This window comes from Plecotus auritus (genome assembly GCF_963455305.1).
Source record: "Plecotus auritus genome assembly, chromosome: 12".
In the NCBI taxonomy this organism is placed as follows: Eukaryota; Metazoa; Chordata; class Mammalia; order Chiroptera; family Vespertilionidae; genus Plecotus; species Plecotus auritus.
In genome coordinates, this window is record NC_137778.1 from 26,964,918 (window position 1) to 27,253,275 (window position 288,358).

The 288,358-nt window shown below is 40.5% G+C and overlaps 5 protein-coding genes and 1 pseudogene across 21 annotated transcripts; all 6 read right to left on the minus strand.

Moving 5' to 3' along the window:
* Positions 1-204: 204 nt before the first annotated feature.
* Positions 205-82,050, minus strand: PRRC2C (proline rich coiled-coil 2C). Of its 12 annotated transcripts, XM_080647462.1 has the most exons (36): positions 81,830-82,032; positions 60,811-60,976; positions 59,595-59,772; positions 58,178-58,287; positions 56,810-56,935; positions 54,716-54,939; positions 53,539-53,621; positions 52,820-52,953; positions 52,651-52,738; positions 50,776-50,920; positions 47,622-47,672; positions 44,395-45,001; positions 42,937-43,106; positions 42,264-42,513; positions 41,076-41,286; positions 35,875-38,121; positions 33,686-33,894; positions 32,130-32,284; positions 26,266-27,049; positions 25,811-25,896; positions 24,577-24,762; positions 24,189-24,440; positions 22,982-23,074; positions 20,077-20,178; positions 16,405-16,606; positions 13,944-14,147; positions 12,514-12,626; positions 12,031-12,167; positions 7,779-8,010; positions 7,428-7,550; positions 6,075-6,293; positions 5,673-5,776; positions 5,165-5,291; positions 4,063-4,299; positions 2,533-2,585; positions 205-2,092 (listed from the first exon to the last, which is right to left on the minus strand). In XM_080647462.1, exons 2-36 carry the CDS (start codon positions 60,920-60,922, stop codon positions 2,020-2,022), a joined length of 8,427 nt encoding a protein of 2,808 aa, XP_080503588.1. In that variant the 5' UTR covers positions 60,923-60,976; positions 81,830-82,032; the 3' UTR covers positions 205-2,019. The 12 variants fall into 12 exon arrangements, with proteins under 12 accessions (XP_080503588.1, XP_080503593.1, XP_080503592.1 ...); XM_080647467.1 differs by lacking the exon at positions 2,533-2,585 and having other exon boundaries at positions 58,193-58,287; positions 59,595-59,766; positions 81,830-82,046; XM_080647466.1 differs by lacking the exon at positions 2,533-2,585 and having other exon boundaries at positions 7,443-7,550; positions 59,595-59,766; positions 81,830-82,045.
* A 29,272-nt stretch (positions 82,051-111,322) lies between these two features.
* On the minus strand, positions 111,323-130,285 carry LOC308237859 (flavin-containing monooxygenase 1). The gene is made up of 8 exons (XM_080649112.1): positions 130,139-130,285; positions 127,873-128,061; positions 126,515-126,677; positions 124,375-124,517; positions 120,816-121,015; positions 114,265-114,620; positions 113,447-113,519; positions 111,323-111,691 (listed from the first exon to the last, which is right to left on the minus strand). Exons 1-8 carry the CDS (start codon positions 130,268-130,270, stop codon positions 111,355-111,357), a joined length of 1,593 nt encoding a protein of 530 aa, XP_080505238.1. The 5' UTR covers positions 130,271-130,285; the 3' UTR covers positions 111,323-111,354.
* Positions 130,286-132,561: 2,276 nt separating this feature from the next.
* Positions 132,562-153,233, minus strand: LOC308237860 (dimethylaniline monooxygenase [N-oxide-forming] 2). Of its 5 annotated transcripts, XM_080649115.1 has the most exons (10): positions 152,975-153,233; positions 152,480-152,617; positions 146,337-146,525; positions 143,365-143,527; positions 142,704-142,846; positions 140,328-140,527; positions 138,783-139,138; positions 138,246-138,318; positions 136,987-137,060; positions 132,562-134,532 (listed from the first exon to the last, which is right to left on the minus strand). In XM_080649115.1, the coding sequence occupies exons 2-10, from the start codon at positions 152,609-152,611 to the stop codon at positions 134,390-134,392; spliced, it is 1,473 nt and encodes a 490-aa protein (XP_080505241.1). In that variant the 5' UTR covers positions 152,612-152,617; positions 152,975-153,233; the 3' UTR covers positions 132,562-134,389. The 5 variants fall into 5 exon arrangements, with proteins under 5 accessions (XP_080505241.1, XP_080505240.1, XP_080505239.1 ...); XM_080649114.1 differs by lacking the exon at positions 132,562-134,532 and having other exon boundaries at positions 136,229-137,060; positions 152,480-152,643; positions 152,975-153,038; XM_080649113.1 differs by lacking the exon at positions 132,562-134,532 and having other exon boundaries at positions 136,243-137,060.
* Positions 153,234-157,364: 4,131 nt separating this feature from the next.
* Positions 157,365-178,102, minus strand: LOC308237266 (putative dimethylaniline monooxygenase [N-oxide-forming] 6; the record flags this gene model as incomplete). Its single annotated transcript, XM_080647814.1, is given in 7 exon segments — positions 157,365-158,073; positions 162,875-162,947; positions 164,847-165,024; positions 165,028-165,202; positions 167,720-167,886; positions 169,100-169,288; positions 177,971-178,102. Coding segments are annotated over 7 exon segments (1,257 nt in total). The 3' UTR covers positions 157,365-157,730.
* Positions 178,103-195,755: 17,653 nt separating this feature from the next.
* On the minus strand, positions 195,756-239,072 carry MROH9 (maestro heat like repeat family member 9; the record flags this gene model as incomplete). The annotated part of the gene is made up of 20 exons (XM_080647815.1): positions 195,756-195,991; positions 197,896-197,958; positions 202,233-202,335; positions 202,932-203,045; positions 203,129-203,281; positions 211,372-211,548; positions 213,637-213,774; positions 216,264-216,384; positions 217,892-218,029; positions 219,009-219,151; positions 220,241-220,406; positions 221,274-221,428; positions 222,203-222,352; positions 223,185-223,309; positions 226,521-226,656; positions 231,070-231,174; positions 233,582-233,668; positions 234,476-234,611; positions 238,524-238,603; positions 239,049-239,072. 20 exons carry the CDS (start codon positions 239,070-239,072, stop codon positions 195,756-195,758), a joined length of 2,550 nt encoding a protein of 849 aa, XP_080503941.1.
* LOC308237750 (OTU domain-containing protein 3-like) lies at positions 207,998-209,382 on the minus strand (annotated as a pseudogene). The gene is made up of 2 exons: positions 208,498-209,382; positions 207,998-208,268 (listed from the first exon to the last, which is right to left on the minus strand). The product of its transcript is annotated as an OTU domain-containing protein 3-like (transcript).
* Positions 239,073-288,358: the final 49,286 nt, after the last annotated feature.

Genomic DNA, 288,358 nt, shown 5'->3' on the forward strand with positions numbered 1-288,358 from the left:
ATGCTTCTGGGTATGGGATTTTAGGCAACAAGTAATTGACAAACCAAATTCCTTGTGTAGGTGATAACGACTGGGACTGTGTGAGCACAGATGTTTCTCCAAGTCAGAAACCAGTCTCTGCATAATGTTGTTCACTGTGCACGACAGACCTTGCTTCAGATTTCAGGAATGGATTAGAAGCTCCAAGACTCATTATTTAGAGAATACTTTATTAGTTTCTGTAATCAAACCCATGTAGATTAAGACCTTACATATTTAATACAGTGCGTTTACCCCTGTACAAATGGAAAAAATTATGTTGAACGTTTCTAGACCAATATGGCTGTTAATTTCTGTACAATGCCAACCCAACACAGTACAACTGGGATAGTTTTTCCAAAGTTGACAGCACAGCTAAAGTTTCCAAAAATTCAAATTATATATATATGTATATATATATATATATTTATTTATATAAAAAGACCAATAGCAGTATGTTATGCATCAATAGCAGCAACAGCCTTTCCAGGTTCTGCAGTCATCTGAACAAAATTATAGACATCCAGCACACTCCAATTAAAAAAAAAAAAAAAAAAAGTAAAAAACAAATCTCCAGAAAACAGCAAAGTTCTGTTACTGTTGTGGTACCTGGCACCATTTTTTTTTTTAAGCTTCCCCATCATCATCTGGAAAGAAAACACTCTAGAATAACGTCATTAAAAACAGCTCTGATAAAGCACAGTCACTACTACGTATCATAAAGCAGGTACAAGGTACTTTACATTCACAGAGGTATGATACAGTACTGCCCTACGTCTATAATACTAGAGATACAATTAAAAAGGCATTGTTTTGAGACTTGATTCTGTTTTCCCAGCAGAGGCCCCAAGGGTGGGACGACGGCTCTGGGAAGAAACGCACCTTCTCAGACAGGCTTTCCTCTCATTAGTGGCACAGTTCTAGGTACTGACTGCTCTTCATGAATATCACCTAAAAACCGTTTCAGAAAGACCAAAACGAACAAACAAAAACAATAACCCCCCCACACACCTCATTGGATTCATATAAAGATGACCAAGTGGAGGCAGGCAGACTCGCCCCAACCAGTATTCACCAAACCCGCCGTGTGAGTGATCAGCGCTCCACAGAAGTGACACGTCACAGCCTGGGCCACAACCAAAGCACAGCGTCATTTCAAAAAGCAGCAGTAGCCGGGCACTGCCCACCCGGGCACGTTCAGGGTGCTGACACCGCTATGTCACCACCATCGCTTGCTCATCCAGGAAGAAGGGATATCAGTTACTCTACTTTGTGTTCAACTCAATTATGTGTTATAAAAGCAGCAGGTTGCCCGGGGCAGACGCAGGCTCCTCTGGGCAGCCCCAGTTCTTGTCAGCTGCTCACCACCGCACCCACCAACGCCACCACCACATCCACAGGCCGGAAGGGAGAGTCACTGCTGTGTTACCAGCTGGGACCATGTGCTGTTAGGGCTGGGCTACTCCTCTGCCGTGTTACTTTCTTGATTTCTGGTGTCTCATTCTAACCATAAGGACTGAGTTCTAAATGGTACACACTCCAAGAACGTGTGCACGTGTTTGTATGTAAATCCAGACTGAGATGCATGGCCATCAACCGGGGGTGTGTTGTGTAGTGGGTGTGGGTTGGCAAAGCCTCGTTGTACTGGTGCAGCCTGTGTCAGTGTGAATGGCTCCTATGTCCCCCGTGCACCTCTGAGCTTGGGACAGGATAGTGTCACGGACCATTTTATCCCTTTGGCTGCTGGCATGAGCTGTCTGCATCCTTCCTTCTTTCCCTCTCCCCTCCCCAGGCCCCTGCAATAAACCACAGCCTTTTAAGATTTTGTTTCTTCAGTTTTGATGGCCTGAGGTTTGATGGGTCCAGTCCGAACAGGTTTGGTGGCCATGGTGGGTGCAGGAGGAGGCTTTTCTTCTACTTTTTCCTGACAGACACCAGGAGCGTCAGTCAGTGCTTCAGGAGGTTTGCTTGAGTCGCCGTCCACCTTCGGGGCCTTGCCACCTATCTGTTTGCTCTGTTGTTGTTCAGAGAAGAAGCGTTGCGTGGACTGAAGAACCTCTGCTCTCTGCTTTGCCTTAAAGAATGAGAAACAACAACTAAAGAGGCTGCAGCATCACCAAAGCCTGTCAATCACTCTCAGTTTGAATTCTTTCACCAATCACCAATAGCTTTCCCATGCTGGTTTGGCCCAAACCAAAAGTACCTCATTGATTTTTCAGCTTTTAATGGATAGATTTCTTCCTATCTCTGAAAACATTCAGTGATTTTTCCTTTAATATTTGAAAAAACAGGACCACCTCCCACCACCTTTTCAAATTTTGCCCTCTTATAAAGCAACAAAATAGGAATTGCTGTTACTTTGTATTTTTTCTGGGACAAACCTTACTGATACCATATGTTATCTAGGGAGCCTGCTTGTGAACTTAAAAACACAGACGTTACACTTAAAACTTCTAGTTATCAGTATGTGGTCTACAATAAAATGAAAAGGAAGCACTTATATTGTGGCATTACCAACACCTAGGACCAAATGTCTTGTGGCTGAGTCCTCTTCCCACAGCTCTCTTCTGCAGGGGAAGAGCATCAGAAATTAGTAACTACGACTTCACTGCATCACTAAGTTCTGATAGCTCCTACCACACTCTGAGCTGGTAAAATAATTGCCTCATTTTAATGACTACATGCCCCAAGTTTATACTTACGTAGGCCTATAAATTATACCACTGTAACATAGGTTTCTACACCTCTTGCATATAAAAAACCCTACATGTTCTGTACTATTCAAAAATCTGAAACAATTTTCAAGAAATCTGTGCCCTCCTCCACCCCATTATTAAGCTCCAATGCCATTCCCAATATGGGAATTTATGAGAAATCAACTGCCGAGGAGCCAGGAGCAACACTGGTAACCAAGGCCAAACAGTGCCCAGAGATTTCTGCACAGGCTAGTATCTGTCACGGTTATGAACAGCGGGAAACTCCAGGCACACAGCCTTAGTAAAGTAGGGGATGTTAACCAGAGTTTCACTGCAGGGTAGTCTTTAAATGTGCTTACTCAGGATCAGAAACAAGGGATATCAAACCGGAAAGAAACTCCAGCCAGTCAACCAAATTCTCTACTGGATTATCACAAACATGTTTCTAATCCAGAGTAAAGCCAACCACGGCCATTTCCCTGTTCGGAAGCAGTAAGCTTTTCTTTGTTCTAGTCTGACCACATACAGATCGGTGACAAAATAGGCAAAATTATGAAGACCTCTAAAGTGAAGTCTAAGTAAACACAGACATAAACGACTCAGCTGGCTGTACAGGCAGACAGGTAAGGTTTATGCTACAAAACCGTCCCCACACAGACTCCTGAAGGCACTCCTGCATCAGCACACCTCACGGTCACCAGTGCCTTGTATTGCGAAGGATCCCAAAGTGCTTTTGTGAGTTCTTCATCTACAACTACACAGCTGCACACACTGCTGTGGAATAAGCCCCCTCAGGTGGCAGGCAAAAAGGAGTATGAAAACAGTTTGAGAAGAAAATTGGACTTGGATGACTCAGGGAAGAAAAATCAAGCCAGGCATCATGTCTTACCCATTCCAGAGTTTTCTCTGAAGCATGATTTATATCTTAACTTCGGGAAGGGGGTGTAGGGGGGAAGAGGATAGGGGAGGAAAACAAAGAAAAATAAATGAAAGAAAATGGGGAAGCCTATAATAGTCCATATTACCTTTTTTACTCTTCCAAAAAATGTAGCAGCTAAACTTAGATCTCCCTCAAATACTTATTTTATAAGCAATTCATTTGGCCACAGAGCTTAAAATATTAACTTGTTTGTTGACAATAGTTGCAAAAGAAAAAACAGGTGGGGGAATAGGGAGAAAAAAAAAAAGTAATAATAATAATAATAAAAAAGGAACAAATAAAAGCAATTAGCTTGGTGAAGTCTGCTGAGACAATGAATGCCTGGATATGCAGTTATGGGTCCAGAGCATCGTAAGACATGGTTCAGAGACAGACGGGTGCTCTGGCGGCTGCCAACACTGTACTAACCTTCATGTCTTGTTCAGCCTTCAGCGCAGCCTGGGCCTGATTGCCTCTGACTCCAGACAGTGATCCACAAGGACCCCTGGCTACATGTGGCAAACGAGCATGGCTCATGAGGCCTGTGGTCAGCGGAGGAGGCATCTGACTGGCCAGTGCCATTGGCGGCCTCTGAACGGGCGCTGGGAAGGTGTTAGTATGTGGGGCTCTTACCAATGGAGGGACCAGGTTAGGCTGAGAGAGAATCTGAGTGAAAAAAACAAAACATACAACATTAAACTGTTAAAAAATTTTATTCTGCCAACCAGACCAGGTTGGCTTATCCCAGAGTCAATGTGCACCAATTCCGCCATGAAAGGAAGTGTACGGATCTGTGTGCGCTAGCACCGGGACAAGAACCGCAGGCCATGCTGGGAGAGTCTACGGGAAGACAGTGCAGCATGCCAGTGCCCAGCTACAGGTTCTGAACGGGGGGCAGGGATGCCTTTTTAAAAAGATATAATTGCAGAAAAGGCATATACCTACTCCAAACATAATCTAAATCTAAATAAAAAATAATGCTATTTGGCAAATATTTCAGGTGCCAATTCTAGCTTGTGAGTGTTCTTATCAACTTTAGTTAGTCCTTCCATCTGATCAGCAAAGGGAAGAGAAACCAACATTTTTATATATAGATTAGAATTATCTTTTGGAAAATTTACCTCACCTACAGTTATCTTAAAAAAACAAATGAACAACAACAACAAAACAAACCCCCAAAACAAACCAAAAACCCTAGGAAACTTTAAGCACTGGGACCCTTCTCTGAAAAGTCAACTTCTTCAAAAAGATAAAAGGAACAGGACTGAAATAAAAGGATCAGAGCTGTGTGGGGAACCTTTCGACTATTTCTATTGTCTGCTTTAGAACTCTATAGCTACCTGTGTCTAGCTAAAAATCCTAGAGTCTACACTTGAATGTTATAGATTTACTGTTTTAATAAAAAACTGCTTATTAAAAACTGTGCTTCTGAACTGGTTATAATAGGGCAAGACTATAAAATCAGAGAATTCGCCAGGTTAGCAAGCATTTGCAAGTAAATCATACTCATTTCTCACTTGTATCTGCCCACCTGGGGTGCAAACTGTGTAGGAAAAGGCTGTGTCATTCTCACAGTGGCAGGGGCTGACGGGAACTGCTTCTGATAGACAATGCTGCTCATTTTGCTGGACTGGCTGTTCGGACTTGTGGAAGTGGCCCTTGGAAAGAAGTCGTCACTGGTCAGTATGGCAGTGCTGGGTCAATGATGCTATTCGATTTGTAGACAGTGCGCTTGGCAGACTCATCAGACTTGGTAGTTGATGAGAATTACCAAGGTTGAGTTACCAAACATCACAGCAGTGGAAAGACATTGGAGGAGCAGAGGTGAGAAAGGATACTGGCTATATTTGCCCTGAATTAAAAAGTTCTTCAAATACAGTATAACAAATATATTCTTAATAATTCAATTGCTTAATATTTCACATAAAACTATCAGAATGTCTGTGCTTACCACAGGACTGGCGACACTGCATGCATCTAACAAACAAAAGTTAATCAGTTATTGGGAATTCTATAGCAAATGCAAATGCCCACTTTACCGGAAGGGACTAGAGGTGGGTGTGGTGCTTCTTCCGCTGATTGGAGGTGTGCCTGGTTTTATATCAATGCCGCTTCCAAAGGCTTTTAGTTCCATTTCAGACATCTGAGAAAGAGCATAAAATAAACTTAACATTTTTGCAATCCCATAAGCTAACCTGCTGTGCTTAGTATTCTATATGTGAAGACTTAATCTAGCAAAGGGCAAAGAACCTCAGTACCAAAATCCAATAGTTTTCAAGTACCATGGAATTAACAAGGCCAAATGTGTGGCTGAAAAGTCTGAGAGGCAGTATAAATCAAATTCTCCCACAAAATTTGTGAATTCTTCGTTATGAGGTAAAACACAGAGGGGGCCCAACACTTCAGATTCTCAAAGAAACTGTCCATTTCTCTTCACTTACTTTCCCCGTGGTTGGGATCATGCTGTGCTGTGTTCCAGCAGGGATTAACCCCCTGAAAGGCTGGCTGACTTGCGCAGGGCGACTCAGGCTCTGTGCCTGTGCTTGGGGGGCGGTGTGCTGTAATGGAGGCTGAAGAGTCTGAGGCAGAGCAATTAAAGGCTGCCCCGTGGATCCAAAGTTAGGCAAGGAAAGCTGGGATGCTGGTAAAGGTACTGTAACCTAGGGCATAAGCAAACAGAAACTGTAGCAATTTGCTTATACAGAGCCCGTTGTACCTATATCCTATAACTTTAACACAACTCTTCAAATTCTTTTGAGTAAGATTTTAAACAAAAAACATCAATATATTAAGTACATTTCACAATCAAATCTTTTGCTTAGTAACTATCTCCATTCTTTTTTTTAAAGATGCAACAGTATGCCCTGGCCGGGTGGCTCAGGTGGTTGGAGCATCATCCCATACACTAAAAAGTTGTGGGATTTGGAACATGCCAGATCGGGGCATATACGAGATCTGCCTTCCTCTCTCTAAAAAAATCAATAAACACATCGTTGGTGAGAATTAAAAAAAAAAAAGAAAAAAAAAGTGTAACAGTATAACAAATTAGCACTGAAGAAACTATTTAACTGAAATAACTATCTTTTAATTAATCTACAGTATATGTCAAACAAACACAAAATATAATAAAATCAAGGAGATACAATGTAAGAAAGTAGTTACAAATTCCCAAATAGCAATTTATTTTGAATGTCAATACGTAATATATAGATATGAGTTATCACCCTAAAATAGCCACCAAAAATAGTTATGAGAAGAAGACTAAGGCTTGCTTCTCTCACCCACCCCTCCACCAACTTTTAAAGAGTAAGCTGATAAATGATATTGCTAGCAGAGTTTTAAAAATTTATACTTTTCACTGAAAATTATTACAAGCATACATGAAAGGCATATGTTTGTCATGTACCTTCTGCTGCACTAGCCTGGGTGTTACAGTGACCGCTGTGATGGTCTTTAGTCTTCCTTCATCTCTAGCACGAAGTAAAGCACCTATCACTCACTCACACATAACTGCACAGCCCTACCCACAGCCTTCAAATGTTTACATTCATGAAATCCTTTGTTAAAATAAACAATTACATGAAAACCCATTTAAAAAAAAAAAAAAAAGGATAAAAAGTGGGGGTGGAAAGACTGGTATTGTGGGACCAACCAGTGGACCCCATGGAATTCCTAGGACACCACAGAGAAAAGTCTGAAAACTATCACACATCTACCTATCTTGGTTCTGTTTAAATTCTCAAACAACAGAAACAACAACAACAATAATGATAAAGAAAATTGAGGAAATTTACCATGCCATAGTTTACCTGCTGGAGAGTACTCGGTGACTGGGCAGTGTTATAAAAATTTGTCTGACCAGGCTGTTGTACTTGTCCAGAATAAAGGTTTGAAGCCTGGGTAAGATTTGCTCTAGCCTAGAAAAAATTTAATAAGAAAACAATAAGGTTTTTAAAATTTCCGATTCAGATACCAAGGTTACGGCTTCAAAGAAATCTCGAAGAATTTCAGTGTTAGATCACAAGGAAGACCTTAGTTTTCCATTGTCTTTTAACATTTTTTTTCTTTAAAAACTGTCCTTAAATCACCTGCTGCATAAGACTGCAATGACAGATGGTGCATGCTCCTGTTCCTGTTGTAATTACCTGGAGAAGGTGTGTATCGATCAGCTGGGAGCCTCCCAGTCCTGATGCCTGACCCAGCTGATGTTCATACAGTATAGGAATAGGCTGAGTACTGGAAGTTTGTTGAAAGGCAAGACTCGACTGTGCCTTAGCAAGTTCCTGGTGCTGGACAGCTGGGAAATTGTGGATGGCAGTACCAGAAAGGACCACAGATGGCTGGGACAGGCTACTCTGCATAAAGGCCGGCTGAGATCTACATTAGTATTGAAGAGAAAAGGATGTGTTAAAAGTTAATTCTACCTGGAATCTGGCAACCTTAAGACTCAGTAGCCTAAATTCCAAGTACTCTACTTAGTGTAAGAAAAGAGGCAGTGACCAAAGACCTTGTCTAAGGTACCTGTTTCAAGCCTTAGAGCCCACTATATAAAAATTCTGGAAAAAAGCTTCTTCTTCCCAGAAACCGGCAAGTTTTCCTCTTGGACAACGAAAATGATTCTCTTTTCATGTGTTTATTAGCAAGCTCAGAACCAAACCTACCTTCTTCTCTTTGGTACCGACATTCCATTTAATTTACAGCACCAATAGCTCTGACTTGTATCATCAGTATTTTATTATTTCCCTCCTATATTTCTTATAAGAGGCCTCATGACCTCTATGGAATGGAGCAGAGTACTAGTCCACATTAGGATTATTCAGCAAGTGTTTTCTTTTTTAAAATTGAGGTATAATGGACATATATACCTATATAAAGGTAATAATTTGGTATTTGCACATATTGCAAAATGATCAACATAGTCTAGTCAACACTGGTCACCATACAGTTAGAAAATTTTTTGATTAGGACTTTTAAGATTTACTCTTTACCAACTTTAAAATATGCAACACCAATATTATGATCAAAGGGTGCAAACTTCCAGTTATAAGTAAGTCACTAGGCTGAAATGTACTCCACAAAACTATCTGAAAATTAAAAACAAAATACAACCCCCCCCCCCAACAATGTTGAAATCTGACTTGGGGTGGTGAACACACAATATAGTGTACAGATGATGTGTTGTGGAAGTGTGCGCCTGACACCTGCATAATTTTGTTAACCAGTATCACCCCAATAAATACAATAAAAATAAAAAATAAAATATAATGCTGAAATCTAACTTAAGACCTCTGGGATAGAGGCCTCCAATCTATACTTTACAAAGGCTAAGATAAAGAACAAATAACTAAAATTAAAGTAGTGGATTAAAGATATCAATTATTACATAGCTATCTATATAAAAGCCTAAGCGATTGTTACAAACAGATGACCAGCTGGTAGCTATGACGCACACAGACCACCAGGGGGCAGACGCTCAATGCAGGAGCTGGCCCCTGGTAGTTAGTGCGCTCCCACAGCTAACCTCCCGCAGTCCCTTCCCCAAGCCAGCCAGCCCCGCCCCAATCGGGACTGGGTGAGACGGCCCTGATTGGCCCCAATAGCCGGCCAGGCTGAGGGATTCCAACCGTGCACGAATTTGTGCACTGGGCCTCTAGTATCTACACCAATAAAAGAGTAAGATGCAAGTTGACTGTACCTTCGCGATGCTCACCAGCCAATCAGGAGTATGCAAATTAACCCAACAAAGATGGTGGGTTAATTTGCATACACAGGCGCTGAGCGGCTGGGGGCGAGGCAGGACGCTTGCAATGTCGCCATGGCGACGACGCAGGCGTTCCGCACCACCCCAGCTGCTCCAGGCCTCTGGGCAGCGTGGGAAGGCTGAAAGTCAGCTCCGGGCCAGAGCGAAGGCGGTGCCGGCAGCCAGGGGAAGGAAGGCCCATTCTTGCACGAATCTTCATGCATTGGGCCTCTAGTTATAATATAATTTTGCTCTGTTAAACTGACACTTAGCAGGGACAAAAGCTATCAAGGAGGAGTGCTAGTCTAGAGTCCTAAGTAATCTTTTTTTTTTTTTTTTTAAATATATTTTATTGATATTTTTTACAGAGAGGAAGGGAGAGGGATAGAGAGCTAGAAACATCGATGAGAGAGAAACATCGATCAGCTGCCTCCTGCACACCTCCCACTGGGGATGTGCCCGCAACCAAGGTACATGCCCTTGACCGGAATTGAACCCGGGACCCTTCAGTCCGCAGGCCGACGCTCTATCCACTGAGCCAAACCGGTTTTGGCCCTAAGTAATCTTAAAGTCTACGGTACTGGCAGATTGAATCACTTCAGGGATTCCCTATGAATAAATACAAGCTGATTAGGTTGAGAGTGAGGAGTAGCAGAATGATGTGTTAGAGATACAAACTGCTTTCGAAGCCTAAACCTGTGTCTTCCAACACAGTAGCCATATACAGCTTACCCTATATTCCCAATAAACAGTCTAGTCTTCCAAGGCATTTGTCACAATGGGAAGTACAGATACAGAATGCCAGTGCACTGCTACTCCATCTCCCAGGCTATGGAAGACATTGTTAAGCAATCACTGAACTCTCTTGTCAGAGCTGAAAAGTAGCTGCAACTTTGTAACAATGTTTCAAGCAGTCAATAACAATTAAAAGGAGATTGGTTTGTGAGATTATTTGCTAGTTCTGAATTAGAAATTAAAAATTTTTAATCACAGATTCCAAGATAACCCCAAATTTAATAGTACAAAAGAGATGGCCTGTAACTGCTACTTGGGGTAAATAGTTTACTTCTAATGGGAGTGAATTTCTTGGAATAACCAAACTAAATGATAGAGTAAATACCAGAAAACAAAACATCCTATATAATTAACTATACAGACATACTAAATTCTACCAAACAATCTTTAATCAAAAAATAAAAGTGAGCACAGCCAGTGTAGCTCAATGGTTGAGTATCAACCTAGGAACCAGACGGTCATGGTTTGATTCCCGGTTAGCACATGTGCCTGGGTTGAGGGCTCGATCCCTAGTAGGGAGGTGTGCAGAAGGCAATCAATGGATAATTCTCATTATGGATGTTTCTAGCTCCCTCTCCCTCTCCCTTCCTCTCTGAAATCAATAAAAACCTATTTAAATAAATAAATAAATAAATAAATGGGAGAGCCACATTTTTAAAGTTTATTAATAATTATGCTCTGCTAAGAAAGTTTAATTAGCTGAAACTAGCTTCTTTAGGAATATAATTTATGTAATCTAAAAGAAATAAGCTATTGCCGAAACTGGTTTGGCTCAGTGGTAGAGCGTCAGCCTGTGGACTGAAAGGTCCCAGGTTCGATTCCGGTCAAGGGCATGTACCTTGGTTGCGGGCATGTCCCCAGTGGGGGGTGTGCAGGAGGCAGCTGATCGATGTTTCTCTCTCATAGATGTTTCTAGCTCTCTATCCCTCTCCCTTTCTCTCTGTAAAAAATCAATAAAATATATTTAAAAAAAAAAATAAGCTATTACCAATTGATGCCAAGTCTAATCTATATATAGAGTATAAAAATTCTATCTGAACCACATCAAAACCCAATATATTTCTAAAAGCTAATGCTTAACTTTGCAACCATTCTAAGCTGCCCTAAAGAAATAGTTTATTTTTCTTTTTGCGGGTTTAGAACCATCAAATGAATATCGACCACAGCCATGCCATGATGATGACAGAGCTATGCCATGGGTTTTGCTCATGCCCCCACCCTTCTACTCTCTTTAAGTTGGAGATGAGACCACTTGGGGTTGAATCCAGGCTCTCACTGATTTGTAATGCAACCTTAGGTTAAAACCAACCAACCAACCAACCAACCAACCAACCAACCAACCAACCCCTTTAAGTCCCAACTCGGCATGTCAAAAGGGGATGACAATCCACCTTTTATGGTTTTGTGAGGACTAAATTTTCTAAGTTACTGCATGTAAAGGGCTGAATAGTGATCATATATATATCACCACTACTTCTCTTCCTTGTCCGACCCTCTATTCACCTTTTATCACACTCCGCCCTGGCCTCAGCCCTTACACAGCAGACTTGGGTTTCCAATTGTTAGCAGCAAGTCGCAATTAAAACTTTAGATTCCCTAGCAACTATTTTCTATGATTTCTAATTGTCATGAGACTGTTGTTACCCCCTTCTTCAAGAAATTTTGAGGCTTGACTTTGTTCGGTAAAGTCTGGCTAAAATGACCACAGGCTGAGTTTCATAATCAACATGATTAATAATTTCATGTAGTTTATAAGAGGGTCATCCTAGCTCATAAAGGGAAGGAAGAAGCGTAGGAATATGGCAAGAAAGCTCAGCAATTACAATGTTTCCAACCCACAAATGTATTTTAAAGCATTTTACCTATACGGTTGAAGGGAAGAACTGAATAATTCCTGGGCCTGGGAAACAGCGGGTCCAGCACCCAAACTCAACTGGGCTTGGTGCTGCCCCTGCAGTGGTGCGTAAATAGGAATCGGGATCTGCTGAACCGAAGTGGGCTGCCATGCAAGGAGAAAACGGTATGTGAGCACCATGTATACAACTCACGACACGTGGGAAAATAAACTTAACTATGAAGAATAAATTATTAATATCACATACCAGTTTTCTTTAAAACCAAATGTAAACATTTTCCTTCCAATCCATTACTTGATTCTACATTGTTAACCATCAACAAAGGGAAAGTTTTAACATTTTGCTTATACATTCTAGGTAATCATGGTTTGTCCCATATTGTTAAAAGGATTATAACTTCAAAGAGTCTATTATTTGTAGCTCAAGATAACTACTACAACATAAACAAATAAATAAACAAACAACTGCACGATGGGATGTGATGTTTACCTGAGAAAGACCTGGTTGGAAGCCTTGCTGCTGAGCCAATGACGGTGGAGCCAATCGTGCATGCTGGGTATTGAATAAATGACTGGTGTCCATATAGAAAGCTGGGATTTGAGCTATAGACCATTAGGAAAAAAACAACCAGTCTTAAGTATCTAAATTTCAGAATTTAGACAGGTATATGCAAATTAAAACAAGGAAACTCTAGTACTTGTGAAGGCGTAGAAAAATATAACACTCTTATTATACTGCCAATGGGGTATAAAATAGAAAAATTTTATATATTCTACTAAAACTGAAAATGAACCCACCTGTTTAACAGCAAGTCCACTCCAATTTTAAATCTACCAAGTAGAATTTAGCAAAATATTTAAAAGAACTGACATTTAATAACTGCAAGAATTTGGCACAGATTTTTAAAAAATATTTAAATTTATTTTTAGAGAAAGAGGAAGGGAGAGAGGGAGGGAGAGAACAAGAGAGAGGGAGGGACGGAGGGAGAGAGAGAAACACTGATTGTGAGAGTCACACTGGCCAGGGCTGGTATAGATTTTTAACAGATTTCTTTTCTATGTATTATACACACTATTTTGTTATTTGCCATTTTTATGTTTTGAAAGACTTCCATATTGTTTTTAATTTGCCATCATTATAAACAATACTGTAATGAATGAACACCCTCATACACATATCTCTGATTAATAAATTTATGTATATCTTATACAGATGAGTTGATTAACTATAAAACTGTTACTATAGTATGTACACATAAAATATTCTGAGATAACTTTCTGAAAGAATTATGCCAATTTATATATTCTCACCAGCAAGATATTTTAAGAGCCCAATATAATACCCATGATCCTTATAGATACTGGGTATTAAAGATGCTGGTTATCAATCTTTCTATTATTCCCATATGGAAAGGTAAGAAATAGCCTATTTATTTTGAATTTAAATCATTAGTGAGTTTGAATATTATCCAGATGTTTATTTACTATTTAATTCAGATTAACACTGTGATATTTAGTAATACAAGTTACCCCACTCCCAATATACAATTTCTTCTTTGCTATTCTTAGGTTTATTCTTCCCCATGAACTTTATTTATCAATCTGTAGGTTTATTCTTCCCCATGAACTTTATCAATCTGTGAAGTTTCAGATAACAAACTTTTATAATATGACTGGAATAATATAAAATGCATATTATTTTCCAAATTATTGGAAACGAACTTGTCTAATATATGTGTAAGAAATAAATGCCAAGAGTCCTAGAATGCTTATCAAGGAGAGAGAGCAGTCAATTCTATCTGGAAATAAATTTGCAAAGCAGATAAAAGATATTTAAACTTGAAGGGTAACTAAAAAGAGAAAAAGCATTCAAAAGTCTTCATTTTCTCAATTCCTTATATTCAAGTCTAAAAGCCTTACCTGCTGCAGACTGAGACACATAGACCTGTGGACTCTGTTGCTGCTGGGCAATGAGGGAAGGCATACAGCTTAACTGTGAAAAATGACTTGCGGAAGGCAGGCTGCTTGTCTGTAATTGTTGGGGCTTTACTTTACAAATATTAGGAGGGTCTGATGTGGTTGTAGATTTTGTACTCAGAGACGAGGTAGTGTATGTACCAGCTCCTATATTTGGGAGAGAGATAAAATAAGGGAACAATGTAGTATATTTTAAAGTGCTGCTGTTGTTCATAGTAAAGTAACTCAAGCACCAACCATAACTAGAAAACTAATGTTTATGCCATGTACTTAGATACTGTATGTACTCTGGACCAAAAGGGGATATGAGATATATCACTACCATAATTATCTATCTATAGCTCGCCCTCTCTTTCCAGCACCGACCCCCTACATACCTTAAAAAAACACACAATATTATTTAATATGTGGCATTATACAACTTGAAAGGTCAACTATTTCTGTTGATCAATGAGCTCTAATGATTGCAATACTAAAGCAAATGGCAACACTGGTATTTGACTAAAGAGAGATATAATCATTTTAAGATGTTTAATGATGTTCTATATAAGAGAGGATCAGATCAAACTACCTTAGCTGTTCAACTTGAGTCTCTATCAGTAATATGACAAGATGGCCCTCATGAAAAAATTTATCTCAGTTGAGGGACTATGGAGAAACTATAGACCTGGAAAAAAGGAAGTAGCTGGGTTCCAAAGAAGTAGGAAGCTTTGCAGTCCCTTTTTTCCTAATCTCCCTACAGACTCTTCTCCACTAGACTGGGGCCCAAGCAAGAGCCAGTAAGCAGAATAAAGATGCCTTGCATATGGGTGGTGAGAAATGTTTGCACAGAGGAAGAGATATAGTTGGAACATTCCCTTTGATTTGAATCTTTGATTTGTCTTAATAAAGAACAATACATACTTCTGATTCTAGATCAGGAGTGGGGAACCCAAGGGCCATACAAAATTATCAACTTAAAAATTAGCCTGGCCGAAACCGGTTTGGCTCAGTGGATAGAGCGTCGGCCTGCGGACTGAAGGGTCCCGGGTTCAATTCCGGTCAAGGGCATGTACCTTGGTTGCGGGCACATCCCCAGTGGGAGATGTGCAGGAGGCAGCTGATCGATGTTTCTCTCTCTCATCGATGTTTCTAGCTCTCTATCCCTCTCCCTTCCTCTCTGTAAAATATCAATAAAATAAATTAAAAAAAAAATTAGCCTGCTATATTTGATCAAACATTTAACTCACCCTAATGCCTTGGCAGGGCCAGACCTTATATGGCCTGTGGGCTGGATATCTCCCCCGCTCTGTAAACTGTAGTATAACCCAAAGATCAGTTGTTTTTAGTACTTAAAACTAGCAAAGAATGCCAGAATATTGAAAAGCAGTACTACCATCAGTAAATAAGAATCAAAGAAGGTAAATTCTTTGCCGGATATATTTTATAACTATTGGAAAGGAGTTTCTCACTGCTTTGGAAATATGAGAATATCAGGAAGCTTGAAATCAAATTTGTTTTCAGTAAAAGAAACAGCCTCGCCAAAACCGGTTTGGCTCAGTGGATAGAGCGTCAGCCTGCGGACTGAAAGGTCCCAGGTTCGATTCCGATCAGGGGCACGTAACTTGGTTGCGGGCACATCCCCAGTAGGAGGTGTGCAGGAGGCAGCTGATCGATGTTTCTCTCTCATCGATGTTTCTAACTCTCTATCCCTCTTCCTTCCTCTCTGTAAAAAATCAATAAAATATATTAAAAAAAAAAAAAAAAAAAAAGAAACAGCCTCTGTGACTCTGAGAACTGTAAAGCCCCAAATGACAGTACTGCACACCAGTGAAAAACTGAAGGAAGAAAATCACTTTCTAATTGGGATGCTGCTGGACTCTCCTTAAAAACAAAACAAAACCCAAAATATAGTGGATATCATCTACTCAAAACACAGACTGGAAATTCTCTACCCCTAACCCTTCACCAGAAAATGTCAGCCCAACAGATTTAGACCAATAGTTCCTTCAAATTAGAGAGACAGCAAAAAATTTAAAAACTGTATGATTCTATGTTATTTCTGAGTTGGTTCAATTAGCTGTATGTGAGTTCAAAAATAAGTCAAAAGGTAAATTTTGTAGAAAAACTTAAACACAATACAAATTTTTTCACCAATTACTTATTAATATGTCTTTTATAAATAACTAGAGGCCCGATGCACGAAATTTGTTCAAGAGTAGTCCTTCCTTCCCCCAGCTGCCCTCTGGCACCCGGGACCCGGGCTTCCCTTAAAGCCCAAACTTCGTCTGGAAAGACGCCCAGTCTAATTTGCATATTATGCTTTTACTATTATAGATACTTTTTGGGGATAGTTAACAGAAAGTGATCCTAAGAAATTTGAACTAATTGAAGATACTGAAAGGAAAAGTATAAAGACTTCTACCTGACAGTGACGTTGTGGGGGTGACCGAGGCAACAGGGATCTGAGGCATGGACGCACTGGAGAAGGAGTTGTAATTTGCACTGCTCGGGCCACTGGCACTACTGCTGACACCACTTGCAATTGGAGGGGCTGTGGAAGTTACTGGAGATCCCTTTTCACGCACATTTGGAGAATTCTCCCAAGCCTTCCTTGCAGACTCCATCTGCAATGAAATGGGGGAAAAATCACTATGCTAACATAGAATATACATATATACATAAATATACTCACGTGTGTACATATAAAAATTCCAAATATCTTTCAGAAACACCAAAGTAAAAGATGGGTCTTCAAGGTAATTTTTAAATTTCTGACACCTAATTTATTTTTTCAGGTTGGCCACTCCACTGGGAGATGTTACTATTTTTTTAAAATTATATTTTTATTGATTTCAGAGAGGAATGGAGAGGGGGGAGATAGGAAGATCAATGATGAGATAGAATCATTGATTGGCTGCCCCCTGCACGTCTCCTACTGGGGATCGAGTCCACAACCTGGGCAGGTGTCCTTGACTGGAATCGAACCCAGGGCCCTTCTGTCTGCAGGCCGACACTCTAACCACTGAGCCAAACCGGCTAGGGCAACCCTAGTTTTCAAACCTTTCATTTTCCCCTTTATCTTTGCTCTTTTACTTAAATTGGGAGGCAGTGGGCTTTAATGATGTCTCCACAGAGAGCTGTTGACGGCTCTGGCAATCACACCAGTGAAATATAAAGTCACAGCTCCTGTATCATCTAGATCCAAGTACCTACCCTGACCAGCAACTAAGGAAATGGAAATACCAGGCCCCTCCAGGAGTGCTTTAAGGCTCTGACTCTAGTAGGAAAGGCACTAAAGCACCCCGCCCCCCATCAATACCCATTCCCTATACTCTGTTTTTAAGCCAACAGTTCTCAAATGGCAGACGACAGACACCTTTTGTTTGGCTGTTTTATGCTCACAGTGTTTGAAAAGCTAATGTAAGTAGACAGGTTTTAGGCTTGAGTGCAGCAGAGATATTTGTTTCACATCAAAGCCTCCTTGGGCATTTCAGGTACTGACTGCTGCCATTTGGCTTTGGGGCTATTGATTTTAGCAGTAATCTCCTAGTTTCTTAAAAGGAAGAAACAGGTCTTATTTCAATTTATATTCCATCTCTCTAGAGTACTGCTGATCAACAGACATATAAATGCAAGCCACATATATAATTTAAAGTTTAGCAGTTGTATTTTAAAAAATAAAGAGGTAATTCTAATTTTGATAACATTTACTTGATACAACATAAAAACCTATAATTACCATAAAAGTTGAGAAGTTTTAATGTTTTAAAAAATATTAACATGTCAGACCCAGTGTCTATTTTATTTTATACTGAAGCACACACTGGACCTGAACTTGGATTAGACACATCCAGTGCCCAGTGATTTTTTTTTTTTAATATATTTTATTGATATTTTACAGAGAGGAAGGGAGAGGGATAGAGAGCTAGAAACATCGATGAAAGAGAGACATCGATCAGCTGCCTCCTGCACACCTCCTACTGGGGATGTGCCCGCAACTAAGGTACATGCCCTTGACCGGAATCGAACCCGGGACCCTTCAGTCTGCAGGCTGACGCTCTATCCACTGAGCCAAACCGGTTTTGGCAAGTGCCCAGTGATTTTAACCGCAGGGGCTGATGGCCCCGGAACTGGAGAGCACAGATGCAGATTCTCACTATCCTAAAGCTATTTGAACAGGAAGGAAACACATAGGTTTTGACATTTCTAGTTTTAGTAGTCGAGATACTGGGTGGGCCAAAGGAAAACCCAACATAACATATAAAATTCAGTTGCAATGATTCACATGAGAGTTTTTTTGGTGTTTTTTTTTACAAGATTTTTATAGTATTGCTAAGAAGTTTGTAGTCCTTCAAATACCAACTTTTAAAACTTTAACCTTATTTTAATTGTGAGAATTTGAGAAGAATTACATACCTCCCTGCTTTTCTGTTAAAAACACACACTATATGTAATTTAACCTTTTCTTAATGACTAATGCCATCTCCATAAATTAGAAATATAAGATAATTCAATTTGCTCGAGTCTTCTCACTGTCACCTTGATGGTTTCATATGTGTTTTATTTTAAAACAAGAGTTGTTTTTTTGTGTGTTTTCTTTTATGGGGGAGGGCGGGTTTAAAAAAAACTTATTAAGTTAAACATAATGCAATTTGCAATCTGAGATTTTTATGGTTTAGAGCTTTTTTTTATACATGGCAATGTCTTTTATACCAATTTTGTTGTGGTGAAACACATAAATCATGTCTAATCAAACTTGCATAAGATAAAGGTCACATACATTTGGCTTTATTTCATTTCTTTTAAAAAAAAAATAGAGAGGAAGGGAGAGGGAGAGATAGAAACATCAATAATGAAAATCATTGATTGGCTGCCCCCCTCCCGCCCCCGTCCCACATACCCACTACTGGGGATCAAGCCTGCAACCTGGGCATATACCCTGACCAGGAATCAAACCATGACCTCCTGGTTCATGGGTCAACACTCAACCACTGAGCCACACCAGCCAGGCTATTTCATTTCTTTAGCAGCAAGAAAATTCAGATTCCAATTTTGGAAATTCAAGGAAATTTACTTTTCCTCTCGATAAATATACTGTAAATAATACCCACATAACAGAATTTTTCTATACCTTATATGTTACCCAGAAGGATATCAGAAGTATAAAGAGTAAATTTTAAGTTAATGAAATTTAATTTAAAATAATTAAAATTATATTATTTCTTCTTGGAGTGTTAAAAACACTGAGTGAAAGGCAATGTTGAAGGGTTTTTCTGAAGAATTAACAACTGGCCTAAAGAATAATTAATGATATTATATTTATTTATGTGGAAGACTACTTCCTTGAATAATATAAATACATAAGACGAAACAGACTGAGACAGTCATTCAAGTGGAATAGGAATTGGCAGTCAATAGTAAGAACTGGATTAAGATGAACAGCACAAATTTTATAGTCTCAGCCGACACTCATTAAGCCTCTTACAAAGAAGTTGGGGGGCAAAGGGTCAAGTGGCCAGGAGGCTGGGGACTCAAAAAGAAAGAGTCTAAAAGTGAACATGGTCCACATTGTGAAACCCTTTCGTTTCCCACTCCTGACGACCATCAGAAAGATTCAAACAACTCAAATAAAACAAAGCATTAATATCATAGCTCAAAATTATAGAGACTAAAAAACAAACAAAAGAAGCCTAAACTTCTTGACATCAAAAAGCACGTGTTGTCCAAAATCTTTTGCCCTCTTATTCATAAATTATCTGACAATCAATTCTAAATCACTTGCACAATTACCACTTCATAAAATGTTCTAACTGCTACAATGCTTTCATTCAATTCACATGAGACTTACTTTCCTGTAATTTAAGTCCAAATTCACAAGCATGATAGGCCTTACTTTAGAGAGGATAGCAAGTCGCTGCTAAGGGTATTAGAAGCTAATAAAAGTTTAACATGTAATTTGACATCACATCATTTCCTTGGCTTAGCATTGTTGCTTACCACACAAAACCAGTAAAAAACCCAAGAGAATAGTATTAGCATATGTCCCCCTTGCATGCAACAATCATGGACCTTTAGAGATGGATATGGTACATACCTTGAAGGTGAGGCTGAAAGTAGTGGGAGGAACTGAAGTTAGGCTGGAGCTCTGTTGTATAGTCTCCCTCTTAGGGAGGGGAAGGGTGTTGGGCAGGGGCACCTGAAAAGGCAGGCAACACATATCACAATCTAACTAACTGGGTCTGCTACCAAAGCCCCACTAAGATAATGCTATCATACTCTAAGGGTGTTCTATTTTTCATCAGAGCTAACACGAATATTCGATTACTTAGACTGTGTTTATAGTAATTGATAATTTTGGACATCTTAGATAAGACTCCTGAAGAGAAGTATTTTCTGCCTTTTTATGCATGAATTGAAAGAGCCAGTCTCAAATATAAGGCAAACCCTTGATGGCAGTGCTTCCCCTATTTTAATGTGGATACACATCATCTGAGGATGTTGTTAAAATGCAGCTTCTGATTCAGCTGGTCTGGAGCAAGCCCTGAAATTTTGCATTTCAAACAAGTTCTCAGGTGATGCTACAGCTGCTGGTCCCTGGACCATACACCATGCAGCAAAGCTTTAAGGTAATACAATTTCCCCCATTTATGGGATCTACAGGTTCTATCAGAAGTATTCAACATGATAAATATAATACATTTAAGAAAGAAATTTCTTTCCTAAAATAGTCAACTTTCTGACAACAACAAATTCAAGAACAAAAGTAATACTGGAAGGAAAATACGGAATATTGCTTCCCCCATTATATTAAATAAATTGCTTTGTTATATAGTAAAGAGTAATGACACGATTATGGCAAATATTGTTAAATGCCTGAAGATATTAGAAACTCACTACCCTATCTTTTTTTCCCCTCTAAGTCCCTGGGTCTTGAGATTTTCTTATGATGTACTATTTATTGCATGATTGATTTTGACAGCTCACTCAGTTGTTCAGGTACAATGACTGAGATGCTAGGGGTGCCAGATAATCACTTTGTGACACGATGGAGATTCTGATACCACAGACTAGTTACTGGAGATTAGCTGTGCTATAATAAATAAATAATCAAAACTACCACCAGCATTTATATCTTCAAGACATTCAAAACAACTGTATTATTAGGTAACACTAACCAATAAATATAAACTAAGATCCTAAAAAAGTATATTAAGCTTCAATAAGAGAAGTAAGCCTCTTTTAAGTATAATTCTTAAAAAGACAGAAATCCTACCATAAAATAGAACTCCCAAACAGACTAATAAAGGAAACAAAAACATTTCAAAAGGAACTAAAACTCTGGACATTGTTTTTAACACTATATTAACTAAATTCAAAATCACCACCATACTTGGCACAAATAAGCAATGCTGTGGAATCATTCCAAACTGGTGACCACTTACGATGCTCCCTGACCCAACCTGATCTTCCTGTTTCCAAACGTACTCTGCATAAATTGCTAAAAATCAAATGCAGATTATTCACTGATACACAAGAGCGGGTCTCTTCCCCTCAGTTGTTTCTGTGCACAACTCACCATGTTCATATCCTAGCAAACCACATGGAAACCATTAAAATGCTCATATGAATATTTTCAGTGATTTTTAGAGGGTCTGCCAGAAAAGCATTATATACTTTCTTGAAAAAGTAACATCTAAGAAATATTCTGTTTTTTAAACTGAGAAGAACCACAATTAAAGTACAATTAACTTTACTGATATGTTACTGATTCATTATTTGATAATCTACATAGAGAGTAATTTGCCAGGAAGTCTTTTTCCCTTCCCAAGTTTTCCATTACTTCCTATAGGAAGTTAAATACATTTCAACCTTTCTCCAAAAGGTCAGAGGAAAGGTTTGGCATATGAAATGAAGTTTTGTAAGATCTAAATTTGGACAAATTTCATTAATCAGCTCCTAAAGTGCGTTCTTATCACAAAGAGAAAACATGTGACTCACTCAACTACATAGTAAGAGCCCTTCAATTGGACCACAAAGTTGGATTAAATGGTCCCTAAAGCATGTCACATCTCTAACTCTAACTTGATGCTAGGGGGAATAACAGAAAGCATAAGAAAAACTTTGTACCAAAACATAATCAAGGTTTTTATTCTCAAAATAATAGAGTTAAAGCCCTGTGTGAGCGACCTTTAAATATACCTATAAAGGGCATTTTTTGAAAAGAATATGCCTTTGCTTATTATACGGGATGACATTTAGAGTAGCTGACCAAACTTCCACCATCTGTGCCCTCCAAAACAAGGACCTCACATGTAACTCCTAAAATGCTCTCTACCACAGCAGGTCACCTAACTTTGTTGGGCTTGCTGTTCAATTTTTTAGGCAGTGAACTAGTCAAAATGATGGACTGTGATGACTTTTAACACAACCTTGAATTAAAACATGGTTGCTCTGAGAAACCAGAGCCAAATTTACATGACTCGTTATCACCTTTTAATGAAGCATTTAGGAGTTGTTGAAGTACTTACATACACATTATAGCCCAGTCTTCACAACAGGAATGTTGCTATTAAGGCCTAGTATAATTTTTTTTCAAATTCAAAAAGAAAATACCTGAATCTCTGGTAACGTTGTGTTTTAATTGAGTGAGCTTTCACGGATCATAAAAAGGTTTAAGAACAAAATTACCAACAAAAATAAAACACCGAAGAATGAGATAGCTAAGAACCAAACTTCTTATCAAAACCAGGGTAACTGGATTAGTCCTGATGACACTAAGCCTAAGGAGCAAAGGCCTGGATCTTAAATAGAAAGGGGACAACTTTTAGGAGGAAATACAAAAACTCCGCTTTGATTATTTTTGCTAATTACATTACAGTGCTCCTATATACAAATTTGCTATTAACTCTTTCCCTGAGAAAAGTTAAATATTGGCCATATAGTACATATAATTGCCAGGTTTCTAGCCAAACTTGCCACACCTCAGGTTGATTACTTACATTATTAACCAAAGTATCCTCCATCTTTGCATTATTAGTAGCCACAGTGTTAGGCAGAGAAGAAGAAGGTGTAGTGTAGTCTGTTACAGACTCCTGTGGAGCAGTAATAGAGAAAAATAGATTTTAAACTGAATTAATGAGTCACTTTCTAATTACAGCCTTAACAGTTGTAAAGTTGTTTTGGAAGACAGCAGGAGGAGAGCAAACCTTAAGACTCAATTCTCCGAAATCTTAACTTAAAAACCAACAGTGGGATAAAACAAACACAGAACCACTGCTGAAATGATAACATTTCCAATACTGTTTGAATCCTGTGCATTTTAAAAAATGCACTGCATTGTACTAGGAGGTTGTCATCAGTACTAAAGATTTCATTTCTGTGGATTCCTAAAAGAACTCTTTTTGTGGTTCTCACAATCTATAGATTACTTGCAACTTCTGACTTATATTCTCTTCAAAATAAAACAAAGTAAATAAATGAATGTCAAGATCTTAGCTGTCACAATTCACTACATTTTAGGATAAACTCTTGCTTATAATCATGAAACTCTTCCTTAAATGTGGTAGAACTAAATCACATGAGCTTTTAACAGAAAAATATTCAAATTAATATGAAAGATTCCATCTCTTTTTCTTCTCGATAAATATACATCCTGGAATGGCAGACATAAATTTGCTATTCTCACAAGTGTTAGCTCCTTTAAGTTTGCATCTTTCACTCAATGTGGTCCCTAAGCACAAGTCAACTACTACTTCTGGGGCTCAACCAATAAAATAGTGATTGTTCCAAACCTGGAAAAAAACTGGCTATACTGGAGTTACTTAACTTTGCCTTATTTTCTGGTTTCAAAATCTCATGAGTAGGCAAAATAAAGCTCCACTGTAACTCTACTAACAAAAGTAATGGAGAGCAACTTTTTCAAAGTATACAAACCCAAATAAAAATCATCTTAATCTCGTGTAGACATTTTTCACTTTAAACAACTGAATGGTACAGAATTAAGAGTGAATTTCCACAAAAAGGAAATAATTTACTGCGAGGAATTTCTTTAGATCACATATGCACACCATGAAATAAAATCTCTAGAAATAGTAACCCATATAGTCTATAGCACTGTATGTTTCAAGGAAAAAAAAAAAAGTGTAAGGTTGTTGTTTTAGACACGATTTGCATCAGCGGAACTGGGGATCTCTGCATGCTGCCCACCTTCACATTAGTGGCATATTCCGTGGATGCCACGGAGATCATCGTTCCTATTTCAGTAGACATCTCTGAAGCGGCTTTGGTGTCCTTTGCTGTCCCAGGGTCTACACTTCTGACTGCAGCAGGGCTCGGTTTCTCCTGTCCTTCTGGCTCCACTTGCTGGGCATCTTTTACTTTTCTATTTTTTAATGACCGTTCCTTTCCAATAGGACCAGGTTTATGTTCTTTGTTTTCTACTGGACTCAAATCTGGAAGCTAAAGTCAATGTTTATAAACAAAAAAGGATCATGATCAAAGGTATTCATTGAATACAAAACTTAAAACTGTTATTTGCTCTCATAAATGTTAGTGGCTTTTATACAATTACACCTGGATTATGAATTGTGTTTACCTTCTGGGCTTTGATGGGGCCTGCCCGTGGCTGCTTCTGCCGTTGCTCTTTAGGTTCAGGAATTTTGTCAGTTTTTTCCGAAAGCACAGGAACAATTTCATTTTCGTTCCCATTTGAAGCTGGAGCACCAAACTGAATTGTGTCAATTCCAATTTCAACTCCACTTTCTTGACCATTCTTTGTCCCCTAGTAATAGAATATTTAAAAACTTGCTATCAAACAGAGTTCAGATTTGAATACATGATTTATATAGCCCCACACATTTTAAATATAATAGAAGGAAGTTTGAAGTAACCTACATATTAACTGCCACTGATTGTTTTAAGAAAACCTTGCCTTAAACACAATGATTTGCATGTATTAGAAAACAACTAATAAAATGAAAACTAGGACAAGACTTAAGTATTTTGTTTTTAATTTATTTCAGAGAGGAAGGGAGAGGTTGAGAGAGAGAGAGAAACATAAATAATGGAAGAATCATTTATTGGCTGCCTCCTGCATGCTCCCTACTGGGGATTGAGCCCACAACCTGGGCATGAGCTCTTGACTGAAATCGAATCCAGGACCTTTTGGTCCCCAGGCCGACGTTCTAGCCACCGAACCAAACCAGCTAGGGCAAGACTTAAGTTTTTAAAGTCCTGATTTTTATGTGTTATGAGTATAATCATAGGTCATCACAGCCTCAAGTTCTTTCATCACTTAAAACATATGTAAAAGCAACAAACACAGAAAGACACTACCAGCAAGAAATAAACAGACGAATGAATTGGGGAAAGAATAGCAATACCAGTGTTGCCTACTTCTAAGTGTGCTGTGAAAATAAAATAATATACTCATTTTTGTTGCACTTTCTGTGTGCTAGGCACTGATGCAGAGACATGACAATCTAACTCACAGACCTTGCATTGTAATGGATAGAGAAAATAGACAACTGAAAAGTCAGATAAGCGATACACAAAAATTAAAATATGGTTAAGCCATTTTAGATTGGTAGATGGAGAAAGACCTCAGGAGGTCAAACTGAAAGTGTTTCTGGCAAAGCAAACACCTAGTAGCAGGTCAAGAATAAAAAAGGCTAGGACAGTTGGAACACAGCAAGTTAACAGTGATAGAAGATGAACAAGCAGAAAGCTCGACGACACAGAATTCTGATGCATGCTGAAATTTGAGAAACTGTTTTAAGGAAACTCTGCCCCAGTAACCCCACCAAGACCATTAGCAAGTCTATTCCTACCTCTGATGAAGTAGCTGATCCAAACGATGTTAAAGGCTTATTCCAGGCACTGACAGAAGGTGGCTGTGGTGGACTAATGGGCCCTACTGAAGAGAAGAAGCCAAAGGAAATGTGAACACCAAAATTAAGAGGCTAATAATCCAATCTTTATAACCTTTGCTTTAATAGTAACTAGACAATAAAACATTACTTTTCACACCACAGAGATTCTTGCATACCAAAATAAATATAAGTCCCCAAACATTGTGTATTGCTATTATCAACATATAAAATATGGCTATTAAAAGTATAACACCCTTGACTTACAACCAAAGGTTTTAAGGAAGTTAAGAAAAGATTACTGTAACTGCTTCCTACTAAAGAAAAGGCTAAAAAAACCACACATACTGAATATATAAGCAAAACTAAAAACAAACCCCAATATTCCCAAGCCATCATTTCTGTTGCACACTTACATTTTTTAGAGATGTCATTTAGCACAGTTGGTGGGGCCACCTTGTTATCCCACAATTCAGTTGTAAGAGTGCCATGTGACTGTGAGGTCTGGATGGATTTTCCTGTGGCTACATAATCTGTGCCATTAGGTGTTTGAGCTGAAGGTAGTCTAATTGAAGGTGGTGGCTGTTTTGAAGACTGTGTTGTAGTCTGCAGGGGACTCTGGACTGGTTTGTGAGTCTGTCCCTGAGTTTGGGCTGGGGCAGGGGGGCCTGGGATTGTGACTGTGACAAGGGCTGGAGTTGGGAGTGAGACTGGGGCCGAACTGGCTGGGGCAGTTGGCGCTGAACTGGCTGGTACTGTTGGGGCCGAGCTGGCTGGAGGTGTTGCTGAAGTTGGTGGTAGGGCTGAAGCAAGAATGGGAATTGAGGCTGAGGCAAGAATGGGGACAGTGGCTGGGTTTGAAGCTGAGGCAAGGATTGGGGTTGGAGCTGGAACTGAAGAAGAGGTTGGAGCTGAGGTGGAGGCTGGAGTAGGAGCTGAGGTTGGAGTTGGGAGTGGAGTGGCAGTTGAAGTTAGGACTGGAGCTGCGGATACAGCTGTGGCTGAGGGTGAGACTAAAACTGGAGCTGAGGGTGAGGTCGAGGCCGGAACTGGACCTGAAGCCAAGGTTGAAGTTGGACCTGGGGCTGGAGCTGGAGACTGGGCTTGCTGTGTCCCTGTAGCTTGTTTTTTGGCAAATCTTGGAGGAAGCTTAGAAGTCTGACTTCTTCCTTTCTCACTGGCATTCTTTTTGTTCCAGACCTTAAAAAATTGGTAAAAATAATTTTTGTCAATAACACAGTTAAAAGTAACAGTTCATAAATATGATTTCTAACAAAGCTACCTACTGCTAATTTAGCTCCTTTAACTATTCAAAATAGATAGTTTTGTACAGAGCAAAAAATGTCAAAGCTGCTCATGAGATTTTAAATTATGAGAAACCAGGATGTGATTGGGGATAAAAGACAAATATGTATTATACATTCTTGTTGTGTTTTTTTTTTGCATTTTCATATTTTTATTTTTTTAAATCTTTATTGTTCAGATTATTACAGTTGTTCCTCTTTTTTCCCCCATAGCTCCCCTCTACCCGGTTCCCACTCCACCCCACTGTCCGTGTCCATAGGTACTGCATACCATAGGTACATGCATATAAGACCTTTGTCCAATCTCTTCCTGCACCCCCCACACCCCTTCCCCCAGAGAATTGTCAGTCCGCTCCATTTCCATGCCCCTGATTCTATTAGATTCTATTACATTCACCAGTTTATTCTGGTCATCAGATTTTTTATTCACTTGATTTTTAGATTCACTTGTTGACAGATATGTATTTGTTGTTCATAATTTTTATCTTCACCTTTTTCTTCTTCTTCCTCTTCTTAAAGAATACCCTTCAGCATTTCATGTAATCCTCGTTTGGTGGTGATGAACTCCTTTAGCTTTTTCTTGTCTGTGAAGCTCTTTATCTGACCTTCAGTTCTAAATGGTAACTTTGCTGGGTAGAGTAATCTTGGTTGTAGGTTCTTGCTATTCATCACTTTGAATATTTCTTGCCACTCCCTTCTGGCCTGCATAGTTTCTGTTGAGAAATCAGCTGACAGTGGTATGGGTACTCCCTTGTAGGTAACTGCTTTTCTCTTGCTGCTTTTAAGATTCTGTCTTTTGCCCTTGGCATTTTAATTATGATGTGTCTCGGTATGATCCTCTTTGGATTCATCTTGTTTGGGGTTCTCTGTGCATCCTGGACTTGTAAGTCTATTTCTTTCACCAGGTAGGGGAAGTTTTCCGTCATTATTTCTTCAAATAGGTTTTCAATATCTTGCTCTCTCTCTTCTTTTGGCACCCCCATAATTGGGATGTTGGTACACTTGAAGTTGTCCCAGAAACTCCTTAACACAATCTTCATATTTTTGGAATTTTTTTTTTTTTTTGCTCTTCCGGTTGGGTATTTTTTGCTTCCCCGTATTTCAAATCTTTGACTTGATTCTTGGGATCCTCTACTGTTGAATCTCTGTATATTATTCTTTATTTCAGTCAGTATATGCTTAATTTCTGACTGGTCCTTTTCCTTTTTTTGGCATTCTCGCTAAGATTCTTGAAGGTCTCACTAAGTTCCTCGGAGGTTTCTAGATGATTCTTGAGTAACCTTATAACTGTGATTTTGAATTCTATATCAAGAAGTTGGCTTTCTTCCATTTGTGACATATTTGTCTCCCGCATTTTGGCTGTCTCCCTGTGTTTGTTTCTGTGTATTGGGTAGCTGCTATGTATCCTTGAGTTGGTAGAGTGGCCTTCTGTAGTAGGTGTTCTATAGGGACCAATGGCTCAGCCTCCCCAGTCACCTGAGCTGACCACTCTAGGTGAACCCCTTTGTGGGCTGTGTGCACAGTCTTGGTGTAGTTAAGCCTTGATTGCTGTTGGTATCACTGGGGGGAATTGACCTCCAGGTCAACTGGCTGTGGGACCAGCTGTGTCTACAATGGAAGAGCTGCTGTGCAGGAGACACCCTTATGGGGCAGGACTTGCTTCAGTGGGGCTTTGGTGCTCACTGAGTATGCCCTTTGATTGTATCACTTATGGATGTGAAGAGTTGTAACCTGGTATGGTCTCACACTGACCACTGGGTACACTGGCTCTTAGATCTCCAAGGAGGTGCCAAGTCAGCCACTGTTTGGGGTCACCCAGGAGGAGCTACCAGAGAGATCTGCAGATTTCTCCTCTTTGTATTGGGGTTGGAAGTGCCCAGATGAGGCCCAGCTGTGAAGCAAGGCAGGCTGCTGCTGGTGCAGGCCTTGGACCTTCTTTTAATAGCTTTGGGGCTCCTTGACCCAGTTGCAGCTCATTTGACAGGTTTTAGACTGAGAAAGGGCAGGCCATTCATCATATGCAAAAGTCGCCGCACACATTTTAGGTGGGGTGGGGTCTCAGGGAATCTCTAGGGCGAAGCAAACAACAATGGCTGCCAGTCAGCCCTGCACAGGGGAAGTCCCAGCACAGGAACAATGATGGTTGTGAGCATCTCCATCTGGAAGAAAGCACCCCCGCATTCCTGCCCCGATGCCAGACAGTCCAGTTTCTTCCCGTATGTGTCTGGGTCCCCCAGAGTCTCGCCTGGCACTGGAGCTCAGAGCAAGTGGGAGCTTGTATCTCCCACCCAATTAAAAAAGCGGCACACTTGGGTGCCAGCCCGTTCCGTACCTCCTACCAGCCTCAATGTGCTTTTTTCTTTACCTCTCTAGTTATAGTACTTCTACTCAGCCAGCTTTCCCGCGGTTCTGGATGATAGTTATTCTGTATTTTAGTTGTAATTTTGATGTGGTTGTGGGAGGCAGCAAGTTGTTTACCTATACCTCCATCTTGGTTCTCCCTATACATTCTTTAAAAAAAATTCCTCCCCTAAGGACATATGTCCATTGATTTTTATATTTTAAAAAATACGTTTTTACTGATTTCAGAGAGGAAGGGAAATAGAAATATCAATGAGGAGAGAGAATCATTTATCAGTTGCCTCCTGTACACCTCCTACTGAGATTGAGCCTGGAACCCAGGCATGTGCCCTTGACTGGAATCAAACTTGGGACCCTTCAATCTGAAAGCCAATGTTCTATCCACTGAGCCAAACCAGCTAGGGTTTCCACTGATTTTTAGAGAGAGTAGAAGGGAGGAATAGAGGGAGGGAGGAAGGGAGGGAGAGAGAAACTTCGATTGGTTGCCTCCTACATGCGCTGGACCAGGCCAGGGATCCAACCTGTAGCCCAGGTATATACCCTTAACTGGAATGGAATCTGAGACCATCTGGTCCACACTGGGCCTACACTCTAACGACCAAGCCACACTGGCCAGGGTGTATTATACATTCTTTTATTTTAAATATATTTTGATTTTTACAGAGAGAAAGAGAGAGGGATAGAGAGTTAGGAATAGTGATGAGAGAGAAACATCGGTCAGCTGCCTTCTGCTCACCTCCTATTGGGGATTGAGCCCGCAACCAGGTATATGCCCTTGACCGAAACTGAACCTGAAACACTCCTTCAGTCCACGGGCCGATGCTCTATTCCAGCGGTTGGCAAAATGCAGCTTGTGAGCCACATGCGGCTCGTGAGCCGCCGTTTGCTGCTCTGTTGACTAATGAGTTTGCCGACCACTGACCTAGATTCTCAATTCCAATAATTACAGGCTGTTGTTGTTCCTTGTGATTAAGCCCCTATCCCAGTGGTCGGCAAAATCATTAGTCAACAGAGCGGCAAACCTCAGCTCGCGAGCCACAGTTTGCCGACCACTGCTCTATCCACTGAGCCAACCTGGTTAGGGCTATTATACTAGTACACTAGAGGCCTGGTGCACGGGGTGTGTGTCCCTTAGCCCAGCCTGCACTGTCTCCAATCTGTGATCCCTCTCACAATCCACGACTGCTGGCTCCCAACCATTCGCCTGCCTGCCTGCCTGCCTGATTGCCCCTAACTGCTTCTCTCTGCCAGTCTGATCACCCCCTAACCACTCCCTGCCAGCCTGATCGACACCTAACTGCTCCCCTGCCGGCCCAATTGCCCCTAACTGCCCTCCCCTGCAGGCCTTTTCCCTCCCAACTGCCCTTCTCCGTAGGCCTGGTTCCCCCCAACTGTCCTCCCCTGCTGGCCTGGTCGACCCAACTGCCCTCCCCTGCAGGCCTGGTCCCCCCCAACTGCCCTCCCCTGCCGGCCCGGTCACCCCTAACTGCCCTCCCTTGCAGGCTTGGTCCCTCCCAACTGCCCTCCCCTGCAGGCCTGGTCCCCCCACAACTGCCCTCCCCTGCCGGCCCGGTCACCCCTAACTGCCCTCCCTTGCAGGCTTGGTCCCTCCCAACTGCCCTCCCCTGCAGGCCCGGTCACCCCTAACTGCCCTCCCTTGCAGGCTTGGTCCCTCCCAACTGCCCTCCCCTGCTGGCTATATTGTGTCCACATGGGGGCAACCATCTTTGACCACATGGGGGTGGCCAGCTTGTGTGTTGGAGTGATGGCCAATTTGCATATTACCCTTTTATTAGATAGGATTCTTAATACACAGGGTGACAATCTCTTTTCTACAATTCTGAAATTTAAAAAATTAAGCTAGTCTGCAATAAATTCACCTGGTAGAAAAGCTGATCTGACAAAAAGCTACTTATTGACCTAATCCGTGTTTGCCATAGAAGCATTCATTTTGGAGTGTTGTTGGGGCACTATGCTACACAGAATATATGCACTACTATTTCCACCTTCCCAAAGATAATAATTAACAAATGACTTCTGAAATTATCTAGTTCTAAAGGTTATGTCCAATTGATCTCAGTATTACTATCCACATAGAATTTTTATAGTGTCTCTTGTTTTTAAGCTCTCTCATCTGTTAGAGGTCTTTATCACTACAATTCATGTGTTCAACTTATTTTTATGTGTCAGCATTTAGCAAAAGGGATGTTTGGGTTGATTTAAATAGAATAACTTATTCATTCTGTGTTTAAGTAAGTGAACTAATTTAGACTACAATTCAAACTTTATAAGTCAAATACCTGCAACTTTAGATCATCACAGTTGCATTTGCTAGGTTTCCAAGATAATTTAATGTTAACGCTGACAAACAAGTACCTGTCACTGTTATGTAACTAAAGAAAAGAAGGTCTACACTAAGCTGAACACTGATTATATTCTATTTACAATTTATCTCAATACTGGTTAAAACAGTTTAAAGTTGTGAAAATCCAGTCATTCTCAACCTTGAAAAATAAATCCAGCCTTGACTCTCCAGGTAGACAGAAACCTTGATTATCTGCTAACATGTTTTGAGCAACAACCTAAATAATTAGCAAAAAGCTGAAACACTGAACCTGTATGATCTGTTCTTCCTTCTTCCGGCGTTCCTCATCCTGTAAACGTTTTTGTTGTTTTTTGGATACCACTTCAGTAAAACCATCATCATTCAAATTTGACTGTGGGTCTTCAACTACCGTTACTTCTGGATGGTCATCAATTATAACAACACCTGTGGGTATGGAAGATATTTTAAAATATTTTTTCCCCAATAGAAAAGATACATAGAAATGTTGAGTCCAGTAGTGATTAAAAAAGAAAGACAAGGCAAAGATCTAGTTCTTCCTGTAATTCACAGTGTAATCCATTTCCCATACCATACGATGTCCATTCATTATTAAGATTTGAAAAGATTTCATAAACAAGGTTAAAAATAAAAGTCCTGCTCAGACAGTGTGGCTTAGTAATTGAGCATGACCTCTATGAACCAGGACATCAGAGTTGGCTCCCCGGTCAGTACACAAGCCCAAGTTGTGGGCCTGAACCCCAGTAGGGGCCATGCGAGAATCAGCCCATCAATGATTCTGTCTCATCATTGATGTTTCTATCTCTCTCCCCTTCTCCCTTGCCCTCTGGAGGAAAAAAAAGTCCTAAAATTATCTGCTTTGAATGATATAGTTTTTTAAGCAATACAGTAGTAATGTGTTTTTTAAACATAAAAATTACCCTATCATCCAGTCAAATCACTTTAACCTCTCTCTACCTCTCCCAGCCTGAGATCTGTATTATGCTGTAAAGATCTATATAGCACTTTACCTCACTTGCATCTCGCCTTTCTTAAGAGGTGGGTATTGCTGTTTCTCTTTTTCTAAAGATACAGTAAGCTGTGAGATGCCCATTTGCTAGGTAAAGTTGTGACTAGCCAACATTATGACTCTTAATGACTCTATTTTACGTAGACCATTGTCCACAATGTGTACTCGTTAAAAACAAGTGGCATGGATGTGCACATGTCATAACCCATCACATGAATGACTCCATTCATTGTCCTACTAACAATTATTCTGGCTATCTTGTTAAAATTATCATATATCTCAAATGAGTTAAGAAGTCTAGATTCATTAAGCAATATTAAAAAATTTAAAATAGATCAGGTCTTAACCTAGTAAACCTCTCCATTTTATTCATTTTTCCAGTCTAAGTCTCATCTGAATGAATGACAAATAGCTCATTTTCACCTAAGTGTCTAATTCCTTAACTTCCTCATCAAACATGTTCTTATTGCTTGTCACCCTTTGCATCTGATATCCTATCACTCCACAGCTTTCTGAAAGTATCCATAGCAACACAGCCTCCCATCCTATCATTTATTGTCCAGTTACCATAGCATAGATACATATTTCATCAAGATCACAACTCAATGAGGTTTAGCATTTCTTTCATTTAAGACAGCATATGTATACAGTTGTTATTTCAAGTTAAATCAGTTAGTGCTTCATATTCAGCTTCTATCATTTAGGTCAACTCTTTCCTTCTTTGATATCTTTTTTATGTATAGCATCCAACTCAATACAGCAAAAAGACAGACAGATAGATAAATAAATAAAATAAGTAAACAGAACCTAAGACATACTTGCATAATTGTTGAGATCAAACTGTGACAGTGCATCTACTTTCTCTTTGGGTTTCTTAGGGCCCGGTTTTGGGTCTTCTCTTTTTTTCCCTGCAGAATCTTTGGAGTTCTTTTGTCCTGTTCCATTAGGTGTTCCTTCCTGGTGGTGTGCAGAGCTGCCATTGACAGGATCAACACCAGTTGTGCCTGCAGACTGGTCATCAAATGGCCTACAAAATAATAATTAGAGATATTACCACCTCCACTCGGGTGGGGGTAGGGAATCCTTCACTGGCAATTTGTAAAATTTAGTCTAAGAAGAAATAACAGTGGGATAGAAGACCTTAGCTCAAAACCAACAAGACTTAGTGGTTTTAGTTGAGAAGAACTTCACTAAAACTGAGCTTCCCAGTAAAGGAGATGGACTACTAGTGTAGTTCTTCCCAGCAATTAAATTAGAGAATCCTGAAGGTTCTTATGTATCTATTTGTCTATCATGTTATAAATAAATGAGCTAAGCAACATTTTATGGCAGAAAATCTGTAACCCAAGCTAGTACAAAGTATTCACTACTAGATCTTTTATTTTTTTATATATGTTCTTATTGATTTCAGAGAGGAGGGAGAGATAGAAACGATGAGAGAGAATCATTGATCAGCTGCCTCCTGCACGCCCCCTACTGGGGATCGAGCCCACAACCCAGCATGTGCCCTTGACTGAAATTGAACCCGGGACCCTTCAGTCTGCAGGTTGATGCTCTAACTACTGAGCAACCAGCCAGGGCACTACTAGATCTTTCCACAAGAGGGCAGCCTATGAAAATTTAGAAAAGCTTTCTATGTTTATACCATGTTTTTTTAAAAGTTTTATCAGATTTATACATTAATGTAAACATGTAAAAAACACTTGTATATGGAAACAGTTCACTTCATAAAACAAATGTATCTCTAAAGTTTTTGTTTCCTAACAGATAAATTTTATTCTTGGCTTCATTTTATAAATATGTTATGAAAACAGACTAGGGAAGATGGGCTTAAAATTTCATTTTCATCATAGCATATAGTATCACTTAATATAAAAGCTTACCAAGTGCCTGACACAAGCAGGACCTCCAATATCTGAAAAAATAAGCACTTGTCTTTTAAACGGGACTCTTACAATATTCATTTTAACTACAAGGTGCAACTGCTGTTTCTGCAGGTTCAGCATTGTTAGCATTTACCTGGCACTAAAGTCTTGCTAAGTAGTTGAAATCTACATTTCTTAAAAACCCACAAGATTGTCTTAAGTATTACTCAAACTTCTAATACTTCAGGTATAGTCAGTAAACTACATTGTTATGGTAACTATATGTTATCCTTTTCTTTTGGACCTTACAAAAGGATGTTCAAATTCTTGTTAAGCAGATTCTTAAGACAGACAACTAGTCGCATTATCTCCCTGAAACATTTTCTAAATTATTAGAAAGCAAAAATGTTCATTGATGGATGAAATGCTAAGTATATGCAACTAGCCAGGCCTAGATTTAAAACTAGATTTAATTTTTTTTCTATTACTAAAGAAATCAATAACTAACCAACATTTTAATATTTAAAAGAATAGATTAAGTTTAGTACAGTTTAGAAACATTCTTTTTAAAAAATCCAATAACCTGGTATTTATGTTAGTGGTGGCCTTGGTGGTTGGGCAGGACTTTGCTTTCTGGGTTTCTCTCTAGCTAGATCATTTATTGTAGGCTTGCAGCTAGAGGGGAAATATACTTTATCCTTAAGCTCAACATTCACTATCTATAAACCAGTACAGAGTGACAGAGTTTATAATTATAACATATTAATTTAAGTCCAGAGGTCACCTGTGAGCACTAACTACAGTGAATGAGAAATAAAGAAAAAGGTGGGCTACTCATCATCAGTACAAGGACTTACTAAATGGAGGACATTGTACAGATGCAGCCCCAGGTGCACAGATTTTCCCAAAGCTACAAATTCCTAGAAGGCCCCTACTGGACACCAGGCAGGCAGAGACTCCTGAGCGACATTAACCTCTCTCCTTCAAGCACACATTACACTTGGAGAACAGAAAAGGTAATGTGGGGAGAACAATGTGTGGTCCTCTACCTAGACTGGCTCCTTTGCACAGTTCAACCAAGAAGTCTACCTTGAGTATCTTTAAAAGTGCAAAAGCAATTATATGTGAAACAAAGGACTCACCCTCGCTTCCCACTTTTGGATGGTGGGCCACTTCTCCTTTCATTCCTAGGACCTGAGAAATTCCTCCCGGATTTGGGTGGACCTCCGTTGCCACGCCGATTCTGGCGGTCCACACCAGGTCTTTGACTAGAAAAACTTCTCTTTGCTATTTCTCTTTTTGGGGCTGAAACATTCTCTCCAGCCTTCACAATAGCATGTGCATTCAAATCAGCATTTTTTTTTTCATCCCTCTCCCGCCTCTCATTGAAATCACTGCTTTCTGAAGCTGTTTCCCATTCTTCATTTGCTTGATCTGAAGAGTTCTGGTTAGACAAATCTGGAGTCTTATTCCCAGAAACATCCCCAGCAGTACTAACTGGTTCTTGAACCACGTTACTCACTGTGCCATTTGTGGGCACTGCCACCTCATTGGTTTTTGAGACCGCCTCCCTCTCTCTGAGCCGTCTAAATCGAGGCGGCTTATCTTGCCTGGGTGGTCGGGTAGGACGCTGCCTTCGAGGCCTCTCTCTAGTTGGGTCAAATTTTCGCTCAAATTTTGGAGGTCGCTTATCAGCTGGTATAGGAATAAACTGCTCATGTCTTCTTGGTGGCTCTCCATCATCTGGTTTAGGAGCTTCTGCCTGCCTTGGGTTCCACTGATTTTCCCGATAGGCAGGTCTTCGTAAGGTGGAAGGGCGCGAAGGACGTCCTCCAGGGTCCCTCCCACCACGTCTGAATGTGCCCCCTCTGCCTCGCCTGGTGGGCTCTCCTTTAGGCAGGAAACCTGGTTTAGATTTATCTTCATCCCTTATGTACGGTTTGTCTAGAGGTCTATTATCTACTCGGACATGATTTTCAGGCTTGAAAGAAGATTGAGGCTTTATAGGTTTTTTGTTTTCAGACCGCTCATCTCTTTTGGGAAGTTTTCCTTTGCTTGAACTATCCTTGTCACTTGCACTTTCATGAATTTCACTGTCTGTGTCAGTCTCAGAACCTCGCTGTCGTCTTCTTTTGGGAACAACTTCAAAATCGGAGCTCTCACTACGAGTTTCACTTTCCTCTCGCTGTCTGAGAGGTCCTGAGGGCACATGCTCTGTCCGAGGCTTAGTGTCCCTGTACTGAGGATACTCTCGAGTGTGCCCTCTGCCACCACGGCCCCGCCCTCCGTAAGATCCTCTATAACTTCGGCCTCTGGAGTAATATTCTCCTCGGCCTCGACCTCTGTATCCTTGATCTGGAAACCAATCTCTATCTCTTGCTTCTTTCCAATAGGTCCTAGGAGGTTGAGTTGATTCTTTTTTAACTACTGGCCTTAAATCTGATCGAGGCCTCTCTGTAACAAGGTCTTTGCTGACGACTTTCTCAGGCTGTTTTTCTTCTTTGACTGTTGGTGCTGTTACAGTCTGATTTACAGTTTTAGTTGCAGGCTCTACCTCAGCACTACTTACAGGTTCCAAAGGCTTCTCAGTGTCTGGAGGTGGCTTTTGCACCAAAGTTGGAGTTTCTGTTGAAGGAAATTTCTCTGGTTCTGGTTGAGGTGGTGGTGGAACGGCCTGTGGCTGAATAGGTGCTGAAGGTAGTGGGGGTGGAGGAAGAGGATCTTTCTTTTCCGTTTTTTCCGGTTTTACAACTTTCTCAGTGACCTTTTCTCCTTTTTCTCCTTCTTTCTCCTTCCTCTGCTCTCGTTCCTCTTTCATATCTCTAAGAATAGGTTTTTTAATGGGACCTGACCTTCTCACAGGCCTGTCATTACCTTCTTCTCTCCTGCTGGAGCTTGGCCTTGGGCCCCAACGAGTTTCTGATTTAGATTTATACAGTTTTTCTGGTTTTGGTCCTTCAGAAGATCGTAGAAAGCCATCCTTTTTTGGTTTTTCCTCTGACCGTTCCACTGGTTCTTTTGAATCAATGCCCCTGCTGGTTCCTTTAGGAATGCTTGCACATGTCTCGTTTCTTTGCTCCTCTGATTTTTGAGTATGGTTAGATCCATGGGAAACACTTCTTTTCCGGGCAGGCTGATTTTCCCCCAATGAAATCCGCTCTTCTTGAGGAGTGGATATAGTCTTTTGATCAGGTACATCAAAGCAAGCAGACTGACTGACTGTGTCAGAGTGGGGAGGTCTAACGTCTTCCACAGACCTGCTTAAAACCTTCTGTACTTCGGCCTCACCTGATTCTCTAACAAAGTCTGCCTTTGGATGGGCCTCTAACTGATTATGTTCTACAGGATAAGCAGTGGTGATCGGTTCCTGATCCAGCGCGGCTTCAGACCTAGCATAAAGAGAATTAAAAAGTATAACCATCAAGACAAAATCTTTCACACATAAGTGCATAGCAAAATAAACCCTCTAATTTTAAAGCAAACAATGGATCCTAATTATAAACACCATCTCATGTTTCTATAAAGTTTAGTGCAATGTTATTTAAAATAGCCAAGAGGAGAAACGCCTTAAATGTCCCTGATGGATGAATGAGTTAAGAAAATACAGTATCTGCCAAAAACCGACTGAAAGGTCCCGGGTTCGATTCCGGTCAAGGGCATGTAACTTGGTTGCGGGCACATCCCCAGTAGGAGGTGTGCAAGAGGCAGCTGATCGATGTTTCTCTCTCATCGATGTTTCTGACTATCTATCCCTCTTCCTTCCTCTCTGTAAAAAATCAATAAAATATATTAAAAAAAAATACAGTATCCTATCTAATAAAAAAGTCATATGCAAATTGACCGTACCTCCAATACACCAACAAGCCATGCCCACCAGCCAATCAGGAGTGAATATGCAAATAAACCCAACCAAGATGGCTGCAGCCAGAGAGAGCAGGAGGGAGGCTTGGGTTTCCTCGGCAATGGAGGCCAAGCTTTCTGCCTGCCCTGGCCAGCCCAAGCCTCCATTCCAGGCTACAAAGTTTCAATTATAGAAGATAAATAAATCCCAACAGAAATGGCTGCAGCCACAGCGCGAGCAGAAGGCTTGGCTCCGCTCCAGGCTACAAAGTTTCAATTGTAGAAAATAAATCCCAGATACCAGGGCCTCCGCTTGGGTCACCGGGAGGCGTGGCCAGCCTGCAAACCACCACAGGCCCCTCGCCCAGGCCACCCCACGCCCCAAGGGAACCCACACCCCAAGGGAACCCACACCCTGATTTGGGACACCCTTCACGGCAAACCAGCTGGCCCCCACCCATGCACCAGGCCTCTATCCTATCTAATAAAAGAGTAATGTGCAGATTGACCATCACTCCAACACACAAGATGGCTGCCCCCATGTGGACACAAGATGGCCACCACAAGATGGTCAGCAGGGGAGGGCAGTTGGGAGGGACCAGGCCTGCAAGGGAGGGCAGTTAGGGGCAATCAAGCCTGCAGGGGAGGGCAGTTAGGGGTGACCAGGCCGGCAGAGGAGGGAAGTTGGGGGTGACTGGGCCTGCAGGGAAGGGCAGTTGGGGGGGGACCCAGGCCTGCAGGGGAGAGCAGTTGGGGAGGACCAGGCCTGCAGGGGAGGGCAGTTAGGGGCAAACAGGCTGGCAGGGGAGCAGTTAGGCATCAATCAGGCTGGCAGGGGAGTGGTTAGGGGTGTGATCAGGCTGGCAGGCAGAAGTGGTTAGAGGCAATCAGGAAGGCAGGCAGGTGATCAGTTGGGAGCCAGCAGTCCTGGATTGTGAGAGAGATGTCCGAATGCCCGTTTAGGCCCGATCCCCTTGGGATCGGGCCTAAACGGGCATTCGGACATCCCTCGAGGGGTCCCAGGTTGGAGAGGGTGCAGGCTGGGCTGAGGGACACCCCCCCCCCCCCATGCACAAATTTCGTGCACTGGGCTTCTAGTCCTATATAATAAAAGGGTAGTTGCAAATTGACCCTAATGGCAGAATGACCGGTTGCTATGATGCGCACTGACTATCAGGGGCTGCCCCCTGGTGGTCAATGTGCTCCCACAGGTGGAGCTTCGCTCAGCGGCTACAAGCGCAGAGGCAGTGGTGAGAGCCTCTCCCGCCTCCTTGGCAGCACTAAGGATGTCTGACTGGTGGCGTAGGCTCGCTTCTTGCGGGAGCACGCTTAAGCCGCCAGTTGGACATCCCAAGGGCTCCTGGGCTGCCAGAGGGATGTGTGACTGCCATCATAGGCCCGATCCCCTGGGTAATGGGCCTAAGCCGGCAGGTGGACATCCATGAGTTGTCCCGGACTGCAAGAGAGCACAGGCCAGGCTGAGGGACCCCCCCCCCCACCCCGAGTGCATGAATTTTTGTGCACTGGGCCTCTAGTATATACATAATAGAATGTTATTTAGCCATTAAAAAAACAACATGAAACAAGAAAATCCTGTTATAAGCTACCACATGGATGAGGACATTGTGTTAAGTGAAAGAGTTAGTCACGTAAGGACAAATACGTAATGATCCCACTTATATGAAGTATATAATGTAATCAAACTCATTGAAGCAGAAAGCAGAATGGTAACTGCCAGGTACTGAAAGGGACAAGGAATGAAGAGTTGCTAATAAACTGGTTAGTAGGACAAGATGAGTTAAGTTCTTGAGTTCTGCTCTGCTGTACATCACTGTACAATGTTGTACTGTATACCTAAAATTTTGTTAACAGATTATGTGTTTTCCCCACAATTAAAAACATTAAAGTTCATTCCTTTAGACTGTGCTGATATGACTTTTTAAACCATTAAGACTGATAATTTCCACCTATAATCCAATACTACCTTCAGTAGGTCTATCTTTTCCAAAGAAATAGAATTATAAAAATTATAATATATAAAGGGCAGAAATTCTAACTATATGGGTATACGTTTATATAGATCACCAATTGTCTGCTACTTCAAAGTTTCTTTGAATTAGATTGTGTCTTATGTTGATCTTAGAAAACATTTATAAGATATTGATGATTAAATGTCTGCCATTTCTCATTAGTGGAAGAATTACATCAATACTTTACAAGACTATATGTCAAGGACCTTATCAATGGTAGAAACATACCAATTTTAACATGTACTGAATTTCAGCATTTAATTCAGTGTACAGAACTAATTTACAAAGAACCCTAATCAATACAGAAATGCCAGAAAATAAAAGAAAATATGCCCAAATCAAATGACACACACATAATGGGAGGCTATCAGGTTTGTGGCTCAGTCCTGAATCAGAATGACCTTCAGGGATGCTAAACAGTATTCGTTTCACTTCAATAGTCTATTTGGTTTATGAAGAGTTTTCATAATTACCTTACACCTTCAGGTTCTTCTGCTGTCTTGGGAGCAGTGGCCTGCTGAGGCTCCGTATGAGGATAGGGCTCTGACCCCCACATCATACGAGGCTCAGAGAGGGAAACTGCATGATCTCTTGCAGATCGAGTTATATGCTCAAATGACTCCGAACTGTTGGCTGAGCCTTCCATCTGGTCTCTTCTCATCAAAGGCTTAGGAGGAATCATTCCTGCACAAAAGGTCAGAAAAAGATGGTGATTGGGGTGGGGAGGGAGAGAAATGAAATAAACAAAAGCATTAAGAGACACAGAATCTAAGTTATTAATTGCTATTTGGTATTCTTGACATACTCAAGTTAAACAAATACTTTTCGCCATAAAATTAATGAACTCAACAAATGATTACTGGCAATTATGTTTTTCCTTAAGTGAGGTTTTTATAGCTGCTATTAAATAAACAAATTTAAGAACTGAGGAAACAAAGCAAGCAAAACCACAATAGCAGCCTATTTTACCTTACAGGAAAGAAAATATAATCAGATAACAAGCATTGTAACTCTATGCATGTTAAAACATAAGGGGAATCACACCAATAGTGAAAACTTCAGACAAAATATTTCCTATAGAAAACTATTAATCTAGTAATCTTAGGTGATCAGTATGTTCTAAATTATGCCTTTTAAATTTTAAAATTTCAATATCACAACAGGATTTCTTGATCATGTTTTTATCACTTATAAATTTTCCTCAATAGTTTGATAATGGGCTGTCTGGATTTATTTCAATAGATTCCATCAAAGACTGCTAATTCTTTTGTTTTTAGCTAAACTACACAGAAACAAATGTTAGGCTTATAAATGTTGGAAAAAACTAAGATGGAATATATAATATATGGGAAAATTCAAAGCTACAACAAAAGAATGAAACAATGTAGCAAATAGATATTGTTAATGAAACTAATTTTCCAGCTTAAAAACTTTAAATAACATTTACAAAACAGAAAATAGCTATAGTAATTTTGGTCTTACTAGTGCCTGGCATTTAACTACTCTGTGCTAAAAGCAAATTATCTAATTTTATGATTAAAAATTTAGCAGTCCTTTAAAGTTCTTAAAGGAATTAAGACTAAAAATGGAAGGAAAAAATGAAAAACTTTGAACCTGCATAACTACAAGAGAGCCATGCAACAATGGGGATTTGAACTCACCAGGATGAATGGGAGGAATATCCATAGCAGGTCTACCTGACATCATTCGAGGATCCATGTATGACTGCATCATGAGCCACCTTGGATCAAAGCCCATGGAAGCCAAGTGCTGAGGGTGGGGTTGCATGGGCTGGTACAGAGGTCGGTGTGGTGGAGGAGGGACAGCAGCCCCAGATGGCTGTGAAGGGACTGCCTGGGGAAGGACACCTTGTTGCTGCTGCTGCTGCCACTGCTGCTGTTTCATCTGTTCCTGAAATAGCAGAGTCCCACAGCTTGAGATTCTAGTTCCATATGAAACATTAATATGACCAATCAAATCAGAAATAACAGGACATTTGGAATAATTCTAGAAAAAGAATTAAAAGACATTTAACAACAAAAGATGGCAAACAAAAGAACAAGTTATAGAATCGTGACTTAAGCAACTAATCACTCATTAATTATACCGCAGAAACCATTCCCTAGGAAGGTAGTGTCTATAAAGGAGGCAGAGGAAAAAGGAATGACAGAAATCCAAGGTAAAACCCCTATTAACAAACTATTCTTAAAATGGGAAAGAATTTTAGGAAAACAACTGTGCTTTATGTATCGTAGGTTTTATGTCAAATTATTTCTCAGGCTATTGAACAATAAACTTTTTCAATTGTACATGATAAAATGTTTTTATTGTTACCTGCTGCCGCTGGAATCGTGGTGGTAAAGACTTCTGAAACTGTTTAAAATAACCAGATAAAACAGCAGGCCGGGGTTGAGACCCTGATTCTGGTTCTGTTTCATGCGCCACTTGTGTGGTCTCTTTTTCACTGCGATTGCTGTCTTGTCTAGTGAAAACCGGGTCATCCTCTGCCCAAAGGAAAGATAAAAGATGTTGATAATTTTTCTATAAGACTTACCACATACATGTTTGTGCTAAAGTGAAATTATTAGATATATTTAAAAAGGTAAGGAAGACAAAATCATCCCCAATACTCCAAAACACTGTTTTGCATTCTAATATTGATAGCCATCAATGAGGTAACATTAGATTAATAAAACCTTCGATTTCCTCAAAGTTGGATTCTTATTAATACTGAGATCACAGGTCCAAATGCTTCACTATACAAAAATCTGTATGATTTTCTGTGATAGTAAAACTTTTCAAATACCTCCTATCTTCCATGGTTTAATAAATATTAATGTTACTATCAATATTTACTTATAGTTCCCAAGAACTTATGTGAAAACACAAACAGCCTATAAAATACTTAAAATAAAACATAGTGGATTTTTAATCAAGGGACTATTATTTATAAAGAAAAAGAATGAATTTAAGTCTGATGACAACATAGTGATCACTGGCTATCTTAAAACATATAAATCATTATTCTATGTAAAGGGTGTCAAGTATGATTACACAAAAGGAGAACCATACAATACCAAAAAGAAAAATTTTCATCCCAAAGAAAACCACATATTTGTTCTAGAAAACAAATATGAGTATAAACTCAAAAGAAATAAAAAGCAGGGTCTCAAAGAGATTTCTGTACATTCACAGCAGCATTATTCAAAATAGGTACATAAAATGGAAACAATCCAAGTGCTCACCAGCAGATGAGTATGTAAGAAAAATGTGGAATATACATACAATGGATTACTAAGGCTTAAAAAAAGGGAAATTCTTGTAATATGCTACAATATGGATTAAGCTTTAAGTTGGTATGCCAAGTGAAATAAGCCAGTCACAAAGGCTGTGGAGAGAGGGATATAGGGAGCTATTGTTTACTGGGTACAGAGTTTCGGTTTTGCAAGATGAAGAGTTCGGGAGACGGATGGTGATGATGGTTGCACAGCATTATGAATGTAATACCACTAAACTGTGCACCTAAAAATGGTTAAGATGCTAACTTTTATGTCGCATGTATTTAACCACAAGAAAAAAATTAGGGAATATATTAAAGTATCCAATAAAAGTTAATTTCTCTCTCCCCCGAAAAACCCCCAAACACCACAAACTTTGTTTTTTAAATTACACATGAAATTATATTTGATTTCTAAATTCAGATTACACACATTAAAATATACAGATATCAGCACTTTGAGTAACATGAAACATTTTGTAAAGCGTATGTAAGAACAAATAAGGCTATTATACCTTTATTACAGTTCTCACTTTCTGGTTTTTCTACCATAGTTTCTAAAGCAGGTTCTTTGTGTTCGATTTTTTCCTCCACTTTCTCCCTTTCTTTCTTCTCCAACTCCCATTCCTTTTCCTGCTCTTTCGGCTTCTGCAGTTCTAGTTCTCTTTCCTTTTCCTGCTGCCGTTCTAGTTCTTTCTCTTTTTCTTGCTTTTTTTCCTTCTCCATTTCTCTTTGTTTTTCCTGCTCTCTCTCCAGTTCTCTCTGCTTCTCCTGTTGCCTTTCCCTTTCCCTCTCCCGTTCTTGTTCTTTTTCAAGTTCTTTCTCCCGCTCCCGTTCTTTTTCTCGCTCCCTTTCTCTAATTTCCTCTGGAGATGGCTGCTTGTCCACGATGCCCAGCTTCTCATTTAATCGTTTCAGTTTCTCGGCACAAGCTGCCTTCCTCTGTTCTTCCATCCTCCGCTCTTCCTCTTCACGCCGTTTACGAGCGCGTTCCACCGCTGCTGAGAGTTCTGACTGCTGCCTTCTTCTTTGCTTCCATATTTCATCTTCATCCGGTACTTGCTGCTTGGGGGGGAAAGGGCCTGGTCTTCCAGGTATTGCCTGTCGGTCCGGAGGAGGATGCTGAAACATTCAGAGAAATTATCCGATGAGATGAAACAAATCTATTTCTGACCAACGGGGGATATAAACAGGCATGGAGAGGAAAGAAAAAACTCGACAAAATGTCAGAAATTTTCCCGATACACAGACAACGTTAAAATGCAAACAAGTAACAACATGGTGAAAGCATTAAATCTAGATTAATTCTCCAAACTAACAGCAGAATAATTAATTCAACCATCTAATATTTACTGAGCACGTGCCTATGTATTGTCTGGACATGAGGCTCACTCAGTATTTGTTAAATGAAGCTGTCACAACATGACTTTCAGAATCTAAATTTAGAGACAAAGGAAATTTAGCATGTGTGTTTAACAGCAACTGCCGAAGATGGAAGCATAAAGAGGGAGAAAAAGTCCAGAAAATGCATGATGGCACGATGTGAGCCCTGAGAAGACGGCAGTGCTATAAGGAAGGGCGGACAGCCGAAGACGCTAAGTGGGAAAGAGCACTGCCACTCCACAGAAGGAGTCCCTAGAAATTGGCCCCAGAAGGAGTGGGAAGAGTGCCCGCTCCAAAATGAGAAATCCAGAAAGGCCCATGTAGAGTCCAAAATGGACCAAAGAAGGATTACCTGGAGACTGAGTTTTAATGACTTAATTTTCAGTTAATGTGTTCTAAAACAAGTACTATAAGGTCTAAAATCACTGCCAGTGACTATGTAGACTAGCAAAATAAAAAGGGTTGAAACATTAAGGAATTTAAAAAAACCTTTGTTTTAAAAATACTGATTTTAATAAGCTATGAGGGTGAAGAAACCTAAAAAGGCATATAACTACTCAGAATCCTAAAAAATAATGGTCTGGTGAAAACACTGGGCTGAATATGAAAAAACAAAACAAAACTCCAGGAAGACAAGACTAAATTACTAACAGTGCTGTCTTAGGCAAACCACTTACATTCCCTGGTGCTGTTTACTTTATCTTAGCTCAAAGACAAGCTGCATAAACAAAGCAATTATATAAAAGTACCTAATGTACACAATAAAATCAGAACAAGCAATTTTTTTTTAAAAAGCAACTTCACTGAAGTATAATTTACATAAAATGTGATGCACACACCTGAATACTACTGCCCGATTAAGAAATGGAGCCTTCTCACCACTCCTCTGCCCACACCCTGCCCCCAGCCAGTCTCTGATCCACGCTGGCAAGAAAGGGTAGTTTTGCCTTTCCTAGGATTCCAAGTCATATTCTCGTTTGTGCCTGGCTTCTTATGCTCAGGGTAACAGGCTGAGATCACTGTGTGCATCAAGTTTGCTCCATTCCACTGCTGGGTAGGGTAGTACTCCTTCTCAGGCACACGGTTTTATCCGTGCATGGACTTGTGGATTACTTCTAGTTTTTAAACTATGAATAAAACAGCTATCAGCATTTATGCCTATGTCTTTGTGTAAATGTATGTTTTCATTTCTCTGGGATAAACATCTAGGGATGGAATTGCTGAGTCATATGGTAAGTATATGTTTCACTTCAGAGAAACTGCCCAAAATCACTTATCATCCAAAGTGATTATAAGGTTTCACAGCCCCACCAGTAATGTATGAGGGCGCCAGCTGCTCTAATCCTCACCAACATTTGGTGTCATCAGCCTTCTTAATTTGGGATGTGTTGTGGTTTTAATTTGCATTTCCCCGGTGACTAAAGATACCGAGCATCTTTTTATGTGCTTGTTGGCCACCTGTATACCTTATTTTGTGAAGTGAATGTTCAAATCATTTTCTTGGGTCTTATTGAGTTATAATATACTTTTTAAGTGTTGATAATATTACCAGATGTCTAAAAGGGAATGAGAACACAGCCCTGAGCCCTCCAACACTCAAAGTCCAGTACAGGAGGCCCAGAAGGAATACAAATTGAAGAATGTAAAGAAAATAATATAATGCCTCAAAAACAAGTAAAAAAAAAAAAAAAAAAAGAGTTTTAAGAAGGACGGAGAGATCAACTATGTAAACTGCTGCTGAAATTAAGTAAAAATAAACTGAATTTGGCAAGATGGAAGTCATTATTGACCTTGATAATAATAGTTTCAAAGCTATAGTGGGAGATGTTAATGAGAAAGTGAAGACAAGTATAAATAGCTCACTGAAATGATTTTGCCATGAAGGAGAGCAGAGAAATAGAGTCGAAACTCAAGGGGGATTAAGGGTGGGTGGGAGTTAAAGTAGGCCTGGTTTAAAAGATGTTTTGAGAGATAATATTACTGGCAAGTTATAGAAGATGGGATCGAGAGAACAAGGAAAAGAGGTAAGGGGTAACAGGAAGGCAGTCAGAACAGGAAGGGCACTAAAATGGGAAAAGTGGGTGCTTCTTGTTTTCCTAGCGAAATGAGGAGTTTGCTCATCAGCTGAGAACCAAGAGGGAAGGGATGAAGAGGTAGACATGTAGGAGCTACAAGGTAAAGAAAGTTGGTAAAAGTTATAAATAAAACACATACGCAGAATCTTTCCTGAAAACAAAGTCAAATACATATAGACCAGTGGTCGGCAAACTCATTAGTCAACAGAGCGGCAAACCAGGGCTCGTGAGCTGTTTGCCAACCACTGATATAGACCATAAGCCAGCATGTAGTTAAAATTTACCTGCTGTGCAAGCAACTTTGGGGGTGGTGGCAGGTGAGATGGTCCACGTTCCTATGGATTGTTACAAAATAATTAGAGAAAGATATCTACTGGAAATATTTCTGACTGTATATATATATTTTTTTTCAGTGAGACCACAAGATTGCAAAAAGCAAACCATCATTATCCTTTCCTCGTTTTCAATAAAACTGCAAGGTAACTTTATGTTCTATAGAATTACTCTGTGATTTCAATAAGGTTAGAATCTCAAAAGAACTTGGCAAAAAAGTAGAATTTTAGTCTATTAAGTCTGGAATTCTAGCCCAGGTAATTTGGCTGCTTAGAAATATGCCTCTAATTTAAAATTTTTATTTATGTAAGACCAATACTTTTTCTGGATTTTCTCTCAAACAGCAAACTAAAACTGAGATTTACCTAAAGAAAAAAAAAAACACCACCACACATCTAAAACATGTTGGAACCAGATACAATATATGGATATATTCACTTGCTAATATATACATCATTGTCACAAACACAGAAAAAATTTAGGTATCAAAAAATGGTCTATAAAATATTTCTCGGGAGCAAAATATCAGACATATGTCGTAGCAATATCTTTACTGATACAGCTCCTATGGGACTACATCAAAATAAAAAGCTTCTGCACAGCAAAAGAAACCATCAACAAAAAAACAAGAAAGCCCACTGCATGGGAGAACATTATTTGCCAATGCTATTTCAGATAAAGGTTTAATCTCCACAATTTACAGAGAACTCATACAACTTAACAAAAGGAAGATAAACAATCCAATCAAAAAATGGGCAAAGGACTTAAATAGATACTTTCTGAAAGAGGACATACAGAAGGTCGAGAGAAATGAAAATATGCTCGAAGTCACTAATCATCCGAGAGATGCAAATCAAAACAACAATGAGGTACCATCTCACACCTGTCAGAATGGCTATCATCAACAAATCAATAAACAGTAAGACTGGTGAGGATGTGGCGATAAAGGAATCCTCTTAAACTGCTTGTGGGAATGTAGACTGGTGCAGCCACTGTGGAAGGCAGTATGGAGTTTCCTCAAAAATGGAACTCCCATTTGATCCAGTAATCCCACTTCTAGGACTATATCCCAAGAAACCAGAAACACCAATCAGAAAGGATATATGCACCCCTATGTTCATAGCAGCACAATTTACAATAGCTAAGATTTGGAAACAGCCTAAGTGCCGATCAGCAGATGAGTGGATTAAAAAACTATGGTACATCTACACAATGGAATACTATGCTGCTATAAAAAAGAAGGAACTTTTACCATTTGCAACAGCATGGATGGAACTGAAAAGCATTATGCTAAGCGAAATAAGTCAGTCAGAGAAAGATAAATATCACATGATCTCACTCATATGTGGGATATAATGATTAACATAAGCTAATGAACAAAAATAGATCCAGAGACAAGGGGCAGGGGAGGGAGAGGGGTTTAGAGATCAACCAAAGGACTTGTATGCATGCCTATTAGCATAACCAATGGACATGGACACTGGGACTTGCCCAGGGGGTGGGAGTGGACGGGGGGGGGGGGGAGGGGGAGAAAGGGTGTATGTCAATGGGGGTGGGGGGGGGGAGGAGACATATATAATACTTTAAACAACAAAAAAATATCCTATATAATAAAACCCTAATATGCTAAGTGTCCAGTCATCCACCCAAACAAGCAAAGCGTAATATGCTAATGATATGCTAAGGCAGCTCAACCGCTCGCTATGATGTGCACTGACTATCTGGGGGCAGACAGTCAACTGGTTGCTATGATGTGCAGTAACCACCAGGGAGCAGATGTTCCAACCAGTAGGTTAGCTTGCTGCTGGGGTTCGGCCAATCAGGACTGAGTGAGACAGGCCAGACACACCCTGGAGCCCTCCGGCAGTCCCTCCCCAGCTAGTCCACCTCCTGCATCCCTCCCTGGCCCCAACTGTGCACTGGTGGGGTCCCTCGGCCTGGTCTGTGCCCTCTCGCAATCTGGGGCCCCTCAGGGGGATGTTGGAGAGCCGGTTTTGGCTCAATCCTGCAGGCCACTGGTACACGAATTTGTGCACCGGACCCCTAGTGTGTGTTTGTGTTTGTGTGTGTGTGTGTGTGTGTGTGTGTATTTATTTCTCTCTTCTTTCACAAAGGAATTATCATTTCCCATTATGCCAGTAGGTTAAAAGTAACACAAAAGATGGATTTTAGGACACAGAATACTTGAAAAATTCCTTTTCAGAGTTTCCAAATTTATTCTCCAATGACTAACCAGTGCTTTAAGAACAAAATTTAAACCTCCTTTTATAGCATACAAAACTAACGACTGGTTCTTACATAGCTCTTAACTCTTGCTCTCACTGGTAGGAAATGCTCTCTTTCCTGTGTTTACTGGCTAATTCTTGCTTCAAGTGCCAAGTCTTTTGTAAAGGCTTTTCCACAGTATTCTCTAAGAATTCCCTATGTGCAGTCTCTCTTGCAGCAGTTTATCACAGTGTGCTGTAACTGAAGTTTGTTGACTTTCTTTTGCTTTCATAGAGACTGCTAGCTACCCACTTTTATGCCTGGAAGGGACGGGTTCCTCCATCTGTTTGCATGACTTCAACTAATATATAGAGTTAAGTGGACTCTCTGGAAGGTAGCTCTTTTTTATTCCCAGTTCTCAATGAAGCTCTTCCTACTTTGAAGTAGGATCAAGTGTATCTGTTACCCACATACTTACATCCCTTCTTTAATAATGTTCTTCAAAATAGCTGAGTTAATAGATGTTTCTAGTCCCTGTGTGTGACCTCCCTACTCAGGGTACAATTTCACAGATGACTACTGACTAGGATGTATAAAGTATTCAGTGAACCATAAAGCCCTTCAGCAATGGTAGTCTGGCAAAACAATTTATTCCTCTACTTCGATATGACAGAATTGTTGTACAAAAAAAAAAAAGGGTAAAAGTTTAGTTTCTACATAATAATTTGTTACTGTATTAACTGTTCCTGTTATATGCAATAAAATTATGATTTAGATCTAGAGCTATTCAAGAAAAAAATGTATAGTTTCCGTTTCCCAAGTCTTTGTCCAACTCTGATTAATAAGGTTAATTCATCCATAGTATCTGCAGTGACAAAGATCTCCTTGAGCCCAACAAACCTGATTAAACGGCGGTCCTTTCCCATAAGGACCTTTTGCTACTGATGGCTGGGTAGGTAGCTGAGATGATGATTTAGTGTTGCACACCTCATCTGCTTCTTTTCGAGTCTCAGTGTTTTCAGAGGCTTTGGAGCCTTGATCCTCACTGAAGAATAAAAAAACCAAGTGAAATAAAAAAGTGAGGTGGACAGATTTCACCGTAAGTAAATGCATTTTCTTTTCATAAAAAGGGTATTTCCAGATGGTTTCAAGGAAAAAAAATCTATCAAGGATTGAAAGAGATGGTTTTGTGATGCAGTGGTCCTAATTTGTTTATTCAACATATAAACAAATTGGCACCACTATATATACATATACTGTAGTGGGGACTGGGCTTGGCCAGGCTATCACCACAAGATATAAAGTACAGTGTTGTCAAAAAACAGATGTTTACAGCACTAGCTAGTTTGGCTTAGTGAATAGATTGTTGGCCTGCAGACCAAAGGGTCCTGGGTTCGATTCCAGTCAAGGGCACAGAACTTGATTGCAGGCTCCTCCCTGGCCTGGGCCCGAACCTTAGTCAGGGCTCGTGCAGGAGGCAACCAATCTATGTGTTTTTCTCACATCTATGCTTCTCTCTCTTTCCCTCTCTAAAAATCAATGGAAAAATATCCTTGGGTGAGGATTAAAAATACACACACACACACACACACCCAACCAACCAACCAACCAACCAACCTGGCAAAGGAAGAGAATCCCGTCATTTTCCATCACCCTCACCCAAAGTCCCAACTAAATGCAACTTAGTAATATTACAGATACTTAATAACTGTACTCTAATTTATTTTGACTTAATGATAAAGATAAATCAAATTACAGTATTAAAGAACAAATCACAGCATCTCACAATTGATCACGGAATAGCAGTGAAAAACTACACCAATGTATGCATGTAAGCACGCTCCTGTGTATTTTAAAAGCCTAATTGCTATGCCACATAACCCACATATTCCTGATGCTGAGGCTCCTATATTCCATAAGAAAGAAAAAAATAAAGCTCCCATTTTATAAGATGCTGCTTGTTAAGCTTAAAAAATCAAATACTTGATGTAGCTTGTCTTGATGTAGTAACCCAAGTAATTTTTCTCCAATTTTGTAAATACAGATCAGGTCAAGCAAGTAATAAGTTTTAAATGGTCCTTAATGTTGTCTCTCAAAATATCTCCAATTAGTCCTGGCTGAATCGCTCAGTTGGTCGGAATGTCGTCCTGTACAACAAAAGGTTGTGGGTTCCATCCCCAGTTGGAGTGTGTACAAGAGGCAAGCGATTGATGTTTCTCCCTCCTTCTCAAAACAATACACATATGCTCGGGTGAGGATTAAAAAAAAAGATCTCCAATTAGATGGCAGTTATCTAAACATCTTTGTTAAAATATGCACTTTCTTTAGAAACATAAAACTTTAATATATTGATTAGCTGTACTTTTTAAATTGGCTCATTAATCACACCCCCACTCAATAAAAGTCATTGGAATGGAATACAGAAATTCTAGAAAGAACAAATGCCTGCCCTAACTGGTCTGACTCAGTGGATAGAGCGTCGGCCTGCGGACTAAAGGGTCCCAGGTTCGATTACGGTCAAGGGCATGTACCTTGGTTGCGGGCACATCCCCAGTAGGGGGTGTACAGGAGGCAGCTGATCGATGTTTCTCTCTCATCGATGTTTCTAACTCTATCCCCCTCTCCCTTCCTCTCTGTAAAAAATCAATAAAATATATTAAAAAAAAAAAAAAAAAAAAGAACCAATGCCTATTAATAATGAAGCCTCTCAAATTTAAGGCTTATCATGCCAATAAACTCATACTATTCATTGTAAAAGATATCACAACAACTTACCTGTTGTTTTCTTTAGGACTATTACTTCCTTGCTCATCATCATCACTGAAATTCAGCTGTTCTGTATAATCTACTTCCATCTGGGCACCTATTTAAAATAAGGAAAACTCAGAAGGACTTCTTACAAGGATTAGAAATTTTTAAACACTTAACTAATTTTGCCCCTTACCTGCCCAACCTTCATCTGCTTCAGCATCTAAATTATCAAATTTATCAAGTTCCTTCAGTTCTGATGCACTAAGGATGGAGGGGCGTTCAGGCTCAGAGGCCCATGAAGGAGGTGGGCCTCTTCCTCGAAGGCCTCTAATGAATGAGCGGTTATAAGGAGAAAAGAACACAACGTTTTAATAATTCTAAATTAAAAAACTGGAATTTAGTTCATTTCAATTCAACAATGTTTTATATACGATATACAAAATATAATGCATGTGTATGAAGAAATTATAATATTAACATAAATTTAGGATAATACATAATTTTTATGCAAGTGTTTAAGAGCAGACAAGGTTTTTTAATTGTCAAAGGTTTAAAATAAAACATATATATGTTAAAGGATAATATGGCTAATACTAATCTCAAAATACAGAACTTTAACAAAAACCATCATTCAGGAGGATGCTGAGCATTAAGCAAAAAGAGAATGGGGAGTCCTTAACATTATAGAAGAAGGGATAATAAACAAGTGTCATTGATTTTTAGGGCCATAATTGTCAGTTTTCAGAATTTTATGTAAGATAATTTTGTTGTATAAAAGCTAGCCAAGTATAGCAATTGTACTTTGAGAACAGAAAAATGAATCAATCATCACAATCCACTCAACCACCAGAAAATCTTAATGAACATATATATGTATGTATCTTGTGGACTTTAATCGTTTAGTAGTCTTACTTGTTTGTTTCAGATAAAGAAGGTGGAAACCTCATGGGGCCATGAAGAGGAGGATATGCCATCCTCGGATACTGCTGAAACATCTGAATGTGGAAAACAAACATTGGTAAATGCCATTTATAAGATTACTGCCATCAAGTGTTTACAAATAATAATATAACCAGCACACATCATAGGAAGAACTTGTTATCCCATTAACAAAATTACATAAAAGTGATTGTGAACTGACATGAAAAACTAAAAAAGATATGCATGCACCCCAGAAACCAGCAAAGCCTTAACCAAATTCAAGTACTAGAAAGGAAATGTGAGACTTGATCCTAATGCAGGGGTAGATTAACTGAAGGCAGATTTGCTGATAAAGAGAAACTAAGTTCAGGTAAAAATAAGGGAGAGTTTATACCCTAAGGGAGGTGGGCAGGTAGTGCCTTGGAGATTTCCTATGGGTGGATTCTGAGTCAAGTTACTATGCAGACAGTAATTATAACCTGCGACATCTGGGATTTGCTTTAATTTCCAAGATGGTAGGAAACAGGAGACAAGAGAGACCACAAATTCACCGTTAAGTATGGATGGTAGATATGGGAAGAGAGAGGTTCACTGTACTATTATTTATATTTTTATATATGTGTAAAATATTCCATAATGAAAAGCTAAAAAAGATATACCAATAAAGACTTTAGAACTAAAGCAGTATTTATTTACCTTTTTTGTGCCATACACGACTCCTTTGGCAGTATGATAAATTCTATAGACTTTATAAATAAAAATGTCTTAAAATGCACAATCTATAGATGTGAAGTACGACAATTATATTAAAATTCTGTCACCACAATTTAAAAAATGTCACATAGTAGTGTATGTGCTTCTTATTAGGTCATTAAATAACAAGTGGGTCTCTCCATGGGTCTAATAAATATTACAAAGTAATGTTGAGTATAAACAACATTTTGAAATACCTAAAACAATGTAATGTGATAGGAAAATATCAATGACCCCTATTAATAATAAAATCACAGGTACTGTGATTTGTTTCCTATATTCATTATCAAAGAAAATGCTAATTTTTATTAGTTGTTAATGAAAATAAAAACCTACTTTTCCCCATTCCAAGTCTCTTTTTGGAACCCTGATCAAAAATCTCTTTTTTAAGCACTTGCTCTTTAGCAATACTCACGTAAGGAGGCATCATAGCTCGGTACTGGGAAGCCAGGGCAGGCTGCTGTCCATTCAGTTTAGCCTGTGGAGGACCACAAGCTATCCTCTTTTCTACCACTTTGAGGATGTCATTTTGCTCTGATGACCCAGCTGTGCTTTCGTCCTGGCCAGGAAGCTTTTCATCTTGGTCAGATGTTGAGGGTGAGCCAGCAGACTTACCACCGTCTCTCCAACAAGCAACATCTGGTACAGAGGGAGATAAGAAAAGAATAAGAAAAAAATCTGAAAATGTAACATAGTGAAAATCTAATCTAGGCCCTACTAATACTTTAGGTAGTCAAGAGCAGTGGCAGAGAAGATGTACCTCAGAAGGTGTCACCAAAACAAAATATGTGGTAGGGGAAGAAAACAGTAGTTCTGTATTAAGCTTTACCAATATTTGATAGGGAGTTTAAAATCACAGTTATGCCTGAAGTTCCTTAGGGTAGGGGAATAAGAGTTCTACAACCCAGAAGGTTTGTCAATAATGCTCATTCATGTTTTCAATCTACTATTGCTAGTTATATGTGACCAAGTGAGCAGAGTTAGTGACTATATTATCTGGTTCAACTACACTTAACCAAGTAAGACTGGTAAGTGGTTTTACAAGGAATCCTTGTTTGGTAGGTAGCCTCAAAGGGTCTTTTATCACCTGGTATTCACACCCTGTCTACCACCCACTCACAGTGTACCAGGACTGATTTGTGTAACCTGCAGAATAGAACAGCAGTTAACATGAGTGAGCTTGGAAATGCAGCCCTAGTCAAGTCAATGTCAGATGACAGCTTTACGTCAACTGTGAGGGGAGTTCCTGAGCCAGAACCACCAGCTAAGCTGCTTCCACATTCCATGACTCTCAGGTAATGTGTGAAACCATGAGTCCATTCAGTTTCTTGTTTAAAGTTGTCAAATTTATTTTGCAGCAACAGATTAAGTGATGAAAATCAAAGGAAAATAGCAGAACTGACACTCTATTCATAATACTATAAATTCCTGAACATCACAGCAATAAAAAAAAAAATGCCCTGACTGAGTGGCTCAGTTAGAATGTCATCCCACATACCAAAGGGTCATGGACTCAATTCCCAGTCAGGGCACATGCCTACATCGCGGGTTTGCTCCCCACTTGGGACGAGTATAGGAGGCAACCCATCTGTGTTTCTCTTCCCCTCCCTTCCTCTTTCTTAAAAAACATATCCTCAGGTGAGGATTAAATATATAAATAAGATGATTTACCCAGACCTGACAAGAAATGAGCCCCAAAATACGAAATGTATCAGGGTATCAGAAATATGAATTTGGCCCTGACCGGTTTGGCTCAGTGGATAGAGCGTCGGCCTGTGGACTGAAGGGTCCCAGGTTCGATTCCGGTCAAGGGCATGTACCTTGGTTGCGGGCACATCCCCAGTAGGGAGTGTGCAGGAGGCAGCTGATCGATGTTTCTAACTCTCTGTCCCTCTCCCTTCCTCTCTGTAAAAAATCAATAAAATATATTAAAAAAAAAAAACAAAAGAAATATGAATTTGTAACCATTACTGTAAAGAGGAACTTCCCCAGGAATATAGGTCCTTTGAGATATTTGGTAATGACAATATGAAACTAATACAAATAATAAGCCTTAAAGAAATCTCAAAGATTTTATATTTCTATTTCAAATTTTTGCTTTGTAATATACATAATGCAAGTATCTCTCACTATCCAAACGTATTTGGTTCCTGGGTTTGAGTTCAGAAAGCAAGGGATCCCTAAACATTAATGGAGTAGCAAAAAATAATTTATAAATATATAAGTATATGCATATTGGAGGTTTGCCCAAAATATTTTACTATTGTAAAAACAACTAAATATTAATGTGAAATAAGTCACCTAGGCATCTTGTTAAGATGTATACTTCCAACAAGTTCTCAAGTTGGACTGATACTGTTAATGTAGAAACCATATTTGATTGGCGAACTATTAATTACTGTCTGCTTTTTAAAAGTAGGCAAGTCATACATACAACATTAGCAGGCAGGAAGTTACGCCACAAATGTAATCTCATTCTATGTTTTTATTAAACAGAAAGTACTCTTACTTGGTGGGCGTAAACTGGGTCCAGGGCCATAGTTGTCATCATTTGCTTCTTTTTCTTTTTTTTCCTGATCCCCAGCTGCCTGCAAGCTGGGAAATTCTTGCTGAAAATGACTATTCACCTGGATTCCTATAGATTTTTTTTTTTAAAAACAAAACAAAACATTGAATGTAACTTTCATACCAAAGAATATTCAAAACCCTCCCAGGATAGAGCTGCCTTTTTCTGGTAAATTATTCCTTATTTCAATGATGATTCGTATCCACAAAACTTTTTAATTATTTAGATTTAGAATCCCTTGGAAAGTTAATGAACAGCCATGAGGAGATAAAAATCTAAGGAACATCCCAGACACTGTCACAGAGGACTCATTAAGATGAAGCAAGTGAAGAGTTTCAATTTTGTTTCTCTCTCCTTTATTTCAGTAGAAGTAAGTTCCTTAACACTCCAAGAATCAGTTTAAATTATATCACTGAAAAAGATTTTTTTCTATTTTCTGGTTAATCCTTCCCCGAGCATATTTTTCCCATTGATTTTAGAGAGAGTAAAAGGGACGGGGAGAGACAAAGAAAAACATCCACGTGAGAGAGACACATTGATTGTGTCTTGACCAGTGCTGGGGATTGAGCCTGCAACCGAGGTATATACATGCCCTTGACCAGAATCAAACCTGCGACCCTTTAGTCCGTGGGCCGACGTTCTATCCATTGAACCAAACCGGCTAGGGCTGAAATAGATTTTAATGAATACTGCATTTAATTGCCTACTTTCATTTAATTTACTTTATACTTGTATAAATTAAGAGAGCTGATTTTATTAGCTTCAGGGCTTAGATTAATTTTTCCATACAATATTTTATAGACATTTCCTGTTTTTAAGTGGAAAAATTTTGGCTGGTGTGTCCACAATTCCCTGTGGGGAGGGAAGTATTCCAACTATTATGCTTTAGGGCTACTCTCTACTTCTACTCTACCATGGAAATCATGAGCATTATGTTTGAAACAGAGAGGTTAGGGTACAGAGATGAAGATGAATATGGTTTCTAGCAATCTACACAATGCCCACGTACTTGTCTCAAACAGTTGAAAGTACAAGGTTTATCTGGTCATGTAGGATAAAGATAAAATAATATGGGACAGAGCATATCCTAAAGACTCCTTAAATCTTACTCATTATCATTAGGGCATACATAGCTCTTGACCTAGAAACTTAATTAGCTCAAGAGATTTTTAAAAGACAACTAATAGGGCCTGAATATATCCTTTGACAATGTTCTCCACCCTGCCAGCACCCTAATCCACCCTGTATCTCCTGCATGGCTGTTCAGTAACTATCAAGCCTGACCAGGTGCCCCAGCTAATGTCCACTTACCATCTCCTTGCCCACCTTGCTTGTTACTGGCCCATGATTTTGGAGCAGGTGCTACTTCTGGGGGAGCTGCAACCCCAGGTTTTGGCTGTGCTGGTGGAACTTCTGGTGTTCTTAAAAAAAATATGAATCCATTATTTCAGATATTTTATGTTTAAATAAAATAAACTGAATGTTGTATTTAAGGTGAATTTCTGTACAAATATTCTGGCTACGTATTTACTCACAGATGCAGCCTCCACAAAAGCTTTCCCTCTGCAACATCCCTTTAAATGAAGTATAGCTGTTTTTGTCCCCTTTCATTTCTACCTTTGGATAAATACCCCAAGGAGAAGACAGCTCTGCTTACTTTCATTTTGTAAAAAAGAAACACTCATTATTGAACATAGCTACCAAAAACCTATTTTGAAGAAGTGAACATTTATAATTAGAATTAACAGTGTACACATACATACAGTCGGAGTGATGGAATTAGCCAGGGGATAAGGCTAATAAGGCAAGCTCTCCATCTGGCAGTAAATAGGTTCACCACTGTACTTATATCTGTATTCAAAGGTAACAGCAATCTGCCTAATGCACCCCTAGTAAAAGGTGTCTTAAAAAGGGTCTACAGTTTTATTCAATCCTTATAATGAGTTAATGCTTAAAAATGGGAAAGGTGGTTAAGAGACTTAAGAAATACAATATATTTCTGGTATACTCGGACCTCTGACTTAGTACTGTAAAATAATTCTATAACAACTAAGAAGCAGAGGACAGTCCATCTTTGACAAGTAGTCAAATCTACTCTACAGAGCTCCCCAAAGAAGAGCACAGAAATCTGGTAATACATATAGGCAAAAAGCATCAAGTAACCAGATACTTGACTTATTTTTTTAAATTACTGCTACTTAACCTGATCATTCAATAAATTAAGAGCCCCACATAATCTTTGACATAATGTTAAATATTTGTTGAATGAATGATGATTAACAGGGACATTAACTCTATTCCAGCTTTCTTGCTAATTCTTTATTCAGTGAAATAATATCACTTGAGCACCTACAATGTGCATCAGGCATAGTTTCAGGGAACTAGGCAGACAGAAATTCTTTGTGCCATGGAATTATTCAATATAATCCCCTTCTAATCATACTAGAAAGAGAAAGCCTGATTTGGTAGGAGTGGGATAGGAAAGAACCTGACAGAGGGTTACAAGAAAAGTTATTAGCAACTATCACTGTTCTGTCTTGACACAAGGAATTATTGCCACTAAACTCACTCACAGGGAAAATGAATCAAAAGTTTGATTCGATGGACTTTAAAGGGCATGAGATAAGTAATACAACCAGCACAACACCTAGCTCATAGAAGGAACTCAAACGTAAGTTCCCTACCAAGAAAGGGGGCTGGTTTCACTCTTTACTAGATGTTGACTTACTTTTCTTCTTCATGCTGCTCTTGTTTTGATGCCCATCCCGTGCCATCTTTAGGTACAATGTTCACATTAGGATCATTGCCTTTGTTTTCTGCTTTGAGACTTGGGAGGTTAGCGGGTGGAGGCATGCGCCGTGAAATACCAACTTTTCCAAGACTCTGTAATCCATGTCGAGCTGCAACTAAAGATCAATAACATCAACTTTCTTAGAACATCTATTTTATTACCCACTTTACTCTTAAAATAATATAGAAATAGGAATTAATTAAATCTGGAACCATTATTTCCTAATATTTTAAGGTAAGAATCTTTAAACTAAGCCACACACTTGCAACAAAATCCAATGGAGAGATTATATTTAAAATAAGCTATCAATGCCGAAACCGGTTTGGCTCAGTGGGTAGAGCGTCGGCCTGCGGACTGAAAGGTCCCGGGTTCGATTCCGGTCAAGGGCATGTACCTTGGTTGCGGCACATCCTCAGTGGGAGGTGTGCAGGAGGCAGCTGATCGATGTTTCTCTCTCATCGATGTTTCTAGCTCTCTATCCCTCTCCCTTCCTCTCTGTGAAATATCAATAAAATATATTTAAAAAATAAATAAATAAATAAAAATAAGCTATCAAGCCACTGACCAGATGCTGTAAAAATTCTAATAAATCCTATACACAATGAAAAGGTGAACACTGACAATGCCAGTTTTGTAATTTTTTAGAGAATCTATTTCAAACTCAAAAACTTAGTACGTTAAAGAATATGCTGATTTTATGTGCATAATGAACACTGCTAATGTAACATATGTGGTCCAACTTTCACTTTTCACTGTAAACACTGGGTTTAAGGTATCAAAAAACAAAACCAAGACACCACAGGACCCTCTCTAGTTCATGATATGAAGTGGAAATAAATCCCACTAACATGTATCTCTATGCCTACCAATCTCCTTGCACCAGTTTCCCCTTTGGACCACACAACTCCACTTTTCTGCTACTAACAAACAAGAAAAAAATAAATAAACATGTTTATATATTTTAATTATAAAGCTATATATAACTCATATCCCCTGAAAAGTGTTGTGTACATAAAAAGCTCACTGTAAATAGGCTGTGTGAACATAGGTTTGTCCCACTTCCTAGCAGCAAAAGCTCCAGTGCACCACTTACTGGTATAGTAACAAAAGCATAAAAGCCATAAAAATATAAATACCACTTAATTTTACTCACCTGTGGTTTTCTGAGTTTCTAATGATTTACCCTTGTAAGTATTAAATAAACTGAGTGTCGCATACTTTTTCCCATCCTTTGCTTTTGTACTCTGGCCTGACTTCTCCGACATTTCGGTGGAAACTCATCGAGTCCAAAACCTCCTGCCACACCCCTTAAAACCAGTCTTAAGAGATGCACATAAAAAAAAAAAGAAGAAAAAAGAAAAATTTTGTAATTTATTAGCTTACTAAAAACTCCTAAAATTCAAATGTTCACAGAAATTCTGAAAAAACAAAAACACAGAGAAATGAAATCAATCTTCAATTAACTCACATCAATAAGAATTCACAAATTAGCTCTAATACTATTTCCCTTCAGTTTAAGAAATGTGCTGGGGGCAAACCTACAAAGCCCATCTGTATCTATACCCATCTTTCCCAAGGGCTTCCCTTCCTCCACCTATGGTTACAGAGGTTCTCAGCATCACCTAGAACCTGTTAGAAATGCAAATTCTCAGGCCCATCCCAGACCTACTGAATCCAACACTGAGGATGGGCCCAGTACTCTGCATTTTACTTAGCAAGTCCTCCAGATAATTCAGTGACATACAAAAGTTTAGGGCTTCCTGACTTATTATAAGCAGATATATTCTAAACAGTGGTTCTTAATTCTCCTGCACACTAAAATCAACCAGGGAATTTCAAATACACAAGAATCTGGGGTGCTGGCGGGGGGGGGGGGGCCTGCACATCAATCCTTATTTTGAAAGCTCCTCTAGTGATTCTAATAGGAGAACAGTCTTCACACTCACTGCCACAAAGTATGTGTGCAGCTTTCCTCCCATTCCACCTGAGGCCAGACCTTCAACTTTACCTTCAACACAGGCATCTATTTTATATTAAGGATTTCAGAAACAAGGTGACCAAATATTCTACACAGCACTATGGAATATGGTAGTTAAAAAATTAAAATGACAGTCAACAGACAACCTATTTCAACATTTGACAAAATGTGAAAGCTATATTATATAGAACTCAACAAACTGAAGAAAACAAAACAAAACAAAACAAAACAAAAATCTATGCTATGAACAGACAATTCACTAGAGAAATACCAATAAGCAAATGTATCAAAATGTTCGATTTTGGCCCTAACTGGTTTGGCTCAGTGGATGGAGCATCGGCCTCCGGACTGAAGGGTCCCAGGTTCGATTCCGGTCAAGGGCATGTACCTTGGTTGCGGGCACATCCCCAGTAGAGGGTGTGCAGGAGACAGCTGATCGATGTTACTCTCTCATCGATGTTTCTAACTCTCTATCCCTCTCCCTTCCTTTCTGTAAAAAATCAATAAAATATATTTTTTAAAAAAATGTTCAATTTTGTAAGTAAACAAAAATTAAAATAACAAGGTAGGGGGTTCAGCTTGTCCTTGGCTTATACAAGGAAAACAACATGACATTATACAACTGAACCACAGGGTGACGGAATATCTAATTCAATTCTAGCCATTAAAAAACATTAGGGCTTAGAAAGAATCATAAAATGAACCTTAATTTATCTATTTAATATGAAAACCAAACCAAAAAGTATAAGAAGTTTCCAAATACAGCCCTGACCGATGTGACTCAGTGGTTTAGAGTGTCAGGTCTTGGGTTCAATTCCCGGTCACGGGCCCGTGTGGGAGGCAACCAATTGATGTGTGTCTCTCTCATATCAATGCCACTCCCTTCCACTGCCTAAAAAAAAATTTTTTAAATCAATAGGGGAAAAAATTGCCAAATACAAAAAACAAACAAGCAATTGACTCCAAAAGCAACAATAAGATTTATAATAAGTCAAAGTAAAAGTGGCTGCAAATATATTATCCTATCTAATAAAGAGGGAATATGCTAATTAACCATCACTCCATCACAAAGATGGCTACACCCACAGCTGAGGCCAAGTTCCCATAAGGAGCCTTAACCAGCAATCAGCAGGGACCTGAGGCTATGCTCTCCCCTACCCGGCAGGGCTTGACAGGGGACCTCAAGTTGCACTTCCCGTCCTGGTTCTGGGCTAGGGGACGTCAGACTGCACCCCCCGCCCGGCAGGCCTTGACAGGGGACCCCAGGCCGCGCCTCCCGCCTTGACACCAGGCTGGGGGACCTCAGGCCGCAACCCCCACCCAGTGGGGCTTGATGGGGACTTCAGGCCGCGCCCCCTGCCCCGGCACCAGGCCAGAGGACCTGAGGCCATGCCCTCTGCCCGGCGGGGCTTGATGGGGGACCTCAAGGTGTGCTTCCTGTCCTGGTGCTGGGCTGGGGGACCTCAGGCTGCTCCCCCTGCCCCAGAGCCAGCCTGGGGGACCTCAGGCCACACTCCCTACCAGGTGGGGCTTGACAGGGGACTTCAGGCCATGTCCCCCACCCCAGAACTGGGCCAGGGGACCTGAGGCTGCACCCTCCTGCCTGGCGAGGCTTGACAGGGGACCTCAGGCCATGCTCCCCACCCAGCAGGGCTTGACAGGGGACCTCAAGGTGCACCCCCAGTGCTGGGTCAGGGGAACTCGGGCCGCGCCCACCGCCCAGCGGGGCTTGACAGGGGACCTGAGGCTTCACCCTCCTGCCGGTGGGGCTTGACAGGGGACCTGAGGCTGTGCCCCCCACCTGGCGGGGCTTGACGGGGGACCTCAGGCCATGCCCCCCACCTGGAAGGGCTTGACAGGGGACCTCAAGGCACGCCTCCCGCCCCAGTTTGGGCTGGGGGACCTCAGGCTACGCCCCCTGCCCGTCGGGGCTTAACAAGGGTGGGAATGGCCGGGTCTGGATCTAGCCCAATGGGGGGAGGGGGGTGTGGGCCTCCGGGTCTGGATCTCACGCGATTTTGAGGCGAATGTGGGTGGGCGGGGACTTGACTATGGGTCCCGTGGTGTGCCCCAGACTCTGACAGGAGGAAGGTTTTCATATACATTTTACTAATTTTCTTTCATCTCTGACACTTCTATTATAGAGAATGGGCAAATAGCAATATTAAATTATTTCCTCTAATAAATCCCCTTTTAATGTGCACGAATTTCGTGCACCGGGCCACTAGTTAAATTAATATTTGAGTAGTTCTTTTTAAGGTTCGAAATTCTATAAAAAGTTTCTCCTCCCACTATTAAACTACTGTCTGTAACGTGCCCTTCAGTGTTTTCATATGCTTATGAGTTTTTATGTTTAAAAGTACTTACTATAACAGAAAAAGTAAACCACATAATAATCGAGAGAGAGATAGAGACACATCGATGTGTGAGAGAGATACCCATTGCTATAAAAGAATATGTATTTCTGAAGGCTAAAAATTTATAGCCATAAATTATAATACTGAATAAACCAGAATGTCCAATTCCACTATAATGGTTTGCCCATTAAATGTGGGCACTTTTAGTTTAAAGCCAAAGTTTAATTTAGCCTACTACCTTTTTTGGTGTTTTGCTTCTGAAAGGCTTGAGAGACACTCCAAAACTCTCAATTAGGTTGAAACTTCATCAACATATACTTGAGAGAAAAATCAGTGACTAGTTTGAAAAGTTAATATTACTTTTAGGAATGTAAAACTACATTAAATAAAATAATGTATATATATTTTAAAAAGATTCCTTTTAGGACAAAGTGTCAAAATAATCTAACCAATCCAGAATAAGCACCGTCAAGAATTAGCTTCACTTTGTATAATTTATTTAAAAATACTTTTTAAAATGTAAGTCCTGTTGGGATGACTAAAATGAATTGAAAAATCATGGATCCAGAGCAAGGAAGGACAGTGATAACTTACAGATGGAAAACAAATAAAAGTGAGCCCTAGGGTTTCCTGAACTTATTGCCTGGAGACTTCCCAGGTCATGGCACTAAGAAGGAGTTCAAGGCCGGTAGATTCCCTAGGTTGAAAAACATGAGTCTGATATTGCAGGGTGACCAAAGTAGCTAGGATATAATATTGGAGAGAAGAGAGCTATCCAGATAGAAAAATGTTACAGATCTGAAGAGGACTCCCTCGTGTATTCAGCAGAATACTAATGTGCACGTGTGTGAGGAAACGACCCTAAGCTAGGAAAGAACCACCTGTAATAATTAGAAAGGAATAGTATCTGTTGCTCACAAAGGGCTGAGAATAGTTACTATTCTCACCAGCTAGACATTTTTTAAAACCTCATAATTCACTGGGCATTGGGCAGAGTATTCAGAAATGCCTTATCTCAGTGGTGGTAAAAAAGTATCCCTAAAGTAAATGCTGCTCTGATCTTGCCTAACAAATCTTAAAGCAACACTCAAAATGATCTAAGTGTTTCCAGGAAACTGAGTCCCAAACAAATTTAAAGAATCTCTATATATAAAAGCCTAAGTGACCGTATGACTGGTCGCTATGATGCACACTGACCATCAGGGGACAGAAGCTCAATGCAGGAGAGCCGCTCAGCTGACCACTGGGCGCCAGACTCATGGCTGGTGAATGCAGCTCTGTGGTGGCACAAGCCTCTCCCACCACAGATGCAGCAGGGCTGGGATGAATGGGAGCTGCGTGGCGCCCTCCCCAGCCACCTGCCGCTTCGAGGGGTCCCGGATTGCAAGAGGGTGCAGGCCAGGCTGAGGAACCCCACACCAGTGCATGAATCCATGCACCGGGCCTCTAGTAGTTATGTAAAATGAAAGTATCCAGCACCCAAGAAGTAATATCCACACTATAGCATCCAATTAAAAATTATTATTCAGCCTGGCCAGTGTGGCTCAGCAGTTGAATGTTGAACCAGGAACCAAGAGGCCATTGGTTAGATTCCTGGCCAGGGCACATGCTCGGGGTTTCAGGCTTCATCCCCGTTGGGGGGCATGCAAGAGACAGCTGATGCATGATGTTTCTATCTCCCTTCCTCTGTCTCAAGAAATTAATAAAAATATATTTAAAAAATTATTATGCAGGCAAAGAAGCAAGAAAATATGAACCAATTAAAGAGAACAATCAACTGAAACCAACCCAATTGACCCAGATGTTAGAATTACTGTACAAGAATATGAAATGCTACTTTATTAAAACTGCATTCTATACAGTCAACAAGTAGCAATAAACAATAAGAACTAGAAACTAAAGTACAACTTAACAATAGCAATTAAAAATATGAAATACTTAGTGATATAGCTGCTGACAAAAATGTCCAAGATTTGTATACTGAAAACTGTAAAATGTTAAAAACCTAGATAAATGGAGATATGCTGTGTTCATGGTGTTAAAGGACCCAAAATTTAAGATGCCAATTCTTGCCAAATTGATCTGTAGATTCCAAGCAATCCCTAGCAAAATCTCAGAAAAAAAATTGAGGGTAGAGGGTTGAATTTATCAACCTGATTCCAAAATCCATAAGGAAATGGACAGGATCTAGAATAACCAAAAAACATTTTGTAAAGAAGAAAAATGGTGATGGCCAATGTTACCTAATTTCAAGACATGTAAAACACAATGAAGATGTGATATTGGTGTAAAAATAGAAAAGCGAATGGAACAGAAGAGTCTATGTGACCTGATGGAGGTGTCACCTAAGGTTACAGCAGTATGCCATCAAACCAACACATTTTATAATTCAAATTTACACATGCTAATTCTATATAAATTTTTTAAAAAAGAACTATAGACAATATATAAAACCTAAAACTACAAAACTTCCAAGCCTGGGTTAGATAAAGACTTCTTAGTACACCCAAAAAGTAATCCATAAAAGATGAAATTTATAAGTTGGATTTTTTGCTTTTTGAAAGATGATTCAACACTGCATCAGAGATCTACAAATGACAAGCAAACACATGAACAGATGTTCAGCATTTCAGCATTAGTATTTGGGAAATGCAAATTTAAATCACAATGAGATATTTCCATACATCTATTCTATTGACTAAAATTACACACAGTTATACCAAGTATTGATAAGGATGTACAAGAAGTGGAACTCTCACAGCCTGCTCATGGAAATGTAAAATGTTGCAACCACTTGATAAAACAGTTTGGCAATTTCTTTCTTAGAAAGGAAAAAATCCACCAATCGCCCCCCACCCCCCACTTATTTATACAAGAAAAATAAAAACATATGTCCATATGAAGACTTCTACTCTGGTTTTATCTGTAATAGACAAAAAACGGAAAACTGTCCACCAACAGGTGTCTGGATAACCAAATTATAGTATATTCATAAAAGCCTCTTACTCTCCCATTCTGTCCTGTTTGGTTGTATTCACAGTATTTTTTGCCACCTAAAATGATCTTCTTTAGCTAGTATTTAAATCACCAGATTCCACAGTAAGGCCTAGGAGAGCATATTTTGGCTCTTGTATCTACAGTCGGTAAAATACTAGAAAGAGCAGGTGCTCAATGTTTTAAAGTATGAATCAATTAATGAGCGACGTTATAAATTTTTATCATATACCACATATTATATAGTTAATATCCTTGTATGTGTATTTTACACACTCATGTGTCTATTTCTTTAGATAGATTAAGACTTTAAGTTATACTGCTGGATTCGAAACCATTCTTAACTTCCAGGCCATACAAAGAGGCCACAGCCCAGATTTTAGTTGCCAAGCCCTGTCTTTAGTTCACTATAAATGCAATGAGAATTATCTATTATAATGACACTAGAATTTCCCTGTGAAACTGCCTGAGCCAGACACTTTTGGGGGTGTCCAGCTTTTGAGTAACTTGTTTTTTTGTTTTGAGCCAAATTTGGTAATTCCTAGAAAACCCTTACTTCTCAAGCCTTCTCTTCATGTGTGTTATACTATTTTTCTCATTCTTAGTTTTAACTTAAAGTTAGAGTGATTCAGCTAACATATTTTATCCACAAGAGCTAGCTCTTAGATTTATCAATTTTTATTTTTGTTTTAATTTGATTTTTCTTTCCTGCTTTTTGGGGTAACTTTTTAAACATTTTTTGGTCTGGTAATGAAAGTTCTTAAGAGCATTCCTTTTTAACAATAAGAGGTATTTTTCTGTGTTAGTTTTACAATTTTGATTTTGAGGTCCTCCTTCTTCCAAGATAGGCTTGTTTTTAATTTCCAATTCATTCACTTCTTTTTTTATATATATATATTTTATTGATTTTTTACAGAGAGGAAGGGAGAGGGAGAGAGAGTTAGAAGCATCGATGAGAGAGAAACATCGATCAGCTGCTTCCTGCACACCTCCTACTGGGGATGTGCCTGCAACCAAGGTACATGCCCTTGACCGGAATCGAACCCGGGACCCTTGAGTCCGCAGGCCGACGCTCAATCCACTGAGCCAAACCGGTTAGGGCATCATTCACTTCTATATTCTAGTTTTGTCTACTGGTTAACTTTGTAGCCACAAGAATCTTAAAGTGTTTTCCTATCAACAACAGTATTTGTTGATTCCTTGCTTATTCTGACATTTTCTGCTTCAATATTAGCTCTATAATTACACTGTTTTTCATTATTCCTATCAGGGCTGCTGATTTCTGCGTCCAATCTTACCAGCCTTCACACCCGCCCCCCCCCCTCCCCGTATAAGGAAGAAAATCATTGCCATCTGTCACCATACTCAATATGCTACTTTACTTCTGACACTGCTGGTCACCATGGGTGGGGCGTGGGGGTGAGAGTTCCCCCACACCCAGCAATTCTTAAGATTCTCCAGCCAACCAGCTGGGTGTCCTACAACTGAACTCAATTCTGACACTATCTACCTGGAGATAGCATAAAATCTCACAGGTCTCAGACCCTCAAGAGTATCTCCACCACTACCACTACTTCAGATGCCATTTGAAAAGTCCAGGTTGTAACCTGGGCTTTTGACTGGCTGGCTATAAACCAAAGATTCGATTAATTTAGTAGAGCACTTCACAGAACTCAGGGAAACAATTTACTTATACTAGATTACCAGTTTATGACAAAAATATTTAAAGATACAGCCAGATGAAGAGGCATACAAGGGGAGGCCCAGAGGGTCCTGAGCACAGGAGTTTGTGGTGCACCACCTCTCGGAAGCTCCCCCAACCAATGCAGTTCAGGGATTTTTTTTATGGCATGAATGATTAAGTCACTGGCTACAGGTAATAAATTTGACCTCCAGTTCTTCTCCCCTCCTAGGAGAGGAGGTTGGGGCCTCTCTGAGGGAAAGGCTTCTAATATGGATCTCATGGGGAAGAAGCCAGCTTCAAGGCTGAGGAAAAAGCAATACAAAGGCCCTGATATGCTAATCATGTTCAAAACATAAAAGCTAGTAAAAAAGGGAGAATTGAAATACAAAAAGAAGATTGAATAAGGTGGCCTATTAGGATTTTCTATTTCACCTCTGAAGCAAAGGGAAGCCATTAGATGCTGAGCAGAAGTATGTCTGTTATTGAATGTAAAGACCTCACAGACTGCAACAGCCGAGGCACCAGATGTGGCTGTGGCTGAAAAATGGAGACTAGATACAAGATTGTCACGAGTCTTCCTCATAGCTTCAAAGTTGCTTGCAAGTATGGTAATGCCTCTTCATTTTGAGCACTGGCCAAGAGAACCTAACCCACATCTACATCACTGTTTCCAGGGGATTACAAATCTCTCTAGTGTGCTCCTGTCCTAGGATACTGAAACCCTATTGAAAACAATGCCCTCTTAAAGCCTGCTGGAGCAATCAGTATATTCTCTGAAACACAATTCAGCAAAGCAATCCTTTACAGATTACACAGAAACAACGAAGTACCTCCCTACTGCTGTAGGGACAATATTCATTCAACAACATTTATAAAACAAATTGTGTTGCAAACTAATAAACTGTCAATTATTGTTTTCAATAAATAAGTAAACAAAAATATGGAAATGAAAAAAAGCAACTGGGTAAATAGGTTGGGAAAGGTCCAGAAGACCTCCCTGGAAAAGTGACGTGAGCTACGATGATCAATCAATGGTTCTCAACCCAGGCTGCACAGTTATTCAGGAAAACTTACAAGACACTATTGCCCAGGCCTCATGCCAGAACAATTAAATTAGAATTTCTGGGTTGGGGCTGGCAACAGCCACAGTTGAGAACCACTGAAAAAAACAAACCAATTTTGATCAGAAGAAGGAGGTTCCATTGTAAAGGTCATGCCTGCCAGTGAGAGGTTGAGGGGAAGTCAGAGAGGGGAAGCTGGAGGAGGCAGAAGTCAGATTTCGCAGAGGCTTGTAGTATTGCCTGAGTTTATTCTAATGCCATGAAGAGCTACTAGAGGGAAAACTAATAAAAAAATCTCAATTGCTGAATAAATGCTTGGCTGCATTCAGCAGACTCACACTTAAGAAAATGGTACAATTAGTAATTCAAAAACCCTTGAAACAGTAAACTCAATAGGAACATTTCTTTTCTACTAGCTTCTGATTTCAAAACAGGGATTAGCAAAATTATGAGACCAATATCCTCTACTTTACCACTTTTAACTTTGGAAGTTTTTTTTTGTTTGTACAGTGTTAAGAATATTTTTAATGTTACTATCCTGCTTGCTATGTATCTAAAAATCAAAATCATTAAAGGTCAGTTCTGAAAAACCAAAGCCTTTAGAATAACACACCTCTCATTCTTTGTTTAAGGGAAGAGAAAGTAATCTTATTTCTAAATTCAAGGTTCTATGACTCTAACTGATCAATTCTGGTAAAAAAAATAACATTTTTCATTGAAGTTAGATGTACCAAAACATGTGCATCTGCATTTTCCAGATTTTGAACAATTAATTACTTTGCAAACAGATATTCTGGGACAAAAAATGTTAAGATGAAAATGAGACAGGCTAGTAAGCCAGGACAGCAGAATAGGGAAAATTGGAGACAGACTGTTAAAAGCCAAGCAGTTTATAGCCATCTAGCAAATCCTATCTTTTGTAACAAAGGATACTTAAAAGAGTAAATGGTTTACACCAAGTATGTCAAACTCAAAGGCTGAACTGGGCCAAATAAACAAAGTTTAAGTTTATGTGGGCCGTAAAAAAACAAAAGCTTCAATTTTCATAGAAACATAGGTTTATTTTGATAAGAGACATGCTGAATACAAAGGGCTGAACTAAATGAGTAATAGTTAACATAAAATAATAGAACATTTTAATAAAAACTAATATTTTTTCTTGAACATTAAGTTACCAGACACTGAGTAACTGTACAAATTAACAAGCGTAACTCAAATAATCCTATTTTTCTTGTTCTCTGAAAGTGAAATATTTCTTGTTGCACTCACCAAACAAGTCAGCACAAGATTAATGATGTGGCAATCAGCTGCTAAAATATTCGCTGCTAGTATTAGTGGAGAGAAATGGTGCGTCTGCATGTAAGGCACATAAGGGAAATGAATACAACATGATTACAGTAATCAGTCATTAGTGAACATTGTAGTTCATTATTAATAACTAGAAGCCCGGTGCACGAAATGCGTGCATTGGGCGGGGGGTGTCCCCCTCAGCCTGGCCTGCGCCCTCTCGCAATCCGGGAGCCCTGGGGGCATGTCCGACTCGGACATCCTTAGCATTGTCACGGAGGGGAAGAGGCTCCTACCACTGCCACTGTGCTCACCAGCTGTGAGCCTGGCTTCTGGCTGAGTGGCACTCCCCCTGTGGGAACACCCTGACCACCAGGGGGCAGCTCCTGCATTGAGTGTCTGCCCCCTGGTGGTCAGTGTGCATCATAGTGACCGGTCATTCCACCATTTGGTTATTTGCATATTAGCCTTTTATTATATAGGATTATGTATAACAGGATATTGTAAAATTTAATTTACAAAATTTTTATTAAAACGTTTCTTACATACTGTTATATTGGCTGGGCCGCAAAAATATTCATTGTGGGCCGCAAGTTTGACAAAAGGGTGTAAAATTATTCAATGCTGAAAACATTTAAGTGATATTTAAAATCTAGTATGTGTGTGGTGAAGGCCTGGGGGGTGGGGTATGGTGGAGGGGGGTCAATGGGGAAAGAGGGGGACATCTGTAACACTTTCAACAATAAAGATCAATTTTTTCAAAATCTGTATATGTGGACGAAATGGGGCCACATGCTAACCAGACTAGCTCAGAGAAGGCCCGCATGGCGGCTTTGCAAACCCAGAGACCTAAAGTAACCACAAAGGGTGGTCTGAAATTAAAGCTTTAACTAAAAACTGTTTATGATGGATAATTATGCCCTGGGCCAGTATCGTCCCTGACAAAGATCAATCTTTACCTTAACTGAGGCTATTGTCTTTTTGCATCCATGATAACATATCTTTGAAATGTCAAAGTAATTTTCCTTTCTGGACCCCTCAAAGCACAGGCCACAAATCCCCTCATTGTCATTGAGTTAATTGTTGACTGTTAACTATCCTATACCCAACTATGTAAAAGAAGTATGTGTCTATCATTTTATCCAATCCCAGAGGCTTCCCCCACCCCTTCCCAATCTATCATCAATGGATTTCATGTAACCCACAAATGTCTCCTCTTTTGATTGTAACGTATAAAAAAAGGTGTAAAGCCATCAACTTCCCAAAGCGTTATCTCAATCTCTTTAGATTTTGGTTCCTGGCAACTGTCCACAATTTGGTTCAAATAAACTCACAAAAATTTTTCACAGGTTTGAATTTTTTTTTTTTATATTGACATATTTTACAAAAAAGCTCACAGATTGCCAATTTTGCCAAATTCAATTAAATGAGAATTACATTTCTGGCCACGATGGACTTCTAAATATCCACCCAGGCTGTGTTTATATCCTTTTTCCTTATTCTTTGGCTGAGAGTTTAGGTCCTCTGGAAAATACAGTGCAAATACAGTACAATGTCCCACTGATTTAAAAATTTAACATTAAAAAGCGCAACTCATTTCCAGGTGAAAATACTGTACACACTCCACAAATGTCTTCTTGAACAAGTAAAGGAAGCATGTCTACTAAGTAATAATAGTTATCATGTACAAATATAAAAAGTAAATAGCTTCTTTGTAAATCATTTTCTTTGGTTTCTGGGATTCTGCAGCTTGCGATCTCCTTTTTTTTCTACCCCTCTATACAAATGCTGCTGCCACCACTCTCTCTCTCTGTGCTTTCACCTTTGGCCATCTCATCTACTATTCATTCTTCAGTAAGGATAATTCCCAAAACTTTCTTTCAAGCTACAATTTTAAGACATACATTTTTAATTGTCTATAGAATAAAACATCTTGACTTAAAGTTTTTGAGAGAACTACACACTCAAAATGTTGAATTCCCATTCACTCAAACAAACATTACCCAGTGCCTACTATATTATACTAGAGGCCCAGTGCATGAAATTCATGCACGGGGGGGGGGGGGGTGTCCCTCAGCCCAGCCTGCACCCTCTCCAATCTGGGACCCCTCAAGGGATGTCCAACTGCCCATTTAGGCTCAATCCCAGTGGGACATCCCTCTCACAATCCAGGATTGCTGGCTTCCAACCGTTCGCCTGCCTGCCTGCCAGGTGACCACTAACTGCCCTCCCCTGCCGGCCTGGTCACCCCTAACTGCTCTCCTCTGCTAGCCTGGTCACCCCTAACTGCCCTCCCCTGCAGGCCTGGTCACCCCCCAACTGCCCTCCCCTGCAGGCCTGGTCACCCCCCAACTGCCCTCCCCTGCAGGCCTGGTTCCCCCCCAACTGCCTAGCCCTGAAGGCCTGGTCCCCTCTCAACTGTCCTCCCCTGCAGGCCTGGTCACCCCTAACTGCCCTCCCTTGCCAGCCTGGTTGCCACTAACTGCCCTCCCCTGCAGGCCTGGTCGCCCCTAACTGCCCTCCCCTGCTGGCCTGGTTGCCCCCAACTGCCCTCCCCTATTGGCCTGGTCACCCCCAACTGCCCTCCCCTGCAGGCCTGGTCCCCCCCAACTGTCCTCCCCTGCCGGCCATCTTGTGTCCACATGGGGGCGGCCATCTTGTGTGTTGGAGTAATGGTCAATTTGCATATTACTCTTTTATTAGATAAGACTAGTAGCCCTGCGCACGAATCTGTGCACCAGTAGCTCACCAGTAGCTGGTTGCCGCCCTCCAGTAGCTCTCAGCTCGCTGCCCCACCCTCCTGCTGAGGTAAGGACCATTTGCATATTACATCTTTATTATATAGGATTATCTTAGCAGACACTAATAGAAACAAATGAAAGAGGCATGCTGTCCTCATCAACAGAGTGGAGGTAACAGTTTGGTAATATGAGAAGGCTGAAAAAGGTTTGCAAAGAACTGGGCGGAAATCCCACTAGGACAGTGGTTGGCAAACTGCGGCTCGCGAGCCACATGCAGCTCTTTGGCCCCTTGAGTGTGGCTCTTCCACAAAATACTACGTGCGGGGGCGCACATACAGTGCGATTGAAACTTCGTGGCCCATGCACAGAAGTTGGTTTTCGGCTCTCAAAAGAAATTTCAATCGTTGTACTGTTGATATTTGGCTCTGTTGACTAATGAGTTTGCCGACCACTGCACTAGGAAAACCAGGTATTGAACAAGCAGTACTGAAATCCCAGCAGAAGCTGGAGGGCAGAGTATTTAGTATTCTGCAGTCTGTGTGGTTGGAGAACTTCTTGATGTCCGGCGGGGGAGTGGTGGGAAGCACACAGCAGCTGGACTGAATAAGGAGAGCTGTACCAGACAGGTGTGAAGAAAAGCAAGGGAGATGAGGATACTGCCAGGAGATTGGTCAGAGGAACATTCCCGGGAGGTCTAAGCCAGAGTGTGAAGAGAAAAGTTGGAAGAGAATAAAGAGGAGAGCAGAAAGGACTGGCAATTTCAAAAAGGATGAATAAAAGTTCTAACAGGAGTAATTACTGGATGTTTATTGAGTCAAGCTTCTATGGATTGCTTTATTCACTTCTTATGTGTAATAGGAGAAAATGGACTATGTGAGAAAAGTGGAGGCATGGGAACTTGGATTTGAATTTAAGGTTCCAGGTGATGACAGGGCTTACACATACTATATGTGACTAAGTACACATGCATATGGCATATGTACATGTACACAGAGAATATGGTAAACTACCAACAATCAGGGAATAGGGATGAAGGAACATGGGAATTCTTTACACAAGTTTTACAATTTTTCTATAAGATTAAAATTATTCAAAAAGAAAAAGTTTCTTTTTAAAAAAGTTTATCTGCTCTCCCAAACATGTTACTTTTCCCAACTTCACAGAGCCATTTTCCCTGACCTTGACTGGAATTGAACACAGGACCCTTCGATTGGCAGGCCAACGCTCTACTCACTGAGCTAAACCAGCTAGGGCTCTCCCACTTGATTTTAAACACATTCATTAATCAAAGTACTAGTCTTTATACACTCCTTAAATAAATCCAACACAAATGAGAATTATAGAATATTTGAGCTTGAACATTGTTTTATACTTAAAAGTAATGTGGCCAGTGTAGCTAATATATTGGACCCCATCCTTTTCAAAGTGTTTTGTCAAAAACTTGCATGAAGACTTGTCAAGCAGACATCACATGACATATACATCTGAAAGAGTAACATGCATTCAATAACTAAGATTTAGAAAGGTCTTGGAATGCTAGGGAGAAGTAAATTGGACAGAATCATTATACAGCCTTAAATTAAATTTCTTAAGTACAGAATACAAACCCAGTCTGCTAATATGACACAGGAGAACCAATGACAAAATTGTGACAGCAGTGCTTTATAAAATTTGCTACTTGAGTAGAAAGCTAATACACTGATCTGGAATGGTCCAAGTTCCATAAATTTTTGTGGGAGGTTTTCACACTGGATACAAAGGAAAACTTCTTAACTGTTCAATTAATCCATAGGTGTGAACAAGTTATCTAAAAATCATAACATTCTCTAGTTTCACAATTTGACAAATAACCCAAAGAGCTGAGAAATGAAATGATTTGTAATTTTGCTGAGGCACAAAATTTGCATCCAATGCCAAGAGGAATCTGAAAGAAGGGTATAAATTTCTAGGACATAAACACTTTCCTCCCTATCTCTCTTGCTATACCCCCCTCCCCAAGGGTTTGTTTTATTTTTTAGAGATATATGACTGATAACTGTTACTTTAAAACACACAACACACTATTAGTTAAAACACTAATAAGAAAACCAAATCCCTCAAAGGGAAGGGGGTAGAAGGGTGGGTGGGTAGGAAGTGATCAACCAAAGAACTTGTATGCATATGTACATGCATAACCCATGGACACAGACAACAGGGTGGTGAAGGTCTGGGGGGGGGGGGTGGTGGTGGGTTAGAAGAGGTCAATGGGTGAAAAAAGGGGACATATGTAATACTTTCAACAATAAATATTAAAAAAACAAACAAAAAACAAGCCAAATCCTAGTGCAGATGATGGAAGTAAAGAGAAAGTGAGGAGGTTTGAGTGCTATTATAACGTTCAAATATCTGGAAATTTGGAAGCTCTTAAGTAAGATATGAATGTTAAGGGTTGACTATAGTAACCTCCTGGTCACCAGATGCATTCAAGCAAAGTTAAGATAAGCCTCTGTCAGAAATATATATATAAAAAGCCAGTGCCCGTGATGACCAAACGACCGGTCACAATGAGGTGCATTGAACACCTCTCCGTCCCTCCCCTGCGGCCCACAGGCTCCTATCACAGCAAGGCAGGCAGGTGGGTGGGGCTGCGAGCATGGCGGGCAGGTAGGTGGGACTACAAGCAGCGGCAGGCTACCGCATGCGATTTCACACACTGGGCCTCTAGTCCTATATAATAATCCTATATAATAAAAGGGCAATAGGCAAATCGACCGAATGGCAGAATGACTGGTAGCTATGACACACACTGACCACCAGGGGGCAGATGCTCAATGCAGGAGCTGCCCCTGGTGGTCAGAGCACAGCAGTGGTGGCTGTCAGTCAGACATCCCCTGAGAGCTCCCCGACTGCGAAAGGGCGGACGCTGGGCTGAGGGACACACCCCCCCCCTCCAGTGCATGAATGTTGTGCACTGGGCCTCTAGTTTTCAAGATAATTCTTGCTTTGGGTAAGAGGTTGAAATGGTTAACTTCTAAGGTCACTTCCATTTCTAACTGTTATAATCAATCACTTAGTAATTCTGAAGTTAGTGACATCACATATTTTTAAGATCACATTTTCCCAGCTGGTGTGGTTCAGTTGGTTGAGCATAATCCCTCATTCCTAAAGGTTGTTGAGTTCAATTCCCAGTCAGGGCACATGCCCAGGTTGCAGGCTCTCGATCCCCAGTGGGGGTCATGCAGGAGGCAGCTGATCAATGATTCTCTCTTTCCCTTCCTCTCTAAAATTCAAAAGCTATACGGAAACACATTTAATCTATGCAAAAATGCTCTGATAGGGGAAACAGGTATTATCCTTACTTCACAGATGAATATATTTAACACCCCAGGAAGCCAAGTCACTTGCCCCCAAAGTTAACAGCTGACTAAACTTAGGTTTTTCAACTCCTAATCTAGAGCTCATTTTGAGTATTCAATACACCTAAAAACCAAAGGTCTCACTACTTAGCCCTCCTTGCTTAACCTTTCATCCTCATTTGACCTAAATTCTTTTAGGGTCACCAAGGATTTCTAAGCCAAATCCAAAGGCCATTTCTCATACGTTATTCTGAACTCTGCTACATTTGGCTAATAATCCCATTTTTTCAGATTATTCTCATCCATCCTTATTTCTCCACTGACTTCCTTCTTATTCTCCTCTTCTTGCCATAAATTGTTTCAAGCATACTGTTACATTTGTCTAAATCAAACCACTCCACTTTGCAGCCCATCATGGAAATGTTTGCCCCAGTTATGCAGTTAAGGCTCTAATTTATATCTGTATTCCCGTAATGCTGCCATTTCCTGTTTGATGAATCTATTTCTTTCTAGGCTTAATCACTTCTGGCCTTCATCAATTCCAACAGTTGCTTGAGCCTATCCAGCCAGCACTCACTTCTCAGCAGTTACATCGTCCCAAAGGGTGGAATACAAGACTACTGATGGTATATTATAACGATTTTAAGTGGTCTACAGAGGAATATTCAAAGTTATGTTTATTTTAAAACATGTTGGGGGACAAACTGTAAAACCAAATAATCATGTAAATTTGTCTTTTAATTAAAAAACAATTAATTGAATTAAAGAAAGATATTAACAGACATATGGTTTGAAGATAAAGCATAAATTGTGAATGACTTGGTTGAGAAATACTCGCCACTGGGAAATCCATGTAGCATAGAAATTAAGCACTTGGACTCTGGATCAATGATTTGAATACCACTTACTAGCTAAGTAATTTTGAACAAATTATTTAAATCTCTTTAAATCCCACATATATAGTGGGAATAAAATAATCCACCTCCTAGGCTTACTATATGGATTGAAAGAGATAATGTACAAAATGTTGTTAGCTCAGTGCATGGCATGGTAAGTGCTCAACAAATATTAATATTTACAATTATTCTTGATCTCTTCTGGCCATCATGCCTTCACTTGTAATCAACTGGGCACTCAATGTATACTATAGGCAATTTTCCACATATGGATTTTCTGCCCCAAATTTCCCTTACCTATTTGTATAACCCTTATTTTTATCTTCTGGTATGAATAATAATATAATAAAATATCACACAATACCTTTTATTATTCATAACCCTTAAGACTGAATAACTTGGCAGTGGGACCCAAAAGCTATTTTCCTCTGATTCACTGGGCCTTATAAAATTAAAAGAATCTCTGATGCAAAAATAAAAAGAAATCTCACGATGCACAGTACATAACATATTTGAAAGCTCTGCTACTATTCTCATGGGTACATAAAGGGGGAAAAATGACAGGGTATTCTTTTGCTCCACTAAAACATTCATCCACTGAACCTCAGTTGTGGGTCTATTGTTCTGTTTCCTAATCTCATTCATCCAATGACTTATAATAAACTCTAGGTATATGCCAACCACTATACAATGTGATGGGGACACAGAAACAGTGTAGAAATGGAAAACAGATCAGTACTGGAATACAAACAAGTAAACAGAAAATTACCCGATACAATGCTATATAAATAATACCCATTAGTGTTTTCAATACTTAGCTATGCTCCATAAATGCTGATTAGACTCCATCCTTCTTTAATGCAGAGCACCAGCAGCACCATAGAGGTGAGTGTATATTACACTACATTGACAGTAATTGTTCTGTTATTTTGTGTTTAGACTCTAGGTATCTGCTAACCATATCAAAGTTTCTGTCTCCCAACTAGACAAGTGTTGAAACTCAGTAACAGCCCTGGTTTAATCTGATTTGTGAGCAAGTATGTGCACACACAAGCCTGAAACCATGACTAGCATTTTGTCAAAATAACTACTAGAAATACAACTACTAAAAGATCAGTATATATTTAGCCTTTCTGGAGGTTGGTAAAAAAACACACAATAGAAAATTTACTGAAGTTAACCTCTCTAGAGAATACTTTTACCCACAAAGATGTCCTGGCTGATGCATCAATTGCAATACTGAGAAATTTAAAATGTGAAGACTTCTAAGCAACAGTTAACAGACTGAGATAAGCTTTCTTTGTGTTACCCTATTTATAAGGTGACAAGTCTCGATTTACTGAAAGTGTATTAGGTATAACTCAAGTCAGACGATTTTTAAATCTTGTACACTGGAAGAGTAGGGTTCTGTACCAATTTGTGTAACAAATATCAATGATCAGTTCTTACACAAATATGGTATAAATATTTGTACAAGTTACCCAACTAACTTATAAATTGAAGTAGTGTTTGGGGGTGGGAGGAAACCACTCAGAGGGAAAGAGGGACATAACAGTATAATCTTCAAAGACATTTTACCAGTAAGAAAGGTGAGATGGAGTAGAGTTAGGCAGAGACAGAGGCAGGAATAAGCCAGGACTTCTGTATTTCAGCTATGGGTAATATACTGATTCCAGGGTTACCGAATATACAGCATGAAGAAGAAATCTTTAAGAAACAAAATCCAGTATGGAAGTGTGAAGAAACAGCCTTAAGAAAGAAAAAGAGGACATGAAATCTATTTCTTCAACTTTCCAAAGAATATTTACTCCATTCTGAGAAAATGTAGATTACTTACTGCTTGGAAGAGAGTATTTTCTATCAATATTCTGCCACTCACCCTCCACTACTTTTGACCTTTTACTGGGTACTGAGCACAGTCATAAACCCTCTACATACATTATCTTTTGTAATCCTACAGCAAGCCCTCCAGGGAGGTACTGTTATTACCATCACCATTTCCATTTTAAAGATGAAGAAATATTTTATCAGTAAGAGTCCAGAAACCTAAAAATTGTATCTGCCATACTGTAGTTAGTTTTACTGGACTGTCCTTGAAATAAAAAAAGGTACAAAAATTAGCTTGCACCCCATCCCTAAAGTAGCTATAATCCATTTTTTACACTTATACTTAAGTCAAACAGAAGAAACTAGATTAATAATGCTGTATTAATTTTCACAGTTCATAAAACTATAAGGCAGGGAGGCAGTTTGATGGTTTAGGATCCCCTTGGGTTCAGACAGTCTGGATCTGAATCTATACAGACAGTATCACCAATAACTGCTGTATGACCTTGGTCAAACTGCTTTCATCTCTTAGATTTCATTTTCTCACCTGTAAAATGGGGATGATGACAACAGCACCGCCCTGAAAGGCTTGCTGTAAGATTTAAAAAGGTAACGTGTATAAAGATAAAGGGCTGATTACTGTGCTCAGTACACAAAAAGGTCAACTAACGGTGGAAGGCAGAGCAGCCACATATATAAGCTCATCAGACCAAAACAGACAAAATAAAAAGCCTGTGTTCTGAAAATCCTCTTATAGAAAAGGAGAGGCTTACTATTTGACGATATGCTTAAAATAAAACTCAAATTAACCTATGCCTAATTGTTTTTAGTGGATCAATGCATTGGAGTTGGGTCAGAAAAGATGCTGCAGTGCATCTGAGACACACACCTAAAAATGGCTCCAGTCGGAGCAGCATCTTAATTACCAATAGAGAAGGTTAAATCTACTTTTAACCAATGCCGGAGGTAGGCTTGGTGGGCGCTTACGTATCACACTATCCTTTCTATCTGCAGGAAAATAAGCTATCGAGCACTTAATCAAGGATCCTGATGCTTCTAGTGCATTCCAAACGAAATCTTACAGCAGGGCAGCCTCGGTACAATTTCAAGTACCCTAGTGGGTAAGAATCTGAGCCTTCGCTCATAGATCAGCCAATGCGGAAATCCGGGTAGCTCCAGAAGCCAGCACACAAGCAGGTAGGGTATCTCCAAAAAAATATCTCAAATCAAGTCAAAACAAATACACATCCCTTTACAGGAATTTGACGCATTCCTCTCACGCAGAGAATTTATCAGTGATCCTATTGGCTCTCCTGCCCCTTTCTTCAAGTCCCATAATGGGGGCCTTGATCCTAACACCGATAACTCTGATGGTATCTCCAAGTGGGGAGCTGCAGAGTGGAACTGGCCACGCAGGTCAGCGGATGGAGGCCTAGGCTGCGAAAGCCTACGCGAACCTTCCGCTGGAGTTGGGGCAGCGCGTCCCTAGCGAAAGGAGGGTTGGTCCCGATTCCCCAGCGCGCCTCTCCCCGACTCAGGGCTGTAACTCGGTCTCCCGCACCCCGCTTCTTGCAATTCCACCCGCACTGCACACGCACCAGAGACGGTCAGGAAAGGCCCTGGAGGAGCCTGGAGCTGTTTGGGGGGACGCACGCCTTACGCAGGCGAGATCGCGACCCTCGCCCATCCAGCAGGATGGAAACCCCCTTCGCCTCCCGGCCGCGCGCGCCGTTCCCCCGCCGGGCCGAACTGGGGCGGGTGGGAGAGGCCGACGGATCCGGAATTCCCGCTGCAGACCACATGGGGCGGGTCTGACTCCGTTTTCTCACTCCCGATCAGGAGGCCGCGACTTCGCGAGGCACGGAGAGGGTGGTCGCCGCAGAGAAGGGAGGGAATGCCCGGAACCCAGGCCCTCTCCACGCGACTCCCCAGTGTCGGGGCGCTCCCACGCCCGCCCGCCCCGATGGGGCCCGCGTTGATCACGGCTCTTCCGCCCGCGCTGCTTTCCTTACCGGCCAGGGTGTCGAGCCGAGTGTGTGTGTGCACTTCGAGGGTCCCCGCGAGCTCTGATCCAAGCAGGTGGCTGAAGGACCACCCGACTGGCAGAGCCGCAGCTGCGGATGGACAAACCGCCAAAGCACTTTCGCTGCCGCCCGAGAGGGAGAGAGCGAGCGAGAAAAAGAAGCAAGATGGCGGCTAGCCAGCCCCTACGTATGACGTCATGCCGCGGCGTACGTAAGGCAATCTCCGCAGGACCGCCCTCGGCGCACAGACGGCCGGACCACGTGAAGCCTCCGTGGCGGCGCAACCCCGGCGGAAGGCGACGTCGCCACCTGCTGGACGGAGGGACTTTTAAGTAGACCATGGATATGCCTCACGGAAGAGAGCGCTCTTGTAGGTGGTGGTGATGTTTGTGAAATCCTTCACAACAGTTTGGCAGTATGTATCAAAATTAAACTAGGAGTCATCTTTAATCTTGATACTTGACAATATCTTGATATTTTTTCAGAAAGGTACATATTCAGTGTTCTTAATACCAAAACCTGCCCTTGATAAAGACATAGATAAATGCATTGTAAAACGTCCATATTATGTAATATTTTTGAAACCATTAAATTCAGAATAATATTTAATGACCAGAAAAGTGCTCCTTATGCCATAATGTGCCTGAGCACTATAGAGCGAGTGGCGATGGAGAGAAGTAGACAGGTTTGGTATATATTTTGGAGCTAGGATACACTTTCTTGTATGAGCTGATCGCTTCTAAATGGGTGGTGGGGAGTGTGAATTGAAGAGTCAATGACAAACGTGTAGATTAATGGCTAGAACAGCTGGGTGGATGACATTGATAGAGACTATGGAGATGGGAGAGGAAAGGAAAACAATTTGGTTGGTAGAGCAATAAAAATTAAATATTAAAAAAAGGAAGAATTAAAATTTGGACATGTTAAATCTGAGATGTTCATGCAATGTCCAACTGTAGGTTCAGTATGTCCGTAACATGCATGTCTAGAGCTCAGGGGAGTTGGTATTGGAGACAGAGATTTCGGCTCTATAGACATGTGTTTAAAAATGGTGGGAAATGATAAATTCTCAGAGACAGAGTGGGGAAAAAAGAAAAAAGGGCCAGACCTAAAGAACAACAACATTGAGAGGTTAGGTGCAGGTAGAGCGCTTAGCAACAAACATGAAGGAGAAACCAGAGAACTGGAAACCCCAAAGAGGATGATGTCACAAAAGCCAGTAGAGGAGAGTTTTACAAGGTGTGAGCAATCAACTATGCTCAATGCTGCTGAGAGGTCAATCCTGCGAAGAAGGAGCCACAAGTGCCCATTGTGTTTGGCAATGTGGAGGTCGGTCACTGGTATCTTTGGCAAGAAACTTTGGTGGATCCGTGAGGTCAGAAAGCCATATGATAGTGAGCAAAATAGATGTTGAGAAACGGAAGACTGGATAAACAAGTCTTTCCAGATTGGAAGTTGTTCTAGAGAAACAAAGTAGTGCCTGGAGGGAAGGTGGACTAAAGAGGGACATTCTAAAGTATTAGAGAGAGTAGATCATGTTTATATGATGATGAGAATAATCCCAAAGAAGGAGGTGGGCAGCAATAACGTAGCAGAGAGATGGTACCTAAAGGAGGCAAGTCCATGGGAAGGTGGGAGGGTGAAAACAGAGCTGATCCAGGATGCACCTTTGAAGGAGAAAGAGGTACAACTCTAGGGACGTTTGATGATATTTGACGGTGGGGACACTGACGGCTTCTCTTTTCTCAGGGAGGTAGGGGACAAGGTATTCTGCTGGGAGGGCTGAGTGTGTGTGAGGAGGAGAGGCTCCAAAAGTTACCTCAGTGAGTGAAAAAGCAAACCTAGTGTGAGGAGCCCTGTAGGACTGGCACGCTCTGCAGAGAGCACTTTGGAAGCCTGTGATTATGGATGTAAACTATGCGGTTCATTTTACTTATATGATTTCTCCAGCAGTGGTCAGCTCTTTGATACAGCTATAGAGAAGACAGATAGTAAGATTCCTCCGTGCCGGGTTTTTCCAGGCAAGTTTAATGTGAAGAGGTGAGGGCATCTGTAAGTGAGAGACAATAATTATAATATTGTGTTTAAACATATGGTATATGTGTAGAAAACGGTAACCGTGTCTATTTTATGTATTATCTATGGTATATATTTTTTCTACTACCATTTATACCCCCTATACCCTCTTCCACCTTCTCTGCCCCCACCTAGGAATCACCACACTGTTGTCCATGTTCTATGGTATATTTTAAATCCGAAGACGTCCTGCCACTTCTTTTGGCCGGAACTGTCTTCCCCATCGATACGGTTGTAGAATTGTCACTGTAGCGATGTTAGAATAAATAAAATAATAAACAGAGGTAAATCACAGGCACTCCTCCCGCCACCCCCATATCAGTGGTCTTTTGAAATAGAAAAGCGTGGCTGCTTTAGGGTCATTGGCAGGGGGAATGCCTACTGACTGTCGCCAAGAGCACAGGGAAGCGTTACTTTGGTCAATTTTCCACAGCCCTCCAGGATCCAGTCTAGGTTGTCTTAGTCTCAGAAATATCTTCCTTTAGCATGCCGAGCAGCTCCAGCATTCAGATGAGCTTACATTAATCAAGGTCATGAAACAATACATGTTAATACAACCAGAATATTCATTGATTAATTTCCAAGAGCTATCATTTATATACCTGAATATTGAAGACTGAAAAGTCAGTGCATTTTCTATATAAACTTCCAGGAAACCAAAGGCATTAATCAGAAGCTTACTTGATGAGCACAGATTTGGAAGGAGTGGAGATATGTGGTATAGCTTGTTCCTGATTCATCTGTCTCTATGACAGGATGACTTTGTCCCAAAGATAGAAATACTCAACATTCCACATTGATCTCCGATACAATAGGGACATCGTGCTGTGCTGTTGACTCAGGCTCCCTCTCTCCTTGATAGCACTGGTCCATGGTGCCCCTGTGTGCTCCTTTCTCTGTTTCCATGGCTACCCAAACCTCTTACTAATATTCTTTCAATAAAAAATCAACTTACAGTCAAGCCAGGCCAGTTTGTGTGTGAAAGATGACTTGGCTTGCTTGTGCTCTTATCCATTGCCTGTGATCTTAAAGTTCAGCTCTCAGAGAGCAGTCTTATTTCCCTTATTTCCAATATCTTCAGGAAAATCTATAGGTATTGGTACAAATTCCAAAGCCAAATAATATTCTTCTTTTAAAATTTACTTTGTTTTGGCTTATTCACTCCTCTCCTAATACTCCTTCAGTGTGAATAAATTTGTCATAACAAAATATTTTCATGACATATTGAATGAAAACTTGTCATTTAATTCCCAGTTCTGCTTTTTAAACAATAATTTTAGGGTAACATTATCAAATTGCTAATTGAGGATATAAAATCAGGCAAACTAGTTTCTTACTGAAAACAAGTGGATTCTCCAAATAGCATGACCTATCTCCTTTGTCATTGCCCAGCCTTATTAAGCTAATGGTTTTATTGAATTTCTACCCTTCTCATTGGGATTGGCTCTATAAACCTGTAGGCACTGAAGATTTATGGGATATAGGTTTCCCCAGTAGCCGAAATTAGAGTGTTTCTGTGAAACTTTTCATAAGCCAAAATGGTGTAAAGCAAGAAAGCAATTACCATTCATTTACATGGAAAAATCTTTTGGAGTGTTCCCCAAAAACATCCTGCTAAATCAAATGTGCTTAATTATGTCCAGTTTTACATTAAGCTAACACCCTTACCAGCTCTCTTGCACTTTTCTGATACCTTAGGTCTCATCTTCCTAACGGATGTACAGAGTCACCGGAGATAAAGCACACATGCTCACAGACTCGGTCAGAGCCCTGGCGGCTTTGGACTGAGTAGCTGAGTGTGGTTCCTGAGAAGGAGCTCGGCAGGGCCCCTCTCACTGTTCAGGTGTGCACTGCTTCTATAAGCCTCCCTGTCAAACATTTGGCAGAACACTATTTTCACTTTGCCCTTTTACATAAAAGTGAAAATCCTCTTCAGATTTCTCTGGGTCAGCAAAAAGAGATACTAATGGAGGTCTTTCATGAAAGCAAAGTGGTGTAATGTGAATTTTCAAAAAGCAGGGGAGACCTGTATTAGGTGAAAAATAAAAGAATCAATGAAGGCATCATGCGTTATTACTTGCAATGTTTCTTAAAGGTTTAGGTGCATGTGACAATTTTGGTTTCTTTTCACCAGTGGTCCAGCAAATCATACTTAATAAAATTGAAACATTATAAGCCTGATGTAATGAATACTGTAATACCCAAATACTGTATGAAAATGTAATCTTATTTATGAATGTCAACAGATATTATAACTTTGCTAATAAAGATAAGAAAATTATTGCCAGTGCTTTGAAAAATTATCTTGGCCAACTTTAGAAGGTTATATAGTAAATAAATTATATATTATATGTGTTATATATAAAATATTATATTATCGGTGTAAAGTAGGATAACTTTCTGTAATTTATCACTCCATTATCAATTAGCTCAATAAACCCTTTTTTATAATGAAATAAAAGGTACATTTGGGGCAAAATGTTATTTTTCACAAGTCATATGTTAATGCGACCCCAAATTTCCCCAGAATTTTCTTAGCTGTGAGGAGAAATCAAGTTCTTGGAACAATGGCTCCAAGTCAAGAGGGTGTAAGAAGGGAGGGGTAAAGAGAGGAGATGGATAAAACAGACTTGCAGACTCACAGCTCTGCCTGAGGCTGGAAGTTCACATGAGACAGGAAGTGAGTAATGAAAAAGGTCAAGAGACCAAAGGGTAAGGGAGTGGGTCTAGGGAATGCAGAGCAGAAAAGGTGATGAAGGAAATTAGCCAGGTGGTAACTGAAGATACAAAATAGGTGATTTCTTAACTTTTCAGGTCAGAAAATAGATATTGCTAAGAGATATAAATCCTGCCCAATAATTATCTCTAAAATTGTTACTTTGGCTGCTGTCTGTAGCATTAAAGTTTAAGACACTTTATTTTTTTTGCTGCACAATCAACTGTATATGCATGTATAAATGAAACCACCCAGTTTCAAATGTTTTATTACTCCATAGTAATTAAGAGAAGTAAGGCTGATAGTACATTTTTTTTTTATGGCAGTGGGACAGGGTATTTTGAATAACTCCAATGGAAAAGAGAATGTCATATATTACAGAGAATCAGTAGTCCATGCCTGGTTCAGATTTTGTTTCTTTAGAGTCTCCATTCTTATTTCTGCTGGGGTTAATTAAAAGTCACTTCAGAAATATTTCTTTGAGTCTCAGTGATATAATTACTTCAAATGGGAATTAGTAGTATAATACTCTACGGATGGGACCATTGGTAACTTCGTAGGGCATAGTCTTGATTGGAAGAAGAGAGAAGAGAAATAGTGACTGAAAAAGAATTGAGGAAAGCTTCTCAAAGTACTTAACAGCCTGGGTAAACTGCAGTGAAATGAAACTCTCATTTCAATATCCAGTATTACCTATAGGAAACTTGTAATTGCAAAGTCTTAATCATTATCCTATCTAATAAAGAGGGAATATGCTAATTGACCATCACTCCATCACAAAGATGGCTGCACCCACAGATGAGGCCAAGTTCCCATAAGGAGCCTTAATGAGCAATCAGCAGGGACCTGAGGCTATGCCCTCCCCGCCCCTGTGGGGCTTGACAGGGGACCTTAAGCCATGTCTCCCACCTGGCAGGGCTTGACAGAGGACCTCAGGCTGCACCCCCCATCTGGCGGGGCTGGATGGGGGAACCTCAAGGTGTACTTCCCGTCCTGGTGCTGGGCTAGGGGACCTCAGGCTGCTCCTCCCACCAGGTGGGGCTTGACAGGGGACTTCAGGCTGCACCCCCCACCCCGGCACCAGGCTGGGGGACCTTCAGGCCACACCCCCCACCCCGGCACCAGGCCGGGGGACCTTCAGGCCGCACCCCCCCGCCCCAGCACCAGGCCAGGGGACCTGAGGCTGCACCCCCCTGCCTGGCTGGGCTTGACAGGGGACCTCAGGCCGTGCCCCCCACCCAGCGGGGCTTGACGGGGACCTCAAGGTGCACCTCCAGTGCTGGGTTGGGGAAATTGGGCCACGCCCCTGCCCAGTAGGGCTTGACGGGAGACCTGAGGCTGTGCCCCCTGGCTGTGTGGCTTGACAGGGGGCCTGAGGCTGTACCTCGCCCCCCCCCCCCGCCTGGTGGGGCTTGACGGGGGACCTCAAGGCATGCCCCCCGCCCCGGTCTGGGCTGGGGGACCTCAGGCCACGCCCCCCATCCAGGCACCAGGCCAGGGGACCTGAGGCTATGCCCCCTGCCCGGCAGGGCTTGACAAGGGTGGGACTGGCTGGGTCTGGACCTAGCCCAATGTGGGGGGGCCGGCTGGGTCTGGTTCTCACACGATTTTGAGGTGCATGTGGGTCAGCGAGGACTTGACTCTGGGTCCCGTGGTGAGCCTCAGACTCTGATAGGAGGAAGGTTTTCATATATATTTTACTAATTTTCTTTCATCTCTGACACTTCTATTATAGAGAAAGGGCAAATAGCAATATTAAATTATTTCCTCTAATTAATCCCCTTTTAATGTGCATGAATTTCATGCACCAGGTCACTAGTAATGTTAATAAAATAGTGCCACCATGCCCAGCCAGCATGGCTCAGTGGTTGAGTGTCAACCTATATGACCCAGGAGGTCACAGTTTGATTCCTGGTCAGGGCATATGCAGGGTTGTGGGCTTGATCCCCAGTGTGGGGTGTGCAGGAGGCAGCCAATCAGTGATTCTCTCTCATCATTGATGTTTCTATCTCTCTCTCCCTCTCCCCTACTCTCTGAAATCAATAAAAATATATTTTTAAAAAATAGTGCCACCTGTTAGGCTCCATGTGACCAGGCCACCTACTCTACCTTGAGAAGATGCTGGTAGGGCAATGAGTCATCCCAGTTTGCAGGAGACTGTGATGCCTCCTATGACTCAGGAACTTTCTTAGTCCAGGGCAAAATGGGATAGTTGGTCATCCTATCTGGCCACAATGAAGTGGAGACATGGATCTTAGTTTCAAGCTTCTTCTACTTTAAAATTTCCTTTTGATCTCTGCTACCTGCCTGTCAAGATGCCCTTGATGAGACCACTAATAGGAAGGGTTCTTTGTCTGATACTAGAGAAGGTCTCTTAATCTTGAGGAACTAGAAAACTGAGAATCTGGGCCCGAGGAGCCCCTGGCAGCAGTTGGACACGTTGTTGTGGTTCCTACCTGGCTATTATTGCTGCATTAACTCCTTCCACCCCTTCATAGCTTCAAGTTAGCAAATGCTCACTGAGGCCAGCACTGCGCTAGGTCCTCTGCACATGTCATTTTACACGGCAAACTGCAATACAGATACTAAAACTGAGGCTCAAAGAGGACAAGTGAGTTGCTTTGAACTCACAATGCAAGTTGGTGATTGAGCTGGTGTTTGAGTGGAGGTCTAACTTCAAACCCAGCTGAGGCCCTCATCTCACTGCTGCATCTGTGAGTATCTGTGCAGGCAGAGAGAGGGAGAGATAAAATGCTAATTTCACTTCCAGGCTGACTATACCTACAGAAAAATCTCCATTTGGCTCTGCTTTCAAGAATACCCAGCTGTGCTCAGCATTTCCCCCCTGCACCTGCTGATGCTCATATTTTAGACAATGGGGTAACCCAATCTGTGTCAGAATAACTGTTCATTCTTGGTTTTAACATCATAATTTAAAAGCTTGTAAAGGCTTCTAAGAGTTACCAGCTGGTCTAAATCTTACCTTGTGTACATGTCTTAGATTTGCACCAAAGGAATACTGTGAGTACCTCGAGGGATAGCTTTGATGACATAAGCAAATTGTAGTCATGGGAACATCTTGGAGGCAGTTTGTTAGTGAACTGCTGTCCCAGTGACATAAGGCAATGCTATAGCGACTCCAGAAGAAGCAGTTTGGGATTTTATGGCCACCAGAGAGACTCTCAGGGGGCTTTCTAGAGGGAACAAAAAACATTTGGCTAGTTGCTGGCACATTTGTATTCATTCAACAAATATTTATTGAGCCCCCATTATTATACTCTAGGTGCAGTAGCGAAAGCAGAAGAAAAGATAAAAGATTAAAAAAAAAGTCCCTGAAGTTACTGAGCTTTCATTCTGGTGTGGGAGACAGATAATAAAACAAGTATAAAGGTATTTTCAGCCCTAACCGGTTTGGCTCAGTGGATATAGTGTCGGCGTGCGGAATGAAGGGTCCCGGATTCCATTCCAGTCAAGGGCATGTACCCTGATTGTGGGCACATCCCCAATAGGGGGTGTACAAGAGGCAGCTGATTGATGTTTCTCTCTCATCGATGTTTCTCTCTATCCCTCTCCCTTCCTCTCTGTAAAAAAATCAATAATATATATATATTTTTTAAAAAAGGTATTTTCAGACAGCAGAGTACAAAGCACCAAGTACTTCTAATTAAATCTTTAACAATGATCGATTAAATTTATTACAAAAACCCTTTAGGTTGATAGGTCCAATGGTTTATTCACAATAAATGTGAAGATTTCTTTGTGAAAAGAACTAACAGTATTAGTTAGCAATATGATTAAGTGCAAAACTGGCTAATACAAATTCTAAGAGCCATGACATTTCAGAGAAAACCAATGTTTTCCATGGTTGACAGTTTAGAAGCATCCTCAGACAGGTTTCAAATGTCACCCACAATTTCTTAAATCGGCTTACCACTTGTTCACTTTCTTTGGTGTCTCATGCCTTAAGAAGGGAGTGGGAGGTGAGAGGAGGAGGGTGATGTTATTATGTGCTGTTCCCTGTGGGCTGCTTGTATATAAAAATGGCATGCTGAAATCATTAGAATGGTGCTTGTTGTGTCTAACTGGGATGGCAGTGGTATTTTGTTTTATTTTGGAAAACATAGAAAGGAAGACCCCCAGATATCAGAGTGCCTTGATTGTCCAATCAGGGGTCCTCAAACTTTTTAAACAGGGGGCCAGTTCACTGTCCCTCAGACTGTTGGAGGGCCGGACTATAGTTTAAAAAAAAAACTATGAACAAATTCCTATGCGCACTGCGGGCCCGGGACGAGTCGGCTGCTAAGCAGGACAGGCAGCGGCACCCGGCGGGCCGGATAAATGTCCTCGGCGGGCCGCATGTGGTCCACGGGCCGTAGTTTGAGGACGCCTGGTCCAAACCATTTAGTGGAAACCATGATACTGCTCTGAGAGATGAAAAAACCCCTACAGGAGTGAAACATTTGTCACTCTGGCTCAATTAGAGCGGGGTAAGGACCCAACTATAACTCACTTTCTTTTGATAATTTTGTACAGATAACTTTTCTGAAATATGTGAGTTGAAAGAATGACTGATTACAGAAAAAGGAATGCTGCCTAAAATGTTAGAAAGGGACTCAATTCTTCAGAGTAGAAGCATAGGAGATTAAGCTAGTGTTTAAGAGTACTTGGTGGGAGTAAAATCATTCTTTTAGGTGAGATGCCACCAGCATTGAGTAGAAACTGTTCATATACAAATGATTTTCTTTCTCTAGATCAGGGGTGGGGAACGTCTGGCCTGAGGATCTTATAAGGCCAGCCAAATAATTAGGTCTGGCCCTGCCAAGGAATTAGGGGTGAGTTAATTAAATATTTGGCCAAATATAGCAGGCTAATTTTTCAGTTGATAATTTTGTATGGCCCTCAAATGCTGTTATACATATCCAATGGCCCTTCACAGAAAAAAGGTTCACCACCCCTGCTCTAGGTGGTAGTCCTCTTTTAATCAAATCTGCACCATACATTTTTGATATTTTAGTTGTTTTTGTATGTGTGCCACCTGCAAAAGCTTCTCCCTTTCTAATCGTATTGGGGGGCAAATAATTTTGCCAGTTAAATGATAACTTATTTGAAAAAGCATGAAGAAACATTTAGAAAATAGAAAGCTAGATACCAATTTTACACAATTAGCAAATTGATTTTTATAGTGTTCAAATTGACGTCAGACAAAAAGAATTTCCTTTTCCTTATGAAAGAACCCAAATAATAAAACCCTAATATGTAAATTGACCCAATGGTGGAATAACTTGTCACTATAATGCGCACTGATCACCAGGAGGCAGACGCTCAATGCAGGAGCTGCCCCCTGGTGGTCAGTGTGATCCCACAGGGGGAGCACTGCTCAGCCAGAAGCCTGGTTAAGGACCCCTCAGGGGATGTCCGCCTGCCCCGGGAGCGGGCCTAACCCAGCAGGTGGACATCCCCTGAGGGATCCTGGACTGCAAGAGGGTGCAGGTCGGGATGAGGGACCCCTCCCCCAGTGCACGAATGTCATGCACCGGGCCTCTAGTTTACAAATAAGAGAAAACATACCATTCAGTCAAGTATGGTCTGATGAGTGTGTCATTATCTTTTATATAACAAACTCCCAAAGGATCATGAGAAATAACTGCACGCAATTTTCTCTTCCTACTGGGCTGAAGCAATTAGCCTGGAAATTTTGTTGTTATTTGTATTTTTAAGGATTGGCTTTCAAACAGTTGCCACTTCACAGACTGGTTTGTAGGTTGTTGTTGTGTTGTTTTTTTCTTTAATATATTTTTATTGATTTTAGAGAGAAAGGGGGGGGAGAGAGAGAGAGAGAAACATCAATGATGAGAGAGAATCATCACTCGGCTGCCTCCTGCATGAGATCGAGCCCGTAACCTAGGCATGTGCCCTGACCAGGAATTGAACCGTGACCTCCTGGTTCATAGGTTGACACTCAGCCACTGAGCCATGCTGGCCAGGCCCAAGGATATTTTTTAAAAAATTGATTTTAGAGAGAGAGGAAGGGAGAAGGAAAGAGAGAGAGAGAGAGACATTGATATGAGAGAGAAACATCGATAAGTTGCCTTCCACACATGCCCCCACCAGGGATTGAAGCCACAACCTGGCTATGTGCCCTGACCAGGAATTGAACCCTCTACCTTTTGGTGCACAGGACGACGCACTAACCAACTGAACCACACCTGCTGGGGATATGTTATTTTTAGAAGAATCTACAGATTTCTACTGGTGAGCTATTCCACATCAACATGCTATTCTATCTTTTCTGGGCTTCTTTTAAGTTTTTAGGATTTGTAAGACTATTTTTAGGACTCTCAAGTATGAAAATCATTAAAGATGTATTTAATGATACACTTACAAGAGTATAGTGAATATTTGGAAACCATCCACATGTCCAATAACAGAGGAATGATTAAATAAATTGAAAATAGCTTGATGTATGCATTAATAGAAAATTGTATCAATAAAAATCATACTTTTAAAGTATCTTCAATGACATAAGAAAATCTCATCACATTACATAATTAACTGGAGAGATTACAGGGATTTAAGCTGTCTTTATTATATATATTTTGGATATGTTCCAAATTTTCTAAAATGAACATGTTTTATTTTTATAACTTTTTTTTTTCTTTAAGAATTTTTTGGAAGCAAGTAAGTTAAGCATTTGCCATCTGACTGTACAGGAACATCGGGAAACCAGTTTCTGACTCAGCGGATGAGCTCATCAAACAAGAAACAATAATTCAGATGTAAATTTCCTAGCTAAACACTGCCTGCACCATCTGCCGGGACTCCTCACAGTTTTCCAGGCCACCTGACTCAGCTAAGCATGAGTAAATGTCATTTCACATGTTCACTTTTTCATGTCACAAATGTTTAATATTTAATCTGCCTCTATACAAAGCACTCTATTAGAGCTGTTAAAGATAAAGGGATGAGTCAAATAGCCTCGGTGCTGAAAGGACTTAGCATGGCATGTCAAGGATTTGCCTGACTTTCAGGCCCACTCTCTGTGCCAAGTCTCAATTCTCCTGTGCTCCAGTCACCTGAGACTATTTTTGTTTGTTTTTTATTTTCCTTCCCCCCGCCCCCTGTACTGACCTTCCCCCAGACTATTTAAAAAAAAATACATTTTTATTGATTTCAGAGAGGCAGGGAGAGGGAGGGAGAGGGAGATAGAAACATCAGTGATGAGAGAGAATCATTGATTGGCTGCCTCCTGCATGCCCCCTACTGGGGATCAAGCCCGCAACCCAGGCATGTGCCCTTGACTGGAATCGAACCCAGGACCCTTCAGTCCACAGGCCAATGCTCTATCCACTGAGCCAAACCAGCCAGGGCACCCGAGACTATTTTCACTTTTACCATAGCTAAAGGTTTGTGCTCATTCTCCTGTATGGGGGAGGGGAGAAAGGAGGATGCAGTTTTAGCTTCTAGAATTAAGGTTTTATGACTAATAACAGCCAACATTTATTGAGCAGTTACTATGTGCCAAACATCACATTTAATTATTGCAACAACTCTCAAGCAGGTACTCTTATCATCCTTTTGCACACGAGACACTGAGCTTCAGAAAGATTTATTGACAGCTTGAAAGTGTCGAGACTCCAATCCTGACGGTAGATCTCAGAAGACCATGCTCCTAACCACCAAGCGATATTTGCATCCCCAGTGCTGGCCCAGGAAGAGATCACTTCTGTACCTTCCTGTCCTCCGGGCAGCTGTGACTCATGAATGAGCTCTGACTCAGCAGCCAGGTTTTCACTGGCTTCTTGAGGTGGGAAAGGGGAGGAACTGGGACTGGCTGAACCAGGTTCTGGCTTTGTCCTGAGGGAATCCATTTCTCTGGGGATGAGAAATGGGCAAGGAGGAGAAAATGTGAGGGTTTTGTGAGAAAATAATGAGCAAATCCCAGATTGTAGCTTGTGAGAAGGGGTTGGTCCTCCCTGCAAGTCCCATCTTTCTCTAGGGACTCCTTGTCTTTATCCTGTTTGACTCCCTCCCCCAACACGCTCATTCCAAAATATTGATCGAGAGCATTGTGTAAAATGGGAATGCGTGAAAGGGTTTTAAGCAGCAGAGTTTAAATGTTTCCATTTAAACACAATCCCTCTGGCAGGCTGGGAGGAAGGCAGCTCAAGATTTCTGATAACCAACTCCTTTTCCATCCTCTGTGATTCAGGGGTGAGGTGAGAAAGAGTCTAATACTTCCTTCTGTCCACCTACCCCTTTTTCAAAGTTTCAAGATTTCCCAGAATGCTTCTCTCCCTGCTCACTTTAGCAACTTATCAGACTCATTCTAGAATCCCAGCCAACTTTTCCTTTATTGTGCCCCATTAAGGCCCCTTAGGACCTTGACAGAGGGATCAGTACAAAGGTAAGCCATGCATTTGCAGTGATGTGTCACGGGGAATATCCTATATCTGTTCTAATAATGCACCAGAGCATTTTGGTGCATAGCTCTTCAATGGAGACAAGGGTGGGTGGTTTACCAATAGGCTAAAACCATGGGAGACTTTTTTTCTTTCCTTTGGAAGATGTTTATCTTATTGATGACTCCTCAGCATAAATACAGCAATAACGATAAAAGTTAATGAACATGTGTACTTCTTTCCTCAAGCCCTTCACCATTTCAAGCACTTGAGTCATTTAATTCTCATTGTCTTCTTCGGAAGTAGGTGCTATTATTGCTCCATTTTACAGAGAAAGAAATGAAGACCCAGAGAGGTTAAATAACTTGCCCAAGGACCACTTGATCATTAGGTCATGTGAAGAATATGCCAATGTCAGGTAAATTTAAAAAATTAAAAAAAAAAATATATATATATATATGTAGTGGTAAGAACAGTTAACATGTGATCTCCCTCTTAACAGATTTTTACTGCACAGTACGTATTGTTATTTATGTTGAATTTATTCATCTTGCGTAACTAAAATTTTATACTCATTGACTAGCAACTTCCCATTTCCCCTGCCCTCTTCAGCCCCTGGCAACCACAATTTTATTTTTTGCTTCCAGGAGTATGATATTTTAGCTTCCTCATATAGTGGATTCATGTAACCCACGTTGTTGCATATTGCAGGATTTCCTTCCCTTTTAAGGCTGAATAGTATTCCATTGTATGTATGTATCACATTCTAATAATCCACTCATTTGTTGATGGACATTTAAATTGTTTCCAGGGGTGGCTATTTTTTTAAATTTTTTTCCCGCCCACCTCCCTCCCAGGGTTGGTTATTATAAATGGTGCTGCAGTAAACATATCAGTGCTAATATCTCTGTAAGATCCTAATTTGGCCAACGGACATATGAAAAGATGCTCAACATCACGAATCATCATAGAAATGCAAATCAAACCACAGTGAAATATCACTTCCCACCTATTAGGTTGGCTATAATCAAACAAAAACAGAAACAAACAAACACAAAAAATCCAAAAGACAAGTGTTGGAGAGGCTATGGAGAAACTGGAACCATCAGGTACTGTTGGTGTGAACACAAAATGATGCAGCCACTGTGGAAAAGAGTATAGAGCAGCCGTGGGCAAACTACGGCCTGCGGGCCGGATCCGGCCCGTTCGGCTGTTCTATCCGGCCCGCGGAGCCGAAAGAGTGGAGGGTTCTCTTGCTCTCCCCTCCGCTCCTTCACCAGCAGCAGTGTTAACATGGCAACGTTGGAAACACGGCCGCAGCTCCTTCTTCTGAGTGGTTGGATTTATATCTGCCCATTCAGTAGAAGGAACAACCTCTCAATCTTCCAGAGGCTCCTTGTAATGCCCGCGGACGCGTCCCCGACATCACCCTGGGAATGTAGACACCTTATCGTGGTGATGTAGGGAGACACGCCCCTGGAGAGCACAGTATCAGAGCATTAGCTAAAAAGGAGACCAACAACACTGTTCCCACTGAAGTTGATGTTTTAAAGACCAAAAACCTTTCAACCCAGTCTACATTGCCATCTACATCTACGGCCCGGGCATAATTTGGAAGCTGCACTAAAGAAAATGTTTAATTTACTGTTAACACATTTTGTTCTTTTCTATTTGTTGTAGTTTTAAATTATTTTATTATATTTAAGTTTAATTTGAAAGGCTTTTGTACCTTTCCTTTGTTAGGCAATTTTATTTTGCCTTTGCCATCTTCAATATAAGGTATGTTATTGTGCTATGATTCCTCCATTTTTTGAAGTTTCAAATTATAATAATTAGTGTTTACATTCTTCTTGTTAAAATGTTTGAAATGAATAAAACTATTGAAATAAAAAAAAAAGACCGTACCCTTTTATGTAATGATGTTTACTTTGAATTTATATTAGTTCACACAAACACTCCATCCATGCTTTTGTTCTGGCCCTCTGGTCCAGTTTAAGAACCCATTGTGGCCCTTGAGTCAAAAAGTTTGCCCACCTCTGGTATAGAGGTTCCTCAAAAAATAAAGAATAGGACTACCATATGACCCAGCCATCCCTCTTCTGGCTGTTTGTTCCAGCAGGTTATTTTAAGGTGTGTTTAATTCTGTACAACTCTATATTGCTTTAACCATCTGGGTGGAGTTATTTCAAAATTTCTCACCCCATTTCCTTTTATGAAAAACAGCACGTACAAAACAGAGGACTCAGAAGGTCTTTAGTCACAGAACAAGAACGAACTATGCCAAAGTTAAATTTAAATGTGTTAAAATGCCGGATGAACCTGGAAATTACGTAGCAGTTTTAGGAGAAATTAATGTTCTGGAAAGACACTGGCTTGTTTCCAGACACAGTCTTATCACCTAGGTTAGTGGTCGGCAAACTCATTAGTCAACAGAGCCAAATATCAACAGTACAACGATTGAAATTTCTTTTGAGAGCCGAAAACTGACTTCTGTGTATGGGCCATGAAGTTTCAATTGCAGTGTATGTGCATGCCCGCACGTGGTATTTTGTGGAAGAGCCACATTCAAGGGGCCAAAGAGCTGCATGTGGCTCGCGAGCCGCAGTTTGCCGACCACTGACCTAGGGTGTTTCTCTGGCCCCTATTTCCATAATTATTTTCGGTTTCTCTTTCACTCTCACTCACCTGAGCTGAGTCACTTAGATAGTTCAGAAATTTGCCTTTGCTGCCAAAAGACTCCAGTCAGGAGGTAAGCCGTGCTAAGTGCTAAAGACATGGGTGACACCTGTGGTCCCAGTTTAAAAGTTGAAACCAGTCAGCACTATTGTGTGTTAATGTAACCATTTCAAGTGCCTGCGTGCAGGTACTAGGTGGATGGAGATTTGTTCACTCCCTGCCTTGGGGGGCGCATGCATGAGGCAACCAGTGGATGTGTCTCTCTCACATAGAAGTTTCTCTCTCCCCTCCTCCTCCTTCCTTTTCAATCTCCAAAAATCAATGGAAACAATATCCCCAGATGAGGATTAAAAAATAAAACAAGCCGAAACCAGTTTGGCTCAGTGGATAGAGCGTCGGCCTGCGGACTGAGGGGTCCCGGGTTCGATTCCGGTCAAGGGCATGTACCTTGGTTGCGGGCACATCCCCAGTAGGAGGTGTGCAGGAGGCAGCTGATCAATGTTTCTCTTTCATCAATGTTTCTAGCTCTCTATCCCTCTCCCTTCCTCTCTGTAAAATATCAATAAAATATATTTTTTAAAAAAATAAAACAAAATGAAGAGATAGTTGACACTAGAGCTCAAGGCCATATTCTTTAAAGAGTTGAATTTTTGTGGGATCAGGGAGGGGAACTGGTTTTTATGTGAGGTTGAGGAAGAAGGATACTTATATCAGCTCCAGCATTGTGATATGTTGGATATGGACAAAATATCATTCACTTGAGGAGGATCCAGGTGTAACCGTGAGAAGCACAGAGAAGAGGAAACACTCCGAAGTGTTTGAGGGTAGAGGGGTTCTGCTGATGACATCTGTGAGTTCCATATGACATGGTAGAAAAGTTTGGATGGTTCAGGAATGGTGGAAGGTTGGGCTAGTCAGGTGTGTACAGTGTCCTAAGCAGAGAAGATTGTTGATGATGGGTGACCTGGAAGCTTGGACTTTGGCAGGTGACTAAGGTAAATGGGGAGTTGAGACATGCTGACATTAGTTCTGGTGGTCTCTTAGGAGAAGGATAATCCATTTATTCATAGCTTCTTGCTCTGATTTGGACTCCTAGGCCATTTCTTTCTTTCTTTTTTTTTTTTTTTTAAATATATTTTATTGATTTTTACAGACAGGAAGGGAGAGGGATAGAAAGTTAGAAACATTGATGAGAGAGAAACATCGATCAGCTGCCTCCTGCACACCCCCTACTGGGGATGTGCCCACAACCAAGGTACATGCCCTTGACTGGAATCGAACCTGGGACCCTTCAGTTCGCAGGCCGATGCTCTATCCGCTGAGCCAAACCAGCTAGAGCCTAGGCCATTTCTGATGGTCAGTCTGTGTGAAGAACAATCTTACAGAGCTCCAAATCAATACTAGTATTCCCTAACCTTCCCACCCGTCCTGATGCTCTTCATGGCACACCAAGTCCCGATGCCTCACCAGCCTGATCACCCTCTGCTGGTTAACTTTCTATTGTATCAGCGTCATTGTTAGAATGTGTTTCTTAGAACAGAATATGCTCTGAATGTGGGCTGGGAAGAACAGAGTGCCCTTCGCCTGTCAGCTCCTTTGATTTAAATGCTATTCTTACATGCATCTACCTGTTTGTGCTTCTCAGTTCATGGTGAATAATTCTGGGACATCCCCCCTACCCACCCCCCCTTTCCTCAGAAACTGCTTATTGTGCCAAATTCTTCCTACAATCCGATTCTTGTAGAATCATACAAGATGGGCTCAAGATCTCATTTACTATAAAGCATTTTGTAGATGGGAAACAGTTTCCGTTAGAATAAATGATGAGTATGATTTGATATTCTGGGTCAAATACTTAGCTGGCTTAGAAAAACAAAGTATGAATTAACTCACTTGCTACTAGTTTCAGTTTCAGGGTGTGAATCTAAACCTCTTCCTCCTGGACAAGTTTGGGCTATTTTTCAGGACATTGTCCTGCTGGTGGAGGAATTTGCCTTTGCACAGTGGGATTTACCTAGAGCTTTGGTAGCTCAGGTGTCTGACCTGGAATCAGGGCAGCTGGTCCAGCCACTTTTTGGGAGCCTTGGCATTTTACTTTATTTCCTCTACTCTCTTAGCATTTTTATCTGAAAGTTAACAGTTAGTCCTGGATTTCATGCTGTCTTTTTTTTTTTTTTTAATATATTTTATTGATATTTTACAGAGAGGAAGGGAGAGGGATAGAGAGCTAGAAACATCGATGAGAGAGAAACATCGATCAGCTGCCTCCTGCACACCTCCCACTGGGGATGTGCCTGCAACCAAGGTACATGCCCTTGACCGGAATCGAACCCGGGACCCTTCAGTCCGCAGGCCGACGCTCTATCCACTGAGCCAAACCGGTTTTGGCTTCATGCTGTCTTTTAAAAATTGCCCTGCTCAGCAAAGTCCTCGTTTTTCTACATAATGTGATTTCTAGTTTATATTTTTATCAGATATCCTGAGTATTTCCTCTGCCCCCTAATCTGACCCATATAATCTGACCTGGTCTGTTCATCAGATTTGGTTAAAGCTACTGCTCATAATTGCTGCTTATCTGATCACAAAACCAAATGACACACTGTGCTATAGATGTCACCTACCTTTAATAACATTAAATAAGAAAACATGCTTAAAATGAGCTTAATGTAGTCCGTGCCAACATTAAACGATACACATGAAAAAAAATAACACTTTAAAAATTATAGTTTAAAATTAAATGGACACATTTGATTGTGGTAGGAACATGAAAATTTTGTCTAAACATTGTCAATTTAGGATGGATTTAGTGAGTCTGCCCTTTGTCGGACAAGACAAACAGCAGCAGCAACAACAAATTCCACAAATCATCTAAATTACTAAGCATCAACTTCTTAAATTAAGGCCCTCAGCCGTGGGATCATTTGTGTACCTGGGTTTATGAAAAATAAACCTCACTTCCTCTCATTTCCATCTAGAGGAATTCAGATAAAATATCTTTTGTAATAGTTTCTTTGCTAGACAAGGATAACCACTTTCTTATCTCACACCCACTTCCCTAGGCCTAGCCCTTTCATCCATTCCTGACTTTGAGCTGGTGTGGTATACTGGTTAAGTGTATTATACCAGCTCTGGAATTAGCCGGACCTAGACTTAATTCATGGCCATGCCATACACTAGTTTGATGTTACTTAAATTCTTTGAGCCTCAGTTTTCTCATCTGAAAAAAGGGGATGAGGTGGTACTTATAGCAGCTATTTTGAGATTAGCGATTTTGAGAAGAAGGTATTTGGTAAATTGCTTTAGTTTTAATAAGAATATTGAAAGAACGGACTCAATACAAAATCCTCGCTCTTATTTTCTTAGGAATATAACAATAGAGGAAAATCAAATAAGGAAACCAACCCCAAATCCTCACTCTTATTTTCTTAGGAATATAACAATAGAAGAAAATCAAATGGGAAATCATCTCTAAGCCTTTTTCTGGCTGAGAACAGTCTCACATAGCATGGCTCAAATAAACAGTGTCTGGTGGAAATCTCCTGCCTCGAGGATATTCAAGGCTTGTGGCATGATGGTTTCTAATTTGTAGCACTTGCTTGTATTTTAACCCCATTAGGATGTTCCCATCTGGCAGGACTTCGAGTATGGTGTGTTCCTTTTTGTAAAGGTCAATGCTCTATTGCCCACATATTACAGACTTTTAATTCACTAGTTGTTAAATCTAAAATGCTTGCCAGTAAGTTTCCCCTTGAACAAATTCCAGTCAGGGTTTTGTAGGTACCTAGTTTACAGGACAAGCAGGAGAGAATTAGGTACTGCTCCTCCGTTACTGACCACCATCTTACTCATCATCACTTTGTGACGACATTGCTTTTCTAAGCATAAAATTATTTGCAGCTTTTATTGATCTTTCCTTGGTCTTTGCCTATGTGGTTAGGACTCTATTCTGAACATAGCTGTGTAGTTTTATATGGTCTCCAGAGCTACCAAAGTTAAAGTAGAAGCTGTGCTTTCACAGCCTCATGAAAATCTGGCTCATTAGATATTTAATTCAGTTGGAAGTAGAATCTAATGTGATGTGGCTTACACCCTCCTTTCAAAGCAGCTTGTCTACAATGGCTTGACATCATATCTCTTTGAGGTGGGTGCATGACCCCTTGCTAAGGAGATAAGCACACTGATATTCTGGTACCATGATTTTATTATCAGGAATTACTGTAATCTCTTACTGTAAAATGAATGTCTTAGATAAACTTTAGAGACTCCAGTAACACTTATGGAAATTCAGTGTATTAAAGGTGGCATTTCAAATTAAAGGGGATGATGGAGTATTTGGTACATACTACCAAGAAAACTGGTTATTATTGAGAAAAAGAAAAAAGTTTATTCTTATCTCACAGCAGGCTATGAACTAAATTTCAAATTGTTTAGAGGATTAAGCATAACAAATGCTTAATGTGTTAACATAATACAAAGATTATCTTAGTCTTTTTGGGAGAGGAAGACACAAGCAAGACACCAAACCTAGAAGCTACTCTTCTCCTCCCCACTCTCCCCCCGCCCCCGCAGCCGTCCCCAGATATGCAGAGAACTTAAGTAAAATTAAAAGTGTTTTCATGATTAAAGTTCCCATAAACAAAATAAAAGATAAGAGACAGACAGACTGGGAGAAAATATGTGCAACATATGTAACACACAAAGGGTTAATATTTGTAAAACAAACAGAACCTCCGTAATCATTAACAATAAAAAGCCAAACAACAGGAATTGTGAAATAACAAAGGAAGAAACGTAAGTGGCCCATTCACTTAAAAAGTTAATAAAGGTTCTGTACCCAATTATAATATAGGGTGTCCCAAAAAATGTATACACATAACATTTTTTGATAGCTCTATTGATGTTGTTTTCAGATTTAATCCATTGGAATTAATAATTATTCAAAATGTGTATACATTTTATTGTAACACCCTGTATGTAGGACCAAGTTCAATGTGTGTGTAATTTTATTAAAACTCATCAAACTGTAGGCTTACACTGGGTAAACTGGGTGATAGGTCAATTATCTATATATATAAAAAGCCAGCGACCCAAACGCCTTAATGATCAGAACGACCAGTTGCTATGATGCCCACTGTGGCCAGCTAACGGGCCCAATGGGGTGGGGGAGTGGGGCTGGCCAACCTCCCTCAGCCCCACCCCCAGCCACCCTGCCCCGATTGGCCTCTCCCACCCTGATTGAGGGCAGGGCGGCTGGCCAAACCACCCGAGGCCCTTCCCCCCAGATGGCTCCGCCCCTGATGGGCCTGCCCCACCCCAATTGGCCCTCAGTCCCTCCTCCCAGCCGGCCCCACCCCTGATTGCACCCCCCACCCCAATAGGGGGCAGGGCTGGCTGGCCAACCTCCTGAAGCCCTTTCCCCTGGCTGGCCCTGCCCCTGATTGCCCCCTACCCCATCAGGGGCAGGGCTGGCCAACCACTCATGGCCCCTCCCCTAGGCCACTGGCCCCCCAATCGGCACTCCCCACCCCATTCGGGGGTGGGACTGGCCGGCCCACTGCCCACAGCCCCTCCCCATGGCTGGCCCCACCCCCAATCGGCCTCCCAACCCCAATCAGGGCAGGGCCCACTGGCCAATTGCCCTCGGTCCCCCAGCTGGCCTGGCCCCGATCGGGGCAGGCCAGCCAACCTCCTGCCATCTCCTCCTCCTGACAGGCCCAACTTCAATCCGCCCTGATTGGGGCTGGGCTGGCCCGACCTCACCCATGCACAAATTCATGCACTAGGCCTCTAGTATCTCAATAAGGCTGTTAAAACATTCCTTCGAGCCCTAACCGGTTTGGCTCGGTGGATAGAGCATCAGCCTGCAGACTGAAGGGTCTCAGGTTTGATTCCGGCCAAGGGCATGTACCTTGGTTGCGAGCACATCCCCAGTAGGAGGTGTGCAGGAGGCAGCTGATCAATGTTTCTCTCTCATTGATGTTTCTAACTCTCTATCATTCCTCCTTCCTCTCTGTAAAAAAAAAATCAATAAAATATATTAAAAATATATATGACTTCTCTAGCTCTACTATGGTTTTTTAAAAAAATTCCTTCTCAGTACTTTTTGTTTACAATATTTTCCTTAGGGGAACGTACACATATTTTCCGTGGCCTATAAGGTCTTGATTTATTCAGTTTGTTTGGCTTTGATCCTTCAGAGTTCTCTCCTACCAATCTCCTTGCTCACCAATTGCCAGCAGACCTATGCCCAGCAATGCACTGTACTCTCTTTTGCCTCAGGGCCTTTCTACCTGTGGTTCTTTGCCTGAAATACCCTTAATCCTCCACTTTTTTTTTTTTTTTTTACTACTCCTTTACATCTCAGTTTAAATGTTACTTCCTGAGAGAGATTCCTTAACATATCCCTTCGCAGTTTAAATCAGGTTATTCTGTCATTCTCTCTCCCAGGACCCTCCCTTTAGTTTAAAGCATTGGTCACAATCTGTAATTACATATTTATTTTGTGATGATTTGTTTAATTTCCATCTTTCCGCTGGAAGGTAAGCTCTAAGAGGGTAGGAAGCACACCTATCTATAGACACATTTTCAGGAGGTATCCTCCAACATTTTATCTTAACAGGTCAATTAATTTAATTACCCAGGATTACATATTGCAGTTAGGACACCTTGAGGGGTTCACTACAATGTGTGCTGCTAAAATGAAATGAAGACACTTTATTGGATTTTTTTTTCTTCTTTTTACCAGTTAGGCAAATGATAACATAAGCTCAGAGAAAATTTCAGGCTCAAGTAATTGCAGGCAAGCTCTATGGTATAGAAGTCTGGGTTCTTATAATTGTCTGAATGCTTCTATACACATTGGCAGAATTGATGGTCACAGTGCAGACACCCCCTTAATTGATCACATATCTTTAGGGAGCTGCACTCTTGCCCAAAGCATCCAGAGAAGATTTCTAAAGGGTATGTAATCCTTCTAGAACATCAGGTACCTGCTTACTTGTATTGGGCTATTTTGGTCCCTCTGAGAATTGCTTTAAAAATGTTTATTTATTTATGTTTATTTAAATATATTTTTATTGATGTCAGAGAGGAAGGGAGAGGGAGAGAGAGATAGGAACATCAGTGATGAGAGAGAATCATTGATAAGCTGCCTCCTGCATGCTCCCTACTGAGGCTCAAGCACCCAAGCTGGGCATGTGTCCTGACTGGGAATTGAACCAGTGACTTCTTGGTACCTGAGTCGATGCTCAACCACTGAGGCACACTGGCCAGGCTAGAATTGCTTTTAGTGACTTCTGCCATCAGTTAATACATAGAACAACATTATAAGAAAGAATGTACTCCTGCTGAGTTTAATGCAGAAATTCAGTGTTCTGCATCACCCAGTGCTCTCTTTGAGAGAACCCCATAGTCTTTTAGGAGCTCAGGCTTGAACATCAGCTATACCTATTGGACATCTCCATCATACGCAGAACCAGGGACGAGAGTTAGTGAGATGATGGAGTTGAACATTTATACATTGAATCCTTTTCTATTAAGAGTAGGAATGAGTGGCTTCCAAATATTTAGTAGGGTATCATTTTCCCTAATAAAATTAAGAGGTTACTCCAATATGTAAAACAGATCAAAGAGCTGGCCCTGGCTGGATAGCTTAGTTGATTAGAACATTGTCCCAATACGCCAAGGTTTTGGGTTTGATCCCAGGTCAGGGTACATACAAGAATCAACCAGTGAATGCATAAGTAAATGGAACAACAAATGGATTTTTTTTTCTTTCTCTCTCTCCCTCTCTGTCTGTCTGTCTCTCAAAAAAAGAAAAAAAAAACAAGAAAGAAAAAAATGATAAGAAAGCTCGAGTGTGAGTTGGATTGCAGGGAAGACATGCTTTAGTTTTTCCCCTCCCATTTAAGTATCTTTGGTCCTCTGAAGTAGGTAGCAAGGGAGTTACAAGTCACTGATCTAGTCCAATCCACCCATTTGGAACCCTTGTGCCCCCCACTGAGAAACAGAAGCACACAACTCATTTAATGAAATGGAAAAAGCCATGGGGTGGGGGGTTTCTTCCTATTAACATAGGATTAATTAGCACAATGTGAGCTAGACCAGTCAGTGTTGTACATATAAGAAGTCACTAAGGGTTTTTTTTTTTTTTTTTAAAAAAAGCTTCTTAAAGACTGGGTCAGCAGGGGGAGCCATTTGCTAATGTTTCTGCGTTTCCCGTGGGCTCTCTCAAACTTGCCTGCAGAACTAGTAATGTATTAATATTACTCAAGCCTGTGCAGCCCTGAGCAGTGAGCAAAGCATTTCTGTGAGAATTGAGAGAGAAGTAGCACATGGACGCAAACCTCCACATGGTCCAGCTTCTTTGAATTTTTCTGATTTATCTCAAAAAATACTTCGAATACTGACTCTTCCATAAATTTCCATAAATTGTCCACATTTCTTTGCTTTATTATTATTTTTTGTTCCAATACCCCATATCCCTCCCCTTTGGTAACCATCAGCTTGTTCTTTATATCTATGGGTCTGTGTCTGTTTTTTGGTTTGTTTATTCATTTTTGTTTTTTAGATTGCACGTAGAAGTGAGATCATACAGTATTTGTCTTTGTCTGACTTAATTGGTGCCACTCAAGCAGGTGCCAGTTGGGGGAGGGAGAAGCATCACCATTATATGTAGTTGCAAGTTTTGATGATTGCACAAGATGGGACATTTTAGTTATGAAAATGAAAATTTTTGGGTGACTTAAAAGTGATCAGAATACCATTTATTTTTAAATTGTGTATAGTTAATTATTGATGTAAAGTTCGAGGCGCAGGAAGCGGGAGTCAGAGACCAAGGCATGTTAAAAGAGGAAGTTTATTCCGCACTAATGAGCGAGATAGAAAAACCAGGATTAGAGGAGAAGGAGGAGGAGAAGGGCCCGCCAGGCTGTCTCACAGACTGGGGAGACAGCAACACGTGCAGAGGTGGACACGCCTTTTGAGGGGAGGAACTGGAAGGGGTGGGGCCCAGGGCACTCGGCATGCGCCGATTGGTGGTTGAATGTCTCGGGGATGTCCCGGCGCAGACGCAGGTTACATCATACTCTGCCCACCAGTTGGGGGAAGGGAGGATCTATCATTCCAGGCTTTTGGTGATATTAAAAAAATTGAGAGTCCGGGCAAGGTCAGGGGGTGAAGGTCTGTTTTCCGTAGCTACTTCCTGCTGAGAGGGGGCATCGTCAGGGGCGTCTACCCAGGGTCTCAAGGATTTTGGTGACATAGGTGTCTCTAGGTTCTGAATTCAAGGCCAGATAGATCTCTCCCACCTTCTGGTTGGTGAACGCCTGCATTCTTTCTGTTCTGCAAAAAACTAGTGAAACTGCACATGAGACAGGGCCAAAGAGCAAAATTAAAGGAATAGATACCAGTGGGCCTAATGATGGGAGGAGCCATGGGTTAAGTGAGTGAAAAACAGGGAGTGTTTTCCGTGCTGGACGAGGGGTGCAGCAGCATGATTTCCCCAAGGGACTGGTTGGTGAAGTCTTGAGAGCGATCCTGTTGAACCACTTGGGAGGTAAAAGCTGGTCCTGAGGCTGCCACAGCATCACTTGTCTGGTTTTGCTGCTTTTCTGGGCCTGGAGCTGAAATAGAACCTGGGGGTAAGGTTCTTGAGGAGGAAAGAGTCCCCTGGCTGGAGGGCTGGTCCTTGGGAGTCTTGGTCGGCTGGTTCTGGGCTGGGCAGAAACATGTCAGCATGTTCCCGGAGCAGTCGCCTGAGTAAGGGCAGGTAAGGAAGATAAGTAGCCAGGAGAGGAGGGTCAGTAGGGAGATGATGGTTGAGCAAGAAGGGTCTCCCATATAGGAGTTCAAAAGGGCTTAAGAAGGTGGGGCTCCTTGGTGTAGCCCGGATTCCGGTCAGGGCCCTGGGCAGGAGGTCCGGCCAGGAGCTGCAAATTTCTAGAGAGAGTTTAGTTAGATGGTCTTTAAGGAGGCCGTTGATCCTCTCGATCTTACCCTATGATTGTGGGCGGTAGGGTATCTGCAGTTTAGTTAAGTCAGGATTAGAGAGAGGAAAATCTGAGAGTCCTGCCCGAGGTTGAGTGAGGGCCTCGACGACCTCAGGGCAGGAGTGCATTGCCACAGGTTGGGTGGAGGCAGCGGGAAGGAGAGTGGCCGGGTTCAGGGCTGGGGACTGAGTTAGGGAGATGTCAGGACTCTCGAGGAATAGGAGATGGAGTTCCTGCATGCGAGAGGGGCAAGGAGAGATAAGGATCGGTGGGACAGAAGATCCTGTAGTCCAGGGGTCCTCAAACTACAGCCCGGGGGCCACATGCGGCCCACCAAGGACATTTATCTGGCCCGCCGGGTGCCGCTGCCTGTCCTGCTTAGCAGCTGACTCGTCCCGGGCCCGCAGTGCGCATAGGAATTTGTTCATAGTTTTTTTTTTCTTTAAACTATAGTCCGGCCCTTTTTTTTTTTAAACTATAGTCCGGCCCTCCAACGGTCTGAGGGACAGTGAACTGGCCCCCTGTTTAAAAAGTTTGAAGACCCCTGCTGGGTGGAGAAGACCTGTAAGGGTTGCTGGAGGCAGATCTTCTGGGCCTCCTTGGTGAGAGTGGCAGCTGCAGCCAGAGCCCGGAGGCAGGGCTGCCATCCCCGAACCGTGGGATCAAGCTGTCTGGACAGGTAGGCTATGGGGGTGAAGGCTGGCCTAGGGGCTGGGTGAGGACCCCCATAGCTCTTCCCTGTTTCTCATCAGTAAATAGTTGGAAAGGCTTAGAGATGTCCGGGAGAGAGAGAGAGAGAGAGAGAGAGAGAGAGAGAGAGAGAGAGAGAGAGAGAGAGAGAGAGATCAGAAGAGTATCCTGGAACTTAGAAAAAGCCTGGCGAACAAGGGAGGGTGAGGAGAGGGGGCCTACTGGTGTTTCTTTAGCGGCTTGGTATAGGGGCTTAGCTAGGAGAGCAAAATTTGGGACCCAATGGCGGAAGAATCCTACCAGCCCTAGAAAGGACAAGATCTGTTCCGCAGAAGTGGGAGGCTGTAGGTCTTGTATTGCTTGCGTTTAGTTAACTGTCAGTCCTCGGGAATCGGGCATCAGACAGATCCCCGAGTAAGTGACGGTGGGGGACGACAGTTGCGCCTTGGCAGGGGACACACGGTATCCTTTGTCCCCTAGAAAGTTGGGGAGGCCAGCTGTATGCCTCTGAGACATGTCCAGGGAGGGGCTGCAGAGAAGGAGATCATCTACATACTGGACAAGAGTGCTGGGTTCTAACGAGCATTGTCAGAGGTCTCTGGGTAAGGCCTGGCCAAACAGATTAGGACTGTCTCTGAACCCCTGGGGCAGGACTGTCCAGGTGAGTGGGTCCTTTTACAATTCTTGTCAACCGTTAACTTTAGAACTTCTTTCTTTCAACATACCTTCCATTAAATATTTCTAAACATGTCTAGCAATTAATGTTTCAATATTGTATGCTATTTAAAATATTTAGAAAAGGCAGGGGGAGGAGGGAACAGGACCTGAAGCCTGTTTCCAGGCCTCTAACTGCTTGAATTTTAAAACTGCCACTTTTTCCTAGAGATAAAGATCTAAGTTTCTGATAAGCCTGTGCTGGCAAGAAAGTTGTTCTCTAGGAAGGGTGGAGTCGGGGAGGGGGCGGGTGAGAAGGCGCTGAGGCCAGAGCAGTTTTCAGAGCATTAAAGGGTGATTTGCTGTCAATACCTATGACCGAGATTGTGGAAGGGAAAAATGACCCTGCAAAGGAGGGCAGGACAGAGAAGGTAGCCCCTGTATCGACCAGAAAGGAGACCGGCTTACCTGCTACCTTGAGCATTACCCTGGGCTCGACGAGGGTGATGGGGGTCATCGAGTCCAGGCATCTTCAGTCTTCGGCCAGTCTTCAGTCATGGCCAGCGGCGGGTCATGACCTGGAAGGGTGGACCCTCTACGCTGAGACGCAGCGGGCCTGTCACTTTTCCAGGGGCAATCACTTTTCCAGGGGCAATCGGGGTTTGACTGGAGCCAGGGGCCAGGGAACTGCTTTGCCCAGTGCCCTTCATTTCCACACTTGAAGCATCCTCCAGGTGGCATTCGTCCTCTCGTTGCACCCCCACCACGCACAGTTCCCTTGGGACCATGCATGGCTTGCCGTTCCCATGGGGGCCGTTAGCTTGGAACATCAAGTCCAGCCCCTGATATACATTTTTCCCCCCTACAGAGAATAAGGAGGATGGTATCAGGGAGTGAGTAGGGGGACTGTTGGGGATGATAATGAGGTTAATTTTGTACATATTGCATTCGAGAAGCCCATGACATATACTGTTGTAAATGTCCAATGAGGAGCTAGATTTATGGCTCAGAAAAAATAAAACAAGCAATAAAACATGCATCCCGCTGAGGTTAACATAACAATGATAGCTATCAGTAAACACTTACCAGGACTTAGGTTAAGCATTGTATGTAGATCACACCATTTAATCTTTACAACACCCTTATCACATAGGTTGTATTATGACTCTGTTATAGCAAGGAAAACTGAAGCTTAGGCAAAGTCAATGATTTACTCAGGCTCACACAGCTATTAAGTATTAGACCTTTGTTACTGGGCTCAGTTCTTTACGTATCCCCCATAACCTCCCAGTGGGACACATTGAAAGATCCAGAGCATTGAAATGTAAAAAGATAGATATGTTACATAAAGCTGGCTCAGCAAAGGGTACTATTTGTGTACACTAAAAAGAATCTCTGAAAATGCCAAATTACTCTGGGAGATGAAATGTCTCAGAAGCCCTGATTTAAAGGATATGTGCAAAAATCAGTGTTTAATATGTTTCCTCTTTTGCTAGATTTCTGGGATCTAACTAAATGAATTATTTTTTTTTTTGAAAAGGAACAAAACTTAATACTGTTTCCCAGTATGGTTTATGGAATGCTTTCAAAAATAGGAATGAGAACCCTTTCTTTCTATTGAATCTGTTCTACACTCTGGCCATAGAATAGGTCTAGCACGGTCATCATCAGAGAAGAAGAGGGGGTATAAGCAGGGAAAAAAGATTCATGTGGAGACTCAGAAACATAGTGGTGTACATAAAGGGAAAGACCCACCAAATTCAAGGCACATCCATACACACTCTTGGGCATAAAAAGAGAGAGAGACATAGAGAGAAATATCCTTATACTATGACTTTTATGATATCACTCTTTTAAAAAATATTTTTATTGCCCTAGCTGGTTTGGCTCAATGGATAGAGTGTTGGCCTGTGGACTGAAGCGTCCTGGGTTCGATTCCTTTCCTCTCTCTGAAGTCAATAAAAATATATTCTTAATATACATATTTATTAAGAATATATTAAGACTTCTGAAGTCATTTCAACATTAGAAACCACGGGTTTCAATGGTGGAATCAAGAGGCCTGAATGTATGTTCTGGAGACCTATGTCCTGACTTAGCTACCTATTAGCTCTGATACCTTGGACAAATCAATTGACATTTACTTGAACAAGTTTTCTAATTTGTTGGATTGTGTAGTTCAGCCTTGCTTATGAAGATAGAGCTTTTTACAGCAAAGAACTCAGCTGCCATCACTAGTGTTTCTCAGAGATTCAAAGGCAGGCAGGGGAATCTACTCTGTGCATCTGACAAGCCATTTAGGTAATCTTTTATTTATAGGAAAATCAGAAAAACAGCCACAAGCAAAACCAGAAAGAGAGTGAGTAAGATTGCAAAGGAAAATGGGGATTCTTGTACAGTGCGAGTTCGGGTGGCCTTGAATGTTCGGTCCCACTGGTTCAAGATGGCATTTCTGGCTCCTTTCCATTTTCCTGGGCCAGTCAAGCGGAACTGGTATGGTGTGCATGGGCCAAAGAAGATGGCCAAAGCCAGACGTGGATCCGTCAGGAGCATAGAGAACAGGTTGGGTTTTGCATTGATATCCATCAGAAGTTCATCTATGTATGTGATATAATCTGATTGTAAGGCTTTGCAGTAACACAAGCCAAACCTTTATAAAAGGAAGATTGGGGAGCAAGGGGAAGACAGAAAGATAAAATAATCATAACCTTAGAACAAGTAAAAGTGCCAAAAGTTAACAATGAGGCTGCACAATTTGGAACGGTTTCTGGGTTCTTCCCTCCATGCCCGTAGCTGTCTATCTAATGGTCTCACTGTATTATTTAAAGACAAGATGGGTTCCTTGAAAAGATACTGTATACATATGGTGCCTCAAATACTCACAATGCCTCTTTTATTAGTTTACTTCTTTTGCGAAATGATTAGCAATTTTTAGAAAAAAAGTATTTTACATAATTTTACTATTCCTAAGTCTTTCTAAAACTCAATTATTGCTAGGTATGTATAATATAAAAAGCCACAAAAATCAATAGGGTAGAATTTCCCTGTAATGCTAGTATTAGTCCCTAAAATCATTGACTGAACTGTGTGATAAGAAGCTTTTACACTTTGTAGCTCTAATTAATGGTCTATGTTATATTAGAATTCCACAATGGAGATCAAATCATATTCTGGGTTCAGGATGTGCCATGAAAATAGGTCAATACTTGAATTCTGAAGTATATATGAGTGAGAGAAGTGATATGTTTCTTAAATGCATTGCTTTTAAAACTGTTTTTTTTTGTCCTTAGAAACCTCATTTTTTTTTTTAAGTGAAATTTTACATCAAAGCCCTAAACAGTAAAATAGATAAAAACAGAGATGTTTGCGTTGGATTAGGAATGAGAGAGGGAGCCCAAGACCACCTTCTTTACTGCCACCTCCCTTCCATTTTCTTTGGCCCTTGAATGACAGACAAAGAGTGGAAAAGTGGAAACCGCTCCTCTAGGAAAGGCATCAACAAACTTACTCTGTAAAAGGCTGGAGGGTCAGTATTTGAGGCTTCATGGGCTATATTATGGTCTCTATTGCAACTCCTCAACTCTGCTGTTATAACTTGAAAGCAGCCATAGGCAGTAAGTAAATTAATGAGTGAGGCTATGTTCTAATAAAACGTTATGGCTACTGAATTTCATATAATTTTCACATATTACAAAATATTTTCATTTTCCTTCCCCCCCCCCCCCAGGCATTTAAAAATGTAAAAGAATAAAACAAGTGGTTGGTAGATTTGGCCACCAGGCCACAATTTGCAGACTTGCTCTAGATTGGGTCTGAATAAAATAAGACAACTGAATACAGATTTGTTGAATGAATACATGAGCAGACCCTTCTAGTGTCAGAGTGGACAAACCTGTTTGCCTTCTGATTATGGAGAAGGTATGGAATAATGTATCTGGTAGAGGAGTGTTAACGATGTTTGATTTAGAATCCAAACTCCATGTGGTGTAAGATGTCCCAGGGGTCCTCAAACTATGGCCCGTGAGCCACATGTGGCCCGCCGAGGACATTTATCCGGCCCGCTGGGTTCCGCTGCCTGTCCTGCTTAGCAGCCAACTCATCCCGGGCCCGCAGTGCACATAGGAATTTGTTCATATTTTTTTTTAAAAAACTATAGTCCGGCCCTCCAACGGTCTGAGGGACAGTGAACTGGCCCCCTGTTTAAAAAGTTTGAGGACCCCTGGATGATTTTGGGACATTAAAATGTCTCAATTTCCCTTTCCCTCCTCTCTTCTTAAACAGACTTGTTTTTTCCTCTAAGTCTCAGGCGCTTCTTTTTCCTCTAGCGTAACCCTCACCTCTCTTTGTTATGGTTTTTGCCAATTTCAGTTAAAATTCAAAAAGGGCACAAAAGTTGTTAACTTACCCACTGGGCCTGTTCTCTTTCCTGGCATTAACTTCTTCTATCATGACACTTCGAGGTGGCAACTTATTCACGCCTGTAAAACAAACAAAAATGCAATTTAACTTTAGGTTTAGGTGCTTGCTTAGTGGGTAAAGATGCTTTCCCACTGCTCAGCATTTATTATTAGTACCCAGCTACTTGTCGGCTCTTCTGGCAAATGTGCTAGCAGCCTAAGTGGCCTAGTGGTTGGTATGTTCCTGGCCCAAAAGATCAGCATCTGGTCATCTTGCTACTTACCTGATATGACAGAACCTCACATCTAGTTTGCCTGAACTTTGTCATCGAATTGGTTGAACTCTTAAATTTTAATTGAAGTAGTCCATTCAGTCAACCTAAGTGACTTCTTTGAGCTCTGGCTTATCTTTTGTGCTGATAATGGCACAGGTTCATTATGGTAGTGTAATTCAGCAAATAATAGAATACATTCTGCTTTTAAAGATTCTGTTGCTTTGGCCCTAGCTGGTTTGGCTCAGTAGATAGAGCGTCAGCCTGGAAACTGAAAGGTCATGGGTTCGGTTCTGACCAAGGGCACATGCCCGGGTTGTGGGCTCAATCCCCTGTAGGGGGTGTGCAGGAGGCAACCAATCAAGGATTCTCTCTCATCATTGATATTTCTATTTCTCTCTCCCTCTCCCTTCTTCTCTGAAATCAATTAAAAATATATTTAAAAAAATATTCTGTTGCTTTGGATAGGAGGGAGGGAGGGTCTAGAAATTTCCAGTATCCAATATAACATGGCCAACTGAACACACCTGCTCTGCTGTTTCTCATGCACTTACCTTTCAGGACTTGAACAGCCCATCGAGCTTGAGTTTCTCCTGTGGGTATCATGGAGCCTAAGGGTTTGATGAGGCCAATGACAGCCAGGGTTGGCTTTTCCAGATGTGCGGGGAAGATGTACTTGTACAGCGATGCCTGTCCATCTTCGACTTTCACTACAGTTTCATCAAGAAAGGGGAAAGCAAAGGTGTATCCAGTGGCGAAGACAATGATGTCAATGGGCTGTTCCTTTGGGGTGTAGTTAAATATGACAGAGTTTTTCTTCACCTCCTTTATGCTTGGCTTGATGAGCACTTTCCCAGTGATGATACGGCCTGGGAGCTCATCATTTATCACAGGCTCTTTCAGCTGTGTCCTGAACAAAAACACAGGAGAGATATATCTGCCAGGGAACGATACAGCAGCCCTCCTGTCTCCTCCCTTTCTGTCTTCATTCTGGGACCCTGCTCCTGGCTAAACAGGAGCTGCCAGTCTTTTTAAATTCGTCCTGAGCTTAAAACATTTAAAAAAAATAGACTTTATAACTTATTGCAGTTTTAGGTTCACAGCAAAATTAAGTTGAAAGTACAGAGATTTACCATATACCCTTTGCCCCTCCTCACACAAAGCCTCCCCCATCCAGATCCCCCACCAGAGTGGTGCATTTGTTACAATCAATGAACCTGCACGGACACATCCTCATCATGAAACCTGGGCTCCCCCACTTTTCCTACCCATCCTTCCCTTTGGCAACCATCAGCTTGTTCTCTATATCTATGAGTTTGTTTGTTTTGTCTTATTTATTTACTTAATTTGTTATTTTAGATTCCACCTAGAAGTGATATAATATGGTATTTGTCTTTCTGTGACCTATTTCACTTAGCATACTACCCTCTAGGTCTATTCATGTTGTCACAAATGGCAGGATTTCATTCCTTTTATTGCTGAATATGACCATACCACATCTTCTTTATCCATTTATCTATCCATACACATTTAGGTTGCTTCCATATGTTGGCTATTACTAGTAATGCTGCAATGAACATATAGGTGCATATATATTTTTAAATTCATGTTTTTGTTTTCTTCGGATAAATCCCCAGAAGTGGAATTGCTGGATTGTATGGCAGCTCTATTGTTTTTAATTTCTTTATTGATTAAGGTGTTACGTATGTGTCCTTATTCCCCCATTATCCCCCGGCAGCTCTATTTTTAATTTTATGAGGCTACTCTGTTTTCCTTAGTGGCTGCACTAATTTACAATCCCATCAACAGTGCATGAGGATTCCCTTTTCTCCACACCCTCGCCAGCACTTGTAATTTGATTTATTGACGATAGCCATTCTGACAGATGTCAGTTGATATCTCATTGTAGTTTTAATTTGCATTTCCCTGATGATTAGTGATATTGAGCATCTTTTCATGTATCTGTTGGCCATTTTTATGTCTTCTTGGGATAAATGTCTATTCAGGTCCTCTGTTCATTTTTAAAATGATTTTTTTGGGGTGTTAAACTGTATGAGTTATTTATATATTTTAGATAGTAATCCTTTATTGGATATATTATTTGCAAATGTCTTCTTTCATCAGTATAGGTTGTCTTTTCATTTTGTTGATAGTTTCTTTCACTGTGCAAAAACTTTTTAGTTTTTTCAGGTTAGGAAAGTTTTTAGCTATTATTTTTTAAAGTTTCAGTTCTTTTTTCATTCTTCTTCTTTTGAGATCCGTATAATGCAACTGTTTGAGCACCAGATATCCCAGAGGTCCCTAAACTACACTCATTTTAAAAAATTCTTTTTCCTTTCTGCTGTTCTGATTGGCCGATTTCCACTATCTGTGTTCTAGGCTGCTGATCTGTAATTATGTGTTAGTTAATATGCTGTTGATTCCTTCTAACGTGTTTTTCATTTTAGATATATACTTCAAGTTAGCTCGATTTTTCTTATACTTTCTAACTGCTGAAATTCTCCCTAAATTCCTCTATTTTACTCTCCAGTTTGGTGAGCATACTTATGACCATTTCTTTGAATTCTTTTTTTTTTTTTAATCTTTACCCAAGGATATTTTCCCATCGATTTTTAGGGAGAGTGGAAGAGAGAGGGAAAGACAGAGAGAAACATTAATGAGAGAAACACATAGATTTGTTGCCTCCTGCACATGCCCCAACCAGGGCTCGGGCCAGGGAGGAGCCTGCAACCAAGGTATGTGCCCTTGACCAGAATCGAACCCGGGACCCTTTATTTCGCAGGACGACGCTCTGTTCACTGAGCAAAACCGGCTAGGGCTCTTTGAATTCTTTATCAGGTAAATTATTTATCTTGCTTTCCTTAGGGTTTTTATCTGGGAATTTTTCTTGTTTCTTCATTTGAGAGATATTCTTGTGCCTTTTCCTTTTGGTTGACTTACTATGCTTGTTTATATGAATTAGACAAAATATCTGTCTCTTCCAGTCTTGGAAAAGTGGTTTTATAGGGAAGTGGCCTCTGTGCAGGCTGTGCATGCTGGGTGGTTTTGGCAGGCTGGTAGGAGCCGGGTGGCTGCCAAGGTCTCTGGGGTGCTGTCCCACTAAGCCAGCGTGGCTCCAGATGGGGAGGCCAGCCAGGTGCATGTGGTGCTGCCCTGTTGATCCTGCTTGCTCCCTACGTTCCATCCAAAATGGGCTTGTGACCAGGAACACCTTACAGAGACCTTGCAGCCAGACCAGAGCACCTGGACAGAGCCCAAGGCCACCCTAGGGAGATTGAGGGGGACTTAAACCATGGCCCTCAGCAGCCCATCCAACCTGGGAGAATTCCAGCAGCCCCAAGAGAGCTCCCACAGCTCCCCAGCCTTCTGTATACAGCGTCTCTCTTGTTTGTTATTCACATAGTGGTCCCGTGTAGAAGAGACCTCTGTGTGGGCTTGATGTGCTGGGTAGTTTTGGGAAGCAGATTGAAGCTGGTCAGGCACGTATTGCACCTGGAGCACCGGCCAGCGGGTGCACATAGTGATGCCCTATTGTGCCAGGCAAATCCAGGTGGTGTAGCTGGGAACGTTCAAGCGACCCCGCAGGTAGGCCAAAGCCCCGAATAGAGCCTCCGTGGGCCCTATGGAGGTGGAGGGGATATAAGAATGGTGCTCACTGGCTCCTCGGCCAGGGCTTGCGGAGGCTGCCCTTCCCCAGCCTCTGACCTTCTGTCATGTTTGTTGTTCTGAAGGTGGTGGGTGGAGAACGGCCCTCTGAGGCGGCGCAGCACCGGGTGCAGCTCCAGGTGCAGGCAGTTCCGGAGCCAGGCATGCGCGCTGGGCGCCGGGTAGAGCCTGCTGGACGGGCATGGCGCCTGGTGACTGACGACACCCTGCTGTTCCTGCCTGTTCCCTTTGTTCTAAGGCCAAAGGCTCCAGGCCACGTAGTTGGGACCGTGCTCTGGGAATCCACAGGTAGGCCAAAGCCCCCAGTGGAGCTGCCGCCGCCCGGTCCGGGTGGAGGGGGCGTAATGGCGCGCGCAGCCTGTTCCTCTGGGTGGGGAGGCTTGCAGCTTCCAGAGGGTTCCCGCCTCCCAGCCTTCTCTGTTTGGTCTCTTTCTCTGGTTTGTTGTCAGAAGCGGCTCATTCAGCGCTCGGGTGTCTCTCAGGAGTCACCGCTCCCTACATAGGCGTGTATTTGACATTGTTCTGGAGGGGCCCAGGGCCAGGGCCTTCCTCCCACCCGCCGCCGCCTTCCGAGGGGTCAGTTTCGGGACAGGAAAGTTACCTCTGTGGGGGCTCACGAGGGACCCAGAAGGACAGGAAAATGACTTACATTTACTAGAGTTTGGAAGCCTGAGGAGAAGGAGGTCGGCGCCTGCTGAAATTCAGCTTCACTCTCGCTGCCATTTGGAGACAGCTGAACGCTGAAGGACTGCGGGAGGACCGGGGAGTCTACCTTGGCCCACGCTGCCAGAGGCTCTCGCCTCCCTGGAAGCAATTGTATAAGGAAAACGTGCATGCGCTTCAAAGGGACGAGGGCAGAATTCTCCTCTTATGGCTGTGCCTTTGGAATCACTAAACAAACACTGATTTTCAATGAGCCAAGCCATATTTGGCTTATGGTGAATCCACAGCAAGAGACAGCATCATAATGATGAACAATCTGAACTACCAAACACAATAGAGGCAGATTCATAGAGAGCAGGCAGAAAGCTCTAGTGGGGGGTTCGGGGGTCGGGGTGGGGGGGGTGTTGGGGGTGGGGTGGGGTGGAGTGATTGAGCAAAAAAGAAAAAAGAGAACTCATGGGCACGGACAGCAGTGTGCTGAGTGGGGGTTGAGGGAGATGGGTGGAGGTGGAAGAGGGCATAGAGGGGATAAATGGTGATGAAAAAAATAAATTAAAAAATAGGGATCCAACAGCTGATTACAATGATTTTGAATTTAAAATAAAATGTTCCTATAGATTATATGGCTATAAAAAAGGCAAAGTATTGTTTGTATTTAACAGGGTTTGGAAAGTCATTTGGTCGCTTTAGGCCTTATTTATCTATCATACAGGGGTATGACTTTGTATCAGCTCATTGGGTGGAATGAAGAGTACAGGAAATAGTACATATGCAAGAACATTGTAAATTAAAGAATGATAATTCCTTAGTCTCCTCTCACATTTTCTGGAGGATATGGGATTAAATAAAATGCTTTATAGTCCCACTAGTGACCAGTGCATGAAGTCATGCACATTGAATGCAAACGCAAGTGTGCAATAAACCAGATTCGGGGCCGACAGTGCCCCAGCAACAACATAACCCATGGCAGAAAGTGGAATTTGCGTGGCCCCACGAGGAATCAGGCTCCCTCCTCTCTGGTTTTGGGATGTGTCACCTGAGAACCGCCACTGCCAAGTCACTGCAGCTTGGCAGCATCTGCCCCTTGGTGGTCAGTGTTGGTCATAGCAACTGATCGGAGGGACACTTAGCATATTAGCCTTTTATATATATATAGATGGGCTACCACCTAGGCTAGGTAAAGCTTATGGTAGAAAAAGTTCTGATGAAAAGAGTCAAAACTCCTGGGAGGCTCAGAGGTCAGAGGTAGAAGAGGGTGATAGATAAGAGATAAGGAAAGAATAGATGGGGATAATAGAGGGGAGGGAAGAGTAAGATATGTGAGAGAAGGATGAAGGGAGCAAGAGGAAAGCTGTGTATGTAGCAGGAAGGGGACCATATGCTGTCAATGGTGGCTTGGGTGCCACCTGATCCATGCTGGGCCAGAGCTAAATCTGGCCCAGACGGGAGTAATAGAAGCTCATTGTACCAACTTAATGAATAAGGAATTAAAACCATTAGTTCTTGATAATACAATAAATCATAGGTTGTAAGTGACAGCTCAGACTGAAGTCAAGGTCATCTTGACAAGGTCAAGAAGGCACTGCTATTAGAGAGATGCTGAAGGGCAACTATAGGATTTGATTTTTCCTACCCAGTGAAACAAGGCAAGCATGTTGCTTTTGTCAAAAGAGTCATAGACAGCCTAGCTGGTTTGGCTCAGTGGATAGAGTGTCAGCCTGAGGACTGAAGGGTCCTGGGTTCGATTCCAGTAAAGGTTACATGCCCGGGTTGCAGACTCAATCCCTAGTAGGGGGCTTGTAGGAGGCAGCCAATCAATGATTCTCATCATTGATGTTTCTATCTCTCTCTCCTTCTCCCTTTCTTTCTGAAATCAATTAAAAAAATAACTTGAGTGGCGTTTTAAAAAAAAAGTCATAGACAAATCACTCTCGTTTGATTGCTACAGCTGGATAAAAAAAGCTGTGATATATATATATATATATATATATATATATATATATATATATTACTTGGCCATAAAAAGGAATGAAATCTTACCATTTGCGACAGCATAGATAGAGCCAGAGGGTATTATGCTAAGTGTAATAAGTCAGACTGAGAAAGACAAATACCATATGATTTCACTTTTATGTGGAATCTAAAAAATAAAGTAAACAAAATAGTAACAGATTCATAGATAGAACAGACTGATGGTTGCTAGAGGTGGGAGTGGGGGTGGATGGTGACTGTGAAAAAGGTGAAGTGATTAAGAAGTACAGATTGGTAGTCACAAAATAGTTATAGGGTTGTAAAGTACAGCATAGGAAATGTAGTCAATAATACTTTAATAACTATGTATGGTGCTAGATGGGTACTGGAAATATCAGGGGCAACACTTTGTAAAGTATGTTTGTCTAACCACTATGCTGTACACCTGAAACTAATACAAGATAATGTTGAAGGATTGCTGTAGCTGAGGTTTAAGTAACGTCACAGAGCTCACTTATTACTAAATGAGCTTGGGCAAGTGACTGAACTTCCTCTCTAAGCCTCAGTTTACCCATAATGAAGGGGAGATTATAATAATACTCACTTTAAAGATTGTTGACAAGGTAAAATTCATAATTTTACTTACCGAGAACACAAAAGCGGTTAGCTACTATGATCAAGGAAGTGTGTATGAAATTTTCCTTCATGTTCAGGCATGTTGCCATGCTATTTCCTGGTTTGGATATGCTGGGAGAAGGACCTGGCTTCTTCTCCTAATAGCCCTCTACAGATACATCATATTTACCTATTTTCTGGTGCTAAGCCATAGTTTGCATGATTGAACCAGCTGTTTATCTTTCTTGACATCCACCAAGTCACAACTGGAGTTGGGAGAGAATTTCTCAACATGTTATGAAATCGAGTCATGAACAGCATGTCCCATGGGAGCCCCGACTCACTGACTCGGCTCATCACCCATGCACCTCCAGTGGTGCTAAGGAACACCTGGAAGCAATCAGAGAGGTCACTCAGTCTGACAAAGTGAACAGTGCTGGCCTGCCAGAGATTTGAGAAGTTTCATACATTGAATGACATCAAAAAGTCTGCCACCTCCAAAATACATCCCTGACAAGATAGTTTGGCTCCCTCAACTCCTATTCTAAAGTTAAAGATAATGGTTTGAGTACCTAGTGTATTAAAATGCCTTAAGACAGTGGTTGGCAAACTGTGGCTCGAGAGTCACATGTGGCTCACAAGCCGTGGTTTGCCGCTCTGTTGACTAATGAGTTTACCGACCACTGTCATATACTACCATTTACGTCTTTGCACACAATATGCCACAATTGCCTAATCCTCACAGCTTCCAACTACATGGTAACATTTACTCTAGCAGTGGTCTGCAAACTCATTAGTCAACAGAGAGGCAAACTGTGGCTCGCGAGCCAGAGCCGCAGTTTGCCGACCACCGCCTTAAGACAACTATACTAATAATAGGGTAATATGCAAATTGGTCGGGACACCCTCACGTATAACGACTGATCAGCAGGCTGCATGCGCAGCAGGCATGAGTGGGCGGGGACTTGCAGTGGCAGGGACGGGGTTGGGGCAGCGGTGGAGGCCTCCCTGTGTGCCTGCGCCAGGGGTCTGCAGGCCTCCCCCAGCTCTGGCCTACCTCTTTGGGGCAATCCATCGAGGAGCCCTGGATGGGTGTGCAGGGCCTACCTCTTTGGGGCGATGGATTGCGGGGCTCCCGCACTGTGACAGGGCACAGGCCAGGCTGGGGGACCCCCCCGCCCAGGTGCACAAATATCATGTACCAGGCCACTAGTATTATAATAAATGTAGAAAATAAGAACAGGGTGTGGCAGCAATTAATAGGTGTCTAGAAAAGATTTCAACAGAAACCATTGTTTGAACTGGCAGTAAAATTCAGTAATACAGTTAGGTTTGGTGGACTTTATTTTTATTTATAGATTGACTAAATTTACCAGCTGACTGAATTCACAAAGCTGATAGGTTTTTTTTGTTGTTTTTTTTTTAGTACATACACAATAAGAAGTTGTCTATACAACTGTTTAAAACTCAGAAAATTTGGTCCACCAATCTGTTACTCTGCAGATACAAAACAAACTGATTTAACAGATGGCTTCCCCCCCAACAAACTGGGGTGTGGCAACCAGACTACAGGGTCAGTGTTTTTATTATATGTGCTGTTTGGCCTTATAATGGAGCAGTATATGCAATACAGGAAATGTAGAGAAAGAGTTGTGAGTATATCAATAATTGTACATTAGACATATTTGTACTGAACCTGCCTCTTTGTTGTGATATAGAATCAGATAGGACATGTTGGGAGATATGAATTTTGTTTTAAACGGAGAAGAGTTTCTTGGTTTATACAGAAATGATTAGATGTGTGCCAACACATGTTTTCTGACTGAAGAAATTTCCAAGTGATTAGAAACATCGACCCAATAATCTGCTTCCCACATGTGGTGGTCATAGTGGATGAGACTATGCTAATTTTTGTTTCAGGACCTCCTTTCTCTTTCTTCAGGATGACTTCACCAGACTGCTAAGTCTTTCCAAATCAATCAATCAACAAATCAGTCATCAAGTCCTTTATTTGAAAGTTTAAGAAGGGAATATCAAAGTTATAAACTCCCAGTCCTTTTTCTTTATGTAAAATTTGGCTACTTTCACTCTTGCAATCATTGATCTATTTATTTATACTTGTTACCAGCATCTGTTCTCCCTACGACTACGTGCTCCATGGTAGGGGGAACTTGTTGTTGTGTTCTTCAGTGTACCCCCAGTGCCTGGTGCAACATTCAGCACATCAGAAGCCAACAACTAATATGTATTTGTTGGCCAAATGGCTCTCAATGAGTTTATAGCATAGTGGGAAAGAAAATGTATACTATAAATGTAATTAGCAATAGTAAGAGTTAAAACGTGTTAACTGAGGAGTGTATATTACAAGTATCACATCAATTCTTACTAGGGAGAGATGCCTTTGTGTTGGGGTGAGATAGCTTGGAATGTCCATGTGATTGGTAATGAAAGAGAAAAGGGTACTGCAAAAGGGGTATGTGATGTGATCGAAGGGGGAAACAGAGGCACAGGATTGGAAAGGGCTCAGAATACACCTGTCAGGCTATAGTTGATGTTGTGTAGGAAAGTAGAGGGGGCGTGGTTTCAAGTTAAAATGGCAGATTTGGACCAGATTATGGAGAACCCTATAACACAGAGCTAATACATTTACAATTTATTACTATTATTTTAGATAGGGGAGTTATTAGAAGTTTTAAATATATATTTTTTTAACATAAGAGTGTCATAACAAGAGCAGGCTTTTCAGAGGATTTATTTGTTGGTGGTTGGGCATCTGGGGGGATGGATGGGGTGGGTGCAGGGTAGAATTAGGGACAGGGGCTTTGAATTAAAGATACTTGGATTTGAAGACTGGCTCTACCACCTGCTAGGGTTATGATCTTAGGCAGGTTCCTTATCCTCTCTAAGCCTCAATTTCTTTATTTGTAGTCAGGGTACTAACAGTACCTGCATCAGTGGCTTGCTTCAGTGATTGGTTGGGGCAATGCACTTAGTGAAGCACTTGGCACAGAGTAAACCCCAATAAATATTAACTATTTCTACAATTATTATTAGGAGGACAATGTCACAGCTGTAGTGTGAGGTGGTATGGATCTGATGATGGTGGTGACAAGTAATCCAAAAGGGGGGGGGGCAAATGGGAGAGCTTAGCAAGGAGAAACTGCCAGGATTGTCTGACCTATGGAACTGGGTAAGAGACACCTCTGGTAGCTCTCATGGCATGACTGGGAAAACAACAAAAACAGGAAGTCTGAGGAGTAGGTTTTGGAGGAAAGATGCCACCTGAAATTTGCGTTAAAATTTATAAACGTTTAGGAAAAAATACTTTAAAAATTCATGTTGTATATGTGTTTTAGGCATTTTCATTCCTTTCATAATTTATCATGGTGTCCAACACTGTTTGCCTGAGGCATGTATCTTAAGATGAAGTTCTTCATTAAATCACATTGAGAATGATACCTTCTTGGCTGTTGTAAAAATAGTCATGGGGATGTAAAGTACAGCATAGGGAATATAGTCAATAATATTGTAACAACTACGTATGGCTCTAGAAGGGCACTAGACTTATCAGAGGGAATACTTCATAAGTTATATAAAATCTATTCCCTATGTTGTATACCTGAAACTAATATAATATTGCATGTCAACTCTAATTGAAAAATAAAGAAATAAAAAATTATTGATGGGTTCAATAGCAATCTTAATTGAAATAAAAAACATTTAAAACTAAGAAAACCAAAGAACTTTACCTTTTTTGCCACATGGCTGGCCTCCACAGCAATGTCTGTGCCAGAATTTCCCACTCCAATAACAAGAACGTTCTTGTCCTTAAATATATCTGGATGTTTATACTGTCGGCTATGAAAGTATTGACCTTCAAATGTATTTATGCCTATAGAAAAAAATAAGATGTCAACTAGAGACTTTAGAGAATCAGTGAGTAAAACATAAGTATTGTTCAATCAGTGACATCCTTTAGACACATTATTTAGGTTGTTTATAGCAGCGTACTCAATTTTAAGAAAATCTGAAATATGAATACATGACTTTGCGAGCTACAGCAATTAGTGAGTTATTTATTCAATGGGGGTACTTCATTTTATTTAGTTTTATTTACTAGATAATTAACTATTAAATTGAAATATCATGGCAAAAAGATTTATAAAGAAAAATGTAAGGAGTCATTACCAGTTAAAGGTTGACAGAACATCCTATATTTGACAGAACATCAAATATATATAAAATTTGATTTATATAGAATTTTCACAAGCAAGGAACAAGAGTCCCTCACTTATCGGTGAGGAAACAAAGGGTTAGGAAGGTTAAGTGCAAGTCCCAAGGTAATTTAGCTTGTTAATTGAATCTATATCTCCTGGGCTTCAAGCTTATCCTAGTCCAGTGGTCGGCAAACTCATTAGTCAACAGAGCCAAATATCAACAGTACAACGATTGAAATTTCTTTTGAGAGCCAAATTTTTAAAACTTAAACTTCTTCTGATGCCACTTCTTCAAAATAGACTCACCCAGGCCGTGGTATTTTGTGGAAGAACCACACTCCAGGGGCCAAAGAGCCGCAATTGGCTTGCGAGCCGCAGTTTGCCAACCACGGTCCTAGTCAAACTGAGTATATTGACTCAGTTGCTTTCAGAGTATGCTTTCTCCTAATCTGATCTGACTTGAGTGACACCTGGTGAGCAGATCCAGGACCATTGAAGGTATATATATGAGCTTATTGTAAAATGAGTATTATTTTCACTCCAGGTTATTTGTGGATTGTCATTTCTCTATCAGACTCCTACAAAAATCCACTCTTTCCATACAGGCTGCATGGTCTCTTATTCACTTTTACATTCTTAGCACCTTGTGCAATATACTGTAGGTGGTAAATAAATGCAATGCACTCTCAATGCTATGGAACTTGATTCTTGGAGTGATCCTATATAGGCACTCCTTAGGAGTTTGGAGTAACTCACTGCTCAGTAATTTTCTCTGCAGGCAACAACTGACGAAGAATTGGGTTGTCATGTGGGGTGGTGAGAGTCCATTGTTGAATGTGTTCAAGCGGAGGTGGTGAGCCTCTCTCAGGGATAATGTAGCAGTTTCCTGCATTGGGAAGAAGACTGAACTTGTTGCTTTTCTTCAATGATTCTGTTCTATGGCAGTTTTTTGGGATATGCTTTATCTTAACCTGACCTGACTTGAGTAACCTCTGGGGTCAGACTGAGAACCAGTGGATACATGTGAATTTATTGGAAGATGAACCTTGAGATCACTACAGGTCATATTTAAAGAAAAATTTCCTCAAGTTTTAACTTTTTGAATACTTACTGCAGAGGAAATAAACCAACGATTGCATTTTCTATTCCCTCTGAATTGTAACCCAATTGATATATGATGGCAATTAACACGAATCTTAGTTGCAAAAGACAGAAAAAGATGTCTTCACTTGCCTCCAAGACTCATCTCCCTGTTGATGAGTGACCCAGTGCCATGGTAATTGCTATGACTCATATAATAAAAAAACTCCTCAAAAATCAAACTGGTTTTTCCTTTAGTCACTGATTGACTTTTGGTGGCCTCTGAACTCAACTTGGCAATGTGCTTAGGCTACCAGCTTGTCTAGGCATCCCATGTCTTAAGGAGGGACATTGAACCTCAGTGAAGCATCAAACTGCTTGTTAATTATTCATTCTATCCTTCGGTACTCACAGGCTGTTTGGAACATATGAAAGCCAAACACTGGTTAGGACCTGCAGACTAGGAAAAAGACCTGTTACCTAACAACTTTAACTACTTAATGGAGGAGCCATAGGCATTCATTCCCAGACAAACCAAGTATCAGGGTAGCTCCACGAGACAAATTAAGGTCAACTGCGGAAAATGTTATACCTGGAAAGGAGTCCAGTGGCAGATGTGGGTTAGTGAGGAAACCTGTGCAGACCATGATGGCATCAAAGATGGTGGACTCTTGCGTCCCTTCATGCAGGGTGACCACCTCCCATTGGCCGGTGACAGTAAAATCTGGACGTTTAGTTACCCTGCACACTTCAGTCTGAAGAAAGAATCACAGATGTGCTAAATAGTTGTCAAGGTTCCAGTAAGGATGATGTGCCAGTTGACATTTCAAACATAGAGCACAGATTCTACATAAGTAATAAGCATAACCCTATAAATTGAATTGGGCTATCTCTGGCAACTACCAACCCAGTCTCTGCTTCTATGAGTTCAGATTTTTAGATTCCATATTTAAGTAAGATCATATAATATTTGTCTTTCTCTGATTTATTTCACTTAGCATAATACCCTCAAGGTCTATCCATGTTGTTGCAAATGGCAGGGTTTCTTTCTATTTTTCAAAAAGTGGCTGAACGACATTCATACACACACACACACAGACACACATACACACACATTCTCTTTATCCATTCATCCATCAGGGAACTCTTAGGTTGTTTCCATGTCTTGGCCACTGTAAATAATGCTGCAGTGAACATGGAGGTGGAGATATGTCTTCGAGTTTGTTTTGAGCAGGAGTACTTTAAAGGTTGTGAATATAAATAATTTTTGTTACTTGTTTTCATCAATCTTTCCATTTATGTTGCTTTCTCTGTGTTTCTAGTTCCTTATGGATTCCTCAACATACCCAACTTCAATAGGGAGGGAAACAGGAGAAGGGAAACACATGGATTTTCATTTTTTGTTTTTTGTTTTTTGGAGAGGAATGAAAAAAGGAGACAAGAAAGAGAAAGATGATATATTCACTTATTCATGTCCTTCTACCTTCCTCCCTCTCTGTCCTCCAAAATGGGAAGGGAGATGAGTAGGGCCAGTATGAAGAATAATATTTAAAGATTTTTCTATTCTCAAGGATATGTGTATGGGCCATTGCACATGCCAATCCCGATCAAAGGATAGTAAAGAAGAGAGTACACAGGCACCAATAGTTCTCAGTTGTCCTCTGTGCAGGCGATTGGTCCAAGTTGAAAATATAGTTAGATATATTTAAGGCCCCTCAGGATATTTGTATATAAGTATTACAAATAAAAATGTAATGCATGTGAATCTTTACACAAAGTAGCTGCCTCTAACTTCAGATTCACTTGGGGTGTGGTTAAGTACAAGGGAAAAAGGAATCTAGCCAGGTCACATCAGTCCTGCCAGTTCATTTTCCAAGTCTAGGCTACAGAGAGAGCACAAAAAACAGGCTAAAAAGTACTTCCTGACTATTGATCGATGCTGTGTCTTACCTTGAATTGAATGCATTTCATAAGATTGAACTGGTTTGCATACATTTTGAGATATTCCAGGAATTGAGAATTGGGCACATAGTTTGGATAATCTTCTGGAAATGGAAAGTCTGGGTAACAGGACATCTCCTTGCAGCTGTTGGAAACCACGGACTTGTAGAGGCTGGCTCTGCCTTCTTCAACATGTTCCTGTACAGACAGTGCGTGCACATGAGCATGGATGTGTTTGTGCATGTGAGGGCACACCCATGAAATGGATGCTAATTCTTAGACAACTACACATTGAGCAATATTAAGGTGATATATGCCACCTGTCACCTTCTAGTGGGATTTGCTATCCTGCCCTTCAGAGATGGTGAACATTGGATCCCACTATGAATTTCATGATCAGAATTATAATTTCACGCATCACATGCTAACAAATAAACCTGGGATGAACTCACTTGTCCAGATTCACACAGTATCACAGCAAAGTACAGGAGAATATGGAAATAGATGGAAGCCAGGAAGTAGTATCTGAATGATGGGCAATTCCTAGGTTCTTTGGTTTCATGGGGTATTGTTGATTATGGAGAAACAGGGTTCAGATTATGAAAGATTTCATATCTAAAGTTAAGGAATTTGGATTCTATAGGAAGGTTATGGCAGTCTTCCTAATGTTTGAATGTGGAATTTTGGAAAGATAATTCTGGTTCTATAAAAGGTGAATTAGAGGGATCTGGAAAGGAAGGAGGCTAATTAAGAGCCCATGTGCTTGCTAATGAGGGCCTGAGCAGAGGCAATGATAGTTGAAACCAAGAGAGTGGGATTGATAAGCAGCAGTAAGGTACAATTTATGGGGTTTAGGACTTTGGAGAGGAAGCAGGTAAAAGGTTTCCAGGTTTGATAACCGTGTGTATGGTGAAACACTATTAGAAGTGCCCTTAATTGGGCAATTTCAGTCCCCACTCTGATGGATTAGTAGTGCTTCTCTGGAGTGCTGTGTTAAGAAGGATTCTGAGGCTCATCAGAGGAGGGGTATCATGCTTGATTAACACTGTCTTCAATGGACGTGGGGTGGCGGCGAGGGGTGGGGTTTACAATGGCCTGAATATTGGGTTTCTGCTATCCTATTGAGACATAGGCATTTTGAATCATGGGAACAGCTGTGCTCTTTCATCAGTTCCTTTTTGGAGGTCTGTATGCAATGATGGTCATATTCAGTGGTTGGACACATTTCAAGATACACACTTCTTCTCTATGTGAGCCCAGCTGGCCTATGCAACCTTGGCCTCTCTGGAGCTTTGCTCACTGAGTTAGAAAACAATTAATTTATTCCAGTTCCAAATACTACCCTCTGTAATAGAGGAATGTTCTCTTTCTCTAGCCCTCTAGGGACTCTGAGGCCGGGATACATGACACCTTGCTCCCTTTCACTATTCCTCCCCAGCACATTTCAGGCTCAGGGGAAATGTTCTTGCTCTCCTGAGAAGGAGGGAAAATTGGAGGTTTGTGGAGATCTAATGCTAATATTTCCCAGGCTGAGCCGTGGACTCATAGGGTTTCAGGTGCCTCCAGCAGGGCCTCTATAACCCCCTGGACCCCAAACCAGTAACTGATGGGCTTTATAGTCCCCTGTCCTCCTTCATCACCTCAACCCCGTCTCCAGTCCAGACTGTATCCCTGCTAATATTTGAGAATATTTCTTTTGCTCAGGGAACAAAAAAGTCTCCAAACCCGCATTCTGATTATTCTGACTTCTGATTATTCTTGGCATGGACTGAGATTGCCTGGAAAACAGGACCTTGAGGATAGACCCCATTGTACACTGAGCCCTGTGCTGTTTAATTTCAGATAGAGCCGGGCTAGAGAAAGAAGCAGGCACATGCAGCTCAGTCTTGCAGGCAGAGGCTGCACTTCCTGTGCTGTGTTTAACCTTTGCCACAAACACTGCCGTCTCTGGTCTTGCCTCAGCCCCCTGGTTCTGCTCCTGCTCCCCTGGTCCTGGGCTTTCCTGGCCCGTCCCAGCCACTTCAACCTCTTCCGCAGCCCTTCAGGGGCATCTTTCTTCCTCTTGGCTCTGGATAAAGTTTGTAAGGCGGCTGACACCTTCCACTTAAGCTCAGGCTGTGCCCTGCTTTTTTTTTCAGTGGCCCTTCCTGGTTCAGCAGATATTTCTAGTCCCTCCCCAGAGCAGCTGGCCCTTGTGGAAGAAATTCAATGTCTTTTTGCATCGGTCAAGTCCTTTTCTAAATAGACACAACAAAGTGGTTGAAACCCCACTTACTGTGAATCTCCACAGGCCCCCAAGGTCATCACTCCTCTCAAAGCAGGTGGGCTCCAGACCTTCCTCCAGGCAGCACTTGATGGAGGCCAGGCCACTGACCCCAGCTCCCACAATTGCAACCCGCTTGGCCATGTTCTCCTGTGTGGGGAAAATGCGGCAGAGCTTTTTACTTTTCATAGGTGGAAGCCCCACCCCATTCTTGGCTGCTCTAGCAAAGGAGAAAAAAGGTTTTGGGCAATTAAGGGATTTGCTCCTGTTGAATGATCTGCAACTGGTCTCCAGTGTTTGTGAATGTGAGAAGAGAGATGGTCAGGTCACTGGTTTGACCCTTCCCGCCCCCCTTCCCCGCACTCAGACTTAGTGCCAAATGTTAGTATAGTCGTCGTTGGGACTGTAAATTCTGTCAGAGCAGGCACGGATCATCTTGTTGAACATATATATATTATAAACATGAAACTAAAACTCAGATAAGTGTAGTGACATGACACGAGGCCACACAACAGCTGGTGGCGTGGACTTGGGACTAGGAGTCATAGCACTGTGGATGCATAGAACTCCAACAGGCAGAGGAGGGGAGGGGTTGGACTCCAGAGATGGGGAGCATGAGAGTAATGGCCAGAGATGGTCGGTGGAGGCATCCACTACCTTGACTCCCTGGTGAACTTGCCACTCTCCTGACTCTACAAGAGGGGACTGCATTACAGTGTTGATTCACTTTCTACCTGTTAGTCTCTCTGCATAAGACTGTATGTTTCTCCAAAGCTGGGCATTTTCTTGACTTGTTTCTTGTTTTCTCACAGTTCCTAACAGCACATTTGGTCTGTAATAGTTGTTGCATAAATACTTGCCAAGAGGTTGATATCCTAATGGCTAAATGAATTAATTAATTCATATATATATATATATATATATATATATATATATATATATATCCTTTTCAGTGAAAAAGAATAATTGAGCAAATGTTTTCTTGGAATGAGGGAGAGCAGAGTTTGCTACCCCAAAATATGCCTCTTTGGGATGCTGATTATTTTAAGTGGGTTATTTTTAGGAAAGGAAAGACTCAGGAAAAACCTTTGACTTTCCCTCTAACTGCTTAAAAAGAAGCTAGATAGAGGACCTGTTCTGGGAAAAGATGTCATCACAGGTAAGTGTAATATGAACTGGTGTGTGCAAGGGTCCTTTGATCAAAGTCCTCTCTGTGACCTGTTAAAGATGGCCCAGCAAACATTTGCTTTTCTGTCTCTATGAGAATTGCCTTCCTGCCCTTTGAAGTCCCAAACCACAATCCACAACTCATTCTCCTTAGCTCAAGATGGCCTTTAAGCCTCAACTGCCTGATCTGTCCTGTGGTCTCATATTCTTATGGAACCCCATATGTACATATGTAGTAAATTTAGACATGTTCTTTTGTTAATCTGTCTCATGTTAATTTGATTATTAGCCCAGCCAGCAGAATTTAAAAAGGTAGGAAGGAAAATTATCCCACCCCCGCTCCCCCCAGGAGCTAATATCCTGGGTCAGAGAATCCTTCTTCAAAATGACCTCCTACCAAATTTATAATAAATAAAAAGCCTCTCCCATCCTGCTGGATGGCTCAGTTGGTTGGAGCATCAACCCATGCACCCAAATAGTTGCGGGTTCGATTCCTGGTCAGGGCACATATGTGGGTTGGGGATTTGATCCCTGGTCAGGGTGCAGATGGGAAGCAACTGATAGATGTTTCTCTCTCACATTGCTGTTTTTCTCTCTTTCTCACTTCCTCTCTAAAATCATTACAAAAACATATCCTCAGGTGAGGATTAAAAAAAAAAGCACCTCCCCAGGCCACCACTGTAATTCAGCCTGGACCAGATGCAGCCAGCCATCTGGAGCAGTAGATCTTCCTGTGGCTTTTCAAGGGACAGCAGGGAAGCTGCCAAGCCAGAGACCCAGGCTTGAAGTTCAGTGCTGGCTAATTACCAGCAGTGTGAGTTTAGGCACACACATTGTCTTTCGTCTCAGGTTCCTTCTCCAGAAAATGAAGCTAGAAGTAGAACCTGTTGTAAGAATGAATCAACTGATGTATGAAAAGCATTTAGCACAGTCCTGGGACATGGTAGGCCCCCAAGAGATGTTGCTAGGTTATTTTCATATCTTCAGGAGGCTTTCCTTGATTTGATGTTTTTGTGGATATCTGCCTTGGCAATTTTGGGTCTATTTAGAGAGACAAAGTGACAGAATATTTGGAATCAGAGCCATTGGGGAAAACTAGAAATTTATAGCTAAAGGTTGTCTTTTAGCAAGTGAAGGAAATGAATAGAGAAATATAAGAATGATGATGACAGAAAGGGAAAGAGAGAAAAAGAAAAAAGGGAGAGCACAAAATAGATTTCAAAGTCACCGTTAAGAGTTCTTTCTTTTTTCTTTAAAAATTTTTTTTTGCTTCAAATCTGCTTGGTGGGTCACCAAAGTCTCATTTGAGTTGTTCCCATATTTGCAAAAGTAAACATGAGAATTCATGAACATGTGCAGATGCTGCGATGGCACCCTAACTTAATTTCTGTTTTGCAGGGGGAGGGGTCTTAGAGTTGGCTGTGAATGACAGCCACAGCAGGTAAATAACTAGGTAAATTAATTGCAAGACTACAAATCAATGAATTGAAAAATAGAAAAATGATGTTATGAACCTGTGGGAGCCATGAGAATGTGCTTCATGGATGTCTCATCACAGGATACTACTTGACCAAGGCTTGAGCTGCTGCACTCAAGTACATTGCTGTGCTGGTGCTATGGCCCCTTTTCGTGTGAGCTCCTCCCAGCAGTGATTTATGTGGCAGAGGGACTGAAGCAGACCATTCATAGGAGAGTCAGGACTTCTTCGGTGGCGTGAGGACGCTGTTGCAACTTCCCCAGACTACACAGCCTCAACTAGGGTATTTCTACTTAATGCTTCTTTCCTCTCTCCTTCACTCAGGGTCAGACATGCATTGCCATCTGCCTGCACTCTATTTTCCCTCATTATTAAGGCATTTTCCTCAATAAAACCCTTGCATGTTTAATCTCATTGTGGCATCTGACTTGGACTAAGTGGTATCTTATCTCAGGAGCCTTTTAAAAATGTTTTCATTGATTTTTAGAGGGAGAGAAAGGGAGAGAGAGAGAGAAGCATCAACCAGCTGCCTTCTGCGTGCTCCCAACTGAGGATCAAGCCCACAACCCAGGCATGTGGCCTGATGGGGAATTGAACCAGCAACCTTTTGGTGCAAGAGACGATGCTCAACCAACTGAGCCACACCGGCCAGGGCCAGGAGCCTTTTTAAATTTTATTTTATTTTGTGCCTCATGGATTTGTGATCTCCTAAGGCAGTTACGTTCTATGTAAACATCTGCCTCCTGGGAAACAGCCAACAGCTCTGCACTGGGGGGTGCGGGTCAGCAACAGCAGCTTTCAGGATGAAAGACCAGTGAGCAGGAAGAATCTGCCTTTGCCATTCTCATTATAATGTGAATGCTGGATTCTGTCTGGCTAAGTGTTAAAAATGTTCTTTGTTTGAAAATTTGTCACAAATCATGGTTCAAGAGTTTTATTTGAAAAATATCTTTATTTTTCTGTAAAGAACAAATGTGATATGTTTGGGTTTATCAAGGAAATATCATATGGAGAAAAATTAAAGTGAAAGGCTAGTAAGGGGACCAGTTTGTAAGGGGACCATCACAGGGAGAGATCTGGGAAGAGGGTGATAACCAGCTAACATCGTGGACTACACAGCAAGAGGCACCAGGGCTGAACCTCAGGAGGAATTTGGCCCTGATGTATGGAAAAGGTCATGGGCTAATCTCTAAAAGCAGTTTTATTTTTTTGGAGAGAACTGGAACGAATGGTTCCTAAATTTAATGTGCCCAAACATCTTCTAGGGAGCTTATCAAGACTGGAGATTCCATCTGAAATTCCAATTCAGCTGGTTTGAATTACTCTTATATTTAAATCCAGGAACCTGCCCTTCTGTAAGCTCCCTGAGCTGTTCTAATGCAGGTAGTTTATGGGTCATAGTTTGGAACAAGCTATCCCAGACCGTTTGTTTGGGATAGTTTCACGTTTCAGGATGTATGGAGACAAAAATAAGAGATATTACTTACTGTTTATTTTGAAAAGGTACCAGAATATTTGGAAAGATTTCGAGAGATCATCCTCTTTCTAAAATTTTCAAGGATACAAATTTAATAACCATTTTGTTCCTAATAGAGCTGTTTTCCTCCATTGATTCAGCATTAATCTGGCCATTGTTTCTCAATCTCTTCCACTAGAAGAAGGATGGTATCCATAGTTACTGTGTACTGGTAATGATGAATGAGGCTATGACAAATTAGGGCAATGTTTGGCACATCACAAAACAGGGATTGGCGAACGTTTTCTGCAAAGGGTCAGATAGTAAATATTTTAGGCTTTGTGTGCCATACTTTTTCTGTTGCAACTACTCAACTCTGCCATTATATCTTGAAAGCCGCCACAGATAATAAATGAATAGCTGTGGCTGTGCTCCAATAACACTTTATATACAGAAATAGGGGGTAGACTGGATTTACTACTCTTGCTAGAAAGTGTTGATATGTTATTATTATTAATAATATAATGGCTTGCAAATAATCTTTAAGAATTAGTAAAGTAATCAGTTTTTCATCAAGAACTAAGTATATACACTATCTGCATTTTTTTTCAAAGGAATTTGCTGACAGGAGCAACGAAAAAACAAACTTGTATTTAAATGCTGATATTTCAATGGACTTTAAGGAAGAAGTTTCAGCAGATAGAGATTGCCAGTGCATTGTTCTAGGCTTTTGACAGAGAAATGCAGGCAAAGTGAAGAATAATGTCAGCAGAGGCTTTGAAGGAGTAAGCAGAAATTTGCCTAAATCCGCCAAAACCGGTTTGGCTAAGTGGATAGAGCGTCGTGGGCCTGCGGACTGAAGAGTCCCGGGTTCGATTCCGGTGAAGGGCACGTACATTGGTTGCGGGCACATCCCCAATGGGAGGTGTGCAGGAGGCAGCTGATCGATGTTTCTAGCTCTCTATCCCTCGCCCTTCCTCTCTGTAAAATATCAATAAAAATATATTTGAAAAAAAAGAAATTTGCCTAAATCCTTTAACCTCTGACCTTTTACCTCTTTTTGAAGGCCTTGGTCTGGGCCTATGGCAGAGTTTATCTCCCAAAGCTCAGTGGGTGTGTAGTGCATGTTTCACAACCAGATGTTTATTATATTGCTCAATGTCTGTTGACATTGAATTGCTTGGGTCTTTTTTGGACTTCAGTTTTAAGAAAATGTTTCTCCTGACAAACTGGTATGCTTCCTTTGATCAGATGACAAATATTACATATGATTTAGCTTTTTGCCTAGGTTATCTATAAGGTTAGAACTAAATACAAAGCTCAGTCTTCATAATGATTTTCATCTACTTGGGAAATATACTTTTCCTTCTTGATGATTGTTTTTCCAAAATGTCGATGATCTTAAATGTTATTGTATAGGTATCTTTCACTGTAAAATTACTTCAAATGATTCTTAGTTTTAGCTGATTTATAAACCAAATATAATCAGATCATATTTACAAGGAGTGCTGTCCTCCAAAAGTATATATATGATTGTAAATAATATACACTATTCAGTACTTTATCAATACTAGGGATTTTTGTAATTAAGTATATTATAGGGCAAGATTATCATCTTTAGTTCTGGAGTCAAGCAAATCTGGGTTCTAATGCCAGCTCCATCGTAAGACCATCTGTATGGTCTTGTGCATGTCACTCAATTGCTATGAATCTCAATTTCATATCTGCTAAATCGGTATAATAGCTGCAACCATCTCCCAGAATTGTTGTGAGAATTAAATGATATAATACACATAATGTGCACAGAGCACAATGTCTGGTCTATAATAAGTACTAAGTATATAGCACATATCTATCATGGGATGTTTATTTTTACAGCAATGTTTCTGTCATATAAGAAAAATATAAGAAAATATAAGAATTATAAGAAATGCTTAGCTTTTGATATGAGACTCTTAGAGTCTGAGTATTGCCATGGCTTTAAAGTCTATTTTCATTTTTTGCTCCAGTATTTTTGAGTGATTCCCCACCAAGCAAATGGAGTGTGAACTAATGTCTGAGAACTTTGTCACCAAATAGAATCCGGATAGGAAGACTGTTTAAACAGGTGTTTAAATATGTACCTGTAACTTAAATTTTCCAGTGATTTAAACAGTGGGGCCTGCTCTTCATTCTGTGTAATTCTGCTGTTTTCTGCACAGCTTGCCTATATCAGGGCTGGCGACACAGTTTAGCCCGTGTTATTTGATTGTCCTTTTTGGAGAGTCTAGATAACTTGAGGGAAGAGTGAAATGGCAAAGACATTTCATGACACTATTTTGGTTTCATACATAGACCTAATCCTGCAAATTCTCCACAGTTACCTCTCTTACCTTTTCCCTCTCAACTCTAAACTTTAGAATATATATTTAATATTTTTTTCTTTCTGTCTTTTTTTTCCCTTTAAGTGGTACTGACTGATAATAAAGCCAAAAGCTGGTGGATTAGTAGCCTGAAGTTAGAAAAAAAAGGCCAAAGCAATCGCAAGAAGCCCCAGGATTTTCAACAGGAGGGAAACTGGGAAGTTAGAAGCCGGCTCTAGAGCACGCGTCTTTAGAGGCTTCAGCAGCCTCTGTTTCTGGGAGAGGATGGCACTCTTGGCTCCTTCCCATCGTCCAGGCCCCACCAAGCGATACTGATAGGAGTTGCAGGGTCCAAAATAGAGTTTCACAGCCAGTTTAGGATCTTTGAACAGGAGAGAGAGGAGGTCTGGCTTCACACCTATCTCTGCGGCGAGCTCATCCAAGTAATCGATGTAATTGGTCTGCAGAATCTGGCTCTGGCTCTCTCCAAACCTTAATGAAGAAAGTGAGAAGGGCAGATTCACAAGATGTTCAAAGTTATATAAGAACAGTAGGCATTCGATAGCTATTGATAGGGTGAAGGAATGAGTGAACAAATAAATGGAAAGTGTTGGTCTATCCCATCAGGAGGCCTGTATTTCAGATTGACTATAGACTATAAAATAAAGAGCCTGTATTTCAGATTGACCATAGACTGTAAAATACATGGGACTTCGAGGAATGTGACAACATTTATAATCATGATGATTACTTGGTATTTACTAAGCAAAGTACCAACTAGTCAGGATTGTTGTCAAGATTGATGAGGTAACATAGATGAACACCTAGCCCAGTGTCTTGCACAGAGGAGACACTTAATATTTGCTTGTTAAATTAGTAGAGTCCCTGGCACTCTGGCTGGCATATGATGCTCAATAAATGTTAGATGAATGAGCATTTGGACATGAGATAACCCCTTTATGTCATATAAAGCTCCAAGTCAACTTTCCAACGGGACTCAACCCACTTGAACCTCGTTCCACTTCAATCACAAAGTAGAAATCCTTGAACCTTCATGTCACACATGTATGTGTCTATCATTTTACTTTTTATCCAATCACAGAGATCCACCCTTTGCTTTCTCCCACCTCCTTAATCTATCACCAATAGATTTCATGTAACCCACATACATTTTTTATTGTCTCCTCTTTTGATTGTAATGTATAAAATAAGGTACAAAACTGCCATTCTCCCAAGCATTATCTCAATCTGTTGAGATTCTGCTTCCTGGCAATTGTCAATAGTTTGGCTCAACTAAACTCACAGGTTTGAATGTTTCTTACATTAACACCATTCCCTCTCTAAACACAGAGTGTGAGTGGCCTGAGAAGACATGGAATTTAATATGGGCGTCATACAAAACAAGTGAAATTCAGTCAAGGGAAAATGTTCTGATTTGGTAAAATTTCTATCTTTAAGTAGTTGGTTGTTAAACTACTATATATAAGAATCAGCTAGGAAGAACACAAAAAATACAAACGTCCAGTCTCATCCAGAGATTCTGATTCAGTTGGTCTGCGCTGTTGCTGTAGAATTTGCATTTTTAATGAACAGCTAGGTAGTTCTTACAGGTGGGTAGAGTACTCACTGTGCTTTGAGAAACACTGCTCTAGGTAAAGATTAAAAACACATTCTTACAGGTCAATTCTGTTTTTGTGCCTCTTGATAATGTCTTCCATCATAGCCCTCTCTGAGGGCAAGGTACACAAGCCTAGAATATAAAAGGCTGCTTTAAGTAGTGCGTTTGTTGGGAGGTTCTAGCAGGGGAGCTCAGCTACTCCTATACCCTTGACCGAAGACCGGTCCTCTCCTTTGGGGGAAAGTCGTCCTCTTTGACCCAGCACACAGCTTCATAGGGATGCACATAGATCAGTGAGGGAGGAGGGGGACACCCTCCTAGCCAGCCAGATCAGCGGAATTTAACCCTGGCAATCAGTGGGGTGACAGATGTTGCAGCAGCTCACCCTTACATCCAAAATTCACAGATCTTTCTAATATATTAAAGGAATGATTACAGATGTTTATTATTATATCTTCGTATTTGTTATTTTGTGATGTCTCCACTAACTTTTTAGGATGTAAATCTTAAGAGAGCAGCCAAGATTGGCAATCTTCTTGTCTAAACTCATTATTGAGCAAACTCTACCAGGTGTGAGACCTCAGCCACTCACTTACCTTTGAAAACTCTCGTCACCCAACGAGCTTGAAGTTCGACAGTTGGGAAAATGGAACCTAGGGGCTGGATGAGACCAATGCAGGCAAGGGTTGCCTTCTCCAGGTGAGGAGGAAACATGTATTTATATAGCGAGACCATATTATCCTCTACTTTCACAAGTGAGTCTTCTAGGAAGGGAAAAGAGAATGTATATCCTGTTGCAAAGACAATGACATCAATGTCCTCTTCCACTGTCCCATCCTCAAAGATGGCAGAAGTTTCTGTGAGCTCTGTCACTCTTGATTTCACCTTGATGGCTCCATAGAGTATACGACTTGGAAGGTCATCATTTAATACAGATTCTTTCATAAGGTATCTGAAACACACAGAAGAAAACACCCAGAAGGAGCATTTAATGAGGAGTATTGAACTGTCTTGATATTTTGTGGGTTTGGCTCTGAAAATAAAGAGTTTTCAAATATCCATAAAATTTTCTAACTTGATTAGTTGGCTTGACCCCAAATTTACTACCTGACTTTATTTTCATGTCACAAATCTCTCCCTTAACAAAGGGGAAAAATATGGGTGATGGGGGTGAAAGGTATTTCAAAAAATGAAAGCATCCCCAAGGGCTTATACAAAATGCAGGTGTCTATGGTTAATCGCTGAGTATTCCAGTGGTTATTAGCCCATTGATGTTTCTAACATTCTTTTATATTATCTACCTTTAATTATCTTGCTCCATTTAATCTCTATCTGATCATAAGTAAGAAAGGGAAAACATATTAAATTCCCATTAGTTTTAAAAATTAGTAAGGAATCAGTGTGAAAATTAATGCATAGAATTATATTGGAGATAGTTGCTAATCTCAAATATCCATGAAATCTCCATATGTGATAGCATAGGCAGTGAAGCAAAGTCTGCTTATATTTCTTAAATTCTCTTTCTTGTAGGTTTAAGGCAATACATGCTACATATATCAGATCTCAGCGTACAGCAGTCACATGGCATTTGTTGAAAGATTCTAAAGCTCTTCTGTTTTGTCTTTTTTTAAGGGGAAGAGCCTATTATCAACTAAAGAAAAGTAAACATCTATAATGTTTTCTTGAGTTTATAAGGTTAGTGATGTATAACTTTGAGATGAACAGAGATTTTTTCTTTTTTGCAAAGAGACAGTGATTATGTTCTCAAAGCTGCCCATGGGAAGAACCCCCATGATACACAGAGTTATCAGAACATAAATCATCGGATGGAGACTCTGATACATGTTTCCTACCACAACCCTCTGAAAGGAAGGTCACAATCTCATTAAGCAGCCTTTCTGACATTGAACAGCTCTGGGTAATAGAAAGTTCTTTTCATGACCTACTTTTGCTTTTTTGGAGCAGCTCATACCATTTCTACTTGATCGTCTTAAGTACTCACTTTTTAAAATGCATACAGAACAAATTTGGAATTCAAACTCCAAGACCTATACCATGTTAGCAATTGGGCCCTTTGTGAAGAGAGGCACCTCTAGCAACCTTGCTTACCAGTGAGTATACCATAAAGAAAGCAAAATTACTTGTTTTGAGGCTCAAGGCCATAATTTTCATGGTTGAACCACCGATTCATCTGTCGTTCCAACATCCATTTTTGAACTGCTCGTGGCAGGACATTTCGGAGCATGGCGCGAAACCGGGTGTGGAACACCATGTCCCAGGGATAGCCATAGTCAGAGATACGGCTGAGGACCCAGGAACCTTGCCTGGTGCTGAGAAACACCTGGCAAGCAAAAAGAAAGACAGTTTATGTTAGGGCTTCGTCCCTTTTGGAAGGAATCTACTATGTATGGCCCCTGAATTTCCTGCAGTGTTTTATCTTAAGGATGATTGACTTCCAAGTGAAGTACCATTTTGTTTTCACTGCTCTGTGGCAACTTTATCATAGAAGTACCCAGTGGTGTTCACATTGATAGAGGAAGACTACAACAGTCTTGAGAACTTTCCTGAAAACATGAGAAAATCTTTGGGCTAATGCCAATCATAAAATCCACAAGTCTTTACCACATTTACAGTTGTGGTTCAGTGCTCCTCCCCTCTTCTCACCTTCCCACCTGCCCACATTTCTTTTATAGTAAAGGTAAGTAATTATAACCCTAGGAAAGGTACCAAGTCAGCCCAATGACTATGTAGGCGTACATGCATAGATCTGTATTTCCTTAGAGTGGGAATACCAAGGGGTGTCAGCTTCCCCGCACACTTAAAAGAACAGTTATGTATTTCAAGTGTTAAAATCTGAACGTATACCGTGATTCTCATTCTCTTGAAATACACATCTGAGTCTTCTTTCTGGTATGTTCTTTACCTTGCTTACTCAGATTTCTCTCATTTTGAAATTATATATATACATATTTCCAGATAGGTGGTTTACCTTGCTTACTGTTACTCCCCCATTGCCCAAATGCATATTTGAATTGCTCTCAAAAATTTACCTGCCACTCTATGAGTTCTGATGTATAAAGCGGTCCCAGATAAACAGTTAACTATGATTCATGTGTAAGAAAACCAGTTCCCTTAAGTGTTTATGATCATGGACTCCAGATTCAGGACTCTGCATCTAGACTCCCTAGGTTTGAACCCCAGCCCCACCACGTTCAGGATGTGTCGCCTTGGGCAAATTATTTCAACCTCTCTGTGCCTCAATTTCTCTTTCTGCAAAATGGGGATATTAATAGTACCTGCCTCATGGGATTATTATGCAGATTAAATCAGGTGGTATAAATAAAGTACTTAAACTGTTGTCTGCTAGCTATTATTACTTTGCAAATTTAGGCTGGAGGAGAGGAGTTTCCTGTAGTGCCACATGTCTGGAGTAAACAAGAATTTGGAGACCAATTTTGCTGGGAAGGACCTCAACTTCTTAGCTTGTGAAGTATTTCCATGTTCTTTTCCCAATACTTACTGTCTCCCCTTCTTCCTTGGCACTCACTGAGTGTCTTTTCCCAATACTTACTGTCTCCCCTTCTTCCTTGGCACTGACAGGATAGGTGACTTTGACAGGTTCCAGTGTAAACCCTTCATTAATCTGGGGTTACACCATGTTTGTTTATCATGTTTGCTACCTGGCATCTCAAGCCCTGAAAATACGAGACTCAGAACAGGACAGTTTTGCTGGTTGTGGACATAGGTATGTAAGTCCTGTGTAGCCGGAAGAAGCCAGGCTGAGGAGGCTAGTGTACAAGTGATAGGGCTCCTGGGCCCAGGCCCTGTGGGGAGGGAATGCTCTGGGGAGAGGAACCCTAGCTATTTTCCCATCTTTGCCTAGGTCTGTTCTACTGGAAGGGATTTATTTTCTGTTATTCCCAATCACCGATGTCAGCATTATCTACATCTTGTAATGTTTGACACCTTCGCAGCTCAGTTGTGTCATTCCTGAGCAGGTACAAAGATGACAGTAGTTGAAAGGGCTCAGTGTGCACCTAAATATCTATGATCTTGGTTGGGAGTCTTACTATTGAGTCTTTCTTTTCATAATCTTTGGATAACTGAGGATTATTTACATTTCAAATATAATCCAAATGTGCACTAAATATCTAAATGCTCCCACTCTCCCTGCCCCATGTATGAACAGGTCAGCTTTTCACTAAGGCCCCTGGGTGGAAACAAGGCCTCTTTAGGCTGAAAGTCATTGGTCAAAACTTCCCATTTACCAAGTGAGAGAAGTGTAGCCCAGAGAAGTGAAATGACTCAGCCTAGGTTACACAGCTGATAGTGGCAGAGCTGGGAGGTAAACTGTGGCCTCTTGACATACAGATTTTCTGATACCACATGAAGCAACTGAGCAACCAACCAGGTAAGGAGTAAAGGAGCCTTGATTACATGGCTCAGGTTTTCCAATGTGCCCCCTCCCCTCCCCTTTCCTTTCCTCCAAGGTACAAGGTAAGCAGAGAGCTTTGCACCTGAGAAGCCTTCTTGCTCAGCTCAACGGCAATATCTGAGGCCGAGTTTCCTATTCCAACCACCAGGATGCGCTTCCCCTCAAATCCCTCTGGGTTCTTGTATTGGCGGCTGTGAAAATACTGGCCTTTGAACCTCTCTATACCTTCAGGAGGAAAAAGAGAGAAGCCTGTCAACTATGTCAAATTAATTTCAAGAAAACTGCATTGTCAACTTTTCCTTCCTGGGGTTAATAAGTTCTTTTGCCTCTTCCTCTCTTAGGGGAGTTATAATAGCAAGGCCAATTGATAAACTCAAAGTATAAAGCATATAAGAAATGTTAGGTTAAGCATATGGTCCAGGACCAAAAGAGTTTCCAGGAACTTTCTGCACTAATTCTGTCCATGGGCATGGTTCTGCAGAAAAGGCTCCAAGGACAGAACAAAGTCACAGCTGTTTGGCAGGATAGAAAAAGGCCAAAGCAGGCACATGGCTAAATGGGCCTCTCCAACACGGAGGCAATGTGGATATGAATTCTCTGAAATGTTGACTTTGGAGGAGGTTAGCTGGATTTCTGTGTAACCAAGACCAAAGAGGTCAACAGAAACAAAGATGATCATTCCAAACTGCATAGAAAATACCTAGACACCTGCTCTGAAAAGCTGGGAGTCCCCTAGGCCTCACCTGGAAATGACTCCAGTGGGATGCGAGGGAGGATGTGATGGCCACTGCAAACCATAATTGCATCGAAGATGGCACTTTGCTCCTTGCCTTTGCTCTCGGTGACAACCTCCCATTGGCCAGAGGATGAGAAATCCGGGCATTTTTTCACACTGAGGACGGTTGTCTTAAACGAACATAGAGAAGGCATCGTTGAAAATTAATCTGGCATACAGGGGCCTTGTCCAGTGCCCTGAGGAGTGGGGATGGGTAGAATGCAATGTTTGATACAATTTAGGTTCCATTTGAATCCATTTCAAGCCAGTTAAGGCAAAGACTGCTAAGCTCAGCCTTCTCATTCTTCTTTGGCAGGAAGCTACCAACTGAGGACATGCTGCTTTCTGCGAGAGGCCCCACTCAGCTGACTGAATGAGAACTGGAGCGAGATGCAGGCATGGCTGGTAAGCTCTGGGCAAGATGCAAAATCCATACTTATCATTCAAGTGATCACATAGTATTTATCAAGAACCTTTCATGTGTCCACTTCTGTGCAGACACTGTGCCAGAGAAGATGTTTCATGAGAAGTGATTTGCATAGCCACTGGCATATTGTCAGCACTCTGTGAATGGTATATTTTATATTTTTAGAACAGGAAAAATCACGATAGCAATACTGTTCATGATCTCATTTGGATGAAATAATTTAGTGGTTCGTTGATTTTTTAAAATGTAGCTTACTGTCCGGAGGTCTGTGAGTTTTTAAAAGTACACATGAAGGTTGTATGTCTGTTGTATTTAAGAACAATGTCAAATGGAAGCAAAGCTTTTCTCACTTTTAGAGGAGAGGCATACTCCTCTTGTTTGCAAGAATTTGAGCCTCTTATGCATTATTTTTCAAAATGTAGCATTGCTAATTTTGGAGACTGTTCAAATTTTAAAAATGTATATGGAATATTAATATAAAGCTTATGAAAGTATTATAAAACGTCTGGGCATTTTCAGCAGAGAGTAAAGATTTCAGACTTGTAGTCCAGAGTAGTATACTAGCTAAAGTCCTGTGGATTCTTGCTATTCAAAATGTGGTTTGAGGACCAACATCTTCAGTATCACTCGGAAGGTGATTAGACATGCAACAGAGTCATTTACATTTTGAGTTGAGCCCTAACATCTTAGGGTTTATACCAGCCGTGGGCAAACTACAGCCCGCGGGCCGGATCCGGCTGTTCTATCCGGTTCTCTTGCTCTCCCCTCCGCTCCTTTACTTTGAATTTATATTAGTTCACACAAACACTCCATCCATGCTTTTGTTCCGGCCCTCCGGTCCAGTTTAAGAACCCATTGTGGCCCTCGAGTCAAAAAGTTTGCCCACCCCTGGTTTATACCAACTCTGAGACCAAAACACGGAAATGCATTTTCCTAACCCCTCTCCAGCCTCCAGAAAACAATTGCAGCGGTGACACAGTGAACAAAAAAACTAGTTTCCTTGAAACTCTAACATGATCTTTAAAAGAATAGAGACTATTGTTCTGGCTGGTGTGCTCAGGGGTTAGAGTGTTGGCCCACCCACCAAAGGGTCACAGATTTGATTCTCGGTCAAGGACATGTACCTGGGTTGGAGGTTTGACCCTCAGCCCCAGTTGGGGCGAGTGCAGGAGGCAACTGATGAATGTGTCTCTCTTACATCGATGTTTCTCTCTCCTCCTCCTCCTCCTTCTCCTTCTCCTCCTCCTTCTAAAAAAGTCAATGAAAAAATAGGCCCTAGCTGGTTTGGCTCAGTGGATAGAGCGTCGGCCTGCGGACTGAAGGGTCCCAGGTTCAATTCCAGTCAAGGGGCATGTACCTTGGTTGCGGGCACATCCCCAGTAGGGGGTGTGCAGGAGGCAGCTGATCGATGTTTCTCTCTCATCGATGTTTCTAACTCTCTATCCCTCTCCCTTTCTCTCTGTAAAAAATCAATAAAATATATTTAAAAAAAAGAAAAAAGAAAAAATAGCCTCAGATGAGGATTAACAACAACAAAAAGAGAATATAAATTACATGTTATGAAAGGGCAATACATCTATTAAATAGATTGGTAGCTAAGTAGACAAAGATCTATAAAAGCTTCTTATATAAAGGGTCTGTCATTTATAGGATGGATCTACCAGAAATTTGGGAAAAACTACATTAGATGGAACTGGATATTTTTTTTAAAAAAATTTTTATTGATTTCAGAGAGGAAGGGAGAGGAAGAGAGAGAAACATCCATGATGAGAGAGAAGCATTGATTGGCTGCCTCCTGCATGCCCCACACTGGGGATTGAGCCTGAAATCCAGGCATGTGCCTTGACTGGGAATTGAACCGTGCGTGACCTCCTAGTTCATAGGTCAGCATTCAACCACTGAGCCACACTGGCCTGGCATGGACATTTTAATAGTGCTTACAAATATAGATTTTCACCAAAGTCAACTATTATAAATTAATATAATACAAACCTGGAGCAAAACTAAAATTACTGAGAAACTGAAATGTGTTAAAAAAAAAACCCCTAAGCTCCATTAGGAGTTATGTATTCAGAGATGTAATTTAAACTTTATTTCCTAAGCACAGTTAGTAGTTCTCAGAGTGTAGGTTATTGATAAAAATTCAGCATGTTAAGTGAGATATTGGTGTTTTTGTTGTTGATTATTTGTTTCTTCTCCATATTTTTTTTAAAGGGAAATGAGGATAGGATTCTTCAGTGATTACAAATATTAGTTTAAATGCAGTTTTCCTATCATTATCATCATCATTCAAACCTTTACTTTTAACAGATGATTTTTCTCTTCTGTTAATGTATACAATTTATAGTATCAGAGTAATGACATTCTTTTTGGGTTTTATATCCTCTCATCTTTCAGCAAATAATTGCAATACTTTGTTTTATCCACAATCTCTTTCATTATCAGAATAACTTCTCTATTTAAATGTGATGTGAACTAATGTAGAGAAAACAATTCCCCTCAAAATATAATACCTGGAACTGAATATATTTTAGAAGATCAAACTTTTTGGCAAAGATTCTGAAATACTCCAGGAGCTTAGAATTGTGCAGGAAGTTTGGGAAATCTTCAGGCATTGGAAAGTCACTGAAACAGGACATTTCTTTGCTGGTGTTGGTGATGACAGATTGGTAGATACTCGCTCGGCCATCTTCCACATTTTCCTAAAGGATCAAATAAAAGTGATAATCATGCATTTAAAAATTTCCTTGGTTTCCTAGTCTTCTTCCAAATCTGACCCCTGGGTTATGTGACCCTTTTGGGTATAGTATACATGTCCATCATCCTGTGTGGTAGGCCCCAGGTGGAGCCTTTCAGTGTAGCTCACTGGAGGGGCTATTGCCATTGGTGGGCTTGGGAGTGGGAACCATCCTTCTTTGGTCATATTTAGCACCCCAGGTCTCTACCTTTTTAATGTCAGCTATTGTGACAACTAACCCCTTCTGAAATTTCCCCTGGGGAGGCTATACCCACCTTCCACCTCTTTAAAAACCAATAAATTCTGTAACATTGTTCAGAGAACATCATAGTACTCATTCAATTAAAATGAGTACCCTCAGCTGCTAAAATTGGGGGTATTAGCTGTTCAATGATTGTGTCTGTTGTTATTGAGGAAGCAATAAGCGTCAATAAAACCATCAGTTTCAGCTCACTTCTCACTGCCCTATAAGAAAGGCATCTAGCATAGTTGCCTAACATATTGACACAGGCACACTCACTATCACACCTGAGTTTTCTGACATTTTCTGTACAAGAAGTTGTACTTGATTTTGTGAAACAAACTCAAAAGAAGTCTGGAGGCTTTGCTAGAAATACATGATAAAGATTTTTCAAGGGTCTTAGAGTTTGCAAATCAGAAACACAACTAGGTAATGCCCAGAGTGTTCCAAAGAAGAAAGAAAAGCTATGAGTTCTTAGAGTAAAATGTACATTCTTGAGAAGAATCAGTCTTGCATTCTTAGCCTCTGAATTGATCCAAGATGGTAATTCTCTAGAACAGTGGTCGGCAAACTGCGGCTCTTTGGCCCCTTGAGTGTGGCTCTTCCACAAAATACCATGGCCTGGGCGAGTCTATTTTGAAGAAGTGATGTTAGAAGAAGTTTAAGTTTAAAAAATTTGGCTCTCAAAAGAAATTTCAATCGTTGTACTGTTGATATTTGGCTCTGTTGACTAATGAGTTTGCCGACCACTGTTCTAGAAGACCAGTGCTCTGGATAATGGAAGTCAGGTGATCTGGATACATGAACATTTTTTCCTTAGTTCTTTAGGGGGTAAGCAGAGGGTTGTCTAGAGGTTTAATGTATAACCAGGCATTGATGCAGGACTGGAAATTTAAAAAGTTTAATTTCAGTTTAAGTTTAACAGGCTAGTTAAAACAAGAATAGAATTGTTTCATAATTCCTCAACTTACTTGATTTTGGTAATTTAGCAACTTGACTATAATGACTCCACGTTATTTCTTCATTCTATTCTTCACTTTCAAAGAGTTAAGAAAAAGTAAACTGTGGGATATTGACTCTTTTATACATAGCAGAAGGAGCCTGCTCTTTATATGTATTGTGCTTCACAGGGGTTATTAGTTTCAAAATGAGTCACCAAAGCTAAAACTATATTTGCTCTCAGATCATGTCATTTAAGAGCAGTATGTAGAATCCTTGCTAAATGTGGGTCTAAGTTTGTAAAGATCCTTGCTAAATGTGGGTCTAAGTTTGTGGATTTTGAGGGAGTCACATTTTAAGACAGAAAGTGATTGTTAGGGTCACCAAAGGAGGAACACATGAGGCCAAAAGGGGTAAAGAATTATGAATTTATTAGGTCATCTGGATACCAGCTGGGCTGAGCCCCCAAATGGCACCAGCACCCAAACAGGGAGTCAGAGGTTTTTAAAGGACTCTAGGCGGACTCTCTGGGTGGAGAATTCTCTGTGCAGGTCTGGATTCTGGGAAAGTTCGGAGGGGAGAGATAATGGTCTTAGCAAGTGGAATGTCTGTTGTGAAGTGGCCTAAAGGTCAGTTCCCAGGGGAGGGGGGGCATCGATTCAATTATTTGATCAGACCTAACAGTGATGTTTCAGGTTGCATCCACTTATATGTCAATGTTTTCAATAAATACATACAGTATTCAATAAATACATACAATCCTTATGATTTTCTTAAAAGCATTTGCTTTTCTCTAGTTTAGTTTATTATACGAATACAGTACATAATGCATACATATATAAAATATGTATTAATTGACTGTTTATGTTACTGGCAAAGCTTTTGGTCAACAATAGGCTATTAGAAAGTAACTTTTGGGGGAGTAAAAAGTTATATGTGGATTTTTGACTGCATGGGGATTGGCACTCCTAATTCTTATGCTGTATATGTAGCTGGGAAAAGATAGATTATATCCAAATGATAAAAAAAAAACAAACACACGCACGCACAAAAGAAATGTATATTGCTTCCTTGTGAGCACAGGTATTGGGAACAATAAAGGAGGCAGAGCAGGGTAATGGCTGAAGGACGATTATGTTTCCATCTTTCAATACCTCAGTAAGATTACTAGGTGTGAGGGGGGTCAGGAATCTGACAGACCTTCATTTTTGTTGTTTTCCCACCACCAATGTTCTTCTGGGCAAGTTTTGTATCCTAAATCTCAGTTTCCTCTTCATATGTGAAAATCATCATAATACCTACTTCCGAGAAATATTGTGAAGAAAAATGAGATGCTGTATGGGATGAGTGCTTCTCCTTGTTGAAAAAAGTGCTAGAAATATATTCTTTACCCATCTTCTTCATGTTCCAAAGCTGCCACTAGGGGGTACTGAAGAACCTTTTAGAAGAATTCAGCACCCTCTGAGCAGGGCATGGGACAAGGATTCTTTTTTAAAAAAATGTTTTTATTGATTTCAGAGAGAGGAAGGGAGAGGGAAAGGGAGAGAGAGTTAGAAACGGCAGTGTCAAGAGAGAATCAGCGATTGGCTGCTTCCTGCATGCCCCCTGTTGAGGATGGAGTATGAAACTGGGGCATGTGCTCTGACTGGGAATCAAAGTGTGACTTCTTGGTTCATGGGTCAACACTTAACCCCTGAGCCACACCGACCTGGTGGGACACGGATTCTTAAATTTTATTTTAACTTGTCACTACTAAATGTGGTATGTAACTGTAAAAGGATTGTGTAATTATGGAAATTAAAGAATAATCTATTTTCAAAATTGATTTTGGATGGAAGAGTGTCTTGGAGTGGTGTGGAGGCCTCAGCCTCCCTTTCAGTATCTCCTCCCTTTGGCAGTCCAGTCTCCTTGTGGGAACCCCTTTCACGTCCCGCGTGGTTCAGGGTTCCGGTTCAGGGTTCGGGTTCTGGAGAAGGCCGCACACAAATGAAAAAAGACTAGAAAAATATTAATTTGGGAAATGGGGGCCAGGCGGAAGCCCACCTCTAGTGGGAGGACTACCCTTTGCTTTGGCCTTGCCATCCCTTTTATTCAGGTTTGGGATACACCCATTGCCCTTAGGCAGGCAATTCCAGTAACAGGCAGATTATCTTATCAGTAAGGATTTACATGATTATTTGGTGGGGAAGTTGCTTCAGCTACCATTGTCTCCATTAGATAGGGAGTGGTTGGCTCTGACCTTTCAGAGCTTCAAGATTGACCAGCCTTCCAGGTTCCTTGTCCACATCTTTCTATTAGTGAGACAATGATTGGTTTCCGGCATCTCCTGATAATCAAAACCTCACTGGCCTCACTGGCTTTTGAAATTTTGCCCATTGTATGTTTCACTCTGCAGAAAGATTCCTTGTCTTCTTTGGTTAGAGAAAATTGTTTATATTTCTATATTGAATATAGTTGTAAGCCAGGTTTAAAATGTGATATTATTACAGCTCCCATGGATTTATGTACTTAACTATTTTATACATAACTAGAGGCCTGGTGTATGAAATTCCTGCATGGGTAGGGTCCCTAGGCCTGGCCGGCTATCAGGGCTGATCTGTGGGGTGACCGGCAGGGTGATTGGGGGCCCCTTCTGGCACCTGCCTTGGCTGGCCTGGGGCCTGTGGCCTGGGGGCAGCTCCTGCATTGAGCGTCTGCCTCCTGGTGGTCAATGTGCATCATAGCAACCAGTAGTTCCACTGGTCATTCTGCAGTTCAGTTGATTTGCATATTAGGCTTTTATTATATAGGATAAGACATAATTAATTTAAATTTTAGTCTAATGTTTTTAATTGATAGGAAGTTATCTCTACTACCAGAATAGGAGAGAAGGAGAAATATTTTGGGGCACCTTCCTAGAGTTCACCAAGTCATATTTTTTGACAGATCACTAAAAAAAACCTCTCATTCTTCTGCTGCTAAATTAATGATAAGTAAGGGACATTGACTCTTTGATATTAAATCCCTAGTCAGGTAATAAAACAAAACAATGACAAATTTATTATTAAATAGAAATTTGTTATAATTTCGCATTCTTCCTTAGGGTAAAAAATCTACCTGGGGGGTAGAATCCCAAATGGGATCTCCCCGTGAACTGAGAGTGGACAAAAATAGCACATATTTGGTTAAAACAGGAATGTTCATCTGCTCAAGAAAAGCTACATTGATTTTAATGAGCAGATGCTCATAAAAAATGAATGTGATTCAGCTGATTTTCCAGTGTCCTCTCTGCAAATTTACCTGTTCTGTAATAAGTATCAATCTTTCCATCCTTAGTTCTGGCTGTGCTTGGATCACTGAATTGAACAGATTTAAAAAATTTAGCATTTGTGCAATATTTGGGACTCTTGTTAAGAATAGGGTCCTCCCCGCTCAGAAGATTTTGATTAAGGAAGTCTGGGCTGGTGTTCAAAATTCAGTATTTTAAGAAACCCCCAGGTATGTCTTATAGTCAGATCCCTTTGAGAAACCAAATGTGAAAAAAAAATCCCCTTTGGCATAAAATTCAGTTTGAACTGGACGTCCAGTTTGCTGGAAGTCCTCCCTATCCCTTTAATCGGACCATTTGTAGAAAGAGCACTTGAGATGGTCTCTGCCAATATGAAAGTCTGCTTTTCATGCTCTCAACCCTTTTGCTCCTGTTTGGGATGTTCCCACCTATTTTAATCCCTCATTTTGATGTGCCTGATACATAACCCTCAGCTGGTCATTCCAGTTCTGAGCTGAGGTTTTGTTTGACCTTATTGAGTAAGAGTGCAAACTGAGATGTTTATAAGTAGGGATTTAGCTACTTAGGGGTCATGGGGACCCAGGTTTGAATGCCAGTTCCTCCAGCTATGTGACCCTCTCTGTTTCTATTTGCTTGTCTATAAAATACAAACATAGTTATGGTAGCTACATTTATTGTACTCTATTATAAGTTTTTGATATGAATGATCTCCCTTAATCTTTAAAATAGCACTGAGATATTACATTTTTCTGTTAATATCTTTATTCTACAGCTGAGAAAACTAAGAAACAGGGATGTAAATAACTTGCCAAAGATCTCACACCTAGAAGGTGGTAAGCTAGTACTCATTCAAAAAATTGTGGGAAGAATAATTATAATTCTTTACAGCTCTCTATCTATGTATTTTTCTAATTTTTATACAAATTCTGAAGGACAGCTAGCATTACCAATATTTATATTTGGCTAATAGCATGAATTGAATGAATAGAGTATATTTAATAATATAGTTAAAGAGTTTCCCAGCTGTAATACTAGAGTGTCATCAGTAAAGCTAAGCAAACAAGGTCTATTTGTCAGAGAAAAGTAAAAATCATTAGTAATAAGAGCACACTCTCTAAAAAAGTATTTGCTCAATGATTGGAATAGAAGTGGTGTCTTGAAAAGAACTCCTGTCATTTCTGTTTTGTAAGTTCTCTAATACTAGCATATTGCTTTGAGAATGACAAAAACAATGGGCTGCAAGACAGAGGCATAAGAAGAGATCGTTCACACGCCTGGCTTTGCCACGTGTGTGTCAGAATAGTAATGACCTGGGAGAGATGCTAGCCTATTTCTTCCGCTCCTGTAGAGCTGCATGAAGTAAATCTGATCGAAGTTGCTTAGGGAATCTCTCAATAAGGCTCATCAGTAGCTATGCTTCCCCCTGTAATAGCAGCACAACCTGTCCAAGAAACAAGAAGATCTCACATACTTTGAACCTCCACAGTCCTCCAATATCTTCGGTCCTCTCAAAGCAGGTGGGCTCGAGTCCCTCATCCACACAGCACTTCAGAGAGATCAGACCACTGACACCAGCTCCAATCACTGCCACCTTCTTTGCCATGGTCTCCTGTCACAGAGTTGATCAGTCAGTGGCTTTCAGGGGGGCAAAAGATAAGAGAGCCTTACGGTGTGGTCAGATGCTGGGCTTTAAATGCTATAGTAGTGGTAATTTAATAACCAGCTGGAATGGAATAAAATGCCTCAGTAGTCAAATTCCAAAGTCTCATGGGCTTTATTGCAAGCCTTGTTTACAAAGTCTTGGTTCAACATTTAAAAGCAACCTACTTAACAAAGCCAAGTGGTTCAAAAACAAAGTTCTAGGGAGATGAGCCAGATCTGCAGTTATGTGCACTATAGTTGAGAGCCTTAGAGTTTAGAGCTGAGCATTTCCTTGTCAGCTTCTTCCCCCAGCCATTACCCTTACCTTTGTTGTTACTTTTTTGGCGCTGTCTCTCACACAATGGTTTGCTTTGTCCGTTATGTGCTCCAAGGCAGTGGAGTCAGAAGGGTTTTAAGAGTTGGAGGAGGCAGTGAGAAATGGGAGGAGCTTCTCATCCCAGCATTCTGCCATGGAAACGCCAAGGACTTAGTTACGAAAGCAAGCAAGGAGCCATATTTTGAGGTCCAGGGTAGTGGTGAAATGTCTTTATAGTACCAACACTATATATACACTTACATATCATACAGATAGATTAAAAACCATTTTTGCAGTGGATGTAGCCCATGTTCATTTGCAAATTAGCAAATATGGATAAATAAAAAGAAGTTAAAATTACCCTTAACTCTAGCATACAGAGATAAATTTAGCCACTGTTGACAATTTGCTATATTTTCCCAGATATTTATATACATACACCTATGCACACACAAACAAAAATGAAATCACACTCTAAGCATGATTTCCAATTTGATTTTTCACTTTCCAGTATCTCAGTACCTTTATATCCATGGCGGCATTTTTAATGGCTATATGAATTCCATTTAGTTGATAGATTAGTTATCCATCTCACAAATATTCAGTTCTGTGTATTAGGCAATATTTCCAGCATATCACTGTGTCTAGATGAATAAAACAGATTGTGTCCCTGGATTTCTCAGAAATGACATACTTTTTTTTTGGCTTGGCTTTCTTAGACTTGACAGCTTCCAGGTCCTAGCATACCGTGTTTATCTCTTCCTTGATTGCTTACCCTGACTAGATCCATATCTCATCTTGATCTGTCTGCTTGTGGGTACACTGGCTTGGATGAATCTAGTGGTCCTTCTAAGATCTTCCTGTCCATTGTTCTCTTTTTGAATTGATATAGAACTGGATAATTAATCTTTTTACAATCTGTTATTAGCACTACCATTAATTAAGAAGACTTAACTAATTTGCAACAAAGAAAGCAAGAATATACAATGGGGAAAAGACAGTCTCTTCAATAAATGGTGGTGGGAAAACTGCATAACTACATGCAAAAAATGAAACTGGACCACTTTCTTACACCATATTAAAAAATACCCCGCCTCAAAAATGGATTAAAGACTTAAATGTAAGATCAGAAACCCTAAAATTCCTAGAAGAAAACATAGGCAAAAACTCTTTGACACTGGTCTTATAAATATATTTTTGGACATGTCTCCCCAGGCAAGAGCAACAAAAACAAAAATAAACAAATAGGATTATATGAAACTAAAAAGTTTGATAGTGAATGAACCCATCCACAAAACGAAAAGGCAACCCACTGAATTAGAAATATTTGCAAATGATATATCTGATAAGGGGTTAATATCCAAAATATATAAAGAACTCATATAATTAAATATCAAAACCCAAACAATTGTGTTAAAAAATTGGCAGAGGAGCTGAATAGACATTTTTTCTAAAGAAGACATACAAAGGGCCAGCAGACACAGTCATCAGGGAAATTCAACTCAAAACCATAGTGAGATATCACCTCACACCTGTAACATTGGTTATTATAAAAACAGCAAAAAGTAACAAGCGTTGGCAAAGATGTCGAGAAAAGGGAACCCTTTTGCATTGTAGGTGAGATTGCAAATTGGTACAGCCCCTGTGGAAAACAATAGAGAGGTTTCTCACACAAAATAAGAACTACCATATGATCCAGCAGTTCCACTTCTAGCTGTCTATCTGAAGAAAATAGCCAAGGTATGGAAGCAACCTAAGTGTCCATTAATAGACGAATGGATAAATAAGATGTCACACACACACACTGGATTATTACTCAACGATAAAGAAATTTCATTATTCAGCAATTACATCTTGCTATTTGCAACATGGATGGACCTAGAGTGTATTATGCTAGGTAAAATAATTCAGAGAAAGACAAATACTATGATTTCACTTATATGGGAATCTGAAAAAAACACACAGAAAACCCCAGAACAAACGAAAAAACAAAACCAAACAGACACAGGCTTATGAATTTAGAGAACAAATGGATGGTTGCCAGAGGGAAGGCAGGAGGGGGATGGGTAAAAAAGATGAAGGGGAATATGAGGTACAAACTTTCAGTTATAAAATAAGTCACAGGATGTAGTATACATAACAGGGAATATACTATTAGTCAATAATATTGTAATAACTTTGCATGGTGACAGGTGGTTATCATATCATAAGGTATATAAATGTTGAATTACTATGTTGTATACCTTAAACTGATATAATATTGTATACCAACTGTACTTTAAAATTAAAAAAATATAGTTTCTTTTGTGTCTGATAACTTGAAACAGAACAATTTCTCAACTGTTAGCCTTTCTACCAATCTGATTTGAAAATCAGTTATTATCATTGATAATGAACTGGTAAAAAAGGTTTTATTTATTCAATTTGTTAGTGAGCTTGCTTGCTATAGTCCTTACACTAGATTCAATCACAAACATACCCACACACCTACATACTATACACAGTCACATGTATGAAACAAGGATTTCACAGATGATCCAGCTAAGTACCCAATGACAAGAATGAAATGCCCTTTGGTTTAGTGTGCTCCTTAGCCCCTTGTTAGTCCTCAGTGTTCTTTTATTAAAAAACTAGAGGCCCAGTGCACAAATTCATGCATGGGGGCACGGAGGGGGAATTGGGATGGGGAGGGACCATGGGAGGTTGGCCGGCTGGGGGAGGGACCGCTGCGGGAGGTTGGCTGGACAGGGGGGAGGGACCACGGGAAGTTGGCCGCTGACCCCTATGAGGGAGACGGCCCTTGTCCCCCCCCCCCCTGGGAAAGGGGCCACGTCTGCTGCCACTCACCCCTGGTTTCCTGTTTCGGCCAGAAGGCCCCGGCGGGGTCAGGAGAGGAGGCGATGGTCACTGGGCCAGATGAGGAAGGAATGAACTCCAGACACCAACGCTGTCATCCCTGCCCCATCATTGCATGGTTCCCTGCCTCCCCCCCTCCTTCCCTCACCGGCGATGGACGGGCGGCCCCTGGGGAAGAGAAAAGGGGAGGTGGGGAACCTCCTTCCCTCCTGCCGCACCATCACCGCAGCGGGCGGGCGGCCCCCCAGGAAGGGAGAGGACAGGAGCAAGACAAACCCTTGTGTCGAGGGCTGACTTTCAATAGATCACAGTGAGGGAGCTGCTCTGCTACTTATGAAATCCCAACCCAGAAGCAAGTCTCTACAAATGGTTTAGCACCAGGGGCTGATGGGGGCTGGCTGGCCCTGGGGAGGGGCCATAGGAGGTAGGCTGTGGGAGTGCACTGACCACCAGGGGGCAGCTCCTGTGTTGACCGTCTGCCCCCTGGTGGTCAGTGTGCATCATAGTGACCGGTTGACCAGTCGTTGGGTTGGTGGGTCTTTAGGTTGCTTAGGCATTTATTTATTTATTTACTTATTTAATGCATTTTTATTGATTTTTGAGAGGAAGAGAGAGAAACATCAATAATGAGAAGGAATCATTGATTGGCTGCCTCCTGCACGCCCCCTACTGGGGACCAAGCCCACAACCCAGGCATGTGCCCTTGACTGGAATCGAACCTGGGACCCTTGAGTCCACAGACCGATGCTCTATACACTGAGCCAAACTAGCTAGCTAGGGCTAGGCTTTTATATGTATAGATGGATAGATAATATATCATGACCAAGTAAGGTGTATTTCAGGAATGCAAGATTGGATTAATAGTCAATGCAATTCACCATATTTATAAACTAAAAATTATAAATGATACTATCATCTCAATGATGCAGAAAAAAAAGCATCAGACAAAAATTCAACATCTATTTTTGATATAAATTGTCAGCAAACTAGGAATTAAAGGAAACTTCCTCCATGTAAAGGTTATTTATGAAAAAATTTACAGCTAACATTGTACTTAATGATAGAAGACTGAATGAATGCTTTATTTTTGAGATCAGGAACAAGGCAAGGATGTCTGATCTCATCACTTCTATTCAACATTATACTTGAGTTTCTATCCTGTGCAATAAGACAAGAAAAAGAAATAAAAAACACCCAAATTGGAATGGGAGGGAACAAAAGCTATCTTTACTTTTAGACATGATTGTCTATGTAGAAAGTATTATGGAATCTACATAAAAGTTCATAGAACAGATAATTGCATTTCTATATGTTAGCAATAAACAGTAGCAAAATAAAAAATTAAACTGCTACTTATAATAACATCCCACATATGAAATACTTAGGATAAATCTGAAACAGGATGGGTAAGACATATACACTAAAAACTCTAAAATACTACTGAGAAATTAAAGAAGATATAAATAAATGGAAAGATATAGTGTGTCAAAGGTTGGAAGACTCAATGTGGTTGTGATGTCAATTCTCTCCATGACAAAACATCCTTTAAAAAGTTTATTAAAGTTTGCTCAGCCTGCAAAGCTGTCCTCCCATTTACCGTCCCATTTACTGTTCAGGAATACAAGCATCTTTATCTCAAGCATCTCTAAACTTGCAGGGAACCATGCGATGATGGGGCACTGATGACAGCGTTGGTGTCTGGAGTTCAGACTTAGAGTATAGATTCTCATGAAAAAGGGGATGCTGAGTATTTTTCATTATTTGGACTTTGAGGCAAATGGGCCAGATTCATTTTTACATCTACAGGAAGGGAAAGAGCAGCTATGAGATTTTATATGTGTACATGTATAGGCATATCAGTAATTGAACTTCTAGGCTGAACTCTGTCTGAGACCCAAGAACTCTCTCATTAATAAAGTGCAAGCAAAACAGGTAGAAGAAGCAGTGGAAATAAAAGGATTTTAAACAAGTTGTAAAAAGGTTGTGGTCTGTGAGCTTCACTGACTGCTCTTGTCCTGATTGGCTTTACTGTCTGGTCCCATTGGGTCAAGATGGCCTTTCTGGCCCCATCCCACTTTCCTGGTCCCATAAGTCGAAACTGATATGGGCTACAAGGACCAAAGAACACCTGCAGCGCCAGCTGGGGATCAGTCAGGAAGAGCCATGGTATGTTAGGCTTGGCCCCTATGAAGGAGCCCAGCTCGTCCATGTATGTGATGTAATCAGTCTGCAAAGTCTGGCTTTGGCCAAACCTGAGGGAAGAAAAGAACATATAGCAATGAGCTATAAACAGAAGCACTGATTTCTTATTTTCTATCTCAGAAAAAGTCAAATTTTAGTCAGCACCTCTAGTAACACCCATACTCCTCTCTTTTGCCACAACATTAAATTTATAATTTGTTCTTTGGCTATAAATAAGCTTTTATTTTTCTTTCCTTTCTAATCTCTATTCAACTTTGATGTCATTTTAGGCTTTTGCCTCTGGCCATTTGACCTGAAGTGAACTGGGTTCTCAATTTGACTGATTAATTTAGTTTTCTCTTTAACACATGATTATTTTTTTGTAAAAATTTATTTTTAGCTCTAGTTGACATATAATTTAATACTCCAGGTTCATCCATGTTGTTGCAAATGGCAAGATTTTATTATTATTTTTTTTGTGGCTGAGTAGAATTCCATTGTATAAATGTACCACATCTTCTTTATCTATTTATCTATTGTGGACACTTACAATGCTTCCATATCTTGACTATTTTAAACAATGCTGCAATGAACATAGGGGAGCATATATCTTTTAAGATTATTGTTTTCATTCTCTTTAGATAAATACCTCAAAGTGGAACTTCTGGGTCATACTGTAGTTCCATTGTTAATTTTTTGAGGATTATCTACTGATATTCATAGTGGCTGTACTAATTTATAATCCCACCAATAGTGCACAAGGGTTTCCTTTTCTCTACATCCTTGCCTACACTTGTTACTTGTTGTTTTGGTAATAGCCATTTTGACAGATATAAGGTCATATCTCATTGTTGTTTTGATTTGCATTTCCCTGATGATTAGTGATGTTGAGTATCTTCCATGTGTCGGTTGTTGGCCATCTGCATATCTTTGCAGAAATGTCTGTTCAGATCCTCTGCCCATTATTTAATCAGATTTTTTGTTTTTGCTATTGATTTGTATGAGTTCTTATATATTTTGGATAGTAACCTCTTATTGGACATATCATTTACAAATACCTTCTTCCATTCAGTAGGTTGCGTTTTTGTTTTATTGATGGTTTCTTTCACTGTGCAAAAGCTTTATTTTTCTTAAATTTATTGGGGCAACTTTGGTTAATAACATATAAATTTTAGGTGTACAACTTTATAATATAACATCTGTATACTCTATTGTGTGCTCACCATCCCAAATCTAATCTCCTTCCATTATCTTGTTTACCTTTTTCATCTTCCCAGCAACCCCTTCCTCTCTGGTAACCAACATTCTGTTGTCTTTATCTATGAGTTTTTTGTTTGTTGCAAAAGCTTTTTACTTTGATCTAGTCCCATCTGTTTATTTTTCCTTTTGTTGCCTTTACCCAAGGAAACATGTTAAAAAACATTGCAAAGACTGATGTGAAAGCATTTACTACCTTTGTTTTCTTCTAGGAGTTTTATGGTTTTAGGACTTACATTTAAGTCTTTAATCTTATTGTAAATAAGTTTATTTTTGTATGTAGTGTAAGAAAATGGTCTAGTTTCAGGTTTTCTTGCATTTGTCCCATTTTGTCAACATCATTTATTAATGAGACTGTCTTTTCCCCCATTATATATTTTTTCCTCCTTTGTTGGAGATTAATTGACCATAAGCATGGTTTTTATTTCTGGGCTTTGTATTCTGTTCCATTGATTTAGGTATTTGTTTTTGGGTCAGTACCCTACTGATGTGGAGTACAGTTTGAAGTCACAGAGGGTAATACCTCCAACTTTGTTCTTATTTCTCAAGATTTCTTTGGCTATTCAGGGTTTTTTTTGTGGTTCCATATAAATTTTAAGATTATTTGTTCTAGTTCTGTGAAAAACACCATTGATACTTTTATAGGGGTTGTATTGAATCTGTAGATTACTTTGGGTAGTATGGACATTTTAGTGATATTAATTCTTCCAATTTATGAACACTGTATATCATTCCATTTATTTGTGCCTTCTTCAGTTTCTTTCATCAGTATCTTTTTTTTAAAATAAATCTTTATTCAGATTATTACAATTATTTCTCCTTTTTCCCCCCATAGCTCCCCTCCACCCCTTTCCCACCCCACCTTCTGCCCTTACCTCCCCCCCACTGTCCTCATCCAAAGGTGTATGATTTTTGTCCATTCTCTTCATGTACCCCCCATACCCCTTTCCCCCTGAGAATTATCAGTCCACTCCCTTTCTATGCCCCTGATTCTATTATATTCACCAGATTATTCTGCTCCTCAGGTTTTTAATTCACTTGATTTTTAGGTTCGCTTGTTGATAGATATGTATTTGTTGTTCATAATTTTTCTCTTTACTTTTTTCTTCTTCCTCTTCTTTAAGAATACCTTTCAGCATTTCATGTAATACTGGTTTGGTGGTGATGAACTCCTTCAGCTTTTTCTTATCTGTGAAGCTCTTTATCTGCCCTTCAATTCTGAATGATAGCTTTGCTGGGTAGAGTAATCTTGGTTGTAGGTTCTTGCTATTCATCACATTGAAAATTTCTTGCCACTCCCGTCTGGCCTGCATAGTTTCTGTTGAGAAGTCAGCTGACAGTCGTATGGGTGCTCCCTTGTAGGTAATTAACTGTTTTTCTCTTGCTGCTTTTAATATTCTCTCTTTGTCTTTTGCTCTTGGCATTTTAATTATGATGTGTCTTGGTGTGGTCCTCTTTGGATTCCTTTTGTTTGGGGTTCTGTGGGCTTCCTGGACTTGTAAGTCTATTTCTTTCACCAGGTGGGGGAAGTTTTCGGTCATTATTTCTTCAAATAGGTTTTCAGTATCTTGCTCTCTCTCTTCTTCTGGCACCCCCATAATTCTGATGTTGGTACGCTTGAAGTTGTCCCAGAGTCTTCTTACATTATCTTCAACTTTTTGGATTTTTTTTTTTGCTTTTTGCTTTTTCGGTTGAGTGTTTTTTGCTTCTTTGTATTTCACTTCTTTGACTTGATTCTTGTGTTCCTCTATTCTGTTTCTGGGTCTCTGTATAATATTTTTTATTTCAGTCAGTGTATGTTTAATTTCTAGTTGGTCCTTTTTCATATCTTCGAGGGTCTCGTTATATTTATCGGCCTTTTCTAGGATATTCTTAAAAAGTCTTATAACGGTGGTTTTGAATTCTATATCCAGTCGTTTGTTTTCCTCCATTTCTTTCGTTTGTGATCTGATTCTTTGACCCCGCATTTTCACTGATTCCCTGAGTTGGTAAGGTAGATATTTGTGCTAGGTTTCCAATATGGCCCAGTGGGTCTGCTTCCCCAGTTAACCTGAGGTGGACACTCTTGGTGCACCCCTTTGTGGACTGTGTGTACAGCCTTGTTGTAATTAAGTCTTTATTGTTGTTGGTATCACTGGGAAGAATTGACCTCCGGATCAGTTGGCTGTAAGGATCAGCTGTGTCTATGCTGGGAGAAGCCCGGTGCTGGAGACAGCCCTATAGGATTAGACTTGCCAAACTGCAATAGCCTCTGTGCTCAGCTTGGATGGGGTGGAGCCTCAGTCTTGGCTTCCTGTCAGCCCCGCCCCTGCGCGCACGTGCGCTTTCAGTCCTCCGCCTTCCCCAGCTCGAGTCTCCGCCTGAGAGTCCAGACTCCCCCCACAAGAGCGTGGGTCCCCAGGGGCTCGCCTGGAACTGGGGTTCACTGCAGTCAGAACTGGGGCTCAGTACAGTCAGAATCCTCTGACTCCCCTCCACTAGGGAAAGCCTGTGGCAACCCCCGCAGCCTTTGTGCGCACCAGCGCGTACGCACTTTCAGTCCTCCGCCTTCCCCGGCTCCCGAGTCTCCGCCCGAGAGTCCAGACTCCCCCCACAAGAGCGTGGGTCCCCAGGGGCTCGCCTGGAACTGGGGTTCAGTGCAGTCAGAACTGGGGTTCAGTGCGGTTGGAGGCTTCCTTCCCCCTTCCGCCAGAGAAAGTCAGCCAGGCTCTCAGCCGCCCTTCCTCTCTGCGCACACAAAGCCCCTTTGCCGTACCTCCAATTTTCTGTGAGCTTTTCTCCTTCCTTCTAGTTGTAGAATTTTCACTCAGCCTGCTTTCCTGTGGTTCTGGATGGTGTCCGTTCTGTCTTTTAGTTGTAGTTTTGAAATTGTTGTGCAAGGCAGCAGTTTAGGTGTTTACCTATGCCGCCATCTTGGTTTCTCATCAGTATCTTATAGCTTTCTAAGAATAGGTCTTTTGCTTCCTTGGTCAAATTTATTCTTAGGTATTTTATTCTTTTTGATGCAATTGTACATGGAATTGTTTTCTTAATTTCTCTTTCTGATAGTGTGTTATTTGCATATAGAAATGCAAGAGATTTCTGAATATTAATTTTATATCCTGCAACTTCACTGAATTCACTTATTTGAATAGTTTTTTTGGGGAAATCATTAGGGTTTTCCATACAGAGTATTACATTATCTGCAAATAGTGACAGTTTTTCTTTTCCGTTTCAATCTGGATACCTTTTATTTCTTTTTCTTGTCTGATTACTGTGGCTAGGACAGACATGTGGCTAATGAGAAAGGAGCTCATCGGGAAAGTGTTACAGTCATTTCTCAACCTCAGCACTGCTGGCATTTTGAATAGGAGACTTCTTTGTTTAGGTAGACTGTCCTGTGCACTGTAGGATATGTAGAAACATCCCTGCTCTCTAACCATTAGATGCCAGTAGCATGTCTTTTTCATTTGTGATGACCAAAAATATCTCCACATGATTCCTGGGGGGGCAAAATCACCCATTTGAGAACTTAGTCTTATACTGGAGAAATGTAATGACTATTATTTTCCCACCTAATACTGTTTGATAATAGTTAGTCTTTTAATTGTTTCATTAGCAAGTATAATCTCTTACCACTTGAGTGTCTTCCCCATTTTCATATCAATATCATCCATCATTTCCTTTGTAGTTGGCAGGGTACATGAGTCTAGAGAAGAAATGAAGAGAGAAATATTAAAAAAGACAAATCAGAAATGTATAATTGACACATGATGAATTTTATTCAGTATCTTTAGTAGAATAAAAATTTATAGAAAGAAAGATTTGAGAAGCCAGTGAAACCTGCTCTGGGAATCACAAAGCTGGTCTGCAATGAGATAGTGACAGCGGAAGGGTTTGTAGCTTTAAATTACCCAATCTCATATTCCTGTGACCTTATGGAGGGCCTCATCCTCAATATACTCAGGAACTTTCATGCACATAATAGCTAAAAGAGTTTTCTCAAGTTTCTTGTCTACCTCCTCTCACTAAGGATTCTTTAAAGAAATAATCTGGTGAAATAGTTCACTCTTAAGGGACATGGCAATGAAAATGAGACAGTAGACAGAAGCATGGTTTTTTTCAGAATCAGCCTGCAGCCAAAGAGGATATTTTAAGGTCTATAAATATCTAATCACTATGTTGTACACCCAAAACTAATATGATATTGCATGTCAACTGTAATTGAAAAAATAAAAAATTTTTAAAAGGGGCAGCAAAATCTTTTTTAGTTTTTTTGTGATTTTCACTATATCAGCCAAGGTTTTTCCAATTGCTGATGGTAGCTCGTTGGCCTTTGTAACAATGGCAAGAAGTTATTGTGACATTCACAGTGTACAAACACATCCCAGTCCTTGTTAGCATCTTATCTCAGTGTAGTGGTGCACTGTGGTCAGATATTTGCTGTACTTCTATTAGAATTTTAATCGTTTTGTTTGATGTTGTGTCCTAAGTGCCAAGACAGAGCCTGACACATAGTTGGTGCTCAATATTTGCTGAATGAATAAATGATACCCTTTGTTTCTTATAAATTTTTTTTGGGTTTATATACTGTATCAAATCTTCTTACAATACCTCAGGCACGAGGCACTGTTGTGCCTTTCAAGAGAAAAGACAATAGGAGTATTTTATAGGGGAGCACCATTATAAAAGATCACATGACAGGGCTTTTAGCGGTAATTCTCCTTCAAGGTACTCATGAAAGAAAAGCTAATTTATCCACAACATTTTTAGAAAACATATACATACATTCTACTAGTATGATTATAACACTTTCTTCACTACCTGTAGTCTAAGCTTTTATGAATAGTATGTTAAGTAAGGTATTCCTATATTGGCCAAGGTTCTTGAACCCTTGAATGAAAGGACACTCTTAATGACAGTGATGATCAATATCATTGGAGTAAATTAAATCAATATATTTGAGACATTGCCTTTTTCCGTGTAATTCTTGTATTCTTGATTTTTTCACTTGTAGCCCATGGAGACCATGGGTCTCAGAGTGGAGGACAGGGGAGAAGATTATTCATAGAGTAGGAGTGAGCTGACATTGTTATTCTGACACACATGGATAGCAAGAAGGCCTCCAGCATGTACTTGACATGTCCTTTTCAACCTTTGCCATGTACTTTGACATTTTAGTGACCCACTGCTATCCTTCTCTTGCTTACAGCCTTTCAAAGTCCTTCCAATTCTCCCACTAGAAGTCTAAGCTCTTTAAAACAACTTATATGGGCCTTCCACACTCTGGTTCTTTCCTCCATTTCTTGCCACTCCCTGCCTCCGCTTTATATTGCCTCACACCAAAATGTTTCTGGAACACACTTTATGCTGTTCTCACATTTATGCCTTTCCTCATGCTGTTCCCTCTTCATGGAATAACTCACTGTCTAGCTCCCTTCACTGGAAAACCCTAAAATTTCCCCTATTGTGGCATTTCCCTCACCCTACTTTAAATTCTCTGAGGTCAAGCAGCATGTCTATCTGGTTCCTTTTATATCTCTAGCACCTAGCTTGGTATCTCAGTAAATGTTTGCTGACTGAATGAATGAAAGAATGGCCCACCTACTCACAAACACGTTAGCAGCCCAGTGGGCTTGCTGGTCCGCTGTGGGGATGGCAGCCCCAAGGGACTGGACAAAGCCAATCACGGCCAAGGTGGGCTTCTCCATCACTGGGGGGAAGATGCCTTTAAACAAGGTGACATCATTGTTTCTGCTCTTGATGATGGAGTCATCAAGGAAGGGTTAGGCGTATGCATAGCCTGTTGCAAAGATGACAACATCAGTGACCTCAAACACGGTCCTGTCCTCAAACACGGCTGAGGTTTCTGTGAACTCCTTCACACCAGGCTTGATGGACAGTGTGCCACACAGGATGCATGATGGGAGCTCATCATTGAACACAGGCTCTTTCCTCAGGGCACTGTGCAGAAATAAGAGACAAGGCCTTTGCTGTAAAGTACATCATTTCCAAGAGATATCTATAGCCGAAACTGGTTTGGCTCAGTGGATAGAGCGTCAGCCTGTGGACTGAGGGGTCCCGGGTTCGATTCCAGTCAAGGGCATGTGCCTTGGTTGCGGGCACATCCCCAGTAGGGGGTGTGCAGGAGGCGGCTGATCGATGTTTCTCTCTCATCGATGTTTCTAACTCTCTGTCCCTCTCCCTTCCTCTCTGTAAAAAAATCAATAAAATATATTAAAAAAAAAAAAAAAGAGAGATATCTACAACAACAGCCCTTAGTATTGCAGCCAAATTGGAGCCGGTGAATATCAGCACGAGGACAACGGAACTCTCTTCTTTTGGGTAATTCTTTTCCTATTGCTTAAAGCAGTTCTTAAGAATTCTGTCTGAGCTGCCTCTTTTGGTACCTGGAAACTTGAAAATTCTCTTATGGGTATGTACACTATTTGGAAACTCATCAAATGGGTGAGAATAACACTAATTCGGAGGCATAATAAAGTGGTTGAGTGTTGACTCTGGAGCTAGATGACCTAAATGTATAACCTAGCTCCAACTGTTTCTGGCTGCTACTTCTCTGCACTTGTTTTCTTCAGTGTAAAATGGGGATAACATAGAACCTACCTCATAAGGTAGCTCTGAGAATGAAACAATGTTCTATAATGCACTTAAAAGAGTGCCTGGCACACGAGAGCATCGTTATTATAAACTAGAGGCCCGTTGCACGAAGGGATTCGTGCAATAGGCCTTCCTTCCCTTGGCTTCCAGCACCGGTTTTCCTCCGGCATCCGGGACCCAGGCCTTTGCTCCGGCCAGAGTCTGCCTTCTTTGTCTATGCTGCAGACTCTGGCCGGAGTCTGCCATCTTCATTTTCGCTGCAGACTCCCGAGTCTGCAGTCTTATCTTCACTGCAGCACTCCGCTCCTGTAGATCCCTTCGCCCCCTACCCTCCCTCTCATAGCAGGCGTCCTGCCCTGCCTGGCCACTCTGTGCCTGGAGCAGCTCAGAGGTGGCCATCTTTGGCCTTCTAATTTGCATACTCACTCTGATTGGCTGTGGGCATAGCAGAGGTACGGTCAATTTACATGTTTGTCTATTATTAGGTAAGATTAACTATTACTGTAACTAAGGTCTCATCGTACCTCCTAGGGTACCTTTAAGAAACCCTTAAGATATGAGAACTTCTATTTTTTTAATCCTCACCAAGGACATTCCCTGCCACCTCCCCCTGCAATTGATTTTTTTAGAGAGAGTGGAAGGGAGGTGGAGAGACAGAGAGAAACATTGATGTGAGAGAGACACATCAATTGGTTGCCTCCTACGCACAACCAGACCGGGCCCAGGGATCGAGCCTACAACTGAGGTATATACCCTTGACTAGAATCAAACCTGGGACCCTTCAGTCCGTGGGCTGGCACTTTAACCACTGAGCAAAACTGGCCTGAGTGAGAACTTCTAGTTTGATAATAATAATAGCTAATATTTATTGAGAACTTACTGTGGGCTGGGCCCTCTGCTAAAGGCTTTATATATTTATAACATCTCTGAATGATAGCTCTTGGTATTATCTCGATTTTAAAAGATAAGGAAATTGAGACAAATAAGTGACTTAATTCACATGGTAAGGAACCAGTGGAATAAGGAGTTGAGCCCAGGTGTTCTAAGCCTACAACAGTGGTCGGCAAACTAATTAGTCAACAGAGAGGCACTGCGGCTCGTGAGCCGCAGTTTGCCGACCAGTGGCCTACACTACTTATTGTAAGCCTAAAGGATATATACTGCCTCTTAACATTAGTGGTTTTGACCTTCTATTTTCCCAGAATCTCTACTCTTTTAATTATCTTGGCCTATGAACATCATGCCTTGAGATGGGAACTCTAATATTTTTGAGTGGACATGTGTTTCTGTTGGAAGGAAGAAAGAAAGGCTATTTGTGTATTGTATTTATTTGACATTTGCTACTTTTGTATAGTAATGGAGTGTGCCAACACACACACACACACACACACACACACACACACACATACACACACACACACACATACACACACTGAGAATTGTAAAGTTAATTTGCATAATGTGGACATATATGAAATTAGAAAACCCAAATTTCCTCTATAAATAACAAATGTGTTTATGTTATAAATAAGAAAATGACTTTCTTTAAACAATTTTGCAGTTGGATTCTATTTTTGTGAATGTATCACTTCACTCAGAGATCCCATGTGCTGTAAGGACTTACATTCGAGTCTAAGATATGACCTGTGTCTTCATCTTAACTCTGACTTACAGGTCCTTGATTCGTTTAGTATAGAGGTCCAGTAGGCCAATTATTACTATATTTCACGTAGCATCAAACTTAAAAATTTTGTTTTGAAATCTTGGAGACCTTAAGAATAATCAATGTACAATCTGTGGAAAGATCTACTTCAACATTGATGTTTGTGTATAAGTCCCAAAATTATTACATATTTTCTAAACTTATCAGGAAAAGAATCATTTGGCAGATTGGGGTACACATGATGTCCTGAACAAACCATTACAGCATCAAAAATAGTTGATTCCTGCTTCCCATTCTTTTCTGAAACAACTTCCCATTGACCAGTAACTAAGAAGCTGGGACATTTCTGTACACTAGAAACCAGGGTCTTAAAGAAAATCAGAAAGAAATTTCTTCTAGTTATAATTCTATATCTAACGTTTTAGCCGTGTTTCTGTGGAGGAAATAATGGTTATGAGCTCTCCTGGTCATTGAGATATGTATGGGAAGACATTCAAATAGGAGTCACAGTGAATCTTCAAATCTCACAAGGAAAATTCCTTACTTTACTCTTTACTCTTTTGACAAGTAGTTAGTAAATTTGGGATATCTAACAGTGGGTATTCTGGAGGAAAATGCCATGTCATTTGCAAGTCTGCCATCCTCCACGACTTTCATGACGACTTCCTCTTTGTTCTCACTTCCCATCTATTCCATATGTATGAGAATGTCTTAGGGTTCCAGACAGTCTCTCCTTTACTCTGAATAGACACTCTTCCTTTGGAAATGTTAGCCACTTTCACAGTATCATTATTATGTAAGTATATGTAAAAATCAAATAAAATGATATTAAATACAATTACAATAATAATTTATTATAATTCAATTATTTTAATTCATAACATTTATTATAATTAGTAATTATATTTGGGACAATATATACTATAATTTTATTTATTATTTGTTATTTTAATATGACAAATAAAATTATATATGTAATCCCAAGTCATAATTTTTCTGATTGTTTTTTGAGGTATATGTGCTCTGTATTTAACAGTAATGAATTAAGGTTAAGAGTTCTAAACAAAGGTAAAGCATTGTTGTTATTTACATAGTCAGTGCCTCTGTGCCATAATTCCCAAGGCTCCTAGTCTAAAGAGCTAAGTGGGTGGACAATGCAGGAAAAAACTGTATTAATCATTCAATTAAGTTGCTACTTTCTTCATAATGGGAGAATTTCCAATGAATGCCATACTTTCTTGAGCCACAAAGTATTGACATGAAGTATAAATAGAACTAGAGAATTTGAGATTGTTGCTAAAATATGAGAGCATGAGGGTGGAATACACACTGTGGCAGCATTTTCTGTGGCATTTTAAAAGCTCTCAGAGATTCATGGGGAACATGTTTAGGGACAAAAACAAAACAAAACACATCACCAATGCATGAATACTTTACAATCTGCACCAACACAGCTTACCTCCAATGGGGGCGGTGTCCAACCATTTGGCTCTGATTTCTCTAGGTGAGTGCTGTGCCCTTGCTTTTTCTCTAACCCATATACATGTTAATGTCAACAGCACAAGTTACAAGGCTCATACCTCAAACTGTATATATCTTAAAAGATTCTTCTTTTCAGCAAATGTCCTTATGTATTCCTGGAGCTTGCCATGGTGCAGGAAGTTGGGGTAATCCTCAGGGTATGGGAAGTCCGGAAAGCACATCATCTCCTTGGAAGAGTTGGTGAATACAGACGGGTAAATGCTGGTTCTGTCTTCTTCTACATGTTCCTGGAAGAATAACAAAGCTTAAAAAGGAAAACAAGAACAGTGTGACCCTTAGTGGATATTCAATGCTCTGATGACTGAAAGCGTTTTAATATGTAAAAGAAAATAATAAAACCTCCCAAAGACCCATGAAAAAAACGAACAGGTCTCTGTAAGATCTGGAAAGAAAGCCATAGCTCCTGGATCAGAGTTGGCCACTGTCAACCTTAGTCCTGTTATTCTAATAACCCCCAGTATTAACTCTGTATTTTTCAGTCCCATAGAGTTTTCTTTCTTTTTTCAATCAGAGCAGTGATTCTGATCTCATGCTCATGTTAAACATACAAACACACACACACACCCTCCCTCCCTCTCCCTTCCCCCCGCCCCCCCTACTAAATCATCTGAAGGAGGCTGCAGCTTTTAGCCTACTTAATTGACTATATGGTGTTCAGCAAGCTCTTCAACAGCAATAGAACCCTCTGTTGAAGTGGTTTCCCAACTTGGGTGAAATCAGAATCACCTTAGACCAGCCGTGGGCAAACTACGGCCCGCGGGCCGGATCTGGCCCGTTCGGCTGTTCTATCCGGCCCGCGGAGCTGAAAGAGCGGAGGGTTCTCTTGCTCTCCCCTCCGCTCCTTTACTTTGAATTTATATTAGTTCACACAAACACTCCATCCATGCTTTTGTTCCGGCCCTCCGGTCCAGTTTAAGAACCCATTGTGGCCCTCGAGTCAAAAAGTTTGCCCACCCCTGCCTTAGACCATAGATTCTTGGTATTACCCCCAGAATTTATGATTCAGTGTATCTGGGATGGAGCCTGAGAATTTGCATTTCCAACAATTAGGCAACTGTTGATGTGACTCATCCAGGGACCGCATTTTGAGGACCACTGTTCTATTGGAAGTGAACTCTGCTTGAGGAGTTCCCTAGCTCACCAATTAGCGGCTTTTACTCTTTACCAGGAAACATAGGAAACCAGAAGCCATAGAATTTGTGTTACATGGGCACTTCATTTCAGTCACTGTGTAATTGAAAAGCAGCTTCTTTTGAGAAGTGGTTGAAGGCTTACTTGAAAAATCAACATTTCCTCTCTGTTGCAAGCACAGGGCAGAAGTTCACACAATATGCTGCCTTAGAAGTACCTCCAAAAGTTGGCAGCCTCAGCTTCCCCAAATCCTGAGGGAACTCCCATGGAATGATGGAAAAGCAAGGAATGTCATGTTGCTGTTGGACTCAAGATGTTTGTCTCCTGCCAGCCCCAACTGACGTCTGGAAGATTGAGACAAAAAGTACTGGAAAGAATTGGGAAGATTGTGTCTCTTGGGGCTGCCCGAGGCCTCAGTGTTTTCCCTGAAGTTGGAAATAACACTTCGTCTGATCATGGTTGCTGTAAGCTCAAATTTTAACTTTTTAAACCTCAATTGGAAGTTTCTGCTAAGGTCAGAAAGAAGGTGAAGGCTCATGTTTGGGAGGTTCTCACGTCTGTCTTCCCTGTTCCCCACAGCTGGTGCCTTTCATTGACAGTTAAGAGAAGAAGGGTTGAAGGAGGTTTCTCAGCTGTCCATTGAAGGCAGGGAGGGCTGAACTGCAGGCTGGGGACTAGCTAAAAAAATGTAAGATTCTGCTCTTGAATTATTTCCATGTTAAATGAATCTATGCCCTTTGGCCCCTGGACCCCAGCCAATCAGAACATGGGGAGAAGAATGTGTGTCCTACAGCTCCTTGGATTTTTTTTCCCCTAAGGGCCTGTTCTCCAAACAAAAAGAAATAGGTGTATTGTATAACAACAGACAATTGCTCCAGAGAGCTCCCATTTTCATTATTTCAATATGTTGGGTGGTTCAGTAAGGCAGAAATTAAGCTCAGACTCTGCTTCTGGCCGAGAGAGCTTGCTCTAAACCCAGAGATCCAAGCAGCTGCAGGCAATTTCTCACCGCCTGCCTGGAGTTAATCACTGCATCCATGTCTCATATTTGCCGCTAGAACATAAGCAACTTGAGGGCAAGGTCAGAGGAAAGTTCAAGAATGCTGTATGTGAATTTTAGTAGTCTGCCTTGATCTCCTTTCATTTTCCATCTCTGCTTATCAGTCTCCCTTCTCTAGATCTAAATATACCCTTGAGGTCCAGCTCAGAAATTGCCTCCTCCCTCATGCCTTTCCTTGCCTTCTCCCTCACCAACTGGAAATCATCTCCCTCCACCATGCTCTGATGGTCTTCACTACCCTCATCACATGCTCACTTGTATTATAGCTATCCTAATGCTTGTTTTCTCTCTGCTTTTGAAATACTGGCTGCCTGCCATACCTCTTATCTGCAGCTATACTTAACACAATTATGTATTATACTTAATACATAATTACACAAATATGTATATTTGTTGAATGAATAAATGAATGAATAAGTAGAACAAATGTTCAGATAGTTCTGTTTTCCCCCTTTGCAGTCAAAATATTCTGACCTATTGTACTCAGGTGGTTGAGCAAGCTCTTATTACAACAGATTAAAGTGGTTTGAGGCCAGGGGCCCTGTTAGAGAGTATGTGAAACTTAAAACATTCTCATACTCAACCTTCTAGTGTGTAAACCCAATTTGGCTTTTATTTTATAGGAAAAGCACACAGTGAAAAGTTCAGAATGATCAGGTTTCTTTCTTCTGGAACACCTTTGCCTAACAGAACTTGCAACACAATAGCTTATATAATACATTTTCCAAAAATCCCTCTCTGATCATACATTGTACCAAGCCACTTTTCTTTGAAAAGAAGGAAGGATTGTGGTATGTGGAGGGGGCTGAAGTTTACAATATTTGTATATGTTTACAGCCACACAGAGCCTTTGATATAATTCTGCTTATACACATGACCTCATGGAAAGGAGACACCCCTTTTGTGGATAGCCCAGAATCTGACATTGCATCTTACCGACCTATCATCTGATCTGGCTGCACTGGTTAACTTGGACCCCTGGGTATACCACGTTCAGTGCCTTCTCTGGAGTGCTGGTTACCCTATCTAGAAACCTCTTCCACCTGGTACTGTCACCCTGTTAGACACTGTGCATCTGCAGGGTGCCATTCACAGGCTACAGTGGGAACGGCACTGTCTGCAACGTGTCACCGAGTAGACATCCTTCAAGTCTCAGCCAACAGCCATCCATGCAGGAAGTTTTCCCTGACCTGCTGAGATTTCAGTAGTCCACTTTCTTCTAAATCTCAAGGAACTTGCTCATTAAGTTAACAGTCACCACGTTGACAATCTAGTTGTTGTAAGGTTCCATAATCTCATATTTGAAACTCTTCTGCCCACATATATTTTAGAATTTATAGACCTGGGGATGATTTTCCATAACACTCCTTGTGAGATCGTGGTGGGGGGGGGTGGGTACCCTATAAACAAAATACAATAAAATTCTGCAAAGAAACACAAAGTGGAACAAGTGAAGACTATAAATAGCCTTGTGGGTTCAGCTCATGCTTTCTGACCATAAGACTTTAGGATACATTTGCTATCAAAGGAGCTTTTGCCCATTTTTGATAAAAGGATTGTGGACCTATATGGTGGCTTGCTTCACCAGATGGAGCAGAAACTATTTATGTAGAGTGATTATGTCGCCTTTATTAGTCATCTTAGTACCTAGTACACAACTCTGCCAAAATAGATGCTCAAGCAGCATTTAATTATTGCTAATGAGATAACAGAACCATATCATGATTTAGGCAAAGCTGGCCATATCTCCCTGAGCAAATGTAAATAAAGAAAACTGACCCAGCTGGCATGGTTCAGTGTTGAGCGTCAACCTTTGAACCTGGAGGTCATGGTCGGGGCACAGGCCCAGGTTGTGGGCTCAATCCCCAGTGTGGGGCATGCAGGCAGCAGCCGATCAGTGGTTCTCTCTTGTCATTGGTGTTTCAATCTCTATCTCCCTCTCTCTTTCTCTCTGAAATCAATAAAAATATATTGGAAAAAGAAAACCAAATTCTTTTTTTTAAATCCTTACCTGAGGATATTTTTCCATTGATTTTTAGGGAGAGGGAAAGAGAAAGGGAAAGACAGAGAAATATCATTGTGAAAGGAAACACATCGATTGGTTGCCTCCTGCATGTGCCCAGGGCCCTTGACCAGAATTGAATCTGGGATCCTTTGGTCCCTAGGCCAACACTCTACGCACTGAGCCAAACAGGCTAGGGCAGAAAACCGAATTCTTAAAAAACAATAACAACCTCTTGATGATTCCCCAATGAAAAATAAAAATTAATGATCTTATAACTTATGTAATATTTTCAGGATTATAGGACCCCTAGTTTTTAAAAAATATGTTTTTATTGATTTTAGAGAGGGAGAATGGGAGAGGGAGAGAGAGAAACATTGATGTGAGAGTGATACATCATTTGGCTGCCTCCTATATGTCCCCTACCAGGGATTGAGCCGGCAGCCTAGGCATGTGTCCTGACCAGGAATTGAATCAGCGACCTTTTGGTGCATGGGACAACACTCAACCAACTGAGTCACACTGACCAGGGCCCCAATATTTTATATACTAGAGGCCCGGTGCATGAAATTTGTGCACAGGGGTGTGTGTCTCTCAGCCTAGCCTGCACCCTCTCCAATCTGGGACCACTCGAGGGATGTCCGGTAGGATCGGGCCTAAACAGGGAGTCAGACATCCCTCTCACAATCCAGGACTGCTGGCTCCCAACTGCTCGCCTGCCTGCCTTCCTGATTGCCCCTAACCGCTTCTGCCTGCCAGCCTGATCACCCCCTAACCACTCCCCTGCCAGCCTGTTTGCCCCTAACTGCCCTCCCCTGCAGGCCTGATTACCCCTAACTGCCCTCCGCTGCAGGCCTGGTCACCCCTAACTGCCCTCCCCTGCAGACCTGGTCACCCCCAACTGCTCTCCCCTGCAGGCCTGGGTCCCCCCCAACTTCCCTTCCCTGCAGGCCCGGTTGCCCCCAACTTCCCTCCTCTGCCAGCCTGGTCCCTCCCAACTGCCCTTCCCTGCTGGCCTGATCGCCCACAACTGCCCTCCCTTGCAGACCTGGTCCCTCCCAACTATCCTCCCCTGCTGGCCATCTTGTGGCGGCCATCTTGTGTCCACATGGGGGCAGTCATCTTTGACCACATGGGGGCAGCCATCTTGTGTGTTGGAGTGACAGTCAATTTGCATATTATTCTTTTATTAGATAGGATTAGATAGGCTAGAGGCCTGGTGCACGGGTGGGGGCCGGCTGGTTTGCCCTGAAGGGTGTCCTAGACCAGGGTGGGGGTTCCCTTGGGGAGTGGGGCAGCCTGAGCGAGGGGCCTGTGGTGGTTTGCAGGCCGGCCACACCTCCCGGCGACCCAATCAGAGGCCCTGGTATCTGGGATTTATTTATCTTCTATAATTGAAACTTTGTAGCCTTGAGCGGAGGCCTGGGCCCACCAAGGCAGGCAGAAAGCTTGGCTTCCTCCATTGCCGGGGGCAACCCAAGCCTCCTGCTCTCTCCGTGGCCGCAACCATCTTGGTTGGGTCAATTTGCATACTCACTCCTGATTGGCTGGTGGGTGTGGCTTGTGGTTGTAGCAGAGGTACGGTCAATTTGCATATTACTCTTTTATTAGATAGGATAAGCTTTTGAGGTGAATACAAATGTGTTCTAAATTCGCACTGATAGCCGAAACCGGTTTGGCTCAGTGGATAGAGCGTCGGCCTGCGGACTCAGGGGTCCCAGGTTCAATTCCGGTCAAGGGCATGTACCTTGGTTGCGGGCACATCCCCAGTAGGAGGTGTGCAGGAGGCAGCTGATCGATGTTTCTCTCTCATCGATGTTTCTGACTATCTCTCTCCCTTCCTCTCTGTAAAAAATCAATAAAATATATTTAAAAAAAAATAAATTGGCACTGATAACTCTATTATAGCAACCTGTTGTTGCAGGTTGGGTTATAACAGAAGAGGGGAGAATACATTTATAAGGTGAATGATGTGGATATAATTAATGTCTTTAAGCTAAACACATTTCATCTACATCCAATAACTGTGGTTGGGGAATTCACAACAGAAAGGCTAATTTTTTTTCCAAACTTCGCTTTTGAAATTTAAAAATTGTGTTAATAATGAATATTTCCTTATTATTTCTACAACAATGAGGCTGAATGGCAGAGGCAATCTGTTTTTCCTTTGGATTTGGAACTCATAGAGTATTCAATAATCATACAACCAACACACACAATCTATATTATAAAAGGCCTGTGGCTGTAATGCTGTAACGCCGTAATGACTAACGACGGGATGGGAACCACTGGGAATCGGGTGGGTGGAGGCAGTGGCTGGAGCAAAGCAGCCTGGGTCCTGGGTGGGTGCCTGGCAGCGGCTGGAGAGAAGCAGCCTGGGTCCCAGGTGCCTGGTGGCCAATGGGTGGTTGGGTGGGTGTGGTGAGGCACACACTGGTGGGTGGGGCTGCGAGCGTGGTCAGGTGCGTGTAGGTGGGCGGGGCTTCAAGCACAGTGGGGCAGTGGGCGGGTGGGCGGGGCCGTGCGATTTCCCATGCTGGGCTTCTAGTCATTTATAAAAGCTTATAATGCTTTCCCAGTAGACATGAGTTATAGAATCATAACCCATTAGAATTGGAAGACACACTAGAGATAACTTAATTTCCAACCTCTGCATTTGACAAATGAGCATTTGAGGTCCAGAAAGAAAAGCGACTTGCCTAAAATCTATCTGCCCAGAAAACCTGAGAGTTGAGACTAGAACTTGGGACTTCTGACCCCAACTAAGTTTTTCTTTTTCTTTCCCCCATGTTCCTAGGATTTAAGAGCAATAGGGATAGAATCCTGTTAGTCACATGGGGAGATAGTGGGGTGATTTTCATTTAATTACTGACTAATTAGCACTCTTTGCAGCCTGGAGATCTGGGCTCTGTCAGACCAGTCACAGTATTTAATAAGCTGGAGACGTCCTTTTCAGGAGAAGCTCTGCTGGTGCGAAATAGTTCTGAATGATTGGACATTAGTGAGATGAGAGAGATGAGATTTTACTTTCCAGATCTGGAACTTTTGTGACCTTCCTCCAAGTCCGAATTAGAACTGATTAGATTTAATTTGCTTTATAACCCATCTCCCTTCTATTTTTTTAAATTTAATTTTATTTTTTAATTGTTTGAAGTATTACAAATAGTAGAACATATGTCTCCTTGTTTTTTCCCCATTGACCTCCCCACGGCCTCCCTTACCCCCCAGTACATGCCTTTACCTATCCCCCCCCCCCCCCAGTGTCTTGTATCCATTTGTTATGCTTATATGCATGCGTTCAAGTCCTTCGGTTGATCTCTTACAGCCCACCCCCAACCTCCCCTGCCTTCCCGCTGTAGTTTGACAGTCTGTTCAATGCTTCTTTGCCTTTATCTCTTTTTTCCCCTTTTCTTTCCTTAAAAAATCTTGCCTCTGCAGACTAGAAATAAACATATAATAACAAAAAATGTTTGAGTCCCAATTTCAATGTCCAACAGTTCTGAGTCCCCGTTTCAATGTCAAACAGTTCCTTATGTGTACATGTCAGCAATGATATCTGGATGGTGGGCCCATGGTGGCAATGCAGGTCTGACCCTTTCTGGTTTGGTCCTAGGCAACCTGCTGTGTCGCACAGCTACTGAGTGCTAGCGTGGCAAGGCGTCGTCAGCGTCTTCCATCTCTGGACTGTTTCTCCTCTTGTCTTTGTGGTTGGAGCAGACCTGTCAATTCCTCTGTGTTGCAGGAATCCACATGGTCTTGGAGTTGTTTTCTGAAGATATACAAACATATTCTCGACCAAAAGTTAATAAAGGAATCTTTTCTATATAATTGATTTGGGATCCTTTTTATTTTTGCCCAAACGATTTTCCTTTGTCTTATTTAGACATCATGTGTTGTTCATGGGTGTCTTGCTGTTAGCATTACAAATGAAAATTAATTTTCTAAAGTAAAAATTTTCTAGATGTAATTTATTTATAGGATATTTTTCCTTACATGATATTACCTTACTATCCCCCTTTCTTTTGATTAATGGAGGCTTTTGTAAATTTTATAATGCAGGCTTGAACTTTAAATTTTATTTTTTTGCACAAAAAAATGACTGCTTTAGGTTCATTTCATGTTCAGGAATTTTACCATGAGATGAATGAACTACCAATAGAAATTTTAGTTACCACTTTAGGAACAGCTTTTTGTCCAGTACAATTAAATTTTCTTGAATATTCACTTATTTCAATTAGCCTATTTAAATTAATCTGAAAACTTGATTATTATTTTACTGTCAAATTTAATACTCTACCAACAATCTTAGTTTACTCTGTAAATATTAGCGGAAAGGATTATTTGGATTCTTGAGTAGGCCCTGAACATTCCTGGTGCTAGGCTGGATTTAGATATAGGGCAGCTGCTGTCGGCCAAGTCTCTGTCTGTTACCTGGGTCCCAATCTGAGCTGGGCGTGGGAAGCAAAGCAGCCATGGGGGCAGGAGACCTCCCTCAGATGGGGTGAAGGTTCAGGCCCCTGCAAGGTTGGGGGGGTGAGGGTCTGTGCCCCACCTCTGTTGATCCCAAGTTCTCTCCTGATGGCCCCTCTGTGACTGTGCCTGTCTTAGGTTGTTCCTTCCCTAGGGAATCTTACCCGTCTCTGGCTAACCAGCCATCCTCCGGGGCCAAGCAGGGCCATCTCCCTTCTATTGGTGTTCCAGTGGTGTGCCACTCACTGAGAATTTCCACAGGCCTCCAACATCATTGCTCCTTTCCAAGCAGGTGGGCTCCAGCCCCTCTTCCAGACAGCACCGTATGGAGGCCAAGCCACTGACGCCCGCTCCGATTACTGCCACCTTCTTTGCCATGCTTTCCTGTCACAGGGTTAATCAGTCAGAACTGCTTCAGTGGGGTAAAAGATAAGAGTCTTTAGCTTTAAACTCTAGAGCCGTAGTAATTCAATAACTAGCAGAATAAAATGCTTCAATAGTCAAGTTTCAAAGTCTCATGCACTTTACTGCAAGCCTTGCATACAAAGTCTTGGTTTGGCATTTGAAAGCAACCCATTTAACAAAGCCAAGTGATTCAATGCCAGGGTACTAGGGAGGTGAGCCAGATCTCCAGTCACTACAGTTGAGAGCCTTGAAGTCGAGAGCTGAGCTTTTCCTTATCAGCTCCTTCCCCCAGCTGTTATCCTTACCTTTGTTGTTGCTCTGAGGATGGCCGAGGTTTAAGTGTCAGGATCCTTACCTTAACAGAAGAAAATAGAGAAGCACATTTACAATTGATGCTCATTATTTTTTACTACCTTTGTGATAGTAAGATTCTAAATCTGGTTTCTTCTCCTGATTATTCAAGATGCCAAACATAGCCGAGTCAGTGATTGCTAGAGCAGGAAGGAACTTGAAGGTCATCAATCCAGTGCTCTCAATGAAAAATGAAGCAATGGTCACTCCAAGATTAGAAATTTCTTATTCAAGGTCTCAGAGCCAACAAAGGTGTCAGAACTAAAACTCAAGCCTTCTGCATGCAATCCATGGGACCACATCACCCCTGTACACTTTGGATGCTTGGCTTAAAGGGACCTTACTCTTATTTCATTGCCTTCCTTTCCCCCAGAGAACCAACAGTTTTCTAAATGTAGAAGAGAATGTCTTAAACATATTTTTTTATTGTTGAAAGTATTACAGATGTCTCTTTTATTTCTCCTGTTGACCCCCCTCCACCCAGCTCCCACCCTCTCCGCAGGCTTTCCCTGCACTATTGTTTGTCCATGGGCTATGCATATATGCATATAAGTTTTTTTGGTTAATTTTCCCCCCGCCCTTCCTCCAGAATACATCAGTCTATTGCATGTTTCAGTGTCTCTGGATCTGTTTTGTCCATCAGTTTATTTTGTTCAGTAGATTCCACATACTAGTATAAGTGAGATCATATGATACTTGTCTTTCTCTGACTGGCTCATTTTGCTTAGCATAACACTCTCCTTGATGCTGTCTCGAAGGATAAGAGATCCTTCTTTTATATAGCTACATAGTATTCCATTGTGTAAATGTACCAGTTTTTTTTTTTTTAATCCATTCATCTACTGATGGGCACTTGGGCTGTTTCTAGATCTTAGCTATTACCATATAAATAACATTGCTATGAACATAAGGGTGCATATATTCTTTCTGATTTGTGTTTCAAGCATCTTAGGATATATTCCTAGAAGTGGAATCACTGGGTGAAATGGCAATTCCGTTTTTTATTTTTTGAGGAAACTCCACAGTGTTTTTCATAGTGGTTGTGCCAGTCTGCACTTCCACCAGCAGTGTACTACATCCTGGCCAGCAATTGTTGTTTGTTCATTTATTGATGGTAGCCATTCCAGCAGGTGTGAGATGGTACCTCATTGTCATTTTAATTTGCATCTCTCTGATAATTAGTGACGTTGAGCATTTTCTATATCTCTTGGCCATTTGTATGTCCTCTTTGGAAAAGTGTCTATTTGGGTCTTCTGCCCATTTTTTAATTGGATTGTTGTCTTCCTTTTGTTGGGTTGTATGAGTACTTTATATATTTTGGAAATTAACCTCTTATCAGTGTATCATTGGAAAATATGTTCTCCCATGCAGTGGGTTTTCTTTTCAATTTGATGCTAGTTTCTTTTGCTGTGCAGAAGCTTTTTGGTTTGATGCAGTCCCATTTTTTTTTCTTGTTTCTCTTGTCCTAGGCAATGTATCTGTGAGAATTCTGCTTCATGAGATGTCTCACATTTTGCTACCTATGTTTTCTCCTAGGATTTTTATGGTTTCATGACTTAACATTTAAGCCTTTTATCCATTTTGAGTTTATTCTTACATATGGTGTAAGTTGGTGGTCTAGTTTCATTTTATTGCATGTACCTGTCCAATTTTCCCAACAGCATTATTGAACAGACTGTTTTTATTCCATTGTATATTTGGCCTCCATTGTCAAATATTAATTGAGCATAATGGCTTGTGTTGATTTCTGGGTTCTCTGTTGTGATTCATTGATTTATAATCCTGTTCTTGTGTCAGTACCAGGCTATTTGATTACAGTGGCTTTGTAGTATTACTTGATATCTGGTATTGTGATCCCTCCAACTTTGTTCTTCTTTCTAAAGATTGCTAAGGCTATTTGGAGTCTTTTGGTTCCATACTGATTTTTGGAGTATTTGTTCTAGATCTGTGAAATATGCTATTGGTATTTTAATGGGGATTGCATTGGATCTATAGATTACTTTGTGTTGTAGGCCATTTTCATAACGTTGATATACCAATCCACGAATATGGTATATTCTTCCACTTGTTTATATCTTCTTCTATCTCTTTATTCAATGGCCTGTAGTTTTCTGAGTACACATCTTTTATCTCCTTGGTTAAATTTATACTCAAGTATCTTAATTTTTTTTTTTGCAATGGTAAATGGGGTTGTCTTTTTAGTTTCTTTCTGAGATATCATTATTGGTGTATAAAAATGCCATTACTCGGACTGGCGTGGCTCAGTGGTTGAGTGTTGACTTATGAAATAGGAGGTCACGGTTCGATTTCTAATCAGGGCACATGCTCAGGTGGTGGGCTCAGTCCCCAGTGTGGGGTGTGCAGGAGGCAGCCAATCAATGATTCCCTCTCATTATTGATATTTCTGTCTCTCTCTACCTCTCCCTTCCTCTCTGAAATCAATAAAAATATGTTTTTTAAAAATGCCATCAACTTCTGGGTGTTAATTTTGTACCTGCTACATAGCTGAATTCATTTATTAAATCTAGTAGTGTTTTGGTGAAGTCTTTAGGGTTTCTGTGTACAGTATATCATGTCATCAGCAAATAAGGACAGTTTTAGTTCCTCCTTTCCAATTTGGATGCCTTTTATTTCTTCTTGTCTGATCACTATGGCTAGGCCTTCCAGTACTATGTTAAGTAAGAGTGGTGAAAGCAGACATCCCTGCCTTGTTTCTGTTCTTAGGGGGAATGCTTTTAGTTTTTGCTCATTAAGTATGATGTTGGTTGTAGGTTTGTCATATAGGTTTATTATATTGAGCTATGATCCCTCTATTTCCACTTTGCTGAGAGTTTTTATAAAAAATGGGTGATGGATTTCGTCAAATGCTTTTTCTGTGCCTCTTGATATGATCATGTGGTTTTTGTCTTTCAGTTTGTTTATGTGATGTATCACATTTATTTATTTGTGAATATTGTACCAGCCTTGAATCCCTGTAATAAATCCTACTTGGGTCATGGTGTATGATCTTTTTAAGATATTGCTGGATCTGATTTGCTAATATTTTGTTGAGGATGTTAGCATCTATGTTTATCAGGAATATTGGCCTGTAATTCTCTTTCTTTGTATTGTCCTTATCTGGTTTTGGAATTGGGATAATGTTGGTCTCATAAAAAGAGCTTGGAAGGTTTGAACTTCTTGGAATAGTTTGAGGAGGATAGGTAATAGTTCTTTGAATGTTTGGCAAAACTCTGTTTCCTTATTGATTTTTTGTCAGTTGCTATGGGCCTACTCAGGTGCTCTGGTTCTTCCTGATTCAGTTTTGGAAGATTGTATTTTTCTAGGAATTTCTCCATTTTGTCAAGGTTGTCCTGCTTGTTGGCATATAATTGTTCATAGTATTTCCTTATAATCCTTTGTATTTCTGTGGTGTCAGTTGTTACCTCACCTCTTTCATTTCTAATTTTATTTATTTGGGTCCTCTCTCTTTGCTTCTTAATGAGTCTGGCTAATGGGTGATCAATCTTGTATATATTTTTTTCAAAGAACCAGCTCTTGGATTCATTGATCTTTTGTATTATTTTTTTTTAGTCTGTATGTCATTTATTTCTGCTCTGCTCTTTATTATTTCCTTCCTTCTATATACTTTGGACTTTTCTTGTTTTTATAATTCTTTTAGTTGTAATGTTGGATAGTTTATTAAAGCTTTTTCTTATTTCTTGAAGCAGGCCTGTAATGCTATGAACTTCCCTCTCAGGATTGCATTTGCTGTGTTCCATGGATTTTGGGTTGTTGCATGTTCATTTGTTTCCATGAAGTTTTTTATTTCTTCCTTGATTTCATTGGCAACTTATTTAATAACATACTATTTAGCCTCCATGTGTTTGAATGTTTTTGAGTGTTTTTATTGTGGTTGAATTCTAGTTTCATGCCATTGTGATATGAGAAGATGCTTGATATGTTTTCAATCCTCTTGAACTTGTAGAGTCTTAATTGTGTCCTAACATGTGAGAATGTGTTGTGTGCATTTGAGAAGAATATGTACTCTGCAGCTTTGGAGTGGAATGTTCTCTAAATGTCAAGTAAATATATATGATCTAGTGTGTCGTTTAAGGTCTCTGTTTCCTTGTTGATTTTTTTTTTGTCTGGAAGATCTATCCAGTGATGTCAGTGGGGGTGTTTAAGTCCCCTACTATTACTATATTGCTGTTGATTTCTCCCTTAAAGATCTCCAAGAGCTTTTTTATATATTTAGGTGCTCCTATATTGGATGCATATATGTTTACAAGGGTTACATCCTCTTGTTGGCTCTATCCCTTCAGTATTATGTGGTGTCCTTTTTTGTTTCTTGTTGTGGTCTTTGCTTTGAGGTCTATTTTGTCAAATATAAGTATTACTACCCCTGCTTTTTTTTCCCATTTGCATGGAAAATTTTTTCCCATTCCTTCATTTTTATGCTGTGTGAGTCTTTTATTCTGAAGTGGGTCTCTTATAGACAGTATATATGTGGATCATATTTTCTTATCCATTTAGCTATCCTATGTCTTTTGATTAAGGCATTTAATCCATTTACATTTAAGGTTATTACTGATAGGTACTTATTTATCACCATTTTTATTCTTTATATCTATGTTTCTATATATATATTTCTTCTTATTATTACAGCAGCCCCTTTAACATTTCTTGCAATGTTGATTTGGTGGTAATAAACTCCTTTAACCTTTTTCTTGGTCTGGTAAGCTCTTTATTTCACCATCTATTTTGAATGATAGCCTTGCTTGATAGCGTAGTCTTGATTTCAGATCCTTGCTTTTCATTACCTTGAATACTTCATGCCATTCCTTTCTGGCCTGTAGTGTTTCTGTTGAGAAATCACCTGACAGCCTTTTGGGAGCTCTGTATAGGTCACTGATAGTCTCTCTCTTATGGCCCTTAAGATTCTCTCTTTGTCCTTAATGTTTGCCAGTAAGGCAGAGTATATCAAGAAAATATTGGAAAAGAAACAAACAAACAAGCCAAACAAAACAATAGTTTTACTCTAGGAATGTCTTCCTCTGAGCTGTTCTTCCTTTCCCCACCAAGCTGTGCCCAGCTGGAGTATCTGGGGCTTCAGAGAGTTGATCCAGCCCCTTTCCTGTTGCAGGTGGTGTGCCTCGCCTGCAGGAGAGGTAGACAGAGCTCCACCCCACCTTTCCCAGTTCTGGCTGGCTGAACTCACAGAGCGTTCAACTCAGCCTCTCCACAAAGCAGACACAAACCCAGCTCTCGCTGGTCTGTCTCCCCAACATAAACCTTCCCAGTGGATGCTGTGGTGCACCATCCAAAAATCAAAAACATATAAAGAAACAAACAAGCAGAAACCTGCTTTGCGAGAACCCAGCACCCTTGCCCCTCAGCTCGGAGCAGGTCTCCTGCACAGCCGATCTCAGTAAAGCTGGGGCCAAGATTCCCAGCCCCACTCACAATCAAACTCACTTCAGTGCAAGTCAAAAAACCCCATCTGCCCTTTGGCAGCTCCAGGAGGGCCCTCTTTCTCTTTCCCACGCCACACAAGTTAAATGCTTTCTGGGGCTCTGCACGGTGTCTTACAGGAAAGCAGAGGATCCCTTTAGGTCACTGCTGGGTGCAGCCACAGGCCCCTTTCTATTCTGGAGCCACACACCATGGCACAGCCTTTCCTGCAGCCAGAACTCTGAGGGAATCTCTCCTGCCCAGGCTGCTGCCATCAGGCCTGTTCTTTCACCTGGAAAGTACGGATGCTACCTGGCAGGCAGACTGTTCCCTGGATCCCTCTGCGCAACGCTGCACGGACTCTCCTTCCATCTCCATCACTCAGGGTTTGAGATCCCTGTGCTTGGATGCCAGTTCACACTCCCAAGGGGAGGGAGCGTTGCAGCCACAATCCCTTGGGCCTTGCAGCTGAACACCAGCTTCAGGGCCACTCCCCCTTTCCACAACTCCCCCTCTCTTACCAGTCTCTATGTTGTTTCTTCAGTGATCCTTAGACAAAATAATGTCCAATCAGCTACACTTTTCTTGTTTTTTCAGGCCGACTGCGCAGTGTTTCAGTAAATCCAGTCTGTGGCTGGGAGCAAGGACACTCCGCCTCTTATTCCAGTGCAGCCATCGTTTAGAAAAGAATGTCTTTTGATGTAATGATTGGGGAAGGGCACTCTTCTACTTTATTCTTAAAGTAAAAATTCCTTTGTCTTTGAATTTTTTATGATAGAGTGCCCTGATAAAACCTGGAAGAGAAGCACTGAGTGTGGTAGGGAAGAACAGGGATAGGGATGGGGAGCAGAGGAAGAAAAGGGTGGGGAAAGGGCAAGAATGAGATCCCTGGACCTGGCTCCCAAAAATAAAGCAGTCACTGATATGGTCACTGGAGCTGTAAAGTGAGCTCTTGGGAGATTAAAGGAAAAATGGTTCTTTTGTTTATTTTTGCTTTGGGATTATAGAATATGTAACAAAGGCTATGCACCTGGACTACAGGGAAAGGTTTTCTTGTGCCAACAGTTGAAAAAGAAAAGCTCAATTTTCTGGAAATTTAAGAGCACCTGATTTGAGGATCTGAGCTAACTCTTGGAGATGATGAGTTTGTATAACTAGTGAACTCAAGGGACAAGATTGTGAAGTCACTTGTCTGGCTCCCTCTCACTCCGATACCTGCTCATCCTATTTCCGTACACCTCCCTCATCCCCCTGCTCCCTTCCTCCCTTCAGTCCATTTCCTTGAGTGCCTATCACAGGTCATGCAATATAGTAATCTTTCAGAGGTTCAATGATGAGCGGACAGTGTTTTCCCTCTAGAAACATACAACTCATGGAGGGAGAGATGATCAGTATTGCAATGGAAGTATGAATCAATGCAGGGCCCACAGTCAGGAAGAAACATCTAGGAGTAGGAGAGACTTTCAAAGGAAGTAAGAAGAGAGCTGAATCTTGAAGGAAGAGTTGACACTTGCCAGGTAGACAATGGGCAAGGAAAACAGAACCGCCTAAAAGAAAAATATGTGCACATGCACAGAGAAGTAAGAACATGATAGAGCAAGCTGCAATTAGCTTTGTGTTGCTGAACCACAAGGTGTTCGTGCACACAGACCCATGGAAAACCCCTGAGACTGTGAATCTACTTCCGTGAGCAGAGGGCAGGGAAAGACCGAAGACAGAGGCAGGGCACTCCAGCCTGGTAATGAACAGAGCTTATTAAGGGACATTTCCATAGGAGGCACATCCTAGGCAGCTGCAAGATGAAGTGTTTATCCTCCACACTGCTGAGCAGGCACCAGGGAATTAGATAGAACAGAGCAGTGTGCGTGGGGAGGTTGTGACCAGACCCAAGTATGGGAAATGCCTTACATGCTTGCCCTGTTTAAGAACCGCACACCTTGAGATACAGGGGAGAGGAACTGGTTTATGTCACAAGGAGAGCATTGATTATTATCAGACAGTCTCAGAGGGGGTTTGTGAGAAGCAACCTCTATTGTGGCCTGAATCTAGCTCGGGGTCCAGCAGTGGTCATGTCTCTCCTCCACAGATGGGAGCAGCAGAGTTAAACATGCAGAACCCAGATGATAAACGATATTGAAGAGCCACTTTCAGGGGATTGGATACTGTCTTCTAGGTTATGGTGATCCCTTCAAAAAAGTGACAAGATAAGGAAAGATCAGATTCAGATGATAGTGAAAGTGAACAGTAACCAGAATCGGGGATCTCCAGACCCAGGAGCTTATTTCAATAGTCTAGGCCAGAGAAGCCAAAGATTTAAAGTAGAGCAGTGCAGGGGATAGAGGATGGAGATTGGACATAAGAGATATTTAGGAGGTATTTTGGGGACTGATTATAGCTGTTTGGAGACTTGCTGACTGGTTATGGATTTGATGCCTCAAAGGAGATCCTTCCATCTTTAAGAGTCTGTGTTATGATTAATATGCATACCACTCATGATTTCATACAGGAAGCAGAGACCATCCTATTTCACAAAGAAAGCAATACAGTACAGGGAATTAGTTGCCTGCTAGATGGAAGGTCTAGAGAGCAGATACTAGGATGCATCACTAGAGGCACTTCCAAAGGGTGGGCCATGGGGTTTGGCTGATGTAAACACACCTGTTCAAACATTTTTGCTGATCAATAGCCACAAAAATTTGGTGTCTGCTTCCCTTTGCTTTCCAAGATCAGATGTCTATCTTACTGAAAACGCTTAATAATAAAGTTTTTAGCTTCCAGTCCTTGCGATGCAGGAGGGAGTCCACAGGTGTTGTGTCACTAGGCAATGTCCAGCACTCTGGGTCATGTGGCATTAAGTGGAGGCCAGTCCTGGATCCTCAGAATACCTAAACATATTCATATGTTTTCCAATAGTAATATAGTAAATATTCAGGGATGATATAGCCCCTGGGTTGTATATTTTGTGATAACTCCTATGGATGTGAGCTCTCTGATCTGTAAAATGAACAAATTGAAGTAGTTAATTACTATAGTCCTTTATTTTTTTTATGTTGGAAGTCATTTATTTTTTTTGCATTTTCTTATTTTTTATTTTTAATAAATCTTTATTGTTCAGATTATTACAGGTGTTCCTCTTTTTTCCCCCATAGCTCCCCTCCACTTGATTCCCCACCCCACCCCACCCCACCCCATGCCCTTACCCCACGCCACTGTCTTCATCCATAGGTGTAAGATTTTTGTCCAATCTCTTCCTGCACCCCTCACACCCCCTTCCCCCTGAGAATTGTCAGTCCACTCCCTTTCTATGTCCCTGATTCTATTATATTCACCAGTCCATTCTGTTCTTCAGATTTTTTATTCACTTGATTTTTAGATTCACTTGTTGGTAGGTATGTATTTGATGTCATTTTGTTGTTCATAATTTTTATCTTTACCTTTTTCTTCTTCCTCTTCTTAAAGAATACCCTTCAGCATTTCATGTAATCCTGGTTTGGTGGTGATGAACTCCTTTAGCTTTTTCTTGTCTGTGAAGCTTTTTATCTGACCTTCAACTCTGAATGATAGCTTTGCTGGGTAGAGTAATCTTGGTTGTAGGTTCTTGCTGTTCATCACTTTGAATATTTCTTGCCACTCCCTTCTGGCCTGCATAGTTTCTGCCGAGAAATCAGCTGACAGTTGTATGGGTACTCCCTTGTAGGTAACTAACCGTTTTTCTCTTGCTGCTTTCAAGATTCTCTCTTTGTCTTTTGCCCTTGGCATTTTAATTATGATGTGTCTTGGTGTGGTCCTCTTTGGAATCCTCTTGTATGGGGTTCTGTGTGCTTCCTGGACTTGTAAGTCTATTTCTTTCACCAGGTAGGGAAAGTTTTCGGTCATTATTTCTTCTAATAGGTTTTCAATATTTTGCTCTCTCTCTTCTTCTGGCACCCCAAAAATTCGGATGTTGGTACGCTTAAAGTTGTCCCAGAGGCTCCTTACACTATCTTCATATTTTTGGATTCTTTTTTCTTTTTGTTTTTCTGGTTGGGTGTTTTTTGTTTCCTCATATTTCAGATCTTTGGTTTGATTCTTGGGGTCCTTTGATCTACAGTTGAATTTCTGTATATTCTTTATTTCAGACAGACAGTGTATGCTTAATTTCTGACTGGTCCTTTTTCATTTTTTTGGCATTCTCATTAAGGTCCTTGAAGGTCTCACTAAGCTCCTCGGAGGTCTCATCAAGTTTCTTGGCGGTTTTTAGAAGATTCTTGAGTAACCTTATAAATGTGGTTCTGAACTCTATGTCGTCCAGTAGTTTGCTTTCCTCCATTTCTTTCATTCGTGACATGTTTCTTTGTCTCCGCATTTTGCTGCTTCCCTGTGTTGATGGAGTGGCTTTGTGTGGTAGGTGACCTATAGGGGCCAGTAGCTCAGCCTCCCCAATCACCTGAGGTGGATGCTCTTGGTACACCCCTTTGTGGGCTGAGTGCAAAGTCTTGGTGTAGTTAAGCCTTGATTGCTGTTGGTACACTGGGAGGAATTGACCTCCAGGCCAATTGGCTGAGAGGACCCGCTGTGTCTATAATGGAAGAACTGCTGCGCTGGAGACATGCTTATGGTGCAGGACTTGTTTCAGTGGGGCTTTGGTGCTCACTGAGTCTGCCTCTTGAATGTGTCACCTATGGATGTGAGGAGTTGAAATCTGGTGCCTCACACTGACCACTAGGTACACTGGCTTCTGGATCTCCAATGGGGTGCAGGTCAGCTACTGTCTGAGGCCACCCAGCAGGCACTACAGCAAGAACTACAGTTTTTCTCCTCTTTGCTTGGGGTTTGGAGGTTTTGGAGCTGTCTGACCCAGGCTGCAAGTTTGCTATGTTAAGCTGCAATAGGGCAGGCCATTCATATGCTAAAGCCGCTGCTTGGAGCTTGGGTGGGTTCGTAGATTGTGCGGGGCGGGTCTCAGGGTGTGACTAGGCTAGGGTGTGGCAAACAGCGATGGCTGCCAGTAAGCTGGCTCTGCATCTCCGACCACGTCCCCGCGTCTTGCGCCCCAGTGCAGTAAACAATTATTCCTGCGCGCAGCCATGCAAGCAAGCCACTCTCACTTTCTGACCCGATGGCAGACAGTCCAGCTTCTCCCCGTAGGAGTTTGGGTCCTCTGCGTCTCCCCAGAAACTGGAGTTCAGAGTAATCGGGAGCTTATCTCCCTTCGGGTTGAAAAAAGCAACACTTCCAGTTGCCCGCCGCCAGCCCGATATGCGCGTGCCTCCGTACCTCAGCTTTTCAGCGCTTGTGCGCGTCTCAATGCTCTTTTCTCTTTCCTTCTAGTTGTAAAACTTCCACTCAGCCAGCTTTCCCGTGGTTCTGGGTGATAGATGTTTTGTCTTTTAGTTGTAGTTTTGAAACTGTTGTGCGAGGCAGCAGTTTAGGTGTTTACCTACGCCGCCATCTTGGATCCTCTCCTGTTTGGGTATTTTTATTTAGCCTCATTTAACAGTCCTCGTGCTTGGGATGCTGTGAGATGATGGCGGGCCCACGTGTGAGATGGAGCGAGGTGGGAGGCATGGCACCAAGGCTGCTAGGGACCTTCTGACCTCAGGCAATGAGCATGTTCCAGCTCCTCAGGGGCGTGTCTGAATTGCCAACATCTCTACACTTGCGTTTTGAGACCATTAATATGGAAAACACGGGTTACTTCATCGTAAGAGACCTGATCTGGTCACGGAGACGGCGACTCACGCGCAGGGAGTGGCGGCAGCAAGAAGGCCTCCTATAGTCCTTTCAACATTCTGTGAATCTCTGACTTTACTGAGTAAACCTCGGTAAACCTCTTTAGAGATAGAAAATATAAGCCAAAGGCAACACAAATATGTTTAAACTACTTAGGAGGACCTTCCTTATACTGTGTGCCTCCCACCATCAAAAAGTTAATTTAACGTGGCTGCTGAGAGCCTCTTGTTAAATTGGAAGTTTTAATATGAGTGGGTCAAGAATGTGGAGCTGGAGTGTTTGAAGTGGATCTTTCTGGAAAAAGCTGCTGGTGTGCTGTGTATCCCTTTCCCATCAAAGAAATGGTATCAGAAGACCTGCTTATGGTCAACAGTATAGGACGAGGAGCTCAATTAGATCACTTAGAGAGAAGTTAGGGGGTTCAGGGGAACTTCATCTACCAGAAGGCTGCCTGAGAAATCTGACGACGAGATTTGGCTGGCTAACTGTGAAGGAGAGCTGCTCTGTGTTGGGTTTGGCCTGCACTCCCAGTCTGTCTAGCCCAAGCATGTTTTCCTAAAGGCCAGATGTGAAGCACCCTAGAGAGCTAACATGGGGTCATATTAGTTCCTGTTCACAAGTGTTCCCCAATGTGAGGAGCGGCTGCCGAGGAAGCATCTGCCAGAATGGGGCCAGAATGAAGTTTATGTCAAAGCACCCGTATAGTAAGAATTCGTTTTCTTCAACCATATATCATTTAATTTTGTAAAACAAAAAATAAAAGGTGTAAGGGAAATGAATTGACAATCTTTTATTTGACTTCTGTTTTTTGAACCCCAATACCTTAAAACTGATTTCTTTCACAATTCCAGGAAATGCCTATGGCAGTGCCTTGTTACCTTATTCCAGATAACATGAGATGGTTACACGATTTGTTTTAAACATCTATAGGTTTATTGTGATTTCTAGACCCCAAGCTTCATTCCATCACCTCTCCAGGCCTGCTGTCATCACAGAGATGTTCCCTCACTCCCTTGCCTGAGATCATGCCTGCTTGGTTCTGTCTTATTCCAGGGAGAGAGGGAGGGAGACAAAGACAACTTAGCCTTCCCTTTCCTGTCCTAAGATATTATGGCACATCACCTTGTACTGACCTGTCCAGGTAGCCAAGGGGAGGGCAAGCTGTTCAATCCAGAAAGCAGAAGGGTCAGAATGGATCCCTTTCCTTTCTGGAGCTGGGGCCTCAGATGCTTTTGGAAGTTATTCTTCCTAAACCACCCACTATGTTGTGCCCTTCCTAAAGGGGTTGAAGTGGCTTGCCACTGGCATTCAACTTTGCCTCATTTTACTGACATCACCAATTCTCGCATGTGCCCTGTCTGCAGCATGTGTGGTACCTTCATGCCCATCACACATACCGTATTTCTTCTCATCTCTGACTGGGATCATACTTCCTCCTGGCACATGCCTCTGAAATCGGGGGTGGAGGACTTTTCCATGCCTATTATTTCTGTATAAGTCCTGTGCATGCTTCAAGACCCTTATCACATGTCACTCTCCTCAAGAAGGTTTCCTCACACCTGCATATATTGCTGCTGAGTCCCCATAGATTGAGCACTACATTCCATACTACCGGACATTGTAGACTTCCAGGAGTGGTTGGCTCAGAGACCAATATGCATACTTTTACTTTAACCCTCCCCAACACCCAATAAAGAGTTGAGTATTCAGCAGGAGCTCCATAAGTAAATGTTGACAAAACTCAATGTCCCCTTTCTAAGTGTTTTCTTATAAGTAACACAGAACAGTGATTAATTCATCTGCCAGGGGATTGCAAGCTCTTTGGTACCCTGGGATTTGGGACTGACTTTGTCTCTTTCCAGAGGAATGCTCAGAGTCATTCCTCCTTTGTTTTGAATATAACATGCTATGTTTATCTCTTCAGGCAAATCTATGCCAAATACATTTTTTTATTAGTACATGTTGCAAAACACATTCTCTACATTCATTGTGTTATGTGAAACTAGCCTCAGGGTGTGGATCCACTTAAGTCCATGGGATTTTGGCACACATCTTGCTTCTGACATTGTTAGGGGGAGAAGAGGGTAAGGCAGTGAGAAGCTTCTGGAGTTTGAAATTAGGTCAGTCACTTCACAAAGAAGACATTTTATTTTGTTTCCTCAAACGGCATGCCCTTTAACCAAGGCATTCCCATATTCAAAAATCCCTGGTGTCTTCTAAGCCTGATGCTCCAAGATTGATATTCAGTTCAGTTAAATTCCTTCACTAACTCATTTAGCCATTTATTATAAAACTAGAGGCCCGGTGCATGAATTCGTGCACGGGTGAGTTCCCTCAGCCTGGCCGGTGATCAAGGCCTCTGGGGGTGGAGGGGGGAGAGGCCGGCTGGGGGAAGGGGCCATGGGAGTTTGTCTATGGGAGCACACTGACCACCAGGGGGCAGCTCATGCATTGAATGTCTGCTCCCTGGTGGTCAGTGTGTGTCATAGTGACTGGTTGACAAATCGTTCCGATTGCTTAGGCTTTTATATATATAGATATATACCTACTATGTGCCAGGTACAGTTGTAGGCACTGGGGATTCAGCAGTGAGTAACTTCAATGACAGGGTATTGAGAAGTGGCAGGAGTTGTGGAAATAAGTGAGGTATGTGACTGTATATGGAGGAGGGTGACAGTGACATGGGAGAGATTAAGACAAGTACAGGTATAACTCTAGTAGAGGCCAAAATCCAAGTGACACCAAAGGAGACCAAGTTACACTGAGTCAAAGGAAACAGGGCACATATTTATCCTGGGGTAAAATTAAGAAAGCTTTTATGGAGGGAGTGGCATTTAGATGAGTTTAAAAAATGCCGGTTGATTATTATTTTCTCTCCACCTCAAACCCATTCTTTTATGCTCTGCTTTCTGATGCTGGGCCTGGGACTCTGAAAAGCCATTCAGAAGCCAGGAAAAGAAGGTGCTTGTTCCTTCCTGTTTCTGTCAGTATTGCTGCAGCAAATGTCTTCATCCAGGCAGCCATGCTGGCTCCATAGCTGGTTCCAGTTTACAGTGGTTCCAACATTGTAGGTCCACTATCCGTGTCCTCAGAGGTGAGGTCCTAGCTCTGCTCTGACTCTCTAAGCTTCTCAGGTTCAGTAATCCCAGTTTCTTTCCTTTGTCTCTTCAGCTCTGTCTGGAGGTGGTAGTTCCTTCTGTAGTTACCACCTCTGATATTTTGTGTTCTCTTCTGGTCTTTTAGTGTCTTTGACATCTTGCCAACAATTAAAAAAATTAAAATATTTTTATTGCTTTTAGAGAGAGAGGAAGGGAGAGGGACAGATAGAAACATCAATGAGACGGAATCATCCGTTGGCTGCCTTCTGAACACCTTCTATTGGGTATTGAGCTGGCAACCTGGGCATGTGTCCTGACCAGGAATTGAACCAATGACCTCTTGGTACATGGGATGATGCTCAATCCACTTAGCCACACTGGCCGGGCTTGCCATATTTTCAGAGGCCTGTGCCAGGAGGGAGCATGATCCGAGGTTTCTAGTTCCTGATTAGACATTGACTGATGCAGAAGTTGGCCCAAGAAAGGGTCCACAGAAAGGACACTCAAAAGAGATTTGGGAGTTGGTTTGGTCATGTCCTTTGACTTGAACGTAGTGCTGAATTCTTTGACAGTAATGAATCAGGATGCAATAATCCATGGCATATTAACCGCATTATTACCCATGTTTGATTTTGAGGAAGTACCTACTGAAGCCAGGGCCTTGGAGGACCCAGTGGCTGGGGCACTTACCCGTGTGACAATAGTGATGTCCGCAACACAACGTCAATGGGAGGGATGACTACTACTGAGCACACTGAAGCACTTAGAAATGAAAAGGACAAACTCAAATTTTTAGACTCTCAGCACAATTCACAGTCAGAGAGCCGGAGAGCTCCTGTTATAGACCCTAAAAGCTTTTATTTCTTGTAGCTTCAGAGCTAACCTTGCTGAAAATCAGAACAAATTTTACCTTTGAAGGTTTTAGAACTATAACGTAGACTGCATCCTCAACTTCATCAAGCCTTTCAATGAAGCTGAGACTCTTGAATCCTTGAGCCACTCTGAGGCCCTCTTACAGTGAAGGCAACCCACCTGCCATGACTGAGGGATGCTAAAGATTCTGTAATAATCTCACCTGGGGCTCTTGCTTTGCAAAAGGATGGCTGTTCCCAAGATCTACCCCAACCCACCCTTTGTGGCCATTAGATTCATAACCAGACAGACCTCAGCCTACTCCAGGGGAATAAGTACAAAGTCTGATGCAGGAGGAAAGAGTTTAGATTTCAGATAGGTTTGGAAGATGCTTGGATTTTTAAGCAGGAAGATAATGATAAATATAGACATGGAGATGGGCTTATTCAGGGAGCAAACTGTAAATCATACAATTAGTCTGGAACATGGTTACAAGTGTTAAAGGGAAAAAAACACAAGAGCCACACCCATGTACTTGATCAAAGGGGCCTGGAAAATACATCTCAGATCTGTCTGTTGGGATTAAATTAGAGAAGCAGAACCAGGGATTTGACCATAAGCAATTGTGGGCACACCTTAAGTGTGGTCTCTACAAAGCTGCCATCTTCATATCTGGTGCTGGAGCTTGAAGCCCACAGGGCAGGTAGTTGGGACAGGACAGGAAGAGAGGGTGGTGTCAGGTGGGAGAGCAAAGGCAAGGTGGAACCATAAGCTTGGGACTATGTCAGTCTATCTCTGCTTCCAACATTGGTGATGATGATGATATGGGTGTTAAATAGAAGATGCTGGTGTCCTTTGTCAGCAGAGCTAAACCCACCTGACTCAAAAATCAGAGAAAGAAGTTGATGGAGGCCCCGTGGGAAGGTGGGGCTCTGCTGCCCACACCAACGAGGGAGCCCACAGAGAAATGAGAATGTGCATGAACTCCAAGTTGACACATTACAAAGCCACAACACCTGAATTGACAGAGGAAAGGGGGTTTTCACCTCATAGAGTAGTTTCCTGTAGCTTGAGTGGTTTCTTCTGGGTGTGTATACAGGAGTGGAGGAGTGTAAAATGAGCCTGGGCCTGTTAGTCAAGCAAGGTCACTTTAGTCAAGAAGATCAGCATTTATCTATCAGCTTCGTTACAAAGTAGGTCAACATATTACACTGGATCCTGGTGGCAATAGGAAACAAGTATGATTGACAATCTAGTTTTCATTTCAAAAAGTTTAAAGCCATTAGCACAGCATAATGTTCTCTGTGGGTCTCAGCTCTCCCCATTTTTTTTGTTTTAAATAATATTTTTTCTTTTTTAATTACAGTTGACGTATATATAATATAGTAGTTTCAGGTGCACATTGCTATCTCCTAAAACTGAATCCTCTGAGGGTAGGGACTTGGTTTTGTTTGCTGCTGTATCTCCAAAATAGAGCTGGGAAAATATCTGTTGGATGAATGAGTGAATCAGTTCTCAACTCTCTGTTGTTCCTAAGAGCTCTAGGGTGATAAGTCGAGAGAGAAAGAGAGAGAGAGAGACATTTATATAACTTACGAAGTGATCAACCTGATAAATTTAGTACCCATCTTACCCACCTGTATTAACAAATTCTCCAGCTTCCCCCACAACTATTCTTGCCTCAATGTCTCTACCTGGCATACATTTCCCTGCCCCTTCCCTCTTCCTTTGCAAGTTCCATTTTCTCCTTTGTGAATATTACTTATGCCAACATTCATCCCAGTAGGATGGAAATAATCCAGATTGAGTTATCACTAGACTGTGACCTTCCTGAAGATGAGACCCTTCTGGGGTCCCCACTGCCTAGCACAGTGTCTGGCCCTTAAAAGGTTTTCCATAGATGCTTATTGGTTGAATTAAGTTCCAAGAGCTTCTCATCAAACATTTTGCTTGTATGATTTTTCAATTTTATTATTGAGTTTGATGAATTAAGGCTTCTGATCACTGTCAGACCTAGAGAGGCAACATATTTCTATATTTGAAGACAATTAAAAAGAAACAGTAAAATGGCTCCTAGATACTTTTTCCTTCAGAAAAGCATCTACAAATAGACTCAGGTTATCAAGAGGGAAAGGGAAAACCACTCCTTTTGTGAGTTGTGCTCCAAGGCACTGGCAAATGTCTCATTCTTCCACATTGTCTTCATAATTATCGGTTTCTTTAATCTTGAGACTTCCAGGTGAGTTATAATTATAAAGAATCTTCACTTTTTTGATGTAGATGAAGTTAAACCATCTTCGGAAGCTCTGTTTAATAACGGAGGAGGTCATTTTACGGGCTACTTTCTTAAAAAGTTCGTAGGTTGTTTTTGCCAGCTCCCTGACCAGTGGGTCTTCATCCAGAAGCACTCGTTCGACAGCTGTAATGGCAGAAGGGCCCTTAGTTCAAGGCATCTGTCTCAGAGTCTGAGAAGCTCTAACTCTGAACAGCCCCACCTTTCAGAGTCCTCCTCTATCTTCTCCTCCCCCACCCCCAATTTTTATTAATTTGACTGATAGCATCCAGGAAGTTTTATCCAGACATCATTAAAAGAAAAATGGAAATATTCACTAAACATTTATGGAGTGTCTATTATGTGCTGAGCATTTTTCTAGACAGCATAAACATATATTCACAAAGAGGTTCAATATAGCTCATAATAATGAAAAAAGTTGGACTCAGTCTAAATGTTCTTCAATAGGGAACTACTTTAAAATTGGAATATCATGAGCCCAGTTCTTCCTTTGATTCCTCTCCTAACCACCAACCTCCTGCCATCCTTGGCACTGTTATGTATGAATAAGTAAAAAAAAGTTATAAAACAGTTAGGGTTGTTTTGAAAATAACCATGTAATAACTTACATTCTTTAAAAATGTCTGGGATTATATATATAACTAGAGGCCTGATGCACGAAATTCTTGCAAGAGTAGGCCTTCCTTCCCCCAGCTGCCGGCACCGGCTTCCCTCTGGCAGTCGGACCTGGGCTTCCCTCCGACCACCAGCAGGCACCCAGGACCCTGGCTTCCCTCGCAGCCCCAGCTTCGTCTGGAAGGTCATCCAGAAGGATATCTGGAAGGATGTCTGGTCTACTTATATTATATACTTTTATACTTTTATTATTATAGATGATAGGCTAATATCATTATTTCCAGGTCCCAGGTTTGTGGAAAGTTCTTTCTTTCTTTCTTAAAAAGAAATAGGGGAGCCCAGCCTGTGTGGCTCAGTGGTTGAACATCAACCTATGAACCAGGAGGTCATGGTTCGCTTCCTGGTCAGAGCATATGCCCAGGTTGCAGGTTTGATCTCCAGTAGGGGGTGTGTAGGAGGCAGCTGATTAATGATTCTCTCTCATCATTGATGTTTCTATATCTCTCTCCTCCCTTCCTCTCTGAAATCAATAAAAATATATTTTAAATTATTTAAAAAAGAAATGGGGGCAGGGGGAAAGTACAGATTTAGGAAAAAAGAGAGAGAGAGGAAAAGGAATAGGAGAAGGAGAGAAAGAAGAAAAAGGTTTGGAGAGACATAGAGAATTTACCAGGCAGTCAAGAAATATGTAGTGAATAAATGAGTGAATACATGAATGAATGAAAAAGGAAGGAAGATAATGATGTGTCAATGTAGGTTCATCAGTTATAACAAATATACCATGTGGTGGAGGATGCTGATAATGGGGTGGCTGCACATGTGTGGGTGCAGGAGATATATGGGAAAATTCTATATGTTTCACTCAATTTTGCTGTAAATTTGAAACTGTTCTACCTTGTTTGTAATTCTGATCTCGGTTTGGGAAATAGAGGCTGAGAGAGAGAGATGCCAAAGATCCCAACATTTTGATAGAATAAATAATACCCTTCTTTAAGTTTCTCTTAAAGGTGCAAGTGTATATTACTATCTCCTAAAACTGAATCCTCTGAGGGTAGGGACTTGGTTTTGTTTGCTGTTGTATCTCCAAAATAGAGCTGGGAAAATATCTGTTGGATGAATGAGTGAATCAGTTCTCAACTCTCTGTTGTTCCTAAGAGCTCTAGGGTGATGAGAGAGAGAGAGAGAGAGAGAGAGAGAGAGAGAGAGAGAGAGAGAGAGAGAGAGAGAAGGGGAAGGGGAAGGGGAAGGAGAATGGGAAAAGGGAGCCCCTTAACCCAGTTCTTCCTTTGATTCCCCCCTTACCACCACCCTCCTCCCATCCCCGGCATCTTTAAAGAACTCATGTGACTAGAATCACAAATAGTGAATTTATTTAGACCTGTGCATGAAGATTTCATTATACCTTCAACACTTACCCTCCATAATGACTTCAATATCATCTCTGAGCAGTAAATGTCTACCCAGTATTGCCAAGTACCCTATACACAAAATAAAACCCCAAAACACATTATGAAAATACATTCTCCGATGTTATCTAGCTATTATCATTGCCTTCTTCAAAGCAAAGCATCTCTAGATTATCCTTGGGTCCTCTTTTAGTGCTCTTACATACTTATTAATTTAATAAAACTCTATTGAAAAATATGTATGTTTGTAAACATGCACACAAACTAATTGCACAGGTCAGTGAATGACCACAAAGTGAAGACTTCTAGCTACCACCTAAATGGAACATGCCTAGCATCCCAGAAGCCTTCCTTATGCTCTTTCCCAATCTGCTCCTCTATCCCTCAGAATACATTCTTTTGGATCTGCCTTCTCTTGCTCAACATTATCTAGGATTCATCCATGTTCTCTAATGGGGCAATAGTTCATTTATTTTCATTGCTAATGGCAAAGGTTGGCCATTGAAGTTTTCTTGAAAGAGAGCCATGCTCATGTGTTCCTATGTGTACATATCATCTCTGGCTGCTTTCACCCACACCAGTAGACTTGTGACATAGACCAGCCATTTTCAACCTTTTCATCTCATAGCACACATAAACTAATTACTGAAATTCTACAGCATACCAAAATATATATTTTTTGTCGATCTGATAAAAAAATAATTTTGATTCATTCACACCAGATGGCTATTGTTGTGTTGGCTGTTGTCATTTATTTTGACAATCTAAGGGAAAAGAGGTTAGTGCCCTCTATTAAATAGTCAGGTATTGCATGTTTTAAAAATTCCCACCGCACAGTGGTTGAAAATCACTGACATAGATCATATGGTACTCCAAGCCTGAAATATGTACTAGTGATATTGCATCCTTATGAACTCAGCATTTTTAATCCATTCTGCTGCTGATGGTCAATGTGTGTTTCCAATTTTGGTCTACTATAAATAATGTTATTATTATGGGAATTCTTGTATATGGATTTTGATACACATTTGTATGCATTGATGTTTGGTATCCAGCTGGGAGTGGATTTACTGACCGATGGATATGCTATGTTCACCTTCAATAGTTACTGCCAAACAGTGCAAAGCAGTTGTACTAATAATTTTTACTCCCCAAATCGGTGTATGAACATTTCCATTGCTCCACACTCTAACATTTGTTATCATTTGTTAATTTTTTTTCCCTTTTAGTTATTCTAATGGGTTTGGTGGTAGTATCACATTGTGATTTTAATTCACTTTTTTTGTGACAATTCATAAGAGTTTTGTATATTTATTGGTAATTTGGATATTCTTTTGTGACATGCCCATTCAAGTAAGCCTCTTTCCTGGTTTTATATATAGTTGCCTATATTGTTCTTACTTGTAGGCATTTAAAAAAAATTCTGGATACTAATTTTTTTCATTGTTACACACCTTAGAAATACTAGTGTCTTCTCTTACCCTGTCACTAAACTTTCACATTTATATTGTGTGTTTTTTTAATGAACATGCATCTTTTGTTTTTACATAGTCCAATTTATTATCTTTTCTATTTATGGTTAGTGAATTTTTTGGGTCTGATAGGAAATTTTGGCCTGCCTCAGGAATATTATAATGATATTCTCCTGTATTTAATTCTAGAAGCTTTATGGTTTTACCTTTCACACTTTTGGATTGTAAATCCAACTGGAATTATATATCATACAGTACAAGCCAAGATTTTTTTATGTACCTGTGCAATAGATCCAGCACAATTATGAGAAGAAACTATCCTTTTCCTACTACTTTGCAAGGTCACTGTATAAGTGTGGGTCTATTTCTAGGCTTTCCATTCTGTTTCACTGTTCTGTCCATCTTTGCATGAGTAACAAATTGTCTACAATTCTGTAACTTTATAATAAATCTTTATATCTGGTGGGACTAGTAGCCCACATTTTTTCTTCAAGAGTATCTTGACCTTTCACTTTTCTGCATACTTTTAGAATAGACTTGTCAAGATCTATGAAATTATCGGTTGGCATTTTTATTTTCAGTTATATAGAACTTGTTGGTTGGTATTTCTCAACAGGTGTGCAGTGGGGATTCTTGATGGGACAATTTGTGAGTAACATTGTCACAATTATTACTGACTATTAAGCATATCCTTGCCCTTTAAATGCATTCATGGGCATTAAATGCTGTACCAACCTGGAAGCAAACTGGCAAGGGAGCTGGGGGGTTTAGACCATAGAGGTTAGCCTGCAGAGGCCCAGAGAAAAGCAAGAATTAAGTAAATACTGCAAGTCTTTTTGCCAGCCATTCATTCTTGAGTTGACTGAATTCCATCCTTTAATTATTTCTCAAGAAGGATTCATGGCAATGCTTTATCCTGAGTTCTTGTGTTTTTTTGAAAATGTTTTCCTGTTATCTTCAGAGTTGGGTATAATTTTTCAGTCACAGTTTTTTTCCACTTAGGATTTTGTAGGCATACTCTACTGTATTTTAGAGGTTAAAACTGAAATAGAGAAATCAGATACCAGATTTTTTTTTAACTTACAGTGACTTTTTATTGCTTAAATTCTCGAAGAATTCTTTAAATCTGAAGTTCCATAACTTTATCAGGAAATGTCTTAATGTTGCATTCTGTATAAAATATTTATCAAAAAATTATTTACCATCTCAGTATATTTAATCAAGTCTATTTTATTCCTTAAATTATATCTTTGATTACTTTTTTCTGTTCTCATTGTTTATTTAATTAATTTATTTATTTATGCCTTTTTACATCTCTTTTATGAATCTTCCATATGTAATCATTGCTCCTTAATTTTTCAAACTGTTTCTTGCTGGTTTTCATTTCATTTTCCAGTGTTTCTCAACCCTGTATTCCTTATCCCTTACTGGGTTTTCAACAATATGTATTTTCTCTTACGCTGGTTGCAATGCAGTTTCTTTTGTGATGGTTATATATTTTTTTCTTACACGTGCCTCCTATGCTTTGGAAGCGTGTTTTTGATGTGCTCCCACTACCCCATCATATATTGACTGTGTGCTTGTATCTATACTTTAGATCTTTATTTCAAAAAGTTTTAAAGATTCTTGGAGATTTAAAAAATGCGTATTTTTATTGATTTCAGAGAGGAAGGGAGATGGAGAGAGAGAGAAAAAAACATCAGTGATGAGACAGAATCATTGATCAGCTGCCTCCTGAATGCTCCCTACTGGGGATTGAGCCCACAACCCGGGCATGTGCCATGCCCCAGAATCGAACCGTGACCTCCTGGTTCATAGGTTGATGCTCAACCACTGAGCCACACCAGCCGGGCATGTAGATTTTTATCATGATTTTCATCTGCTCTGTAGAAACGTTTTATAAAATTTGTTTCTTATCTTTCTTTCCTCTCCTTCCCTCTCCTTCCTACCTGGAAATACCTCTGTAGAAAAATAATGCCATTTCTTTTTTAAAAAATTACTTATTTTTTTTATCTTGCAATGGTTTGAAATTAAGTTCTTGTGACACCAGGTTGTGTGGTGTGTGTGTGTGTGTGTGTGTGTGTGTGTGTGTGTATGTGTGTGTGTGTGTGTTCCTTTCCTCCTCTCTCACTAGCACAGATCATGAGCTCTAGTGCTGGCCATAATTATTCAGTTTGTCTTCTACTGTAACTGTCAGTCTCCTCTCTACAACAACAATGTGACTGTGCATTTTCTGATTCCTCATTGTCCTGCTACTCCTTGGTGCCAAGTAGGGTTAAGTGAAAATCCCATTACCAAGTTAGGAACTCACTTCGTGTCATTCCAAATAGAGCATTGTCAATTTGGATCTTCATGGTGAGAATCGAGTGGGAAAAAACCTCTTTGGTCAGGTTTGTCCAAGATTGAAAACTTTCGTTATCTTCTCTTAGAATCTTCCTGTACTGCCCCCAACCCCACCTCTTTTTTTTTTTTTTTTCCCTTTAATAGCTCTTCCTCTTCTGTTAGAGTTATGGTTATTGATGCCCAAGTTTTCTTAAAGATGGTGCTTGTGTTTTTAGATATTAATCTTATTCCTTGGGTAGTGATTTTTAAGCAATGAAGGGGATTAATGAGCAGTGGCATGCCATCTGTTAAATTTTGAAATCATCCTTCTTGAATACACTTTGTATAGTAATTTAATTACACAGCTATACTCACTGTCTAGTACAAAATATAACTTTATGCTATTCATACATATTGACCTCTATTCACCATAGACACCACCATGATGGGTCCTGTCCATCATGAGCAAAAAAATTTATAATTTTTTTCAAGGAAGACTTCTAGCTATACCTTTTAAGACAAATGAGGAAATGAGAATTGAATTTTATTTACCTATTAAAATAAGGGCTGCTCTCCTCAGGTATATTCGGGAGCTCCTCAGGAACCCTAAGCTATCAGATAGCAAATCTGTAATGTAGCTCCCATGAGAAATAAACTGAGAATAAAAAAAAAGGGGGGGGGGAAACACTCTTAGTTGTTGAAAAAGTACATTTGTTCCCTTTCAGAGAGGCTTCCAGAGAAAAGAACCTAACTGCTTATATCAAATAAGGTCCAGTTTAAAACTTGAGATTTCTATGTATGAACCTTTCTGTTTGCAGATATTATTCAGTTAATTATATGATTCTCAACGCCCCCCGCCCCTCCTTCAATCCCCGGGTTTCCAGCCTTTGGTTAGCATGCTTCCATCTGTCACTGCAGTTCATGCTGGTGTCAGAGAACCAGCTCATTAGGCAGTGACCAGATATTTCTACTTTTTCTTTTGGTGATCTGAAAAGATGTTCCTACCTTTATACCCACCCAAAGATCCATGTAGCTGGGTTGGAAGAACAAGGGCTAGAGAGGATCAGTGTTGAGGAAGAGGAAGGGGAAAATGTTAATTTTCTCTGGCCATAAGCCCTAGCTGTTATCACCCATTTTCTTCGCCTTCCTTCTCCAAGATTCACCCTTGTCCCTAACACCTTTCCATCATTTTGAAGATCCTTTCATGTTCTTTCTATAATGTGTGGTAGGAAACACCAAAGGGCCACTTACAATATGGTTGCAGATGTTGAGCACCACCAGCTCAAAACTGTAATGCTCAATGGACGGTTGAAATGCTGACCATTTTAATTCCAAGGCGCAGATTGTCAGTGTATGTCTACATGCCTGCGAAGCAGAAAGTGGTCGATGAGCATCTCTTTGTTCAAGGCCCGTCTCTGCAGAACTAAGGACAAGGTGGCAGGACTTACCATCACGACTCTTGTCTCTGTATCCTCCAGAAACAAGATCAGAGGCACCAGGGATTCAAGAACCACGGCATTCAACATCCATGTGTATTGGCTCATGTCTCTGAGCAGTTCACCAAAGTGCCGGATGGCCATGCTCCGAATGCCTGCGTCACTCTGTGATTTGTGCACAGAAAAGACGCATTTGAGAATATTTCTAGGGCTTCTTTCTTTAAACAGTGTGACATATACATTTATATCTATTTATACATGTATATGTATATATACTACATAAGTATGTACTTTACATATATATATACATACGTACACATATCTGAAATCATTATAAGTAGGAAAGAGGTTTGAAATGCCCTGGTACCTGTTGAAATCCCAGTTTTGTCCCTCATAGGTTGAACTTTGGGTTTGTATAGTCAGCTCTTGGTTTGATTTTAAATAATATTTACTTATCAGAGTTCAGATGCCTTTCAAATGTGAACAGTAGGTTTCTTAAATTTAGACAGTATTGCATAATATCTTAAACATAGAAATTTCAATAATCTGTTGAACTTAGAGATAATTTCCCTAAAGATACGTAGAGTAACTATACTGCATTCAAATGCCAGAGGCTTTTGCAGAGTGGCCAGTGAATACTAATGGGAGCGCTTGGCATACTGACAGAACCAGGTTTCCCAGGGCTTGCTTATGCCAAATGGGAAGGTGGATTGGATTATAAAGGTTCTAGAAGAGAAAAATTGCAAGTGAGAAGAGGTCAAATTTTGAAAATATAATATTACCTCCCAGTTTTTCAGAAAAGTTTATGATTTAATATATTTAAAAAAAATCTATTCCTTTCTGTCCTCAGGAATATATCAGAAATATTCCCAACAAAAGAACGAGTGGCTAATATGTTCCTTCCCAGGGGTTTACATTAATGGGTTTCAAAGTCTAAACCTAAAGCAGTGGCAATTAAATCATGACACAGGGCCTGGACAGTGATGTAAATGAACCAAGTGGGAGGCATTTAAGGAAAGCAGGGAGATGATGGAATGGGGGACAGAAGAGAGCTCTGGCCTCTCTCTCAAATTCACCCCACTCCCGTGGACTGTGGCCAAGTGGGTTTGTGGGGTCCAGTATTCCAAGATCTTCGGACATTTCATTCACAATTCAGATTTTTATGAGCAATCTCCCAGTTTAAAAATATCAAACTTATGCCTGGCTGGCATGGCTCAGTGGTTGAACATCAACCTATGAACCAGGAGGTCATGGTTCAATTCCTGGTCAGGGCACATGCCTGGGTTGTGGGCTTGATCCCCAGTCGGGGGTGTGCAGGAGGCAGCCGATAGATGATTCTCATCATTGATGTTTCTATCTCTCTCTCCCTCTCTGAAATCAATAAAAATATATTTTAAAAAATCAAACTTATTCTGTTTGAGGGTTAAACTTAACACATACCTGCAAGTTGCAATCACCTATGGGCTACCTGTTTGACTCCTTGGACTACAGGAAGACATGCTAACCATGGAAAGGCTATTCAGTGTGTCCCCCCCAAGATGTATATACACTTTAACATCTGATAAAGCTCAATTATGAAAATGAAATGTATTTTAATAAACATTGTCTTTATAATTATTCAAAGTATGTGTTTACTTTTTTGGGAGACACCCTGAATATATAGGCAGGTAGATAGAGCTTTGACATGCCCTGGTACCTGTTGAAATCCCAGTTTTGTCCCCCATAGGTTGAATGAGTGTAATCATTTTTTTTTTTACTTTTAATATGGAGAAACATGGTAACATAGGCTCATTAATATCCTAATACTTTTCCAGTATTCTAACTTCAAGGAATGACAGGGTAAATTGATACTTGATAGAAAGGGAGAGAGAGATAGAAACATCAACAATGAGAGAAAATCATTAATCAGCTGCCTCTTGGACTCCCTGTACTGGGGATTGAGCCTGGAACCTGGGCATGTGCCCTGACCGGGAATTGAACTGTGACCTCTTGGTTCATAGGTCAACGTTCAACCACTGAACAACACTGGCTGGGCATGATTTCATTAAAAAAAAAAATTTTACATGGATATTCTACTTATTCACTTTTCTTTGCCTCAGTTTCCTTATATGTAACCTAGATATTAGTAATAGAGTTGTTTAGAGAATTATATGAGATAATGGATGTAAATTCCTCATAATAATACCTGGTCCATAGTAAATGCTCAATAAATTTTAGCCACTATTATTATTACTATTATTATCATTATGTCCTTTTTAAAAAAATAAATCTTTATTGTTCAGATTATTACAATTGTTCCTCTTTTTTCCCCCATAGCTCTCCTCCACCCAGTTCCCACCCCACCCTCTGTCCTTACCGCCCTCCCCCCACTGTCCTCATCCATAGGTGTATGATTTTTGTCCAGTCTCTTCCCGCACCCCCACACCCCTTTCCCCCCAAGAATTGTCAGTCCACTCCCTTTCTATGGCCCTGATTCTATTATATTCACCAGTTTATTCTGTTCATCAGATTTTTTATTCACTTGACTTTTAGATTTACTTGATAGATATGTATTTGTTGTTCATAATTTTTATCTTCACCTTTTTCTTCTTCTTCCTCTTCTTAAAGAATACCTTTCAGCATTTCATATAATACTGGTTTGGTGGTGATGAACTCCTTTAGCTTTTTCTTATCTGTGAAGCTCTTTATCTGACCTTCAATTCTGAATGATAGCTTTGCTGGGTAGAGTAATCTTGGTTGTAGGTTATTGCTATTCATCACTTTGAATATTTCTTGCCACTCCCTTCTGGCCTGCATAGTTTCTGTTGAGAAATCAGCTGACAATCGTATGAGTGCTCCCTTGTAGGTAATTAACTGTTTTTCTCTTGCTGCTTTTAATATTCTCTCTTTGTTTTTTGCTCTTGGTATTTTAATTATGCTGTGTCTTGGTGTGGTCCTCTTTGGATTCCTTTTGTTTGGGGTTCTGTGCGCTTCCTGGATTTGTAAGTCTATTTCTTTCACCAGGTGGGGGAAGATTTTGGTCATTATTTCTTCCAATAGGTTTTCAGTATCTTGCTCTCTCTCTTCTTCTGGCACCCCCATAATTCTGATGTTGGTATGCTTGAAGTTGTCCCAGAGGCTCCTTACACTATCTTCATATTTTGGGATTCTTTTTTCTTTTTGCTTTTCTGGTTGGGTGTTTTTTGCTTCTTTGTATTTCAAATCTTTGACTTGATTCTTGTGATCCTCTAGTCTGCTGTTGGATCTCTGTATATTATTTTTTATTTCAGTCAGTGTATGCTTAATTTCTAGTTGGTCCTTTTTCATATCCTCGAGGGTCTCGCTAAATTTATTGGCCTTTTCTAGAAAATTCTTGAAAAACCTTATAACCATGGTTTTGAACTCTATATCCAGTAGTTTACTTTCCTCCATTTCTGTCATTTGTGACCTGTTTCTTTGTCTCTGCATTTTGGCTGCTTCCCTGTGTTGATAGAGTGGCTTTGTGTGCTAGGTGTCCTATAGGGCCCAGTGGCTCAGCCTCTCCAGTTACCTGAGGTGGACACCCTTTGTGGGCTGTGTGCACGGTCTTGTTGTAGTTAAGCCTTGATTGTTGTTGGTATCACTGGGAGGAATTGACCTCCAGGCCAATTGGCTGTGAGAATCAGCTGTGTCTACAATGGGAGAACTTCTGTGCTAGAGACACCCTTATGGGGAAAGACTTGCTTCAGTGGGGCTTTGGTGCTCACTGAGTCTGCCCCCTGAGTGTGTCCCTTATGGATCTGAGGAGTTGTAATCTGGATGGTCCCACTCTGACCCTTGGGTACACTGGCTCTTGGATCTCCAAGGAGGTGCTAATTTAGCCTCTGCCTGAGGCCACCCAGCAGGGGCTACAGAGAGATCTGCAGATTTCTCTTCTTTGTTTGGGTTTTGGAGGTGCCCAGATGAGGCCCAGCTGTGAAGCAGTGCAAGCTGCTGCAGGGCCTTGGGCCTTCTTTTTTTTTTTTTTTTTTTTTTTTTTTAACAAGCCAAGTTACCTTTTATTTTTCTGAAGGCAGCTAAGTCTAGAAAAGTGGGGAAGGAAACAGTTATTTACAATGTGAAGGCAAAAAACCTTATTTTTTCCAGACATTCTCTCCTACAAAGTCAAATAACTCTTTAGACTCTTCCCAGGCAAACACTCAAGGACCCCTTGATTTCTGCCTTTACAACTCTCCATACTGTCAGAATCCCAGAACTGTATTATCTTCCCATCTTCCAAAAACAAGTACCAAAAACTCAAGAACACTATCGATTTAATTAAGCAAAGCCCAGGCTTAATTAACAGTCAGGCGCATGTATCGTATGCCTCGAGTGTAAACAAACTAGCAGCACCTGCATCCCGTCTGAAATGACATCAGATCCGGAAGGAGAGATGCAGTTTACTCCCCGCTGACTGCAGGCCACACCCTCCCTCACATTACTTTGGGAGAACACTTCCTGAAGTATTTTCTGATTAACTTGGATTAAAAGAAAAATAAACCTAAACGTGTTCCTGAGTTGCAGATCATTTACAAACTATCCTGTATATTAACATATCTGTTTGAAAATGAAAGAGAAATCAAAGGAAACTTGTCATTCTGCGTTTCTAACAATTAATCTAAACCACTTCATGAACAATTTCCGTAAAACTCACCCCAAAGGTTAAGGAAAGATCCTAGGGTCACAGAACTCTTGATTTCAGTACAAATCAAACCATACCTAAAAGGTTTTCCCTGATCTACTCTCCACCCTAAAACTCAGCCTTTTTATCACAGAAAATGAGTGGCTTCACTGAACTTCCATAAAATAAAACACATCACTAACAAAAGGCTGACAGAAAAAGAGGCGGCCTGAGGACACTAGCTCCGAGGTTGTGCTCCCGGGTGGGTTCTGTGGGCAGTCCTAAGGCCTGTCTGCCGGGAAGCCGGGGCACAGCACCCCACTTCCACTCGCTTCTTACGACTCCCGGCAGGCGGTGGCGTCAGATGTTGAGAGCAGCAAAGGTCTTCACCAAGGTGACCTGCTCGCTGGCCTCCGCTTCGCTCCTGTTGTCCCTGTGGCTGCTCCTGCTCTCTAGGGCTTTGAGACGGTGCCATTCCTCCTGCTGCTGCTGCTTCTCTAAGCGCTGCTGCTCTCGGCGCTGCCTGTTTGTGACCTTTGGGAGGTTGTTTTTTTAAATATATTTTATTGATTTTTTTACAGAGAGGAAGGGAGAGGTATAGAGAGTTAGAAACATCGATGAGAGAGAAACATCGATCAGCTGCCTCCTGCACACCTCCCACTGGGGATGTGCCCGCAACCAAGGTACATGCCCTTGACTGGAATCGAACCTGGGACCCTTCAGTCCACAGGCTGACGCTCTATCCACTGAGCCAAACCAGTTTCGGCGGGAGGTTGTTTTTATTTGCTTTGTTTTCTTCACTAGGGCTGGCCTGCGCCTTAGTATTTTCAGTCCTGCCTTCATTTAAGCCCTGATTTCCAAAGATTCTGGAGCCACTGCCACCCTCCTCCCATAAAGGACCACTCTTCTTCAGCACTCGGCCACTGGACTCGAGGTTCTCCTCTGCATTATTTCTTTTCCCCTGGTTCATCTGAAGCATGGCAATTATTGCAGATTCAATATTATAATTTTCAGCTTCCAGGTTCTGGACTATCAAATCAGTCTGGAGATGAGCAGGAGCTTCCGAGTTGTCATTGATCCTCCTAATACTGTCATAGTGCTCACTGTATCGATATGCGATGTGTAACTCCCGCATGCTGCTTTTATCTGTACCTCAAATCTGCCACAAAGGGGCATTAAGTTGATGAATCACCACATTCAATTGATGATTTCTTGCAAAGGCTACAATTGCATCATTGCCAGCAAATGTACCAGGCTTTGCCAAACTGGCCACATGTTTCTCAAAGGGAATGTCATCTTCTACAAAGGGTTCAAAATCTTCCCGCTGCTTGATCACGTAGTCTACCGTCTCTTGTCGGTGCTGGAGATGATTTTGTGAGTGTCCCTCCAACTGATCACCAAGAGCTCTCAACAGGCAATTACTGTCCCCCGGCACCTCCCGCAGCTTCAGCCCCAGGGCCTGCAGCTGGTTGGTGAAGCTCACGAACTCCTCCTCGCCGCCGCCGGACTCCGGCCGGTTCTGCCGCTCCTTGGCCAGGGCCCCGCGCGCCACCGGCTCGTCCCGCTTGCGCTTGGCCTCGGCTTTCCGGCTGCCGCTGCCGGGCTAGCTCTTGGCCGCCTGCTTTCGGGACATGGCCTCAGCCCCCGGGCCCCGCAGCAGCAGGAGGAAAAGCCGCAGGACGGGGCGGGAGAGGGCAGCTCAGGTGCACAGAAAGGGGAGTGGAGTGGACCACGCGGCCACCGCATCTGCGCCGACACCCGGCATCCAGGTCACGTCCTTGGGCCTTCTTTTGGATGTTCTGGGTCTCACTGACTCAGCTGCAGTTAGTTAGGTAAGTTAAGAATTCAAAAGAACAAGGCCATTCATATGTAAAAGCCTCTGTGCGCAGCTTGGATGGGGCGTAGTCTCAGGGTGGAGCAATCAGCAATGGCTTCCCATCAGCCCTGCCCTAAGAGGCCCCCCGGGTCTCAGTGTCCTGCGGTAATCACTGCAAGCACCTCTGAGAGAAAGCCGCCCTCGTGTTTCGCCCGCTGCCAGACAGTCCAGTTTCTCCCCGTATGAGTCTGGGTCCCTAGAGTCTCAACCAGAACTGGAGTTCAGAGCTGTCGGGAGCTTTTGTCTCCCTCCTGATTGAGAAAGCCAGCCGCTACTCAGTTGCCAGCCCTCTCCACGCGCCTGCACCTCCATACCTCTGCCTTCTGCAGCTCCTGTGAGTCTCAGTGTGCTTTTCTCTTTCCTTCTAGTTGTAGAATTTCCACTCAGCCAGCCTTCCTGTGGTTTGGGATGATGTTCATTTTGTCTTTTAGTTGTAGTTTTGAAATTATTGTGCGAGGCAGCAGTTCAGGTGTTTACCTATGCCGCCATCTTGTTTTCCTTCCTCTATCATTATGTCCTTTATAAAACTAACTAGAGGCCCAGTGCACGACATTTGTGCACTCAGGTGGGGGTGGGTGGGAGCCTGTGCCCTCTCACAGTCCGGGAGCCCTTGGGGGATGTCCGACTGATGGCTTAGGCCTGCTCCCCTAAGCCATCAGTCTGACGACGCGGCCACCGCATCTGCGCTGACACCCGGCATCAGTCTGACATCCCCCAAGGGGTCCTTAGCACTGCTGCAGAGGCGGGAGAGGCTCACTCCACCGCCGCTGCGCTCACCAGCCATGAGCCCAGCTCAGGGCTTTTAGCTGAGCTGTGCTTCCCCTGTGGGAGCACACTGACCACCAGGGGCAGCTCCTGTGTTGAGTGTCTGCCCTCTGGTGGTCAGTGCGTGTCATAGCGACCGGTCGTTCCGCAGTTCGGTTGATTTGCATATTAGCCTTTTATTATATAGGATTTTTGCCACTAAATTCATTCTTTCTATAGTTTAATATGTGTTCTTCTGTGAAATCTGAGTAATTAAGAATACAAATTTTGGTAAGATAATTTACTATGAAATAATTCTTTGGTTCACAAATAACTCATTCTAAAGACCTTTAAAAATAAATAGATTCCATTCAATAATAAAGATAAATTAAAAAATAGATTTCCTCATGGCATACCAAAGTGTTCTTGCTTATTAAAATAAATTACTGTCATCCAACTTGTCTGGAACACATTAACATACAAAATGAGGATTTTCAAAATATACAACTTTTTGATGAGGTACTTTTTAACTAAAAGTTTTATATGATGATAAGAAACCCATTTGGGGCATTACACATAATTTCTAATTCCCATAAGACACCTGCTACACTCTCTCTTTTACAGTTGGGGCACTGAAACACTAAGAGACTGAATCACCCACTCCAGATTTCACAGCTAGTAAGAGACAGAGCTGGATTTGAACCCAGGAAATTCAGATCCAGGATTAACCAATATATAACCACTTAGCTACAATTTCTTTTTCATCCAAGGACAAAGGCTATTCTTTAATTCTCCTTTCTTATGGGTAGACTTTTCCAGGTTTTCATAGTATAATTACCAAAAAAAAAAAGATAGTACTTACCTGACTAATATTGTTTTCTCAAAAAGAAATGGTGGCTCTGCACAAAATGACTGTCTTCTGTTGACTTTTTCTGGGATATAACATCATTGCCTCAGCTGGTACTTCAGCTGAACTATAAAATGTAATGATCTCACACATCTAACTGTGTAACTCACATGATCCATCAGAGGGCAGTAGCTGGTAGCAATTCTGGTACACAAAGACGAGTAGGTCACCTTGTCCAGTTTGTTTAAAAGTCTTCGAAGGGTAAACAAGGCCCGAATTACAACAGTCTTGTCTTTGGAAAAGAAGGCATCCAGGATGGATAACACTAAGCTGCAGACACTTTCTATCTACATATGAAAGGAGGAAAATGGTGGGATTTGGGAAGCAGGAGGAGACTTGAGCTAGCATTTGGTATGTACACGCCTGCATTTGGGCAGCATGCAGAGGTGTGCTGGAGCTGGCTCACAAGAGTCAGTGGTCAAAAATTTTGTGAGCTAATCATTAGAAATCACTACTAAAAATTAAATGTCGCAAAAACCGGTTTGGCTCAGTGGATAGAGCGTCAGCCTGCGGACTGAAAGGTCCCAGGTTCGATTCCGGTCAAGGGCACGTAACTTGGTTGCGGGCACATCCCCAGTAGGAGGTGTGCAGGAGGCAGCTGATTGATGTTTCTCTCTCATCGATGTTTCTAACTCTCTATCCCTCTTCCTTCTTCTCTGTAAAAAATCAATAAAATATATTAAAAAAAATAAATGTCATAAATTTAGAAACAAAACCGATGACAATAAATACTCAAAACATCACTTACTATTTATTTTACTATATTTTACTCCTATATGCCCTTGAGGTTATTTACATGTATTATATCTGTATGATGTGCTATGGTGAACCTCTTCCCAACTCTGTGTTTAATAATGTCCCTTTGATAGCTTGAAGTCAGTCAAGGTGGGAGTATTTAAACCAGGAAAATTGGTCTTATTTCCATTGAGCTGATTGTTAAACATTTACCAACATGCTACTGGCAGCATGCCCTCTAAACTAGGTGATGGTGACCTGTTTGGACACACGAGAGCCACTGAGGTCCTGTGCCAGGTCATGGGAGTCAGTTGAAGATCAGAGACAATCAGAATTTCAGGCAAGGTAAAACTTGAACAGGAGACACCAAAGGAGAAAAAGAAAGGCTGGAAAGAAAAGTAAAAGAAATAAATACTATCTGCCAAAATAATAGCCAAAGGCCGCTGTGTATGGCAGGAAAGTTGAGTCTTTACCAATAGATAGTGTATGAAACCTCAATCCAGTACTTTCACTCTCCTAAATAACCTTGACACCGAATTTCCCCTCAGGTGTTCATAACACTGGGAAGAGTGCTAGACAAGGCAATAACTAACTTTCTGTTCATTAAAAGAATGTACATCGACTTGTATGATTTATTTAAAGCAAATAGACCTTGGCTCATTTCACTTTAAATGCAAAATGGTTGCCCTCTGACTGGCTTAAGTTTTCAGAAATTATGTTTAATAGACAAACAAGGATTTGTTATTAAATATATTATTAAACCAACAGTGATTTATAGAACAGCTATGCTCTCAGCACTGCGCAAAGTACACTGAAATGTACAAGGGAATTACAAAACATAGGGGTACACTTAGGTTCAAACTTCCTGGAAGGTAAGATATAGTGATATGACTCAGCAGGACTAATATAGGGCAGTGTCAGAATCACCTGGAGGACTTTTGAAAACACAGATGGGTGGGCCCAACCCCAGTATTTCTGACTCCATAGGCCTGACCCAGAGCCTGACACGTTGCATTTCTTTTTTTAAAAATTATTATTTAAAATATTACATATGTCTCCGTTTTCCTCCATCAACTCCTTCCTGACCACTCCAACCCCCCACATTGCATTTCTTTTAAGTTTCTAGGACATGCTGATGCTGCTGGTTCAGAATTATATGTGGAGAAGCACACATATATAAAATATTGTATAAGCAAGTGCACATAGCTGGTGTGGCTCTGAGAGAGATGAGGCTGCTAAAGATCAGAACAGTCAGTGGAATTTGAGTAGAACTGACCATTGAAAAGAAAAATGTGACTATGTATAAGTGACGGAGGAAAGTGTTATTATCATTGGAAGGAAAAGCTTGAGGGAGTGCTGGGAGATGGTGATTAACATGCATGCACATATATATGTTGGAAGGGAAATTAACGTGTGTGGTTTAATTTAGACATGTAGAGTGATGTTGATTCTGAGTGCTATGAATGATTTTCTGGGAAAAATATGAATTAGGTGATAAAACCACTAAATTGACTTAACACATTCCTTCCAGTCAACCCAGATCCGTTAGTGATAAAACATCAGTAAGGATATTGAGCAATATCAAGTCTCAGACTGTGACCTGGATGGTGCTGGGAGACACAAATCACACACACACATACCTGGTTGATCACTGGCGCCATGGAGGCGATTTTCTGCAGGCTCAGTTTGCTAACTGCAGGATTGGAGTCATTGACCCAGTTCCTGAAGAGAACCAGAAATTCTTCTGGGAATGGGTCCCTGAAGAATTTGTTCAGAAGCTGAAAGAAAACAGCTATATGTTCCTAAGAATAGTAAAGGCCAACGCGCAATTTCTGTTTCAGGCATAAAAATCAAGACATTTTCAGTAACACTGGAACACAAGTCACACTCAAACTCCAAATACTTATACGTATTCCCACATATATTCCTGTGGTGACATCACCCCACAGCAACTGGAAAAGGCATACTTCCCTTTTATAATCAGTAACTCATCGGTGGAGTGATAATTTGGTATCATGTGAATACTGTGTTCTCCAGTAACTTTTCACTTAATGGTTTTAAAATTATTAATGATTTTTTTCTTCACTCGTTCATTTATTACATTGAGACTTGCAAATAGTGATGTTTTTTATGTTTAGCATTTTTCTACATTTATTGGTCTCTCCCCCGCCCCCCACCACCCCGCAGCCCAGCTTTCCAGTTTTGAGTATTACCAAGGACGTGTGCATTAAAATGTTTTCAATGTATTACAGTTATTTGCAGTTAATATTTCTTTTTTACTTAAATTTGGACAGTAGGACCCCTACACATTGACTCTTATGTTCTTTTGACACAATCCATCTCCCTTTGAGCACTTCTTTGCTTGTGGAAAAATGAGATGTCCCAGGTTCATCTTATATTTTCCTTGCCCCCTGAAATTATCCATTTCTTTAAGGAGACAGGGTTCTTTGCAGTGAGTAATGGTATTGAGACACCATTAGAAGTGGGTACTAGAGTGCACTAATTGTTACTGGTATATTATGTCTTCTGGGTCTTTCTTTACTTAAACTAGGAAATACATTTTTTCTTTTACTTGTAAGTTCATTTTGACAGTGCTGATATATTAAATTAAAATATAACACAGTTTATGTTAACTTTTTATGTTTTTATGTTTGCCTCATCTTTCTCTTACCTGGAAAACCTTGGTGCATAATAATACTAATATGTGTACTCATTTTTCTTTTTACTTTATAATGCATACCATAGCTTTAAAATTATGATATCAACATACAATATTAATTTACCTCCTGAGTAAAAGTGAGTATTTTAAAAAATATTTTTGTCCTTAAAATATATCTCAGTAAGGATGTATAGTCAAAGCACTATGTTCTAAAGTTACTTGATATCCTTCACAAATTTGTGTGTGAGAGGGAGAGAGAGAGAGAGAGAGAGAGAGGGAGAGAAAATCATACAGTTCATTGAGAAAATACTAAGGTCATAATAGGTAAGTAGACAAAGAAGAAATTAGATTATTCACAAAATGGAACTTTAAAAACCAAGGTGAAAACACATGATTCAAGAAAAAAAAAAGTAATGCTTTAAACAGAGGTAATAATATTATCCTCATTTTTCATGCATTAGGATCATGTAAATCAACTAAAATATTATTAGAATTACTGTAAGAGCACAGGAAAGTAGCTGAATTCAAGAAAATAGTTTAATTGTCCTGAACATTCAGCAACAATGAGCTTGAGAATCTAAATTAAAAAGCCACATTCACACTAACAATTTAAAATAATATAAGCTAACTTAATTCCAAAATTAATGTGTAAAATTTATATGAAAATGACAAAATATTAAAGAAAAAAGAAATTATTATAAAAATATCAACTTTTCCTAAAAAGCTCATAGCATTAATGTAATTACAGTATTTTCAGCAAAAGTTTATTTTTCTTCAAACCTAGCAAAGTTATTTTAAAGTTTAACTAGAAGAACAAATATATAGGAAGGACAGAAGGAGTTTTGAAGAGTTGAGGAGAATATGGTTTGCTAGATATTAACATTTATGCAAATGGCCATAATTCAACAGTGTGATGCTTCCACAAGAATGAAAATAAATGGAACCCAGGAGAGTCATTTGAGACAGACCCTAGAATGTGTGCTTGCGTATATGTGTGTATGTATATGAAATAATAAAGTTAATGAAGGTAGTATCACTAGTGAGTAGTGAAATTAATGCATATTAATTAAATAATGCTTGGTTAGATAGTTAATTATCTAGGAAAACTAAAGTTAGATCCAAAAGGATTTCCTCAATTTGTTTGACTCTAGTATGGCATTACAATTTATGGTGTAATATTCATATACAAAGTAATAGAGTTCTACATCTTCATTTCACCCAGTTGTTTGGCCCATTCTCAACCCTGCCCTAGAAAGCCTAAAGTATTATTTAGATCCCAGATGTTACCTACTAACTTTAGTAAACTAAATTATCCCTCCATATACTTCAACAGGCATGCAAAGATATATGAATGGTATTTCAAAAATAATTAGTGTTTGTGCAAATCTCCAGGAAATGACAAAAGCTAACTCCTGGAGCAGGTTGAGGGTTCAACTCTTTCCAGATCTGTCTCCACCTTACCCCCTCAACCTCAGACATCTGTCATTGTCTTAACTTGTGGTAAAATAAATATTCAGAGAGGGAGATAAAAGGTCGGCGTGTTGGGTAAGTTTGGGTAAGAAAAGAGAGTAAGAACTCAGTTGTTCACAGTCTCCTAGTACAACTCACTTCAGTAAGGAAAATTACTGTGATCACACCCTCCTCTGTTCTTCTAGGACCTTCCACTGAGAGCTTGTAGAGATAATGTAGGGTCTCTGGAAATTGCGGAAAGTTATGTTCAGCGAGAGTTCTGTAAAGAGGAGGCACTGAATTAGCAAAGAAGATAAGAATACCTTCTGCATCAGTAAATGATAATGGTGGTAAAGAGAGAATTAGTATCTTTATATTTTGTACCACCCAGATAACAAGAAAGATATTCTCTGATACTCCCTAATCCATGGTAAACAGCAGCCCCAGTATGAATTCTGCACAGACCAGGGGGAAGGATATATACCTGGGTCACTGACAACATCTCTTAACATCACTGCAGTTTCCCGTCTCTCATCCTGTGCCACAGAACAGAATGCCCTATATTATGGCAACCTCCCATCAGTGCCAGACCAAAGGGAGAGAAAATAAATACCATGGAAATTTCAAATGGCCATGCAGGTCGCCTTTTGGTTATAGACCAAGTCCTTCCTTTAAATGATGTAAGAAAGGAGAGAGTTGGTGCTATCCTGGGTTACTCTGAAGCAAAGGTGGTGAGCCCTAACTCACTAAGCCATTCTCCATGACACACTTGGGCACTGGCTAGGCTCACAGCTGCCCTGACATCCTGGTGGGGATCAGATAGGTCATGGCAGGATTAGGAAGGATGAGGTGGCACAGATTCCATTTGAAGACTCCAGGTGGGAGCTCTAATCCAGTGCTTCTGGACATTAATGTGCACACAGATCATCCGGGGAATCTTGCTAAAATGCAGATTCTGATTCAGTAGATCTGCCGTGGGAGTCTGTATTTGTAAGTCACAGGTGTTGCTGTGGCTGCTGGTCTGTGGACCACACTTTGAGTACGAAGATCCCAAATTACTAAGGACAGAGTGACTATTAACTGGGGGCCATTTGCAGGGTGTAGATGAACTACACTTTTACAAAACTAGATGCGTTCCTGAAACCCATGTGCAAATAAGAGCATCAGGAGCCCAGAGACCATTTGGAACGTACTTTCTGGGCCAGTCACAACTTTACATGGTCTGTTATGTTGTCAAGATTATGTATCAGCATAATCTTGATCAGCAAATCTGACCCCTATAACCAGAATCTTGCTATTTACTAACAGGCTACTTAGGAAAAAAAAAAAAGGAATCTTTCTAGGACAAGAAAAACAAAAGTCCTCTTTCATTATACTTTCCCAAATTTATTTGTCTCATTGAGCATGGTTTTGATCAAACCCCTTTCAAGAGGGAGCACAGCAATTACTGACTGATGCCTACAGAGCAGGAAACAGCGAACAATCAAGGAAAGAAAAATCAGATTCAGCTCTAGTTGTCCATATCAGAAGGAGAAACCTGTCCTGTGGAGAGAGGGAAGTTAGGAATCTACATCACCAGGTACAAGGGCAGGAAAGGGAAAACTATTCCAAAGTATAAGCCCCTCCAAATAAGTGAAGAAGTAGGAATCACAGGGCAATTCAGATCATCATGAGAGATTTGGAAGTTAGAGTGGGTATTGATTATGTTCCCAGGTGGCTTCACTGAAGAAAGACGGAGAAGGTGGGACAGAGACCCAGAGCCCTGTACAAACAGAGCCCGTTCTTACTTGGCAACGAGGTAGATCCCATGGAGGTGAAACAGAACCTGGGAGACCTGTTTCCAGAAATTCTTTCTCTTCAGAGAAAGATCCACCTGCTGCAGTCCGGAGCAATTCAGTAGCACTCTCAGGGCGTCCCGGGCATAGCTAGGGCCCAGGAAGAGAGTAAAGTCATCACCTGACTGTGGCCTTCACATAACCAAGTACATGGGACCTGCCCTTTCATTGCATCTTGGGCAGGATCCTGGTTTGGGGAAAGGGGTTATTTGAAAGGAAGGAGACTGCTGAATGCTATTTCTCTCTCCTGATTAACTGTACATGGGGTGTGGGTTTCTGCTGAAGTTGTAGCATGTACAACCTAGGATTGACCCTGGAGCAGCTTATTTGTTTATTCACTTTTGAACAGCTTATTAGCAGAAGATGTTAAATGATATGATACCTTGCTCCAGGTGTCTGTTGATTTTCTTCCTTGGATGCTTTACATAAGTAGACCTATTCTCATGTACCTGATATGTATGCTTGAAAGAGTAAATTAAATATCTGAATGGGCTTGACAGACCATGATATTAGAGTTCCGCCTGCCCTACAGTCCATACCAGATAAGGGCAAATAGCAGACAGTTGGGTCCATCCAGATTTTCCCAGAGAGTAGCAGAGCTAACTGTACTCTCTTGGGTAAAAGGGAAGAGCTGAACATCACCCAACATGAACATGCGTGGCTGCTATCACAAGCTCACACACCACAGAGAACACTTGTGCACATTATCTAACATGTATGACAACCCTGAGAGCGCCCTATCAGAGAGTACAGGGCGGAGTGGGAACAGGCTGCTCCCTGTGCTCTCTCTGCGTGGTGGCCTCCCATCGTGACAGGAATAAGCCAAGTTCTGTGGAAGTGGTTCTTTATACACTGCACTCACGCTCAGCAAAGGTTCTGGCTAACTTCTAGGTACTCGGGAGTTGCTTTGCTGAAGGCATTTTACCCTTTAGAGGAGGGAAAACATAATAAATGAATGCACTGCCCACAGGATTATGAAGACTCCACTTGAACCTGAGGGGGTAACTCTCATTCAAGCTCTCATGGAAGCAAGCTCTCATTCAATCTGAAGTAACCACTGCTAGCTCACAATAAATTGTCCTCCGAATCCAGTTGCATGTTGCTGCTATAGCAGAGTTGAAACATGAGGGCCATCAAGAGCTGAGGAAAGAACTGGGCCACTGCTTTCTTGTAAGAGCCAACGGGCAACAATGTGCACAGGGCCTGGGACGCCTGCAAGGGAAGGAGACAGTGCCAAGGATGTCACCATCTCCCTCTGAACCTAGTCAGCCTAGTGAGGACAGGGGAAGGGACTTGGCAAACCCCATCCCCACCTCCTTGAGGGAAGCCTGAAGCATGCATGTGTTCCTTCATCCAATAGCAGCTGCTAAATCCATTTTGTGCCAACCATTCCATGGCAGTGAGCTTCCAAAGCACTATGGGCAATCCCCGCCCTGCCACCAGATCAGGAAGCAAGCCGATCCCCAAGGAAGGCATACATCCCAAGGGCCCCTTCCTCTGTGGCCATGAAGACTAGTCCTACCAATAACCTTGTCCTCCCTGTGCTTAAACAATCCAGGTTAATGAGATAGTAAGAGAGGTGGGCCAGGACACTAACAAATTGTTCGGTCCACTGACCAACCACATCAGAAAAACACATCTCACAACCTCACGTTAGTGAAGCACTCTCCATTATTCTCTATATCTCTGTAAGATTCGAATTTATTCCCAGGAATGATGGTTTTGGTCCTTGGGAGATGTATAATGATGGACATAAATGAGATTAGGTCTTCTTTAAGATACTTTAGATGTGTGTATGATCAGCTGGTGGCTACCTCTCTGAATCCATCTTCCACACTGTCACCCTTGCTCAATTCTGTCCCGACTGTTTGTCCTTCTTGCCTTCAGTGATATACCAGTGAGTTCCCATCACTATAAAACTTTCCCCCTTTTCTCTGTCTACATCTCTGTTGCCCACATACCGCAAAGATCACTCCCTCACCTCATTCAGATGTCACCTCAGCAGAGAAGCCCGCCCTGGACAACTTACCTAAACCTTCCCTGTCCCTCTCTTTTCACCACAGCACTTTGTATCTCTTCTAAGATTCCTATCATCTGACACATGACACATTTTTTGTTTCATCATTTGTGTATCTCACCTGAACATAAAGCTTCATGAACAGAGAGTAGCACATAGTAGGCACTCAGTAAATATGTGTTGGATGAATGAATGAATGAGAGCAGGACTGTGAAAGGAAGTATGACTGAACCTGAGGGTAGATGGGAATTTTCACCAGGAAAAAGAAACACCCGTCTATTTACCGCAACGGGCATCATATTGGTAGCATCCAGAGAGGAACGTCTTCTTTCCAAGATGGTGTCCTGCATTTCCCCAGGCTTTCCTTTCAGTATCAACAAGATTGTCTTCAGCACGTAGGGGGCCACGCTGGACTCGTTCCCGGCTGCATGCCACATCAGTATCAAAGTGCTGCCAACACAATCCATTGTATAATGAGAATCACAAGTGGTTCATTTCCTACTTAATGCTGGGACATGAATTAGGAGAATGGTCTTGGTTTTTTTTTTTGTTTTTTTTTTTAGCAAAAAAGACACTGTAGACCAATCCAAAACAAGCTAATATTCCCATTTTCAAACGATCCTCTGGAGTCACTTGTCTTTGGAAACAGAGGAAGAATTTCAGTAATAAAAATACTGTTGACATGAAATAAATAAAATACAGTATGCAAAACCTGCAAGTTCATTTCCTGTTTAAATATCTGTTTAGTTCAATGTGAAGCACTGATCAGCTTTTTGCCCCCAATACTGTTCCTCCCACCTTGTGACCTAGTTTGTCCAGAGATAACAGAATATTTAAAAACTGGGATGGAAATACAAATTAATATATAAATAAATACACCAATTGCAAAAACAAACTAGGTAAAAACTAAATAAAAAACTATATAAATGAAAAGATTAGAAAATTAAATATAAAGTTAAAAATAATTAAATTAATGGCTCAGAGGAATGAGCCATTTTGCCAAAATGCCACACATTTAGTGATATGGATGTAACTAGAACCCAAGCCTCTCAACATCCAGGCCCCTAGCTCCTTTCCCTACATACCTGGCCACTCCTCAAAATTATTATTGCTATTGCTCATTTTAAAAACTGCTGTGTACCTCTGTGCTGGGGTATTCTTGGTATGTTGTCAATCCGTGCTGGGTTCTGAATGCTATTGCTCAGTCTCTTTGCATTGAAGTTCCTATATGAGGGCCTGGCTCCCCGGAACATGTCCAGATATGTCTGACTCTGGACACTTGGAGCAAACCCTGTAGAAGGGGTGAGGGAGCCTTACTTGTCTGCTGGAACTGGGTAGTCCATAAGCTGAAAGATGACCTTCTTCGGTGAAGTACGTGTCAATAAAGTGATGACCCGCAACATAGCGTGCTTCATAATGTGAGTGGGATTCCCAGACAGTTGCTCATAAATAGCATTCACAATCTTAGACACCTGGAAAAGTCATTTCACAGGTCAAGAGGACTCTCCTGGGTCCTGTTCCCCGCTAAACGAGGGCATTTCTTGGACTGAAGAATTCACTCCTTCTCAGAATAACCAAAGCAGCAATTATCACACAAATAAGTACTACTGGGGTGCATATTTATGTGTATGATCACACAATGCCAAATATGTGTTTGGATGAGGAATAGACATACCTGTGCATTTATCGATAGTGGGAAAATACTTATTTTTTAAAAGTTTATTTTGGGAGTATAGATGACTTTATTATATTAGACATACAAACTCAATATAGAAAACATATAATTCAAATATTTTAAGAAGAAAATCAAAATGTGAAACAGAATAATAATGGAACTATATACTTCAAATTTATTTTGACAAAGTGGAAAAATCTACATACCAGGTTCTACAAATTAGGTAGCCAGCCCTACAGCAGAATGAGGGACCTTGAAAACTTTCCTTAATGGTGATTTGAATTATAGTTGTACTATTTTATTGTTATTAATGTGTGTTTTTTTTAAATTTGAAGCAAATACAGGAAAATATTATGATTTGGTGTGATTGGTGGGTGAAACGTTCATTACATTATTTTCTAAGCTTTTCTGTACACTTGAAATATTTCAGAAAAAGAGCCTCATTTTATTAGTGACATAATGATGCAATGGCAAGGACTATATATGCAAAGAAGTAGATAGATAACGAAGGCAACAGGAGCGTTTTAGAGGGTAAGCTCTGAGCTTCCCTGCTCATTGTCAAGGATCTTACCATGGTGACCTTGTTGGCGTGGAATTCCAGAGTCAGTTTTAGTATGATGGCCGCCTCCTTTGCCATTACAGGATCAGGTGCATTGAGTCTCATAAAGAGATTCCACACAAAGTCAGTCAGCAAGACTGGCTCTAAGGTTTGTCCTATACTCTGAAATAAAAAAAGAGAGAGCCATGAGCTCAGGCCTTACCCACATCAGTGTAACCTCAGACATCACAGGGAAACTCTGGGGCTAGGTAGGGCCTCATGACTTTTGTGGGCTCTCGGCATTTTTGCTGTTGTGGGCCTCTTCCTCCATTACAGAACGTTAAAAATTATAATTTACAACAGTGTTGGTATTAAGATGACTATAATTCAAGCTAAATTGTATTTATTTTTTCCCTTGATCTTTAAAGCAATTAAAACATTTTCATCTGGGTAAGTCAGCTCTTAGGGCAGGCCAGGGAGAAGTGGAAAACCATGGCATTCCAATTAAAAGGAAATGTAAAATATTGATTTTTTCCCAACTCAGCTACTCACATATTAGAAATCATTGTGAAGCTCTTCAGCTTTGGAAATGATTTTGCTCAGATCAGAAGCAAGCATAATTAGTAGAAGATTTAGAAGAGGGTGGGGTAGGAAAGGGTGTAGACTTTTCTCTTCCCCAAAGAAGGATCAAGGAGTAAGAAGAGAAAAAAAGCACATATGTCCGTAACTGAGGTACAAAAAACACAATTCAAACAATCTCCTTTTAAAGTTACAGGAATATCCATGGACCATGAAATGTGAACAAAATTACATGACAATACATTTCTCAGTTAAGAAAGATGAACGAACCATATTTTCTCCTTTTGTGTGTTGTGTGTGTGTATATATACATATTGTGTATATTCCATTTATATAAAATAAAAAAATTATTGAAATATAACTTTTGTCAAAATAAGTTGTCACAAAAAAATACACATGAAACAAAAGCCATAAGATGAAGCAGCGGTTAAGTTACCTGAGCGATTTTAGTTTTGTCTCCTCGCAAGATGTCAGGGAGGTATTCTATATCCAAGAGCGAAGGCAGCCAACTGTGACTTCCAGACTTATCACACTTTATAATTTTACTTTCTGCAATATCCGCTGTGTTAAAGAAAGAGCTTAAGCTTTAAAAAAAAACTTTATTTTATCACTAGTTCCTTCTACAACATTGCATTTTCCAATTTCCTCTTTCTGCCTAATTCTGGAGCTCTGGTTTTCTGACTATTGACCACCCTAGTCACATAAACTATTATGACTGCACTGACCCAGAATTCATAAAGTATTTAAGAGAGGCTTCTGTAAAATGTGAATGAAGAACATAGATCATGTTAATAGACTGATCAGATGTCCATACATTTAGACATCAGATGCATTGTTCGGGGCACTTGAAAAGCTACTGGGGAATCTGTTGTTGGAAGAGCAGACTTGGAGGCATTCTGCCAGGGCTGGGGGACTGTGTTGCAGGAAAGTCAAAGCCTCAAGTGTCTTTAGTTCTACTGCAGGTAGGTTTTTAAATGATTTCATTTGTCAACAGGTTTATAGAGAGATAATTGACATACAAAATATTTAAAGTCTACAATTTGGTAAGTTTTTATGTATGTGTATATTCATGAAAACATTACCACAGTAAAGCAAAACAGGTCATAGTCATTGCCTCCAAAAGTTCCCTCGTGCCCTTTTGTAACCCCTCACACCTGCTGCCTGGACCCACCCCCTGATCCAAAGGCAACTGTTGATCTGCTTTCTATTCTAATTTTATGTAAGGGGACTCATCTAGCATGTACTCTTTTATTGTTTGGCATCTTTCACTCGGCACAATTATTTGTGATTCATCCATGCTGTTGCATGTATCAATAGTTCCTTCCTCTTCACTGAATGCTATTCCATTGTATGTAAATACTATCATCTGTTTATCTGCTCACCTGCTGATTGATGGACATTTGGGTTGTTTTTAGTTTTGGGCTATTACAAATAAAGGTGCTGTCCACATTCACATGGAATTCTTCATATGAATACTAGAGGCCCTGTGCATGATTTCGTGCACGGATGGGGTCTGGCTGGCCCGCCCCAATGGGGTCCAATCAGGCTGGGCTGGCCAGGGGGAGGGAATGCGGGAACCGCCCCTGCTCCCCATTGGGGTGGGGGAGGCGGTTGGGGGCAGGGCCAGCCAGGGGGAGGGACCGCGGACAGTTGGCAGGTTGGCCCCACCACCTGGTTGAACTCCTGGTTGAGGGGATAATTTGCATATTAGCCTTTTATTATATAGGATTTGTTTTCATTTCTCTTAGGTAAATACTAAATTGTAGGATGACTGGATCATACAGTAGATATGTGTTTAACTTTTTGGGATACTGCCAAGTGATTTCCCAAAGTTGTTTCATTTCACATTTCCTCTGTTGAACATGGTTTTATGTGCTTCCTTGCCATCTGTGCTTCTTTGGTGAAATGACTATTCAAATCTACTTCTATTTTTTAAATTTGGCTGTCTGTTTTCTTAATGGGTTTTGAGTATTCTTTTAAAATTCTGGGTACAAGTCTTTTATCATATGTAATTTGAAAATATTTTCTCCCAGTCTGTGGCTTACCTATTCCCTTAAGAGTGTCTTTTTAAAAAAATAATAATAATTATTTTTAATCCTCACCCGAGGATATTTTTCCATTGATTTTTTTGGGAGAGTTTAAGAGAGAGGGAAGGACAGAGAGAAATATCAATGTGAAAGAAACACATCGATTGGTTGCCTCCTGCACAAGCCTTGACCAGAGCCCAGGCGGGAGAGGAGCCTGCAACTGAGGTACTTGCCCTTGACCAGAATCGAACCCAGGACCCTTCAGTCTGCAGGCCAACGCTCTATCCACTGAGCCAAACCTGATAGGGCTTAACAGTGTCCTTCAAAGGCGGAAATACAAATTATTTTATTTTCATTTACAAGTCATGCTTTTGGTGCTGTATTTGGGAAATCTTTGCCTAATCCAAGGTACAAAGGTTTATTCTAGTTTCATAATTTTACATTTAGTTCTATGATCCATTATGAATTAGCTTTTGAACGTGTATGAGATATAGATCAAAGTTCTTTATTTTGCCTACAAATAACCAATTTTTAAAGTTAATAAGGTGACATTGGTTAATAACATTATATAGGTTTCAAGTATACAGTTCTATAATACAACATCTGTATATTGCATTGTGTGCTTATCCCCCATCGAGTCTAGTCTCCCTTCATCACCATATGAAATAACCAATTTTTAAGACACTTTATTGAAATGTATCCTTTAGCCACTGGATTGCCTTTGAAGCTTGGTCAAAATTTATTTGACCACGTATATGTGAATCTATTTCTGGATCTACTTAGTGCAATGCTAGATAGAAGTAATGACAGTACAAATTCTTGTATTTTTCTTGATCTTTTGGGAAAATCACTTGGTATTTCGCTACTAAGTAAGATGTTAGCTGTAGGTTTTTCATAGATGTACTTTAGCTGGTAGAGGAGGCTCTGTTTTTATTCCTAGTTTTCTGAGAGTTTACTATTATTATTTTTTAAATTCAGAAGTGGATGTTGAATTTTGCCAAATGCTTTTTCTGTATCTACTGAGATAACCATATAGTTATCTTTTTTTAAATCTGTTAATATAGTATGTTACATTGATTGATTTTCAAATGTTAAATTTATATATCATTTCTGGGGTAAATTCTATATGGTCCTGGTATATTATTATTTTTATTTATTGTAGTATTTGATTTGCTAAACTTGTAAAGAAATTTGCATCTATGTTCTGGAGAGACATTGAGCTGTAGTTTTTTGTTTTTATTTTTCTTGTAATGTTTTTATGTGGTTTTAGTATCAGAACAATGCCAGCCTCATAGAATGAGGCTGTATTCTCTCATCCTCACATTTCTGCACGCATTTGTATAGAATTGGTATAATATCTTCTTTGAATGTTTGCTGGAGTTTTCTTTGTAAGAAGACTTCTAAATATAAATTCATTTTCTTTGATATAGGGTTTTCAGGTTATTAATGTCTTCTTGAGTGAGCTTTGGTAATTTGTGTTTTCAATGAATGTGTCTGAGTTGTCAGATTTACTGGCATAAAGTTGTTCATGGTATCTCTTATTATTCTTTTAATACCCGTAAAATGTCTAGTGACATTATCTTTCTCATATTGGTAATTTCTGTCTTTTAATCCCCCCACCCCCATGTTCTCAAAGAATCTGCTTTTGGCTTCATTGCTGTTCTCCTATTGTTTTTCTGCTTTCAATTTTTATTGGGTTTGTTCTGTTTTAGTGGCCCTTAGAAAAGGTGGTGACTCTTTCTTACCATTATGACAGTTTGCAATGCAGAGGAGGTGATATATTCCAAAGGATGCTTGCTGTGTGATGGACACATCAGTGTGGGAACATAGAAGAGACAGTTCTGCTGCCAGGTCCCCCAGACATGGAGCGTCCACACTTCCCTAGTGGAAAACAAAGAAGAAAAATGTATTGCTGTGCAGAGTCAACATTAAATGTCTGTACCTTAACTTCTAATGTATATGTCAGACTAGAATGAGAGGATGAGCTTCAGAGTTCACAGAATCTGTGTTCCAATCTTGGCTCTGTTACTGAAGCCTCAGTTTCCTCATCTATGAAATGCAGGTAACAAATCCTACCTTATAACAGTTACTAGTGGCCTGATGCACGAAATTCGTGCACTCCAGGTCGGGGGGCATCCTCCAGCCTGGCCTGTGCCCTGTCACAGTGCAGGATCCCCATGATCCATCACCCCAAAGAGGTAGGCCCCATCCACCCATCTGGGGCTCCTTGATGGATTGCCCCAAAGAGGTAGGCTGGAGCTGGGGGTCCTGCTCCCACACTGTGCAGAGGCATGGGACCCCCAGGCCTTGCCGTGTGGAGGCCTCCGCCGGGCCCCACCTCTGGGTCGGGCCATGCAGAGACCTCTGGACTCCTGGTGCAGGTGCAAAGAGGCTTCTGTCAGGTCCCAGGCCTCCTGGTGATGGATTGTGACGGTGTGACGCAAGTCCCCGATGCTGCAAGTCCCTGCCCACCCGCGCCTGCTGTGCACACAGCCTGCTGATTGATAGTTACGCGTGAGGGCATCCCAACCATTTGCATGTTACCCTTTTATTAGTATAGATTATGGAGACTAAGAGGGGGGAAGGCAGGTAGCATGGATGACAAAAAAGAAAGTTTGTAGCAAAGTGCTCAGAGATAACAGTGACTCACTCATTGAGGCACTATTACTTTGTATTTCATCAATCAGGTAGCAATTTGCAGATAGCCAATTCCCAGGATACTTGAGGGGAGGTACAAGGATTGATACACCCTCCTGCTTCCCTTCTTCATGTATGAAAACCTTCAGATGACCCCTTCAGTCACTGGAGAAATATGACTTCCTTCTGGAATGGCTCTGATTCTTCCCAGCGAAACTCATTTTTTAAAATTCAGAGCATTTACTTCTGATGTCAAACCTACAACCACAACATTTATGTATTTTTCCCAGCAACTTCTCTGACACAGGTTGCTTAAATATTTAGGTTTTTATCTCAACAAAATTGTTTGGCTTGGTCAAATGCAAAAAAGAAGGCACTAGAGACAGAAGAGAGGAGAGGTGGAAGAGACATTTTGTTTTTGTGAAAATATAATTATCAATGTTTTTCTGCTATGCTCTGTCCACATGTAGGTTTGATAAGCTAGTGGGCCTGCAGAATCTTCTTGTCTCTAAGACAGGTATTTCCTAGATAAATACTTTGATGATTCAAGCAACTGTTGGCGGTAAAAGTAGAATCGAGTCAGCCCTCTAGGGGGATCCTGAGGCCTGTTTCTCCTTTCTATTTCTCTCATACTCCCTTATCCCTGTCTCTCATGCTCTCATGTTGCTTGACCCACCCATACACCTCTCCCTCTCCCTCTCCCTCTCTCTTTCCCTCTCTCTCTCTCTCTCTCTCTCTCTCTCTCTCTCTCTCTCTCTCTCACACACACACACACACACACACACACACACACACACACACACACACACACAGTCATTCTGAAGAAGAATGTGAAGTGACCTGGGCCATGAACCCAGACCATAACTGAATTAGGATGCTGAGAATGATGATCTCAGCAAAAGAAGGGAAGAGAAACTCTTGCTTCTGCGGATGCCTTTGGAATCTGCCTATTTTAGGAGTCCTATAAATGTCTTAGCTACTCTTTTTGAGACTAAATTCTCATTTGTATCTCGATTATCTGTTGTTGTTTTTTTTAATCATCCCTCTCCCCCCCCCCTCATTATTTATGGTGGTTAGTCTTTTGTATTTGGAGGATTTTCTCACGGGTCTTGGTTGTCTGGTCATATTTAAAAATGTGATGTTCCTTGGTGGGGTTTTCTGCATGAACGAGGCTTGTCAACTGGTGGGCTTCACTTTAGAATGATTAGGAAGTGAGCCTGGGGTCATGTAGATCTAAACAACAGAACCAAGATAATTTTGTCAGGGGATTGACAGCTGTTTTGAGAAAAAAAAAATTCTCAGATTTTGCCTGCCATTGGCCTCATGTCCCTGTGGAATAGAGCGTGTGTGTCAGGGAGGAGGAGAGGCAATATACATTCTTCTGCACCAACTTTCAATGAATCCTTTTAGTTACTGCTTATGTTTTCAGCCTTCCTTTGCCTCCCACCCACCATCATTACTTGGGCTTCCACAGCTCCAGTCTCTCTGTGGTTCCACAGGGTATACTGCCTTCCTTTTCAGTCCCCCACCCTACGTTCCTGTGCTCTGGCCTCTCCGCCTTCCCTGACAGGCTTTATCAGCTACCCTCTTCTTTCTACTCTCTCATCCAGAAGTTTGTTGACATCACTAGCCCATTGGAAACCCTTCACGCATTCTCTGTGTTGCTGTGCATTTATACCTTCAACTAATTTCACTGCTGTCATTTTGTGAGAACTCTGGAGATAGGGTGTGAGATAAAAACGTGTCTGTTAGCTTTGACTAGAGATCTTTCTTTCATTTTTAAAATGCTCATGTGCCAAAGGAACAAACTGAGGAAAAATCTCTGTTAATGCTATGACATATTTAGCTCACATCTCCTTAATATTTTAATTCAAGGGACAAATGTTCTTTGATTATAGTAGTTTTTTTTCTTATCCTGATGGGCACATTGATCATTAAGAGGAATAACACTTAAAAATATTTCTGAGTATAAATGATGGTCAGGATTGTTCAATAGGACGGGAGCCTCAGACTCTGGAAGACACAGGCTAGGGTAATTTATGAAGAAAAAAGTCTTTATTCAGTGAATGGAATGATTAGGGGTTAGGTGCGTACTCCTGAGAACAGAACTGATAGTCACATTTAGTTAGAGAAGGGCAGAACAAATCTTCATTGATTTTGTGTCATAGAAATACAAAGATCAAGCCTGTGGAGAACTTATTAATTTATTAAAATATTTTAAATATTTAATTTATTAATACTATTTCTGATTGTTTTGTTTTATATACTTATTTACCCACCCCCATTAATTTCACTGACTTAGCCATCCTTAGAAAACATTATTTAAAGAGAAAATTAACTTAGTAAAGTTTGATGCTTTCAGGACTGTGAGCTGTTTCCATGTCCTGGAAAACGCTGGTCTGCTTCCACCTGGTGGTATTTAGCAAACATTGCAGAACAAAGTAATAGGTTATCCCCACCTGGCTCTCAAACAAATCTCAGTCATAGCTAGGAACCTTCAGCAATGCACGAGAGCCTTCTGCTGCTCGTGTGAATTTATGCATTTATTCTTTCACAGTTGAGGGGTGGGCTATGTGCAGGGGACAATAGCCTTTACAACTGTAACTGAGAGCACCTGAGTATCCACAAGAGTGAGACATGTTCATAGATAGTGTAAAAGGCAGGCAATGACCCTCAAAATATAGAAAACCCCAGTAAACACTGACAAGAATGAGATACCTATTTCTTCTCCATTGAGAAGGTGCAAGGAAAGGGGCATTCTGATTTTCAGGGAATGCAAACTGGAGGACACTTGTGCATTACTTAACTTTAATCTACTCATAGTTTTTGATTTATTATCTTTGTAAGCATTTATAAGAACTCACATGCTTGCGCAAAATGACCATTTTCATATTGTTTGAAGTAGAGAAAATACACCAAAATATACCAGGCTATTCAGTTGAAAAGTCTATCAGCTAAAGAATAGTTACAATATATTAAACTTATGGAATATGTACTGTGGTTAAAGAATAAAATAAATCTATGAAAATATCTGTAGGACATATTGTTTGTGCAAAAAGAAAATTGCAGAACCATAGGTAAGTATGAGGTCACTTTGGTAAAGAAACACTAGGGAAAAAAGCAGTATATCTCCATGTGTGCATGTGTGGATCTTCCTGAAAGCTGTTGGGCAGGACCCACATCACTGGACATGGCTGAGAAGGAATTGGGGTGGAGAAGGTAATAAAGGAAGACTTCATCTATATCTCCAGCATGTTTAAGTGAAAGTACTCAAGAATCACTTTTATAAATTTAACGTAAGTAATGGTTTAAAAAGATGATAGAAAAGGTGAAATAAGAAGTAAGGATGGAAGTCTTTGTAAAGTTACAAATAGCATTGATTGTAGTTTACAGAGGAAAATTGAGACTGAGCAAAAGCCTGGGTTTGACTCACTCATACTTTTGGTGTAAAGCAGGAGGCATCTTCATCAGTTGCTTGAGAAATCCTGCTGTTTGACAGAGTCATGCAGGATACTGACTCCTTTCCCAATATCCCAGCTTACCAGCACAATCAGACCCAGCAGGCATCACATGCTCTCGAGACCTAAGTCTTGGAAAAGAGCACTAGAGAAATGCAGTCTTCAGAAGCAGGGAGCCAGATAGCACACTGTCACTTACATATCCCTTGACTTTCCTGGATGCAAAGTTTAGCACCCTGCAGATGATCACCAAGACTCTATGCTGCAGGTATGAGTTATCTTCACTCATCCACACGGCCATTTCCTGTGGAAAACACAAGAGTCATCATAGAACCATGGTGTTTCCATTCCAAATCAGTGGAAACATCACCACATCAAGGGTCAACACGGTCTCTGATTATTTCACACCTAACCTATATTTATTTAAAAAAAATATACAAAAACCAATGAGTATACTAATCTCTACTAGTATATTCCTTCATCTACTATAGTAACTGCCATTATAATGGGTGTTATTTAATTCTACCCAACAAGTATTTCCTGATATCCACTCTAACAGTCATGTTGGAAGGTGTCCTGAAAAGTTGAACATGAGGTGATGAGGGGATCATCAGTGGCTTCTCCTCTTTTTCTTTCAAAATACATGTTCTCTCTCTCTCTCTTTTTAAATCACAGGGTCTGATTTTCAGTTTAAAAAAAATTGAAATGTTATCTGATCCTGATAGGTCATCTTATCCCAGAATTTTCTTTCTGAAGATATTTCCTGGCTCAGGTTGTGGAGTACATTCCCAGAGGCAGCTTGGTTAAAAAGTTCTTGTAAATATTGATTCCATCTGTTCTGTCTGTTTGTCCTAAATCCTCAGGGAATCCTAGGAAGGGAAGGACACCTGCATATGCTTCCCAGGCCATACACTGTTTACAGACTTCTTAAGGCAGTCTGATGAATCTGTAGTATTTAAGCCAATGGTTGGCCAAATCTCTTCCCCAACCCTTGCTCCCATTGTATAAATCTGTTCTGAAGTCAATTTTCTAGGGCAGAAACATCTCTAAATTCCAGGGGAGTCAGTCCCTGTCTTTTCTAGGAGTGAGGTTCAGAGCTTTTTGAGAACCAGGAGAGTTTCTAGACATGGAAGGTATGAGACTAAGATGGTTAAGTAACAGGCTCCCAAGTTAGAGTAGCTCTGTCACTCATCAACTATTGCTCCTCTCTCTGCTTCCATCTCCTTACCTGTAAAGTGGGAGAAATGAGAGTAACTTCCGCACAGGGTTAAGTATCAAGTGAGATAACACATGTAGTAAGTGTTCAGCTTAGTGCCATAGAGTAACTAACTGCTCACTACGCAGCATGGGGATTGGGGGTGTGTTTGAGAGAGAGCACACCCAAGGAGAGGGTTGTAATCATGGAGCAAGAACAATACTTTAAACGTTGTGAAGTTAAAATTTTAAAAATATGCAGAAGCCCTATTCTGTTTGGCTCAGTGGATAGAACATCAGCCTGTGTAGACTGAAGCGTCCCAGGTACGATTCCAGTCAAGGGCACATACCTCAGTTGCAGGCTTGATCCCAAGCCCTGGTTGGGGTGCATGCGGGAGGCAGCCAGTCAATGTGTCTCTCTCACATCGATGTTTCTCTCTCTCTCCCCCTCCCTTCCACTCTCTTTAAAAATCAATGGAAAAATATCATCTGGTGAGGATTAACAACAACAAAAAGGGTACAGAAAACATTTGTCTCAAATTAGGCACCAATTAGCCAATTAGCTCAATATATTTCACTTCCCTTCACAGTCCTTCTTGTCTTCATATATACCAATTCTGCTTCTTTACTTGAATGTATTTTATGATTTGGACAGCCCTCATACAGTAAGTTCATCTAGTTTTATAGTATTTCCACACAGCTACCCCCTGATGCCATCATGTAAGGAATGAAAAATAAAGACCCTAAGGTATCCAGAGAAGACTTATATCTCTGGCTGGGACCTTAAAGACACAGTGAGGTCCCGGATGTGAAAGTGGGTTTTGGATGATTGTTAGGGTTTCCTGTGATACCCTGGTATCCAAGATGATAGGATGCTCATGAATTCCCTAGCCCCGGAGTTGTTAGGGAAGAGCATATAGACCCTATCAAGGCAGGTTTCACCATTTCATGAACACAGTTTAGGTCACTCATCCTATTCTCTGCTGCCCCCTGTTGTGTTCTCTCTTACATTACCACATAGCACATGCTTCTCTAGTGTCAGTTCCTGCCATCCTCCCAAAATTACATTCTTAAAAGGGCGTCTCTGTAATTCAAATAAATGGAAGTGATTTCATTTGGGGGATACTTGCACACCTTTGGAGGAATTTTTTTTTTCCAGCCGCCAGATATTTGTTTTGTTTTGTTTTTTTTAAAATATATTTTATTGATTTTTTACAGAGAGGAAGGGAGAGGGATAGAGAGTTAGAAACATCGATGAGAGAGAAACATCGATCAGCTGCCTCCTGCACACCCCCCACTGGGGATGTGCCCGCAACCAATGTACATGCCCTTGACTGGAATCGAACCCAAGACCCTTCAGTCCGCAGGCCGACGCTCTATCCACTGAGCCAAACGGGTTTCGGCCAGCCGCCAGATATTTGAAGGAGATGCTAAGTATGGCAAATGGAAAATAATAAGTGAAGTAGAGTGTACTTATATGTATGACACAAAACCAAAATTGCTCATTTTCCCTTTACCTTTAAGATTTGCAGTTTGTAGAGGTCTTTAGACACTAAGATCAGAAGAGTGTCCTCATATACGTTTAAAATAATTTGGTATAATTCCTGAAAAACAAAATAGTTATACAACCAGCCAGCCCGACAGCCTTCCATAAAATTTTACCCCATTGTTTTGCATCCTGATGGTCCTGAGTTCTTCCCATAAACCGAAGGTAAGGAAGAACAGTGGTAGCTATGGTGATGAGAGCTCACCCAATGCCATATGCCATGTGTTTCTTCTACACCCCACATAGCCAGTGCACTGTGCAGCTTTGCTGAGGAAACAGAGACCACACATATTGCTGATCTTACTATGGGACTCTTCCCACCTCCATCTTTCTCTGCTCACATTTCCTTCTTTGCAGAACTTGCCAGTAAACTCCCTGTCCTTGGTCAACCAATTAACCAAAAATCCATTTACCCATTTGTTCCTATAAACCCAAACTATCCATTAAATCCCATTGGATTATAGACTTCATGAGGCCAGAAGTGTAGATTCGTGCTGGGAAGTGCTATTTATCTATTGTATTTTAAAAGAGTGAAGGAGAGCCTGGTTGCCATGGCTCAATGGTTGAGCATTGACCTGTGAACCAGGAGGTCACAATTCGATTCCCGGTCAGGGCACATACCCGTATTGCGGGTTCGATCTCCAGTGTGGGGTATGCAGGAGGCAGCCGATCCATGATTCTCTCTCATAATTGATGTTTCTATCTCTCTCTCCCTCTCCCTTCCTCTCTGAAATCAATAAAAATGTATTTTTAAAAAAAGAGTGATGGAGAAAACCACAAAAGTCATGCTCTGCGGAGAGACACTGTGCAGGACTGCTGTGTGTGTGAAGACGTCTCATCTCGATTAAAGGAAGCAAACTCTCACCTCCAGGTCCTGCTCCTCACTTTCAGTATTCCCAATGTCTTTCACTTCTTTAAGAGTTGGCATAGCAAATACTATTTTAAAGGATGACTCTATTATCCTCAACTGAGTTTCAAATTGCAGTAAGGGGTCCACGAAGCTGGCAAGAAAAAGGTGTAATTATTAAGTTGAGAAAACAAATATAACTAACTTTAGTGACTTTTTTTGAGTGATAAGAGAGAGTGGACTAGAAAATGAGACCCAGCCTTTGGCTTCATATGATACGTGGGTTTTAAATAGTCTCATAAAACTGACAATGGTGCTTTAAATATAGAGGGATGAATCTTTTGCAAATATCATATGTAACAAGTTATTTGGAAACCAGACTATTTTTCTCCATAGACATAATGAGGTAAAGTGGTTATATTCTCAGCCAAGCCCGCAAAGCCATGCCGAGCTTTAGGCAGTTGAAATATATTACAGCCACATTTTCTCTAACCCATGATCCTATGTTTCTCACATTCTAGTATTTCTGATATTGGAATGCATCTTCTAATTGATGGCAAAAGAAACCCACCCAGCAGCAGCTATAAAAATAAGTTGTGAAATGGTTGTTATTCCTTTGGTATATGTGATCTGGATAATAGTCCTTCATGATTTTTTTTTGAGGTGAAAATAATTATTTTTTTCTGAAAAGATGGTGATATTAGATGGTAAGGTATGAAATCTTGTGCTAGACTCAGAATCTCTTTTCTCCACTGGACAAGATACTCTACCTGAGATTCACTGTTTGAAATGGAATCTCTTGGAATATATTAGGTAATTTTCAAATTCTGGAAGATTGATTTGACATTCATGTGCTCTAATGGATTACCAGACTCTGAACAGCTATCTATCAAAAGTTTCCAGTTGAATTTTCAGTGGAATGTATTTAATGTCTAGGGATTTATGATCTGGTTTAAGAAAATGCAAAATTAAGATTTTGATGAACTAGAAGACCGTGTCTTTCAGTGTACTTTGAAATCATATCACCAGTCCTAAAAAAATTCTAAAATGGTCCAGGTCATGAACAAGGATTATGAAAGTGTGATACTCTGATGCCATAATGGACAAATGATCTTCAGATGTTAAATGTGAGGAAGGCTGCCATACTGAAGAAGAAAGCCACATGCATATCTATGGGTAAACATGAGCAATTGTATGTTTTGTTTTTTTGGTCTGCATGTAATTTGTTTCGAAAAGAGCAGGTATTAAGTTACTGATGTGTGTTACAACAAGTGACATCTTAGTGTAAATGCTTTCTTATATTCCAGGATGTATGACCAGGTGGTATAGAAAGGCACTTGACAAGAAAGAATAAGTATTTCTTAGTAAATTACTGTGTGAGTTTGCTTTTGTTAAAGTTTTGAGCTAAATATTTATTTCAAAGATTGAAGTGAGTAGTAGACCAAACATACTAGAAAAAATTGGGAATTTTTTAAATGAAACAATAAGTCTTCGATAAGATCAATAGACAAAAGGCAATATATATATTTTCAAGTATAATTTCTAGAATCACAATTGAATAAAAGAAAGTAGATGCCTCCTAATAAAAGTATGAGGAAATTCTATTAATTGTGATCAGAAAGAAATCAGGAGGGCCATGTTAATATGACACAATGTTTAATTCAAATTGAAGAGTACTAAAATCAATGAAAATATCCTTGGGTGGGGATTAAAATAAATAAAATAAATTTTAAAAAGAGTATAAAGTTTAAATTTTTAGAACAGTGGTTTGTAAAAATAATAAAATTAATATAACACCACCAATCATGATTTATCATTGAAATTTAAGAATAGCCCAATATTCTAAAAACTATTAATTGATACATATCTATTAATAGATTAAATAATAAAATAGTACTTTAACCAAACCTGAAAAAGTATTTAATAAATCTCAACATCATTTTCTAAGAAAAAAGCAAATAATTTCTTGAAAGGTTTTATTTAAACCAAGAACAAAAAGTAGTGCATTTTTATTAAAAACAGGAAGAGCATAAGGGTTTAATTTCTTATTTTAAAATATTGTGTTAGAGTTTCTTGTGTTTCTAATAAGACATGACCTAACAAAAACAAGTTTGTTAAGCTCAATCAAATATAGAATAAACATAACCCCACCTTAAACCCCACTTACATCTCAGTATATCAGTAATTGTTTTCCAAACAATAAAATAAACAGAACCTAAAATGCAATGTAGCTAATAAATTAATTTAGGAATGTGGAAGATCTATATTAAAAAGCCTTCAAATTTTCAAGGGAGATATAAAACTTGAATAAATAAAAATATATTTATAAATAGGAAGATTACTTATAAATATCAATTATTCTCAAATTATTTTTACGAATTCTGAAACGGCAATTACAATTTTAGAACCTTTTCATCAGAAGTTAATAAAATACATTTCATTTGAAAAAATAAACTGGGAGGGCTATCATAGACCACTTTGCTGAAAAAGATCAGGAAAACGAGGAAGATCCAGCTCAATCAGATAATAGAATCTATTACAAAATAGCACTAAATCAAAACAGTGTAGTGGTGGCACCAAATGAGGGTCTGAATAGTGGAATAGAATAGAAAATGCCCTGATGGCCCAGCCGGCGTGGCTCAGTGGTTGAGTGTTGATCTATGAACCAAAAGGTCACGATTTGATTCCTAGTCAGGGCACATGACTGGGTTGTGGGCTCCAATCCCCAGTGTGGGACGTACAGGAGGCAGCCGATCAATGATTCTCTCTCATTGATGTTTCTATCTCTTCCTCTTCCTTCCTCTCTAAAATTAATAAAAACAAGAAAAGAAAAAAAAAAAGCCCTGATGTAGGAATAGCAAACACATGGATAAATATTATATCTCCCTTTCCAGACCAAATGTAGTACTAATTTATTGTGACAGTATTTCATGTTGGGTCAAATTGCAATCTTATCACCACCACCCCCCCTTTTTTTTTTAAAAAAAAATATATTTTATTGATATTTTACAGAGAGAGGAAGGGAGAGGGATAGAGAGCTAGAAACATCGATGAGAGAGAAACATCGATCAGCTGCCTCCTGCACACCCCCCACTGGGGATGTGCCCGCAACCAAGGTACATGCCCTTGACCGGAATCGAACCCGGGACCCTCCAGTCCGCAGGCCGACGCTCTATCCACTGAGCCAAACCGGTTTCGGCCCTTTTTTTTTTACTTGAAAATTCTCTTGAGATATTTGTAGATTCACATGCGGTTGTAAGAAATAATACAGAAAGACCTCTTGTACACATCACCCAGTTTCCCCCAATGGTAACATTCTCCAAAAACTATAGTATAATACCAGAACATTGACATTGACTCAGTCCACTGATCTTGTTCAGATTTCCCATTTTTCTTGTGTATGTGTTCATGTATGTGTGTGTGTATTTAGTGTTATATGATTTTATCACACATGGAGGCTCATATATTCACCATTCCCATCAAGATACTAAACAGCTCAGAACCCTTTAAACCCACAACTATTTCATTAGACAGACAAAAAACAAAAATAAAACAAAAAAAAACACCCCTCCCAAAACACTCAAAGGGTTAAATATGCCTTTGGAAATGAAGCATTTAAAATAAGTATTATCTGTATCAGGGGTTAGCAAATATGTTCTGTGATGATCCAGATAACGAGGCTTTGCTAGCCTCTGTCTGCTCCAACTCTGACACAGGAGCAGCCACAGACAATACATGAAGGAATGGGTGTGGCTGTTTTCCAATAATACTTTGTTTATGGACCCTGAAACTTGATTTTCATATAATATTTATTTATTTATTTCAGAGAGGAAGGGAGAGGGAGAAAGAGATAGGAACATCAATGATGAGAGAATCATCTTTCGGCTGCCTCCTGCTCACCCCCCACTGGGGATCAAGCCCACAACCTGGGCATGTGCCTTGACAGGAAATCGAATGATGACCTCCTGGTTCATGGACTCAACCACTGAGCCATGCCAGCTGGACTTCTCTAACATTTTAAAGGTAGTCAACCAGTGAAATAAGAGAGATTTACAGTTGATTATACCTGGAGTTTACGGACAGGATTAGGGCTTGATGATTCAAGATGGTTGCGAATGTATCCCATAAAGAGGTAGCTGTGTACTCCTGTATCAGGAAAAAGAGAAGAATCCATGATCACAGGCCTGTGAGACGCATGGCATCATGGGGCCACATTGGACTGGACTAATGGGACCACATTGGACTGGAATATAAGCCCAAAAGTTCATAGATGTGTTGAGACAAGCAAACTGCAATTTAAACCCATGATACTAATTGCTGACTTTTTATAGCCAACTACTGTGCTTCTTTAATTAGCATTTCCCAACACAGTGTTGTGAGGAATGCTCTTTACCAGGTGCTTTTCTGCTCAGCACTGTAACTGTTGTCATTCAGCTGCCCTATAACATGGGCCTCTGCTTTCCGACTGTTAGCTAGCTTCTCCTTTTTTTTTTTTTTTATGGAGCCAAATGTGTCAGTACAACTTATCATTAGGTTATTGTCCTTCCCCTTTTACTTTGACATCACATCTTTTGTTGAGTCACTGACTTACAGCATGTCCCTTCCGTGCTGGCATGCTTCCACATGTGCTGTATTATCACTAATGTTTATAGAATGCAAAAGCCAGTGCGCACACTGGTAAGCAACAAGGGTTTGCAAGCTTATATAAACGGCTTCACCAAGGGGTGTCATTCTAGGAAGTTATAAGAATTAGCCAGAAATTTCACCTGCTTTTCCCAATTAGGTGTTTTGTTATTGGTTAGAATATATAACATGCTCACCAGTATTCCCAGAGACTCTTCAGTGCCTTCTCTGGGGAGGTATCATTCTGGCTTTAGCTTCTATTCTATGGCTAAGTTCTCCTTTAACTCATTTTCAATTACTTCCTAATCACTATGGATCTTCATTGGAAACCCACAGTAAATGATAAAATAGACACAATCCTGGAAACCTGTACTTTGTAATATATTTCATAACACTTGGTTCTAGGGCAAGTCTGATGGGCCTTAAGCTTTCAAATTTATTATTTTGGCTTTCTTCTCTAAGATGACCATCTGCTTTTCATATATATGTTATATCATTGACATTTTTGTTCCATATCTGTTGTCATTCTTGGCCAGAAAAATTGGAGTCATGCCAATTTCACTAGTTCCTTAAATGTCAGATGTTTCAAAGCACAGGCATGTAATGTGTGTTTCTGATGCCACCTTAGTCTGGGGGGAAATGGGATTATCATAATAGCCATTATTCTGAGGGAATTTGAACCCTCCTCTAATAATTCCCAAACAATTCTGGGAATACTCGAAGGGAGTCATAGACTTGGTCCTCTAGAGCAGGGGTGGGGAACCTTTTTTCTGTGAAGGGCCATTTGGATATTTATAACATCATTCTTGGGCCATACAAAATTATCAACTTAAAAATTAGCTTGCTATATTTGGTCAAATATTTAATTAGCTCACCCCTAATGCTTTGGCAGGGCCAGACCAAATGATTTCGTTGACCTTATACAACCCATGGGCTCGATGTTCCCCACCCCTGCTCTAAAGTATTATGTGAATCTTCACCTTTTAGATCACTAGAATCTATAGACAACAGCAAAATATCAAAAATTTGCAGAGAGCACTGGCTGTTGTGTTAAGTGGTTAGAGCATTGGTCCATGCACAGAATGGTCGCAGGTTCAATTACAGTCAAGGGCTCATACCTGGGATGCAGGTTCAGTTCCCATCCCAGGTCGGGGCATGTGTTGGAGGCAATCAGTTGATGTTTCTCTCTCACATTGATATTTCTCTTTCTGTCTCTCTCCCTCCCTTCCACTCTCTAAAAATCATTGGGGAAAAAATCCTTTGTTGAGGATTGACAAAAGAAAAGTGTGGAGAGATGGGATATCTGAGGCAAGGACATGAATATCTCAAGCCCTTATCTGCTAGGCTTGCTGTCTGTGCTGGGGTTTTACTGAACATAGTGATGCTGTTGCTGATGGTGTCATGTCCCCACCACCCTTGCCAAAGCCAGATAATGAGAGAGCTGATGATTACACTCAGAATAAATTCACCCATCACTCCAAGAGCTAGTTAAATTTTTTCCCACTATTGTAGAAGTCCCCAGAACCAGTGTCATTACACCATGCACTTTCCGTATTATGGTTTTTCTGGTTTTCACTGATCCTTAATATTGCAAATTTACATACAAATGCATATTTTGACCCAGTGATGAAATGTAGATTGTCTGTAGAAATGTCTCTTTCAACAAACTCTTAAAGCATTATGCCCTATTTACATAAACACTTTAAAAAGCAATGCACACACATGTACAGATGTGTAAACAGTGGACAAAGTCTCCAAGTCCTCTCACCTCTGCCAGCTCTCAGACCTGCATTTCCATCCTAGAGTGTACAATTGTGGCTGGTTTTATACTAGTGGCCTGGTGCACAAATTCATGCATGGGCAGGGTCCCTTGGCCTGGCCAGCAATTGGGGCCAATCGGGGCGTCTTGCCCAGTCCCAATTGGGGCCAATCGGGGCTGGCCTGCTGGAGTGTGTGGGGGGGGGTTTAGGGGCTACGGGAGGTTGGCCGGCTGCGGGAGGTTGGTTGTGGGAGCGCACTGACCACCAGAGGACAGCTCCTGTGTTGAATGTCTGCCCCCTGGTGGTCAGCGTGCATCATAGCAACTGGTCGACCGGTCGTTATGGTGATTTGGTCATAAAGGTTGCTTAGGCTTTTATGTTTTATAGATAGGAATGTTAATAACATTTTTTTGGCTGAGAAAAATAGAAAATGGTTCTATTTTTTCTATAACAGTTGCCCCTGTGCTCTGCTAACCTCCTACCCTGGAATCCCTTCTAAGTAACTGTCTGTATTACTGACTTCTATTCTATGAATTTTCCATCTCTTTGAGTTATTAAAATAGCTTCACCATTATTATTAATACCAAATCCTGTTTATTTAAAATCTTCAACCTCATCATTTATATACAGCTCTTCCTCCACTCCCAGTGCAGGTGAGATTCTTGGTTTCAGGGTTGACATAGGTTAGCTTGGTGCTTATACCAGTGACTCTGGAACCAGACTCCCTGAATTTGTATCCTGTCTCTGATACTTGGTAGTTATGTGACCACAGGAAACTGTTTCAGTTTTCTCATTTGTCCAGTTGGGATAATAGTAGTCCTTATCCTATAGGGCTGTTTGTTGTGAGGATTAAATGAGTTATTTATTTAAAGCATTCAGAGCATGCCTAACGCTATATAAATGCTATGCTATTTTTGCTATTATCGGAATGGGGAAGAGGTTTTCTCTCTCACAGCTCTACTCATCTTTATTTTTCTGGGGTTGTGGCTGTGAACTGGGGGAGAATATATATATTGTCTGCCCGCAGCATCACTTCTTGTCCTCTTCCTGTTGGTCATGGCTTTGGACACACTTTAGTGGGAAGGATTTTCACTGTGATGATGGAAGGATATGAAATATTGCAGCAGACCTGTCAGGAGAGGGATGAGTGGGCTAACAGAGGGATGGGTCAAACTTTCATCCTTTTGAATTAGTGTTGAAGGTCATTTCCAAGGGCATCAAGGGTGAGCAAGAACATGATTTTGTAGGGAGAAAAAGCCAAAGACTGTGTTGAATCAAACTGCCATTTTTCCACTTTCACCCACAGACACTATTTTAAACATTAATTATGACAGCCTTATGATAGAGAGAATGAACAAGTAATTCCCTCCTCCCCCAAGAGATTTTAGTTCCATTAACATCCTTATAGATTATAACTTACCAGGTGTTGCCATTTCACAATGGACCTCAGAATCTGGAGATTAGTTACTAGTCAGGGAGGAGAAGGAGACCAGTTAAAAGGAAGTACATTTAATTTCTTATCACTGAGTGGGGCATATCCCAAAATCTGAAGCTAGTATGAACTTGATAGCCAAGCCCAACACATACCCACACATACACTAAAACTTCAGACAAATTCATCATGAGTATTACTGCACAGCACTTAACAAAAAGATTATCAAACAGGATACAGAAACACATTAAAAGAATACTGAACTATAACCAAGTGGTATTTATTCCAAACATACAAGGATAGCTCAATAAAAGAAAACCTATTATACAATTCTCAACATTAATTGCTTTAAAAAAAAGAGAAAATTCACATGATAATTTTTATTAAGACAAAAATTCTAGTCAAGTTTTAAATCTATCTTGTAGATTCAGTTCTTTTTAAAAATATATTTTTATTGATTACAGAGAAAAAGGAGGGGGAGAGAGAAATAGAAACAATGATGAGAAAGAATCATTGATCAGCTGCCTCCTGCATACCCTTTCTGGGGATTGGGCCAGCAACCCAGGCATGTGCCCTGACTGAGAATCGAACCATAACCTGCTGGTTCATAGGTTGATTCTCAACCACTGAGCTATGCTGGCTGGGTTGATTTCATTCTTTAGTCCTACTATTTTTATCGTCTCAAATTGAAGAATACAGCTTCATCTTTAATGTAGGTAGGCGTTCTTTCCTTTTGCCTTTCTTGGATTTATTTTGTTGTTCTTTTTCTCACTTCTTGTTTTGGATATTTGACTTATTCATTGTCATTCTTTCTGGTTTATTATTCTGAGTACTTAAGGTTATGAATTTTTCTCTTTATCCCATTTTGGCTGTATGCTATAGTTTCTAAATTAAGTATTGTCAACATTCTATAATTTCTGTATTAATTTTCTCTTTGTTCCTAGAATTATTTAAAATAAATTAGTTTAGATGGCAAATAGTAGGTTGTTTATATGTTTGTTTGTTTTATAAGTTTCTTATTTTCTTTTTATTTGCATTGTGATCAGAGAATATTTCTACATTTTGGGATTTATACAGAAACATATATGTATAGTTATCCTTTATGAATATACCTTTTTGTGAGCATTAGAAAAATAGATATATTCTTTGTTTCATGGATAGAGATTGATATATGGGTTTCTCACACACATACACACACACTTACCTTTCTCTTTACTCCGTCTTGGACTCCTATTTAATTTATGAATCTTTGATATCATGATGACAGAGGTGAATTAGTCTTCTACTACTAATGCTGCAAAAGAGTACTTTGTATTAGTACATAAACCAGTAACTTTCCTATAGTTTTGTTGTGCTTTATCAATTTTGATGCTACTATGTTATGTAGTATTAGTTTTAGCTTGTATTAATTTTCTATTGCTGTGTAACAAATTACCACAAACTTAATGTTTTTTAAAAAACTACCCATTCATCATTTGACAGTTTCTGTAGGTCAGAGAGTCAGGCTCTGTTTAGAATTTTAAATAAATAGGATGAAGTATTTATTCATATGGCTGGAGTCAAGTGGTTGTCATGGATTGCTCTCTCCTTTGACACTCAAGATCCTCTCCCAAGGTCATTTAGGTTGTTGGCAGAATTCATTAAAAATCTCACAGGATTAAATACATATATGAAGAAATTACAGGACAGATCTAGAGTTTCCCCATGATACAATTTTTCTTATTCTATGTCTTTACATGTGTATGATTTTATTTTAATAAATTGTGACTGACATTTTAAATTGATATTTAAACTGTTTAGTCTCATGAGCTTTTCACCACCTGATGGATTTTTTTCTATTTCGTTGAGTAAAATGAAATGTTTTCTGGACGGAGTTCAACTTCAGAGCTGGAGTGCTTGGGGGAAGACCAAACGTTGGTGGGTGTCAACTAATGGGTAACTTACTTAACATAGGTGCTCAAGATGTCTGCAAGATAGGAGGAATGTAGTCAGGTGGTAGAAGAGAAAATAGATATGAAGTTAGGAGATTAACTAGCAAAGATAAACTCTTCCAAACAGTAAATCTTGTAAGAACTTTAGAGGAGGGCCCATGGTGAGGTAATTCTAATATATCCATACTTCTTTCTTGAAACAGAACAAAAACTAAGTAGCCAAGGCTAGAAAGAAGACGGCCATTTGACTGACTGAAGAATTAATAGGAGAAAAGTCACTTACATGTGTGTAATTTTTCTGTAATTGTTGGCGAGGCAGCGTAGTGAAGAGAAACTTTATGTCTTAGCCAAAGATAAAATGCTCAGTCAACCAAGGAATCCTTTGAGATGTTGTCCCTTGTCATGGCAACCACATATTTCAAGATTCCATTCTGGAATGGATGTGGTTCCTGCCTAGAAAGTACTGACACCTGATCCATTGACTTTTTTTTTTTTTTAAGAGAGAATAGAAGGGAGGGAGAGAAACAGAGAGAGAAACATCAATGTCAGAGAGACAGATCAATGTCTCTGCACATGACCTGACTGGACCTGGGGATCGAGTCTGCAACTGAGGTACATGCCCTTGACCAGAATCAAACCCACCACCCTTCAGTCCATGGGCTGCTGCTCTAACCACTGAGAAAAACCGGTCAGGGAGAGAAATGTCTATTTTTAAACTGGGTTATGTCTTTTGTTGTTGAATTCCAAGTGATTTTCCATATATTCTGGACACTGGCCACTTATCAGATATAAGATTTGCAAACATTTTCTCCCATTTAGTGGACAGAATACTTTGTATTATTATGCACAATATACTTTGCATTGTTTCAGCTATGTTAAATGTATTCTAGCTTGTTTTATGGCTTCATGTGGTCTATCTTGGAGAATGTTTCATGTGCACTTAAGAAGAATGTTTTCTGCTGTTGTTAGGTAGGGTGTTCAATAGATGTCTCAGATATATTTGGTTCATGGTATTCAAGTATTCTATATTCTTGTTGATTTCCTGATTGTTCTATTCATTATTAAAAGTAGAGTATGGAAGTCTCCAACTATTATTACTGAATTTTCTATTTCTCCCTCATATTTTGTAATTTTTAGCTCAATGTATTTTGGGGCTCTTTGGTTAATTGCATAAACATTTATAATTATGTTTTCCTGATAAATCAACTCTTTTATCATTACATGACCTTCTTGTCTCTAGTGATAATTTTTTGTTTGAAAGTTTATTTTGTCTGATAATATTAGAGCCACATCATGCTTGTTTTGATTACTATTTGGATGGAATACTTTTCCCCATACTTTTACTTTCATTTGTATCTTTGAATCTAAAGTATATCCCTGGCAAACAGTAAATATTTGGATCATTTTCTTATCCATTCTACCTGTCTCTTTTTATTAGAGTGTTTATTTCATTTATAATTTTTGAGGCATAGTTTTATCAGATATAGAAATCATGGTTGACATACTATTTCCCCCCTCTCAGCCCTTTTTATATGTCATCCCAGTACTTTCTGGCCTCCATACTTTCTGATGACAAATCAGCTGTTGATCTTATGACAGTACCTTATATGATTTGAGTTGTTTTTAACTCATTTTTAAATATTTCTATTTATCTTTGTCTTTAGACATGCTACTTGATGTTCTCTGAGTTTCTTGTATGTGTAGGTTAGGGTATTAAAAATCAAATTTGGTGAGCTTTTTGGACTTTTTTTTTTTTACTAATATTATTTCTGCTCCTTCCTTTCCTCTCCTATGACTCATATTAGGCATATTTTGGTATGCTTGATGATGTCCCACAAGTCCCAGAGGCTCTGTTTATTTTTTCATTATTTTTTATTTCTCTTCTTTAGATTAGATAACATCAATTAACCTATTGTCAAGATTGCTGATTTTTTCTTCTGCTACTTAAATCTGCACTTGAGATACTCTAGTAAGTGTTTTATTTCAGTTATACTTTTCACTCCAGTATTTCTATTTGGTTAGGCTGTATGATTTCTATTTCTTTTTTGATATTCTGTATTTGGTGAGAGAGACATTATTAGTATACTTTTCTTTAGTTCTTTAAAGATATGTTTCCCAAGACCTGTACTTGGAAAACTATAGGACATTAAAAAAAAGAGATAGAGGAAGACATAAACAAATGGAAGAACATATCATGTTCATGGATTGGTAGAATCAACATCATTAAAATGTCCATACTACCCAAAGCAATCTACAGATTCAATGCAATATCCATTAAAATACCAACGGCATAGTTCAAAGGTCTAGAACAAACTCTCCAAAATTCATCTGGAATAAAAAAAGACCCCAAATAGTCACAGCAATCCTGAGAAAGAAGAACAAAGTTGGAGGGATCACAATACCAGATATCAAGCTATATTACCAAGCCACGGTTCTCAAAACTGCCTGGTACTGGCACAAAAACAGACATATAGACCAATGGAACAGAACAGAGACCCCAGAAATTGACTCAAGCCAACTCAATATTTGACAAAGGAGTCAAGGGCATACAATGGAGTCACGACAGTCTTGTCAATAAATGGTGCTGAAAAATTTGGTCAGACACATGCAAAAAAATGAAACTAGATCCACCAACTTACACAATACACAAAAACAAACTCAAAATGGCTAAAGGACTTAAATGTAAGACAGGAAACCACAAAAATACTAGAGGAATCCACAGGCAGCAAAATCTCAGACATATGCTGAAACAGTTTCTTCACTGATACTGCTCCTAGGGCAGTGGTCGGCAAACTCATTAGTCAACAGAGCAGCAAAGCACGGCTCGTGAGACAATAAACAAATGGGACTACATCAAAATAAAAAGCTTTTGCACAGCAAAAGAAACCATCAACAAAACAGCAAGAAAGCCCACTGCATGGGAGAACATATTTGCCAATGTTATCACTGATAAGGGTTTAATCTCCAACATTTACAGGGAACTCATACAACTTAACAAAAGGAAGATAACCCAATAAAAAAATGAACAACGGACTTAAATAGATACTTTTTGAAAGAAGACAGAAGGAAGGCCAAGAGGCATATGAAAACATGCTCAAAGTCACTAATCATCCAAGAGATGCAAATCAAAACGACAATGCGGTACCATCTCACACCTGTCAGAATGGCTTTCATCAACAAATCAACAAATGGCAAGTGCTGGTGAGGATGCAGAGAAAAAGGAACCCTTGTGTACTGCTGGTGGGAATGCAGACTGGTGCAGCCATTGTGGAGAACAGTATGGAGTTTCCTCAAAAAAACTAAAAATGGAACTCCCATTTGACCCAGTGATCCCACTTCTAGGAATATATCCAAAGAAACTAGAAACACAAATTGGAAAGGATATATGCACCCCTATGTTCATAGCAGCACAATCTACCATAGCTAAGATTTGGAAACAGCCTAAGTGCCCGTCAGCAGATGAGTGGATTAAAAAACTGTGGTACATCTATTCAATGGAATACTATGCTGCAGTAAAAAAGAAGGAGTTCTTACATTTGCAACAGCATGGATGGAACTGGAGAGCATTATGCTAAGTGTAATAAGCCAGTCAGAGAAAGATAAATATTACATGATCTCACTCATTGGTGGAATATAATGAACAACATAAACTGATGAACAAAAACAGATCCATAGACAGAGAAACATCGATCAGACTATCAAACCTCAGAGGGAAGGTAGGGGAGTGTGGGGGTAAGGAGGAGAGATCAACCAAAGGACTTGTGTGCATGCATATGGGCCTAACCAATGGACACAGACAACAGGGGGGTGAGAGCATGAGTGGGGGGGATAATGGGGGAATAAGGACACATATGTAACACCTTAATCAATAAAGAAATAAAAAAAGAACAAAAAGAAATTATAGAATGCTACCTGAAGTACAATAATCTTATATAATAAAGAGGTAATATGCAAATTGATCATCATGCCCTCACACAATATGGCTGCATCATGTGGTCACAAGATGGCCACCACAAGATGGTGGGCAGGGGAGGGAAGTTGGGGGTGACCAGGCCTGCAGGGGAGGGAGGACAGTTGGGGGTGACCAACTGCAGAGGAGGGAGGGTAGTTGTGTGTGTGGGGGTCCAGGCCTGCAGGGGAGGGCAGTTGGGGGCGATCGGGCCGGCAGGGGAGCAGTTAGACATCGATCAGGCTGGCAGAGGAGTGATTAGGGGGTGATCAGGCTGGCAGGCAGAAGCAGTTAGGGGCAGGCAGGCAAGCGGTTGGGAGCCAGCCATTCCAGAATGTGAGAGGGATGTCCGACTGCCAGTTTAGGGGATCGGGCCTAAAGCGGCAGTCAGACATCCCCCGATGGGTCCCAGATTGGAGAGGGTGCAGGCTGGGCTGAGGAACACCCCCTCCCCCCCCCAGTGCACAAATTTCGTGCACTGGGCCTCTAGTATTTATATAATTAAAACACACAGAGAACTTTTTTGATGAGTGCATATGTAAACAGCAAATTATTTTTACAAAACATGGGCTAAGAGGATAAATGCATGATAGTGGTGGTGGGGGTGGGATTGGAATGAAGAGGAAAAAGACTAACTTTTAAAATAATTTAAAAATATGAATAATATTCATAAAGAATGAATATTATTTTTGTGCTTCTCTCTATTTAGAACTCAGAAAGAAGAATGTCATTTTGGACTGAATTATTCTATTCTCTGGGAATTACTGACTCTGTCCAATTTTTTATAATCTATGGGTAGAGAGAAAATGACAGAATGAGATAACTAAGTGCTGAACCACAATTAGGTCTGTTATAAAATGATCTTGAAATGGCTTTCAAATCTGGAATGTCAAATTCTGGTTTTCATTTTGCTTTTAAATAATCACAAGTTCAAACCAGACAGAAAAATGTGAATCATTGGCGTCTTCCTCTCTAAAAATCTTGGTAGCATGACTCTGCTCCAGCCAAAGAAAGGAAACTTTTGACATTGTTTTCCCCATTTCCCCCCAGTGTTTTTTTGTAACACCTCCCTAGCTTTCAAAGGAGGGGAAGGGAGCTGCTTTACAATTATTACCACATAGCACCTCTCTTCCAGAGATTTTTGACATCCCATCAATGATGTGGGAGCACAGATATTAAATTCTCTTTTACAACTAGGAGTGGGAGAATCTGGATTGCCATAAGAATACAAAGTAATTTTTTCTCCCATGACATTTGGACAAGGATAAAGATGAAAAGCAAACCCAAACCCAGCCTCTTTTGGCCCAATACTCAGCCAGAGAAAACTTCAAAGCGTAACCACGTGCTCATTACAACATGGAGCCACTAGGTGTCACTAAAGATAAAATTTGTAGGCATTAGAGAGTATAACTAGGAAAGCAGAAAGGGAAATTCTCCATGTTAATGGAGAAAACGGAAGTTTCTACTCATTACCCCCAGGAAATGGTTTCAGATCCTGTCTGTCATATCTGTGTATGGACCCGTTTGAGTTGGCATCAGTTTTTAACAGAAAAATAAGTAAATGAGCTCAGAAAACTCAAGACATATGCTAATGAAATGCAGTTGAGATTCCAAGTCTCAAGTGATGGAGTCTCTTCTGGAAATCATGGCTGAAATTTTAACAGTGGCCCCCAGGTGGGAGTAAGTAAGGTAAATTGAATTATCTTTAGACAAGGAAACTCGAGATAAGATTTTTAAAAATCCATCCCTACTGTTTGCTGGGATCCCCCTTCCCCCTTCTGTGTCTTTATTCTGAAAACCCAAACTGGTAAATAGTGTGAATTCAATCCATGTTTGTTGAATGAATAGTAAAAATCAAGGGAAGGAAACCAACATTAATTTTTAAAATATTTTTATTGATTTCAGAGAGGAAGGGAGAAGGGGAGAGAGAGAGAGAGAGAGAGAGGGAGAGAGAGGGAGAGAGAGAGAGAGAAACACCAATGATGAGAGAATCATTGATCAGGTGCCTCCTGCACATCTCCCACTGGGGATCAGGCCTGCAACCCAGGCATGTGCCCTGACTGGGAATCAAACTGTGACCTCCTGGCCCATAGTTTGAGGCTCAACCATTAGCTACATTGGCCTGGTGGAAACCAACATTAATTTAATGCCTCTTTATGCTTTGTTCCCTACTGCTTACATTCCTTTTTTTAAAAAATTTATGTAATATTTTTAAAAATTTAAATTCTTTATTGTTTAAAGTATTATATTAATTTATGTAATTTTAAGGAATGTAATTCTGTCACCCTGTTATGAAATTCATAGATAAAATCTGGTATAATCTTGCCTAAAGGAATCCAGTGAGGTCTCATACCTCTGAATATGGATACTGAAAGCACTTCTTTTCTAGGTGGATGTAATAGCTTGCTAGCACTGTCATAACAAAGTACCACAGACTAGTGGCTTAAACAACAGAAGTTAATTTTCTCACTGTTCTGGTGGTTCAAAGTTCAAGATAAAAAGTGCCAACAGGGCTGGATTCTTCTGAGACCTCTGTCCTTGGCTTGCAAATGGCCAAACCTCTTGCTGTCTCTTCACGTGGTCATCCCTCTTATGCACATGCGGCCCTGGTGTCTCATCCTCTGCTTACATTCATTCTTAATATAATCTTTACCAAAAGAAAGCACACCCAACCCTGTGGGGTATTGTATCAATTGCTTTGTATAAGCAATACTCATCAAACCACAAGTGACCTTTACTTTTATTTTTCACTGTCCATTTCAACTTTGCTCAGTAGGAAAGCTCTTCCCTGCTCCTGAATACACCCTCAGATACATCTATGACACTTATGATCCCTTGTTGCTCCTAAAAAGTTCTATAATCACTTTAAGTAGCAGAACTATCACGATTAGTAACTAAAATGGTCCGATTTTATGTAATAATACAACTTATTTCATTCCAAATCTCAGCTTCTTCCCCAAGATAGAACTGTCAGAGATCTGGTAGCCTCCAGAGGAGGTAAAGAATGTTTCTTCCCTTTTTCTTCCTCAACGCTTCCTCGACTCCCTAACAGGAGTTAGAGAGGGTGGAAAATAAAAAGAGACGAGGAAGGCAGTAGTTTCTTTCTTTGAATAATTCTTTTGACATATCCAGAAGTCCTTGTTAGAAGTATTTGATGGCATATCCCAAGATGTAAGCTCAGCATTTTCTTCTGGCTGGCTGTTCTTCCTCAAGTTTTTCATATATATTTTTATTTTCTTTAATGTACTCTTAAAATTTCTTCTCATATACCTTAAAAAGTTATTAAATACTATAGCATATTATCCTTCTACTAGAGGCCTGACACACAAAATTTGTGCACGGGCGCAGTCCCTAGGCCTGGCCTGCGATCAGGGCCATCTTCCCGAGCTGCCCGCAGCCAGCACCCCCCCTCCCATCCCCCCCTGCCCCCGCCACCACCACCCACACCTGGTTCCCTGTTTGCCATTGGGCTATTGGAGCCTGCCAGCCGGGGAAAGGGACCAAGAGGTGGTCAGTGTGCCTCATAGTGACTGGTTGAGTGGTCGTTCTGCCGTTAGGGTCAATTTGCATATTACCCTTTTATTATATAGGATAATAATAGAATTACCAATTTTTAGCTGAGTACATGGTTACTTGGAAAAAGGACTACATTTCCCAGGATTCCTCATAAGGGTCCATGTGCAAATTCTTGGAAGCATCCTTAAATGGAGAGGCTTGCTTTGTCTTCCCTTCCTTTCTCCCTGTTGGCTGCAGCAAGGACACGATCATTGCAGACTGGACAATGGGGTGGAAGTCCTGTCCTGAGTGCTCTGTGATCATGGGACTGACCTGGCAACCTTGTACAATTGCCTCTGGACTTTACTCATAAACAAAGATAAATAAACTTGTAATCTTCTGTCTTAGGTTTTTATCACATGCAGACATACAAAATCCAAAGTGATAGAAACACAGAACTAAATGAGATTTAATTGTAGGAAAGCGGTAGCTAATAAATAAAGACAAGATTAGAAAAAATAGGCTTTACTCATGCAAACTAATTTTTATCACCTTATATATATGACACTGTATGAGGTTCTGGAAGAAGAGGTGAGGTTAGGGAGGTCCTGCCCACAAGATGTCACTCTCATTCCCTTTTTGTTCTTACTGGGGCTGATTTCTTCCCCTCCAACATTTCAGAGCTGCTGCTTTTCCATCTCAGAACACTTCTCTTTCCTCTTTTGTTATCAAAATGTGAGATCCTAGGGGCTCCACAGGAGGGTGCCCTGTGGGGCGACACTCACTGCTGCTGGGAACATGTGTTTGGACCTTCCTGCCCTATAATTCTGAAACATCAAAAGCCTTGGAAGAGTTCTTGCCCTTCAACACAGCAATCACACTTCAAGAGATCTAAAAGAGATAGAGGATTCATTCAAAATGTTGTTTACAAAGACTTTCCTCATGGTATTATTTATACTGTGAAACATAGGAATCATGCAAATATCAACAAAAGAAAACTGATGACCTCAATTATGCGGTATGCTCCAAATTAAATAATATTATGCATCTACTAAAATTATGTTTGGGGGAATTATTTTAAGTGTGATTTCTAACAGTGTGATTTTTACTAAACCAAGTCAGAGTACAAAACTACGTACATTGTGAATCTAAGTACGTAAACATTAAAGAAAAATAATGAGACAAAACATTGCTTGCCATATGCAAAAAAATGTAATGAGTGATTAATATACATAATTTGGAACAAGTAGAAATGGAAGGATAAGACAATAGACACAACCCAGAGTTGTGAGGCCATTCTGGACCATTATGCCCCAGCTGAGTCTGGCCAGACACAAGGAACCCAAAGATACCGAGAAATAATAAATCATTATTGTTTTAAGCTACTAATTATGCTGTGATTTGTTACATCACGAAAGCTATTCAATACACTTAGTTACTGAAACCCAGGGAGCCATTTTTCTTCTCTCCATTATTATAATATTTGAGATAGGAAGGATTCGACTTTCAATGAAGAATGGTACAAGTGAACCAGCAGGCAAAGGGTACACCTTGTACACCATGCCCCCATCATTCACACCTTTACCTGCAGAAAAGCAGGTTTTATTGTGGATGGAAACTTCTGCCTGTTAACTTGGAGCATAACATAATCCCTTACTGGCCCTGTGAGGAGCCAGTGATCAAAGGCTCATTAGAATCTCAGCACTTCATGCGTGTTGCCTGCCTCCTCCTGCTCCAGGAGCTGTTCTTGCAGGTCTGTCAGTGCTCCGTTAGTGTGTGTAATGGGAAGAAAGCCTGGACCTTATTCATTGAAATGAAGTCACACTTCAGGGTGGAAGAAAGCATCTGAGTATCAAATATTTTTTTTTTGTCAGGTGCCTGAAAAGGAAAGGCAGGGAATTCAAATGAGTGTTGGAAAAACAGGTTGTCATTTCTTGGCAACACATTCCACTCCTTTCTTAAGGACCTTGGGTGGAAATTTTTCCCTTCCTTCATTTCTCAGACCATGTGTATTTCCAGGGAAACCCAATCCTTCTACTTCTGATTCATTTACACTTAACTCATCACAATGTTTTTCAAGGACTATTTCCAGTGGGCCTTTAAAACATGATTTCATTTACTAGGAGAATGAGTTTCGAATCCTGCCTATCCCAGATAGCACACACACACAAAGAGGATGTGACATACAGTATTTGTCTTTCTCTGTCTGACCTATCTCCCTTGGCAAAATACCCTCGGTCCATCCATGTTATCACAAATGGCAAGATTTCATTCTTTTTTATTGCTGTGTAATATTTCATTGTGTGTGTATTATATATACATATCACATTTTCTCTATGCATTTGGTTGTGTATTTTAGTTAGAAACTTGCCACTTTATTTATGAAATACATATATTTTTTACTTGCAAGAAAGAATGACAGACTATGGTTATTTAGACTCAGGTGTTTGGCAGACATTTTCTCAAAAACAAATGAAGTTTGTCACTTCAGGGAAAACAAGTATCTGTTGCCAATGGCAAAATTAAAGTTTTAAAGAGAAAATTAGAATCTTGGAAAATATTATCCACCACCATGAGTTTAACAGTTTCCCAATACTTAAAGACTTTTGTGATGAAAGTCAGTGATATTAATAAATGTGATTTTGTGTCAACATTTGGAAGATCTGCTTAGCTCAGTAAACCAGTATGTTCCAAATTCCCAATGTGTTATGTTCCAAAAAGCCAGGCATGAGTAAAAGATATCCTCAAAGTTCAAGACAGACAAGTGCATCCCAATGTAATTGAGTATGACAAGTTTGATGCTATGATTTTAGATTCCACAGTGCAACTAGCCTTTAATACATTACCTTTTATAAAATCTTTGTCACGAATATGTGAAAAGGCATATGGAAAGACATGATGTCAAGGGGACTACAAGTAGTTCAATAATTACTAGAACAGTGGTTCTTTTGCAAGCATGTTTGCTATCGAGAAATGTTTTTAAGACACTAAACTACTTTGTTGAAATTACTGCTTAGTTTACAAAATGCTTCCCTGTATGCAAACGGTCTCTAAGAGTAGTAACTGCTTCATAGTTTTCTTTCCTAGCAACAATTTACATAGCGAGGAGACATAAAAAGGGTTGATTGACTTTTGTAAAGGCTCGTTTTGATTAATAGTACATTTTATTTATTTATTTTTAATATATTTTTTATTGATTTTTTTATAGAGAGGAAGGGAGAGAGATAGAGAGTTAGAAACATCGATCAGCTGCCTCCTGCACACTCGCCACCGGGTATGTGCCCGCAACCAAGGTACATGCCCTTGACCAGAATCGAACCTGGGACCCTGGAGTCTGCTGGCTCTATCCACTGAGCCAAACCGGTTAGGGCTGATTAATAGTACATTTTAAAGACAATATTTTAAATAATAACTTCAATTTTTAATTTCCTTGTGAACATTTCTTCAATTTGGCCACTGAAATTTTCCAAGAATAACTGACCCATATTAAGAGGTAAGCTGAATATGTATTTGAAATCCACTTTAGCTCTCAAGTGTATCACAGATTAAAGCTTTGTTCTTGGCAGTGCGAGTAATATACACCCTTCTTGAAAGCTGGGAAAGAAAGTGTTTACTTTGGGTGTTCTCCATGAACAGTTAGGACATTCTCAAATAACACAAATGTTTTATTTCTTTATTTTAAGGCAAATAAGTGATATTTTCAGATGCCTCCAAACAGATCCATACCACTGTCATTATTGAGTTCTTGGGGTGAACATTCAGAGCGATCTCCTTAGCTGTGAAGTTTCAAATAAGGAAGGAGAAGCAGAGTCCAGAAAGAGTATAGGTTCTACTGCCTAAGGTTTGACTTACAAAATCCTTTGGAAACTTGACCCTGCAAAACAAAGAGATGAGTGGTGGGGAATGATTCCGTTTCCTGCTAACCAAAGAGTGATGCTCTGGTAGTCTGCTCTAGACTCCTCAGCCCCACTGCACTGATTCCTTTCTTTGTTTCCCAGTTTTTGGGAAAATTTCAAAATAAGATACTTAATCAGATTTGGTTTCATGGATGAATGAACTTTCCACATAAATACAACTCTGAGATATATAAGAAACACATAGATTGTCTTACTGTGTTTCTAGATTCTAGGGATTGTTTGATTGCTTCCTGTGTGATTCTTAGCAAATTACTTGACCTTGCTGGGCCCAACTTTTCTCTTCAGTGAAAAAAAGGAGTAAAGGCAGGTTATTCTAGTTCCAATGTTTTGTTATTTTATGAAAACTGTCTCATCATTGGTTCTTGGGCTTCACAAAAGAAAGTTGATAAACATCTCCACGCACTTCCACTTTCCCTACCCTCGTAGACCTAAGCTCAGTTATCTTTTGCTGTGCCACATTTGGTTATAATAGTTAATAAGTTATTATAATATTATTGATTATGTTCCCTATGCTGCAATAACTCTGTGACTGTTTTTATTACTGGCAATTTGTACTTCTTAATCCCTTCACCTTTTTCACTCATCTTCCCAACTCCCCTCCCATCTGGCAACCATAATTTTTCTTTCTGTATCTACTAGTTTATTTTGTTTTGTAGATTCTACACATAAGTGAAATCATATGGCATTTGTCTTTCTCTGTATGACTTATTTCATTTAGCATAATACCCTCTAGGTCCATCCGTGTTGTCACAAATGACAAGATTTCATTCATTTTTATGGCTGAGTAATATTCCACTGTAATATGTACCACTTTTTCTTTATCCATTCATCTATCAATGGACACTTAGGTTATGTCCATATCTTGGCTATTGTAAATAATTCTGCAGTGAACATAGGGGTGCATATACCTTTTAAAAATTATTATAAAATGTTTTTTATTGATTTTAGAGAGAGGAAAGGAGAGGGTGAGAAAGATAGAAACATTGATGAGACACATTGTGATTGGCTGTCTCCTGCATTCCCTTATTGGGGATCGAGACCACAACCAGGGTATGTGCCCCGAATGGGAATCAAACCGGCAACCTCCTGGTGCATGGGATGACACTCAGCCAGTTGAGCCACACTGGCCAGGCTGCATATGCCTTTTAAAATTAGTGTTTTTTAATTGCTGGGTCATATGGTGGTTCTGTTTTTAATGCTTTGAGGAACCTACATACTGTTTCCCATAGTGGCTATACCAATTTATAATCCTACCAAGAGTGCACAAGGGTTCCCTTTTTCCCATATCCTCACCAACATTTTAAAAAATGATATTAAATTTATTGGGGTGACATTGGTTATTAAGATTATATTAGCTTCAAGTTCTCATTATGTTTTTAAAAATTTGCATTTCCCTGATGATTAGTAATGTTCAGCATCTTTTCATTTGTTTGTTAGCTATCTTTAAGAAATGTCTATTCAGGTCCTCTGCTCATTTTTTATTTAGATTGTGTGTTGTTTTTTTTGGTGTGTGTGTGAGATGTTGTGTGATTTCCTTACATATTTTGGATGTTAACCCCTTATCAGATGTATCATTGATAAATATCTTCTCCCATTCAGTAGGTTATCTTTTGTTTTTTGATGGTTTCCCTTGATGAAATATTACTTGATTTTTACTGAGGTATTGTAGGAAAGAGTGAAAAATATAAATGTGATTAAATCGCATAGATTAATATTTCTTTTCAGCATTCTGTGCAAGGAAATGAGAAGGAATTACACAACATTGGGCTTACACACTGAACTGTGTAAGTTCACTGGCTGTTCAAGTTAGAGCTGCCAACTTGAGGTTCTGAAATGATTTTATAAACATCTTGTCAATCTTATTTAAAAAGCTTGGTGATTTTTATTGATATTGCTTTGAATTCATAGATTAATGAGGATTGACATCATAACGATATTAAATTGTATATCTATGAATATGGCATATGTCCCCATTTATTTAGCTCTTCAGCTTTAGCAATGTTTATAGTTTTATATGTATAAGTCAATAGTTTCCAATGCTTGGGAAGCTATTGTAAATGTTATTGTTTTCTTAATTTTATTTTCCAAATTTAATTGTTACTATCTATAATTAAAATTAAGTTTTAATTAGTCTTATAGTCTGTGATTTTGCTAAATTTACATATTAGTTATAATAGATTGACAATTTCCCAGGATTTTCTATGCATGTCATTATGTCATCTGTGAAAAAACACTGTCTTATATCTTCCTGTTGAATATGTTTGTCTTTTATTTATTTTTCTTGCCTTATTTAACTGGGTGGGATCTTCAGTAAAATGTTAATATGAGTGGTAAAGTGGATATCTTTCCTTGTCAGCTCCAGAAATCTGTATTGAAGTTTTGGCCAAATCATAAGCTGCATATGCTCAGGGCAAGATTCTATAAGGTTGGGTACAGGACAACTACTGGGGGAAGAACAACTACTGAGAAGCTATGAGCTAAACAACTCCCATAACTCACACAGGACAGAAAACATAGAAGATTTGACAGAAAGCATGGAAAGACCTTCTAGAACAGAATGAGAATCTAATAAAGACCCAATAAATGCTAAGCTAATTAGTTGGTGACCTTCTCTCCCCACCACAAGGAAGAGTTGGAATTGTCCTCATACTAGTATATTTGTCCACCATGGTGCCTTTTGATGCTTTATTTTCCTTTCAAGGTGCCATCTAATGTTACTTTAATCAGATGTTACACCTTGGGGGTTAGGAAGTCCTCACTCAGACTCTATAACATCCTACACCCTTCTATATAATTATCTCCACTCCTAGTCCATTAACTGAGGGAAATGCTTAAATGCTTTTCTTAATATGAGGGTCATAACCCCACATCAGGATTATAGCATGATACAGACATATGTAGTTCAGAGAAATATGGGTAGACATTTTAGAAATTCAGAAAGGAAAATCAGAAACAGAAAGAAATATCTGATAATAAGAATAACTAGATCTGATAATAAGAATCACTAGGAGACATGTCTCAGAGAGAGTAGTGAGAGCATTATGGTAATTAAAGGTTAACTTCATTCATCGAAGTCGTAGAATACTCATCATAGGGAATACTTCTTTGGACAGAGCAATAGAGAAGGTGACTTCATGCTTTTCCTCAGTTTTGGAAAACACTGCATTACTAGAGTTTTAAAAAATAAAGAAAAAAAAAAAAAACCCAAAGGCAAATTTTGAGTTTTTTGCCTTGCCAAGAATAACAGGAAGACACTTATGCTGTCACTCAAAGCATAAAAATACAGCAAACTGCTGTTCAAATCCATCATCTGCCTTTGATGCCAACTTTTGCCAGCCATACAGTCTGTCTGCCTTTTTTTTTTTTAATCTCTTTGAACTATTTGGAAAGTAATTTATTCTGAGAACTTTGGACTGATGCTGATGCTCAGTTATGTGCTTGCCTTTCCCGATGCATTCTGTAGGAATTGCATTAGCACACATAAAAGGAGTTCTAGGTTGGGCCAGCCTTTCTGGCTCTATCCAATTAGGGTGTAAACAATGAAGGACAAAGAGGCCCCTCAAGGAGGCAATTTTTAGTCGACAGTATACATGGTCTTTCTCTGCCATTTTATGCCTCACTGCAGCATAGTGCATATATACACTGGTAGGGAGGTCAAGGTATACTAGTAGTCTTATAGGCTGGTGAATTTTTTAGAAATAGTATTTAGCCAAAGTGTCTCTCATTTTGAGTTGCAGTCATCAAAATTGAATGGATTATAAGAAGTCAACAGATTAGTGAAATAGACTGAAATTGGAAGGACACAGAAATTGGTCCAAATAAGTTGTCAAAACAAAAAAGAATCTAAAGGAGGTAATAGGAGCTGGACCACAAAGCCAAAAGATCAAAGATGCAGGAGATGAGGGCTGGACAAAGCTGGTCAAGTGAGTAAGTGGGGAAGTGGGGGAGGGGGATGCCTGGAGCCAATATTGGCAACAGAACTATTATCTGTTATCCGGAGCTGGACTTTACTTTCTTATACTAATATGAAAGTGGACCAAGATTAGAGCAAGTGGTACTATTCAGTTAAATTGAACTGAACTGATCTGACCTGAACTAAATTGATATAAACCAAATAAACTGGATTAAAAGGAGTTATATTGGATTGCATAATTCCCCTCTAGAAACAGATAATTTGATATATAGACACATACATGCAACTATAAAATTCAGGTAATACAATGCTTTTTCTAAATTTATTTCTAAGTTCTTCTGCTTAGAATGGACATTAAAAAATTTTAAGTCTTTCCTCTTCACCTCTGGGACCACAGGTAAACCACCTCAGTGATGTAACAATTCATCTTCATTGAACACATGTGCCGTATATGCTTTATGTAGAATTTTCATTTTTAAAAAATGACTTTTGTTCAGTTTCAGGTGTCATGGGGGATCTGCCCCCCTGCTTCTCTCTACTATCTTAACCTGGTATAATGCTTCATAGGGTTTCATTATAGAAAACAACTTTGTAAAAATATGAACCCAAAGATGGGATGAGGCAAAAGAAGGAGATGGAAAGGGAAGTGGTAGAAATAATGAAACAGATTGTGAACTAAAATAACAGCATGTCAGAATTCATAAATAAATTAGAAAGGCCAAGGGAAGGAATAGGCATGGCAAAAAACTGGATAATGGCATGGCAGGGGGCGGGGGAAGACATTGAAATAATCACAGATGAGAGATTTGAGCAATTAGAGCAGAGCTGATAGTTATGACAGATAAATATAACCTAGCATTGAAGACAGTTGGCATCTCTGAAATAAAGACCTCCTCTAAAGATCCACTACAGTAAAAAAAAAAAAATTTCTGAAATGAGGAATGATTTACAACTTGAGATGGCACTTTGCATACATGAGAAACAATGATACAAAATTAGTGTTGTCTAGAATCCTGCTTAAATTACTGAATTAAAAATTTATTTTTAAGGAATTGCTTTAGGCAGAAAAAGTGAGTCACCAAAGGATGGGGGGAAATTCCAGGAGGTAATGAAGCAATGTCTAGAAAGTTCTATAGGAACAAATGTCAACCCTGGAATATTTAACCTAGCCAAATTGCCATTCATAAAAATAGGAGAAAAGGCAGACACCGCATATGTGAAAAAAAAAAAAAAGTAAAGGACTCAATGAAGATTTCTTGACTAAAACATTCAATAATAAAAACCACTCAACTAAACGATTTTTTAAAGAAGTTAGGAAGCACCAGATTGCAAAGTTGTGGTAAAATTAAAAACAAGCACTGATGAGTATTGAATCCATTTAAAAATAGAACAAAATTTAACAGGTACAGGAATTATGGTTGCAAAATACAATATAAGTGTTATAACCCTAAAAAAAGTAAAAATAATATAAGCAACACAAATAGGAAGGTTGGGAGGACTAAGGAAGTATAGCAGTGCCAATTGCTTCAATGTTGGTGGCCAAGAGAAAAAACTGTACTAAAATTAGAATTATGGTCTGTTTTTTAATGACAATGACACAAATAATTTTCTTCATAAATTTCTTTTAAAGTTAGAGGGATTTTTTAAAAAGTAGTAACTCTGATATATAAGAAATCTTTATCTCACATTCAGCAATTTATTTCTCTTCTTCAAGTAAAATGTTGGGCATTTTCTTTAAAATAGCATAAAAAGTATCATCTCATTCTTTAAAAATTAATTTCTTCTATTTGTCCTATCTGATACTTTCTGTTGTCTTGTTTTCTAAGTCTTATAATTTCCGTTCTATTTTAGAGTTAATTTTTCTTGTACTTGCTTCCACATAAGTATGACATTAGCCAAATCCCACAAATACAAAATTTAGTATTTTCATCATTATTTAGTTATATATATATGTTTTATTTATCATTTCTCCTGTAAACCATATTTTTTTCAAACTTTAAAAATTTTTTATATACCTGGCATATTTTAGCTATCTTTTTGTTATTGATATTTTAATTTATACTACTATGTGATTGAATACATTTTATATTCTTGAAAAAAATGTACATTTTCTAACTAGAGGGAAAGGATCATCTCTATAGGTATAAAGATAGAAATATGGATATTGAACTAACCTTGATAATGTTTGGTCCAAATCTCCTATATCCTTGCTTCTTTTTGATCTTCTTTGACGAAGATGTCTATTTGGGTTTTTACTTATATATTAAAAACGATGCTGTTTAGGTGCATATGCATTTGCAATTACTATTTCTTCTTGGTTGATTTATCCTTATATTTTGTTGCATCACATTTTATTTGCATTACTTCTGTGGTTGATTTCTCCTTATATTGTTAGGTTGTATCAAATTTTATGTACATTAATTCTATATTTTCACTTTTTAAAATATGTTTTTATTTATTTATTTATTTATTTATTTATTAAATATATTTTATTGATATTTTACAGAGAGGAAGGGAGAGGGAGAGAGAGTTAGAAACATTGATGAGAGAGAAACATCAATGAGCTGCCTCCTGCACACCCCCTACTAGAGATGTGCCCGCAACCAAGGTACATGCCCTCGACTGGAATCGAACCTGGGACCCTTCAGTCCGCAGGTTGACGCTCTATCCACTGAGCCAAACCGGTTAGGGCAATATGTTTTTATTTTAAAGAGAGAGGAAGGGAGAAGGATAGAGAAATAGAAACATCGATGAGAGAGAAGCATCCATCATCTCCCTCCTGCACACCCCTACTGTGGATCAACCCCACAACCTGGGCATGTGTCCTGACCAGGAATTGAACCATGACCTCTTGGTTCATAGGTCAATGCTCAACCACTGAGCAACACTGGCCGGGCTGTGCATTAATTCTCTTGCTCTAAATCCTGTTATCAGGTATTAACATTACAAAGTAAGCCTTCTTTTGGTTAGAGCTTATATGCTATATCTTTTTTTTGTAACTTCATTTCCATCCTGTGTGATTTTATTTCAGTTGGGTGTCTTGTAAGTAGCATGTGTGTTGTCCTGACTGTGAATCGAACCATGACCTCCTGGTTCATATGTCGATGCTCAAACACTGAGCCACACCAGCCAGGCACTTCTCTATTTTCTTAATCTTCCTTCAATGGCCAGAGTTCTCTGCACCACATTTTCTACTAATATCCTTAGCATATACTGCATTTATATAGAAAGATCAGAGGTTTTGGAGGCAGAAAGAGCTGGGTTTAAATTTGCTTCTTTCATTTACTAGCTCTGGTACTTAAAAATGTTCATCTCTTTGAGCCTCAATTTTTTAATCTGTAAAGTAGGGATAAGAACATTCATTGCAAAGGGTCCTTATAAAACCACTATGGCGCTCCTAGCACTGTGCCTGGCACATAGTAGAAACTAAATAAATGGTATTACTATTGTTGTTGTTGTTACTGTTATTAGTGTCTTTCACTTTAACATACTGACTTTTCCCCACCCTGACATTCCTATTTTCTTGAGGGTGCTCTTACCTTTATCTCACATTTGTTTATCTGTGCGTTTAATGAATTTAAATGGAATGTTCTCTGGGTAGAGATCCATCTCTCTTGCTGCTAAGATAGCACTTAGTACATTGTGCATGTAGACTGAGAAGTGGTGACTGATATTATGAAGTGATAAATGAACAGTTGACAAATAAATCATAGACACTCTAATGCAGAATAAGTGCCTGTAGTTTGTTCATAACTCACTAGTCTGCTCCAGACCCAGCATGTGAGTCATAGTCCCTGAATGTCGGGCTCAAGGACATGGAGACCAACTTCCTCCTTGACCACATAATTTCAGAAGCCACTCATTTGTTTGAGTGTGTTAAGATGCTCAGCCACTGCATAATCACTGTCTCGGTTCTCTTTCCCAACTTTCCATCATTTCCTTCCATGTTTCTCATTGTTGCAACACCCTGTACTGCCTCCCACTTGACATTCCCAAGTGAATTCTACTCTGATTTCTGGAAAGTTGGGGATGGAACTTGATTATGAAGGTGTAAGGGACTTTGTTACACTTGTATTTAAATCATCAGAGGAAGAGAACATGGAATAGATGGGTGGTTTTCTTTAATTCAAGACTGCCAAGTCCATCCATCCTGACAGAATAACAGTCCGACTACAAAGGGAAAATAATATATTACTCACCCTCATGATTCTTGGGAAACAGGAGAATATCTGCTTCTTGGACAGAACCCGTGAGATTCAATACAGATACTCTAGCTTCAGAAAGCCAGAGTTGAAGGATGGCGTTGGTAATAGGAATTCCAGTCGGTGTAACACCCAGGAACTTCAAGGGAGAAATGGGAATGAAACTGTTGTTTCCCAGATGATGATACTGTGGTTTCAGAGTGTTAAATACGTGAGCATGAAATCCCTGAGCTTTGGTGTGTTAGAGACAAGCCATGAAGGACACTTTGAATGGTGCAGAAGAGACAGTAGATAGCATGTGTGAATATCAACTTTCAACAAAGACAGACCTGAATTCCTCATCCCGTGTTGGCGTTCATTAACTGATTATCCCCAGCAAGTTATTTTCCTTACATAAGCTCCAGCTCAGCATATAAACATTGGAGATATTTAAAATCTACTCCGCGGGGTGTTTACTTGTTTGTTTTAAGAATTAGAAGAACTCATGTGTGTGAATGGAACTTATTAAAGGCTCAGTAAATGGTAGCTTTCTTAGGTGGTGGCCAAGACACATCTGCTTGCTGAGCTGAATTAATAAAATGTTTATTAAACACCAACTCTGACCCAGACACGTTGCATCATCAGACATTGTCTAACTTGTTTTTATACCCTCATAATGCTTATGGTCGAGATGTCTTGTCTTTTGTCCATTTTGTTTTCATTTCCAAGCTACCATAAGAGCAGAGATTTTTTGTCTTATGTGAACATATCCCCAATGTCTAGAAGAATGAATAAATGCAACAAATATTCACTGTGGGTCTATTTGTACCAGATACTATTCTAGGTCTTTGGGATGTGTCAGTGTTCAAATCAGCCAAAATCTCTGCCCTGGAGGAACTTACATTTTGGAGGAGTGAAGGTACTTAATAACTAAAAATTTGCAATAAACCTTTAAAAAAAACCACCTGTGGATAGAAAATTTCCCTGAAGAACAGAGGAAATTTAGAACTACCTCTTCCATAGGTGGTGTGATATTGCTGTAAGCTACCATTACAGATACTGCATTTTGCAAGATCACCAAGCCTTTTTATAGCTTTTATGAGAGTGACATGGAAGCTTGCGGTCCAAAAGAATGTCTGGCTCCTTAGAGGAGATGGGTTTCATAGTGACGTGGCTTAGGAATCTTAGTCCCTCACCCATCATCAGTTCCCACCCTAGAAGACAGCACAGGAGCCAGCGTGGGACCCAGGAGGTTAAGCCAACTTGCTCTGCCCAGTAGGTGTGTGTGTGTGTGCTGCCCTGCTAGGTCTCCTCTCCTCGCAGGCTGTGTGCTTCCTGCATCAAGGAAGCTGCCAGCATTCACAATTGGAACATAAACAGGCCAGCAGGTTCTGATTAATCCAAATTGGAACTATTCAAACAGTCACAAAAAGAGATCTTTTCCCCTGAAGGAATTTACATGTGAAGAGAGACTAAGATGGGAAATAAACATTTCTATAATGATTAAAGTTAATTGGCTTGAAAGGATGCCTCTGAAAGAAATGCTTTCTGGTTTTAGTTCCAATCTATTTCGGGACAAGCCTGTTTTTCATAAGATTGGTAACTGCAAACAGATACTGCCCTTTCATTGGAAACAGATGGGGCAGGACATAATTAAAGAAGTATGCACTGGCATCTCAAATAACTGCTTTCAATTACAGCATTTCAAGAGTATTAAGGGGAAATATTTTAAACAAGACCACTGCAAAAATAGATTTTGTCATTAACTTTGAAATAATATTTGACTTAAGGCTGAAATTTCCATGTGCCAGGTCTGGATCTCACAGGCCGATGCTGATTGGTGCAAGAGAAATTGAATCATTATGGTCCCATATCCTGGGGGTGGGAGTGGTGGTGGTGGTGGTGGGGGGGAAATCATCTTTTTTTTATGCAGAGGAAAAAAACATATTTTTTCTCTGGTAACTTTTATTTTGCACTTGAATTTCAGTTAGATTTCACAACCTTGGGGAGCTTTCACAGTGAAACCATTTCAATGTTAAGTCCAAGGTTGTCCAGCACTAATGTGTCTGAGTGTGTGTATAGGCAGTGAGTACAGGCCCACCTACCACCATGAAGGGTGCTTATATGCCCTATAGCTCACATTGTACACATTCATGTGGAGATCTCAACGTAAATCCCCAAATTAGATAATGTGATAAATCAGCAGATCGCCTGGGCTGGCACATTTGTAAGTGGTGGTCGGCATATTGTACTTTTTCTCAGTAGATCATTTTAATGGAGATCATAATAATTAAAGATAGTTGTATTGTGTTGCCTTAGGAATGATACTTATTTCTCTCAATAAATATTTATTTCTTGAGCATCTAGCACATGGCATACACTGTACCAAGAGATAAAATATTGAACAAAGACAGCTGCTTGCTTGCCCCCTAGAGCTTATGACCCAATGGTTGGTAGAGACAAGTAAACAATTACAATACAGGATGGTAAATACTATGGTGGCATAGAAATACTGAATGGGGTACTTTACCCAAGAAGTGGCTTCTTCCCATTACCTTAAACTTGATTTTAGAAACTGAAGAGTAAAGCAACTGCACACTATAGCACCTTAGCAACTCAAACAAATATAGTTTTTTGATGGATTAATGGTTCCTAATGACAATAGTAGCAATCAGGCTGATACAATATAATTTGTTGATCACTCATGGGCATTAATGATGAATAAGTATGCATAAATTTACTTTTGATTATATGTACACATGCATGTGTGCACACAGAGAGACATGTACACACACAGAAACACAGAACACGCCTGAGCCATACTACTTCTGACTCACCAGAGTTGCATGGGCTTTGAGCTCTGTCCAGTGGTGTGAGCTATGCCTACACTCACTCACCTGCCTTTATATTAATGGTCTGCATTAAGATGGCTGGACATAGGGTCCAGTACAAGTCAAAAGTAAAATACTAACCAGCCCCCACATCTATTTCCTCATCATATGGGTAGTGAGTGGAGTGTTGCAATTGAACTTTTAGACTATTTTTTCATGTTTTTGGAGTAATTAAGCCCTTAAAAAGCTTAATTTCTTTTAAGGTTATACTCAATATTCAAATTCTACCAATAATTAGCTTTTCCTCACTTTGGATATTCTTGTGTGTGGGGTTGGTTGGGTTGGGGTAGGGTGTATATCCTTTATTATGGGGAGTGATTAGGCAGTACCACAAATGTTAATGCCACTTGTTTAAGAAAACATTATATAGAATTTTAGTAAATTCTACTAAAAGACTAAAATTAAAAGTTCCTGGATGCAAGGTCTATGTTTCAGAATCTGGATAATTAGTCAAATGTTCAATTTATGACTCTCTTCTCCAAACCACTCCCAGCACCATCTAATAGCTTCCAAATTTCTTCTTGCCAAACTCTCTTCCTCTCAAAACATTGGATTTATATCCTGTGCTTACTTAAGGTTGTGAATGCTGGCACTTTGAATCACAGAATTTCTCTGCATTTTGGAAATCTAGCCTCCTATGCCTGTGGGGACTAAACACTAATGGTCTCAAGGCACCTGCACTGAAAATGCATAATTGATTGTTGTCAGTGAACAATTTAAATCTATACCTAGGTCAATATTATTTGTCCCTCAGTCCTCTCCTATTGATCTCAGAGAAATCCACTTCTGCTGTATAGGATTCAAACTTGAGGTTATGACTAGATACCCAAGTGGAAATGTCCTGTCACAACACTTGGACTTGACTGAAGATTTACATCTAGAAAATAAAATAATAATAATTAATAAATAATAATAATGATAGCAACAGCTAGAATATTTACTGAACTAAAGATCAAGAGGCACTGTGCTGAGTGCTTTTCTTGCTTTATCTCATTTAAACCCCAGAGTCCGTGAGGTAGTAATGATTATTAACCCCAGAGATACTAAGCCTCTTGCAGTTACGTAGCTGACATGGGATTTGACCTCTGGTCTTTCAGATGCCTTGCTTTTCACTACTTTGCACACAGAGGTGTTAGTTGAAAGCACTGATTTAGGAGAGTTTCTGAAAAGATTAGGACATCATTTCCACTTACTTATCTTTTCCACAGTAGTCTTAGTCTTCCTTTCTCCCTTTCCCTTGATAGAACTCCAAAACTACGTAACAGCTTCTGAATGTAGCAATGGCCCCTTTCCTATCAACACACTCTCATTTTCCAGTTCAAGGGTCACCTCAATGAAGCCTTCAAGTGGGGATGGGTTTATGCAAGTAAGACAAAAAAAATAGAATTTGTTGCAGAGCACTTCATAAGGTGACCTGCATAACTATTGTGGCCCCACCCAAATGAGGTATTCACCTCTACTGAGTTTTATCAGAAACATTAATTTTAAAAATAAATCTCAGATGTTTAACTTGATATTTTCTCCTTTCTGAAAAGAATAACGTATTCCCGAGAAATCACCCACGGTCTTAGTGATACTAAAGACTTAAAGAAAGTTTACTTGAATAGTTTTCATGTGGCAAACTGTCTAGGTCCCACTAATGAGACAAGTCATACAACTTAGAAAAAAAGAAAAATGGAAAAAACCCATTTTAAGATTATGAGAAAAGCATTACTTTATGCTATTTAGAGAAGCCTGGGAGTTTTTTTTCCCTTTGGTAAATGCCACAAAGGCGATATTTCTCATGAAAAGTTAACTGAGACACAGGCCATAGCATGGTGAGGGATGGCCTCTGGGAATAGAATGAGAGCTTGGAGTCAGGACCAGTAATTATGAGACACCAAGGAAAAAAGCAGAGGTTGCATAGACATAAAATATTCCAAAAACCATCATAGATGTGGAATGAGGGGAAGAAAGAGAGTAAATGCTTCAAATAAAAGTAGTTCTCACCATACCAAACCCAAGAGTATTCACATCTGGTGTAGCAGAAAGTATTCTAGACTTGGACATACCCTTGAACATACATTGAAAATTGGGATACACACTTAAAACTGTGCCGGACAGAAAGAGCTGGGATTTGAATCTTGAACCTACACTTATAATGTGAATGACTCGGAGCAATGTACTACAGCTTTAAATTCATTATTTACAAAATGGAAGTCATAAAATAACATGTGGGAGTGCCTCGCTTATATAATAAGTATTGGAAACATATACGTTGAATTTACATCATATAACCTGTTCTTCACAACAGGCAAGAGAGCTGCCTATTAGGGCTCACAGAACTTGAAACATGATGCTCAGACCTCAGATTTCTCAAGATTATTCACTTGATGAGCATGGTTATAGCTCTGTCACAGAACTGAAAATACATTATGCAAATTCACTAAGTGTCTAAGTAAACATAGCCACTTGTTTGGAATACTGGTAGCACTGGCAGGCATGTGGTGGCAGGGAGAATGGGAGTTAAGTGGTTGGAGTAGAAAATAGAAGAACATTTGTTGAACACTACTTCTCTCAATCAAGTTAGGTTTAAGATAGATATGGCCGAGTGCACCATGAACAGAACACAAACATTGGGCTCAAACTTTCTTTCCAACCTTGACCTTGTTGGTGTGCTATGGGTGTAGCCTTTCAAAGCCTCGTGTTCCCCATCCATAGAATGGGAACAAACATACTTGCATGCTGCGCCATTTCAGGATTACAGATGATTTATGCAAAATGTCTCACAGTTAGTAGACATATGATACATAGCAGCCATCGTCACATAAAGGCCACAGCTCTTTCAGAGCACACACTGAGCCTCATGCATTCTCCTTTCTTCTGTTCAGCACAATGCCTGTCATATATGAGGTATAATAAATCTTCATTGAATGGATGGATAACCAAAAAAGCTTGTTCAATGTTCTCGCCTTCTGCATTAATTGCCATCAGATGGAGCTTTTTCCTCATTTAAGAGGGTATTTTTTCCTCCTAAAAAAACCAACCGAGCACCACCTTTAACTTCAGAGCATATCTCTAAGACAGAGAACTACAATAGACATAAATTGGCTGTCTGGAGTGCTTGCCAATGAATGGTACATTCAGATCCCACCTAGACATTGGTTATACCTCTGGTTTTGGACTCAGTCCTATAGTCATTTCCCAGCGCCATCGTGTCTGACAAGTCACTTTAGGAAAGTTAGTTACCTCTTTGAACTTAATTTCCTCATTCATAAATAATGACCTTAACGGTTGATGTGAAGATTAAATGAGACAGCATATGAAGAGTGCCAGACATATAATAGGCAGGGTGAGATTTGAACCGAGTATATGACACCAAAGCTCAGGCTCCTTATATTACATTTAATTTCCAAAGGATTTTAAACTCCTCAAAGAAAGCCATATCTTATTTAGAACCAGTTTGCATATACCTTGGTACCCAGCATATGCAGGGCAAAGGATAGTATGTAATAAATACCTGGGAATCTGAATTGCTTCCAACTGTTAGCCATACTGTAAGTGAATCAAGAACACTCTCCAGGAAAATGTGACTTCAGATACAAGTAACCATATTTAATTTCCCAAACAAGGAATACCAAAGAAACTCTCTTCCCTCTTAATACTATTAGACTGAATTTTTGAAAAAAAAAAATAGACATTATATCTCTTCATTTTAATAAGGCTTTAGGCAAGTTAAACACTTAAGGTGCTTTTAGATGCAAGTAACAGAAAACCCAAATCAAACAGACTTCGAGTATGTACATTTAGTATATTGACTTACATGCTTGGAAGTATGTATCAGAATTAGTTGATCCAGCAGTTCAATAAAGTGATCAAGGGTCCAGGTTTGTTCTGTCTCTATCCTATATAATAAAAGCCCAATATGCTAAGTGTCCGGTCATCTGGTTGTCTGTTCAACCAATCAAAGTGCAATATGCTAATGATATGCTAAGGCCGCTCAACCACTCGCTATGATGTGCACTGACCACCAGGGGGCAGTCAACCAGTCGACCAGTCGCTATGACGTGTACTGACCACCAGGGGCAGACACTCCAACCAGTAGGTTAGCTTGCTGCTGGGGTCTGGCAGATCGGGACTAAGTGAGACAGGCCAGACACATGCTGGAGCCCTCCTGTGGTCCCCGCCCTGGCTGGCCAACCTCCCGCATCCCTCCCCAGCCCTGATCATGCACCAGTGGGGTCCCTTGGCCTGGCCTGCACCCTCTCGCAATCTGGGCTGAGGGACCCTCCCTGCCCCCCCCCACCAAGTTTACGAATTTTGTGCACCGGGCCTCTAGTGTTCTGATAACAGTATGAGCTTCATCATGGATGTAAATTGTCCACCAGTAGAAAATAGGTGACACGCTTTCTCATTCACTTCTGGAAATAAAGAAATGAAACAGAGCATGCCATTTCCAAGCACTGAACATAGTGGTTCTCTTCCTAATGTTTCCACTCCTTAAATAGTAATTGTCACTGGTGGAATGCGAGATACTGAGAGCCTTGGATTAGGGGTTCTGGCAAGGGATATGGTATTATGACTGGAGTTAGGATCCTCAAACATTGCTTCTACATAGGGATGGAGTGGGGAAAGAATGATAGGATTCAGTTACCATGTCCTCAGCAAAGATTATTATTTTTGTGGAAAGATGTAGCAGTTTGGTCTAGATAATAATTTGGTTGATTAGTAGCTGATTACATAGTTGCATGGTTAACAAACTAGAGACAGAGACATGACTTATCACATGGTCCAGGAATCTTCCCTTTCTTTACCCAGCCAGCCCAGGTTGGGGTAGATAGTTTCCCTCCCCTGCTTCTATGTAAAAATGTATTATTTCACACTCATACAGTCTATTAATTACATATTTATATGACTACCTTCCACTCAACCATGAGGTGGTTGTTGAAAGCAGGAGCTGTGTCCTAACCATTTTTCTAGCCTCAGCACATAGCCCAGAACCTGACACATCTTAAGGAGCTCCATTTTCAAATCTTAGTTAAGAAGCAATGTGTCGAAGTTTCAGGAAGGGAGATTTTAGTTCCTCATACGTGTGAAAAGAAAACGTCTTAACAATAAATGTATTACATAAATTACTAACAGTCATCAATAAGTTAAATATAAAGATGGGTTGTGGATTGAGATACCTTGAAGGTCCCTTTGTTCCTGGAATTCACCGATTTTTTGAATTTGCTGATGTTGGTTACAGTGTACACTCCACCATGGTGGCCCAGATGGCTTGAATGTAGAAATCAGGACATTTCTGGGTGGTGGAAGGTGCTGGAGTCAACTGTTTGACTCATGAAAATTGGAACCTTCTTTACAGGGCCATAATTTCAACAAAGGGAGCACATTCCATTATCTGTGCCAGCTGTGAAGACGGTCCTCGGTGATTGTGATCTGGTATGGACTTGGCATTCTCTGTCTGCTTACAGGCAAAATGCCAGGACAACAAGAAATATAACTGAAGGAAGCTCATGAGCCCAGACAATTCCAGGGATGGGCAGGAATTTCTTAACAGATTGAGCAATCTTTAGTTCAAATCATTTTTGAGAAGGAGAACAAACGAAAACAGAAGTCAACATGGCAGAAAGTAAATGTTTACTCATTGCTGGGTACAGTGCAGGCCCTCCAGTTGGGGGATAATGAATACATGGAGACAAGGTTCTGGCCTACAGTAGAGATTAGAGTTTAGTTGGATATTTGCAAAACACAGATATGTGCGCGCGCGCACACACACACACACACAACTTGAGAAATGTACAAAACATTTAAGACAAGGAGGTTACCAGACAATAGGACCTCCAGGAGAATACTACCTACAGCATAATCTTCCACTCATCTTCCTAATCTGTTCTAACATCTCAGTTTGCTTTCAACCTGGACACTCTCTCCACCCTATTAAAACCGACTTTCTTAAACTCTGACTTCCCTAAATATTACATGTGAACTTAGCTTGCTGTCTGTCCAAGTCTTATTTTTAACACCATATTATTGGTACAAAAGTTATACATCACTCTTAATCCCACCACTCAAGTAGAACCCCTGTTAGCATAAGGGCACATCTTCTCTTACTTGTTTTCTATATGTATTCTTTCCTTTAACAAATTTACAGGGTTTTCACATGCTGTTTCTAGAACACTGCTTATTATGTAAGTGCATAGAAAACTAACGGGAAGAATACAGTATACAAAATTGTTAAGTGTGGTTTTTCTCTAGGGAAGGAAGGGTGTTAGGATTTTTTTTTAAGTCTCTGCACTTTTATGTTGATGTTATTGTTTTGAGCCACAGAAATACTTAGGTAAATTAGTAAACTTTCTAAAAGGAGAAAATAAAATCTCTACTCCCTGTGCAGTTACCAACAAACAGTACCTGTTCTTTCTCACTCTGACTCATGGCAGAAGTTCTCATCCTTAGGGACATGGCAAGAAATGAAAGCATTCAATCTTGATCCTAAAATAGAGACTGGTCCATGAGCTGTGAGTGGAGCAGGCTTTCACTGGTTTTTATTTTTCCTCTTTTCACATACTGCACCCCAACAGTTTGCACTTGTTCAGTGAACAAAACTATATCGCACTTACTTCTTCTCTCCAACAGGTGGCACTGTTGTTTTACAAATAGCTTCGGAAGCACAGCCCTAAGGTTTTGTTTTTGTTGGAATCCCACCTATTGTTCTTAGAATGGGAGACCATCAGGAGCACCAGTATTCTTCTTTTGGGAGCACTTTGTGTTTGAGAAGACATCACTACCTGATGAGTCATTTTAAGTACAGAAGTTACTAAAACATAAGAAATAGCTCTGGATGAGCTGAGAAGGAGTTCTTTGCTTTCTCTCTTTATTTTTGTGAGTGTCCAGTTTAACCATAACTCATAGCTCTTCGAGTTACACAGTAATTCACTAAAACAGGAATGGAAACAATGACATTTACAGACTGTGGGTTGCCAACTTATTATGCAAATCTAGAAAAGGAAGGTGCTACAAAAGAAAAAGAAGACTATCTTTATTGGCCAAGATTTTGGCAATCTAATTAGTAGAATATTAAAAAAATAAATCCTATTAGTAATAATCTAGATAAGATGATTTATGTTGGGTACTAACAGTTAAAAATAAAAACGAATATTTGGCTAGAATTTCCTGCTGGCTAGACACTGTTCTAAGCATTTCTTTGATCCTCACAGCAATCCTGCAGGGTAGGTACTGCTATTATCCTCATTTCATTGATGAGGAAACTGAGACCTAGAGGATTTAAGTAGCCAGGACATGGCAGGCAACTGACTTCACTTACAAGAACAGCTGATACTAAGTACTTGCCATCTGCCAAGTAAGCATGTATGTCCTCTGCATGCATTATATTTTCATGCTAACTATTTGAATTCAGTATTAACCATTATCTTTATATTGCTTTTATTTTCCATAGGAGTTTAATTGCCATTCTTAATGAAATGCAAATGCATTTACCTCTTTACTCTTTGAAAATAAACACAAAGATTTTCACAAATATGGTTTTATTAATTTAACTTCAAATGTGACTGAGCTCCAGACACTGGTAATTTACTAAATACCATGAGAGTGTGCATCTTTCCCCATAAATTAATGTCTTTCTGCATTTTAGTAGAAATTAAAAATATATATTTTAACTCTTTATTGCTTCTTCTTTAAAAGAAAAAACACACAACACTATTTTTAGCTGTGGGAAGAGTGGCCAAATGCCTAATTAGAATTACTGAAATTTTATCTATTTTGTTTCACTAATATACTACAAATCCTTCATATATGAACATATATATGTTGAAATAGCTAATCTTTTTGTATCCTTCAAGAAACAACAACATCACTAAAAATACATAAATGTCAACAACCACTAACCTTTCATATATATACAGTATATGGAACAGGGAGTAGGGGTTGAGGAGAAACAGCAAAAAAAATAACAGAGATAAATTTGGGCATGGTTTCATTTCTCATCATGGTGTACATCAGCAAGAACATGTAAATATAATGGTCTTATTTAGAAGTTTACAAGAAAACACACACACCTCGTTTTCTGAACTTAAGAGTATTTTTTTCTTATTGTCAAGGAATATTCTAGTTCAGTGGTCGGCAAACTCATTAGTCAACAGAGCCAAATATCAACAGTACAACGATTGAAATTTCTTTTGAGAGCCAAATTTTTTAAACTTCTTCTAACACCACTTCTTCAAAATAGACTCGCCCAGGCCGTGGTATTTTGTGGAAGAGCCACACTCAAGGGGCCAAAGAGCCTCATGTGGCTTGCAAGCCGCAGTTTGCCGACCATGGTTCTAGTTAATCTAATATTCCGGTTAATACTCACCACGGATACTTATTAACTCAGTACAGCTGAGTTTCAAGAGCCTAATTAGGCATCTGGTTACTTTCCATGCAGGCTGAAAAGATATTACTTTTAAAGGGAAGTGACTAAGTGTTATATATATATATATATATATATATATATATATATATATATATATATATATATATGTTTTAAATTTCTACTAAAGAACTGGTAGAAATATCACTGGTACTCCTTATTGCAAATTAGACCTATAATATATTGCTAGAATTCTGTAGTTTATTTGTCTGAAATTAAATGAATACCTAACTGTTTACCCAAACCTCAAATTAGGGTTCAGAGTAAAATTTTTCTTGTGATTTCCATGCTTATTTTCAATGGTTGAGCGACAACAATGCTTTTATAATCATTTTTTAAAAATAAAGGAGAAAAACCTTTGATATAATTTTAGACTCATGCAAGGAAAAATCCATGGCTTATTTTCTTCTCAATTATTGTGCTTTTGGGATATATATAAATATATATACATATATATACACATGTATATATGTACACATACACACACGTGTATGTATGTATATATACACATATATGTATAACGATACATATATCGATATGGGTACTCAGAAAATAAAGCTATTTACACACACACAGAGCAAAAACAACAACAAAATGAGCTCCTAAGGAAAATAATGACGTCCTGGTTACCTCACTGTCCAGCAAATAACATTAACTCTTAATTTAACACCTGTTTTGAGTAAACTATTATGTAAATGGCACTATAGTTTTTATTCCTTCATTTCTACAACATTCCCTTCCATCTCCTCCCTTCCCTTTCCCTCTCTTCTTCTCCCCTGTCCTCTCATTCCCTTTTTATATCTACCTTTCCTTCCTTCTCCTGTTTCTTTCCCTTGGCCTATCTCAAATCCCCAGATCTTGCCTCTCTTCCAACAAAGATACATGCACATTTCTCCTGTACACCACCAGCATCTGAAAGACCAGGCTGCCCTCACTTTCCATCTCCTGTACTCTCCCTTTCCAAACCCATTCATTCTTAACCTTCTTCAACCTGAATTTTGTCTTTACCTCTCAAAGGAATTTCACCCGGCAAAACTATTGATAAACTCCTAACTGAAAATCCCCTTAGTCTCTTGTAAAGACTTATTTTTGTATTTTCTTCTGGTCTTCCCACCTATGTGTACACAATTTCACATAGCTATACTGATAGTATAGAAACAAGTTTGTATTTTTCCCCTTTTTAACAAAGTACTGTTACTCTCCATACCTCCCCTCCATATACATCACCGACACTGGCATGGCATTGGGTGGTTTTCCTTATTGTTAAGAACCTGGGCTTTGGATTTGTCCTGTATTCAATCAAGTCTTATCTTTTCCACATACTGGCTGTGGGATGTAAGCCAATGAGATAAGGGGGAAAGGACACAGCATTGCATGAGTTTTAATACTAAAAATGAAGTCTCTGATGAGAAAAAAGAAATCAAAGTAATATTTTCAGAAAAATCCTTTTTGGAAGGCAGCCAGACAGGCCAGGTCACCTCTAGCCTTGGAGGCCAGCCTATGCGACTATTTTGGGATTTTCAAGAGGGAAAGCCACAGGATAAAGCACAGCTGAACAAGAGGAAGCCAAGAGTTTCATCAGCAAAGACTTTATCTTGACTTGTTTTTCAGAGGAAACAAAGGTGGAGAGGCCCTTGGCTCTCCCTGAGGGATGTGCTAAATATTCAAAAATATTAATTTTGGAACAACTGTGCCTATGATTTTGAAAACAAGCTAGTTAAGCCAGAGTTGTAGTTGACTGAATTGGCAGAAAGTCTCTCCGAACCCCCTGAGGACACCCATTCCAGATCCCCACAGCCTTCCAACAGAAAATCAAAATGACACAACACGCAGACCAGAAAATAGCCAGGTGGACTGCAACCTCTGGGCACCCCCAAATGTCTAACACGAACCACAATTTAGCATCTGGGGGGAGCCCAGAATTTATAATAATTACAAAGGAAATAAAAGCTTTGTTTGACTATCTCAAAGCCTTTGCTATAAGTAGATGTCTGGCTTTCATTCTTGAAGATGGCCCTTCCAGAACACAGGGCCAGCTGCACACTACAGTGTCCCCAGCAATTGCATGCACTTCGGTGCCCTGTTTCCCTAACCCAAGTGCCAGGTTTAATCTTACTGCCTAGTACTCACTCTGAACCACCAGCACTAGGCTCAGCCTTCTTACCTGTGTCCTCCCAGCTCAAAGCTTGCCTGCACAACCCCCTCGAGCCCTTCTGCTTACTAGCTGCTTGCTTCAAGAATGTAAAAAAGTGCAGATAGGCCGAAACCGGTTTGGCTCAGTGGATAGAGCGTCGGCCTGCGGACTGAAGGGTCCCGGGTTCGATTCCGGTCAAGGGCATGTACCTTGGTTGCGGGCACATCCCCAGTGGGAGGTGTGCAGGAGGCAGCTGATCGATGTTTCTCTCTCATCGATGTTTCTAGCTCTCTATCCCTCTCCCTTCCTCTCTGTAAAATATCAATAAAATATATTTAAAAAAAAAAAGTGCAGACAGCAAGAGTGGCTTGAGGTGTTCTTTCTCTAGAAGTTCTTAAATTCAGAATTAAACCACAGTATGTGCCCAGAGAAGTCTGACTGTTGGTTTACAATGAATATTATCTATCAATTATTTATTTATTTATTTATTTATTTATTTATTTATTTATTTATTTATTTTTCTCTCTAGGTATTACTTTAGTCCTCAAAGAAAGCTTACTATTTGTCCTTTCCTGTCATCTCAGGTAGTTTGTAGAAGAGAACCCCAGATATGGACAAAGTTAAAGATAGACCTATAAATAAAGTTATGCCCAAGGATTTATACATGCACGTTTATACATTAATAGAAATCACTTCTTGCTTCAAAATGGTTTTACTCAACAATCTACACTCAAGAACAAGACTTCCACAGCATTTCCGACTGAGCCGAGTGAGGTCCTTAGAAATCTCTGTTGGTATCAGTAGGAGTAGAGGCTACTGAGGAGTGTTGAGAAGCATGTTCATCATAGTCTTCTCAGTCGCAAGACATGTGTCCATGGAAATGAGAACACATGCAGGACAACAGTGACTAGCCGAGTGGTCTTTTCTGCATCCTGCTTTCCTGTCCTGTAGGGAGCTTTAGGCTGTATCCAGCACTCTCCCTAACTCTTTATAGCCTGGGCAACACCTTATATTCAGGGCAGCTTTTTCTTTTTCCTTTTTCTGTCAATAGGTTTTCAGGCTCGTGTTCTTCATTGGTAAGTGTCTTACCCACATTTGCTTCCACAAATTCTGAGAAACACTTAAACATAGGATCAAAAGTCAAAATTCGGGCTCTCATCTTTATAAATGGTTATTCACATTCTTTCCTTTCCCTCCAAACTACTGCTGAAAATTTGCCCAAAATAACCAGGACAAGTGGTTCAAAGCAAATCGTAAACTATTTAGTGAATAGTAAATACTCCCCAAATCCCTCTTGACCACAAACAGTACAAGTCAGCAAGAAAATAGAATTCTTAGTAGAGAAGATAGTGTGTGTGGGGATAGGGGGTGAGTTAACAGCCCGCTTTCCCCAGAGAGGTCATTAGTCTCACCAACACACAACATTGACCTTTCTTATTGTGCATCACACAGACAATGGAATTAAATTGACCTTTATATGAATGTAACAGAAGATAAAGAAATTAAGATAAAACTATAAAAATTATGAGCTTCAGATAATTGTTTTTCCATAGAGTTACTATTAAGACTTCAACATATCCCTAATATCTAGGCACAGGATTTTGAGAAGTATTAAAACTGTATTATTTAATGTCAGAAAACTGTATTATTTAATGCTAGACAATATCCAATGATAATCAACTATGATGTGGGAGGAAAATAATTCATCCAATGGTTTTGCTAATTATGATATATATATATTTAAATATATTTTATTGATTTTTTACAGAGAGGAAGGGAGAGGGATAGAGAGCTAGAAACATCGATGAGAGAGAAACATCGATCAGCTGCCTCCTGCACACCTCCCACTGGGGATGTGCCCGCAACCAAGGTACATGCCCTTGACCGGAATCGAACCTGGGACCTTTCAGTCCGCAGGCTGACGCTCTATCCACTGAGCCAAACCGGTTTCGGCTAATTATGATATTTTTAGAATGTCAAAATTTAAGTCGTTTGAATCCTATTCTTTAGCTTCAATTTCATCGTGGTGTAAACCTAGTTCCATATTTAAATCAAGTCGCTAATTTCTACAAGTCCCTATATCCTGGCTTCTCCATCCTAAGATCTTGGTTGGCTGGGTGCTGTCCAGGAGTATGTTTTAAGATGCTCTAACAGGAGCTATCTCCTCTGAGTCCTTATAAGCTTGGGAGCATGTGTCTCTTGCATTTGTACCTGGACAATGCTTTGTCTAGCAATGAAATTCTTTGATCTCCTTTTTGTTACCTGTGGCTTTAGTAGACTTTTCTCCACTGTATCCTAGTATTGACCACTGCAATGGTCAATTGGACCAGCTTGATATATTTACCCTTTGTAAGTGACTTCCATGTCTGTTTTGCTTATGTCTTGGACATTTTCACATTCTTTCTTTCTCCTTCAAGTTCAGTAGCTTTACTAAGACATTTTTCCAAATTTATGCCCATGTCTCTTTTTACTAGGACACAGTTTATTCTGTACGTCCAACACATCTTTCTTCCTGCCTTATATCCTTTCCGACCACCAGTCTTTCTGCAGTAACTGACTTGGTAAAATACGACCTGACAGCATCTCACATCAGACAACACCCACATCCATCCTTTCTGCCAAGAGCTTCTCTGGTGTTGGGATTTGGGATTCCTTGGGCAACCCTCTTGGCACCTGTACGCGTGCAGTCCTGAAGGGTTCACACTCCATGAGGGGCCCTTGCCTAGAGGAGTATTGGAGATGGTGAAGGAATGCTGCCCCCTCCACTTTGAGTACATAGACTATTCAGTGCTCAGAGGTCCCTTCTTTCTTCTTTCCCTTCTTTACTCTTCCCATTTCTCTCCTGTGGCCTGGGGTGACTTCCCAAAGTAACTACATGCACATATGACTGTGCCTCAGGCTCTGCTGTCTGGGGAAAAATTAATTCCTTAAAATGACATTATAGGTCTGCAACTTTTTATTTAGGCATTTATTTACTTTTTTGTTTTTCCTCTGTAAATGTTTTCTGATCTTCACTTTTTCTCATTTTATTTTCTCAAACAGGTTTTCTCAGTCCAAAATGACTTTCTTTCTGGAGCTCCAGTAGCTTACTTTTCACTTCTTTTGGTAGGTTATCTTCTTTGAATTCTCATTTTTTTTTTATTTTCTAAACAATTTTCAAAGGATCATGATGTATGTACTACATATGTCTTCTGCAAAAAAGTGATTGCTTTATCTACTCATGGTCTCCATGCTGGTTTCTTTCTGCATAGATGCCATTTTTAATGGGTCAACAATTTGCTGGAGAAGAGTGGGGAGGAAGGTGGTGAAAATGCAGAATTCAGTCTATATTTTAGAATCTATGTTTTTCTTTTCCCTTGGGGGACCATCTCAGTTCATTTTCAACATCCACATGGATTATATAGTTCACAGCAAAGCTGTTTATATAATTGTCTACGTCACATTGTTTCTATTTCCTTTCTTTTTTTCCTTTTATTTCTGGCAGCCTCTCTCAGCCAGAAGACCAGATTGTAGGTGGTAGCTACTTTGCTTGTGTTGTTTTGGTATTTAATCAGGTATCTAAAGAGATGATCCTTGATTTTCCAAAGGCCAATACCAACTGGTAGAGTTCCATGCTCTAATTAAAATACTATATAAGGCTTTCCCAAATGATGTTCCTGGACAATATGAGCTTGTTAGAAGTGCAGATTTTGAAGCCTCGCCTGTTGAATAAGAAACCCTGGAGGTGTAACTCAGTAGTCTGTGCCTTAAAAAAGCCCTAATTAATTTTGATGCACACTAAAGTAGGAGAATCACTCTTTTAGAAAAATCTCTTTCCCAAAACAAGGGCCAAAAAGATATATCTCAGTTCTCAGCATTCTTTCTCCTTTTGCTCTAAATTGTACAGAGTTTGGGGTTTAGGATGGTGGCTTGGGACTGTGCCTCTTTATAAACGATAAAAGGTATTTTTCTCTCTTTTTCTTTTAAATTGTTTTTAGTGTGATTCGAGGGAGGGGGCAGGAATACAAAAATACACCTAAACCCACAATTTATGAGTGGAGTTCTAAGCCACTGATCTGAAAGGCAAGTTGCATGAAAAGGATGGAGCCTGGGCCTGGAGGCTGGAGGCCCAGCCCTGGGTCCCAGTTCTGCATCTGATTAGTGTGTGGCCTCTGACAGGCCACTTGACCTCTTCATGCTCCTTTGGGCATGTAAACTCTGCGCCTTTGAGCAACAAAAGTGCTCCTTGTGTTTTTTCCCTTAGCTCAAGTTTAAGTGCCTCCAGTGATAAGGTTTCTGTTTCCTCTCCTGTGACATATCATCACTGGGGAGAGCTCACTGCCACAGCTTTGAGGCCTGAACTGGTTCTAGTATTAATTAAGATTTATTCTTGCTCAGAGACAGTGACCCTTTCCTCATGTCAGGGCAATTTATTCACATTTCAAGTCCTCATCAAAAGCTGCAGAGCCAGGGGAAGGCCTGATTTCTGTTTCCCCCTACCTCTGCTGCTCAGGGAGGGGTAGGAAGTCTGGGAGGGCATGCTGACTCCTCTAGCAAAGGGTGAGCCTGGCCCAAGCCCCCATAACACTCGTATGCTACTTCTGACTTTTCCTGTGCTGCACCCAATTTTTAACTGAGATCATCACACTCCCTTTTTCTTGGCTGGATGATTTTTGTTAAAAATGTACTGTACTTCTTGGCCATGCTGTGGCAGACAGCAGGAACACCACCTGCAGAAGACCCCCCTCCCTCTAGGTGGGGGTCTCAGTTTCAGGCACCCAGGGTCCCAACATCCAAATGGATTAATTTATTCCTTCGTTTTTTTGGTCACTGCCTTCATGTCTAGGAAAGTTGGTCCATCCATGACTGGCTCTTACCAGTTTGTAATGAGAGAAGCCCAGAGACGAAGAAGAAACATTTAGAAACCTGTAGAGCAATTTAACATTGCCAGGACAGCCCAGCAGGCAGGCAGTGGACTAGTCTCAGTGAGCTGGGTGTTAGCCGATGTGAGTGTGATTAAATCAGGAAGTGCATGGGTCTTAGTCATCTTATTCATGCCAGCCAGGGTTGGGTTCATAACCTCCAGGACCTTGTGCAAGATGGAAATGTGCATCCCTTGTTAAAAAATTAAGAATTTCAAGATGGCAGCAGTAGAGCAAAGGGCCTGTCTAAGGATCAGGCCCCGTACAAATGCGCAGCTCACACACCCATGAAACTGCACCAGGATGCTATAGGATCATGTCAGAACTTACGATATTTTAAGGTTGATTTGTCATCTTAGATGAGCTCTTAGAAAGAGGAATAGAATTACTATCTCTGCTTGGACTAATGAAGAGTCTGTCTTTGGGCTGGGGAAACCTAGTCTCTTCTAAAATGCAGACCACTAAATACCTGAAAAAAGCAGCCATTCTCTTAGTCAGGCCAAAGAGATAGGCTGGCTACTGCCATAAATACTTTCAAGGCAACAGCAAATATGGAGAGAGATTTACAGGATCTGTGTATAAAGACTGGAGAGAAGACAATGTAAATAGCAACTTGGAGTGAGTGGAAAGTGGCATTGGGGAGCAATTGCACAATGATGGTGTGAACAGGGTGGACATTACAGGGTGAATCTAAGACAGTGTGGGTGCAGGAAGAGACTGTGGTATTGTAAAGTGAGCACCACCAGAAGTGTGACTGCAGCCCCAGCTCTGCCCCTAACTAGTGCTGTGGCCTTCAGCACATACATTTCCTTAACCTAAGTCAACTAGTCTGTAAGAATAATAATGCTGCTCACCTTACAGGCATTTCTTAGGGTCAAGTGAGATAACACAGTCATTCATTCAATATTTATTTAATAAATGCTTACCATGTATTGTGACACAATCTCTACCGTAAAGAAGCTAAACCGAGAGGGAGGACACAGAGAGGAAACTGTCAGCAAGTGATAACACAGTGTTAAAATGGGAGGGAGCAGTTGGAGCTGTGGAAAAACAGAGGAGAGACTCCCCACCCAATCATGGTGAGCCTGGAAAGGAATCCCAGAGAAGATAATGTCTTATGTGAACAGAGAAACAGGAGTAGAGTTAGCCAGGGAATGGAAGAGCAATTCAGAAGAATAAAGAAGCTGAAGGCAGAGAAAGGGGGGGGGGGGGAGAGAGAGAGAGAGAGAGAGAGAGAGAGAGAGAGAGAGAGAGAGAGAGAGAGAGAGATTGTTAGTTCAGCTACATTATAACTGCATTTGAGAAGAAATCATTAGCAACAAGACCAGAGAAGTAAGCAGAGAGCAAACAGTGACAAACACATTAAACCACATTATTGAGGGTTCAGTATTTTCCCTAAATACTGCAGGGAGTCAGCCATTCAAGGGAATAAGCAACAGAACCCATGACCATTCTTCCCCTTTAGGAAGATGATTTGGATGTGTCGCAAAGACTACTGGTTGTCCCACAATATTGTTTCCCATGTCTTTTTTTTTTTTTTTTTTTTATAGAAATCCTAATTTTTAGCTAAGTGTGTGGCCGCTGGAAATAAATCCCATACTCACCAGGGTCTCACAAATAAATGGGGCAGTATGGCTACATAGTGTCCAATAAGCTGTGGGCAGATTGAGTGGGTTTCACATGGAGAAGGTGGGAGCCCTTCTTTGTCCTTTCTTCCATTCTGCTAGTTGAATTATGCCTGTGGTTGCCAGAACTCAAGCAAATGTTTGGACCATGTGGAAAAAGGTCACATGATAAAAAATGGGGAAGTAACAAGATGGAAAGGACCTGGGTCTCGGCCAAGGAACTCTACTTCTAACCCTCACCCCGTTGGACTTCAGCCTTCTTATACATGAGAGAGAAATGCATGTCTATCTTGTTTATTTTTACTTTTCTCTCATACGTAACTAAACCTTAACTGATGTAGGATGCATTAGGTTAAGTTGATTGGATGGTGGCAAAATTAGACACCTCCGTTAGAAAAATGAGGCAAGTAAAACAAAGCAAAAAAATGAAGTGATATGACCTGAACAAGGAAAGTGACACTGAGAAGGCAGAGAGATGGACAAACTCTAGAGATATTTAGGAGTCGGCATTGACAGAGGCTGTGATTGATGGGATGTGGGGATAACAATGAAGGGTGGTGGTACTATTGAAATTTGGCACCAGATAATTCTTTGTTGTGGGGGACTGTCCTGGGCAGTGTAGGATGTATGCCAGCATCTCTGACCACTATTCCCACAATCAGAGTCATAACAATCAAAACTCACTCCAGACATTGACAATTGTTCCGTTGGGGGCAAAATCACCCCTGGTTGAGAACCACTGATGTAAGAGAAATTTTAGTGCTTGTAAGGAAGGCATTTCTATGACATTCCCCTTGAAGCTGGTTTCAGGAATGGACACATAACACATAATTCGCATTAAGGAAATGGAAAGAGAAGTTTTCTGGGAGTTGCAAGGAAAAGTTTCTGCGCTCCCAAAAGAGAGCCCCCAGCTGGGATGGCTTTTTCTCTTCTGCGTGTGTTGATGTAAAGTCTTGATCGACCACAGCCCTTTTGCACCCACCTGACTGGTGTCAACCTGGAGCCACTGGATTGAGCAATGTCTGGTCATTGTCCTGCTCCTTGTTTTCCAATTACATGAGCCCATAGCCTGCCTTCTAACTTACCCAGCTTGAGTGGGATTTTCTGTTACTTGCTGCCAGAGACTTCCCACCTACACAGCGACTTTGGCAGGATCAGCTCTAGAGGAGAATTTAGGGACAGAAGCCAGGCTGAGGTGGCTTAAGGGTTGAATGGGAAGTGAAGCATGGGAGAGAATGAGGGATCAAGACTTAAACAAGATGAGGAGAATAATGGCGGCGGAATAGACAGACGTGTTCCGAGCCTTGTCCCGGAGCAGAAAGAAAGAACAGCTGAGGGTCGCGCAAGGAGTGTTTGTTGGCTGGTTGGGAGACAGCTGAATTCCAGAAGGAGGTGGGGGACTGCTGAACGGGGTTCCCCTGACCTGGCAGCAAGAACTGCGGCTGGGTCCCCTCCCGGAGCTGCGGGCTTGGACGCGGAGTCTGCGCCATCTTGATCCGGAAAGTGGAGCTTATCTGAAGCCTGAGAATCCACAACTGCGGCACCCCAGGAACAGCTGCGAGCCCCAGAACAACGCTCCCCAACTGGCGCAAACACACGGGTTCAGAGAAGCTCTACACTCCACCACGGAAAGGTCAGATTTCGCCTGGGATAAGGTGAGGTCTCTGGTCCCGGCGGGAGAGAGGAACGCGCATTTTGCGGGAGCTGGAGGACCAGGGAAGTCTGTGCCTAGAAAAATCCGTGGCTGTAGGGGCTGGCGTGATCTGTGACTGTGGAAAGGGGTCCTCAGAGCTGCTAAGAGAAGGGCACTCTAAAAAGCAACCCATTTTGATCTGAAGTGCAGGGACACCCTAAGAATTTCAGGCAGTCCAGACTTACGCGCAGCCCGTGCGCTCCCTGGGTGCCTGTGCTTACTCGCAGTCCCGGAGTTCGCACACTTAGGCTTTTTCCTCTTCAAATCCCTGCTTCTGATTACTAAGCCCAATACATAGGATCACCCAGTTGGGGACACCCTGGGAGACTGCAGGGGAAGGTTGTTTTTCTGGAACCTGGGGATCGGAGCGGGGAGTGACCATCAGAGAGTCAGCTCTGAGGCAGACCACTCCCACAGGCCCCAGTGCCACAGGGAAAGAAGGCTCTAACACTGCCTAGAGAGGCCATAGATAGACCCGGAAGTCAATCCAGAAACACTGCCACCCAGGGGCTGAATCACAAATTGACTCTTGTGTAATCAAAAATAAAGGAATACGAGAAATTAAGACACACCGCCTGCTTAAAATCAGGACTGGCTTACAACACCGAAGAGCAGTGGATCGCAGGGAACTGCAATACTGTCTGGACTGAGAAACAGGTGTGCCAAACAGAAAAACAGAGGAAGTGAATGACCTTCACTACTCCACATTTTATTTTTACCTTTTATTTTTTTTATTTTTTTATTTTTTTTTAATTTTCATTTTTTGCATCTTTTAATCAAGAAACTTTTTTTTTTCTTTTTTCATCACTTGATTTTGCCTTTTTAATGATTACATTTTTATTTTCAATCCGTATTATTACTACTGCTATTTTATCTTTTTTTTTTTTATTTTTTTAAAGTGTCATTTTATTTTCTCTTCATTTTATTTTGGGATTAGGGTTCTACATTCTATTTTTTATCTTTCCTTTAGCATCGTTTTACTCTATCTCAACTCTACCTTTAGGCCATCACTCTCTTCCTAACCTCCCCCTTTTCAGTGTCCTGTTTGTCTTACCCTTTTACTGCTTTAGATTTTCCCTATTCTTTCTGTTTACCCCTTGTTAAAATTTCACCCTACTTACATATCTAATCTCCAATCCCCTGCTCCAAGTCCACATACACCTCTCCCTTCGCTGTCTGAGTTATCCATAAACTTGTCCTTATCTCTGTCCTTTTGTTGTTGTTTGCTTGAATGTAGATTATATCCAATTTTTATGCTTTTTTTGTGAGATTGTTTTGCTTATTCTTCTTTTGTTTATTCTTTTGTTTGTTTTGTGCTTCAGCTTAACCTTGCCTCACTCCATATTAGTTGGTGTTGTAGTTTGTACTAATCCCCAGGCACTTGTTGCTGGCATTTGCTGGGATTAGTGATTGTTCTATTGGAGTTTTATCCCCAATATATATAGTCTGTTCCCCTTTCTCTCTTAGTCAATTTCTTGTCTCTTACTTTTTTTTTTTTCTCTTTACTTTCCCTTTTCCCAATTTCATTTTCACACTCCTTTTTTCTTTTTTTCTTTCTTTCTTTCTTTTTTCCTCTTCTTCTTTCTCTCCTATCACCTAATTTGCCTTTCTCTGGTGGTCACCTTTATTGGAGGTTATTAATATCGTGAATACATTCCTGTTCAGTGCCTTGTGAGTTGTACCTGGTAGTGCTGTATTTTGTGCCTTTAAATCAACCCAGGAGAGAGAGAACTACATAACCAGACACCCAGAGAAGAGAGACCATGGGGAGACAAAGAAGCAGCCCGCATATGAAAGAAAAGCAGGCATCACCAGAAAAGGAAGTAAACGAAATGGAGGCAAGCAACCTTCCAGAAAAAGAATTCAGAGAAATGGTCATAAGGTGGCTGAAAAGAATGGAAGACAAATTCGACAATATGAGCAAGAACCAAGAGGAAATGAAGAAGAACCAAGAAGAAATGAAAAATGACATCGCTGCTGTAAAGAACTCAATAGAAAGCATCAAGAGTAGACTAGAAGAAGCAGAGGACCGCATCAGTGAGCTAGAAGACAAGATGGAAAAAAATACCCAAGAAAAGCAACTTCTAGAAAAAAAAATTAAAAGGCAGGAGGAGAGTCTAAGGGAACTTTGGGACAACACGAAACAAAACAACATCCGCATAATAGGGGTTCCAGAAGGAAAGGAAGCTGAGCAAGGAATAGAAAACCTCTTTGAAGAAATAATGACAGAAAATTTCCCAGATATAGGGAAGAAAAAACCCACACAAATCCAAGAAGCTCACAGAGTCCCAAGCAAAATGAACCCCAAAAGACCGACGCCAAGGCACATTATAATTAAATTGGCAAACACCAACGACAAAGTAAGAATCTTAAAAGCAGCAAGAGAGAGACAGAAAGTTACATACAAAGGAACCCCCATCAGACTAGCAACTGATTTCTCAACAGAAACTCATCAGGCCAGAAGGGAATGGAATGAAATATACAAAGTCATGCAAAGGAAGGGGCTGAATCCAAGAATACTGTACCCAGCAAGGCTGTCAATCAAAATTGAAGGTGAAATCAGGAGCTTCACAGACAAAAAAGGACTAAGGGAATTTATTACCACCAAACCAGCAATGCAAGAAATGCTAAAGGGTCTACTGTAAAAAAAAAAAAAAAAAAAAAAAAAAAAAAAAAGAAAGAAAGAAAGAAAGAAACAGGAAGCGAAGAAGTAACACAGGGGTAAAGAATAGGAATGGCGACAAATAAGTACCTATCAATAATAACTTTAAATGTAAATGGATTAAATGCCCCAATCAAAAGACATAGGGTAACGGATTGGATAAGAAAACACGACCCATATATCTGCTGTCTACAAGAAACCCACCTCAGAAAAAAAGACGCACACAGACTGAGGGTGAAGGGATGGAAAAAGGTTTTCCAGGCAAATGGAACTGAAAAAAAAGCTGGGGTAGCAATACTTATTTCTGACAAATTAGATCTCAAACTGAAGGACATAACAAGAGATAAGGAAGGCCATTTCATAATACTAAAGGGAGCAATCCAACAA

Bases quoted from the DNA above. Each gene is read 5' to 3' on its own strand.
- PRRC2C (XM_080647459.1), bottom strand. From the start codon at position 60,922: ATGTCGGAGAAGTCAGGCCAGAGTACAAAAGCAAAGGATGGGAAAAAG. The intron at 43,107-44,394 runs GTATAATAGCCT...TCCTTTGGGCAG, and splicing joins AAGTGAGAACTGTAATAAAG to AGGATGACCCGGTTTTCACT. The intron at 12,627-13,943 runs GTAAGGCTTTTA...AATGGTCTATAG, and splicing joins TGTGTCTCAGTCTGCAGCAG to CTCAAATCCCAGCTTTCTAT.
- LOC308237859 (XM_080649112.1), bottom strand. From the start codon at position 130,270: ATGGCCAAGCGGGTTGCAATTGTGGGAGCTGGGGTCAGTGGCCTGGCC. The intron at 128,062-130,138 runs GTAAGTGGGGTT...CTGTCTGTACAG, and splicing joins GGGGCCTGTGGAGATTCACA to GAACATGTTGAAGAAGGCAG. The intron at 111,692-113,446 runs GTAAGTTAACAA...CCTTTTATAAAG, and splicing joins AAAGAGAACAGGCCCAGTGG to GTTTGGCTTGTGTTACTGCA.
- LOC308237860 (XM_080649114.1), bottom strand. From the start codon at position 152,611: ATGGCAAAGAAGGTGGCAGTGATTGGAGCTGGTGTCAGTGGTCTGATC. The intron at 143,528-146,336 runs GTATTATATTTT...TGTTCGTTTAAG, and splicing joins TAAAATATATTCAGTTCCAG to ACAACCGTCCTCAGTGTGAA. The intron at 140,528-142,703 runs GTGCAAAGCTCT...TTTGCTTGCCAG, and splicing joins TGAGCAAGAAGGCTTCTCAG to GTGTTTCTCAGCACCAGGCA.